At 48.5% G+C, this 219,447-nt stretch overlaps 2 protein-coding genes across 2 annotated transcripts; one reads left to right on the top strand and one right to left on the bottom strand.

The window, feature by feature from the left end:
• Positions 1 to 32,133: 32,133 nt before the first annotated feature.
• On the top strand, positions 32,134 to 168,580 carry LOC147108275 (tight junction protein ZO-3-like). The gene is made up of 21 exons (XM_086004834.1): positions 32,134 to 32,285; positions 108,819 to 108,875; positions 110,262 to 110,386; positions 113,056 to 113,158; positions 115,220 to 115,712; positions 117,566 to 117,669; positions 126,590 to 126,752; positions 127,687 to 127,786; positions 133,206 to 133,273; positions 138,063 to 138,135; positions 139,511 to 139,667; positions 146,145 to 146,253; positions 148,572 to 148,791; positions 150,059 to 150,252; positions 153,436 to 153,531; positions 155,254 to 155,333; positions 156,174 to 156,384; positions 159,552 to 159,652; positions 161,441 to 161,704; positions 163,398 to 163,438; positions 165,503 to 168,580. Exons 2-21 carry the CDS (start codon positions 108,828 to 108,830, stop codon positions 165,600 to 165,602), a joined length of 2,850 nt encoding a protein of 949 aa, XP_085860960.1. The 5' UTR covers positions 32,134 to 32,285; positions 108,819 to 108,827; the 3' UTR covers positions 165,603 to 168,580.
• A 2,101-nt stretch (positions 168,581 to 170,681) lies between these two features.
• On the bottom strand, positions 170,682 to 208,422 carry LOC147108274 (amyloid-beta A4 precursor protein-binding family A member 1-like). The gene is made up of 10 exons (XM_086004835.1): positions 206,653 to 208,422; positions 204,636 to 204,672; positions 203,563 to 203,708; positions 202,898 to 202,984; positions 201,623 to 201,799; positions 201,008 to 201,184; positions 191,669 to 191,881; positions 182,398 to 182,517; positions 175,651 to 175,791; positions 170,682 to 173,574 (listed from the first exon to the last, which is right to left on the bottom strand). Exons 1-10 carry the CDS (start codon positions 207,901 to 207,903, stop codon positions 173,503 to 173,505), a joined length of 2,421 nt encoding a protein of 806 aa, XP_085860961.1. The 5' UTR covers positions 207,904 to 208,422; the 3' UTR covers positions 170,682 to 173,502.
• Between the last annotated feature and the right edge of the window lie 11,025 nt (positions 208,423 to 219,447).

The following is a 219,447-nucleotide window of genomic DNA, read 5'->3' as shown; positions in this document are numbered from 1 at the left end:
GGGATGTCATGTAATTAATTCTCCAGGAATAAATCCAACCAGAGTTGTCAACTCGACCATATTCCCAGGTGACATCTGATGCCCTTCGGTTAACATTGATCGAAAAAGTCATACCCTGACCCATGTGAAGTTACTTGGAAACTATTAACCTGCTACTTTCTGCCAGCCTCTTCTGGATGTGTTGGCTCACGCTGGGGTACCATTCCACACAGAGGAGCTACCACATTTAAGGAGTTGGGGGAGGCAATACCAAGGCAACAACAAGATTGGAGAGGGGACATAACCCATGTCAAACAAAAGGGGACAATGCAACTTGCATTTACATAGTGCCTTTAACACTGACCAAAGTGTTTTACAGAGGAGAAAGGAATGGACGCCAAGCCTTAGTGGGACAGTTGGGAGAGTGTGGTGTATGTACTTTGCAGAAGGAACTATATTCTGCAGCCCCTGTATACTGCAGTACCAGTAGTGACCACCCCTGTATATAAGCCTGTGTAGTAACATTTGCATAGTAGTTCCAGGTTGTCTCCATTCAGTAAAGACCTGTTATAACCAACTCCTGCAGTCCGTGTCTCAATTATACACGGACATAATACTGGCGACGAGCAGATACGAACTTACCTACAGTCTGCACCACCTCATGGGGATCCATCCCTGAAGCGAAGTTATCAGAGGTCGAGGCCAGAAGGAAGAAAGAAACAGAAGAAACAGGCATCGACCGTGGGCATCTGCCTCTGAGTCAGCGGAGTTGAAGATTTGCAGGAGAGGCTGTCGAGAGCGGGGCTTGGTTATCCTGTCGTTGGTGCTTCAGCTAATCGGGCTGGTGGCAGGTAGTACACTGATCCTTCCTGGGCTGCGGCGGTCTAGAGCTCGAGCGGGTGGCTTTGCAACGGGGCCGAGCAGCGTTGTCGGGAAGAGGAGAGAGAGAGAGGGTGGACACACAGGGCGCGGCCGGTGCTACGAAGCCGGGCAGCGTACAGACCCGAGAAGAGGGAGGCAAGTGTCAGGCAGGGTTGTTCCGACGACGGGGAAATAATAAAAATTAAACGCGTAGAAAGCCGCGAGGAGCTGCAGTTTGCCACGGGAACCACGGAGAGCGGCGTTAGCAGCAGCGCGGGGGGAAGTGCGCGAAGACCATAGGGCGTCGCATTCAAGGCATAAAACGCCAGCAACAGCACTAGCAACAGCGGAGAAGACAGAAAGCGCGGGAGGCGCCATCTTAATCCAGCGGGGAAGAAGGCAAAGCACGGGAGGTGCCATTTTGTTAAATCGGGGAAGAAGGCAAAGCGCGGAAGGCGCCATCTTAGATTTCCAAGATGCCGAAGACTGGCTATATCACTGCCTTCGATAATGCAATAGAACACTGGACCACGTATGTGGAAAGGGTCGAGGTATATTGCGAGGCAAACGAAGTAGCCGATGAGAAAAAGGCATCGGTACTGCTAAACTTAATGGGCGCAAGAATGTACAGCCTATTGCGGGACCTGATTACTCCAGCCAAACCGAAGGCGAAGAGTTTTAACGAAATTGTTGCTATCCTACAGGAACACCTAAATCCTACACCGCTGCTGATAGCAGAAAGATTTAAATTCCACAGGAGAAATCAGCATAAAGATGAGAGCAATGCTGATTACCTTACGGAACTACGCAAGCTATCAAAGCACTGCCAGTTCGGAGCAGGACTGGCAGATACCTTACGGGACAAATTTGTCTGTGGACTCCTGAGTGAAGGAACCCAGAAGAGGTTACTCTCAGAGAAAGAGCTGACGCTAGATAAGGCTTTCAGCGTGGCAGTATCGTACGAAGCAGCAGCAAGAGGAGCTGCGGAAATACAGCAAAAGCCACAGGAATACGGCACCCACGAAATGACACGGGGATTTGCAAAATGTTATCGCTGCGGCAGAACAACCCATGACCAGAAGGACTGCTGGTCCAAGGACAAAATATGCAGGCAATGCGGAAAGATGGGACACATTGCACGAGTTTGCAGGTCTGGGAAGAAGACCAACGACAACAAAAAGGCTACTAAGGAACCGTACAGGAAAGTACAAAAGATGACGGACAGTAGTTCCGAAGACCAGATGAGCGATAGTGAATCCGGGAACAAGAGACTAAGCTGTCTCAAACTTCACAACGTAATCGCAAAAGAGGATCACCGAACCATTTGGGTCACCCTCACGATAGCAGGATTCCAAGTCAAAATGGAATTGGATACAGGATCAGCTCTAACTGTCATGAATCGACGAGACTACGAGCGGCTATTCTCACACATACCCTTGAAAGAGACATCCATTGTCTTGAAGACGTATACGATGCAAAAAGTATACCCCAGAGGAAAAATAAGGGTGCCTGTCGAATACAACGGCAAGGAAATACAGAAATTGTATCTGTACATACTGCAAGATGGTGGACCACCGTTATTGGGACGTGAATGGATCAGAAAGATAAGTTTAGATTGGCACTCCATTCAGGCACTGACTGTGGCTGGTAAAAAGGATGAGGACGTCACTCCTGGACGATTGTCAACAATCTTAGCTAACGTCAAAGAGGTATTTCAACAAGAACTGGGAACTCTTAAAGGCGTAACTGCCTCGATAAAAATAGAAGAGAATGCAATTCCCAAGTTTTTCAAAGCAAGACTGGTACCATATGCAATTCGCCCAGCCATCGAGGCAGAGCTGGAGAATCTGGAGAATGCAGGCGTGTTATCTAAGGTAGGCTGGAGCGAGTGGGCGACACCCATTGTTCCTGTCATGAAGAAAACGTTAAACAATAAGTCTGAGGAGCCAAGGAAGGTTCGCATCTGTGGGGACTTTAAGGTGACAGTGAACCCAGTCCTTCACACAGTACAATATCCTCTTCCAAGGATAGAAGATATCTTCGCCTCACTATCTGGAGGGAAGCGTTTTACAAAAATTGACCTAGCACAAGCATATTTGCAGATGGAGGTTGAAGAATCCTCTAGGAAGTATCTCACGATAAACACTCACAAAGGTCTTTACCAGTATAATCGACTGGTATTCGGAGTAGCATCAGCTCCGGCGATATGGCAAAGAGCGATGGAACAAGTCCTGCAAGGGATTCCGGGGACTCAGTGTTACTTGGACGACATCCTAGTGACAGGTGAAGATGACAGTGAACACCTTGCCAACCTAGAGCAGGTGTTCACTAGACTACGTGAACATGGGCTACGGGCCAATCGCCCCAAGTGCGAGTTTTTTAAGAAACAGATATCGTATTGTGGCCACGTGATTGATGAAGAGGGGTTACATAAGTCCCCTGACAAAATTGAAGCGGTAGTTAAGGCTCCAGCGCCTGAAAATGTGTCGCAACTGAGGTCATTCCTCGGATTGGTGAATTACTACCATAAGTTTTTGCCGAATTTGTCCACAATTCTGCATCCACTGAACACCCTACTACGAACGGGAGTAGCATGGAAATGGAGCGATGAATGTAAGCGGGCCTTTCAGAAGAGTAAGGACCTAATCACTTCAAGAGAAGTATTGGCTCACTACAACCCATCACTACCGATAAGACTGGCGTGTGATGCGTCTCCCTACGGCATTGGGGCGGTACTGTCACATAAATTCCTTGATGGTTCAGAGAGGCCGATAGCTTTTGCGTCATGCTCGTTAACTTCAGCCGAGCGTAACTACGCCCAGATTGACAGAGAGGCCCTCAGCTTGGTGTGGGGGGTGAAGAAGTTCAATCACTACCTGCACGGTCAGAAATTTACTCTACTTACTGATCATCAACCTCTTGTCTCCATTTTCAACCCTCAGAAGGGCGTACCAATAATGACAGCACAACGGCTACAGAGGTGGTCTCTTTTCCTAGGGGCACACCAATATGACATCGAGTACAAAGGAACTAAACAGCATGGGAATGCTGATGGATTGTCGCGCCTACTGTTGCCGACGGTGGAAGAAGAACTTGCAGTGGATCCAGTGGAGATATTCCACTCGACCATAGTCGAATGTCTCCCTGTGCCGAATGCAAACATAGAAAAGGAAACACGAAATGACCCGACACTCTCCTGGGTCTATGATTTAACGGTGAAGGGATGGCCAGCACATGGCGAACCACTGCTGCCAGCATTCTCGCCGAGAAGAGAACAGCTGTCAGTGTGCAGAGGAACCTTGATGTGTGGATCCAGAGTAGTAATTCCACCCAAATTGAAGGATAGAGTGCTCAATGAGCTTCATGAGGGTCATCTGGGAGGGGTAAAAATGAAGAACTTAGCCAGAGCGTTTGTGTGGTGGCCGGGAATCGATAGAGAAATCGAAGAGATGACCAAGAGCTGTACAGGATGCCAGAAGGTCCAAAACGCCCCACCACAAGCCCCTCTACATCCATGGGAGTGGCCCTCATCTTCATGGCAAAGGGTGCACATTGATTTTGCTGGTCCATTTATGGACTCAATGTTTTTAATTGCGGTGGATGCACATTCAAAGTGGCCAGAGGTAATAAAAATGTCCTCAACCACCACAGAAAAAACTATCACAGTCTTACGAACCATATTCGCCAGGAATGGGCTGCCTGAACAGATTTGCTCCGACAATGGACCACAGTTTGTGTTTGAAGAGTTCCGGAGGTTCTTAAAGAACAATGGTGTTAAGCATTACACATCCGCCCCATATCATCCAGCCACTAATGGATTGGCCGAGAGGTTCGTTCAAACATTCAAGAAGGCTATCAAGGCAATGTGTAATGAAGATATACCCCTACAACACAAGGTGGATAACTTCTTGTTTGCCTACCGGAATGCGACACATGCGGTTACCAACCAAACTCCAGCCATGATGTTCTTCAATCGAAGACTACGATGCCGCTTGGATTTGGTTAAGCCAAACATCAGAAGAGATGTGGAGAACAGGCAGTTTCAGAATATGAATGAAAGGCCGACCAGGAGTTTTAAGATAGGTCAACTAGTTTTGGCCCGGGACTACCGCACAGAGAAATGGCAGCCAGGAACGATCTGTACACGGCAAGGACCTCTAATGTATACCGTGGACGTTGGAGAGAGCATTGTAAGATGCCATACTGACCAGATTCTAGAGTCACTGGGAAACATCAACTCCACACCACGATCTGATACACCTGGCGATGAAACCGAAGTACCAATTGCATCTACCTCAGAATCGGTGATATTGGAAGCAGACGAACCAAACAACGACATTGATCCCGACTCAACTTTGCCAGAAGAACCTGATACCCCAAAGAGGCGTTATCCAGACAGAATCAGGAAGCCCCCTCAAAGACTGAACTTATAATTGCTTAACTTCAACTAATGTATCTAGCAACTGTAATTGTAAATATGTTATTTCATTGTTAATCGAATGTTATGTACTGTTTAGCTAAAAGGGGAGGAATTGTAGTGTATGTACTTTGCAGAAGGAACTATATTCTGCAGCCCCTGTATACTGCAGTACCAGTAGTGACCACCCCTGTATATAAGCCTGTGTAGTAACATTTGCATAGTAGTTCCAGGTTGTCTCTATTCAGTAAAGACCTGTTATAACCAACTCCTGCAGTCCGTGTCTCAAGTATACACGGACATAATAGAGAGGTGACTGAAAGCTTGGTCAAAGAAATAATTTTGAAGGTTGGAAGAGCAGTAGATCACTACAGGAGTCAGAGGACGTTTTAGAGAATGGAGCCAAGGTGGTTGTAGGCGCTGCCACTAAAGGTTTAGCAAAGGGAGAGGGAATCCACAGATGGTCAGAGTCAGATGGCTGAGAGACAAGGGAGGGGAGCAGGTTGCAGAGGTAGGATGGGGCAATTGAAACTTCAGTAGTGAGGATATTAAAGGTTGCTTGTTCAACCTGCCTGCACCAATTAAACTCAAACTCATGTCAAATCTTTTTTTCCCCAATTTTCTTTACATGTCTTTGCTCCCCTCTTCTGAAAGCAATTGACTTCTTACTTGGGTGTGGTTCCATGGGAACCTTCCAGTGCCTTACCCAAGTGGCCATTATTCACGTGTAGGCCTTACCAGTGGACGTGGTCAGCTATTCAATCATATGTGTATCACAGCTGAGCCCAGTCGTGCCATTGCCTGATTCTGACTGAGTTACAGACCCAACAGCATCAGTCACCCTCTGCAGCCTTACCCAACTGACGATTATGTGAGTCTCGATGGTGCATCACAGCAGGTTGTTTTACCGCAGAGGACATCACAGTCAATCTCAATCCTGTCCTTAATAAAAGTCCATTTTCCAGCAGGTGTCACTGAACTGAGATCAGGAGTGGATATCCTGGCTGCTTCTTCCCCTCTTTAACTCCAGTCAATTGTAGCAGCCCAATGCTGTCTCGGCTGAGATCAGCTGAACAAACTGTGCCGTTTGGGCAGCGTTCCTTTAGTTCTTTAACTCACAAACAGATTTTCAAACACCTTCCCAGAATTTCTTTAAAGAAAACCTCCCTAGTATGTTATACTTTCTGGGAATCCTGTCAGTTCCAGAGTTAATAATAAGGTTGCAGACTTGTGAGTGCACATAGTAATTATCAGTGCTTTAATAACAGTGTGAAGTCACCCCATACACCATGTAGCTCGTCTAGTTGAGAAGATGGGGGCCCATTGTTCGGCTGTTAAACCAGATTCTTTTGTAACAACTGATTGCACGCATTGGGATCAATTCTGTAATATTTTGTTGTGTTGTTGAATATTTGCTTCCATAATAAAAGCAAAAAAAAACATGCAAATGCTGGAAATCTGAAACAAAAACTGAAAATTCTACACTGCAGGTCATTCAGCATCTGTGCAGAGAACAGACAGGTTAACATTCTGAACTGGGTCTGAACCTGTTCTGAAGAGGGGTCCAACCTAAAAAATTAACCTGTTCTCTGCACAGGTGCTGACTGACCTGCAGTGTGCTTCTGGCATTTTCAGTTGTTGTTTCTTTTGACTTCCTTCTTTGATGTTCCAGTTTTCCCCTTCCTCTCCAGAAGGCATTGACTTTTCATTGGGTTACAGATTCTACAAGCACCAGCCAACCTCTGGTGCTTAAAATTAGACAGTGAGTTTCAGCAGGTTATCTGACTCTTGGTATTCCCTGCTCCTGATTACTATCCAGTGGTCCTTGCTGGAAAGTTCATGTTTTGAACTTTGATGCAGTCAATGGTCAAATAGCCTGAGAACAGACACTGTCTAGGCTTACACACAAAGAATGGTCACTTGGGCAAGATACCAGATGGTGGTCAGCAGATGAGGAATCCATATCCAAAACTCTGCTGCCTGTATACTAACTCCCTCCAATCCCATTTACCCATCACCTCTGTGACCTACATCGGCTCCCCGTCCAGCAACACCTCAAATTTAAAATTCTCAACCTTGTATTCAAATCCCACCATGGCCTTGCCACTTCCTATCTCTGTAAACTCCTCCAGCCTTAGAACCCTCCTAGAACTCTGCATTCCTCCAATTCTGACCTCTTGTGCATCCCCACTTTCCTACGCCCCACCATTGGTGGCCGTGCCGTCAGCCGTCTAGGCCCTAAACTCTGGCATTCCCTCCCTAAATCTTGCCATCTCTCTAACTCTCTCTCCTTTAAGATGGTCCTTAAAACCTACCTCTTTGACCAAACTTTTGGTCACCTTTCCAGAAGTAGCGGTAGGGATTGTGGATGCATTGGTGGTAATTTTCCAAAACTCCCTGGATTCAGGAAAGGTCCCAGCAGATTGGAAAACTGCTAATGTAACGCCCTTATTTAAAAAAGGAGGCAGACAAAAGGCTGGAAACTATAGACCAGTTAGCCTAACATCTGTGGTTGGTAAAATGTTGGAGTCCATTATTAAGGAAGCAGTAACAGGACATTTGGATAAGCATAATTTAATCGGACAGAGTCAGCATGGTTTTACGAAGGGGAAGTCATGTTTGACAAATTTGCTCGAATTCTTTGAGGACGTAACAAACAGGGTGGATAAAGGGGAACCAGTGGATGTGGTGTATTTGGACTTCCAAAAGGCATTTGACAAGGTGCCACACAAAAGATTACTGCACAAGATAAAAAATCACGGGATTGGGGGCAATATACTGGCATGGGTGGAAGATTGGCTATCTAACAGAAAACAGAGAGTTGGGATAAATGGTTCATTCTCGGGTTGGCAATCAGTAACTAGTGGTGTTCCGCAGGGGTCAGTGCTGGGACCCCAACTTTTTACAATCTATATTAACGATTTGGAGGAAGGGACCGAGTGCAACATATCCAAGTTTGCCGACGATACAAAGATGGGAGGGAAAGCAGTGAGTGAGGAGGACATAAAAAACCTGCAAAAGGACATAGACAGGCTAAGTGAGTGGGCAAAAATTTGGCAGATGGAATATAATATTGGAAAGTGTGAGGTTATGCACTTTGGCAGAAAAAAATCAAAGAGCAAGTTATTATCTAAATGGAGAGAAACTGCAAAGTGCTACAGTACAAAGGGATCTGGGGGTCCTGGTGCATGAAACACAGAAGGTTAGTATGCAGGTACAGCAGGTGATCAGGAAGGCCAATGGAATCTTGGCTTTTATTGCAAAGGGGATGGAGTATAAAAGCAGGGAAGTCTTGCTGCAGTTATACAGGGTACTGGTGAGGCCGCACCTGGAATACTGCATACAGTTTTGGTTTCCATATTTAAGAAAAGATATACTTGCTCTCGAGGCAGTTCAGAGAAGGTTCACTCGGTTGATTCCGGAGATGAGGGGGTTGACTTATGAGGAAAGGTTGCGTAGGTTGGGCCTCTACTCATTGGAATTCAGAAGAATGAGAGGCGATCTTATAGAAACATATAAGATTGTGAGGGGGCTTGATCGGGTGGATGCGGTGAGGATGTTTCCACTGATGGGTGAGACTAGAACTAGGGGGCATAATCTTAGAATAAGGGGCTGCCCTTTCAAAACTGAGATGAGGAGAAACTTCTTCACTCAGAGGGTGGTTAATCTATGGAATTTGCTACCTCAGAGTGCTGTGGAAGCTGCGACATTAAATAAATTTAAAACGGAGATAGACAGTTTCCTAGCTGATAAGGGAATTAGGGGTTACGGGGAGAGGGCAGGGAAGTGGACGTGAGTCTAAGTTCGGATCAGCCATGATCCTATTGAATGGCGGAGCAGGCCCGAGGGGCCGTATGGCCTCCTCCTGCTCCTACTTCTTATGTTCTTATGTTCTTTCCCAATTGCAGCGGTTCAAGAAGGCGGCTCACCACCACCTTCTCAAGGGCAAGTAGGGATGGGCAATAAATGCTGGCCTTGCTTGCGATGCCCACAACCCATGAACAAATAAAAAAAAATCTCCTTGTGTGGCTCGGTATCAAATTTTGTCGAATAACGCTCCTGTGAAGCGCCTAGGGACAATTTACTACATTAAAGGTGCTATATAAATGCAAGTTGTTGTTGTGGTAAGGATCAACACCTTCAGAAGAGGAGGTGAGAAAATTAGAGAGTGGAAACAAAACAAAAGTGAATGAAATTACAATTTATGTCAGATGCCTGGTTTATGAACAGACAATCAAATAATAGTGCACACAAAGAATGCCTGGAGATAACCAGTATGCACAACAGAAATTGGCTATAAACATTGTAGAAATAAACTTTGTCACACAAGTGTACACTAAGATCTGAGCAGATTAATTTTGATCAACATTTTTAAACTAGAATTCACCCGTTACCACAAATGTGATGTTGTGATCTTGCTGCTATCTGAAGCGTCAACAACAACTTGCATTTATATAGCACCTCTAATGTGGGAAAACATCCCAAGATGCTTCAGATTTGGATTCCACATATCTTTCCTTCCTGTCCTGAAGGCACTGAGTTAATGCCCCTCTTGTTAACAGTTCACCAACTGGTTGCTTGGAGTATTGATTAGGCCGAGGATTATTACCAGAAGAACAAAGGAGGACATTAGAAGAATTTTTTGCACAGAGGGTTATTAGATCATGGAATGCTTGACCACAAGTAGCTATTGAGGCAGAGACTGTAACATTATTGAAAAAGGAATTGGATAAATATTTCCAAAGGAAGAATGCAAAAGGATAGAGGGAACCATGTGGGAAATAGGACTAGAGTGGAAAGCTCCAGTTGAAAAGTTAGAACCAGCACAAGCATGGTGGACTGAATGGCAGACTTCCGTATTGCAATCTCTATGATTCAATTCCACAGGCAATGACCACCTTCTGATACTTCATCCAAGTGGCCATTCTTTACATGGCAGTATCATCAAGCCTTATAACCATGGGAAGAATCACAGAGGAGCCTGATGCTGTCCTCACTCACATTCACTAGTGCACTTTCCAGCAGGAATCATTGGATAATGATCAGAATAAGGAAACCTGGCTGAGCTTTTGCCCTCAGGATGCCGAGACCAGTTATAGCCCCCGCGCCACGGCACTTGCCTGTGATCAGTGGCGGAGGCTTTCCTTTCAAATGTGCAGTACTGAAATTTGATTGTTTGATAGCTCTCTCATCTGCCAAACCTTGAAGCTGCTTTCTGTGAAAGGTTTAATTTAAATGCATGGAGGTTGAAATAAAGATACTAATTAAACCACATGATTGAAATGGTTCCAAGAGCTGTTCAGTGCACATGGTTTGGAGAATGAATGTCGCATTATGTGTTGTTTATAAATGGAAACAGTAATAAGCAGCAGATTGTGATCCCAGCAGGAATGCTAACCTGCCGCATTGAATATCCTTTGTTATTAAGCAGTTTCATATTTTTGAACAGTCTCTCTGTCGCACCCCATGTACTGTCTATTTAGTTGTATTTCAGAATGTTTAAGCTTAGAATCCTGGAGTTCTCTCTGTCTCTTTGAATCTCTCTATCCTCTCTCTCATTCTTTGTCTTGTATACCTCTCAATGTCACTTTTTAATGCCACTATTTCTCTTCTTCGTTCTTTCCTGAAGGTGTTGACACCTTATTGGGGTATGGTTCGACAGACACTAAGCTCCCTCTGATATCAAACTCAAATTCATTTGTGGTCCTTCACACTGAGTGCTGGCAGGTTAGTCAGGCAGGGCATCGCAGCCAAACCCGATTCTGTCCTCAACCAATATCCATACATGCATTTTCCATTGGGGTCATTGGATAGTGATTAGGAGCAGAAACCCTGACCAATTTCCCACTCCCTAGCTCAGAAAAGGCTGAGACCAATTGTAACACCACTTACTGCCATCCCAGCTGATGTCAGCCAACTTCGTACCAAGTCCCGTTCACCCATCACCCCTGTGCTCGCTGACCTACATTGGCTCCTGGTCTGGCAACGCCTCGATTTAAAAATTCTCATTCTTGTTTTCAAATCCCTCCCTATCTCTGCAACCTCCTCCAGCCCTACAACCCCTGAGAGCTCTGTGTTCCTCCAATTCTGGCCTCTTGTGCATACCCAATTTTAATTGCTCCAACATTGGTGGCCGTGTCTTCAGCTGCCTAGGCCCTAAACTTTGGAATTCCCTCCTTTAATCTCTCCACCTCTCTACCACTCTCTCCTCCTTTAAAACGCTCCTTAAAACCTACCTCTTTCCTGCCCTAATATCTCCTTATGTGGCTCAGTATCAAAGTTTGTCCTGTGAAGCGGCTTGGGACGTTTAATTATGTTAAAGGCATTATATAAATGCACGTTGTTGTTAACACAGATCAAATCTGGGTCTTTCTGGGTCTGTGTGGCTCAGTATCACGCTGGATAAAATTCCTGAGCCATCAATGATCTAAAAAGAATCACTGGGTAAGAGGAACAGGAGGCATCTCCCCAAATGTTTTTTGAATGAGTTCCACACCCATCTTCTCCACACACTCTAAGTCCTGAAATTGTTTTGATACAGTACATGGTTGCACCTCTGATCAGAAGGGGCCATCAATGTCAGCTCTTTTGACTGTGTGCTGTATATCACTATTGTTGAGGAAGGCTAGCAGTGTTGGTAATGGATGACCCACTATTCATTTCTCATACATCGCATGCTGCATTTACCATACAGCAAAATTACACATCCCAAAGCCTATCCTGCTCTAGCTCCTGATCCTTGTCACTCTGGTCTTTTCCGACCTTCACTGACTCCCCATTCTCCAGCTCATTGAATTCAAAATCCTTATTTACAAATCACTCCCCAATTTTTCCCCATCCTACCTCTTCAGCCTGATGTGCCAGCCCACACCCTCTGCTCTTTGAACTTCGGCCTCCTATGCATTCCCCCCACTCATGTTCCATGTTCGGTGCCTTAAGTAATCTCAACCCTACATGCAACCCTCTCCTAAAATCCTATATTTGGTGAGTTTGAGAGGATGGGATGCTCAAACAAGGAGCCAGGACCTTGGTGCACCCTATCCCCTCTTTATTTTACACAGTGTTATCACTCCTGTTGACTGCAGACCATCGATGTTCCACACTTTTACGTTAAAATCAAGTCCTAAAGGCAGCTAACGAGAGCCATGGAAGAGTGGGGTCTCTGTTGCCACTGGGACAATGAATCGGGTAGTTTATACTTGCCGCCAATCCTGGCAAAACTGTACACTCGCCTAATATAAAAAGGCCAATAAATAAGGTAGATTCCGCAGCACCAGGAGCCTAGGGTATTTCCACAGCACCTCTCACTAGAGCAGATCTGTAATAAAATTTTGAAGGGCGTTGATAAAGTAAACAAGGAGAAATTGTTTCCACTGGAGGGTGGGTTGGTTAACCAGAGGACATAGATTTAAGATAGTTGGCAAAAGAACCAGAGAGCAGATGAGGAGAATTTTTTTAAGCAGCGAGTTGTTACGATCTGGAATGCACTGTCTGAAAGCTGATTCAATAATAACTTTCAAAAGGGAAATAGATCTATACTTGAAAAGGAAAAAAAATTGCAGAGCTATGGGGAAAGAGCAGGGGAATGGGACTAATTGGATAGCTCTTTCAAAGAGCCGACACAGACACGATGGGTTGAATGGCCTCCTTCTGTGCTGTGTGATTCTGTAATCAATATGAGATACTTACCACAGTGTATCGAAGGCCTATTATTTTACCCATAAACATGCTATGGGTGTTAGACACAAACAGCACTCAGCTTCTGTCCTGACAATGATGGCAATTTGCCTCAGTTCTGCAGCCTGCAGAGCACAAGTATATTGAGTATATGAGTATACAGAATCTAGCAAAGAAAGATAGCATCACACTGCTTGTGGTGAAAGGTAATGAATCATAGAATTACATAGAATATACAGCATAGAAACAGGTCAAAATTGATTGGTTAGCACAAATCAAATCTATCATTCCAAATATTTCTGATTTATTTTAGCGAGTCAAATAAAAATGACCCGATGGCTTGGCGAGTGAATGCTCCACCTGGAGTGATATAGAGCCATACAGACCAGCAGGTGCTAAGTTCAATTGGGCTTGACTGCAATGCTCTCTGCAATTGAATGTGCTGCTAACGTTCATTGTCCAGACTCACACATGAAAAGTGATCTTTTGGGTGAGGTACCAGAGGGCATTCATGGAACCCGTATTCCAGCAATGAGTCAGGAAAGGATGAGAGAAAATGAAAAAAATATTTTTCGTGTAAGAACAAAAGAACATAAGAAATAGGAGCAGGAGTAGGCCATACGGCCCCTCGGGCCTGCTCCGCCATTCAATAGGATCATGGCTGATCCGAATCTAGACTCACGTCCACTTCCCTGCCCTCTCCCCGTAACCCCTAATTCCCTTATCAGCTAGGAAACTGTCTATCTCCATTTTAAAGGTATTTAATGTTGCAGCTTCCACAGCTCTCTGGGGTAGCAAATTCCATAGATTCACCACCCTCTGAGTGAAGAAGTTTCTCCTCATCTCAGTTTTGAAAGGGCAGCCCCTTATTCTAAGATTATGCCCCCTAGTTCTAGTCTCACCCATCAGTGGAAACATCCTCACCGCATCCACCCGATCAAGCCCCCTCACAATCTTATATGTTTCGATAAGATCGCCTCTCATTCTTCTGAACTCCAATGAGTAGAGGCCCAACCTATTCAACCTTTCCTCATACGTCAACCCCCTCATCTCTGGAATCAACCGAGTGAACCTTCTCTGAACCGCCTCAAGAGCAAGTATATCTTTTCTTAAATATGGAAACCAAAACTGCACGCAGTATTCCAGGTGTGGCCTCACCAATGCCCTGTATAACTGCAGCAAGACTTCCCTGTTTTTATACTCCATCCCCCTTGCAATAAAAGCCTGTTGTGTATGTACCTTTAAGAGAATAACTGGTCTCAGACTGCAGTACCGGCAGTGACCACCCCTGTATAAAAGGCGCTAGTGAGCCTCGGTTGTTTCAGTTTCACTATTGACTTCCATCAGTAAAGACTTATTTTGTTCCACTCCTGCTGTCCGTGTCTCAATTATTCACGGACGTAATACTGGCGACGAGCAGATACGAACCTACCTACAGTCTGCACCACCTCCTGGGATCCATTCCTACAGCGAAGTGAGCAGAGGTCGAGGCCAAAAAGAAAAGAAAGTAAGAAGCAGTAGAAACGGGCATCGACCGTGGGCATCCGCCCTGTGTTGCGGAGTTGAAGATTGCTGGAGAAGCTGTCGGAAGCGGGCCTGGTTCCTGTCGACGGTACTTCAGCTAATCGGGCTGGTGGCAGGTAGCGCACTGATCCTTCCTGGGCTGCGGCGGTCGCGAGCTCGAGCGGGTGGTTTGCAACGGGGCCGAGCAGCATTGTCGGGAAGAAGAGAGAGGGTGGAGCACACAGGGCACGGCCGGTGCTACGAAGCCGGGCTGTGTATAGACCCGCGAAGAGGGAGGCAAGAGTCCCACAGGGTTGTTCCACGACGGGAAAATAATAAAAAATATATATATATTAAACGCGCAAGAAACCACGGAAAGCAGCGCTAACAACAGCGGGGAAGAAGGCAAAGCGCGGGAGGCGCCATCTTAATCAGCGGGGAAGAAGGCAAAGCGTGGGAGGCGCCATTTTGTTAAATCGGGGAAGAAGGCAAAGCGCGGGAGGCGCCATTTTAGATTTGCAAGATGCCGAAGACTGGCTGTATCACTGCTTTTGATAATACAATAGAGGACTGGACCACGTATGTGGAAAGAGTCGAGGTATATTTCGAGGCAAATGAAATAGCGGAGGAGAAAAAGGCATCGATATTGCTAAACTTAATGGGCACTAGAACGTACGGCCTATTGCGGGACCTGATTACTCCAGCCAAACCGAAGGCGAAGAGTTTTAACTAAATTGTTGCTGTCCTACAAGAACACCTAAACCCTGCACCGCTGTTGATAGCAGAAAGATTTAAATTCCACAGGAGAACTCAGCATAAAGATGAGAGCAATGCTGAGTACCTTACGGAACTACGCAAGCTATCAAAGCACTGCCAGTTCGGAGCAGGACTGGCAGATACCCTACGGGACAAATTTGTCTCTGGACTCCTGAGTGAAGGAACAAAGAAGAAGTTACTCTCAGAGAAAGAGCTGACGCTAGATAAGGCTTTCAGCGTGGCAGTATTGTATGAAGCAGCAGCCAGGGGAGCTGCAGAAATTCAACAAAAACCACAGGAATATGGCACCCACGAAATGACACGGGGATTTGCAAAATGTTATCGCTGCGGCAGAACTAACCATGACCAGAAAGACTGCTGGTCCAAAGACAAAATATGCAGGCAATGCGGGAAGATGGGACACATTGCACGAGTTTGCAGGTCTGGGAAGAAGACCAGCAACAACAAAAAGGCTACTAAGGAACCGTACAAGAAAGTACAAAAGATGACGGACAGTAGTTCCGAAGACCAGATGAGCGATAGTGAATCCGGGAACAGGAGACTAAGCTGTCTCAAACTTCACAATGTAATCGCAAAAGAGGATCACCGAACCATTTGGGTCACCCTCACGATAGCAGGGTCCCAAGTTAAAATGGAATTGGATACAGGATCAGCGCTAACCGTCATGAATCGACGAGACTATGAGCGGCTATTTTCACACATACCCTTGAGAGAGACATCCATCGTCTTGACGACATATACGGGGCAAAAAGTATACCCCAGAGGAAAAATAAGGGTGCCTGTCGAATACAACGGCAAGAAAATACGGAAATTGTATCTCTACATACTGCCAAATGGTGGACCACCATTATTGGGACGGGAATGGATCAGGAAGATAAACTTAGATTGGCACTCCATTCATGCAATGACGGTGGACGGTAAAAAAGATGAAGACGTCACTCCTGGACGATTGTCAACAATCTTAGCTAACGCCAAAGAGGTATTTCAACAAGAACTGGGCACGCTTAAAGGTGTAACCGCCTCGATAAAAATAGAAGAGAATGCAGTTCCCAAGTTTTTCAAAGCAAGACCGGTACCATATGCAATTCGCCCAGCCGTCGAGGCAGAGCTGGAGAAGGCAGGCGTGTTGTCTAAGGTCGACTGGAGCGAGTGGGCGACACCCATCGTTCCTGTCATGAAGAAAACGTTAAGCAATAAGTCCGGGGAGCCAAGGAAGATTCGCATCTGTGGGGATTTCAAGGTGACGGCGAACCCAGTCCTTCACACAGTACAATATCCTCTTCCAAGGATAGAAGACATCTTCGCCTCACTGTCTGGAGGGAAGCGTTTTACAAAAATTGACCTAGCACAAGCATATTTGCAGATGGAGGTTGAAGAGTCCTCTAGGAAGTATCTCACGATAAACACTCACAAAGGTCTTTACCAGTATCATCGATTGGTATTCGGAGTAGCATCGGCTCCGGCGATATGGCAAAGAGCGATGGAACAAGTCCTGCAAGGGATTCCGGGGACTCAGTGTTACTTGGACGACATCCTTGTGACAGGTGAAGATGACAGTGAACACCTTAACAACCTAGAACAGGTGCTTACTACACTACGGGAACATGGGCTGCGAGCCAACCGCCCCAAGTGCGAATTTTTTAAGAAACAGATATCGTATTGTGGCCACGTGATTGATGAAGAGGGGTTACATAAGTCCCCTGACAAAATTGAAGCGGTTGTTAAGGCCCCAGCGCCTGAAAATGTGTCGCAACTGAGGTGATTCCTCGGATTGGTGAATTACTATCATAAGTTTTTGCCGAATTTGTCGACAATTCTGCAGCCACTGAACGCCCTGCTACGAACGGGGGTAGCATGGAAATGGAGCGATGATTGTAAGCGTGCCTTTCAGAAGAGTAAGGGCTTAATCACTTCAAGGGAAGTATTGGCTCATTACAACCCAGCACTGCCGATCAGACTGGCGTGTGATGCGTCTCCCTACGGCATTGGGGCGGTACTGTCACATAAATTCCTTGATGGTTTAGAGAGGCCGATAGCTTTTGCGTCACGCTCGTTAACTTCTGCTGAGCGTAACTACGCCCAGATTGACAGAGAGGCCCTCAGCCTAGTGTGGGGGGTGAAGAAGTTCAATCACTACCTGCACGGTCAAAAATTTACTCTACTAACCGACCATCAACCTCTTGTCTCCATTTTCAACCCTCAGAAGGGCGTACCGATAATGACAGCACAACGGCTGCAGAGATGGTCCCTTTTCCTAGGGGCACACCAATATGACATCGAGTACAAAGGAACTAAACAGCATGGAAATGCTGATGGATTGTCACGCCTACCGTTGCCGACGGTGGAAGAAGAAGACCTTGCAGTGGATCCAATGGAGTTATTCCACTCGACCATAGTCGAATGTCTCCCTGTGACGAATGCAAACATAGAAAAGGAAACACGGAATGACCCGACACTATCACGGGTCTATGATTTAATGGTGAAGGGATGGCCAGCACATGGCGAACCACTGCTGCCAGCATTCTCGCCGAGAAGAGAACAGCTGTCAGTGTGCAGAGGAACCTTGATGTGTGGATCCAGAGTAGTAATTCCACCTAAGTTGACGGATAGAGTGCTCAATGAGCTTCATGAGGGTCATCTGGGTGGGGTAAAAATGAAGAACTTAGCCAGAGCGTTTGTGTGGTGGCCGGGAATCGGTAGAGAAATCGAAGAGATGACCAAGAGCTGTGCAGGATGCCAGAAGGTCCAAAACGCCCCACCACAAGCTCCTCTGCATCCATGGGAGTGGCCCTCATCTCCACGGCAAAGGGTACACATTGATTTTGCTGGTCCCTTCATGGACTCGATGTTTTTAATTGCGGTGGATGCACATTCAAAGTGGCCAGAGGTAATAAAAATGTCCTCAACTACCACGGAAAAAACTATCACAGTTTTACGAACCATATTCGCCAGGAATGGGCTGCCTGAACAGATTTGCTCTGACAATGGACCACAGTTTGTGTCTGAAGAGTTCCGGAGGTTCTTAAAGAACAATGGTGTTAAGCATTACACATCTGCCCCATATCATCCAGCCACTAATGGATTGGCCGAGAGGTTTGTCCAAACATTCAAGAAGGCTATCAAGGCAATGTGTAATGAAGATATACCCCTACAACACAAGGTGGACAACTTCTTGTTTGCCTACCGGAATGCGACACATGCGGTTACCAACCAAACTCCAGCCATGATGTTCTTCAATCGAAGACTACGATGCCGCTTGGATTTGGTTAAGCCAAACGTCCGAAGAGATGTGGAGAACAGGCAGTTTCAGAATATGCATGAAAGGCCGACCAGGAGTTTTAAGATAGGTCAACCAGTTTTGGCCCGGGACTACCGCACTGAGAAATGGCAGCCAGGAACGATTTGTACACGACAAGGACCTCTCATGTATACCGTGAACGTTGGGGAGAGCATTGTAAGACGCCATACTGACCAGATTCTAGAGTCACTGGAAAACGTCAACTCCACACCACGATCTGATACACCTGGTAATGAAATCGACGTTCCAATTGCAGCTACCGCAGAACCGGTAATATTGGAAGCAGATGAACCAAACAACGACATTGATCCCGACTCAACATTGCCAGAAGAACCTGATACCCCAAAGAGGCGTTATCCAGACAGAATCAGGAAGCCTCCTCAAAGACTGAACTTATAATTGCTTAAACTTAACCAATGTATCTAGCAACCGTAATTGTGATTGTAATTAGTTATCATTTAGTTGTTAAATGAATGTTATGTACTGTTTATCTAAAAGGGGAGGAATTGTTGTGTATGTACCTTTAAGAGAATAACTGGTCTCAGACTGCAGTACCGGCAGTGACCACCCCTGTATAAAAGGCGCTAGTGAGCCTCGGTTGTTTCAGTTTCACTATTGACTTCCATCAGTAAAGACTTATTTTGTTCCACTCCTGCTGTCCGTTTCTCAATTATTCACGGACGTAATAAAGCCAAGATTCCATTGGCCTTCCTGATCACCTGCTGCACCTGCATACTAACTTTTTGTGTTTCATGTACCAGGACCCCAAGATCCCTTTGTACTGTAGCACTTTGCAGTTTCTCTCCATTTAGATAATAACTTGCTCTTTGATTTTTTCTGCCAAAGTGCATAACCTCACACTTTCCAACATTATATTGCATCTGCCAAATCTCTGCCCACTCACTTAGCCTGTCTATGTCCTTTTGCAGGTTTTTTATGTCCTCCTCACTCACTGCTTTCCCTCCCATCTTTGTATCATCAGCAAACTTGGATATGTTGCACTCGGTCCCTTCCTCCAAATCGTTAATATAGATTGTAAAGAGTTGGGGTCCCAGCACTGATCCCTGTGGGACACCACTAGTTACTGATTGCCAGCCCGAGAACGAACCATTTATCCCAACTCTTTGTTTTCTGTTAGATAGCCAATCTTCCACCCATGCCAGTATATTACCCCCAATCCCGTGATTTTTTATCTTGATCAGTAATCTTTTGTGTGGAACCTTGTCAAATGCCTTTTGGAAGTCCAAATACACTACATCCACTGGATCCCCTTTATCCACCCTGTATGTTACATCCTCAAAGAATTCGAGCAAATTTGTCAAACATGACTTCCCCTTTGTAAAACCATGCTGACCCTGTCCTATTAAATTATGTTTATCCAAATGCTCTGATACTGTTTCCTTAATAATGGACTCCAACATTTTGCCAACCACAGATGTTAGGCTAACTGGTCTATAGTTTCCAGCTTTTTGTCTACTTCCCTTCTTAAATAAGGGTGTTACATTAGCAGTTTTCCAATTTGCCAGGACCTTTCCTGAGATTTAGAGGCTGAATTTTCTTTTGGAGTCCCATCATATCTCGGGAAGGAGACTGGCGGGATCTGTGGAACACAGCAGAGACCCAGTTGTGCCAAGGCGTTTCCAACTTGCCTTGAAGGGGCAGGATCCCCCTGTGCCTTACAAAGAAAACGTCGTCAAGGGAGGCAAAACCAGGGACAGGGCCACCCTACCCCAGAACTTCCCACTAGACTGACTCCTTCAGGGCCCAGCGTATCTATGGAGGCCAGTAGGCCTTGTGAGTTGCACGTACCATCCTGCAGATGGGTGAAAGTGAGCCCACCAGTGAGGTCCAGGTCAAGGGAATGATCTGGACCCCCAAAGAAAGGAGAATTTTATTTTTAAGGTTTTGTTGATTGGCTCGCTTACCTAGGAGTTAAGAAGGACATGGGTTGGGGGAGGGGGTGCTGGGCAATTACCGCACCTCCCTCCCAACCCCCGACTTCAATGGTAGATGATTGCCAGAGTTTCTGGCCACTTGGAGCACAAGGCAACGGAGAGGCAACCATATTAGTACTTCGACCCACCTTCCCCAAATTAGGTGCCCTCTTGTTGACCCTGCAGTCTCCAGTAAGGTCAGTATTGTAGGGCACCAGCGGGCATGATCCTGGTGGGATTGTGTACAAGGAATTTCAGGGCCTGCATCCTCTGGCCTCACCACTGGAGTAATAACTGCAACAAGCCCATAGAGGGAGCCATGCTGGCAGCTGTAGCATAGCAACAAGGAATGACCTGTTATTTAAATCTGCTTAGCAGCCTGCTGTCCTCCTGTAGCTTTCACTCTGAGGCTGCAGCGACCCTTCTCAATACAATTTAGAACAAAAAGGATTTGGAATCTTTAAATAAACTGTGAATGAAAACAAATCTGTAGACCGCATTAATTACTGCTTGGTAACATTTTGCTCTGGAAATCATCAACATTATGGATTGTAAGATTTGCAAAAAGCCCGTGAAATTAATTCTACAAAGTAGCAACTATTGTCTATTATTTTTCATTTTTTGAATTTATTTCATATTCTGTTCTTGTTTTCTCCCCTGTTCATCTGAAGATGCCGACTCTCACTGGGCCGCAGGCTCCACGGGCATCAGTCGCCTTGGTACTTCATCCAAGTGGCCATTCTCCATGTGTGAGTCTGGACAGTGAGAGTCAGCAGGATATTCAACTGTGGGAAAGCATGGCGGCCAAGTCCGATCCAAATCTTCATTTCACATCTACACACGTGCACTTTCCAGCAGGGGTCACTGGATAGTGATCAGGAGCAGGAGCCCTGGCCAATTTTCACCCTCTCTGACCTGGGACACTGAAGGTAAATGCCGTGCTCTTGCATCTGTCTGTGCAGATCAGCTGCCTAAACACAGACCAGGGATGAAAGATGGCGGCCTCCTAGTCTGTGTGGCTCAGTGCCACACTGGGCATTCAACGATTGAGCCCAGACTGCAGCATTCGCCGCTCCCATTCAAAGACATCTGCCAGCACATGCAGTGGCTGCAGATTCACTTCAAGCAGTCAGAAGGGAGCTGCATGAGTGTCTGAGCACAGCAAACATTTCTACAGTGGGTGGGTTATCAGGGGTCATCACCCAGTCACCATGGTCTCCTGGAACTTGCTTCATCGCCTTTGGCCATCAGAGAGAAATTTCACAGAATTTTTCCTAAATTAGTGTAAGGCTTATTCTGATCAAAGGTCATCGATCTGAAATGTTAATTCTGTTTCTCTCGCCACAGATGCTGCCTGAGCTGCTGAGTGTTTCCAGCATTTTCTGTTTTCATTTCAGATTTCCTGCATCCACAGTATTTTGCTTTTTTAAAGCTTATCCTATTTTTTGCCTCTCCTAGGAGATTACGTGGTGGCAGTGTTGGGGGCGAGGGGCGGCGAGAAATGGTGTAAAGAAGTCACAATACGCCAGGATGGGATGGGCTTGATGGACCAATTGGTCTTTACCTGTCTTTCTTTTTCATATGTTCTTAACAGAACCAGTCATTTCTCAGTAGCAGTTTCTGTGCAAGGTCTTCTGGGCTGTCGCTATGTGCTTCTACTACATCAACAGCTACAGCAACACCAACAACAACCGCATCTTTAACATAGTGAGTATCCCAAGGTGCTTAACAGAGGCGAAACAGCTATCGAGCAGTAGCGGGAGAGTTAAGGGAAGTGATCAAAAGTGAGATCAAACAGAGAGATTTGGGGGAGGGTTTTGAAGGTGAGAAGAGAAGTAGAAAGATAGAAGGATCTAGGAAGGGAGTAGGGTCGAGGCTGAAGTCTTTACCACCATTGGTGGAGAGATGGAAATGTGGGGTGCGGGGGGAGGTGGTGAGAGTTGCACAGGGGACCAGAGTAAAAAGGGTAGAGGGCACAGGCTGGGGCGTGGGGCTGGGTTGCTGGTGAAAGTAGGGTGAGTTGAGGCCATGGAGGTAGGGTGAGGCAAGGTTCTGGAAATACAGTGGGGTGAGGCCATGGTGGTAGGGTGGGTCAAGGTTGTTGATGTAGGGTGGGGCGAGGTTGTGCAGGTAAGGTGGGGTGAGGCCATGGAGGTAGGGTGGGTCAAGGTTGTTGATGTAGGGTGAGGCGAGGTTGTGCAGGTAAGGTGGGGTGAGGCCATGGAGGTAAGGTGGGGTGAGGCCATGGAGGTAGGGTGGGGTGAGGCCATGGAGGTAAGGTGAGGCGAGGTTGTGCAGGTAAGGTGGGGTGAGGCCATGGAGGTAAGGTGGGGTGAGGTCATGGAGGTAAGGTGGGGTGAGGCCATGGAGGTAGGGTGGGTCAAGGTTGTTGATGTAGGGTGGGGCGAGGTTGTGCAGGTAAGGTGGGGTGAGGCCATGGAGGTAAGGTGGGGTGAGGCCATGGAGGTAAGGTGGGTCAAGGTTGTTGATGTAGGGTGGGGCGAGGTTGTGCAGGTAAGGTGGGGTGAGGCCATGGAGGTAGGGTGGGGTGAGGCCATGGAGGTAAGGTGGGGTGAGGCCATGGAGGTAAGGTGGGGTGAGGCCATGGAGGTAAGGTGGGGTGAGGCCATGGAGGTAAGGTGGGGTGAGGCCATGGAGGTAAGGTGGAGTGAGGCCATGGAGGTAAGGTGGGGTCAGGCCATGGAGGTAGGGTGGGTCAAGGTTGTTGATGTAGGGTGGGGCGAGGTTGTGCAGGTACGGTGGGGTGAGGCCATGGAGGTAAGGTGGGGTGAGGCCATGGAGGTAAGGTGGGGTGAGGCCATGGAGGTAGGGTGGGGTGAGGCCATGGAGGTAAGGTGGGGTGAGGCCATGGAGGTAGGGTGGGGTGAGGCCATGGAGGTAAGGTGGGGTGAGGCCATGGAGGTAGGGTGGGGTGAGGCCATGGAGGTAGGGTGGGGTGAGGCCATGGAGGTAGGGTGGGGTGAGGCCATGGAGGTAAGGCGGGGTGAGGCCATGGAGGTAAGGTGGGGTGAGGCCCTGGAGGTAGGGTGGGGTGAGGCCATGGAGGTAAGGTGGGGTGAGGCCATGGAGGTGGGGTGGGGTGAGGCCATGGAGGTAGGGTGGGGTGAGGCCATGGAGGTAGGGTGGGGTGAGGCCATGGAGGTAAGGTGGGGTGAGGCCATGGAGGTAGGGTGGGGTGAGGCCATGGAGGTAAGGTGGGGTGAGGCCATGGAGGTAAGGTGGGGTGAGGCCATGGAGGTAAGGTGGGGTGAGGCCATGGAGGTAGGGTGGGGTGAGGCCATGGAGGTAGGGTGGGGTGAGGCCATGGAGGTAAGGTGGGGTGAGGCCATGGAGGTAGGGTGGGGTGAGGCCATGGAGGTAAGGTGGGGTGAGGCCATGGAGGTAGGGTGGGGTGAGGCCATGGAGGTAGGGTGGGTCAAGGCCGTGGAGGTAAGGTGGGGTGAGGCCATGGAGGTAAGGTGGGGTGAGGCCATGGAGGTAGGGTGAGGTGAGGCCATGGAGGTAGGGTGGGGTGAGGCCATGGAGGTAGGGTGGGGTGAGGCCATGGAGGTAGGGTGGGGTGAGGCCATGGAGGTAGGGTGGGGTGAGGCCATGGAGGTAGGGTGGGGTGAGGCCATGGAGGTAAGGTGGGGTGAGGCCATGGAGGTAAGGTGGGGTGAGGCCATGGAGGTAAGGTGGGGTGAGGCCATGGAGGTGGGGTGGGGTGAGGCCATGGAGGTAGGGTGGGGTGAGGCCATGGAGGTAAGGTGGGGTGAGGCCATGGAGGTAAGGTGGGGTGAGGCCATGGAGGTAAGGTGGGGTGAGGCCATGGAGGTAAGGTGGGGTGAGGCCATGGAGGTAAGGTGGGGTGAGGCCATGGAGGTGGGGTGGGGTGAGGCCATGGAGGTAGGGTGGGGTGAGGCCATGGAGGTAAGGTGGGGTGAGGCCATGGAGGTAAGGTGGGGTGAGGCCATGGAGGTAAGGTGGGGTGAGGCCATGGAGGTAAGGTGGGGTGAGGCCATGGAGGTAGGGTGGGGTGAGGCCGTGGAGGTGGGGTGGGGTGAGGCCATGGAGGTAAGGTGGGGTGAGGCCATGGAGGTAAGGTGGGGTGAGGCCATGGAGGTAAGGTGGGGTGAGGCCATGGAGGTAGGGTGGGGTGAGGCCATGGAGGTAGGGTGGGGTGAGGCCATGGAGGTAAGGTGGGGTGAGGCCATGGAGGTGGGGTGGGGTGAGGCCATGGAGGTAGGGTGGGGTGAGGCCATGGAGGTAAGGTGGGGTGAGGCCATGGAGGTAAGGTGGGGTGAGGCCATGGAGGTAGGGTGGGGTGAGGCCATGGAGGTGGGGTGGGGTGAGGCCATGGAGGTAAGGTGGGGTGAGGCCATGGAGGTAAGGTGGGGTGAGGCCATGGAGGTAAGGTGGGGTGAGGCCATGGAAGTAGGGTGGGGTGAGGCCATGGAGGTTGGGTGGGGTGAGGCCATGGAGGTGGGGTGGGGTGAGGCCATGGAGGTAAGGTGGGGTGAGGCCATGGAGGTAAGGTGGGGTGAGGCCATGGAGGTAGGGTGGGGTGAGGCCATGGAGGTAAGGTGGGGTGAGGCCATGGAGGTAGGGTGGGGTGAGGCCATGGAGGTAAGGTGGGGTGAGGCCATGGAGGTAAGGTGGGGTGAGGCCATGGAGGTAGGGTGGGGTGAGGCCATGGAGGTAAGGTGGGGTGAGGCTGTGGAGGTAGGGTGGGGTGAGGCCATGGAGGTAAGGTGGGGTGAGGCCATGGAGGTAAGGTGGGGTGAGGCCATGGAGGTAGGGTGGGGTGAGGCCATGGAGGTAAGGTGGGGTGAGGCCATGGAGGTAGGGTGGGGTGAGGCCATGGAGGTAGGGTGGGGTGAGGCCGTGGAGGTAGGGTGGGGTGAGGCCGTGGAGGTAAGGTGGGGTGAGGCCATGGAGGTAGGGTGGGGTGAGGCCGTGGAGGTAAGGTGGGGTGAGGCCGTGGAGGTAGGGTGGGGTGAGGCCGTGGAGGTAAGGTGCGATGAGCTTATGCAGGGATTTATGAATGAAGAAGAGGATTTTGAATTGAATATGTTGTGAGGTGGAGAGCCAGTGAAAGTTGGCAAGTGCTGGGCAATAGGTGAGTGGGATTTACCCTGGGATAGGATATGGGCAGGGCAGATTTGGACTATGTGAGTTTATGGTAGGTGGAGCTCGGGAGGTCACCAAGAAGGGCATTGTAGACGTGCCGTCTGGAGGTAACGAAAGCGTAGATAAGGGTTTCATCGTCAGTGGGGTGAGGCAAGGCAGGGTGGAATGTGTTACAGAGGTGGTAATAAGGGGTCTTGTGATGGATTGGATGTGGGGTTTGATGTGCAATGGTCAAACAGAGCACTGTGGTGGCACACATTGATATGCCTATCAATTAGTCCAATAAAAGGCGACGAGTTAAGAACGTAACTGAAGGTTTTTATTGGCTAAATAACAGAGCCCACCCTCGTGGGTGATCCGATCCAACAGGGAGGAATACTAGCCAGTCAGCTACCTTTATACCTGGGCAGGTAATGGGCGGAGGGGGGTGAGGGTGCGAGGTCTCGTAAGGAGACAGTGTCCTCCCGTCCGTCTGGGTAAGCCACATAGGCGTACTGGGGGTTGGCGTGCAGGAGGTTCACCTTCTCGACCAGGGGGTCCGTTTTATGGGCCCTCACGTGCTTTCGCAGCAAGACGGGTCCCGGAGAGGTCAGCCAGGTTGGTAGGGTGGTTCCCGTAGTCGACTTCCTGGGGAAGACAAACATTCGGGCATGGGGGGTGGTGTTAATGGCAGTGCAAAGTAGTGACCGGATGGAGTGCAGCGCAATCGGGAGGACCTCTTGCCAGCGGGAGGTTGGGAGGCCCTTAGACTTTAAGGCTAAGAGGGTGGCCTTCCATACCGTCGCGTTCTCTCTTTCCACCTGGCCGTTCCCTCGGGGGTTGTAGCTGGTGGTCCTGCTTGCTGCAATACCCCTCTCCAATAGGAACTGACGGAGTTCCTCGCTCATGAAGGAGGCGCCCCGGTCACTATGTATATAGTTCGGGAACCCGAACAAGGCGAAGAGTTTGTTCAGGCATTTAATGACCGTGTTACTGGTCATGTCTGGGCAGGGGAAGGCAAAGGGGAAACGGGAGTACTCATCAACGATGTTGAGGAAGTACACATTACGGTCGGATGACGGTAGGGGCCCCTTGAAGTCGATGCTCAGACGCTCGAAGGGGCGGGTGGCCTTGATCAGGCTTGCTCTGTCCGGCTTATAGAAGTGCGGTTTGCACTCAGCACAGATCTGGCAGTTCCTGGTCATGGTCCTGACCTCCTCGATGGAGTATGGCAGGTTGCGGGCCTTAATGAAATGGTAGAGTCTGGTGACTCCGGGGTGGCAGAGGTCATTGTGGAGGGTCTGAAGTCTATCACTTTGCGCGCTGGCGCATGTAATGCGTGAAAGAGCATCAGGGGGGTCGTTCAGTTTACCGGGCCGGTACAAGATCTCATAATCATAGGTGGAAAGCTCGATTCTCCACCTCAAGATTTTGTCGTTCTTGATCTTGCCCCTCAGCTTGTTATTAAACATGAAGGCAACCGAGCGTTGGTCGGTGAGGAGGGTAAATCGTTTGCCTGCCAAGTAGTGCCTCCAGCGCCGTACTGCCTCCACAATTGCCTGGGCTTCCTTCTCGACCGACGAGTGTCGGGTCTCGGGGCCCTGTAGGGTCCTTGAGAAGAAGGCTACCGGCCTACCCTCCTGGTTAAGGGTAGCGGCTAGGGCGAAGTCGGATGCATCGCTCTCCACTTGGAAGGGGATTGACTCATCCACTGCGTGCATTGTGGCCTTGGCTATGTCTCCCTTAATGAGGGAGAAGGCCGCGCACGCCTCTTCCGTGAGGGGGAAGGATGTGGTTTTCAGGAGGGGTCTGGCTTTGTCCGCATAATTGGGTACCCATTGGGCATAGTAGGCGAAAAGCCCCAGGGTTCTCCTAAGTGCTTTTGGACAGTGGGGGAGGGGTAGCTCCATGAGGGGGCGCATTCTTTCGGGGTCGGGGCCGATGACTCCGTTCTCTACTACACAGCCAAGGATGGCAAGGCGCGCTGTGTTAAACACGCATTTCTCCTTATTGTAGGTGAGGTTCAGCCGTTGGGCCGTACGGAGGAATTTCTCCAGATTCACGTCATGGTCCTGCCGGTTGCGGCCGCAGATGGTGACGTTATCGAGATAGGGGAAAGTGGCCTGTAGTCCGTTCTGGTCAACCATCCGGTCCATCTCCCGTTGGAAAACCGAGACCCCGTTGGTGACACCAAAGGGGACCCTAAGGAATTGGTAGAGGCGGCCATTCGCCTCGAAGGCGGTGTACTGGCTGTCCTCCGGGCTGATGGGGAGTTGGTGGTAGGCCGACTTGAGGTCGATGGTCGAGAATACGCGGTATTGTGCAATCTCATTGACCATGTCCGATATGCGGGGGAGGGGGTATGCGTCCAGCTGGGTGTATCTGTTTATGGTCTGGCTGTAGTCGATAACCAGGCGATTTTTGTCGCCGGTCTTGACTACCACCACCTGGGCACGCCAGGGGCTGCTGCTCCCCTCAATAATGCCCTCTTTCAGGAGTCGCTGCACCTCAGAGCTAATGAAGGCTCTGTCCCCAGCGCTGTACCGCCTGCTCTTAGTAGCGACAGGTTTGCAGTCGGGGGTGAGGTTAGCGAACAGGGAAGGTGGCGGTACCTTGAGGGTGGATAGGCTGCAGGTGTTACGCGGTGGGCGGTTTAACTTTCGCTGGTTGTCGACTGTGAGTGGGGGGAGGGGTCCACCGTATGCTAGGGTTACACTTTGGAGGTGGGATTGGAAGTCCAGCCCTAGTATGACGGCAGCGCACAGCTGGGGGAGTACGAGGAGTTTAAAATTTTTATACTCTGTCCCTTTAACCGACAATGTCACGACACAGTAGCCGCTGATGTCTGTGGCGTGCGACCTCGATGCCATCGAGATGCGGCTGCGCGTTGGCAGGACGGGGAGGGAGTAGTGGCTCACCGTGTCTGGGTGGATGAAGCTCTCCGTGCTTCCGCTGTCGAACAGGCAGGTCGTGGCCGTTGACTTTGATGTCCATCATTGAGCTGGCCAGGTGGTGCGGGCGGGCTTGATCCAGGGTCACGGAAGCTAGGGTGTAGATGAGCGCGTCGTTGTCATGACAAGATGGCGGCGAAGATGGCGGCCCCCGTAGTTCACATGAGGCTCTGTTTAAATCGTTTGCCCCGCACAAAGATGGCCACCCCTGCTGTTCCCATGAGGCTCTGCAGGCTTCGGCTGCCCCGCACAAAGATGGCCGCCCCTGGTTTTCCCATGAGGCTCTGCAGGCTTCGGCTGCCCCGCACAAAGATGGCCGCCCCTGGTTTTCCCATGAGGCTCTGCAGGCTTCGGCTGCCCCGCACAAAGATGGCCGCCCCCAGGGTTCGCATGAGGCACTGCTGGCTTCTGAGGATTTGCTTCTGCAGGCCTTGGAGAAGTGGCCTTTCTTGAGGCAGGTTTTGCAGGTCGAGTTTTTGGCTGGGCAGCGCGACCTCGGATGCTTCTCCTGGCCGCAAAAGAAGCAGCCAGCGGCCCGATCGGGGTTGCCTGATGTCGGGGCCGGTACCGGGGCTAGCGGGCCCGGTCGGATCCGTGATGCAGACGCTGAGGTAGGTCCCGGGGGCAGCGCTGTGAAGGGTGGTGGGGTGGGGGTCGGGCCCGAGTCCCAGGGTCGCGAATAGTACCTGGCAAACGCTTCCTGGTCTTGCTGGGTGGCCTCTAGGGTGAGGGCGAGGGCTTCGGCCTTGTCCAGGTCTATGTCCTTAGCTTCAAGCAGTCTTTGCCGTGTGTAGTCGGAACGTAGGCCTCTCACCAAGGCGTCGCGGACATTGTCTTCCATGTTCGCAGTAGCCGTCACCGCTTTAAAGTCACAGTTCCTGCCGAGTTGTCTCAGCGCTCGTGAAAATTCAGCTATCGATTCTCCTGGCTGTTGCTGGCGAGATCTTAAGAGATGCCTAGTGTACATGTAGTTTACCGGGCTCCGGTACTGCTGTTTCAGTAGGTTGATGGCGTCGTCGTACGTAGTCATGTCCTGGATGAGTGTATATACTCTCGGGCTCGCTTGGGCTTTCAGGACTCTTAGTTTGGATCTCTGAGGGACGACGGCTTCCTCCAGGTACGATTCGAAGCAGTCCAGCCAGTGTTTGAAGTCGTTGGCTGAGTTTGGTGCCTGTGGGTTTAGATCCAGGTATGGTGGTTTCAAGGCTTGCAGCCAAGCCGGCTGGTGTGGCCCGTTGTCTGGAGGCTGCTGTTGCTGTGCTGCTGGGTGAGCTCCTTGCTGTTGCTGTTCATTATCAGACATCTTTAAAATTTAGCCAATAAAATTGATATGCCTATCAATTAGTCCAATAAAAGGCGACGAGTTAAGAACGTAACTGAAGGTTTTTATTGGCTAAATAACAGAGCCCACCCTCGTGGGTGATCCGATCCAACAGGGAGGAATACTAGCCAGTCAGCTACCTTTATACCTGGGCAGGTAATGGGCGGAGTCGGAGGTGGTCAGCCCAGGTATAACAGTGCGACAAGAGGCGACCTCGTGTAGTGATGTGACAGTGAGAACAGTGAGAACAATATACAGTGATAACTATAACAGTGGTTTACCACACACATCGGGATGAGATTCGGGGTGGGGGGTGGAGTCATGGGTAAAGGTACAGAGTTGGCAGGAGCCAAATGGAATAGGGCCTCTGGTCATATCAGTATTGAATACATTGTAGAAGAGCAGTGTGGAGTGATTTGTACGTTAACTGTAGATTTATTAGAGTTTGGATAACCTGTTCTGGCTAATTTAATCTAAATTCTACGCCTCTGCTATTACACTGCTTGCTTGCAGTTTCTTGTGATCCCACAAGGAAGATCAAGGTAAACAACAACAATAACTTGAATTTATATAGCGCCTTTAACATAGTAAGACGTCCCAAGGCACTTCACAGGAGTGTTATCAAACAGAATTTGACACTGAGCCAAGTAAGGAGATATTAGGACAGATGGTGAAAGAGGTAGGTTCTAAGGAGTGTCTCAAAGCAGGAGAGAGAGGTAGAGAGGTGGAGAGATTTAGGGAGGGAACTCAAGAGCTTAGGGCCTTGGCAGCTGAAGGCACGGCCGCCAATGGTGGAGCGATTCAAATCGGGGATGCTCAAGAGGCCAGAATTGGAGGTTACAAAGGTAGGGAGGGGTGAGGCAATGGAGGGATTTGAAAACAAGGATGAGAATTTTAAAATTGAAGCATTGCTTAACCGGGAGCCAATGTAGGTCAGCGAGCACAGGGGTGATGGATGAACGGGACTTGGTGTGAGTTAGGAGACGGGCAGCCAAGTTTTGGATGACCTCAAGTTCATGGAGGGTGGAATGTGGGAGGCCAGCCAAGAGTGCGTTGGAATAGCCAAGTCTAGAGGTAATAAAAGGCATCGATGAGGGTTTCAGCAGCAGATGAGCTGAGGCGGGTTGGAGTCGGGCGATGTTACAGAGGTGGAAATAGACGGATATGTGGTCCGAAGCTCATCTCGGGGTCAAATATGACACCGGGGTTGCGAACAGTCTGGTTCAGCCATTCAGACATTTGCCAGAAAGAGGGATGGAGTCGGTGACTAGGGAACAGAGTTTGTGGCAGGGATCGAAGGCAATGGCTTCGGTCTTCCCAATAATTAGCCGGAGGAAATTTCTGCTCATCCAGTACTGGATGTCAGACAAGCAGTCTGACAATTTAGAGACAAGTTCAAACTGTGACTGGCACAGACCATCAGCTGCTGCAACCAAACACACTGCACCAATCTAAGTTTTTTATGGGGGTGAAGGATTTTCCAAAGTGCAATCGTTGACTACAGCTTTCATATCATATTTTTGTATTTGACTCCCCCCCCCCCCCCTCCTATAAAAGATCTCAATGGACTCACAGTTCTGCTGCGAAAATGTCACCAATTATCTCTGCTCCTCTCCTGAAAGTGCTGACTCATTATAGAGTAGGCTCCCACCAGCCCTCCTGTACCTCTCTCAAGTGATCATTCTTCATGTGTGAGGCTGGTCACCAGAATATTCAACCATGGATGACATCGCAGCCAAACCCAAACCTGTCACCTGACACACATGTTTTGCAGAAGGGATCACTAGTGATCAGGATTAGGAACTCTGGCTGATTTCTTTCCTCCATAGCCCAGGGGTACTGAGGATGATTGTACTGCCTTATACTCAAAGCCGAAAGGAGGTCAGCTAACTTAGGCCAGACCAGGGATCAAATCTTCAACCTTCTGGCCTATATACCCCAGTGCCACACATTTACCAACTGAGCCACCGGGGGAGTTCAGCAATTAAAGTGGTGTGAATGCCTTTTGTAATGCAACCAATAAGGATGCACTGGGTTGTCTCAGTGACCTCAACCAAAAATCAAATAAATATGTCCCGTTTTCAAAGGGGCACAACTAATAACAGACCTTAAGCACAAGAAGTAAGGAAACTTAGCAAACTAAATAGCAATGCTATTCTGGACATCCACCAAATACTCCAGAGGATGGGGAGAAGGCCTGGACTCCAGGTTATGTTCTTGCCTACAGCACACAAAGAGTTAAGCTCTTTGTAAACTTGACACCTACTGTAGGGTAATGAGGAGAGAGTTATCCGCCTACTCCTTCACCTAAGAGCGGGCGAGCGGGTTCTCTCTTTCAGTTCCCTTTAGTGGATTGATGTGTGCTACAAAACTAAGAATGAAGAAAATGTTTTAACTGCGGTGAGGATTTGGACAGCAAACTGCAGGATTTCTATACTTTGTACGGGCCTTCTTCTTGGTAAGTAAAACTATTACCTTTCAGAGGAAGCAGCACCTGAGCAACAATGAGAAAAACATTTCAAAACTATTGCGGCAACTTTGGTTGAAGTTTGTTGATGACCATATTTTACTAAGTTTTAAACTGGGCAACACCTGACAAATTTTACGCTGATCCTATTTTACCGCAGCCTTGTGGTTATGCTTTGTTATCCATTAGTATTCAACAGTGAAAAACTCATTGTAATCAGTATGAAAAGTTAAAGAACATTTTGGAACAAACTAGTGATCACTGTTTAATGAAAGATTATTGATTTAAAAAAGAAGAGATTTTGAGATGGGTTTCAGATTTCAGCTCTAGTGGCTTTTACCTATTGTTTGAAATATCTTGCACCATGTGTTTAATATAAACCCCTAGCATCATTTCATTTAGGCAGTTTAATGTGAAAGCAATTAGCTTATGGTAAAGTACTCCATGTCCAATTTCAGAGCAGACAGCCTAGTTTTTGGTCGAATAGACTGTCGCTGAGTAGAGTCTGAATAGAGCATTTTGAGCTGTATAATAATGGGTTGAAATACTGGAGGTTACAGGTCTGTCACTGGTGGCAGCAGTTTGAGGAGATTAATTAAGAGTGTACACGAGCAGTGTATCACACAGTATACTGGGTTAAGTGCGCATTTCTTAATAGTGGATTGGGAGCCACACATTGAACAAGCCCAGTGACAATGCCTCATGTCATGTCTGATATGTCTCTTATGCACTGGACAGTGGATGGTTCTGATGAAAAAGAAAGAAAGACTTGCATTTATATAGCGCCTTTCACGACCACCGGACGTCTCAAAGCGCTTTACAACCAATGAAGTACTTGTGAAATGGAGTCACTGTTGTAATGTGGGAAGACAAAAGCTTGCATTCAAAATGAACTGGGTCTTATTCTTAGTTCATGACTTTATAGGGAAGAATGTAACACCCTGTTCACAGTGTTTGTATGAAACCGGGTCTTCAAAACGCATACCCCATTTCACACAAACAGCAACTCCCCCATTCGGTTTCTCTCTCCCCAGCTCCTGAAGATGCCAGGCTACAGTCCATCCCACATTATAACAGTGACTCCACTTCAAAAGTACTTCATTGACTGTAAAGCACTTTGGGACGTCCAGTGGTTGTGAAAGGTGCTATATAAATGCAAGTCTTTCTTTCTTTTTATCCTCCAGTGCCTCACCCTTTCTTGCTGAGCCTGGCCAGTGACTGTCAGCAGGTTATTCAGCTATGTGTGGGGGGAGGGGGTGGGGCATGGGACCTCGCCCAACGTGTGCTTACACAAACTTTGCAGCAGGAATCGCTGGATTGTTAGTGAATTCCCCCTTCCCCCAGTGCCTAAGGACACTGAGCCTATCTGGCTCTCCAGGCACTATCCTGGCCAAAATAACAACAGAAAATGCTGGAAAAACTCAGCAGGTCAGGCAACATCCGTGGAGAGAAATTTGAGTTGACGTTTCGGGTCGAACCCTTCTTCAAAACTGGAAAGAAAAGAAAATAGATCGAAGGCAGGGCTGCGATCGGACAAAAGAATTAAAAGAAACAAAAGAAGTAAAAGAGACAATAAAAGGTATTCGAAGCTAGACGAGATGGTAATAGGCTGAGATTAGGTGTGAAGTGTACTGGCAGGGCAAGAGATAGCTGCCAGGGGGGAGAGAGAAACAAAAGGAAAGGGGAGGGGGGGGGAAAGGAGTGGAAAAATTACAAGAAAAAATGTAATAGGGGCCGAGGTTATGATCTGAAATTGTTGAACTCGATATTGAGTCCAGAAGGCTGCAGAGTGCCTAATCGGAAGATGAGGTGCTGTTCCTCAAGTTTACGTCGAGTTTCCGTGGAACAATACAAGAGGCCAAGGACAGTGAGGTCCGAGTGGGAATGGAGCATTGAATTAAAATGACAGGCGACCGGAAGCTCGGGGTCACCCTTACGGACTGAACGGAGGTGTTCCGCAAAGCGGTCACCCAATCTGCGTTTGGTCTCCCCAATGTAGAGGAGACCGCATCGTGAGCAGCGAATACAGTATACTAGATTGCGAGAAGTACAAGTAAATCGCTGTTTCACCTGGAAGGGGTGTTTGGGGCCCTGGACAGTGGGAAGGGGGGAGGTATAGGGGCAGGTGTTACATCTCCTCCGCTTGCACGGGAAGGTGCCAGGCGAAGGGGAAGGGCTGTTAGGGGTGATAGAGGAGTGGACTAGGGTGTCTCGGAGGGAGCAGTCCCTACGGAATGCTGAAAGGGGAGGGGAGGGGAAGATATGTTTGGTGGTGGGATCACTTTGGAGGTAGCGGAAATGCCGGAGGATGATCCGTTGAATGTGGAGGCTGGTGGGGTGAAAGGTGAGGACAAGGGGAACCCTATCGTGGTTCCGGGAGGGAGGGGCAGGGGTGAGGGCAGAAGTGCGGGAGATGGAACTGACATGGTCGAGGGCAGTGTCAACCAGCACAGCATCTAACTCAGCACAGTACCAGGGATTGAACCAGGGATCTTAATTCTGTATGGCTTAGTTGTTCACTGGATAAATTCAGTGAGCCATCAGGGATCTGTCAAACATTCAACTGTTGGTATTGCAGTGGTATCATCAAAGATCAAGTGATGCTAAAATAATTGATTAAACTTTTCAATTATTGGAGTTTAATCAAGAATTACGATTAATTATCTTAATTAAGAGAAGGACGAGCAGGGATAGTAGAATGCCATTTGTAACATTGATAAGAGCCGTTTCGGTTCTGTGGCAGGGGCAGAAACCCGATTGGAGGGATTCAAACATGGATTTCCGGAAAAAGTGGGCATGGATTTGGGAGGCGACAGCACGTTCAAGGACTTTGGAGAGGAAAGGGAGGTTGGAGATGGGGCGGAAGTTTGCAAGGACGGAGGGGTCAAGGGTTTTTTTTGAGGAGAGGGATGATGATGGCTGATTTGAGGGAGAGGGGGACAGTATCTGAGGAGAGAGAACCGTTAACAATATCAGCTAACATGGGGACCAGGAAGGGAAGTTGGGTGGTCAGTACTTTAGTGGGAATAGAGTCGAAGAGCAGGAGGTGGGTCTCATGGACAAGATGAGCTCAGAAAGGGCATGAGGGGAGATAGGAGAGAAACTAGAGAAAGATGCGAGTTCAGGGCTAAGGAAGAGGGGAACCTTAGAGGAAGTTTGACCCGGTGGGCTAGGGGAAGGGAGGGAAGCGGCAGAGGCAGCTGAACGGATGGTCTCAGTCTTAGTAACAAAGAAGTCCATGAGCTCCTCGCTCTTGTTGTTGGAGGTGAGAGTGGAGGAAACAGGAGAGAGGGGTTTAAGACGAAGGTCTGCAGTAGAGAAAAGAAGCCGGGGGTTATTTTTGCATTCCAGGATGATCCTGGAATAGTGAGCAGTTTTGGCAGACGAGAGCAGGATTCGATGGTGCTTTATGTGGTCCAGCAGGATCTGGCGGTGAATGGCTAAACCAGTTGTCCATCGTATACCTTCAAGTCTACGGACGAGTGAACGTTCATCTGACAGTAATTTCTGGACTATGAAATTGTAACAGACTCATGGTGGTAGCAAAACGAGCAACTAATAGCTAATGGCATAAGAGTCATTCTCTTGAATTACCAACCATTTAGTTATGCTGCTGTTCCTGCTGAACAAGTCTGACTGCCCAAAGGTTTCTGCTTGGCTACCCTGCCTAGAAACTTAGTTTCACAGCACTTTTTAAAGAGGATTAGCATTATTCAGATAACTTACTGGTTTAAATTCAGGCATTAAATGGAATGCTACTAGTTAATGGGTATTGTTTCACTAATTAGATTTGTAAATGTAGGAAGCTACTTAATTTTAGACTTAATGTATTTATGTTTTAAAAGTTTGGGAAAGGGCAGGGTGACACAAGAAAGAAAGACTTGCATTTCTATAGCGCCTTTCACAAACACCGGACGTCTCAAAGTGCTTTACAGCCAAAGAAGTACTTTTGGCGTGTAGTCACACTTGTAATGTGTGAAACGCGGCAGCCAATTTGCGCACAGCAAGGTCCCACAAACAGCAATGTGATAATGACCAGATAATCTGTTTTTGTCATGTTGGTTGATGGATAAATATTGGCCAGGACACTGGGGAGAACTCCCCTGCTCTTCTTCGAAATAGTGCCGTGGGATCTTTTACGTCCACCTGCTAGAGCAGACGGGGCCTCGGTTTAGCGTCTCATCCAAAAGACGGCACCTCCAACAGTGCAGCACCCCCTCAGCACTGCACTGGAGCGACAGCCTGGATTTCTGTGCTCAAGTTCCTGGAGTGGGACTTGAACCCACAACCTCCGGCCTCAAAGGTGAGTGTGCTACCAACTGAGCCACAGCTGACACAAGGCATACCGCAGCATCTTAGAAACTGTTTAAAGGTTTTGTAGAACTTTATTATGACTCATTTGGTCTTCCTGGTTCCCCTGATGACTCAGTGGATAAATCGCACTGCCTGGTGTGGGACTCAGTCACATCGAAAGAAACTTGCATTTAGTGCCTTTCACGAGCTCAGTACATCCTAAAGTGCTTTACAGCCAGTTACGTGCTTTTTGAAGTGTTGTCACTGTGGTACTGTAGGAAGCATGGCAGATAGTTTGTGTTCAGCAAGGTCCCAGAAACAGCAATGACATAATGACCTATTTTTTAGTAATGTTGGTTGTGGGATAAACATTGGCCAGGACACTGGGGAGAACTCCCCTGCTCTTCTTCGAAATAGTGCCATGAGAGGGTAGACGGGACCTCGGCTTAAAGTCTCATCTGAAAGGTGGTACCTCGGCCAGTGCAGCACTCCCACAGTACTGCACTGAAGTGCCAACCTGGATTATGTGCAGAAGTCTCTTGGAGTGTGACTTGAACCAACAACTTTCTGACTCAGAGACGAGAGTGTTATCACTGAGCCACGGTTAACACCTTACATAGACCAAGAAGGTCCCAGGTTTATCCCTGGTACATGTTGATTTTAATGATTCAACTATGGGGGCCATTGCAGTTGAGCCAGATCCTACATGCACTGAAAAGCCACACACATGCTCTTTCTGGCAGGGATCATTGGATAGCGATCAGGAGTGAAAGCACTGGCTGATTTTCTCATCCCTAACCCAGGTGCATTGAGAGGAAAAGCAGCACCCCAACTACAGTCTCAGCACTAACACAATGCATTACAGCACTAACAAATTTATACAGTATTACGATACTATAAGAACATAAGAAATAGGAGCATATAGGCCATTTGGCTCCTCGAGCCTGCTCCGCCATTTAATGAGATCATGGTTGATCTGATCGTGGGCTCAGCTCTATTTCCCTGCCCGCTCCCCATAACCCATCACTCCCTCATTGTTCAAAAATCTGTCTATCTCCACCTTAAATATATTCAATGACCCAGCCTTCACAGCTTTCTGGGGCAAAGAATTCCACAGATTTACGACCCTCTGAGAGAAGAAATTCCTCTTCATCTCAGTTTTAAATGGGCGACCCCTTATTCTGGAACTATGTCCCCTAGTTCTAGATTCCCCCATGAGGGGAAACATCTTCTCTGCATCTACCCTGTCAAGCCCCCTCAGTATCTTATATGTTTCAGTAAGATCACCTCTCATTCTTCTAAACTCCAATGAGTATAGGCCTAACCTGCTCAACCTTTCTTCATAAGTCAACTCCTTCATCTCAGGAATCAACCTCGTGAACCTTCTCTGAAATGCCTCCAAAGCAAGTATATCCCTCCTTAAATAAGGAGACCAAAACTGTATGCAGTTGTAGCAGGATTTCCCTACTTTTATACTTCAACCCCCTTGCAATAAAGGCCAACATTCCATTTGCCTTCCTGATTACTTGCTGTACTGCATGCTAATTTTTGAGTTTCATGCATATACTTCGTCTGCCAAATGTTTGCCCACTCACTTAGCCTGTCTATATCCCTTTGCAGATTCTTTGTGTCCTCTTCACAACTTGCTTTCCCACCTATCTCTGTATCATCAGCAAATTTGGCTACATTACACTCGATCCCTTCATCCAAGTCATTAACATAGATTGTAAATAGTTGAGGCCCCAGCACCGATCCCTGTGGCACCCCACTAGTTACCGTTTGCCAACTGGAAAATGACCCATTTATTCCAACTCTCTGTTTTCTGTTAGCCAATCCTCTATCCATGCCAATATATTACCCCCAACCCCGTGAGCTCTTATCTTGTGCAGTAACCTTTTATGTGGCACCTTATCAAATGCCTTCTGGAAATCTAAATACACAACATCTACTGGTTCCCCTTTATCCACCCTGCTCGTTACATCCTCAAATTTGTCAAACATGATTTCCCTTTCATAAAACCATGCTGACTCTGCTTGACTGTACTGTATTATGATTTTCTAAATGTTCTGCTACTGCTTCCTTAATAACAGACTCCAGCATTTTCCCAATGACAGATGTTAGGCTAACTGGTCGATAGTTGCCTGCTTTCTGTCTCCCTCCCTTCTTGAATAGGGGTGTTACATTTGCGGTTTTCTAATCCGCTGGGACCTCTCCAGAATCCAGGGAATTTTGGTATATTGCAACCAATGCATCCACTTCTTTTAAGACCCTAGGATGCAGGTCATCAGGTCCAGGGGACTTGTCCACCTTTAGTCCCATTATTTTACCAAGTACTTTTTCTTTAGTGATAGTGATTCTTTTAAGTTCCCCCCTCCCTATAGCATACTAGCACACTGACATAGTGGCCTGTATTTTCTGATGCCTACGGGTGTGTACAAGGTGCGAAGCACATGCACTGAAAACCGGTATTTCCGATCTGTCAAGAATCCTCTTGACAGATCAGACGCCTGCCCTGGAGAAGGGCCTCTGCAGGGTGGGGGGATAATTCCGCTTTCTGCAGAGCCTTCGCCTGCTGAAAACCCTTAAAAATCTTACGCCTGGTAAAAACAGGCGTAAGGCCTGCTTTTACCAGCATAAGGGGGAAAAGTTCAGTTGTTTGCGCCTCCCGTTAGCGCCTTAAGAGGGCGCTAATGAGGCGCGGCGATGTTTGCGCCGCTTGCGAAATTAACTAGACATTTTGCGACGGCGCTAAACACTGCCGCCATGATCTCCTGCGCCGGCAGATCATGACGTTAGTCGAGTGCGCAACGCCCCGGTAGCGCCCCGGACCGGATATTGAGTGGCGCCCCCTGCCTTACCGCCTGCCGCTAGCAACGACAGGTTGAGGGGAGCATTTTGTAGTCAGAAAGGGACTGGGGTGGCGCTACTTAAAGGCGACCGCTTCCTGCCTTTTTTTGTTGGTGACATTTTTGCACCACGCATTCTGAGAGAGAGAGAGAGAGACTCCTGGAGAGATTCAACGCTGTGTGAAGGAGTTTTGTGTACTGAGCAGCACTTTGCAGGTTCATTTTGATTTGCCCTTCCTTGCTTCACCAGCGCTCTGAGGTAGCGCCTCGCTCCTCGGCCTTTGCGCCTTAAGACAGGTGTGAAGCGCCTGATTTAGCGCTCCAATCACCTCCAGGGACGATAAAAGCCAAGTTTGCTGTCGGAGGCGAGAATTAGTGCCAGGCGCTAAACTTTGCGCACGGCCGATAATGGCGCCCCAAATGGGGCGATAATGAATTTTTCCCCCTTAGTTTAAAAACGTTAAAAAAAAAATTTTTTCGCTCATTTATAATTTAAAAATACTTTCAGAAAAGGTAAGTTTATTTTTAGCCCCATAAAAAACTTTAATTTTGTTCTAAAAATTTTGATTTTGTTTAAAATATTTAATTTAATGTAATTTTAACTCATTTAAAAAAAATGTATTTAATGTTTTGATGTGTTTTTGGGGTGATCTCCATTAATACTTTTGATAGGTCTGTCTGTCAAAAGTATAAAGGGGGATTCCCTTCTCCTATTGGCTCGCCTGGCCCACGTGGTCCATGGGACGCTTGCGAACCGCATGCGCCCCTGGGATACATGGGTCCTGCGTATTGTGACTGTGAAGAGGCCCAGCATTGGAAGTGTCCAGACCTTGGAAGCCCTCAGGTAAGAGCATAGATTTTTTTCTGATAGGAGGCATCCACACGCAGGAAGCCTCCTATCGGAAATTACGGGCCAGTGTGTTACAGCAAAAATACACGAAGAGAGTATTACAACACTAACACAGTATATTGCAGCACTAAGGCATTAATTCTGTTCATTTCATTGTGCAGTACACACGTCTGCTGCATATATGACAAATAAAAATTGAATTGAATTGAATTGTTCTGATAGTAACGCGTCACAAGGAGCACGTGGTGTCCGCCGGTACGCTTGAGGCCTTCTGCGACTGGTGGGCACTGCAGGGATTTGAGTGTCTGGGCGACACAACAACAACTTGCATTTATATATTACCTTTAACGTAGTAAAACGTCCCCACGTGATTCACAGGAGTGTCATCAAACAAAATTTGACACCGAGCCACATAAGGAGGTATTAGGACAGGCGACCAAAAGCTTGGTCAAAGAGGTCGTTTTTAAGGAGCGTCTTAAAGGAGGAGCGAGTGATAGAGAGGTGGAGAGGTGTATTTTGGGAATCGCAGAGTTTAGGGCAAAGGCAGCTGAAAGCACGGACGCCAACGGTGGAGCAATTAAATTCGGGGATCTGCAAGAGGCCAAAATTGGAGGAGCACAACTATCTCGGAAGGTTGTAGGACTGGAGGAGGTTACAGAGATAGGGAGAGGCGAGGCCATGGAGGGATTTGAAAACAAGGATGAGAATTTTTTTAATTGAGGCGTTGCCAGACCTGGAGCCAATGTAGGTCAGCGAGCACAGGGGTGATGGGTGAACAGGACTTGGTGCGAGTTAGGACACGGGCAGCAGAGTTTTGGATGAGCTCAAGTTTACGGAGGGTGGAAGATGGGAGGCCGGCCAGGAGTGCGTTTGAATAGTCACGTCGAGAGGTAACAAAGGCATGGATAACACGGGTAATAATATTACTATTTAATTTTATTGTGTCTCCTTTTTTTTTATGATTTAGTTTTCTATTAGTTGTGCTGCTTTAAAAGGGGGCATTACTTTTACATAGCAACATAGAAACATAGAAGATAGGAGCAGGAGTAGGCCATTCGGCCCTTCGAGCCTGCTCCGCCATTCAATGAGATCATGGCTGATCATCCAAATTCAGTAACCTGTTCCTGCCTTCTCCCCATATCCCTTGATCCCTTTAGCCTTAAGAAATATATCCAACTCTTTTTTGAATATATTTAATGAACTGGCCTCCACCGCCCTCTGTGGCAGAGAATTCCACAGGTTCACCACTCTCTGGGTGAAGAAATTCCTCCTCATTTCAGTCCTAAATGGCTTACCCCTTATCCTTAGACTATGACCCCTGGTTCTGGACTCCCCGGCCATCATAAACATCCTTCCTGCATCTAGTTTGTCCAGGCCTGACAGAATTTTATAAGTTTCGATGAGATCCCCTCTCAATCTTCCAAACTCCAGTGAGTATAAGCCCAATCGACACAATCTCTCCTCATACGTCATTCCTGCCATCCCAGGTATCAGCCTGGTGAATCTTCGCTGCACTCCTTCCATGGCAAGAACGTCCTTCCTCAGGTAAGGCGACCAAAACTGCACACAATACTCAAGGTGCGGTCTCACCAAGGCCCTGTACAACTGTAGCAAGACATCCTTGTTCCTGTACTCGAACCCTCTTGCTACGAAGGCCAACATACCATTTGCCTTCTTAACCGCCTGCTGCACCTGCATGCTTACCTTCAGCGACTGGTGCACAAGAACACCCAGGTCTCTTTGCACTTCCCCTTCTCCCAATCTATTGCCATTCAAATAATAATCTGCCTTCCTGTTTTTGCCACCAAAGTTGATAACCTCACATTTATCCACATTATAGTGCATTTGCCATGTTTCTGCCCAATCACCCAATCTGTCCAAATCGTACTGGAGTTTCACGACATCCTCCTCACAGCTTACCCTCCCACCCAGCTTTGTGTCGTCTGCAAATTTGGAGATATTACATCCAATTCCCTCGTCCAGATCATTAATATATATTGTGAACAGCTGGGGTCCTAGGACCGATCCTTGCGATACCCCACTAGTCACTGCCTGCCACTCGGAAAACGACCCGTTTATTCCAACTCTTTGCTTTCTGTCCGCCAACCAGTTCTCTATCCAAGTCAATACCTTGCCCCCAATCCCATGTGCCTTAATTTTGCACGCTAATCTCTTATGTGGGACCTTATCGAAAGCCTTCTGAAAGTCCAAATACACCACATCCACTGGTTCTCCCTTATCTATTTTACCAGTTACATCCTCAGAAAATTCCAGTAGATTAGTCAAGCATGATTTACCTTTTGTAAATCCATGTTGACTTTGTCCGATCCTGTCACTGCTTACCAAGTGCTCTGCTATTACATCTTTTATAATAGATTCTAGCATTTTCCCCACTACCGATGTCAGGCTTACCGGCCTATAATTCCCCGCTTTTTCTCGACCACCTTTTTTGAATAGTGGGGTAACATTAGCTACCCTCCAATCCATGGGTACTGTTCCAGAGTCTATCGAGTTCTGGAAGATGACCAGCAATGCATCTACTATTTCTAGGGCCACTTCCTTAAGTACCCTGGGATGTAGATTATCGGGCCCTGGGGATTTATCGGCCTTTAGTCCCATCAATTTTCCTAACACCATTTCCCTACAAATACTGATTTCTTTCAGTTCCACCCTTTCATCAGGCCCTATGTTCCCCGGCATCTCTGGGAGGTTATTTGTGTCCTCCTTTGTGAAGACAGAACCAAAGTATGAATTTAGTTGGTCTGCCATTTCTTTGTTTCCCATTATAAATTCCCCTGATTCTGACTGTAAGGGACCTACGCTTGACTTCACCAATCTTTTTCTCTTCACATATCTATAAAAGCTTTTACAGTCAGTTTTTATGTTCCGTGCTAGCTTACTCTCATACTCTATTTTCCCTTTCTTAATTAATCCCTTTGTCCTCCTTTGTTGAATCCTAAACTGCTCCCAATCCTCAGGATTATTGCTTTTTCTGGCCAATTTATATGTCATCTCCTTGGATTTTATGCTATCCCTAATTTCCCTTGTTAGCCACGGTTGAGTCACCTTTTTTGTTTTATTTTTATGCCAAACTGGGATGAACAAATTCTGTAGCTCATCCATTCGGTCTTTGAATGTTTGCCATTGCCTATCCACCGTCAACCCTTTGAGTGCCATTCCCCAATCAATCCTACCCAACTCGCTCCTCAGACCATCGTAATTTTCTTTATTTAAATTGAGGACCCTAGTCTCTGAGTCAACTGCTTCATTCTCCATCTTAATGAAGAATTCGATCATATTATGATCGCTCAGACCCAAGGGGCCTCGTACACAAGATTGCTAATTAATTCTTTGTCGTTACATAATACCCAGTCTAAGATGGCCTGATCTCTGGTTGGTTCCTCGACATATTGGTCCAGGAAACCATCCCGTAAACACTCCAGGAATTCCTCCTCCACAGTATTGTTGCTAATTTGGTTGGCCCAATCTATATGTGGATTAAAGTCACCCATGATGACTGCTGTGCCCTTATTGCACGCTTCTTTAATTTCCCTTTTAATGCCATCCCCAACCTCCGCCTTACTGTTGGGAGGTCTATATACCACTCCCACTAATGTTTTTTTCCCCTTAGTATTTCTCAATTCTACCCATACAGATTCCACATCATCAGAGCTAATATCCTTCATTACAATTGTATTAATCCCTTCTTTAACCAGTAATGCTACCCCACCTCCCTTTCCTTTTTGCCTATCTTTCCTGAATATCGAATACCCCTGGATGTTGAGTTCCCAGTCTTGGCCATCCTTGAGCCACGTTTCCGTAATCCCAACCAAATCATATTCGTTTACCTCTATTTGCGCAGCCAATTCGTCCACCTTATTACAAATGCTCCTCGCATTAAGACACAAAGCCTTCAGGCTTGTTTTTTTAACGCTCTTAGACCTATTAGAATTATTATTTACTGTGGCCACGTTTGATTTAAACCGTTGATTTCTCTGACTGCCACTTTTGTTTTTCTCCTTCCTATCTTTTGCTTTTATCCCTGTTTCCCTTTCCTCTGTCTCCCTGCTCAGGTTCCCAACCCCCTGCCATTTTAGTTTAAACCCCCCCGAACAGTGCTAGCAAACCTCCCCGCAAGGATATTTGTCCCACTCTGGTTCAGGTGCAACCCGTCCGACTTGTACAAGTCCCACCTTCCCCAGAAGCAGGCCCAGTGATCCAGGAAACTAAAGCCCTCCCTCCTGCACCAACTCTTTAGCCACGCATTCATCTGCTCTATCCTCCTATTCCTATACTCACTAGCACGTGGCACCGGGAGTAATCCAGAGATTACAACCTTTGAGGTCCTGCTCTTTAATCTGCTACCTAGCTCCCTAAATTCTTGCTGCAGGACCTCATCCCTCTTCCTACCCATGTCATTGGTCCCAATGTGAACCACGACCTCTGACTGTTCACCCTCCCCCTTCAGAATGCCCTGCAGCCGTTCAGTGACATCCTTGACCCTGGCACCAGGGAGGCAACAAACCATCCTGGAGTCACGTCTACAGCCACAGAAACGCCTATCTGTTCCCCTTACGATAGAATCCCCTACCACTATCACTCTCCCACTCTTTTTCCTCCCTTCCTGAGCAGCAGAAGCACCCCTGGTGACGGGAAGTTGGCTGCTGCTGCTTTCCTCTGGTAAGTCATCCCCCTCAACAGTATCCATATCGGTATACCTGTTTGAGAGGGGGATGGCCACTACCTGCCTGCCTCTACTGCTCTGCCTGATGGTCACCCATTTCCCTTCTGCCTGTGCAACCCTTACCTGCGGTGTGACCAACTCACTAAACGTGTTATCCACAACCCTCTCAGCATCGTGAATGCTCCAAAGCCCATCCATCCGCAGCTCCAGCGCCGCAATGCGGTCTGCTAGTAGCCGCAGCTGGATGCATTTCTGGCACACGTGGTCACCAGGGACACCGGCAGTGTCCCTGAATTCCCACGTAGAGCAAGAGGAGCATAACACGGGGCTGGGCTCTCCTGGCATGACTTACCCCTTTAATTAATTTAAATTAATTCACTATCACCAATTAAAGATAAACTCTAAGGCGCTTGTATGGTTTACCAACAGTCCCTGCTACACCAGAAAAGACCTTAGCAACTATAAACTACAGAGTTAAAGTTTAAAAAAGAGAAATACTCACCAACCAATCACTTACCTGCTCCCTGGTGACGTCACACCCTGATTACTTTTTACCTCTCTCCCCGCTGCTGAGTTAGTAAGCCTCGCCTCGCTCCTCCTTTTATACTGCCGCCTCGGTGCTCTCCTGGTCCGATCTGGTAACCCAGTGTCCCCTTATCACTGTATTTTTAAAAAGGCATATCAGCATTGGCAGGGCTCCGTTTGTCATCCCTTCACTTAGGGAGTGACCTGAGGGAGGGAAATAAAGGAACTAATTAAGTTGAAAACCCTGACTTGAATGTCGTGGTTTAATAATGCAGCCTCACTGTCAACAGTTTCAGTAATCAGACAGTGAGAATCAGCCTCAACTATGATGCTCCACTTGGTCAAATAGCCTGTTGCCACTCACTGTATAGGATCTCACATGAAAAATATCCTCATCTACAAATTTCTCCACAACCTCACCCGGCCCTAACTGCAACCTCCTCCAGCCTAATATCTGCCTCTGTGCCTTTCAGTACTCTGCCTCTTGGCTTCTGTGCACCACCCTCTCTTCACCCCAGCATTGGTGACAGAGACTTCAGCTGCCTAGGCCTTACCCACTAGAACCCCATCCCTAAACCCCTCCACTTCACTACTTCTCCCTCTGTCTTTAAAAACCTCCTTAAAAACTCAGCTTCTCGACCAAGCTCTTTATCTAATCTCCTAACTCTCCCACGATGGTTGGTGCCTATTCAGCTTTATCCATCTGTAGAATGCCTTGGGGCATTTTCCTGTGTTAAAGGTTGTAATATATGTGGGTAGAACAAATGAAGGACAGAGACAGGATGAGTTGCTCGTCCATGTGCTTGCTTTACTAGGCCAGAGCAAACTGAGCATGCTCATACCAAACCATGTGCTAAACCATGTGACAAACCATGTGATAATACATTACACTGCTTTCCCCTTTTTTAAAAAAGTATGTATTCCGCTCTCAAATACAACAAAACTATGGTCCCACCTTTCCCAGCATTACATGCAGCACATAACAAAAGCTCCTGGCATTTTTTCTTTTAAAGGAACTACAAATCCAGTTTAATAACCTTCCCGATCTCCTTACAGAAGGTTTTGGTGTTGAACCAGTTTTCAGGCTGTTTTGTTTCAGTTCCGAACTCAAAGATGATCCCATTTCTATCTCAGACTTGTTTGAACCTGGTACTTCAGTTACTGAAGTCTGAACTGAGTCAAACTCATGTATGTGTTCACAATTAAGTGGTTCACAATCATGTCTTGGTTCATCTCTAGCAGAGATTATTTGATCTACAGGAACACTTCGAATGTTGTCACCAATTTCAACCAATATCTCTTTGTTCCACCAACCTCTACTATGGTTCCTACATCCCACTTGTGTGAACTCGACTTGCCAGGGGGACTGAGAACATAAACACACTTGTTTTGTTTGAAACTGCGTTCTTTCTGATTGCTGTAATAATAACGTTTCTGACTCAACTGTTTCTGTTCAACTCTTGAGGCCAAATTCGGTTGAACAAGACTCAATCGTGTTCTCAATCTCCTCTTCATCAAGAGTTCTGCTGGGGTATGTCCAGTTGTAGTGTGCGGAATAGTTCTGTACTTCAGCAAGAAATTTGCCAAACATTGCTTCATGCTGAGTCCCGAACAACCCTGCAACACTTGCTTTTTGAGAGCTTCTTTCACTATTCTGACTGACCTTTCGGCTGTTCCATTTGAAGCTGGATGATATGGTGGAACGAGAGTATGTTTGATACCGTTCCATTTCATGAATTCTTGAAATAGAGCAGAACAGAACTGAGGGCCATTGTCAGATACAAACTCTTCTGGTAAGCCATGGCATGCGAAGATAGACCTCAACTCATCTATGGTACGTTCAGTTGTAGTATTTGAACCCATGGCCCCGATTTTCGGGCAGCTGTCGGGCGGCTTTTCATGCGGCCGTGGTCTGAAAATCGCAGAAAAGGCGGGTCGGGATCCCCCCCCGCCTGATTCCCCGCCCCGTCCGACTTTCGGACTGCCGTTTTCACGCGCCCCACTTCAGTCCCGCCCGCCGCTGGCGGGAATGGTCGTCGGAGCACTAACAAGCAATTATCTGCTTGTTGAAGTGGATTTTCCCGCGCCGTTGCGAGTTTGGGGCTTTCCCCACCTGAAACCCGCCTGCAGAGAACCCCGCCGATGAGAGCTGGCGTGAAAACAGCTGGCTTGCTTGCTTGCAGCAGCAGGTCGCTGAGGGCTGAAGATATTTAAAGAGGCAGCATTTGCAGGCTGCAGGACCTTGTTGATCAAGGCTTGGGGGAACTTTTTGAAGCCTTAGGAGCAGCTGCAGAAAGTTGGAGCCTCACACACTTCTTCAGTGTGAGCTCCTGGGAAGCCCCTCTCACCACCCTAACTCAGGACCTCCTCAGCCGAGGCATCTGCTAGAAGCATGGGAGACCTTTGGCACCTTCCCTTCCTGGCATTAGAGGATCTCCAACAGCAGAGGTGGCAGCAGCAGAACCAGGAACAGCAGGATGATTACCAGGAGCACCAGGCTGCTGCTCACTCACCTGAAGCTGCACAGACCAGAAGGGGCCAGCGCTTGGAAGTGGCTTGAGAGCACCTTGCTGTGCTTTAGGGGGCCATGGGGACCTGTTTCTGCACTGGCAGTCCTACTCAGAAGGACTTCCATGAAGATCTGGTTTCTCTGTTCAACAGATGGCCAACGCTCCTCAAGAGATGTCATTCTCTTATGAGCACTCACCATGTTTTCCGTATGCTGGCGAGTTATCTCCTCCATGGAGGTTGCCAACCTTTCCATGGTGCTGCGTTCCTGCGCCAATGACTCCACAAAGGCTCTGCTCATGGTCGCTATGGACTCCTCCATTCGCTCCACACTCGCAGCGACCCTGGAGACAAAACCTGCCAGAGACTCCTGCGTCTGTGCATGGAGATCCATCACCTCTTCTCTTGCGGATGGACCCAGAGGCAGAGGGTCGAGGTGCAGCGCAGCTGAGCTGAGCTGGCAGAGCCCTGCGCCCTCCGACGAGGACTCTCCACTGCTGTCCCTGTCTCCAGAATCTGCTGAGGCTCACTTGTGAGCTGTGAAACACCAGGTGACAACACTACTCTATGTCCCAAAGGTCCCCCCGAGGTGTGAGTGTCTGCGCTGGTGCTGTGCCCTCAGAGGTTGGAGCTTCCTCTGAGGAGTCTGGCTGCACAGCCTCTTCCTCCTCCACAGTGAGGACAGGGGCTCTGGATGGTACTGTGGGGGAGTAAAGGAAGGAGATAGAGATGTAATGCCAAGGTTCTTCTGGTGACTCCCAGCGAGATGGCATCTGCTGACACCTGCATCCATGCAGCCTTGGTCTCAGTGAGAGGCCTCTTCCTGCCTGACCTAGGGAAGAGGACCTCCCTGTGGGCCCTAACCCCATCCAATAATGCCTGCAGTGAAGCTTCGTCGAATTTGAAGGCAGCTCGGGGTCTGGCACTGGCTACACCTGCTGCAGGCTCCTCTGCCATCCTGTATGGTTCATTTGGAAGCCTTCAGAGGATGCAGTGCTTGCTATGGACCTTGAAAGCACCACGAATGATGACATCATACTGTGGGGATTTCTGACTCGATTTAGACAATTAGCAAGGCTTCCCACATGCTGGGAATTAATTGGCCAATTGAGGAAAATTGCGTGGGGCTGGCTGACACTTTTTTACGTGTGTCAGAAACCCCACATTCGGGGAAATCCGACCATTTCCCACACAAGCCGAAAATTGGGCCCCCATGTGTTTCACTTCAATCCATTTTGAGTGACTATCTACAAGTACCAGGAAATAATAATTTGCTTTCTCACAGAAGTCTACATGTACTCTCTGAAAAGGTCTTCTTGGCCATGACAAGGGTTGAAGTGGAATTTTGGGTGGTTTGTTTCTGCAATTTTGGCAAATGTTGCATTTGCTGACAAGTGATTCAAGATCACTGTCCAATCCAGGTCAATAAAGAAAGCTTCTTGCAATTGATTTCATACTGACGATCCCTGGATGTCCAGTATGAAGTTCGGCCAGAATTCTATCTCTCAAGGAAGTGGGTACCATCACTCTGTTCCCCACTTGATGCAAGCTTGCTCCCAAGACAATTCAGTTGGTTATGGAATGGTTTCAGTTCTGTGTCCATATTCTGATCAGTCCATCCATTCGAGGTGTTTTCATACACTCTTTTCAGTACTGAGTCCTTTTGAGTCTCATTTGCAATCTCAGTTGCATTCGCAAGAAAGTCTTTGTCAACTGCACCTAGCGTGAAAATAGTACCTTCAGCCCCAACACGAGTCCTCATGTGGCAACTTGGACAAGGCATCTGCGATTGCGTTTTGCTTTGAAGTGCGATATTCAATCGTATAGTTATATTGTGACAATAACACTGGCCAACGACGCTTTCTTGATGTGGCCATTGCAGGGATGGCAGGTTTGGGCCCCAATATTGCTAGGAGCGGTTTGTGATCGGTTATCAGGGTAAACTTTCTGCCTATCAGGAACTTCGAATTTCTTGATTCCAAACACTATGGCGTGTGCTTCCTTTTCAATTTGTGCGTAGTTTCTTTCGCTCTTTGTGCGGGTTCATGATGCAAACGTGATTGGTTTCTCTTGGCCATCATCCATTACATGGCCTATGACAGCTCCCACACCGTAGCTGGAAGCATCACATGCTAACTTAAGCTCACGCTTTGTGTCGTATTGCACAAGTAGAGCATCGCTAGAGAGACTTCTCTTACAAGTGTCGTAAACTTCCTGTTGCACTTTCATCCACTTCCACTGGACATCCTTCTTGAGGAGCTCGTGCAATGGAGCTAACATGGTCGCTAACTCAGGTAAGAAACGTGTTTAGTCCTGGACCATTCCAAGGAAAGATCTTAACTCAGACACGTTCTGTGGCTTTGGAGGCATTGATGACAGCATCAACCTTTTCCTTCACTGGTTACAAGCCATTTGCATCAACCTTCAGACCAAGGTGCACAAAAATACATTTGCTCCTTTTCAATTTGACATTGTGGGCCTTCAACCTTCAAAGCACTATATCTAACACTTCTACATTTTCTTCCTCGCTGCTTATTGCGATCAGTACATCGTCTTGATTGCATAAGCAATTTGTAACTCCTTGCAAAATCTTATCCATCATAGCCTAGATGATTTTGGGGGAGGACTTTACACTATACAGCAGCTTGGTGTATGAGTACAGTCCCTTGTGTGTTGATAGTGAGATACTGTTGACTCTCTTTGTCAACATTCAGCTGAGTGTAAGCATGCGACAGGTCAAGCTTGGAGAAAACCTTTGACCCAGAGAGTGCTGCACACAAAACTTGCTACATAGGTAACGGGTACTGCTCATCATCAACTGCTTGGTTGATAGTAACTTTGTAGTCACCACACAAGCTTACAGTTTGGTCTGCTTTGGGCATTACCACAATTAGGGTAGCCCATTCACTTTTGTCAGTTTTTACTAGCACTCCGTTCTCTCTGAGCTTCGCTAGCTCTTCCTCCACCTGACTTTTCAACACATAGGGGACCGGCCTTGCCTTACAATAAACAGGCTTTGCATTAGCCTTGATGCGGTTATGCGCGTCATACCCAGTGAAGCCCTTATAACTGTCTGTGAACATGCTTTCACACTTGTTCAGCATTGTGTCGAGTCGCTTCTTTGAAGCATCTATACTGAAGACGTTTTTCCAGTGTAGTTTTAACTTTTTCATCCAGTCTTTGCCCATCAACTTTCAGACCTGTTGAGGGTTGGCCTGTTGTTGTAGCTCGCTACAATAATAGGCAGCTTTACTGACTGGCCATTAGAACATAAGAACATAAGAAATAGGAGCAGGAGTAGGCCAATCGGCCCCTCGAGCCTGCTCTGCCATTCAATAAGATCATGGCTGATCTGATCCTAACCGCCAATCCACTATCACAGAACCATCTCCTGAATCTAACAGAATTAGACACACGAAATAGGAGCAGGACCAGGCTACACGGCCCCTGGGCCCGCTCCGCTACCCACAGGGCCATGACCGATCCGAACCTAGACTCATGTCCAAATTCCTGCCCGCTCCCCGTAACCCTTAATTCCCTTTACTTCTAGGAAACTGTCTATTTCTGTTTTAAATTTATGCAATGATGTAGCTTCTACAGCTTTTTGGGGCAGCATATTCCATGGACCTACCACCCTCTGAGTGAAGTAGTTCCTCCTCATCTCAGTTTTGAAAGAGCAGCCCCTTATTCTAAGACTATGCCCCCTAGTTCTAGTTTCACCCATCATCGGGAACATCTTCCCTGCATCCACCCGATCCAACCCCTTCACAATCTTATATGTTTCAATAAGATCGCCTCTCATTCTTCTGAACTCCAATGAGTAGAGTCCCAATCTACTCAACCTCTCCTCATATGTCCATCCCCTCATCCCCGGGATTAACCGAGTGAACCTTCTTTGTACTGACTCGAGAGCAAGTATGTCCTTTCTCAAGTATGGACACCAAAACTGTACACAGTATTCCAGGTGCGGTCTCACCAATGCCTTGTACAACTGAAGCAATACCTCCCTATTTTTATATTCTATCCCCCTAGCAATGAAAGCCAACATTCCATTGGCCTTCTTAATCACTTGCTGCACCTGCATACTAACCTTTTGAGTTTGCTGAACTGTACATTCCATTTGTCCACATGCCTCTAGAAATTCTCCGGTGTAGGTTTTTAACTCTACAGTACTCTTTGTAAGTGGTCTTTGATTAAACTTACTCTCATATGTGTCCTTACTCATGATAGAACAGTCCGCTGCTGTGTTAATACACATATCAATATATTGCTTGTTGATCAAAAGTTTTGTACGGAAGTCTTTCTCATGACTGCTAGTGTTGCCGCTAGTGGAATAGATACTGTAGATGCCTAGTTCTTCAGCTTCAGGTGTGTTCACTTTGCATTGCCACTAGAATGGTTCTTACTTCCTGCTTTCGATCTAGCTCTGCAAGCTGTTGAAATATGACCTTGCTTCTGGCAGTGAAAACACTTCGCATTTCTGTATTGGCCGGACTGTGGTAATTTTCATTGCGGCGATAACAATTCTCTGAACTGCTCTCACCGACATACTTTTGACTCGGTCTCACAGCTTTAGGTTTGGCGGTGGCTTTGTGACTGTAAACCTCAGCTGCACTAGTCACTTGAGTTGGACAGAGCTCCCTAGCCTTCTTAGACATCGGTAGTGGGGAAAATGCTAGAGTCCATTATAAAAGATGTAATAGCAGAGCACTTGGAAAACAGTGACAGGATTGGACAAAGTCAACATGGATTTACAAAAGGTAAATCGTGCTTGACTAATCTACTGGAATTTTTTGAGGATGTAACTGGTAAAATAGATAAGGGCGAACCAGTGGATGTGGTGGATTTGGACTTTCAGAAGGCTTTCGATAAGGTCCTACATAAGAGATTAGCGTGTAAAGTTAAGGCACATGGGATTGGGGGCAAGGTATTGACTTTGATAGAGAACTGGTTGGCAGACAGAAAGCAAAGAGTTGGAATAAACGGTTTGATGCACTATCAATTGCTACAAAAGACTGGAGATTGAGAAAGTAATAAACAGGCTTTTATTACCAAAGAACAGAGCATGCCTCTTGTGGTTGCCTGGTATCCAAAAGGGCCGGAGGCTTCTGAGCAGCGACCTTTATACCCAGCCATGAGGGTGGAGCCAGGGGCGGAGTCAGCTGAGGCATGCACAGACAAGTACAACAATATGCAAGAGTGAACAACAGTACTAACAGTGAACAACAGTACTAACAACAGTGGTGAACAACAATACTAACAACAGTGGTTTACCACATTCACCCCTTGTTTAGAATTAAGTCCGGCAGGGTGAAGTGCACTAAAAATTCGTGTACTGAAGTCTATCAGGAGGCCTTGTAAGCCGTCCTGAGCGTCGCAGCAGCGGCGGTGATGGTGCAGCATCCAACGGTGAACCCGGTGTCTCGTTCAGAGGAGGTGTAGCAGGTGGCGGACCCTGGGGCTGCTGCATGCCGTCTACAGGGGTCAGAGCATGGGTAATGGGAGGTAGCGATGGTGGTCTCTCAGAGGCACCCGAAGGTGCGAGGTCTCGTGCGGGGACTGTGTCCTGGGGGTAGGCAGGAGTAGCGGTGGGTGGCGAAGAGGGTGTTTCAGGAGCACCTGCAGGTGCGAGATCTCGAATGGAGACTGTGTCCTCCCGCCCGTCCGGGTACACCACGTAAGCATACTGCGGGTTGGCGTGGAGGAGGCTCACCCTCTCGACCAGGGGGTCTGCCTTATGGGTCCTCACGTGCTTCCGCAGTAGGACGGGACCTGGAGAAGTCAGCCATGTTGGTAGCGAAATCCCCGACGTGGACTTCCTGGGGAAGGAGAACATTCTCTCGTGAGGAGTGGCATTGGTGGGTGTACAGAGCAGCGACCGAATGGAATGGAGCGCCGCAGGGAGGACCTCCTGCCAGCGGGAGGTCGGAAGGCCCTTAGATTTTAAGTTTAAAAGGACTGCCTTCCAGACTGTCGCATTCTCCCTTTCCACCTGGCCGTTACCCCGGGGGTTGTAGCTGGTGGTCCTGCTTGTAGCAATGCCTCTCGCGAGCAGGTACTGCCGAAGTTCGTCGCTCATAAAAGATGAGCCCCTGTCGCTATGGATATAGCTAGGGAAACCGAACAAGGCGAAGAGGTCATTCAGACATTTAATGACCGTGGTACTGGTCATGTCCGAGCAAGGGATGGCAAACGGGAAACGGGAGTACTCATCAATTATATTGAGGAAGTACACATTGCGGTCAGAGGAGGGGAGGGGCCCTTTAAAATCGATGCTCAGCCGCTCGAAGGGGCGCGTGGCTTTGATCAGGCTCGCTCTGTCTGGCCTATAAAAATGCGGCTTGCACTCAGCACAGATCTGGCAGTTCCTGGTCATGGTCCTGACCTCCTCGATGGAGTAGGGCAGGTTACGGGATTTGATAAAATGGAAGAACCTGGTGACCCCCGGGTGGCAGAGGTCATTGTGGAGGGTCTGTAGTCTATCAACCTGCGCGTTGGCGCACGTACCACGTGATAGGGCATCTGGGGGCTCATTGAGTTTCCCGGGCCGGTACAAGATATCGTAATTGTAGGTGGAGAGTTTGATTCTCCACCTTAAGATCTTGTCATTCTTGATTTTGCCCCGCTGCTTATTATGAAACATAAAAGCCACTGAACGCTGGTCAGTGAGCAGGGTAAATCGTTTTCCGGCCAGGTAATGCCGCCAATGTCGCACGGCTTCCACAATGGCCTGGGCCTCCTTTTCGACAGAGGAGTGTCGAATCTCGGGGCCCTGGAGGGTCCTTGAGAAAAAGGCCACGGGTCTCCCCGCCTGGTTAAGGGTTGCAGCTAGGGCAAAGTCGGATGCGTCGCTCTCCACTTGAAAAGGGAGGGACTCATCCACAGCGTGCATTGTGGCCTTCGCAATGTCTCCTTTTATGAGAGTGAAGGCTGCACAGGCCTCTGCTGTCAGGGGGAAGGAGGCGGACTTGATGAGGGGTCGGGCTTTATCCGCATAGTTGGGCACCCACTGAGCATAGTAAGAGAAAAACCCCAGGCATCTCTTCAGTGCTTTCTGGCAGTGGGGGAGGGGGAGCTCCATAAGGGGGCGCATTCTATCGGGGTCTGGGCCGATGACTCCGTTCTCCACTACGCAGCCAAGAATAGCGAGGCGCGTAGTACGAAACATACATTTGTCTTTGTTGTATGTGAGATTCAGCCGCTGGGCCGTCCGGAGGAATTTCTCTAGATTAACGTCGTGGTCCTGCTGGTCGTGGCCGCAGATGGTGACGTTGTCTAGATATGGGAAAGTGGCCTGGAGCGCGTTCTGGTCAACCATCCGGTCCATCTCCCGTTGGAAGACAGAAACTCCGTTGGTGACGCCAAAGGGAACTCTGAGAAAGTGATAGAGCCGACCGTCAGCTTCAAAAGCTGTGTACTGGCGGTCCTCAGCCCTGATGGGGAGCTGGTGGTATGCCGACTTCAGATCAATCGTCGAGAACACCCGGTATTGTGCTATCTGATTGACCATGTCAGATATGCGGGGGAGTGGATATGTATCCAGCTGGGTGTAGCGGTTGATCGTCTGGCTGTAGTCAATAACTAGGCGCTGTTTGCCGCCAGCCTTCACCACCACCACTTGTGCTCGCCATGGGCTATTGCTGCTCTCGATAATCCCTTCCTTCAGGAGTCTCGCTACCTCGGATTTAATGAAACCCCTATCCCCGGCACTGTAACGCCTACTTTTGGTAGCGATGGGCTTACAGTCGCGGGTGAGGTTAGCGAACAAGGAGGGGGGGGAGACTTTAAGGGTGGAGAGGCTGCAAATGGCGCGTGGCGGGCGATTTAAAAACTGCTGGCTGCAGACTGTGAGAGGGGGGAGGGGTCCACCATACGCTAAAGTGACACTCTTAAGGTGGCACTGAAAATCCAACCCCAGTAGGACGGCAGCGCAGAGATGGGGCAGGACCAGAAGTTTAAAATTTTTGTATTCAGTACCCTGCACTGAAAGAGTCGCCATACAGTAGCCACCGACGTCCGCTGACTGGGCTTTGGAAGCCATAGAGATGCGATGACGCGTCGGCAGGACCGGGAGAGAGTAACTGCGCACCGTGTCGGGGTGTATAAAACTCTCCGTGCTCCCGCTGTCAAAAAGGCAGGTAGTGGCGCGGCCGTTTACCGTAATGTCCATCATGGACCTGGACAGTTGATGTGGGAGAGATTGATCCAGCGTCACGGAAGCCAGCGTATGTTCAAGCGTGTCGATGCGGTCGTCCGATGAGGCGGTGGTGGAGTCCGGGTCCCCCGTAACCGAAGTCGGAGGCGTCCAAGATGGCGGACAAAATGGCGGCGCCCACGGTCCCGATCCCCACACGGCTGGGGGAGCCCAAGATGGCAGACAAGATGGCTGCGCCCACGGTTCGCACGCAGCGCTGCTGGCGTTAGCGGTCTTCCCTTTGCAGGCGCTAACGTAGTGACCTTTCTTCCCGCAGCCGGAGCAGGTAGCATTCTTCGCGGGGCAGCGTGCTCTAGGGTGTTTAGCTTGGCCACAAAAATAGCATTTTTGTGCCTTGGACATCGCTGCAGCAGTCGGAGGTGGCGGTCCCATGGCCCAAGATTGCGGCGTCCACGGCGCGGGGCGATGAGGGGAGAAAGCGTCCATATTTCTGTGGGCCGCGTCGAGCGAGAGCGCGAGGGACACTGCCTTTGTCAGGTCTATTTCACCCTTCTCCAGCAGCCTCTGCCGGGAGTAGTCGGACCTTAGACCCGCAACGAAAGCGTCTCGTATCAGTCCCTCCACATGTGCCGCGGCCGATACTTCCTTGCAGTCGCAGCCACGTCCGAGTACCCGCAGTGCCCGTAGGAAGGCTTCCACCGATTCCCCGGGCTGCTGTCTGCGAGATCTTAAAAGGTGCCTGGCATAGACCGTGTTAACCGGGCGTGCATACTGCCCTTTCAGTAGGTCGATAGCCGCCGCGTAGGTCGTCGCATCTTGGATTAAAGTATAGACTTGGTGGCTCACCTTCGAGGCCAGGATTTTCAGTTTATTTTCATCAAGAGTCACGGTCGAGGCTTCCAGATACGCCTCAAAGCAACGCAGCCATTGTGCGAATTTAGTCGACGAACCCGCTTCTTGGGGGTCTAGGTCCAGGCATGTTGGTCTGAGGGCTCGCAGCAGCGCCTGCTGCTCAGCGTTTTGCGCCATCGGTTGATCAGCATCCGCAGCCAACATTTAACTTTGGTAATAAAATTGATGCACTATCAATTGCTACAAAAGACTGGAGATTGAGAAAGTAATAAACAGGCTTTTATTACCAAAGAACAGAGCATGCCTCTTGTGGTTGCCTGGTATCCAAAAGGGCCGGAGGCTTCTGAGCAGCGACCTTTATACCCAGCCATGAGGGTGGAGCCAGGGGCGGAGTCAGCTGAGGCATGCACAGACAAGTACAACAATATGCAAGAGTGAACAACAGTACTAACAGTGAACAACAGTACTAACAACAGTGGTGAACAACAATACTAACAACAGTGGTTTACCACACGGTTCTTTTTCCGAGTGGCAGGCAGTGACTAGTGGGGTACTGCAGAGATCGGTCCTTGGACCCCAGCTATTCACAATATATATTAATGATCTAGACAAGGGAACTAGATGTAATATCTCCAAGTTTGCAGACGACACAAAGCTGGGTGGGCATGTGTGCTGTGAGGAGGATGCCGAGAAACTCCAGGATGATTTGGACAGGTTGGGTGATTGGGCAGAAGCATGGCAGATGCAATATAACGTGGATAAATGTGAGGTTATCCACTTTGGTGGCAAAAACAGGAAGGCAGATTATTATCTGAATGGCAATAGATTGGGAGAAGGGGAAGTACAACGAGACCTGGGTGTCCTTGTGCACCAGTTGCTGAAGGTAAGCATGCAGGTGCAGCAGGCGGTTAAGAAGGCAAATGGTATGTTGGCCTTTGTAGCGAGAGGGTTTGAATACAGGAACAAGGATGTCTTGCTGCAATTGTACAGGGCCTTGGTGAGACCACATCTTCAGTATTGTGTGCAGTTTTGGTCACCTTATCTGAGGAAGGCTGATACCTGGGATGGCAGGAATGATGTATGAGGAGAGATTGAGTCGATTGGGCTTATACTCGCTGGAGTTTAGAAGAATGAGAAGGGATCTCATTGAAACTTATAAAATTCTGACAGGACTGGACAGACTAGACGCAGGAAGGATGTTCCCGATGGTCGGGGAGTCCAGAACCAGGGGTCACAGTCTAATGATAAGGGGTAAGCCATTTAGGACAGAAATGAGGAGGAATTTCTTCACCCAGAGAGTGGTGAACCTGTGGAATTCTCTACCACAGAAGGCAGTCGAGGCCAATTCATTAAATATATTCAAGAAGGAGTTGGATATATTTCTTAAGGCTAAAGGGCTCAAGGGGTATGGGGAGAAAGCAGGGACAGGGTACTGAATTTGGATGATCAGCCATGATCGCATTGAATGGCGGAGCAGGCTCGAGGGGCCGAATGGCCTACTCCTGCTCCTATCTTCTATGTTTCTATGACACCATCTCCATAGATAGGGCAATTTTTCATGCTATGTAAAACGTTAGGTTTGGAGTGCTCAGTAACTTGGACTGTGTGCGCTCATCCACCAGTCCACACACAAACTTCTCTCACAACGCACGATCCAAAAATGTGCCGAAGTTACAATGCAAAGACAGGTTCTTAAGAGCTACAATGTACTCACTGATGGTTTCACTTTGTTTTTGGTTTCTGGTACTAAACTTATAGCTCTCTGCTATTTCTAACGGCTTTGGATCGAAATGGTCCTCGAGTTTCTCGACAATGCCTTCAAACGACGCATCCTTTGTTTTCCCTGGCATGAGTAGATTTGTCAACGTTCCATAGACATTTGGTCCGATCTCCGTTAGAAAAATTGCTTTATTTCGTTCACGAATTACTTTATTTTGAGCTTGAACATTCTCATCTGCACCTTCGGTCTCAATAATGTTATTGGCCCTAAAAAACATCTCCATCCGCTCAGTATAAGAACTGGGTCATACATGCCGAGGCTTCCGATGAATCCCGTAGGCGTGGCCATGATTGTCCCGATCCCATCAAACAGTGACTCTGCATGCTACCTGTGTACCTGTGAGAATCACCGTCACTGTTGCTGTGTATACATACACGCGAAGGCGAAGCACAGATGATTCTGCATCAGCATTAACGGTAAAATATTGCAAAAAATCAGTTTAGGTGTCAAAAATTCACCTTAAACTTGTCCACTCGAAGGTTGAACACTGTGTCCTTCCATTATCCCTAAAAATGCCTTTGGGATCCCATCCTCGTTGCCAAAATGTAATATATGTGGGCAGAACAAATGAAGGACAGAGACAGGATGAGTTGCTAATCCATGTGCTTGCTTTACTGGGCCAGAGAGAACTGAGCATGCTCATACCAAACATGTGATAAACCATGTGACAAACCATGTGATAATACATTACAAAGGTGATGTATACATACAAGTTCCTGTTAAGCGGCCACTGGAGGTACTGGAATTGGACTCCAGCAAGAATCAGCATAATCGACGAGGGGGCAAGTGAGAAGGAAACAGAAAAACCCTGCTAATTATGAAGATTGAGCAGAAGCACACAAAGGAGCTGAGTCGGTGGGGGTAATTTTAACTTGCACCAAGCTCCATTCACCCATCACCCCTGTGCTCGCTGACCTACTTTGGCTCCCGGTTAAGCAACGGCTCCATTTTAAAATTCTCATCCTTGTTTTCAAATCCCTCCATGGCCCTGCCCTTCCTATCTCTGTAACCGCCTCCAACCCTACAACCCACCGAGATATCTGTGCTCCTCCAATTCTGGCCTTTTGAGCATCCCGATTTCAATCGCTCCACCATTGGTGGCTGTGCCTTCAGCTGCCTAGGCCCTAAGCTCTTGAAATCCCTTCTTAAACCTTTCCGCCTCGCTATCTCTCTTTCCTCCTTTAAGACGCTCCTTAAAACCTACCTCTTTGACCAAGCTTTTGGTCACCTGTCCTAATATCTCCTTATGTGGCTCGGTGTCAAATTTTGTTTGATAACGCTCCAGTGGAGCACCTTGGGATGTTTTATTTACGTTAAAGGCGCTATATAAATATATAAGTTGTTGTTGTTTAGATGGCAGTGTAAAACATGCGATATTGGCTCAGCCATTTGTTAAACACCTCTCCTGATTTTCATTTCTAGCGACTTCAATGGAAACAAAAATTAGGAGAGCTGTTTAACGAGTGGCTGAGACGATATTGCACGTCTTGCACTATAGTCCAAAGCCCAAATTCCCCAACATCAGAACAGGCACAGTCAGTAACCTGGAGCCCTTCAGCAATCAGCTCATTTTGACTGAGTATTTTTCTATCCGTTCCAGGGATGTGGGCGTCGCTGGCAAGGCCAGCATTTCTTGCCCATCCCTAACTGCCCTTGAGAAGGTGGTGGTGAGCTGCCTTCTTGAACCGCTGCAGTCCGTGTGGTGAAGGTACTCCCACAGCGCTGTTAGGGAGGGAGTTCCAAGACTTTGACCCAGCGATGATGAAGGAATGGCAAAATATTTCCAAGGCAGAATGGTGTATGACTTGGAGGGGGACATAAAGGTGATGGTTTTCCCATGCACCTGCTGCCCTTGTCCTTCTAGGTGGTAGAGGTCTGAGTACCAATTCAGATCAATGGGAGGCTCCATACTGCAGGTGATTCTTTGCATTTACACTTTCAATGCACCTGTTTTTGTCCCACTGGTTTTTCCCACACCCGACCTTAGGGAATCCGGGAAGTTTACTTTGGGGTCGTTGCCAGGTTACACGGCAGGAGCTGGTGGCACTGGAACAGATCTCAGAGCTTAGCTTCACGTTTAAATGATGGCAAAGATGAAACAGAATGATGATGAGGCGAGGAGCAGAAACGTACCATTGTGGTTAGCCTGATGGGGAGGAAAAGAAACTGCGGTTGATTTGTTTACAGATGGTATTTAAATGGTTTGCTAGTCAGTGTAAAATTTCACTTTTCATTCACGTTCTCAAATATACTCGCAACTGGCTCCTCCACCTACTCTGACAGATGGGCGACACCCACTTTCTATTTATCATTTTACTGCTCCCCCTCCCGCCGACATTTCTGCTTGTGGTCATCAATCACCCAATCAACTGGTAATTCTTCATGGGCACTGCAGAGGTACACATGGGAGGGAGGGGAGGGGAACAGGTATCACATCCTCACCCGACATCTACACGCCCACTGCAGGCCGTCACTGGATAAAGATCAAGAGCGGCTGCCCTGGTGGATTTATCCTCTCCCTAGCCCAGAGGCACTGACAGTAAATTGTAACAGCCCTGCTGTCACTCCAGCTCAGGCTGGGGATTGAACCTGAGGCCTTGAGTGCCTCTGAGCTAACGGTCAGTCTGGTTTCAACAATGATCATGCTCAGGGCAGGCAGGTTTCTCAGTCCAGCCATCTGTGGCCCTTCTCAGCGAGATGAGTAATTAAATGTCAATGAAGGGACATTTTGTGCTGTGGGTCCCTATCCACTGGGAACTGGGTCGAGACTGGACAAATTCATTTCACAAAGGACCCTTACAGCCAGCAGGCACAGCAGTACTTTCATCTCATCAGTCTGGGCTGGATATGAACCCAGGTCCTCGAGCTGAAAGGTGTCTAACTCACTGCACCATTTAGTCTACCTAAGTTTTAGTAAATCTTCCTCAACAGCAAAGAAAAGAAAATCAGAACTCAAATCATGATACCACCCCCTGCCCTGCTCCTATCCCACTCCTGCCCTGCTCTGATCCCGCTCCTGCCCTGCTCCGATCCCGCTCCTGCCCGGCTCCTATCCCGCTCCTGCCCTGCTCCGATCCCGCTCCTGCCCGGCTCCTATCCCGCTCCTGCCCTGCTCCTATCCCACTCCTGCCCTGCTCTGATCCCGCTCCTGCCCTGCTCCGATCCCGCTCCTGCCCGGCTCCTATCCCGCTCCTGCCCTGCTCCGATCCCGCTCCTGCCCGGCTCCTATCCCGCTCCTGCCCTGCTCCTATCCCACTCCTGCCCTGCTCTGATCCCGCTCCTGCCCTGCTCTGATCCCGCTCCTGCCCTGCTCCTATCCCACTCCTGCCCTGCTCTGATCCCGCTCCTGCCCTGCTCCGATCCCGCTCCTGCCCTGCTCCGATCCCGCTCCTGCCCAGCTCTGATCCCAGTCCTGCCCTGCTCTGATCCCGCTCCTGCCCTGCTCTGATCCCGCTCCTGCCCTGCTCCTATCCCACTCCTGCCCAGCTCTGATCCCGCTCCTGCCCTGCTCCGATCCCGCTCCTGCCCGGCTCTGATCCCGCTCCTGCCCTGCTCCGATCCCGCTCCTGCCCAGCTCCTATCCTGCTCCTGCCCTGCTCCGATCCCGCTCCTATCCTGCTCCTGCTCTGCTCCTATCCGCTCCTATCCCGCTCCTATCCTGCTCCTGCTCTGCTCCTATCCGCTCCTATCCCGCTCCTGCCCTGCTGCGATCCCACTCCTGCCCCATTCAGCGTCGCCCATGCCTCATTCCTATCTCACCCCTGTTCCATTCATATTCCACTCCTTGCCTGGCTCCTTTCTCACCCCTGGCCCATTCCATATCTGACCCTCCACCAAACTCCTATCCCACTATCCGATTGCTATCCAGTCACCTGCCTTCCTCCTCTCCCACCAACTAAGCTCCTATCCCATCCTCTACCTAACCTTACCCACCTCTTAGCCAACAGCACCAAGACAGACTAACTGGCCATTTATCTCATTGCTTATTGTGGGATCTTGCTGTGCACAATTTAGCTGCCACATTTACCCACATTACAACAGTCACGATACTTCAAAAGCAATTATCTGACAGTTACACACTTTGGGATGTCCCGAAGATTATTACAGTTCTACATAAATGCAAATTCTTTCTCTTTTCTTTTTTAAAGAATTGCATGTACAAAACTGTTTATCAGAAGCCCGATTTACCAAGATGCTCCGTAATATGAACACCTTACAATGTGCCTCCGAGCGATATGCCATGTTGCTTCAGTGGCTCAGGAGTTCGCAAAGTGAGCAGCTGAGCCAAAAATACCAGAAGGTCCTCCGTTCAATCCAGGTGTGTGGCAAGTTAGCCAATCACAGCTGGAGGGCTGTAATTGGCCTCAGTGCCCATGGGAAAATCAGCTCGCATTCTCCCTCCTGATCAGCCATCAGCAGGGGCAGAATCAGGCTCAGCTGTGATGCCTCCCATGGTCAGATAGTCTGCCAAAGCTCACACATGAAGAATGGTCCACAGGGGTGAGATGCTGGTGAGCAGGCACCCGTGGACCCAGATCCCACCAAGAGCCAGCACCTTCAGGGGAGAGGGAACAAAACGGAACGCTGCTCTTACTGGGCTGCAGGCAGCAGCTTGGTGAACCAACTCAGGTGATGATTTTTTTGCCACACCACAAGTAGCAGCAATGTAAAAGGCTGCTGCTGACTGCCATTTTCTGCATTGGTAAGGGGGTTGACCATTAAGTAACTCATCCTTTCCCCTCCCCCATACAGGCAACAACAACAACAACTTGTATTTATATAGCGCCTTTAGCGTAGTAAAACGTCCCAAGGCACTTCACAGGAGCGTTATCAAACAAAATTTGACACTGAATTTGACACATAAGGAGATATTGGGGCAGATGGTGAAAGAGGTAGGTTCTAAGGAGTGTCTTAAAGGAGGAAAGAGAGGTAGAGAGGCGGAGAGGTTTATGGAGGGAATTCTGGAGTTTAGGGCCTTGGCAGCTGAAGGCACGGCCACCAATGGTGGAGCGATTAAAATCGGGGATGCTCAAGAGGGTTTATCTCGGAGGGTTGTTGAAGGTTACAGAGATAGGGAGGGGCGAGGCCATGGAGGGATTAGAAAACAAGGAGGTGTTGCTTAACCGGGAGCCGATGTAGGTCAGCGAGCACAGGGGTGATGGGCGAACGGGACTTGGCATTACTGGGTTGCACGGGTCCCCCCGCCCCCCACCCCAAGCCATCAGGGAAGGGGCACAGCCAGAAATGAAATTTCACAACTCAACGTTGAAATGACTGCACGCATACACATGCGATACACAATTATTTACCTGTTGTCCTTTATGTTATGGCGCTGTCCTAGATTTTAAACAGGTAAATTCCACAACACCAAGAGATGAGGCCAATAGAAGCACTTTAGTAACTTTAGTCTGTGTGCGCAGAGAATGGTATCTCTATATCAGCCTTGGTATGCAAGGGGCACCTCCCTCAAACCGATCAGTTAATGTTTGATGGCCTTTATTAGTTAGCCTGGAGCGAGAAGGAAAGCTTTCCAGATCTTCGGTTCACTGATGCTATTGTGTTTATGCATCCATGTCCGTAATTTAGGAATGTTGAATAAATTTAGGGCCTTGCTGCAGAATGTAGACTCGGCCTCAAGTTTCAAAAGCCATTCCAATAGCTGTGTTTACCTGAGGTAGTGCTGTTGCTGTGTCGTCACTGGGCGGGGGCAGAGGTAGGCTGCGGCCTCTCAGCTCAGCAGGTTTCACTACTTTGTGGTTAAAGGTGCAGGTATAAAATACCAGAGTGGAATTTGCTGCATGCTCTTTGCAGAAAGACTGGGAACTATTGTGTACACCTCGCGCACAATCTCTCCGCCCTCTTTGAACTCAGGAGTCACAAAGGTGAAGAGTTACAAAGAATACCAGGAAACATAATCGGAAGGACTGAGAGAATCGGGAAGTATGAGAAGATAGGTACAAAATGGCTGTCAGATTTCAGGATCAGGCAAGTATAACTGTGAATCTGTTGAACCTGTTAACCGTAGCATTGCAGTAACTAGAGGCTTGCAACCAGAATGTTAACTCATTGTGACCCTGGTACAAAAAGCACCTCTGACCAGTGACTGTTTGTGTTAGAGTGACTGTACAAGAAATAAAACAAATCTCACAGAGCATAGAAAGCTACTGTTAGTAAAAATAAAAAGGATGATTCTTCTGATCTTTTTGGATAGGGAGAAAGCGTGGGGAGAGTTTCACGGCACCACCAAAGCGCTCAGACACACGAGTGTCAGTTTGGCTCAGTGTTTGTAAACTTGCCTCTCAGAGATAAAACTGTGGGTTCAAGCCACACTCCAGGACTTGAGCCTAAAATCTAGGCTGACACCTGAGTGAGTGCTGCAATGTTGGAGGTGCCATCTTTCAGATGAGAAGTTAAACCATGGCTCTATCAACCATGGCCGTGTCCTGGCCAATATTTATGTCTCAACCAACATAACAAAAACAGATTATCTGGTCATTATCACATTGCTGTTTGTGGGAGTTTGCTGTGCGCAAATTGGCTGCCACGTTTCCCACATTACAACAGTGACTCCACTTCAAAAGTACTTCATTGGCTGTAAAGCGCTTTGAGACATCCGGTGGTCGTAAAAGGCGCTATAGAAATGCAAGTCTTTTTTTTTATCTGCCTGCTCAGGGTAATATAAATGATTGCATGGTATTATTATTACTGTCTCAAGCTGAACCAGACTGTTCACAACCTCGGTGTCCTATTTGACCCTGATCTGAGCTTCCGACCCCATAGCCTCTTCATCACCAAGACCGCCTAGTTCCACCTGCGTGCCCATCTCTGCCCCTTCCTCAGCCCGTCTTCTACTGAAACCCTCACCCATGCTTTTGTTCCCTCCAGACTCGACTATTCCAACGCTCTCCTGGCCAGCCTCCCTCTTTCACCCTCCATAAACCTGAACTCAGCCAAAACTCTGCTGCCTGTGTCCTAACTCGCACCAAGTCCCGTTCACCCATCACCCCTGTGCTCACTGACCTAAATTGGCTCCCGGTCCACCAAGACCTCAAATTTAAAATTCTCATCCTTGTGTTCAAATCCCTCCCTATCTCTGTAACCTCCTCCAGCCCTATAACCCTTTGAGAACGCTACGTTCCTCCAATTCTGGCCTCTTGTGCATACCCGATTTCCTTCGCCCCGCGTGCCTTCACCTGTCTAGGCCCTAAACGTTGGCATTCCCTCCCTTAATCTCACCGCCTCTCCACCTCTCTCTCCTCCTTTACGACGCTGCTTAAAACCCACCTCTTTGACCAAGCTTCTGGTCATCTGCCTAATGTCTCCTTCTGTAGCTCGGTTTCAATTTTTGTCTGATTACACTCCTGTCAAGTGCCTTGGGATGTTTTACTATGTCAAAGGCACTATACAAATGCAAGTTGTTGTTGTTATTATTCGAAGAAGAGCAGGGAGTTCTTCTGGTGTCTTGGTCAACATTCATCCCTCGACCATACCAGCATGAACAGATTAACTGGTCATTCATTTACTTACAGTTTGTGGGATCTTGCTGTTTGCAAATTGTCTGCCATCTTTGCTTACATAGCAACAGTGGCTACAATAATCCGTTACAAAAGCAAGTGTTTGGGGGGAGCCGGTTTGGGAGTGAACGGGAGCGAGCGCTGTGGCGCCAGGGCGAGAGGGGGAGGTGCGTGCGGACTGAAGCTGTTGCGCTCCCGGGGAAGGGAGTGAGGGACGGAATGAAGGTAGCGGCGTCCAGAGAGCAGGAAGAGATACATCTTAACATAATCTATGTATGCATTTCTGCAGATAGGCCGCATTTTAATTTAATTTAATTCTAGCCCATGCATTTCTTAAAAAGCTGCATTCAATATAACTTTAGTATATGCATCTCTGCAAAAAGCTGCAATTTAATATAATTTTAATATAATGTAAAGGGGGGAGGGGAGCCGAGAAGGTGGGGGTGTGAGGGAGCGCGGACCCGAGGGAGGGAGGGAGGGGGTTAGTGGGAGTATGTGTGTGTGTGTGTGCTAAGCCCATGCAGCAGAACCTGGTCTCCAATTGTCCTGGGTTTCCTTGCCATTGGACCAGGACCTCGCCCAGTCAAGTTCATGTGGTAGCTGGTGTGCAACAGCCACCCCGCGTTAAAATAATTCATGCACAGGCATCTTCCACCCCTTTAAAATTAAGTTTGGGACCTGGAACGTCAGGACCCTCATGGATAACCCCAACAGACCTGAACGTCGCAACCGCTATCATAGCCCGGGAACTCAGACGCTTTGACATCGACATCGCTGCCCAGAGCAAGACACGGTCGGCAGGAGAAGGCCAGCTCAAGGAACAAGGTGGCGGATACACCTTCTTCTGGGAAGGCAAACCAGAAGAGGAACGGTGTCTCCATGGGGTTAAAAATGAGCTAGTTTGGCATCTTAGAGATTCCCCTTGTGGGATAAACGAACGCCTCATGACCCTTCGGCTCACTTTAACCCGGAATCAGTACGCGACGGATGTCAGTATGTACGCCACAACCCTGGAAGCTACGGACAAGGCCAAAGAGGAATTCTACTGCAGCCTTGAACAATCTCTGTCCCGAGGTCCAACGGGTGACAAGCTGATTCTCCTTGGCGATTTTAAGGCCAGAGTTGGATAGGATACAAACCTCTGGAGAGGTGTGATTGGCAGGGAAGGAGTAGGGAAAACCAACTCCAACGGAATCCTTCTCCTGACGAAATGCTTAGAACATGGTCTTGTCATAACCAACACCTTGTTTCATCAGAGAGATAAGTACAAGGCATGGCAACACCCTCGCTCCAGGCATTGGCATCTGTTGGACTACGTCATTGTCCGAGCGAGGGACCACAAGGACGTCCGCATCACCCGCGCCATGACAGGAGCTGACCACTGCTGGACTGAGCACCGCCTAATCCGTTCCGTTATCTCCATAAACCTAGCCTCAAAATGGCGGAAACAGAAACGATGCCACAGAAAAAATCAACGCTGAAGGACTCAAAGACCCTGCAAAGAAAGCCCTATTCAGTCAATGCCTCACAGCTAACCTGACGACTCCCAATGAACTGGAGCCGCAGAGTATCCATAGTGCCTGATCTATCGTTAAGTCCACCATAATTAGCACCTGCGAAGAGACTCTTGGTTACTCTACCAGAAAACATGGTTTGATGAGAATGACCAGGAGATCCAGGAACTAATAAACTGTAAACATAAGGGCCTAGAAATTGGGTTGTGGGTTCGCCAGGGCTGTAGCGGCAGAAATTTTGCACCAGCGTTAATGCGGCAGCGCCCGACGAAAATTCGGTTGCGCCGGGCCCAGACGGCGGCGGGCGCTAAAGGAGGGTTTTAGCGCCTCAAAACGGGCGTTCAATTGGGTTTTCCGGCGCTAATCCCCCGCTGCGGCACCCGATGCGGTGCGGCAGGCTGGGGAACTGCAGGCCTCCTCCTTCTGTTAAGGAGGAGCTGCCTGCAGCCGACAACTGACCGGCGGATTCCCCCGACATCTGAGCCCGGCACCTCGGGGAAGTGCCGGGCTCGCAGCACACACACATCAGGGCCGCGGGGGGGGTGATGCAGGAGTCCGGGAAGGGAGGTGCGGGCAGGCGGCTGCCGGGAACGTGGCCGGCCGCCGCTCCACCTTTATGCGCCGGCGCAAAGGCGTGTAAGAACCCTTTCCACAATCGTTGGTTGCGCCTGCCACGGGCGAGGCGGGCGCAACTGAATTTGGGCTTGGGGCCGGGTTACCACGGCAACCGGGATGCTGCGCACACCGATGACGTCATCGGTGCCGGCGCAGCGCTACCGGCTAACGCTGATGGTAAGGCCCAAGTCAATTTCAGAAACGGCTATAATTCCAGCGCAATGCCCTCCAGCGCCGCTAATTGGGCGCTAACCCCACTCAATTTCTAGGCCAAGGTGTTCTTGAATTGGAAACATCATCACAACGCGAAGGAAAGAGATTTACAGACAACTGAAGGCCGAGGTCCAACAAAAAAATTGGTGACCTAAAGAACAGATGGTGGGTGGAAAGAGCACAGGAGATCCAGCAACTAGCCGACAACCATGACGTGCGTGGATTCTTTAGCGCAGTCAAGATCATCTATGGCCCAAGCACCCAAGGATCTATCCCGCTGAGAGCTAAGAATGGTGAGGTACTCGTCAAGGACAGAGAGGCAGTCAGTGCCCGCTGGAAGGAGCACTTCGAAGATCTCCTCAACCAAGACTCCGTCTTCGACGTGAGTGTCCTTGACTCTATCCCACAGCATGCTATCAGCCACTATCTCAGCACAATCCCAGCTGAAAAGGCCATCTGACAGTTGAAAAAAACAAGGCTTCTGGAGTAGATGAAATCCCCGCCGAAGTACTAAAGCATGGTGGAGATGTACTCTTGCCGCGTATCCATGACCTTATCTCCCTTATTTGGAAGGAGGAGAGCATGCCAGGGGATCTCAGAGATGCCATAATCATGATCATCTTCAAGAAAGGTGACAAGTCCGATTGCGGTAATTACAGAGGAGTCTCCCTGTTGTCTGCTGCAGGGAAAGTCATAGCAAGAATCCTCCTCAATCGTCTCCTCCCAGTGGATGAAGAGCTCCTCCCAGAGTCACAATGCGGATTCCACCCACTAAGAGGCACAATGGACATGATTTTCACTGTGCAACAAATCCAAGAAAAATGTATAGAGCAGCATCAACCTCTGTACATGGCCTTTTTTACCTCACAGAGGCCTTTGACTCTATCAACCGAGATGGATTATGGAGTGTCCTTCTCAAATTTGGCTGTCCTCAAAAATTCGTTACCATCCTCCGTCTGCTCCACGATGACATGCAAGCCGTGATCCTTACTAACGGATCCATCACAGACCCAATACAAATGAAGACTGGGATCAAGCAAGGCTGTGTCATTGCACCAACACTCTTCTCAATATTTCTCACTGCAATACTTTATCTCACCTCTAACAAGTTTCCCGCCGGAGTGGAGCTAATCTATAGGACGAACGGGAAATTGTTCAATCTCCGTCGCCTTCAGTACAGAACCACGCTTGTTTTTGTGCACACTCGGAGGCTGAACTCCATACCATCGTTGACTCCTTCACTGAAGTGTACGAGAGACTGGGCCTTACATTGTCCGAAAGACAAAGGTTCTTTATCAACCTGCCCCCGCCACACAACACTGCCCCCCCGACTATCAAAATCCATGACGAGACCTTGGACAGTGTGGACCACTTTCCATACCTTAGGAGCCTTCTGTCAGTGAGGGCGGACATCAATGACGAAATCCAACACTGCCTTCAGTGTGCCAGTGCAGCCTTCGGCCGCCTGAGGAAAAGAGTGTTTGAAAACCAAGACCTCAAACCCGGCACCAAGCTCATGGTCTACAGAGCAGCAGTGATACCCGCCTTCCTGTATGCTTCAGAGACATGGACAACGTACAGTAGGCACCTCAAAGCACTGGAGAAGTATCATCAACACTGCCTCCGCAAAACCCTGTAAATCCATTGGCAGGATAGGCGTACCAATGTCAGTGTTCTCTCTCAGGCCAACCTCCCCAGCATTGAGGCATTGATCACACTCAATCAGCTCTGATGGATGGGCCACATTGTCTGCATGCCTGATTCAAAACTCCCGAAACAAGCACTTTGCTCCGAGCTCTGTCACAGCAAGCAATTTTAGGAGGGCAGAGAAAACGCTTCAAGGACGTCCTCAAAGCCTCCTTGAAAAAATGTAACATTCTCATCGACTCTTAGGAATCTCTGGCCCAAGACCGCTCAAATTGGAGGAGAAGCATTCGAGAAGGCGCTGAACACTTTGGCCTAGAAATTCAGTTGCGTTCGCCAGCCGTTAGCGCCATAAGAGGAGTAGATTTCGAGCGCTAGGCACTTAGCGCCCGGGCGCAGACCGATCTGCGCCTACGCCCAACTTCAGTTGACATTTAGCGCCAGCGCAAAGTGTTTGCGCGCGCTCAGCTGCGCGCGCAGCTTATGACGTCATTTCGTCGTGCAACGCCGTTTGTGCGCCCCAAAGCGGAACTTCAGTGGCGCCCGCCCAATGTGGGCGTGGCGCTGTTAAGAACTGTGAAGTGGAACGCAGCAGAGGCCCTGCGGGCCTCGGGGAGCGCTAATTAAAGGGCACTTAGACTGAACTATAAAGGCCAGCCATTTTGCTGCAATGACTTTAGTGCTACGGATTTCTGGACAGAGACCAAGGAAGAGACCTTACTGATTTGGGCCAACATAGGAGAGGTATTTTTGGCTTCTGGCCAGAGCTTGGAAATTTGACTCATTGTGATTTCACTGTTTGCAAGTATATTATGGGGGCTGCATGGGGTTCCAACCCTCAGTTCCAGCATTATGTGCGAAGGGCTCGCAGACGCTGTGTGAGAGGGGCAGCCATGCCTAGACGCAGAGGGGCCATCAGGCGTCGGCAACGTAGGCCTTACCCACTCAGGGAATACCGCCAGCAGGTGTCCTATCTCACCATGACTGCCACGCATTGTGTTAAGAGGCTGCGCTTCAGAAGGGAGGTGGTTGCAGAGATCTGCCAGCTGCTTCACAGAGATCTGCGTCCACAGCTGATGTGCAGGACGTCTCTGTCGGTGGAAGTGAAGGTCACGGTGGCTCTGAACTTTTATGCAAGCGGCTCCTTCCAAGCCGCTGCTGGGGACATAGCGAACATCTCCCAGTTCGCCGTGCATCGCTGCATCCGGCAGGTCACTGATGCCCTTTTCGCAAGGAGACACCAATTCATCTCCTTCCCCATGACCCTAGAGAGGCAGGAGCAGCGTGCAGTCGGATTTGCGAGGATCGCCGACTTCCCCATGGTGCAGGGCGCCATTGACTGCACGCATGTGGCTATGCGGGCACCTATCGACAATGCCGAGGATTACCGCAACCGGAAGGGCTACCATTCCCTCAATGTACAGCTGGTGTGTGACCACAGGCAGCGCATCCTAGCTGTCAGTGCCCGCTTTCCAGGCAGCAGCCATGATGCATTTATCCTGCGCCAGACTACTGTGGCTGACATGTTCCAGGCACAGCCTCCCCCAAGAGGATGGCTTATCGGGGACAAAGGCTATCCTTTGTGTACATGGCTCATGACCCCGCTCCGCGCGCCCAGGACCCCTGCTGAGGAGGCATACAACGAAAGCCATCAAGCCACAAGGAACATCATAGAGCAAACGATTGGCGTCCTCAAGCAACGGTTCCGCTGCCTGGATCGTTCCGGCGGATCTCTACAGTATTCGCCGGATAGAGTCTCCCAGTTCGTCGTCGTTTGCTGCATGCTGCACAACCTGGCTATCCGCAGGACTCAGGCACTGCCACCTCATGTTGGACCACCACCTCAGGAGGACGAGCAGGAGGACCATGAGGAGGAGGAGGAGGAGGAGGAGGAGTACCAGCCCAGGAGGGAGCCACAAGGTCCAAGGGCCGTCCGTCGGCGGCTTATTGAACGACACTTCTAGGCTCCCTGTCAGGGAATGGCTTGTGGCAATGAAGGCACATGAATGCAGCCGCTCCGCAAGCCCTCAGCCGGTTAACGCAACAACCACTTGAAGCATCACACATGGACAAGCTGAATAAAGAAAAAGCTTTATTGAACAAACTCAGGGCCCTTCCCACATGAAACCCAAAAACAGACAACACCCCCAAAAAACAGTCAAAAACATATCTCACTCCCACAACCTGGGGAGGAATAACAAAACTTGTCCATCCAAAAGGCCTTCATCCTCGGCCTTACCAAGACAAACCCCCCCATACAGAACACAAACACCCCCATATAAAAAAACCTTTGCCTTCATCTTCGGCCTTACCAAAATAAACCCCCCCCATACAGAACACAAACACCCCCATATAAAAAAACATTTGGCAACACACTCTACTTTGTGTGCCGAGAGGGCGAGTCCTTGTCCAGGCTTTTCCGGCCCCTGGCCGACCTGTTGCTCCGCCTCAACCTGGGCCCTGTGGGTGTTGCAAGGCTGGGGGAAGGCTCCTGAGGGGCACAATGCGTGACGGCAGATGCCCTTGGGGGTCGGCCTAGACGAGCTCCGGCCCTGGAGGGGCCGGCTGCTGACTGCTGCAGCTGTGGCTGGGCAGCATCAGTCTCTCCAGCAGCTCGTCGCAGCTTTGCTGGGGGAGTGGCAGTGGCGGCTGCAGCAATGGGGGCAAGCTGGCTGATGCCAGGCGCTCGCTGGTCGCCAGAGACACTGGCAGTCGGCCGGGCTGGCACTGCAGCAAGCGCAGCAATCTGGTGAAGCCCAGACTGCTGTGCTGCAGCAGCGCGGCGGGTGCCCTGGCGATGCGTGCGTGACACAGCGAGTGTGGCAGCGGTGAGTGCCCGTACTGCCCTGGTCTGTGCCCGCATCAGACCAGTCAGTGACTGCACGGCACCACTCGTCAACTCTCCACTCGCTGCCTGTGCTGCCCTGAATTCGGACCGACTCGCGTCCTGTGATGCCCTGAATTCTGCCCGACTCGCGTCCTGTGATGCCCCGAATTGTTCGAGACCCCTGGCCTGTGCTGCCGCGAGTTGGTCGAAACCCCTGGCCTGTGAGGCCCCGAAATCGGCCACACTATGAGCCAGGGACTCAATGGCCTCAGGCAACCGTGCCACAACCCCCATGAACTCGGTGTGGCGACGATCCGAGTCCGCAGACATTTGATCAAGGAGGCGCACCTCCTGGGCGAGGACCGTCTCCGGACTGGAGGCCGGACTCTCCCTCTGGGGAGAAGGCCGCCGAGCTAGCCGACCCTTCCCGCGTGGCTGGACGCCACTGGGCCCAGCAACTGCACTCCCCTGCAACACTTCCCCCCTCTGGGGAGAAGGCTGCTGAGCTGTCCGACCCTTCCCGCGTGGCCGGACGCCACTGGGCACAGGAGCTACACCCCCCTGCAACACTTCCCCCCTCTGGGGAGAAGGCAGCCGTGCTGCCCGACCCTTCCCGCGTGGCTGGACACCACTGGGCACAGGAGCTACACCCCCCTGCAACACTTCCCCCTGGCTCTCCTCCATTGCCATCCCCTGGCGCGGATGAGGGCTCCCCCGATGTGCCGCCTTCCTCTTGCTCCTCATCGTCCTCCTCTTCCGAGGGACTGACACTCGCAGCTTCAGGGACCTCCTCCTCACCAGCTGAAAGCAGGAAGGCACAAGAGTAGCTTTAGAGTGAGGACAGGGCGTCAGCGAGGGAGGCATGAGTGGTGGCATTATGCGCATTGGTCGGACAGTGGCAAAGGATGTAGATCTGAAGCGCAAGGGGAACGAGAGAGGTCCAAACGGTCATGTCCTTACCATTGGGGCCCAGCACAGGGTCGGCATCTCCAATTGCAACGGGGCCAATCACCCGGGCACCCATGAGTCGACCCACGCGCTCCTCCAGGTCACTGAGCTCCTGGAACTGGGCACGGCCTCCCCCGGTGACAGTCCGGCTCTTCAGATTCTCGGCCAGCTTGGCCTGCAAGAGAAAGGACGGCTTCTAAGTACAGTGTGGTGCCCTGTTGTTGTGTGCACTGCCTCCCATGGTGGAATAGCTTGGCCAGTGTGGTGCCCTGTTGTTGTGTGCACTGCCTCCCATGGTAGAATAGCTTGGCCAGTGTGGTGCCCTGTTGTTGTGTGCAGCCTCCCATGGTCGAATAGCTTGGCCAATGTGGTGCCCTGTTGTTGTGTGCACTGCCTCCCATGGTCGAATAGCTTGACCAGTGTGGTGCCCTGTTGTTGTGTGCACTGCCTCCCATGGTCGAATAGCTTGGCCAGTGTGGTGCCCTGTTGTTGTGTGCACTGCCTCCCATGGTCGAATAGCTTGGCCAGTGTGTAAAGTGCAGAAAGTGCTATTGATGTTCATGCCAGTGCCATAGCTGCTGGAGGAGGGCTGGCCATTAGGCCTTTGAGGTCCCTTTGCCCATAATGTGAGGTGCACATGCAAGGATGAGGAGGACACTGGAAAGGGTACTCACCCTGACCAACCGAGTGAGGTCGTTAAACTTTTTCCGGCATTGGTCACCAGTCCTGGGGACATCGCTGTTGGCTGTGACCCTCTGGCCGATTTCCCTCCAGGCTCTCCTGTACAGCCTCTTGGGAGCCTTCTTGCCACTGTCCGGGAACAAGATATCTCTTCTCCTCTCCAAAGCCCTAACCAGCACCTTTAAATCATGGGCAGAGAAGCGCTGCGCTCGCTCACGGGCCCTCTGCATCCTTGCTGGCGCTATTTCTCTCCAGCAGCAGTGTTTAGGCCTAGCTGGAGGGCTGCAGTATCCAGGGCGTGGCAGCAGACCAAGTCGACCCTTCCCCCTTTAAGAGCTGGCCGGCGCCAGGGTGTCTGCAGTCAATCAAAACATGACCGCACCTGCGCTGCGCCCGGCCTCGGCGGTATCAGTCTGCACCGCCGGCTTAGCGCCTAAAGATAGGGGTGCAACGCCAGTTTTAGCACTCGAGCAAACTCCTTGGCCAAAGCTACTGAATATCGGCGAAGTGCCCTCCACTTTCCGGCGGGCGCAAACTTTAGCGCCCGCCCGACTTTACCGCCCCAAAAGTGGCTATACTGAATTTCTAGGCCTTTGAGTTTCTTTGTCGGGAGCACACAGAGGCCAAGTACAAACAGCGGAAGGAGCGTATGACAAACCAAGCACTCCACCCACTCGTCCCTTCAACCACTACCTGCCCCACCTGTGGCAGAGTCTGTATATCCTGCATAGGACTCATTAGTCACCTTAGAATCCACAATATTGGAGTGGAAACAAGTCATCCTCGACTCCGGGGGACTGCCTAAGAAGAAGACTAAAGCAAAAAACTGTGGATGCTGGAAATCTGAAATAAAAGCAGAAAATGTTGGAAATACTCAGCAGGTCAGGCAGCATCTGTGGAGGGAGAAACGGAGTTAATGTTTCAGGTCAATGACCTTTCATCAGAACTGGAAAAAGATAGAGATATAAGAGGTATTAAGCAAGTACAGAAGCAGGGGAAAGGGCGAGCGGGGAAAAGAACAAACAGGAAGGTCTGTGATAGGGTGAAAGGCAGGAGAGATTAAATGTCAAAAGGGATAATGGTGCAAGGCAAAAGGAGATGGTAATAGGACAAGTAAAGAAACAAAAGATGGGTCTAGAGGAGATGTAAATGGGAATAGCAGAATCATTAACAACAGCTGCTGTCCGAAATAATGGGAGCGGTGGTTATGATCTGAAGTTGTTGACCTGAATGTTGAACTGAAGGCTGGAAAGTGCCTAATTGAAAGATGAGGTGCTGTTCCTCGAGCTTCCGTTGAGCTTCAGTAGAACAGTGTAGGAGGCTGAGGACAGAGAGGTCAGAGTGGGAGTTGGAGAGAGAATTACAATGAGAGGCAACCAGAACCTCAGGTTCACGCTTGCGGACTGAACGGAGGTGTGCCGCAAAGCAGAGGGGAGTAAAGGTGGAAATTGCGGAGGCACTGGCCATAATCTTCCAATTCTCCTTGGATACGGGGCTGGTGCCAGAGGACTGGAGAATTGCAAATGTTACACCTTTGTTCAATAAAGGGTGTAAGGATAAACCCAGCAACTACAGGCCAGTCATTTTAACCTCAGTAGTAGGGAAGCTTTTAGAAACGATAATCAGGGACCAAATTAACAGTCACTTGGACAAGTGTGGATTAATTAAGGAAAGCCAGCACGGATTTGTTAAAGGCATATCGTATTTAACTAACGTGATTGAGTTTTTTGATGAAGTAACAGAGAGGGTTGATGAGGGCAATGCGGTTGATGTGGTGTACATGGACTTCCAGAAGGCATTTGATAAAGTGCCACATAATAGGCTTGCCAGCAAAGTTGAAGCCCATGGAATAAAGGGGACAGTGGCAGCATGGATACGAAATTGGCTAAGTGACGGGAAACAGAGAGTAGTGGTGAACGGTTGTTTTTCGGACTGGAGGAAGGTATACAGTGGTGTTCCCCGGGGGTCAGTACTAGGACCACAGTTTTTCTTGATATATATTAATGACTTAAACTTGGGTGTACAGGGCACAATTTCAAAATTTGCAGATGACACAAAACTTGCAATTATGGTGAACAGTGAGGAGGATAGTGATAGACTTCAAGAGGACATAGACAGGCTGGTGGAATGGGCGGATACATGGCAGATGAAATTTAACGCAGAAAAGTGCAAAGTGATACATTTTGGTAGAAAGAACGAGGAGAAGCAATATAAACTAAAGGGTGCAATGCTAAAGGGGGTGCATGAACCGAGAGACCTGGGGGTATGTGTGCACAATTCGTTGAAGGTGGCAGGGCTGGTTGAGAAAATGGTTAAAAAATCATACCGGCTCCTGGGCTTTATAAATAGAGGCAGAGAGTACAAAAGAAAGAAAGTTATGATGAACCTTTATAAAACACTGGTTCGGCCTCAACTGGAGTATTGTGTCCAATTCAGTTTAGGAAGGATGTGAAGGCATAAGATAGGGTGCAGAAAAGATTTACAAGAATGGTTCCAGGGATGAGGGACTTCAGTTATGTGGATAGACTGGAGAAGCTGGGGTTGTTCTCCTTAGAGCAAAGAAGGTTGAGAGGAGATTTGATAGAGGTGTTCAAAATCATGAGGGGTTTAGACAGAGTAGATAGAGAGAAACTGTTCCCATTGGCGGAAAGGTTGAGAACCAGAGGACACAGATTTAAGGTGATTGGCAGAAGAACCAAAGGTGACACGAGGAAAAACTTTTTTACACAGCGAGTGGTTATGATCTGGAATGCACTGCCTGAAAGGCTGGTGGAGGCAGATTCAATCGTGGCTTTCAAAAGGGAATTGGATAAGTACCTGAAGGAAAAAAAATTGTAGGGCTACGGGGAAAGGGTGGGGGAGTGGGACTAGCTGAGTTGCTCTTGCAGAGAGTCAGCATGGGATCGATGGGCTGAATGGCCTCCTTCTATGCTGTAATCATTCTATGATTCTATGATTCTATCTGCGTTTGGTCTCTCCAGTGTAGAGGAGACCGCATCATGAGCAGCGAATACAGTATACTAAATTGAAAGAAGTACAAGTAAATCGCTGTTTCACCTGGAAGGAATGTTTGGGACCCTAGACGGTGGGAAGGGAGGAGGTAAAAGGGTAGGTCTTGTACCTCCTGCGCTTGCACGGGAAGGTGCCGTGGGAAGGGGAGGGGGTGTTGAGGGTGATTGAAAAGTGAACCAGGGAGTCACGGAGGGAACGGTCCCTTCAGAATGCTGAAAGGGATGGGATGGAGAAGATGTGTTTGGTGGTGGCATCACGTTGGAGGTGGCGGAAAAGATGGAGGGTGATCTGTTGACTGTGGAGGCTGGTGGGGTGGAAGGTGAGGAAAAGGGGACCCTATCGTGGTTCTGGGAGGGAGGGGAAGGGGTGAGAGCGGAAGTGCGGGAAATAATCCACTTAGGGACACTCTGAGAATGTGATAAGGTGCGACGTAAATCAGGATCATTAAAATTGTTTTTTATTTCTGATTTAAAATCTTGTTTTTTTAATGATATAATATGTTCCAATTTTAGTATCAAATAATGAGAGATATTTGGGTGGATGGAGAGACTGGACCCCACAAAACTTGGATAAATTGGGAGAAAATCAGTATTTTTTTTTTAGAACATCATTAAAACTAAAGTCAAGGAATTAAAAAAGACATTGTAGGAACGTGGGTTCCTAACTAAAAGACTGAGTTCTACTCAGGCGATCAAACAAAACAATCTTTAATGAAACAAACAGGTTTTAACAAGAAACTGCAGGATAACATCGAATGCAGGTCTGCTCTCTTCGGAGGCTCCACGAGGACTGCTCCGGTGGTCCCGTTACTGTTTTCCCGCCAGTGGGGAATCACGTGATGAACGGCGTGACGTCATCACGTTTTAGCCGCGCTGTTAAAGTAACCACGCTCTGTACAGTTAAACAGCATAAATAAAGATACAGACTCAGGCTGTAGCTAACATGTTGTTAAAGGAATTATATACAAACGATCTGAGTCCTTTGGTGGCTCTGCCACATGCGCCCCCCCAGAATTGTCTTTATCAGCAAAAGTGAGGCGTCAAGGAGGCCTGACAAGTCTGTCCAAGCGACTTCGGTAACCCTGGGGAGGAAGCTGATGGACGGTGGTCGAGCTGGCGGGCGGCTGTGGTTGAGCTGGCGCGGCGAGTGTGGTCGAGCTGGCGGGCGGCTGTGGTTGATCTGGCACGGCGGCTGCGGGCGGTCGGCCACCTTTCAGCGGTTGAGCGATGACAACTGGGCGGTCCAGGTCCAAGTGAGCCGGCTTCAACCGGTCCACCGAAATGTGATCCGGCTTTCCTCCGATGTCGACCGAAAAGGATTTGTCTCCCAATTCGATGACACGGAAAGGACCAGTGTAAGGGGGCTTGAGCGGATCCCGGTGAGCGTCGTGGCGGATAAATACGTATTCGGCGTTCTTCAGCTCAGCCGGCACGTGGCAGCTCTGTAGGCCGTGATTTGATGTAGGCACCGGAGCGAAGCATCTGGCCGCTTCCTGGTGGCTGACGAGTTGCTGGGAGGCGGACCATGGCTCTGTGGGAGAAGGGAGGAAATCCCCTGGTACTCGGAGCGGCTGGCCATAAACGAGTTCCGCCGAGGACGATTGCAGGTCCTCTTTGGGCGCCGTACGAAGACCCAAAAGGACCCATGGGAGTCTGTCCACCCATCCCGCATCTTGAAGACTGGCCCGTAGGGCGGCTTTAAGCGACCTGTGGAATCGCTCGCACAGGCCGTTCGCCTGTGGATGATAGGCGGTGGTGCGATGAAGTTTGGTGCCGAGCCCCTGAGCTACAGCGTTCCAGAGCTCCGAGGAAAATTGTGGCCCACGATTGGAAGAGATGTCCACCGGTACCCCGAAACGAGCAACCCAACAGGAGATGAAAGCTCTAGCGACGTCTGCCGAAGTGGCGGAAACCAAAGGAATTGCCTCTGGCCACCTAGTGGTGCGGTCCACCATGGTGAGGAGATGCGTATAACCAGGGGAAGGCGGAAGTGGCCCCACAAGGTCCACATGCACGTGGTCGAAATGACGCTCCGGAACAGCGAACGTAGCCACTGGAGCTTTAACATGACGCTGGACCTTGGCCTTCTGGCAGACCACGCAGGTGTTGGCCCAGTCACGGACATCCAGGTGCATACCGTTCCAGACGAATTTCGCCGACATTAGCCATTGTGAAGCCTTCATACCAGGGTGCGACAACCCGTGTATGGTGTCAAACACTTTCCAGCGCCATGCGACTGGCACGATAGGTCGGGGAACGCCCATGGAGACGTCGCAAAGGAGCGTGGTGCCTGCGGCCTGGAAACTGACGTCGGCCGCTTGGAAACTAGAGGGGACGGTTCTGTATGATTGGACCTCTGGGTCCGAGGCCTGATCCGCAGCCATGAGGGCATAGTCAATCCCAAGGTGAACCGCATGGACCGTCGCGCGGGAGAGGCAATCCGCCACCAGGTTATCTTTACCAGACACATGTTGAATGTCCGTGGTAAATTCAGAAATAAACATCAGGTGACGTTGTTGACGAGCTGACTACGGTTCGGCGGTCTTGGCCATGGCGAACGTTAGAGGCTTGTGGTCGACAAAAGCCGTGAAGGGACGTCCTTCTAATAAGAACCGGAAATGGCGGATGGCTAGAAAAAGGGCCAGCAACTCCCGATCGAAAGTGCTGTATTTTCTTTCATTTCTCCGTAGTTGACGGCTGAAAAACGCCAGCGGTTGCCACGTGCCGTTCACCCACTGCTCCTGCACTGCGCCGATGGCGTAGTCTGACGCGTCGGTGGTAAGGGCGATGGTGGCACCTGGAAGCGGGTGCGCCAGCATGGTTGCATTGGCCAAGGCGCTCTTGGTGTTGACGAACGCCTGGTCCATCTCGGTCGTCCAGCTGATTGGATCCTTACTGGACTTGCCCCTGAGGACCTCGTACAAAGGCTGCATAAGCAGAGCCGCCTTAGGGATGAATCGGTGATAGAAATTGACCATCCCGAGGAACTCTTGCAGAGCCTTGATGGTTGGTGGGCGCGGGAAAGAGGTAACAGCCTCCACTTTCGTCAGTAAGGGGATGGCGCCGTCTGAGGTGATGCGGTGTCCCAAGAAATCGATCCGCTGCAGGCCGAACTGGCACTTGGCCGGGTTGACGATCAAACCGTGCTGACTGAGGCGTGTAAAGAGGGTACGCAAATGGCAGAAGTGCTCTTCCTTGCTAGCGCTGGCGATGAGAATGTCGTCGAGGTAGACGAAGATGAAGTTTAGGTCTCGGAGCACGGAGTCCATCAAGCGCTAGAAAGCCTGTGCCGCGTTCTTCAAGCCAAACGGCAACCGCAGGAACTCAAAAAGGCTGAAAGGGGTGATGACTGCGGTTTTCGGGACGTCTTGCGGGTGCACGGGAACCTGGTGATACCCCCGGACGAGGTCGACTTTTGAAAAGATGGAATTTCCCGCCAAATGGGCCGAGAAATCCTGAATATGCGGGATCGGGTACCGATCAGGAGTAGTGGCGTCGTTCAGGCGTTGGTAGTTGCCGCATGGCCGCCAGCCGCCGCCCAGTTTCGGAACAATGTGGAGAGGCGAAGACCAGGGACTATTCAACCGGCGAATAATCCCCAGCCGCTCCATCGTGTCGAACTCCGCTTTAGCAGCCGCGAGCTTGCCGGGTTCAAGCCTTCTAGCCTGTGCATAAACCAGGGAGCCAGTAGTGGTGATATGATGTTCAACACCATGCTTCGCGGCCGAGGAGGAGAAAGTGGGCCTGGTCAGCTCCGGGAACTCTCCGAGGAGCCGAGTGAAGTCATCCGGAGATGGGAACGCGCAGGCGATAGAGCGCGACACGGCGGTACCGTGGTGGCACAGAATCAAGTGGAAGGTGGCGGCGTTGATCAACCGGCGGTGCCGGACATCGACGAGGAGGCCGTTGGCACACAGAAAATCCGCCCCTAGGATGGCCTGCGAGACTCTGGCTGTGACGAATTCCCAATGGAAGTGCTGACCGCCGAAACACACTTGGACCCGCCGCTTTCCGAAAGTTCGAATGGCTGCGCCATTAGCCGCCACGAGGGAAAGGCCGTGGGCCCCAGCTTGAATATCGAGATTCGACGCAGGTAGGATGCTACACTGCGCCCCGGTGTCGCAAAGGAAACGTCGACCCGATAGGGAGTCGGTGATGAAAAGAAGTTTACCCGAAGATCCGATGGCCATCGCAGCCGCGGAGCGCCCGTTAGACCCAGTCCTCCTTCGCCAGGAACGCTGCAGAAGTGTTGTTTTTTTTTGGGTGAAAAGCTGCAGGGAGAGCGGCAGCGTCGTGCTTTCGCGACAAAACGGGCGTGATAGGAGCACCAGCCCGCTGCAAGAGGAGCTGGAGCCACGTCTGTGGGGGATGGGCGTCTCGTGGCAGCGCAGCACTGCTGGGTTACTGTGAAAATCTTATCTGCTTTGGCAGCAAGCTCTGCGCAGCCTGTGACCTCGGACCTGGTTAGGGCAGCCTGCACCTGCTCCGGCAGTTGGCAGAGGAATAGCTCCCGGAAGAGGAAGCATTCCGGTTCGGCACCTAAGAGCGTGAGCATTTGGCTCATGAGCTCGGACGGTTTGGAGTCCCCGAGGCCGGGCATAGCGAGAAGCCGGCGAGCGCGTTCTGACTTCGAGAGCCCGAAGACTTGTAGCAACCGCGCCTTTAACGTATCATACTTGCGGTCAGTAGGTGGACTACCGAGTAGGCTGACGATCCGCGAGGCAGTGGCGCTATCGAGGGCGGAGACCACATAGTAATAACGGGTCTGATCCGCGACGATGTTCCTGATGGCAAACTGGGCTTCAGCCTGGATGAACCACGCGGCTGGTTGTTGCTCCCAGAACTGTGGCAGTTTCAGAGTCACGGCGTTTGTTTCCATGCTGAAGATCTTCCGCGAAAACCGTTCGCGAAAGTCGGGGTCACCAATGTAGGAACGTGGGTTCCTAACTAAAAGACTGAGTTCTACTCAGGTGATCAAACAAAACGAACTTTAATGAAACAAACAGGTTTTAACAAGAAACTGCAGGATAACATCGAATGTAGGTCTGCTCTCTTCGGAGGCTCCACGAGGACTGCTGCGGCAGTCCCGTGGCTGACGTCATGACGTCATCCCGTTTTCCCGCCAGTGGGGGATCACGTGATGAATGGCGTGACGTCATCACGTTTTAGCCACGCTGTTAAAGTAACCACGCTCTGTACAGTTAAACAGCATAAATAAAGATACAGACTCAGGCTGTAGCTAACATGTTGTTAAAGGAATTATATACAAACGATCTGAGTCCTTTGGTGGCTCCGCCACAACATTGATTTATTAATGACACTCTGGAATAATTATACGAGGTACAGTTAAACTGGAAACATCTCAGAGGTGAAGGGACAGCGTTAGCCCATAAATCGTCCTGAGCATATTATAAAATCTTTAAGTGGCGGTGGCTGCCTTTGCACTGACCTGACTTGGGGTCAACTGTCAGAGGTTGCTGGGGTCAAAGTATTGCTATGTTCAGGCAGGCCTGGAGATTGTCATTCATATAAATGATGATGGGAGAGGCTAGAAGGTATATACAAAACTTTTCTGTGAGGAACTGTTTGAGTCGTCTGTGTGCAGTAAAACAGTAAGTAGCAAATCCTCTATTTCTTTGCTTGCTGAGAGGAGCAAAGAGATTTGGATGTCCATGTATGTAAATCACTAAAAGCTAATGCACAGGTGTAAAAAGTAATCAAAAAAGCTAATGGACTGTTGGCCTTTATCTCAAGGGTTTTTAAAAATTCATTCATGGGATGTGGGCATTTATTGCCCATTCCTAATTGCCCTTGAGAAGGTGGTGGTGAGCTGCCTTCTTGAATCGTTGCATTTCGTTGCTGCCACAGTGCTGTTAGCGAGGGAGTTCCGGGATTTTCACCCAGTGACTATGAAGGAATGGCGATATATTTCTATGTCAGGATGGTGTGTGACTTGGAGGGGAACTTGGAGGTGGTAGTGTTCCCATGCGCCTGCTGCCCTTGTCCTTCTAGGTGGCAGAGGTTGCGGGTTTGGGATGTGCTGTCGAAGAAGCCTTGGCGAGTTGCTACAGTGCATCTTGTAGATGGTACACACTGCTGCCATGGTACACCGGTGGTGGAGGGAGTGAATGTTTAAGGTGGTGGTTGGGTTGCCAGTCAAGCGGGCTGCTTTGCCCTGGATGGTGTCAAGTGCTTGAGTGTTGTTGAAGCTGCACTCATCCAGGCAAGTGGAGAATATTCCATCACACTCCTTACTTGTGCCTTGTAGATGGTGGAAAGGCTTTGGGGAGTCAGGAGGTGAGACACTTGCCGCAGATTACCCAGCCTCTGACCTGCTCTTGTAGCCACAGTATATATGTGGCTGGCCTAGTTGAGTTTCTGGTCAATGGTGACCCCAGGATGTTGATGGTGGGGGATTCGACGATGGTAATGCCTTTACAAAAGTGAGGAAGTGACGCATCAGTTGTATAGAGCCTTGGTCAGACCCCATCTAGAGTACTGTGGGGCACCGTGCCTCAGGAAAGCTATATTGGCCTTGGTGGGAGTACAGCGCAGATTCACCAGAATGACATCAGGGTTAAATTATGAGGACAGGTTGCATAAACCTGGTTTGTATTCTCTTGAGTTTAGAAGGTTGAGGGGTGATCAAGGTGTTTAAAATGATAGGGTTTCAATAGGGTAGATACAGTGAAACTATTTCCTCTATTGGGGGAATCCAGAACAAGGGGGCATGATCTTAAAGTTAGAGCTAGACCATTTAGGAGTGGAATCAGGAAGCACTTTTTCACACAAAGATTAGTGAAAACTGGAACTCTCCCCCAAAAGGCTGTCGATGCTGGATCAATTAAAATTTTCAAGACTGAGCGCGATAGATTTTTGCTTGGTATGGGCATCAACCTATATGGAGTTGAGGTACAGATCAGCCAAGATCTAATTGAATGGTGGTATAGGCTCGAGAGGCTGAATGGCCTACTCCTGTTCCTATGATAACCAGGTCCAAGATGTGCACGCATGGCATTTGTGATGTCATCACCTGCAAGTGTGCTATATGTGGTGTGCACGCTGTGTCTGAGGCATGGCACTCAATTCACAATATATTTTAACGACTGCCATACAGTGTGCCTCAGGACCTAGTTTTCAGCATAAAGAACAGGGAGAATTCGGGTGTTTTAAAAATGGTCGGCAGCGAACCGATCAACCAGCTCGAGACCATCTGTGAATTTACGGTGAGAATCAGTAAAAGCTGACTTGAATGATCCTGATATATAAAGGCAAGTTTCGAGCTCTGTCCAGGCGGCCTGCAGACTACCTGTTGGGTGAGGATTGGATCAGACTCGGCTGTACTGCTTGCTGGCACTTGGGCCGATTTCCACCCCAGGGTGTGTCATACGGTGTGCTTTATACACACACTTGTTTAGGCCTCGGCTGAACATGGTGGTTTTCTGGGATCCGCTCATTTGCATTTGTTGGGACAAGCACTGGGCAAAATGTCCGCCTCAGAATCAGAGCTCACTTCAAATCAGGATTGGGAAGTTGTGTGAGCTGCTGAAAGGCCTGTAGCAGTGCACATTCCAAGCAAAGTTGTGGCCTGCTGCCTTCTGTCAGAAACCAGCAGCGAAGTGGCCTCCACCCCCTCGGTGCAGCGGTGCCCCACCAAAGAATTTTTAAAAAGACCACACCTGAGCTCAGAGGCAGTTGGTGGCTGCCCCAGTTTAAAGCAAACATTGATTTGGACTTGGTTGTCTCCGTCCCGCCGATTAGCTGAAACCAGAAAACCGCTGGGTTCCACAGATGACAAGTCTTGGCCACTTTAATAATCGCACCACATGACTTACGCTGGGGCAGAAATCAGTCTAAGTGTCACCAGGCCACTTGGCTGTAGGAGGGTAGGTGTGTGGTTTTGGTACTGGACTGGCAACCCAGAGTTCATGAGTTCTAAATCCCACCCTGGCAAATTGTGATACCGAATTCAATAAATCTCTTAAATTATGGGCTTGCAAAAACAGTCATCAAGACTCCCAGATGGTTGCAAAAGCCCCGCTTAACTCCAGTCCCACAATATGTGGTTGATTGTGATACCCTCTGAAATGGCCTAGCAAGCCCCTCAGTTGTAAACAATTGGTCCAAAACAGGATATAAGAGTAATATCAGACAAAACTATTGGCAACAACCTAAGCATTAGAATATAAAAAATCTAAGGCAATCCCAGCCCACTCGACCCTGCAAAATCCTTTTCACTATCATCAGGGGACTGGTGTCCAAGTTGGGAGAGCTGTCACACAGACTAGTCAAGCAGCAGCCTAACATAGTCGTATTAAAAAGTTATATCTGGGAATACTCACTACTTGCCTGGATGGGTGCCGCAGCAACAACGCTCAAGAAGCTTGACACCAGCTCAGAGCTTGATCAGTACCCCTGCCACTAGACTCAATAGCTGCGTCTCTACCACCGGTGCACTATGGCTGCAGTATGTACTATCTAAGGAGGCACTGCAGCAACTCAGCGAGCTTATTTCAACAGCACTTCCCAGCCCCATGACCTCTACCACTGAGAAGGACAAGAGCAGCAATGTTATGGGAACACCCTCACCTCCAAGTTCCCCTTCAAGTCACACACCACTTTCTAAGGGCAACCAGGAAGGGCAATAAATGTAGCTTTACCAGCATTGGCCACATCCTGAGAACAAATGAAGCAACAGCCCCTGAAACCCTGAAATCTCTGCCACTGGATTTGCACAGGTGGCCTTCAGGCCTGGTGGATGCCCAGTAGAATTCCTGCAAAATGCCACAGGAAGTGTTATGACATCATGTCCTTCTCATATGCCTGCATTTAAATGCCCCGGCCTGTTTCTCCCACCCCCACCTGGTAGGCCCCAGGAAATGGGTATCAAGCACAAATGGTCCAGACATACAGTGGTCCAGGGTGTCAAACACCGAATGGTGCAGTGGGTCAGATATTTGGCGATGCAATAGGTTAGATATTGACTGGTTGATGCAGTGGGTGAGACACTGGCCTTTTACTTATGGATTCGTATCAGCCCAGACTGGTGGGATGAAAGTATCTCTAGGTTTCAGGTGATTTGGGGGAATCTCAATCCAGTCACTGGTGAGAATTGACCCAGAGCAGAAAATGGCCGTCAGTTCGGCAGTTTTATAGGATGGAAAGTGGGAAAAATGGCAACTTGTCACACTGGTGCAGTAAGGGCCTTCGGCTGAGATTGGGGCTAGGGCCCACTGTAGGAGCAGTGCAGAAAGAGCTTTACTCTGCATCTAACCCACGCTGTACCTGACCTGGCGTATTTGATGGGAAACTGGGTACCTGATTTGGGGCATTCCATTCCCCAGCATTGACTGACCTCAACTTGATGATCACAAAAAAAGGTCTAAATTTTAAAGTTCTAGTGTATTTACTGTTCTTCCCCATACAAAAAAAAATCACAAATAAAAGATATGAACGGATGAAAAATGTTATCCAATTCAGTACGAAGGAACAGTGTAATATGTAACAGCAATGAGATGCTAAAAGGTCAGTGGCATTTAAAATGATAAACACAATCAAGATAATTAACAAAATTTACAAGTACTCTCTTCATCCATGGCAACGGAACCGAACACACAATGTACAACGCCATCTGTGTGGAGTGACTGTGCAGTGTCATGTGCTTAATAACTGCACTTACATAAAGTGCGCAGACCAGCTGCACTGCCTGACACTTGAACAGCCTCCTATTTGTACTCTGTTATCACTAGCACATCACCCCCACTTGAAGCCATTCCATTTTTAACTCTTCCTCACCCAGGCACTCAAAGGGTCATCGGTGATTATAACCGATGGGCCAGAGCCCAATGCCCGTCTGATACTACCATGAATATCTTCTGCCTTAATCTCATTGGTACTGCCAATGAAATCTATTCCATTGTGACACCCAGGCTTGGGATCTCCAAAGCTCAAATTCAACCAAAACTCCACCACCTGTATCCCATCTCAAACTCAGCCTCACTCACCTGTTACCCCTGACCCAATTAACCTCCACTGGTTCTCGTCCCTCCAGCAAGTGTCAGCTATGGCTCAGTTGGTAGCGCCCTCACTTCTGGGTCAGAAGGTTGTGGGTTCAAGTCCCACTCCAGAGACTTGAGCACAAAAATCTAGGCTGACACTCCAGTGCAGTACTGAGGGAGTGCTGCACTGTTGGAGGTGCTGTCTCTCAGATGAGATGTTAAACCGAGGCCCCGTCTGTTCTCTCAGGTGCACGTAAAAGATCCCATGGCACTATTTCGAAGAAGAGCAGGGGAGTTATCCCCGGTGACCTGACCAATATTTATCCCTCAAACAACATAACGAAAACAGATTATCTGGTCATTATCACATTGCTGTTTGTGGGAGCTTGCTGTGTGCAAATTGGCTGCCGCATTTCCTACATTACAACAGTGACTGCACTTCAAAAAAGTACTTCATTCGCTGTAAAGCGCTTTGGGGCATCTGGTGGTCGTGAAAGGTGCTGTATAAATGCAAGTCTTTCTTTTCTTTAACATATCAACTTCAGAATCTTTGTATATCTACAAATTCCTCCATGGTCTCACCCCACCCTACCTCCAGCAGCCCCATGCCCCTGATCAACACTCCACGCTACCGATCCTGGCTGACTGTGCACTTCCTCCTCCTGCTCCATTTTTGCTACATTGAAGCTTTTTGCACAAATGCAAGTTGTTGTAAATATTTACAATCAGGGCCTTTGTCTGAAAAATCATCCTTCAAGGCCAGATCTAAGAGGCTGTTTTTTAAAAAGTTCTTCCTACATCGGAAGTGTAGGAGTCAGGAGGAAGAGAAACAAAAGTAATTTCAAATACGTTTAATTTTGTTTGTCGACAATTTTCTCCCTCAAACAACATCATCAAAAGGTCATTCATCTTATTGCTCTTTGTGGGACCTTGCTACGTGCAAATCAATTTCTGTGTTTGCTTATACAACAGTGAATGCTCTTCAAAAGTAATTAATTAGCCTATTTCCACCTCCGTAACAGCGCCCGTCTCCGCCCTTGCCTCAGCTCATCCGCTGCTGAAACCCTCATCCATGCCTTTGTTACCGCTAGACTTGACTATTCCAACGCACTTCTGGCTGGCCTCCCACATTCTACCCTACATAAACTTGAGGTCATCCAAAACTCGGCTGCCCATGTCCTAACTCGCACCAAGTCCCGTTTGCCCATCATCCCTGTGCTCGCTAACCTACTTTGGGCTCAGTCTTTGGTGGCCGTGCCTTCTGTTGCCTAAGCCCTAAGCTCTGGAATTCCCTGCCTAAACCTCTCTGCCTCTCTACCTCTCTTTCCTTCTTTAAGACGCTCCTTAAAACCTACCGCTTTGACCAAGCTTCCTGCCCTAATTTATCCTTATGTGGCTCGGTGCAAATTTTTTTGTCTTAAAATACTCCCGTGCAATGCCTTAGGACATTTTACTATGTTAAAGGTGCTATATAAATACAAGTTGTTGTTGTTGTTTAATTGGTTGTGAAACACGCTGAGATGCCCTGTGATTTATGATAAGGCGCTATATAAATCTATATTTTTTCTCTCTTTCCCCCATCTCTCTTGAAGGTGCCAGTTCCACAGGTTCCAGCAGCCCTCCCATACTTGTCAAAAAGACCATTCTTTGTGTGTGAGTCTCGACAGTGAATTTCTACACCCCAGTTGCTAGTCCAGCTGAGATCTATAACTCAGCACAGACCGGGGATCAGCCCCAGCACCATTCTGACCTGTGTGACACAACGACTAACTGATTAAACTCATGGAGCCACCAAGGGAGCTCATATATATGTCTTGTGATTCCAGCCTCATCTTGCACTCTTATTGTTGCCATTAGTTCATTTAATTTTTTCATTGTATCATAGAATCTTACAGCACAGAATGAGGCCATTTGGCCCATCGTGCCTGTGCCAGCTCTTTGAAAGAGCTCTCCAATTAGTTCCACTGCTCTTTCGCCATTGCCATGAAAATTCTTCCTTTTCAAGTATATGTCCAATTTTCTTTTGAAATTTACTGTTGAATGTACTTCCACCACCCTTTCAAGCAGTGCATTCGGTGTTTCTGTGCCTTTGATGAGGTTGCTGCTGCCATTTATTACTGTTACACATTAGTGTTTGTTTGTGTTGGATTGTGTGAGCTGAAAACATGAAGAAAACCAGGGAGACTGGTGTCTCCATCGACCTGCCCGAGTCTAAGGGTTAAATGCAGCCATTCGGGGGAATTATTTCTTTTTTGTTCAAGCTGCACAGACCTCAGAGACTGTCAATTATTCAATTCCTACAAAAGCCTTAAGTAAAGCTGTAAGTCAGTTCAGTTCTTTGGGCTGAGTGTCTTAATTGATAGATATGGATTTAGGCCCAGGGCCTACAAGTACAGGACCCCACAGAGGGTGAAAACGGCAGGGGAGATTACGAGGTAAATCAATTGGAAAATCACAGCCAAAAATAGAAAATACTGGAAGTGCACATGAGGTCAGTCGGCACCTGTATAGAGAAAAGACAGATTAACGTTTTGGGCCGACCCCTTTCTTTATAACAGGAAAACAAATACCAAGCAAATATATTAATAGAATCAGGAAAGGGGAGGAGAGATACTCCCAAGCACAGAGAGGAAATTAATCAGTTGAATAACCTATAACCTACTTAAATGTGGCAGTGAGCTTGGGTTTTAAAAGCCTCTAGATTGTAGAACCAAGGGAAGACAGGGGGAGGTGAGTAGTTCCAGATTTCAGGTCCATGCACTGCCACATGAACAACCTCGACCTCTCTCTTCAGCAGCACCGACGCATTCTATTTCAACAAAAAACTTTTTTTCTTCCTTTCTGATGTCAAGGATCGCAAGCTTCATCAACTCGTGGACACCAACGCCCCCCCAGAACCTTCTTCCCCGTTACTTTCCTCTGATCCCATCCCTTCTTCCAATCTCACCCCCCGCCGTGTTTTCACTATTCCCTCTGACCTTCCCCTCTCTGACCCCGAACGATCAGTCCTCAGCAAAGGCCTGAGCTTCATCCCCTTACGCTCCCATCTGAATGAATTTCGAGCTCGGCACAATGCTGAGCTCTTCTTCCGTCGCCTTCGTCTCCGTGCCCACTTCTCTGGCCAGGAGTCTTCCTCCCGCATGGCTGATCCTTCCTCCCACTTCCTAAATTCTCATTCTACTTGGACCCCTCCCTCTGGCCTCTTACCCTCTCTAGATCTTTTCATTGCTAACTGCCGACGTGACATCGGCCATCTCCATTTCTCTGCTCCACTCTCATACTCCAACCTACCTCCCTCTGAACTTGCAGCACTCCGTTCTCTCCGATCCAACCCTAACATTATCATTAAACCTGCTGATAAGGGTGGTGCTGTTGTTGTTTGGCGAACCGACCTTTACCGTGCGGAAGCTGAACGCCAACTCTCCAACTCCTCCTCCTACCTCCACCTGCACCATGACCCCACTAGCAAACATCAAGCCATTGTTTTCAAGTGTGTCACTGACCTCATCTCCTCTGGAGATCTTCTCTCCATGGCCGCCAACCTCATAGTCCCCCAACCCCGCCCAGCCCGCTTCTACCTCCTTCCCAAGATCCACAAACAGGACTGCCCTGGTAGACCCATCGTTTCAGCCTGCTCTTGCCCCATGGAACTTATCTCTTCCTATCTCAACTCTATTTTTTCTCCCCTTGTCCAGTCTCTTCCCACCTACATTCGCGACTCTTCCGATGCCCTCCGTCACTTTAACAGTTTCCAGTTTCCTGGCCCCAACCGTCTCCTTTTCACTATGGACGTCCAATCTCTCTACACCTCCATCCCCCACCAGGACAGCCTTCGGGTGCTCCGTTTCTTCCTTGAACAGAGGCCCAACCAGTCCCCATCCACCACCACCCTCCTCCGCCTGGCTGAACTTGTTCTCACATTGAACAACTTCTCCTTTGACTCCACTCACTTCCTCCAAATTAAAGGTGTTGCTATGGGAACCCGCATGGACCCTAGCTATGCCTGCCTGTTCATGGGATATGTGGAACATTCTTTGTTCCAGTCCTACTCAGGTCCCCTCCCTCACCTCTTTTTCCGGTACATCGATGACTGTTTTGGTGCCATTTCCTGCTCTCGCCCTGAACTAGATAGGTTCATTCACTTTACTTCCAATTTCCACCCTTCCCTCACCTTCACATGGTCCATCTCCGACTCCTCCCTTCCCTTCCTTGACTTCTCCGTCTCCATTTCTGGCGATCGGCTTTCAACAAACATCCACTACAAGCCCACCGACTCCCACAGCTACCTGGACTACACTTCCTCCCACCCCGCTTCCTGTAAGGACTCTATTCCATTCTCCCAGTTTCTCCGTCTCCGCCGCGTCTGTTCTGACGATGCCATCTTACATACTAGTGCTTCCGACTTGTCTTCCTTTTTCCTCAACCGAGGATTCCCCTCTACTGTGGTTGACACGGCCCTTGACCATGTCCGTTCTATTTCCCGCACTTCTGCTCTCACCCCTTCCCCTCCCTCCCAGAACCACGATAGGGTTCCCCTTGTCCTCACCTTTCACCTCACCAGCCTCCACATTCAACGGATCATCCTCCGCCATTTCCGCCACCTCCAACGTGATCCCACCACCAAACACATCTTCCCCTCACCTCCCCTTTCAGCATTCCGAAGGGACCGCTCCCTCCGCGACACCCTGGTCCACTCCTCAATCACCCCCAACAGCCCTTCTCCTTCACCTGGCACCTTCCCGTGCAAGCGCAGGAGATGCAACACATGCCCTTTTACCTCCTCCCTTCCCACTGTCCAGGGCCCCAAACACCCCTTCCAGGTGAAACAGCGATTTACTTGTACTTCTTGCAATTTAATATACTGTATTCGCTGCTCACGATGCGGTCTCCTCTACATTGGGGAGACCAAACGCAGATTGGGCGACCGCTTTGCTGAACACCTCCGTTCAGTCCGTAAGGGTGACCCTGAGCTTCCGGTCGCCTGTCACTTTAATTCTCCACTTCATTCCCACTCTGATCTCTCTGTCCTCGGCCTATTACATTGTTCCAATGAAGCTCAATGTAAGCTCGAGGAACAGCACCTCATCTTTCGATTGGGCACTTTGCAGTCTGTCAGACTCAACATTGAGTTCAACAATTTCAGATAATTATCCCTGCCCCCATTTTTCATGCAGTATGATTTTTGCCATTCCCATTTGCAACATTTTATCTTTCCTGCCTCTTACAAAAGTACAGGGTGTTCTTTCAATTCCTTCCTCCCCTCCTAACCCTCCCCGCCACTGCACCCCCCCCCCCCCCCGTCTCTCTGCACCTGCTTAATATCTATTACATCTCCAGCTTTTTCCAGTTCTGATGAAGGGTCCCAGACCTGAAACATTAACTCTGTTTCTCTCTCCACGGATGCTGCCTGGCCTGCTGAGTGTTTCCAGCATTTTCTGTTGTTATTTCAGAAGATGATTCTTGATTTGAGCACAGTGAAGAGAGTGCAGAAAGGGTATGTGGACCTTAGGAGGAACAAGAGAGGAAAGTTCAGAGGAACACTGACCATAGTAGCATTGATAAAATGAAGAGAGAGACAAGAAAGATTGTGACAGAAAGAGACAAAGACTAAAAGTGAGAGAGATCATCTATCAGACCACAAGCTTTTGATAATCTATAAAATTATTTAAAATTCTTAAGGGGCTTGATAGGGTGGATGCTGGGAGGATGTTTCCCCTGATTGGGGAGTCGAGAACCAGGGTCACAGGCTCAGAATAAGGGGTCAGCCATTTAAGACTGAGATGAGGAGAAATTTCTTCACTCAAAGGGTTGTGAATGTTTGGAATTCTCTACCCCAGAGAGCTGTGGATGCTCAGTCGTTGAGTATATTAAAGACAGAGATCGATAGATTTGTGGGAATCAAGGAATATGGGGATAGTGCGGGAAGGTGTTGAGGTAGAAGATCAGCCATGATCTTATTGAATGGTGGAGAAGGCTCGAAGGGCCAAATGGCCTATTCCTGCTCCTATTTCTTATGTTCTTATAAAGATTTAGAACTGCCTTGCATATGGTAATACAGGAGACTTTGGTTTACCTGGAGGTTGTATGTCCGGAAACCTCGATCTACCGGCAGAAATCAGGAGCCGTTCTGTTAGGTTGTTTTTCTTCTCGTGGCTTTTTTTTTCCAACAGTCAGGCTTTGGAAAGTCTCTCTGAAGCTGTTGCTAAGCTACAGAGACGCTTCCAAGGTACGGGCCGACTGTTTGAAGCTGTTGCTAAGCAACAGTGTTTGTTGTCAGATACGGAGAAATCTCCGTATGCTTCAACATTAACTTTGTATGTCCGGCAGTTTTGATAGATCGGCAACAGCTCGGTCCCATCGGTGCCGGATATAACAAAGTTTCCTGTAATGGAGAGTTTGAGTTGGAGTTCAGTTCAGCTGTCATTCTCTACCTAACTCCAGCCACCCCCAGGCTAGTACAGAACACTGCTTTGAAAGAACCAATGATTAAAGCCTGTTGCCTAATTTTAGCATGCTGCTAGTACAGATACTTCAGCAGTAGCTCGGCCACTGCCTTTCACTCGGGACAGCTAGCCTCCCACTTGGCATGCAGCTTCCGTCACTGTACTGAAGAATCATGGCCGAAACACCAATTTTCTCTTCTCAGTTCTGTCTGTTCCTCTCCTGATGGCACTAACTTTTTCTGGGGTATGGTCCCATGGGTGCCAGCTGTTCTCTAATGAAAGGGGCCTTCATGTGGGAACCTAGACAGTGACTCTTCAACTGTGGAAGGCATCAAAGCCAAGCCCAATTCTGTATCACCTGACATGTACACACATGAACAGCAGAGATCACTGTTAGTGATCAGAAGTACGAACCACAAAATCACAGGATAATTATGGAAGAGGAAGGCCATTCGGCCCATCTTTGTCCATCCATCCAGAGAGATCCTAGCGTTCCCACGTCCATTGTAACATCAAGTTGTTTCTTAAATGATTTCAAGATTTTTGCTTCCACTATATCTGAAAGTTTATTCCACATATTGACCACTCTTTGTGTGAAGCATTTTCAATCCTAAAATTACCTTTTAGTAGTTTGAACTTGTGTCAACACCAACAGCTTGCATTTATATAACACCTTTTACGTAGTAAAGCATCCCAAGGCGCTTCACAGGAGCGTTATCAAATAAAATTTGACACTGAGTCACAAAAAGATTTATTAGGACAGGTGACCAAAAGCTTGGTCAAAGAGATAGGTTTTAAGAAGCGTCTTAAAGGAGGAGAGAGAGAAGTAGAGAGGTGGAGAGGCTTACGGAGGGAATTTCAAAGCTTAGGGTCCAGACAGCTGAAGGCACGGCCACCAATGGTGGAGCGAAGAAAATCGGGGATGTGCAAGAGGCCAGAATTGGAGAAAAGCAGAGATCTCGGGCGGGAGGCTGTAGAAGGTTACAGAGATAGGGAGGCGCGAGACCATGGAGGGATTTGAAAAGAAGGATGAGAATTTTAAAATCGAGGTGTTGCCGGAGCGAGAGCCAATGTAGGTCAGCGAGCACGGTGCGATAGGTGAACAGGACTTGATGCGGTTTGGGATGTGTGCAGCAGAGTTTGGGATGAGTTCATGGAAGATGGGAGGCCAGCCAGGAATTCTCAGGAGGTAACAAAGGCATGGATGAGGGTTACTTGTTCTACATCTGCAGTTTAATTTAAAATAATATTCTAATTTAACTTTTTCTACACCCTGCACAAACTTATATTCCTCTATAAGACCACCTCTTAGATGCCTCATTTCGAGGTTAAAAAGTTCAAGTTTGTTCAGGCCCTGACACTGGGGATCAGCGTGGTAGTTCTCTGCGCTGCCTCTAGTGCTTGAATGTCTCTCTTATTTCTTGTCGACCAGAACTGGACACAGTATTCAAGATGCCGTCTGAACAGAGCACAAACAGTTTGATTATTACCTCCTCTGACTACATTCTACTGTTTTGACTGTGTAGTTCACCATCCTATTGGCTTTGCTGATTGCTGCTCCTTCTAGTTTGGTAGCAGCTGCAAACTTGACCACTTTGCATTGAGTTTATGAACCCATGTCATTTATGCAAATTAGAAACAGTAGTGGTCCCAGCATTGCCTTGAGGCACTCACTCTTCCCACTCTGCCATAACTCATCTAATGAGTACTTGTTTCCTAACTTTCAGCCAGTTTCTTATCCATTCCCAGGCTTTACCCTGAATCCCTACAGCTTTGAGTTTAATGAATAGCCTTTCGTGTGGGAACTTTATCAAAATCCTTGTGGAGTTTTGGATTTTGCCATGTCACAGTGCTTACAACAGTCAACTTGGGTTGTGACTTCCTCAAAGAAGTCGAGGAGGTTCTTCAAGCAGGACCTCCTCTTTCTGAATACATACTGACTGCTGTTAACCAGGTTATTGTTGTACAGATATTCCTCAAATTTACTCCTGATAATTGATTCCATTGTTTTACGCAAAAGGAAGTAAGACGAATAGGTCTGTCGTTTCCTTTGTCTTGTTTTGTCACACTTTTGAACATGGGCAACACATTAGCCTGTTTCCAATCTACTCGCACCTCCCCAGTGTTCATTGACTCCCTCATAATGATTGTCAATACCTCACAAATCTCCTCCCTAGTCTTTCTCAGCACTCTGAGATAAATACCTTCTATCTCTGGGGATGTATGTGTTTTGAGCCCTTTTAACCCGCCTAGAACTTGCATCTCATTTATAATTATTCCTCCCCCACCGTACACCAGGGCACTGAGCCCAATTGTTGCAGCCCAACTGCTGCCCCATCTGAGATCAGCTAACCCACCACAGAACAAGGATTGAACCTGGGGCCACTCTGCATGGGTCAGTACCACACGTGGCAGCATATTTCACACCTGGGCCATCGAAGTGAACTCTAAATGGAGGTCTAGATATCTGAACTTCCACTTCTTTTGGTGTAAGAACACCGGTTAGCGATAGCTGCACCATCCTTGCAGCACATGGCCAAACAAAACTGATTTGGTTATCTCTAATTATAATCTCGACAACCACAAGTAATCATCCAGAAATTCTCATTATATTTTGTTATTGCTGCTGTGTTATACTAAAAGTCTCACCTAGGGCAAAATTCTGTTTTCCAGATTGTTGAGCAATTGTGTGCTGCAGAATAGCTTTCCAGCTTCAAGGAAAATGTTATCTGGACATTTTTATATTGGCTACTGCCCCAGGCGTAGAAATCACACAGCCATCGCAACACCAAAGATAAACCTGCCATATTTATTTAACTCTGGTGGCACACGTTGGGAGTACTTTTTTTTAAAATTCAGTCACGGGATGAGGACGTCGCTGGCAAGGCCAGCATTTATTGCCCATCCCTAATTGCCCTCGCCACCTTGAATACAACTGAGTGGCTTGCTGGGCCATTTCAGAGGGCAGTTAAAAGTCAACCACATTGTGGTTCTGGAGTCACATATAGGCCAGACCGGGTAAGGACAGCAGACTTCCTTCCCTACTGGCACAGGATAAATGGAAGATGTGGCCCTGTGTGGACAGGAGAGGAAAGATTCCAACAGGGATTACCAGACAGTGATCAGGAGCAGGAACCCTGGATGATTTGTCCTTTCCTCACCCAGGACATTGTGGTTAATTGAAGCATCTGAACTGCTCCCCAACTGAGATCAAGTAACTCAACACAGACCTCTGGCCTTCTGATCTGTATGGCTCGTACTACACCGGGTGGCTCATTGAGCCGCTGAGCCACTGAGGGAGCAGATTAGAAGAAAATGCTTTCACATCCTTGGGACATCCCAAAACAATGCGTAGTCGACGAATTACCTTTGAAGTGCAGTCACTGTTCTGTAGGCAAACCCAGCTGCCAATTTGCGCACAGCAAGATGCCACAAGCAGCAGTGAGATAAATGCCCACTTAATCTGTTCTGGTGGTGCTGGTTGAGGGACAAATGTTGGCCAGGAGTCCAGGAGAACTCACTTCTCATCTTCGAATAGTGCCATGGGATCTTTCACATCCACAGGTTTAATGTCTTATCTGAAAGATTGCACCTCTGACAAGGCAGGACTCCCTCAGTACTGATCTGAAATGTCAGCGTGGATTATGTGCTCAAGGTCTTGAGTGTGTCTTGAACCCACGACCTTCTGATTTAGAGGGAGGAGTGCTACCAACTGAGCCAAGCTGATACTTGAACAAATTAGTAGGTTTCAAGTGAGGCTGGAAATTTCCCCCTCTCTTTCACTCCCCCACCCACCCCCCAACCAATTTGGTAGGTAGTTGATGTTTGTTGTGCCCGTGCTGAGGAACTGATTTTAGAGTCACTTGGGCAATGTTGGATTTTGAAACGTACTGAAGCTGAGTGGGTTAACTAAAGACATTGCTACAGTACAGCAAGTTATAGCTTCAACCTTGCTAGAACAATGGGTCTGACATTCCTGGAATGCACTGGGTTCAGGTTGAATAATGTTGATCGGAGGATAAGATTGCTCTCCTGGAGTTTGCTGTTGCATTAACTTTGAGGTCAGATGAGAATATCTTTCTACATCTCTGTCTGCATGAGGGTATTAGGAAGAATTAAATACTTTGTTGATGTAGCATCATATCATATTTCATTGCAAACTGATTCACTTTAGCAAATTACTTTTTGTGACTGTAGCAGATGCCACAAACAATTAAATGAATTACCAGTTAATTTGTGTTTGGTAGAGGAATGTTGTCCAGAACATGGGGAAATTGCCTGCTCTTCTTTGAGTTGTGCCAGGGATATTTAACATCCAGCAGAACAGGCCTCAATTGAACCTCCTTCAGCACTACACAGAATCACAGAAACCCCACAGTGCAGATAGAGGCCATTTCGGCCCATCGAGCCTGCACCGACACATATCCCACCCGATCCCCGTAACCCCTACACCAACACATATCCCACCCTATCCCTGTAACCCCATGTATTTAATCCCCCTAACACTAAGGGTCAATTTATCATAGCCGATCAACCTAACCCGCACATCTTTGGACTGTGGGAGGAAACCGGAGCACCCGGAGAAAACCCACGCAAACACGGGGAGAATGTGCAAACTCCACACAGACAGTCGCCCAAGGCCGGATTTGAACCCGGGTCTCTGGCGCTGTGAGGCAACAGTGCTAACCACTATGCCACCGTGCTGCCTGGATTATATGCTCAAGGCTGGGAGTGGAATTTGAACCCACAACCTTTTTGATTCTGAGGTGCTACCAAAGAAAGTTATATAGAAAATGTTCAACCAATAACTGTGTAATGAAGGCTTTGTGTTGTAATAAGATATTCCAGCCGCTGTGATTCAGTTGGTAAATTTGCTGTCAATGTCAAACTGAGCAACACAGGTGAGAAAGACCAAGTTCCATCCTCTAACCGCCCTGCTGGTTTGCTCAGCTGGGATGGTAATTGAGGCATCTCAGGATCAAGGGAAGGAAGTCAGCAAAGACGCCCACTCCTGATCAAACCTACTGATTCCTGCTGGAAAGTGCATTTGTGTGGATGTCAGGTGAGTCACAGCTATGATGGCCTTCAAGGTGGAAGAGCCTGCCAACACCCAATGTATACTCTCAAAAATTAAAAATGGGCAATTGAGCGACATAAAGGAGGGCACCTGAAACCCATAGTACCACACCCTAGAAAAAGTCAGCACCCAAGGAAAGGAATCAGTGCCCAGGAAACTGTACCCTAGCAAGACTCAGTGCCAAGGGAACTCTACCCCAGCAAGAGTCAGGGCCCAGAGAACAGTACCCCAGCAAGAGTCAGGACCCAGGGAACTGTACCCCAGCAAGACTCAGGGCCCAGGGAACGGTACCCCTGCAAGAGTCAGGGCCCAGGGAACTCTACCCCAGCAAGAGTCAGGGCCCAGAGAACAGTACCCCAGCAAGAGTCAGGACCCAGGGAACTGTACCCCAGCAAGACTCAGGGCCCAGGGAACGGTACCCCTGCAAGAGTCAGGGCCCAGGGAACTGTACCCCAGCAAGAGTCAGGGCCCAGAGAACTGTACTCCAGCAAGAGTCAGCGCCCAGGGAACTGTACCCCAGCAAGACTCAGTGCCCAGGGAACTGTACCCCAGCAAGAGTCAGAGACCAGGGAACTGTACCCCAGCAAGAGTCAGCAACCAGGGACATGTATACAGCAAGAGTCATTGTCTGGGGAAGTGTGTCCGAGGAAGAGTCAATGTCTGAGGAAGTGTATCCGAGGAAGAGTCAATGTCTGGGGAAGTGTGTCCGAGGAAGAGTCAATGTCTCGGGAAGTGTGTCCGAGGAAGAGTCAATGTCTGGGGAAGTGTGTCCGAGAAAGAGTCAATGTCTGGGGAAGTGTGTCCGAGGAAGAGTCAATGTCTGGGGAAGTGTGTCCGAGGAACAGTCAATGTCTGAGGAAGTGTGTCTGAGGAAGAGTCAATGTCTGGGGAAGTGTATCCGAGGAAGAGTCAATGTCTGGGGAAGTGTGTCCGAGGAACAGTCAATGTCTGGGGAAGTGTGTCCGAGGAAGAGTCAATGTCTGAGGAAGTGTGTCCGAGGAAGTTCCAATGTCTGGGGAAGTGTGTCCGAGCAAGAGTCAATGTCTGGGGAAGTGTGTCCGAGGAAGAGTCAATGTCTGGGGAAGTGTGTCCGAGGAAGTTCCAATGTCTGGGGAAGTGTGTCCAAGGAAGAGTCAATGTCTGGGGAAGTGTGTCCGAGGAAGAGTCAATGTCTGGGGAAGTGTGTCCGAGGAAGAGTCAATGTCTGGGGAAGTGTATCCGAGGAAGATTCAATGTCGGGGGAAGTGTGTCCGAGGAAGAGTCAATGCCTGGGGAAGTGTGTCCGAGGAAGAGTCAATGTCTGGGGAAGTGTGTCCGAGGAAGAGTCAATGTCTGGGGAAGTGTGTCTGAGGAACAGTCAATGTCTGAGGAAGTGTATCCGAGGAAGAGTCAATGTCTGGGGAAGTGTGTCCGAGGAAGAGTCAATGTCTGGGGAAGTGTGTCCGAGAAAGAGTCAATGTCTGAGGAAGTGTATCCGAGGAAGAGTCAATGTCTGGGGAAGTGTATCCGAGGAACAGTCAATGTCTGGGGAAGTGTGTCCGAGAAAGAGTCAATGTCTGGGGAAGTGTATCCGAGGAACAGTCAATGTCTGGGGAAGTGTGTCCGAGGAAGAGTCAATGTCTGGGGAAGTGTGTCCGAGGAAGAGTCAATGTCTGGGGAAGTGTATCTGAGGAACAGTCAATGTCTGGGGAAGTGTGTCCGAGGAAGAGTCAATGTCTGGGGAAGTGTGTCCGAGGAAGAGTCAATGTCTGGGGAAGTGTATCCGAGGAACAGTCAATGTCTGGGGAAGTGTGTCCGAGGAAGTTCCAATGTCTGGGGAAGTGTGTCCAAGAAAGAGTCAATGTCTGCGGAAGTGTGTCCGAGGAAGAGTCAATGTCTGGGGAAGTGTGTCCGAGGAAGAGTCAATGCCTGGGGAAGTGTGTCCGAGGAAGAGTCAATGTCTGAGGAAGTGTGTCCGAGGAAGAGTCAATGTCTGGGGAAGTGTGTCCGAGAAAGAGTCAATGTCTGGGGAAGTGTATCCGAGGAACAGTCAATGTCTGGGGAAGTGTGTCCGAGAAAGAGTCAATGTCTGGGGAAGTGTGTCCGAGGAAGAGTCAATGTCTGGGGAAGTGTGTCCGAGGAAGAGTCAATGTCTGGGGAAGTGTGTCCGAGGAAGAGTCAATGTCTGAGGAAGTGTGTCCGAGGAAGAGTCAATGTCTGGGGAAGTGTGTCCGAGGAAGAGTCAATGTCTGGGGAAGTGTGTCCGAGGAAGAGTCAATGTCTGGGGAAGTGTGTCCGAGGAACAGTCAATGTCTGGGGAAGTGTGTCCGAGGAAGAGTCAATGTCTGAGGAAGTGTGTCCGAGGAAGTTCCAATGTCTGGGGAAGTGTGTCCGAGGAAGAGTCAATGTCTGGGGAAGTGTGTCCGAGGAAGAGTCAATGTCTGGGGAAGTGTGTCCGAGGAAGTTCCAATGTCTGGGGAAGTGTGTCCGAGGAAGAGTCAATGTCTGGGGAAGTGTGTCCGAGGAAGAGTCAATGTCTGGGGAAGTGTGTCCGAGGAAGAGTCAATGTCTGGGGAAGTGTATCCGAGGAAGAGTCAATGTCGGGGGAAGTGTGTCCGAGGAAGAGTCAATGTCTGGGGAAGTGTGTCCGAGGAAGAGTCAATGTCTGGGGAAGTGTGTCCGAGGAAGAGTCAATGTCTGGGGAAGTGTGTCTGAGGAACAGTCAATGTCTGAGGAAGTGTATCCGAGGAAGAGTCAATGTCTGGGGAAGTGTGTCCGAGGAAGAGTCAATGTCTGGGGAAGTGTGTCCGAGAAAGAGTCAATGTCTGAGGAAGTGTATCCGAGGAAGAGTCAATGTCTGGGGAAGTGTATCCGAGGAACAGTCAATGTCTGGGGAAGTGTGTCCGAGGAAGAGTCAATGTCTGAGGAAGTGTATCCGAGGAAGAGTCAATGTCTGGGGAAGTGTATCCGAGGAAGAGTCAATGTCTGGGGAAGTGTGTCCGAGAAAGAGTCAATGTCTGGGGAAGTGTGTCCGAGGAAGAGTCAATGTCTTGGGAAGTGTGTCCGAGAAAGAGTCAATGTCTGGGGAAGTGTGTCCGAGGAAGTTCCAATGTCTGGGGAAGTGTGTCCGAGAAAGAGTCAATGTCTGGGGAAGTGTGTCCGAGGAAGAGTCAATGTCTGGGGAAGTGTGTCCGAGGAAGAGTCAATGTCTGGGGAAGTGTGTCCGAGGAAGAGTCAATGTCTGAGGAAGTGTGTCCGAGGAAGAGTCAATGTCTGGGGAAGTGTGTCCGAGAAAGAGTCAATGTCTGGGGAAGTGTATCCGAGGAACAGTCAATGTCTGGGGAAGTGTGTCCGAGAAAGGGTCAATGTCTGGGGAAGTGTGTCCGAGGAAGAGTCAATGTCTGGGGAAGTGTGTCCGAGAAAGAGTCAATGTCTGGGGAAGTGTGTCCGAGGAAGAGTCAATGTCTGAGGAAGTGTGTCCGAGGAAGAGTCAATGTCTGGGGAAGTGTGTCCGAGGAAGAGTCAATGTCTGGGGAAGTGTGTCCGAGGAAGAGTCAATGTCTGGGGAAGCGTGTCCGAGGAACAGTCAATGTCTGGGGAAGTGTGTCCGAGGAAGAGTCAATGTCTGAGGAAGTGTGTCCGAGGAAGATCCAATGTCTGGGGAAGTGTGTCCGAGGAAGAGTCAATGTCTGGGGTAGTGTGTCCGAGGAAGAGTCAATGTCTGGGGAAGTGTGTCCGAGGAAGTTCCAATGTCTGGGGAAGTGTGTCCGAGGAAGAGTCAATGTCTGGGGAAGTGTATCCGAGGAAGAGTCAATGTCGGGGGAAGTGTGTCCGAGGAAGAGTCAATGTCTGGGGAAGTGTGTCCGAGGAAGAGTCAATGTCTGGGGAAGTGTGTCCGAGGAAGAGTCAATGTCTGGGGAAGTGTGTCTGAGGAACAGTCAATGTCTGAGGAAGTGCATCCGAGGAAGAGTCAATGTCTGGGGAAGTGTGTCCGAGGAAGAGTCAATGTCTGGGGAAGTGTGTCCGAGAAAGAGTCAATGTCTGAGGAAGTGTATCCGAGGAAGAGTCAATGTCTGGGGAAGTGTATCCGAGGAACAGTCAATGTCTGGGGAAGTGTGTCCGAGAAAGAGTCAATGTCTGGGGAAGTGTATCCGAGGAACAGTCAATGTCTGGGGAAGTGTGTCCGAGGAAGAGTCAATGTCTGGGGAAGTGTGTCCGAGGAAGAGTCAATGTCTGGGGAAGTGTATCCGAGGAACAGTCAATGTCTGGGGAAGTGTGTCCGAGAAAGAGTCAATGTCTGGGGAAGTGTATCCGAGGAACAGTCAATGTCTGGGGAAGTGTGTCCGAGGAAGAGTCAATGTCTGGGGAAGTGTGTCCGAGGAAGAGTCAATGTCTGGGGAAGTGTATCCGAGGAAGAGTCAATGTCTGGGGAAGTGTATCCGAGGAACAGTCAATGTCTGGGGAAGTGTGTCCGAGAAAGAGTCAATGTCTGGGGAAGTGTATCCGAGGAACAGTCAATGTCTGGGGAAGTGTGTCCAAGGAAGAGTCAATGTCTGGGGAAGTGTGTCCGAGGAAGAGTCAATGTCTGAGGAAGTGTATCCGAGGAAGAGTCAATGTCTGGGGAAGTGTATCCGAGGAAGAGTCAATGTCTGGGGAAGTGTGTCCGAGAAAGAGTCAATGTCTGGGGAAGTGTGTCCGAGGAAGAGTCAATGTCTGGGGAAGTGTGTCCGAGAAAGAGTCAATGTCTGGGGAAGTGTGTCCGAGGAAGAGTCAATGTCTGGGGAAGTGTGTCCGAGGAAGAGTCAATGTCTGGGGAAGTGTGTCCGAGGAAGAGTCAATGTCTGAGGAAGTGTGTCCGAGGAAGAGTCAATGTCTGGCGAAGTGTGTCCGATAAAGAGTCAATGTCTGGGGAAGTGTATCCGAGGAACAGTCAATGTCTGGGGAAGTGTGTCCGAGAAAGAGTCAATGTCTGGGGAAGTGTGTCCGAGGAAGAGTCAATGTCTGGGGAAGTGTGTCCGAGGAAGAGTCAATGTCTGGGGAAGTGTGTCCGAGGAAGAGTCAATGTCTGAGGAAGTGTGTCCGAGGAAGAGTCAATGTCTGGGGAAGTGTGTCCGAGGAAGAGTCAATGTCTGAGGAAGTGTGTCCGAGGAAGAGTCAATGTCTGGGGAAGTGTGTCCGAGGAAGAGTCAATGTCTGGGGAAGTGTGTCCGAGGAAGAGTCAATGTCTGGGAAAGTGTGTCCGAGGAAGAGTCAATGTCTGGGGAAGAGTGTCCGAGGAAGAGTCAATGTCTGAGGAAGTGTGTCTGAGGAAGAGTCAATGTCTGGGGAAGTGTGTCCGAGGAAGAGTCAATGTCTGGGGAAGTGTGTCCGAGGAAGAGTCAATGTCTGGGGAAGTGTGTCCGAGGAAGAGTCAATGTCTGGGGAAGTGTGTCCGAGGAAGAGTCAATGTCTGGGGAAGTGTGTCCGAGGAAGAGTCAATGTCTGAGGAAGTGTGTCCGAGGAAGAGTCAATGTCTGGGGAAGTGTGTCCGAGGAAGAGTCAATGTCTGGGGAAGTGTGTCCGAGGAAGAGTCAATGTGTGGGGAAGTGTGTCCGAGGAAGAGTCAATGTCTGGGGAAGTGTGTCCGAGGAAGAGTCAATGTCTGAGGAAGTGTGTCTGAGGAACAGTCAATGTCTGAGGAAGTGTATCCGAGGAAGAGTCAATGTCTGGGGAAGTGTGTCCGAGGAAGAGTCAATGTCTGGGGAAGTGTGTCCGAGAAAGAGTCAATGTCTGAGGAAGTGTATCCGAGGAAGAGTCAATGTCTGGGGAAGTGTATCCGAGGAACAGTCAATGTCTGGGGAAGTGTGTCCGAGGAAGAGTCAATGTCTGAGGAAGTGTATCCGAGGAAGAGTCAATGTCTGGGGAAGTGTATCCGAGGAAGAGTCAATGTCTGGGGAAGTGTGTCCGAGAAAGAGTCAATGTCTGGGGAAGTGTGTCCGAGGAAGAGTCAATGTCTTGGGAAGTGTGTCCGAGAAAGAGTCAATGTCTGGGGAAGTGTGTCCGAGGAAGTTCCAATGTCTGGGGAAGTGTGTCCGAGAAAGAGTCAATGTCTGGGGAAGTGTGTCCGAGGAAGAGTCAATGTCTGGGGAAGTGTGTCCGAGGAAGAGTCAATGTCTGGGGAAGTGTGTCCGAGGAAGAGTCAATGTCTGAGGAAGTGTGTCCGAGGAAGAGTCAATGTCTGGGGAAGTGTGTCCGAGAAAGAGTCAATGTCTGGGGAAGTGTATCCGAGGAACAGTCAATGTCTGGGGAAGTGTGTCCGAGAAAGGGTCAATGTCTGGGGAAGTGTGTCCGAGGAAGAGTCAATGTCTGGGGAAGTGTGTCCGAGGAAGAGTCAATGTCTGGGGAAGTGTGTCCGAGGAAGAGTCAATGTCTGAGGAAGTGTGTCCGAGGAAGAGTCAATGTCTGGGGAAGTGTGTCCGAGGAAGAGTCAATGTCTGGGGAAGTGTGTCCGAGGAAGAGTCAATGTCTGGGGAAGTGTGTCCGAGGAACAGTCAATGTCTGGGGAAGTGTGTCCGAGGAAGAGTCAATGTCTGAGGAAGTGTGTCCGAGGAAGTTCCAATGTCTGGGGAAGTGTGTCCGAGGAAGAGTCAATGTCTGGGGAAGTGTGTCCGAGGAAGAGTCAATGTCTGGGGAAGTGTGTCCGAGGAAGTTCCAATGTCTGGGGAAGTGTGTCCGAGGAAGAGTCAATGTCTGGGGAAGTGTATCCGAGGAAGAGTCAATGTCGGGGGAAGTGTGTCCGAGGAAGAGTCAATGTCTGGGGAAGTGTGTCCGAGGAAGAGTCAATGTCTGGGGAAGTGTGTCTGAGGAACAGTCAATGTCTGAGGAAGTGCATCCGAGGAAGAGTCAATGTCTGGGGAAGTGTGTCCGAGGAAGAGTCAATGTCTGGGGAAGTGTGTCCGAGAAAGAGTCAATGTCTGAGGAAGTGTATCCGAGGAAGAGTCAATGTCTGGGGAAGTGTATCCGAGGAACAGTCAATGTCTGGGGAAGTGTGTCCGAGAAAGAGTCAATGTCTGGGGAAGTGTATCCGAGGAACAGTCAATGTCTGGGGAAGTGTGTCCGAGGAAGAGTCAATGTCTGGGGAAGTGTGTCCGAGGAAGAGTCAATGTCTGGGGAAGTGTATCCGAGGAACAGTCAATGTCTGGGGAAGTGTGTCCGAGAAAGAGTCAATGTCTGGGGAAGTGTATCCGAGGAACAGTCAATGTCTGGGGAAGTGTGTCCGAGGAAGAGTCAATGTCTGGGGAAGTGTGTCCGAGGAAGAGTCAATGTCTGGGGAAGTGTATCCGAGGAAGAGTCAATGTCTGGGGAAGTGTATCCGAGGAACAGTCAATGTCTGGGGAAGTGTGTCCGAGAAAGAGTCAATGTCTGGGGAAGTGTATCCGAGGAACAGTCAATGTCTGGGGAAGTGTGTCCAAGGAAGAGTCAATGTCTGGGGAAGTGTGTCCGAGGAAGAATCAATGTCTGAGGAAGTGTATCCGAGGAAGAGTCAATGTCTGGGGAAGTGTATCCGAGGAAGAGTCAATGTCTGGGGAAGTGTGTCCGAGAAAGAGTCAATGTCTGGGGAAGTGTGTCCGAGGAAGAGTCAATGTCTGGGGAAGTGTGTCCGAGAAAGAGTCAATGTCTGGGGAAGTGTGTCCGAGGAAGAGTCAATGTCTGGGGAAGTGTGTCCGAGGAAGAGTCAATGTCTGGGGAAGTGTGTCCGAGGAAGAGTCAATGTCTGAGGAAGTGTGTCCGAGGAAGAGTCAATGTCTGGCGAAGTGTGTCCGATAAAGAGTCAATGTCTGGGGAAGTGTATCCGAGGAACAGTCAATGTCTGGGGAAGTGTGTCCGAGAAAGAGTCAATGTCTGGGGAAGTGTGTCCGAGGAAGAGTCAATGTCTGGGGAAGTGTGTCCGAGGAAGAGTCAATGTCTGGGGAAGTGTGTCCGAGGAAGAGTCAATGTCTGAGGAAGTGTGTCCGAGGAAGAGTCAATGTCTGGGGAAGTGTGTCCGAGGAAGAGTCAATGTCTGAGGAAGTGTGTCCGAGGAAGAGTCAATGTCTGGGGAAGTGTGTCCGAGGAAGAGTCAATGTCTGGGGAAGTGTGTCCGAGGAAGAGTCAATGTCTGGGAAAGTGTGTCCGAGGAAGAGTCAATGTCTGGGGAAGAGTGTCCGAGGAAGAGTCAATGTCTGAGGAAGTGTGTCTGAGGAAGAGTCAATGTCTGGGGAAGTGTGTCCGAGGAAGAGTCAATGTCTGGGGAAGTGTGTCCGAGGAAGAGTCAATGTCTGGGGAAGTGTGTCCGAGGAAGAGTCAATGTCTGGGGAAGTGTGTCCGAGGAAAAGTCAATGTCTGGGGAAGTGTGTCCGAGGAAGAGTCAATGTCTGAGGAAGTGTGTCCGAGGAAGAGTCAATGTCTGGGGAAGTGTGTCCGAGGAAGAGTCAATGTCTGGGGAAGTGTGTCCGAGGAAGAGTCAATGTGTGGGGAAGTGTGTCCGAGGAAGAGTCAATGTCTGGGGAAGTGTGTCCGAGGAAGAGTCAATGTCTGAGGAAGTGTGTCTGAGGAAGAGTCAATGCCTGGGGAAGTGTGTCTGAGGAAGAGTCAATGTCTGGGGAAGTGTGTCCGAGGAAGAGTCAATGTCTGGGGAAGTGTGTCCGAGAAACAGTCAATGTCTGAGGAAGTGTATCCGAGGAAGAGTCAATGTCTGGGGAAGTGTATCCGAGGAACAGTCAATGTCTGAGGAAGTGTATCCGAGGAACAGACAATGTCTGGGGAAGTGTGTCCGAGGAAGAGTCAATGTCTGAGGAAGTGTATCCGAGGAAGAGTCAATGTCTGGGGAAGTGTGTCTGAGGAAGAGTCAATGTCTGGGGAAGTGTGTCCGAGGAAGAGTCAATGTCTGGGGAAGTGTGTCCGAGGAAGAGTCAATGTCTGAGGAAGTGTGTCCGAGGAAGAGTCAATGTCTGGGGAAGTGTGTCCGAGGAAGAGTCAATGTCTGGGGAAGTGTGTCCGAGGAAGAGTCAATGTCTGGGGAAGTGTGTCCGAGGAAGAGTCAATGTCTGGGGAAGTGTGTCCGAGGAAGAGTCAATGTCTGAGGAAGTGTATCCGAGGAAGAGTCAATGGCTGGGGAAGTGTGTCCGAGGAAGAGTCAATGTCTGGGGAAGTGTGTCCGAGGAAGAGTTAATGTCTGGGGAAGTGTATCCGAGGAAGAGTCAATGTCTGGGGAAGTGTGTCCGAGGAAGAGTCAATGTCTGGGGAAGTGTATCCGAGGAAGAGTCAATGTCTGGGGAAGTGTGTCCGAGGAAGAGTCACTGTCTGGGGAAGTGTGTCCGAGGAAGAGTCAATGTCTGGGGAAGTGTGTCCGAGAAAGAGTCAATGTCTGGGGAAGTGTGTCCGAGGAACAGTCAATGTCTGAGGAAGTGTGTCCGAGGAAGAGTCAATGTCTGGGGAAGTGTGTCCGAGGATGAGATATCGTCCTCAATGGAGAGGTCGGAGAAAGAGCAGTAAAAAGTTCTCTTCTTTGCAACTTTAATTTAATAATAATCTGTATTTTCTTCACAGCTCACAGAGATGGAGGAAACTCTGATATGGGAGCAGCACACAGTTGCGATACAGCGGGTAAATCCACATTCTTCAGTCTTTGTCAATTTTTCACCTGGTTTCTCTTAGAATCTAAGAAGCTGGAATCATTCAGCCCACCAATCCTACTCGTCCTGCAGACCACTTACAATCTACCTATCATGAACTCCACCTCACCTCCTTAATGTCCCTCCACAGTCCCTGTACGCTCTACCTATCGTGGACCCTACCCAACTCATTTAATTTCCTACGGGAATATTCTGTATCAATACTCCCTGCTCCCCAGTGGGAGGGGGCAGCGAAGGATCAATCCATCTCTCTATTGATTTGATTATTGTTACAGCTGGTGTGTTCGGAACAAAAACATCCCTCTTAAAAAGGGAAAGGATGCAGCGGTAGTAAACAAGGGTGTCTTAAGCCACATTTACACTGGTTGTTGTTTTAATTCAAAATCCAGAAGACTGTGAGCTTATTTCCCAGCGTTTTCACTGCTAAACCCGGCTCCCTTATCCCGGGAATAGATTCCTAAACCACAAAGAACTGAATCTGCCGCCAGGATAAGGGAGCCAGATTTAGCAGTAGCGCGATCAAAATAGCAATGCAGTGCTTAGTGACCCCCTCCCACCAGTGAGGACCTTGGAATGGGCGACCCAGGCATCCACTGAAAACAGGCGGGAGCCTCATTAGCCCATGCAAATTGGGGCCCTGTGATGTCAATAGGGTCACAATGTCATTTTGAAGTACTAATGGGCAGAACGTATGCCGCGCACACTCTGCCCATCACTCCTCGCCGTTGGGCGCTCTAACCAGCGGTCTTAAAGGGGCCGCCAAAGGTCACTCAAATAAAGGGTTAAAAAAAAGGTTTGTAAATGATTTTTTTACCAAACCGGGTATAAGAGATTTGTAAATTATTTCTGTAGGACCAGGAGCAGCATTAATGCTTCATCTGGTCCCACAAACCCACCCACCCCGATGCCCAACCCGCTGCAGCTCTCCTCTAGGGTCATTCCCTCCTCCCCCGCCACCCTTACCTGTACTCGCTGGACTCCACGGTGGAGCCACCGGATTTCTCAGCCCCTCTGATCAGCAAGCTGCTCAATAGGCCTGGGCAGCTCGCTGACAGAATGCTAGTGGATCACTTCCATCAGGCAGGAGGAACCCCATTTCCATTGGCTCAGTGTAAAATGGGCTGCCACCCGTTCTGTGCTACCGCTCAAGTCGAATTCCCCCCTCCCCACCCCCGTTATGTTAAATGTAGAACAATTAAATGCAGGCTAAAACTCCCTCTACTCTGCCCCAACAATGTGCCTCCGCCCCAACTTCAGAAAAGCCCTTCCTACTTTGCCAATTTGGCATTCATTTCAATTCCCACACCAACTATCTTGCTGTCTGTAGTAATTCTTATTGTTCTGTGTTTTGCTGCAGGATTCAAAAATAGGATTTGGCATCGCAATATCCGGAGGGACAGACAAACCCAGCAGCAGCACCGGAGAAACCGCCATTCTGGTTTCGGATGTCGTTCGGTCTGGACCAGCTGAAGGGAAGATCCTGTGAGTAAAAAGATCCCTCAGTCAGGGTGATTATATATCCATAAATTAAAGAGGCAGAGATGTTAGGGATAGTTCTCGATATGTGTTGTACCTGTATATTGTTAATTGAGCACTAGAGGGCCACCTAATGGGAGTAAGTATATTGCAGCAATTACACTTACAATTATAGTGTTGGTTATATCTAAATAGAATGTTCCAGAGAGTCTGAAATAAAATCAGGCATGATATTGTCACACCAACTTGAGTGTTTATTCAGACATAACAGTTTTTTTTATTCGTTCCTGGGATGTGGGCGTCGCTGACAAGGCCAGCATTTATTGCCCATCCCTAATTGCCCTTGAGAAGGTGGTGGTGAGCCACCTTCTTGAATTACTGCAGTCCATGAGGTGAAGGTACTCCCACAGTGCTGTTAGGGAGAGAGTTCCGGGATTTTGACCCAGCGACGATGAAGGATCGGCGATATACTTCCAAGTCAGGATGGTGTGTGACTTAAGGGGAACTTGCGGGTGAAGGTATTCCCATGCAGCTGCTGCCCTTGTCCTTCTAGGTGGTAGAGGTCATGGGTTTGGGAGGTGCTGCCGAAGAAGCCTTGGCGAGTTGCTGTGGTGCATCTTGTAGATGGTACACAATGCAGCCACGGGTGTGCGCCGGTGCTGAGGGAGTGAATGTTTAAGGGTGTGGTCTCTTCCAGTTGAAACGACTAGTGTCTTAATTCTGGAGTAAAGTAGTGCAAAGAATGTCTCATTATAGCTCATCAGTAAATCATCACATTGTACTCCTGGTCATCACAACCATTCATTTCCTTGTGGTTCATCAGGGCTACACCTGCATATTAAACAATTAGCAGGTTCCAAGTGCAGCTTAGAATATACAGACATCCTAACTACAGAACTTCACAACAGTGGCTGGAGGAACAGAGACAGAAAGAGAAGGAGGAGATGTGACTGGAATGATGCAGGCTTCTTCTCAGGGAAGATTAATGATTATGAGAATAACTAGCCCTTTGGCAAAAAAGTCCTAGAAAGGTCCTTTTGTCCCTTCTTTTGTTGACTCTCCTCATCCTGTAACCATCTTGGCCCAAGAGGGCAGCCAGGCAATCGACTCCCAATCCCCTGCATTCCGTTGCTGAGTGGCCAGTGCCTGAGAATGATTGTCCCTCCATTTAGCTGAGATAGGGGACTCAAATTCCAGAGAACCATGAGAACGACCCCTAGCCATACTCCCAGGCTCTAAAGTACTGTGCTGTCAATATCCAGCCACCTTTAATTCATTGCATTTAACGTGAGATCAACGCAGAGTGCAAAGTATCCCTCTCACACCCCTGCACAGTCAATTAGAACTTAAGAAGTTTCTTGATAATTTTTGTGCTAATTGAGGTGACAGGTGTCAGTGGTGGAGAATCAAACTACTTTTCCTACCCAGCTTCTCCTACACTCCCTGTTCAAACATTACCCGGTCAGATACAGCACAGGTTAGACGCAGAGTAAAGCTCCTTTTACAATGCTCCATTCAGTGCTCCCAAGTCAGGTATAGCATGGATTAGATGCAAAATAAAGCTTCCTCTATACTGTCCCATCAAGCACTCCCAGGTCAGGTACAGCATAGTTTAGATGCAAAGTAAAATACCCTCTATACTGTCCAATCAAGCACTCCCAGGTCAGGTTAGATACAGAGTAAAGCTCCCTCTACACTGTCCTAACAACAATACAACCCTAACTCCAAAAGAATGCCCCCTACTATGCCAGTATGACATTTTTCCACCACACACCATGTGAGGGGGCCTGATTCAACATCCACGCACGAGCACTTTCCAGCAGGGGTGACAGGCTAGTAATCAGAAGCAGGAAACCTGACTGAGACCTTCCTCGCTCATTCAGAGGCCAGTAACAGCGCTCTCCCATTGCCACCCCAGCTAAGATCAGCTAACTCAGCACAGAACACAAACCAAACCCGAGACAGTCGGAACAGGACAGTGTGTTTACCTACTAAGGTTTCATGGGGGGAGGAGGAGGTGAACTAACCCACTCTAACAAAAAACTTCAAACTCAAAACCATGTGCAGAAAAAAGTTGAATAACTTCAATGGTTCAGTGACTTTATCCAATAATGAACAGGCACACCTAAGATTCAAGTTTCTGTCAGTCTGATCTTAGCTGGGCAGCAGTTGTAGGGCAGTATTTACCTCAGCACTGTTACCTTCAGGAGAGGGAAAATCACGCTGGGTTCCTGCTCACAAGTGTGTCTGTGTGTATAGAGGGTGGGGGTAAAATTGGACAGTTCGGGGACACAAAGCAGGCAGTGCCCATCGGTCGCCTGTTACACGCTCCGCCCAATATTCAGTTCCGCTCACTTCAATAGAACTGAATATCGGGCGGGTTGTATAAATGCGATTCCACCTGTTTTGCGTCCCCGCCATGTCCAATTTCTACCCCACCGAGTTAGGACAGGATTGGGCTTTGCTGTAATGCCGTCTAGGGTGGAATACCCTGGCAACACTCACTCTCTGGACTCCCCCATCAACCAGCTCGAGTACCCCATCCAGAGTCAGTGCCGTCAGGAGAGGAGAGGAAAAATTTGGTGGGAGAAAATGACACAAAGCTTATCTCATGATAGGGAATGTTGTATTGTTGAAATGGTCCCACTTTAATTTGAATGGTTCTTCCTTTTCAGGATAAAGGACAGGATTGTTATGGTGAATGGCGTCTCCATGGAAAATGTGCCCTCCTCATTTGCCATCCAGTGTCTAAAGAGTTCTGGAAAATCTGCTAATATAGTGAGTGTCAAAGGGCTCTGTGCAAACCTGAGGCAAAGACTCCTTTTACTCTGAAATATCTACTGTATCAGTTTGCTTTGGGTTACAATAGTATTGAACTATCAACCCAGAGGTCATGAGTTCAAATCCCACCATGGTAAATTGTGAAATTGAATTAAATAAATCTGGTCATCTTTGGACCAGTAGCAAAAAAAACACCAAGCAAGCTGCCGGACTGTCGGACAAACCCAATCGGTTTAGTAAGTTCCTTCACGGACCGGCCTGCCACTCCCACACTACATGGTTGGCTCTTAATATCCTCGGAGCAACCTGACATGGGTAATAAAACTGGCTTGTCAGTTTTGGCCACATCGTAAGAACAAATTTTTAAAAAGGTTCAATAGAAGAGAAAGAATGAACTTGCATGTATAAAACACCTTTCACAACCTCACATGTCCCAAACCCCTTCATAGACAATTAAATACTTTTGAAGTGTAGCCACTGTTGTAATGTAGGGAAATGCGGCAGCCAATTTGCACACAGCAAGATCGCACAAACAGCAATGAGATAGATGACCAATTAAACTGTTTTCGTGATGTTGATTGAGGGATAAATGTTTGCCAGGATGCCAAAACTCCCCAGCTCTTCTTTGAATAGTGCCGTGGGATCTTTGACGTCCACCTGAGAGGGACTCAGTTTAACGTCTCATCCAAAAGATGGCACCTCTGGCAATGCAGCACTCCCTCAGTACTGCAGTGAAGTGTCAGCTGAGATTTTGTGGTCAAGTCTGGAGTGAGGCTTGAACCCATGAGGTGATAGTGAGCCAAGGCTGACACATAAATAGCACTGTTTTTATAAGTATTATTAGAATAATGCAAGGGTTGTGCATCTCATACACTTGGTCGGACTGTTCCTGGTTAGGGAGGTGAAAATCAGTCAGAATTCCTTCTCCTGATCACTATCCAGTCCCACTTTCTGGAAAGTGTGTGTGGATATGGGCTCAGTTGTGAGATGTGCCACGGTCAGTCAGCCTACCAACACTCAAGCCTAGATTTTCTGATCAGCTTTACTTTAATTCTGGCGATAACCTATTTAATTTAAACAGTTTAAAATAACAGTGATCGGAAACGGCTTCACTGTTTACATCCCACATGATGGACGGCCAGTGGGGGATGGCTGGTGCCCGTGAACCCAGACCCTAGCACAAGGCAGAGTCATGAGGAGAGGAGAGGAGAAAAATAACAAGAGGAATACAACACAAAGTACAGAAAAGGGACAGGGCGCTGTTAGCTCTTGCCAGGTGTCCCCTAAATCTTTTAACTTTTGTCCAATAAAAAGGAAATCCAGACTTTTTTAAGTGACTCACTAATGGAATGTGAAGTCAAATTTTTTAAAAGGAAAAGTGAGATACTACATTATAAACCTCCTGTTGTTTCTTTTGTAAACTTGCTGCCAGATGTATAGTGTCAACAAAAATCTGCTTTGGGTCGCTTTCCCCTGACATTTTAACCAAATGTGGGAGCTTTCCTTTTCTTAGGCTCGACTTAAGTAACAGACGAACTTCAGTATTTTATAGAAACAGGAAAAGCCTATTGGGCTTGACAGAGCCAACTCTCTTCAGAGATCAGCCTCACCGACTGCCCTTCTCACCATTCAATAATTCCATTCCTCCCTCGGAGTGCGGATACCCCACTGGGAATGTGGGTCGGAGGTGGGGCTGCAACGTTGTAGCACCGATTCTCCAGCCCACAATTCCTATGAGCCCTGATCCCCACTGGGAATACGGGATTGTGGGATTTAGCCTCCCATCTCTCTCTAGAAACACATTTAATCATCTCTTGATCCTAGTTATACTGTTCGCTTCAATGACCTTCCCTGGCAACTTATTCTACAATTCTATAATGCTTTGGGTGAAAAGTTTTTGGCCAACCTCCATTCTGACTCCTAACTTCCTCATTTTTATCCAGCAAGATTTGCTTGTTGTGTTGTTTTGGATATTACCAGTTTCGATGTGCAGGTGCTTGTTTGAACTGGATGCTGGGTGATCTCATGCTAACTAATGGTTATGCCCTTTCTTTTAAGACAGTGAAGAGGTCTCGTATAATACAGCTTCCTGTGACTAACACAGCACCACCAACAGGCTCCTTCTATTCCAACCGTTCAAATCGATCAGACTATGCGCACGATGATGCCTCTGATGAGGATGAGGACTACGATCCAGCTGGCAGGAGACTACGAAGGATTCAGAACCAGAATCTGTACCATGATGACGACCATCACAGTAGTGACTATGACCGGGACTCTGGCAGAAACCACAGCTACGATCGAAGTCCCAGCCCCTCAAGGAGCTACGATCGAAGTCCCAGCCCCTCAAGGAGCTACGATCGAAGTCCCAGCCCTTCCAGGGGCTACAACCACCAACACAACAACCAAGACTCCAATGATAGGGAGTACAGACAAGTACACAGCCCAATTGGGAGTCACCGTGATGAGTTTGAGCACCCCTACAGCCACCGTGACCCTGCCATAAAGAAACCTATAAAGAGTTTCCTTATTAAAAATAATACTAATGAAGGTGAGAGAGATTTCTGTCAATGGAAAACCAGAGTCCAAAGTGGGGAAGCATTTCTAGTGCTGCTCACGCTGAATCATCTTCAGGGTAAACATGTTTGGAAAAGTTATGACCTTTGGATGTGACTGTGGGGGATGGTGTAGGTACTCAGTCAGTACCTAGCTCAGGCAAGGTGCCGCTGACCTCACCATCTCCACAGCAAAAGCCGAGTGAATGCCAACTAGCTCCATGGCCTTTTCCTCGAAAGGGATGAGGGGTTCAAAGCTGGGAATGCCACCTCTGGTGGATTGCCTTTGTGGGCATTATGCACCAATTTGTCCTGCAAAATACAGTGTAAATGAGGGTAAGACAAACAGCTGAGGACTGTATGCCAAGTGGCATGGGAGAGCTGAATTAAGATCTGTGGGGGTATTAGGCTATTAAATGGAGGAAGGGGTTTTCAGGTTGTACAAGCAAGTAATTGGCGTCAGGAGAGCTGCGCAGCCATAGTGCATGATACCAAGTTAGAGCTGTCCTTAACCAGGCGCAACTGTGAAGGGTTACTGTGCAAGTGTTGCTTTACAACCACAATAACTTGCATTTATATAGCGCCTTTAATGCAGTAAAACGACCCAAGGATCAAACAAAATTTGACATCAAATTTAAGACGATGAAGAGTGTGTTAGTGCTCAGGGTGAACAACCAAGCAATGGAAAGAATGCCCAGTGTGTTACCTTGCCTGCCCTGGTGAGGTCATTGAGGTTTTTGCGGGACTGGTCTCCAGTTCTGGTGCGAAGGAATTGGCACTCAGGGCAGTGTCACCTCACTCTAGGCAGCACAAGTTACATTCCTGGCAGGCTTGATAGCGCCCACACCAGGGAGTCTGTCCCTCCTGCCTTCAAACTTCCTGAGGAGGGCTTGGAGGTCTGCTTCTGTAAAGTTCTGTGTTTGTCTCCAGGATGGAGCTCTACCCTTCTGGGTACAGATGGTGCTTGTGTGGTCATTCCTCGGTAAAAGTACAATGAAAATATTGATATGACATGCAGTGAAGGTACTTGAGAGTAAAGTGAGTGAGCCAAGTGCTGTTCCTCTTTTACCTGGTTGTCCTCCAGTCTACAGGCTGAACTGTCTTTTTAAAGGCTGCACAAGAGTTTCCAGGTAGGTCACATCCATTTTAGATGGGCTTTACACCAGTGACTGCATCAATGAGAATGCAAATGAACAGACCCAGGAAATCCACGTGTAATTGCCTTTTCAGATTTTTTCTTAAAGGTGCAATAGCGGTGTAACTCACTTTGAGGAAATTCTAGGCCATTATTTTTTGGATCAACACACACTGTGTAATATGTAATAGCCTATTAGTCACTTTAGTGTTGTTCCTTCTTAAAGTGATCTGGGCTGCTTCCTTGGGTCACTGCCTTCACTGAGTTCACTCTTTTTTCTTCTCTCCATCCTTCTTTCCCTTTCCCACTTTTCTTACTGTCCCTTTTCCCTCCATTTCTCTCTCTTTCCCGTCTCTCTCCATTTTCCTCTATGAGGTGTAATGTGGGCATGGTGTCGAATGTATACTTGTGTCAATTGTGTGCCTGTAAGGTTTTAATATTGCAGGATGCGTACTGCAGCTAACTTATCCGAGTGGGCCTTACTCAGCGAGGTGCAGAGTGCAATCACACATTTATGTTGCTGGACTATCGTTTTGCTTTTAATGAACTTCTCTCTAAAAGAATAAATTGGGCTGCATGTGTCCTGTTTTAAATCAGAATACGAGAGCAGGGAGATGGGGTTGAAGTCTTGTTAATGCTCGTGGGTTATCCGCATTTCTGAACCGTTCGACAGTTGACTTCCTAACTACCGCTGTGCATTATTTTATTCCACAGAATACGGCCTGAGGTTGGGGAGTCAAATTTTCATTAAACAAATGTCATCGAATGGCCTTGCCTCAAAGGAAGGCGTCTTACAGGAGGGAGACATCATACTGAAGGTAAAATATCCATTTTCAAGGGTCATACAGCTATTAATTAATGAAGATAATAGATTGTATTTGCAGATCTCCAGGAGGAGTCCCAGCCCATCAAAGAAGTGATTCTGCGAGGCCACATTATCAGTGGGAAGCAGCGCTCGCAAAGAGCATGGATCTGAGAATCACAGGGAGAATGGGTCACGGATAGAACCACAACATTGCAGCATTAATTGCCTGACCTGTGCTCCCTGCAAGCACTGTTCCCCACAGGCATTGTGTGGGATCAATCCTCTAGAGCCATTGTCCGATGGCTTCAACTCCCCATTTAGCTCAAGATCACCGTGGATTGCCCCTGAATGAATTACCTACTACAACTATTGCAGGGGCAGGGGTTGCTAAAGGATAGTGGATGAAAAGAGAAACAACATAAATATCAGTTTGTTCAACCCCTTATATCTCAGTCCAGTCATTGCCCAGTGCCTTCAACCCATTAATTGGTTTTCCAAATTACAGAACCTATACTTGACTGCGGCGAGCTGGGGTCGTGTAATCCACTTTTCGTGTTAGCCACCCGATTCTAAATCGATGTGGGAGAATGATGCGATTTTAACTTAAGTGGGCAATTGAGTTCCAGCGTGTGGGAACCCATTGCCCAATTAGTTTTTTCAGTCTGAAATTTGCCTCCGATGACGTCATCATTGCTGCTGCATTTAAGGTCTGCAAGAAGCCTTGCTTCTTCTGCAGACTGCCAACCATTTGGCCTTTCATGTTAGAGGGACCTGGAGACAGAATGACCAGCGAGAGACCTAGGTCTGCTCCCAGGTTTGATGACGTTGCCCTGCAAGCTTTAGTGGAGGGAGCAAGAGCCAATAAAGAGGTGCTCTTCCCTTCTTCAGGGAGGAAGAAGCCTCCCCAGCAGACCAAGGCTGTGTGGATCCGGGTGGCCCAGGAGGTCAACTCTTTGTCGATAACCCGCAGAACCTGGCTTCAGTGCAGGAAGAGGTTTCATGACCTTCTGCGCACTGGAAAAGTGAGTATGACTTTCCCATCACCCTCAATCTGATCCCCATTGCCTCTCCTCACCAGCACTCAGCTTTAACAATCTCTTCCTCCACATCCCATTTGACACTGACATTCATGCACCTTTACCCATTCCCTCTCTCTCTATGGTCACATTCACCTAACTATTCGACTATGCAGCCCTCACACTCCCTATCACTGATGCTATGAAAACAACTTACAACACACAGGGAGGGCCCTTGGTCTTGCCACCTCACTCCATCTTTGTCTCCTTCTAAGCATCTATGCTATGGATTCTCTACACTCACTCCTTCATTCTCACTCAAACGCCACTTGTCTCACTCATTCCAGGAAAAGAGAGCTCACAATAAGAGGGAAAGAGCGAGGACAGGAGGAGGGCCACCCTCAGTAGCCCACTCTCACCTTCATTAGTATTATTTTTAATAAGGAAACTCTTTATGGGTTTCTTTATGGCAGGGTCATGGTGGCTGTAGGGGTGCTCAAACTCATCACGGTGACTCCCAATTGGGCTGTGTTCTTGTCTGTACTCCCTATCATTGGAGTCTTGATTGTTGTGTTGGTGGTTGTAGCCCCTGGAAGGGCTGGGACTTCGATCGTAGCTCCTTGAGGGGCTGAGACTTCGATTGTAGCTCCTTGAGGGGCTGGGACTTCGATCGTAGCTCCTTGAGGGGCTCGGACTTCGATCGTAACTCCTTGAGGGGCTGGGACTTCGATCGTAGCTGTGGTTTCTGCCAGAGTCCTGGTCATAGTCACTACTGTGATGGTAGTCATCATGGTACAGATTCTGGGAGGATGCGGTCCTGGAGATCGTGGGAGTGGAGGACGATGCGCAAGTGGGGGACGGACAGACGGGTGCATCACAGCAAGCTGGTGACAGAATAGTTTTCCATCTCTCTCACTGACATTGCATGAGTCGCTGATAATGATTCTGAAGCTCTAACAGATGGACTTATGATCATCTGCAATATGCAATGTGCATATAACCTTGGCATCACATCTCTGACTTTCCTTTACTCCCCCACAGGACCATCACAAGCACCCGTCCCCACTAGCCAGGAGGAACAGCCTGAGCATCCAGACTCCTCAGAGGAAGCTGTAACCTCTGAGGGCGCAGTGTCAGCAGAATTCAGCGCACCCAGCACCAGCGCAGACACTCACACCTTGGTGGGACCTTCGCGAGATAGAGTAGTGTTGTCACCAGGAACAGATGCAGGAGTCTCTGGCAGGTTTTGTTTCCAGGGTCGCTGCAAGTGTGGAGCGAATGGAGGAGTCCATTGCGAACATGAGCAGAGCCTTTGTGGAGTCATTGGCGCATGAACGCATCACCATGGAAAGGATGGCAACCTCCATGGAGGTGATAAGTCGCCAGAGTGCAGAAAACATGGTGAGTGTTCTGAATAGAAAGACATCTCTGGAGGAGCGATGGTCATCTATTGAACAGAGAAACCAGACCTTCATGGAAGTCCTTCTGAGTAGGACTGCCAGTGCAGATACAGGTCCCCATGGCCCCCCTGATATGCAGCAAGGTGCTCTCAAGCCACTTGCAAGCGCTGAGGGGGACCTGACCCATGAGAGGGAAGTTGGTGGCAGACATCAAGGAAGTGGGGGCTCCTCTCCAAGCGCTCACACTTCCATGCCACTGCAGAGCCCTCGGTAAGAGCCCCACCAGAGTCCACACCCAACTGAGATTGGCGTCTCAACCCCTGCACAGCCGCAGGAGCAGCAGACTGTTGGCGAGCCCTCACAGGTTCGCAACCCCAGAGGACGCCCGCCAAAGGTGTCGAGACAGGAGCAGCAAGAAAGTGAGCAAGGGGCCTCCACATCTGCTGAAGCCACAGGGGAAGCACCAAGTAGGAGCACGTGTAAGAGAAAGATACAGCACAAATAGTCACAAGGGTAGTCACTTGGGTGAAATTTGATGTTTAATGTTAAAAAGCCATCAGATGGTTACTGTAAATAAAAAATCTGATGGCTACTGCTGCAGTTGTGGTGTGTGTCATTTCGCTAATGGGACTTCCACATTGAGGGCTTAGGATTACTTGGTATATGCCTCAGTTGAGGAAGCGCTCAGTGAAGGTGGCGAGAGGGGTTTCCCGGGAGGTCACACTGGAGATGGGTGTCAGGCTCCAAACTTCCACAGCTGTGGTTATGCCTTCTAAAAGTTTCCCCAGACCTGAGACAACAAAGTCCTGCCACCTGCAAATGATGGCTGATCAAATATCCTATTTAATGGTGGAGCTGCAGCTAATACTCAGCAATCCAATTGTGCTCCCATCAGGTTTCACCGTCGTGTTTCAGAGCAGGCGTGCTTCACGTCAGAAAAGGGTTAAAATCACCAAGGTCTTTCAAAATGGGATAATAGAGGCAATTTAATACTTGTTAAGGGCCTCAAGGGCCTAGGGCCTATCCCACCTCTTGGAGGCGGGATGGAGACGGGAGCAGTAAACACGATTTCTTGAAAATTGCTTGGAGGCGGGATGGAGGCGGGGTTGGGCCCGCCTGCCACTTTTTGCTATTTTAACACCCCACACGCCTCCATTCCCGCCTCCACGGCTCTGTGAAATTCGAGCCCATTAACTTCATCTCCCCTGATCTTGCTAGGACACTAACAAATACAGGGTGGGCAAAGGGCTCAAATACCAGGAATGCAAAATGAGGAAGTAAAGAGTAAGAAGGGAAGTCAGGGAAATATTTTAGGAATTAATTAGCAGGGAAAGACATTGAAGCGGCAAGTATAAATGGGATCAAGAGGAAATTAGATGCTGCTCTGGAGAGAGAAGGGATTAAGGAATATGTGAGACAGTCAGTAGCTGGAGTTGAGATCAATCTAAATAGGGACAGCCTTGTTGGACCTAATGGCCTATTTTAAGGGGGAGAAATTCGGTTGCTTAGCGCCTCCGGGGAACGATAACGGTGCGCTAACGACGTACTGCCCGGCCGCTGCGATGTTTCCACCACCCGTGAAATTCACCTGGTGGTTTGCAGCAGCAGTAACCGCTAGCGCCACGATCTCCTGTGCCCGGAGATCATGATGTCATCCAGCTGCGCAGCGTCCTGGTAGCGCCCCGGACCCGAACTTCGGTTTCGCCTACTGCAGCATCGCCGGGCGAAAACACCGGCAGCTGCAGGAGGCGTTCATCGGGAGGCCGGATGCTTTGGGGGCGATACTTAAAGGCGAGGTGGCCGAGGTAAGTAAAAAAAATTCTGAAAGCTCTTTAACTTTTTTTTTTCCTTTGTCTTCACCAGCGCTCGATCAGCTCGGCACTCTGCTGCAGTGTATCGGGCTGATTGGGCCGGATTGCGACTGCCGTCGGGGACCAGGTAAGTTTTCCTCTTGCAGAGCCTGCAGCGATGGACCTTCCCTTTAAGGGAGGGATGGAGCCTGATGTGCCATCAATAACTCAAAGACAAGGAGTTTAAAGGATTCAACTGAAGGCTTTTAATCACTAAGAACATTGCAGGTCTTTCCACATCGGGTTCATCTGATAGAATGACTCATACAGCTCTTGAGACCTTTATATGACAAAAGACAGGGGCGTAGCCAATACACACAATAGGAAAAAGGGGGCGGTACACACAACACAAAGCAGGTAAAACACAGGGGCTGATGAAGGCAAATATTTCATCACATTCACCCCTTCTACAGATTTAGTCTGTCCGGGGGTGTGATAGTCCTTCCTGAACGTCGCAACAGTACCTCGGGTTCCGACCGGGAGTCCATGGTGCCCTCCTGGGCATACCCATGTGTTGGGGGTGTTGCAGGTACTTCTGCGGGTGGTGAGCCTGGGGATGGTGGAGGTTCTTCTGGGGGTGGTGGTGATGGGTCGTCATCGCTTCCTGCCGAGGCGAGGTCCTTTATGGACACGGTGTCCTCACGCCCGTCGGCGTGCTTGACGTACGCGTACTGTGGGTTTGCGTGGAGTAGGTGTACTGCCTCCACGAGGGGATCCGTTTTGTGGCCCCTCACATGCTTCCGTAATAGGACTGTCCCTGGGGTGGAGAGCCACGAGGGTAGGGACACTCCTGAGGTTGATTTGCGGGGAAAAACAAACATCTTCTCGTGAGGAGTGGCGTTAGTAGCAGTACACAGTAGCGACCTTATCGAGTGGAGTACGTCTGGGAGGACCTCTTGCCAGCGGGGGGTGGGGAGGCCTTTAGACCTTAGTGCTAAGGTGACCGCCTTCCACACTGTCGCGTTCTCCCTCTCCACTTGCCCATTACCCCGGGGGTTATAACTAGTGGTCCGACTCGTGGCTATCCCCTTCGACAGCAGGTATTGGCGCAGTTCGTCGCTCATGAACGACGCCCCCCCCCTGTCAGTGTGGATGTAGTTAGGCATGCCGAATGTGCAAAACAGGTTGCTGAGGCACTTGATGACCGTGGCACTGGTCATGTCTGGGCAGGGGTAGGCGAATGGGAAGCGGGAGTACTCATCCACAATGTTGAGAAAGTACACATTGCGGTCGGTGGAGGGGAGTGGTCCCTTGAAATCTAAGCTCAGGCGCTCGAATGGCCGTGTAGCTTTGATCAGGTGGGCTCGGTCGGGCCTGTAAAAACGGGGCTTGCATTCCGCACAGGTGCGGCAGTCCCTGGTCATAGACCGGACCTCCTCGATGGAATAGGGCAGGTTACGGGATTTTATAAAGTGAAATAGCCGGGTGACCCCTGGGTGGCAGAGGCCATTGTGGAGGCCCTGTAGCCTGTCCCCCTGGATGCTGGCACACATCCCTCGTGATAGGGCGTCGGGGGATTCGTTGAGGGCCCCTGGCCTATATATTATGTCGTACTCAAACGTGGAGAGTTCGATCCGCCACCTGAGAATTTTGTCGTTCTTGATCTTCCCCCTCTGTTTGTTGTTAAACATGAAGGCTACCGACCGCTGGTCGGTAAGCAGGGTGAAGCGTTTGCCGGCTAGGTAGAGCCTCCAGTGCCGCACTGCCTCCACTATGGCCTGGGCCTCCTTCTCTACCAAGGAGTGCCTGATCTCGGGCCCTTGGAGGGTTCTTGAGAAAAAGGCTACGGGCCGCCCATCCTGGTTGAGGGTGGCTGCTAAAGCGAAGTCGGACGCATCGCTTTCGACCTGGAAAGGGATGTTTTCGTCCACTGCCTGCAGCGCGGCCTTCTCAATGTCGTGTTTAATGCTGTTGAAGGCGGCGTGGGCCTCGGCCATGAGCGGGAAGGACGTTGATTTCAGGAGGGGACGGGCCTTGTTGGAATAATTGGGGACCCATTGGGCGTAATAGGAGAAGAACCCCAGGCACCTTTTCAGGGCCTTGGGAGTGTTTGGTAGGGGTAGCTCCCGTAGGGGGCGCAATCGGTCGGGGTCCGGACCGATTTCCCCGTTTTCCACCACGCAGCCCAGGATACAGAGGCGCGTGGTGCTAAAGACACACTTATCCTCGTTGTAGGTGAGATTGAGTCTGAGGGCGGTTTTCAGAAATCTCGCGAGGTTCGAGTCGTGGTCTTGCTGGTCGTGGCCGCAGATGGTGACGTTGTCTAGGTATGGGTAGGTGGCTGTTAACTGGTTCTCATCGACCATGTGGTCCATCTCCCGCTGGAAGACCGAGACCCCATTCGTTACCCCAAAGGGGACTCTGAGGAAGTGGTAGAGGCGTCCGTTTGCCTCGAAGGCGGTGTATGGACAGTCCTCCGGCCTAATGGGGAGCTGGTGGTATGCCGATTTTAGGTCGATGGTGGAAAACACCCGGTATTGCGCAATTTGGTTAACCATATCCGCTATGCGGGGCAGAGGGTAGGCGTCTAGCTGGGTGTATAGATTAACCGTCTGGCTATAATCTATCACCATCCGCTTCTTTTCGCTACCCTTAACTACTACTACCTGGGCGCGCCACGGGCTGGTACTGCATTCGATGATACCCTCCCGCTTGAGTCTTTCTACTTCCGACGCAATGAACCGCCTATCCTCCCAGCTGTACCGCCTACTCTTGGTCACTATGGGTCGACAGTTGGGTGCGAGGTTGGCGAACAGAGAGGGTGGCTTGACCTTCAGGGTAGCCAGACCGCACACTGTGAGGGGCGGCTGGGACCCACCGTAGGTAAGCGTGATACTTTGGTGGTGGCACTGGAAGTCCAGACCCAAGATCACGCTCACACAGAGATCTGGCATTATCAATAGTTTAAAATCTCTGTAATCAGTGCCTTTTACCGACAACATAACCGCGCAGAAACCTGTAATTTTTGAGGTATGAGTCTTATCAGCCATGGCGATTTTGCCCTGTGTGGGGACTATCGTTAGTGAAAGTCGTTTTACCAGGCTAGGATGAATAAAGCTTTCGGTGCTCCCACAGTCAATCAAGCATTTAACCTTGTTCCCGTTTACCTCTATGTCCATCATCGATTTAGACAACGGATGCGGCCTGGATTGATCCACTGTGATCGAGGCCACCAGTGGGTCTTGGAGGTCCGTGTAGTTGGGGCAAGATGGTGGACTCCATGAGGGTGGACAAGATGGCGCCCAAGATGGCCGCCCCCACGGCGCGCACGCGGCGGTGGTGGAGTTGGAGGCGGGGTTCCCTCTGCAGACTTTGCTGAAATGTCCTTTCTTCCCGCATTTAAAACAGGTGGTGCCCTTCGCTGGGCACAGATGCCTGGAGTGTTTGTCCTGGCCGCAGAAGTAGCATTTCGGGCCCCGATGCATCGCGGCAGTAGTGGGGCTCCTGGGTGGGGGCTGGAGCTCCGATGGTGCTGGGCTGGCCTGAGACCTGGGAGGTGAAGATGGCTTCCAAGATTGCGGCCCCCACGGCGCGCACGAGGCGGAGTGGGCCGCGTGGCCTGAGGAACAGGATTCAGAGTTCCTCTGGGCCATATCCAGCGATCGCTCTATGCCCATAGCCTGTTTTAAGTCCAGTCCCTCCTTTTCAAACAGTTTCTGCCGAATGTAATTTGAACTGAGGCCCGCAATAAAGGAGTCTCGGATCAGCTCCTCCGTGTACACGATGGCAGACACGGCTTTACAGTTACAGTCTCTGCCCAGTACTTTTAGGCTTAGCATGAAGTCCTCTAGTGACTCACCATGCCGCTGCATGCGGGTAGTCAGAAGATGCCTGGCGTACACCTCGTTTATTGGCCGCACGTAGTGGGCCTTCAGAATGGTGCAGGCATCCCCGTAGCTGGTGGCATCTTGGATGAGAGGGGAGACCCGATGGCTCACCCAGTTTCACGTCTCCGGTGGCGGTTGCGGCTGCTATGGCGGTGGATGAGTTTGCGATGAAAAATTCTAAGCATTGGAACCAGGGTCCGAACTGTGTGGCTGCGTCTGAGGCATGGGGGTCCAGATCCAAGCGCTCTGGTTTCAGGAGTCGATCCATCTTGGTGTTTTAGTGATTAAAATTGATGTGCCATCAATAACTCAAAGACAAGGAGTTTAAAGGATTCAACTGAAGGCTTTTAATCACTAAGAACATTGCAGGTCTTTCCACATCGGGTTCGTCTGATAGAATGACTCATACAGCTCTTGAGACCTTTATATGGCAAAAGACAGGGGCGTAGCCAACACACACAATAGGAAAAAGGGGGCGGTACACACAATACAAAGCAGGTAAAACACAGGGGCTGATGAAGGCATATATTTCATCACAGAGCCTTCCAACGTGGCAGTGCTGCACGGCCCATTGTGCACACCTACCGCCCCGCCTGCTGCCTGTTGTGCTCCAGGAAGGAAGTGGAGTGTTTGATTAAGCGCCCCACTTCCTGGAGTGCTAAAACACAATTTTTTAAAAGCTGGGAATCATTAGTGCCTGGCGCTAAGTTTCCCAGCTTTCAAAAGTTACCGCCCCCAAACGGGGTGATACTGAATTTCTCCCCCTAAGTATCTTCATGTTCTTAATGAACGAGTTTTGGAGAAGGTGACAGTGATAAACCATTTTCTCTGTTTGTCTAGATTAATGGTATAGTGACTGAGAATATATCGCTGGAAGATACAAGGACACTAATTGAGAAGTCGGAGGGGGAGCTGAAGTTGGTGGTTCTTCGGGATAATGAACAGTTTCTGATCAATGTCCCAGAGATGGTGGACAGTGAGGAAAACAACTCTGGCCTGGAGGGTAAGTGACTAAACCACAAACACATTACTGTTGTACCATGTTCTCATTTTAATCCTTAAACTGCCAGCAGGCCCAGAGAAAATCCTGTTTCCATTGTTTTTTAGTTTTTATTTCACACACTGTGGCACTGAAATACACACTAATATTACAGTAATAAATCTACTCTAACATATAGCTAAGATAAATAGCAGGTGGTAGAATTTCCACGGGGTTTCCCCCAATCACCTGCTGTAACTTTGGCAGAAGATCGGCGCTAACCGCTGAAAAACAATGACTGTTTGTTCCATTTCTCCAGGATTTCTGCTGATCTTCCACCAAAGTTCTAAGTTTTTACATTCTGTTCACTCTGTCCTCCATTTTCCTCATTGTCTCTTATTTTCACTTTTCCTCTATCGATTAGGTCCTACTACAAACTATACTAATGCCTAGAAATGACACTGCCGATATTAGCATGCAGATGGTTAATGTGTTTGTCGGATATTCCTGCCCCATTTAAAATAAATGGACTGACAAATATCGAGTGGAGGAATGACCGATAAACATTTGTTAACATCACAGACAGTAATTTCCAGTGTGATATCTTTTTCATGAGGTGTCACCTTCTGCCAGGTACAAACTGGACAAGGGCAGAATTAAACGTTGGGGGGGACGGTGGGATCAAGGTTTGAGTTCTGCTATTTGTTTGGTTGTGGTTAACTCCTCCACAAGACAGAGCAGTTAGAAGGAAAACTATAAAAACAGGCTTTTGAGGTCCAATTTTCCTTTCTAAAATTTCTAGAGAGTCCAGTTAAAAACCACATTGCCTGCCTCATATCCCGTCGGGTGGTGAATCTTGTCAAAGCGGACAGAAATGAGGCTCGTTCCCAAAAGAGATGGAAAATAAAGCTCTTCAAATTGTTTCAAACTGTTCTGATTATCTGTATTTTCTGTGCAGATTTTTCAGATATGGAGCCCGAACGTTCAGATTCACCCAGCGAGAATCGGTCAAAACGCATTGCGGCGGATCCTACCAACACAACGAAGAGCAACGGAAGGTAGAGGCCACTTTACACGGTAGAGCAATGGATGAGGAGGCCACTGTACCAAGCAGTGGCCATTTCTAGTTATATTCCTTTCCAATACTGAGACCATGGCTGCTACATCTTATCACTGAGAAACCAAGGTGTAAGGGCCAAGGGTCACTTGGCATTGGGTGCCAGAGCCTGTTGGCGAACATTTCTCCAGTCTGTAAGGGTAAATAGAACCAGCTATTGAAATCCAGACTGGTTGATAGACAACAACAACAGAGCCAGTGAAAAGTAACATAGAAACCCTTAACGGAACCTCTACCTAGTTTGTTTGCTCTTATACCTAAGGCATGAACCCATTTAAAATGAATGAACTCCTCCATTAAATAGCAAACAAAGGGAATTGTACATGAACATGGTCAGCATTCCAATGTTAATTTTCACACATTGTGATGTGCGTCCTGTGTAGAATTGGTGTCTGTGGTGTATGTGCCTTTAAGAGCCCCCTGTGTACTGTAATGCCGGTAATGGCCACTCGGGCTATATAAACCTGTATAGTGTCTTGTATCTGTTAGTTCACCTCCAGACTTTGTTCAGTAAACACCTGTGAAACCAACTCCTGCATTCCGTGTCTCCATTAACACACGGATACAACAGTGGCGACGAGTTGGAAACGGACTTACCTGCAATTCGGCAGCACCTCAAGCAGGTCGATTCCTCAGACAAAAGTCGAAGAAAAACAAGAAAGAAAAAAAAAAAACTGTGCTTTCACCAGCTAGCCGAGCTGGTGGCAGGTACTGCAATAATCCTTCCTGGGCGGCGGGCTGGGGCTCCATCGGCTGGCTCTGCAGCGGGGCCGAGCAGCGAAGGCGGAGGCAAACAGAGACAGAGGGTGGAGCACTCGGGAGACGGCCGGCGCTGCAAAACAGGTCGGCGTTCGGACCAAGCAGAGGGAGGGAAAAGTCCCAGAGAGTCCGGCGGGAACGAGTCTCCACCTATTAAAAATACCTATGTAAATAAAAACCGCGGAGAACAGCGTTGTCAGCAGCGGCAGCGGCGGGAAAGCGCGGGAGGCGCCATTTCTTTTCTGCGGGGAAGAAAGGAAAGCGCGGGTGGCGCCATTTTATTTTCAGGATGCCTAAGACTGGCAATATTACTGTTTTCGATAGCGATATAGAGGATTGGACCACATATGTGGAAAGAGTGGAGGTATATTGCACAGCAAATGAAATAGAGGATGATAAAAAGGACATACGGGCTGTTACGAAACTTAATCACTCCAGCCAAACCGAAGGACAAGAATTTTAAGGAGATTGTTGATACCCTACAGGAGCACTTAAACCCAACACTGCTGCTGATAGCAGAACGATTCAAATTCTTCAGGAGGAATCAGCACAAGAATGAAAGTAACGCTGATTACCTCACCGAATTAAGGAAGCTGTCAAAGCACTGCCAATTCGGGGCAGGACTGGCAGATTCTCTTCGAGACAAATTCGTCTGCGGTCTCCTAAGTGAAGGAACACAGAAAAGACTACTTTCTGAGAAAGATTTGACACTGGACAAGGCTTTCAGTGTGGCTGTATCATACGAAGCAGCCACAAGAGGAGCTGCAGAGATACAGCAAAAGCCACAGGACTTCGGCACCCATGAAATGACACAGGGTTTCGAGATGTTATCGCTGCGGCAGATCCACCCATGACCAGAGGGAATGCTGGTTCAAGGACAAAGCATGCAGGCAATGCGGAAAGATTGGACACATTGCACGTGTATGCCGATCTGGAAACAAAAAATCCACGGACAGGAAAAAAATCAATAAGGAAAAGTACAGAAAGGTACAAATGATGACGGACAGTAGCTCCGAAGACCAGAAGAGCGATAGCGACTCCGGAAACAAGAGACTAAGCTGTCTCAAATTACATCATATAATTGCCAAAGAAGATTACCAGACCATTTGGGTTACCCTCACGATAGCGGGGTCCCCAGTTAAAATGGAGCTAGATACAGGATCAGCTCTGACCGTCATAAGTCGACAGGATTACGAGCGGCTATTTCCGCATATACCTTTGAAAGACACATCCATTATCTTGAAAACATATACGGGGCAGAAAGTATACCCCAAAGGGAAAATAAGGGTGCCTGTTGTATACAACGGCAAGGAAATACAGAAGTTGTATTTATACGTCTGCAAGATGGTGGTCCACCGCTGTTGGGACGTGAATGGATCAGGAAGATACGTTTAGACTGGCACTCCATTCAGGCACTGACGGTGACCAGTAAGAAAAAAAATGATGATGTCATACCTGAACGATTAAAAGGCATCTTGGCCAACGCCAAGGAAGTGTTTCAACAGGAACTAGGAACCTTGAAAGGCATCACCGCCTCAATAAAAGTGGAAGATGCGGCAATTCCCAAGTTTTTTAAGGCAAGGCCGATGCCATACGCAATTCGTCCAGCAGTCGAGGCAGAGCTGGAGAGTTTGGAAAAGGCAGGCGTATTATCCAAGATAGATTGGAGCGAGTGGGCAACACCCATCGTCCCGGTCATGAAGAAAACGTTGAATAATGATAAATCTGAAGAACAGAGAAAAATTCGCATCTGTGGTGACTTCAAGGTGACTGTAAACCCGGTCCTTCACACGGTACAGTATCCTCTTCCGAGGATAGAAGATATTTTCGCCTCACTATCCGGAGGGAAACGTTTCACCAAAATTGACTTGGCACAGGCATATCTACAGATGAAGGTTGAAGAGGCCTCTAAAAAGTATCTCACGATAAATACACACAAAGGCCTGTACCAGTACAATCGACTGGTTTTTGGAGTATCATCAGCTCCAGCTATCTGGCAAAGAGCTATGGAGCAAGTCCTCCAAGGGATTCCGGGGACCCAATGCTACCTAGACGACATCCTTGTAACAGGAGAAAACGACAACGAGCACCTTGCCAATTTGGAGCAGGTGCTCACTAGGCTGAGAGAACGGGGCCTACGAGCAAATCGCCCCATGTGCGAATTTTTCCAGAAGCAAATATCATATTGTGGCCACATAATTAACGAGGAAGGGTTGCATAAGTCACCTGAAAAAATTGAAGCGGTCATAAAAGCCCCAGCACCTGAAAATGTCTCACAATTAAGGTCGTTCCTGGGATTGAAAATTACTATCATAAATTTTTACCGAACTTGTCAACTCTTCTGCACCCTCTTAACGAACTGCTACAAACGGGAGTAATTTGGAAATGGAGCGAAGACTGTAAACGTGCCTTCCATAAATGCAAAGGCTTGATCACGTCCAAGGAAGTTTTGGCTCATTACAACCCATCACTGCCAATCAGACTGGCGTGCGATGCATCCCCTTACGGCGTAGGAGCGGTATTATCGCACAGATTCCCTGATGGCTCGGAGCGGCCGATAGCTTTTGCGTCACGCTCATTGAACTCAGCTGAGCGTAACTATGCCCAGATCGACAGGGAAGCACTCAGCCTGGTATGGGGAGCGAAGAAATTCAACCATTACCTACACGGACAAAAATTTACCTTGTTGACTGACCATCAACCCCTCATCTCCATATTCAACCCTAAAAAGGGTGTTCCCATTATGACAGCGCAAAGGCTACAGAGGTGGTCCCTTTTCCTAGGGGCACACCAATATGACATAGAATACAAAGGATCAAAACAGCATGGGAATGCTGACAGTTTATCGCGCCTACTGTTGCCAACGGTAGAAGAGGCACCTACAGTGGACCCAGTGGAAATGTTCCACTCAACCATAGTGGAATGTCTACCAGTAACAAATTCTGCCATTGAAAAGGAAACGAGAAATGACCCGACTCTCTCACGAGTCTACGATTTAACGGTGAAGGGATGGCCAGCACATGGCGAACCACTGTTGCCAGCATTCTCGCAAAGAAGAGAACAGCTGTCAGTGTGCTGAGGAACCTTGATGTGTGGATCCAGAGTGGTGATTCCACCCAAACTCCAGGATAAAGTGCTAAAGGAGCTTCACGAGGGGCATCTGGGTGGAGTGAAAATGAAGAACCTAGCCAGAGCGTTTGTGTGGTGGCCAGGTATCGATGGAGACATCGAAGAAATGACCAAGAGCTGCCTAGGATGCCAGAAGGTCCAAAACGCCCCACCACAAGCCCCTCTACATCCATGGGAGTGGCCCTCATCTCCATGGCAAAGGGTACACGTCGACTTTGCTGGTCCATTTATGGACTCAATGTTCTTAATCGCGGTTGATGCACACTCCAAGTGGCCAGAGGTAATAAAGATGTCCTCCACCACCACGGAAAAAACCATCACAGTATTAAGGACCATATTTGCCAGGAATGGGCTGCCTGAACAGATCTGTTCTGATAATGGACCGCAATTTGTGTCCGAAGAATTGAGGAAGTTCTTAAAAAGCAATGGGGTTAAGCACTACACGTCCGCCCCATACCATCCCGCCACCAATGGATTAGCTGAAAGGTTTGTCCAGACCTTCAAGAAGGCCATAAAGGCCATGGGTAATGAAGACATAAATCTACAGCATAAGGTAGATAACTTCTTGTTTGCATACAGGAATGCAACACATGTGGTTACAAACCAAACTCCCGCCATGATGTTCTTCAATAGAAGCCTAAGATGCCGGCTGGATTTGATCAAGCCAAACATCAGAAGGGACGTGGAGAACCGGCAATTTCAAGGCATGAATGAAAGGCCAACTAGAACCTTCCAGATAGGTCAACAAGTTTTGGCCCGGGACTACCGTACCGAGAAATGGCAGCCTGGAACTATTTGCACACGACTAGGACCGCTGATGTATACCGTGGACATTGGAGAAAGCATAATAAGGCGCCACGCTGACCAGATCATAGAGTCATCCGAAAAGGGACAACCTACACCACAACTCTGTACACCTAATGATGAAGCAGAGATACCCATAGTATCTACCTCCGATCCGGTGATACTGGAACCAGATGAACCCGACACTGGCATTCAAGCCGAATCGACCTTGCCAAAAGAACGTACTACACCACCAAAAACTACTACACCACCGAGGCGTTATCCGGACCGAGTCAGGAAGCCTCCAGAGAGACTGACTTATAATTGATTAACTGCAGCAAATGTGTAGATTATTGTTCTTGTAACATGTTAATTAATGATTACTTAAAATGTTATGTACTGGTTGTCTAAAAGGGGAGGAATTGTGGTGTATGTGCCTTTAAGAGCCCCCTGTGTACTGTAATGCCGGTAATGGCCACTCGGGCTATATAAGCCTGTATAGTGTCTTGTATCTGTTAGTTCACCTCCAGACTTTGTTCAGTAAACACCTGTGAAACCAACTCCTGCATTCCGTGTCTCCATTAACACACGGATACAACAGTGTCAAACCAATCCTTCTGTTTTGCTTATGTTCAGGGCTGGATTGCTGCTGACCAGAGATGACCCATGTTTCTCACTCTTTTTTTCAGCTTAAACCGAAACAAAAAGCCGGTGCCAGAGATGGAGGTCAGACCTGCAGCCTCCAAATCCCCTTATGGTGAGTACCAATGTTGCTGGTGTGCGAGTTCTAAGGTTAGAGCCCAGCTTAGCTATTTTGGTATAACAACAGAAAATGCTGGAAAAACTCAGCAGGCCAGGCAACATCCGTGGAGAGAAATTAGAGTCGACGTTTCGGGTCTAACCCTTTTCCAGCATCTGCAGTATTTTGCTATCGTATTAGCTATTTTGGTGTTCACTGATTGATCCCAACAATCATACTTCACAGCAGTGAATGGATTTGGTTTAGCATAGGGCAAGTTGTTGTTTGTGAATGGGCTTTAATACATCATTTATCTGACAGCTCTGTCGCTGATGGAAGCCCTGACCTGGGTCCAGTGCTGTAAGTAAATTAGATGGTGCTGCTGGGGTCCAAGACTGACCTGAAGAGATAGTTTCTGTAACTGTCTCCGGAGCCAGCAACAGAAACATCGGCTCCGACGGAGCCTGCCACTACTTATTTCCACCATGTCTAGTTGTTGAGAGGTCAAGACCAAGGGGCCACATATAGAGGATTAAATGCAAGAGATTTAAAACAGAGGGCAGAAGAAACCCCTTCACACAGAGAGATGTGAGGATGTAGAATTCATTTCCAGGGTTAGTGGTTAAGGCAGAAACTGTGTCAACATTCAAGATTAGATTGGATAGGTGGATGAAGAGAAAAGGGGTTGAAGGGATATGGGAACATGGCGTGTAAATGTGATTCGAACTATCTGTTTGTGTGGAGGGTAAAAGCCGACATGGACTGGTTGGACCGAATGGCCTGTGTCTGTGTTGTAACTTCTATGTCTGTGTATCGCTGCCAGAAGTGAGGAATCTTAACCCACAATGCAAAGGGGGCCAATGCCTCAGCTCCAGCGGCCACATGTGCCACAGAATCCTTCTCCTTTGAACATGTATAAAGGCAACATTCATTTCATTCCAACTTTTCCTCCTCAACTGAAGGCATTGCCTCTTTGCTGAGTTACAAGCTTCCACAGCTGTCCTCTGTTGCCTCAGCTAGGTGACCATTCTTCAGCTAGTGTTGCCAAGCTATTTGAACCCTGGAGGTGGGGCAACAAAGCTGAACCCAGTCTAGTCTCCACAGACTTCCACGTACACACACTTCCCAGCAGGAGTAGCTGGATAGTGATCAGTACGGTGAGGAGCTGGATAGTGATCAGTATGGTGAGGAGCTGGATAGTGATCAGTACGGTGAGGAGCTGGATAGTGATCAGTACGGTGAGGAGCTGGATAGTGATCATTACGGTGAGGAGCTGGATAGTGATCAGTACGGTGAGGAGCTGGATAGTGATCAGTACGGTGAGGAGCTGGATAGTGATCAGTACGGTGAGGAGCTGGATAGTGATCAGTGCGGTGAGGAGCTGGATAGTGATCAGTACGGTGAGGAGCTGGATAGTGATCAGTGCGGTGAGGAGCTGGATAGTGATCAGTACAGTGAGGGGCTGGATAGTGATCAGTACGGTGAGGAGCTGGATAGTGATCAGTACGGTGAGGAGCTGGATAGTAATCAGTATGGTGAGGAGCTGGGTTGTACGGTGCAGTGAGGAGCTGGGTTGTACGGTGCAGTGAGGAGCTGGGTTGTACGGTGCAGTGAGGAGCTGGGTTGTACGGTGTAGTGAGGAGCTGGGTTGTACGGTGTAGTGAGGAGCTGGGTTGTACAGTGTAGTGAGGAGCTGGGTTGTACGGTGTGAGGAGCTGGGTTGTACGGTGTGAGGAGCTGGGTTGTACGGTGTAGTGAGGAGCTGGGTTGTACAGTGCAGTGAGGAGCTGGGTTGTACGGTGTAGTGAGGAGCTGGGTTGTACGGTGCAGTGAGGGGCTGGGTTGTACGGTGTAGTGAGGAGCTGGGTTGTACGGTGCAGTGAGGAGCTGGGTTGTACGGTGCAGTGAGGAGCTGGGTTGTACGATGTAGTGAGGAGCTGGGTTGTACGGTGTAGTGAGGAGCTGGGTTGTACGGTGCAGTGAGGGGCTGGGTTGTACGGTGTAGTGAGGAGCTGGGTTGTACGGTGCAGTGAGGGGCTGGGTTGTATGGTGTAGTGAGGAGCTGGGTTGTACGGTGCAGTGAGGAGCTGGGTTGTACGGTGTAGTGAGGGGCTGGGTTGTACGGTGCAGTGAGGAGCTGGGTTGTACGGTGTGAGGAGCTGGGTTGTACGGTGTAGTGAGGAGCTGGGTTGTACGGTGTAGTGAGGAGCTGGGTTGTACGGTGTAGTGAGGAGCTGGGTTGTACGGTGCAGTGAGGAGCTGGGTTGTATGGTGTGAGGAGCTGGGTTGTACGGTGTAGTGAGGAGCTGGGTTGTACAGTGCAGTGAGGAGCTGGGTTGTACGGTGCAGTGAGGAGCTGGGTTGTACGGTGTGAGGAGCTGGGTTGTACGGTGTAGTGAGGAGCTGGGTTGTACGGTGTAGTGAGGAGCTGGGTTGTACGGTGTAGTGAGGAGCTGGGTTGTACGGTGCAGTGAGGAGCTGGGTTGTACGGTGTGAGGAGCTGGGTTGTACGGTGTAGTGAGGAGCTGGGTTGTACGGTGCAGTGAAGAGCTGGGTTGTACGGTGCAGTGAGGAGCTGGGTTGTACGGTGTGAGGAGCTGGGTTGTACGGTGCAGTGAGGAGCTGGGTTGTACGGTGTAGTGAGGAGCTGGGTTGTACGGTGTAGTGAGGAGCTGGGTTGTACGGTGCAGTGAGGAGCTGGGTTGTACAGTGTGAGGAGCTGGGTTGTACGGTGCAGTGAGGAGCTGGGTTGTACGGTGTAGTGAGGAGCTGGGTTGTACGGTGCAGTGAGGAGCTGGGTTGTACGGTGTAGTGAGGAGCTGGGTTGTACGGTGCAGTGAGGAGCTGGGTTGTACGGTGCAGTGAGGAGCTGGGTTGTACGGTGTAGTGAGGAGCTGGGTTGTACGGTGTGAGGAGCTGGGTTGTACGGTGTAGTGAGGAGCTGGGTTGTACGGTGTAGTGAGGACCTGGGTTGTACAGTGCAGTGAGGAGCTGGGTTGTACGGTGCAGTGAGGAGCTGGGTTGTACGGTGTAGTGAGGAGCTGGGTTGTACGGTGCAGTGAGGAGCTGGGTTGTACGGTGCAGTGAGGGGCTGGGTTGTACGGTGCAGTGAGGAGCTGGGTTGTACGGTGCAGTGAGGAGCTGGGTTGTACGGTGCAGTGAGGGGCTGGGTTGTACGGTGTAGTGAGGAGCTGGGTTGTACGGTGTAGTGAGGGGCTGGGTTGTACGGTGCAGTGAGGAGCTGGGTTGTACGGTGTAGTGAGGAGCTGGGTTGTACGGTGTAGTGAGGAGCTGGGTTGTACGGTGTAGTGAGGAGCTGGGTTGTACGGTGCAGTGAGGAGCTGGGTTGTACGGTGTGAGGAGCTGGGTTGTACGGTGTAGTGAGGGGCTGGGTTGTACGGTGCAGTGAGGGGCTGGGTTGTACGGTGTGAGGAGCTGGGTTGTACGGTGTAGTGAGGGGCTGGGTTGTACGGTGCAGTGAGGAGCTGGGTTGTAAGGTGCAGTGAGGAGCTGGGTTGTACGGTGTGAGGAGCTGGGTTGTACGGTGTAGTGAGGAGCTGGGTTGTACGGTGTAGTGAGGAGCTGGGTTGTACGGTGCAGTGAGGAGCTGGGTTGTACGGAGCAGTGAGGAGCTGGGTTGTACGGTGCAGTGAGGAGCTGGGTTGTACAGTGCAGTGAGGAGCTGGGTTGTACGGTGTAGTGAGGAGCTGGGTTGTACGGTATAGTGAGGAGCTGGGTTGTACGGTGCAGTGAGGAGCTGGGTTGTACGGTGTAGTGAGGAGCTGGGTTGTACGGTGTAGTGAGGAGCTGGGTTGTACGGTGTAGTGAGGAGCTGGGTTGTACGGAGCAGTGAGGAGCTAGGTTGTACGGTGCAGTGAGGAGCTGGGTTGTACGGTGCAGTGAGGAGCTGGGTTGTACGGTGCAGTGAGGAGCTGGGTTGTACTGTGTAGTGAGGAGCTGGGTTGTACGGTATAGTGAGGAGCTGGGTTGTACGGTGCAGTGAGGAGCTGAGTTGTACGGTGTAGTGAGGAGCTGGGTTGTACGGTGTGAGGAGCTGGGTTGTACGGTGTAGTGAGGAGCTGGGTTGTACGGTAGAGTGAGGAGCTGGGTTGTACGGTGTAGTGAGGAGCTGGGTTGTACGGTGCAGTGAGGAGCTGGGTTGTACGGTGCAGTGAGGAGCTGGGTTGTACGGTGCAGTGAGGGGCTGGGTTGTACGGTGCAGTGAGGAGCTGGGTTGTACGGTGCAGTGAGGAGCTGGGTTGTACGGTGCAGTGAGGAGCTGGGTTGTACGGTGTGAGGAGCTGGGTTGTACGGTGTGAGGAGCTGGGTTGTACGGTGTGAGGAGCTGGGTTGTACGGTGTAGTGAGGCGCTGGGTTGTACGGTGCAGTGAGGAGCTGGGTTGTACGGTGTAGTGAGGAGCTGGGTTGTACGGTGTGAGGAGCTGGGTTGTACGGTGTAGTGAGGCGCTGGGTTATACGGTGCAGTGAGGAGCTGGGTTGTACGGTGTAGTGAGGAGCTGGGTTGTACGGTATAGTGAGGAGCTGGGTTGTACGGTGTAGTGAGGAGCTGGGTTGTACGGTGCAGTGAGGGGCTGGGTTGTACGGTGTAGTGAGGAGCTGGGTTGTACGGTGCAGTGAGGGGCTGGGTTGTACGGTGCAGTGAGGAGCTGGGTTGTACGGTGCAGTGAGGGGCTGGGTTGTACGGTGCAGTGAGGAGCTGGGTTGTACGGTGCAGCGACTTTCTTTTGTTGACTCCCAAATGGCTGCTTATCAACATAACTCTTTGATTTCACTTTTCCAAACACAGTTATTGAGGAGCCAACATATGCTGCCCCTATAAAGACTTTAAATACAAGGCCACAGGATGAATATAATGTTGGGTAAGTACCAGCAAACAATGAGACCGATTGAACAGGGGGTCGGTAATCTGTGCACTATTGTACAATGATGCAAACTTGATTGACCAATACAGCCCAGGCAATTGCACTTTTGGCAAGAACAATGGAGCTTGATTCATTCAACTGCTATTTCCTGCCCTCCTCTCCTTAAGGTGCTGACTGATGCTTGGGGTACCGTTCCATGGGCTTCAGGTACCCTGCTGCACTAGGCCATGAAGAAAGGCCACTTGCACAGGTACCAGAGGATGGCCAGAGCCCACGGACCTGCCAGCACTTCCAGGAGAGGGGAGAAAAAAATATGATTTTCCGTAAATTCAGGAACAAACCTGTTGATCACAGCTGTTAATGTAATGATAGGAATTAAATAAACTGAGGTCTCCTCCGGGCCAGAAGACTCATCAAACTGTCCTGTACAGTAAGATCACACTTTGTGTGATTTAGGCTTTTGCCTTCAGTTCTGTATATCTCAGTTTCTCATTTTATATGTCTGATCCAATTGCAGTTTCTGTTTGTCCCATTATATCTTGCACAAGTCGATGTAATCATCAACAACAGCACAACTGGCATTTATTTAGGCAGCAATTGAAAAATGTAGCACACTTCAGAACCAGCCCTGAGAATTTCTTGGCTCCCTCTGTACCCTCTGGGCTACGTCTAGCAACAAGGGTGACCAGGAGGGAGTAATAAAGCTGGGATTTACTCTGAAATTTATTAACCAGAAGGGAAAACCTCAGGAGCATCTTTCAAATCCCGAGCTTAAGTTAAATCCTTTAAAAAAAATTATAACAGTAAGTAGAAATCAAGGTAGCCATTTGGCCCATCCACAGAAACCTACAGTCATCCCATTATAGCACCCTCAATGCCTCCTGAACTTTCATTTAGCTCCTGAAAACCAGAACAATGACAACGCAGACTGCAGGACTTTCCCTCTAATGGATCTCTATCATTGACCTTCAATCAAACATTCATCGTGCCTAGTTGTTGACTCTTTCCCCCCTGGTCAGCCATTGTTCTTTGTTGCGCAGCACTTTTCCGAATTATGTCAGCACCTCCAGCAGCCACAATGCACCTTCCCTTTAAGAGGTGCTGGCTAGCTTTAAGCAGTGCAGGCTAGCTTCAAGTAGTGTTAGCAAGTAACAATATTGGGCCCCCTGCTGATGTGTGCAGCCAATGAACAGCACGGTCAGTGCTGGCTGCACGCAGCAATCATTATAATGAGCAGACAGCATGAAGTTGGTGGGCTGCCTGCATTACATTGAACGGGGTAATCGCACATCGCGATCCCCGCGCCCCTATTCAGGGGCTATCCAATTTAGCCCCCAATATGTGCTCGCTAACTGGATATTTCAATATTTAGCTACAGTCCAGACATGAAAGTGGTGAGGTTTGTCAAGGATGCCAGTGTTGGGCTGCAGCTGGCTGGAGGCAATGATGTCGGAATATTTGTATCTCGAGTTCTAGAAGACAGTCCTGCAGCCAAACAGGGAATCCAGAAAGGAGACCAGATTCTGAAGGTAACAGAATGCTCACTTCTAAATTGTTGTTATCAACATCCCAAAGCTTCAAAATGTTATTTTCTTGTCATTATTTCTATGTGATTTTTTTGGGGGGTGAATTTTCTGCTCATCAAGGTGAAGAATTTATCTGGGCAAAAGTCTGAAGCATCCGCATTCAACAAACCATAGATCAACCCCCGGCCTCCAACCCCACAATACATAGTCACTGAAATTGGTACATCCAAAGGTGTCCAGGCAAAGACGCTGCCAACTGTATAAACAGGGGGCATAGACTCAGGATGATCACTAGAAGATAAAGGGGGAAGTTAGAAGATAATTTTTCCACACAGAGGGTTATTAGAATGTGGAATAATTTACCACAAATGCCTACTGTGGAAGAGACTAAAGCATCATTTAAAAGGGAATGGGATAAATATTTGAAAAGGAAGAATATAAACGGATACAAGAAAATTATGGGGGAATGGGATTAGCCTGGATTTTGTTAATTGGTTAGAATGTGGAATCCTCCACCAATTGCTGTTGAAGCAGGAAACATAGATTCTTTTTGTAATGTATGTACCTTTAAGGGAGAGAACTACTTTTTACAGCTCCTGTATACTGTAGTACCAGCAGTGACCACATCTGTATAGAAACCCTGAGTAGGGATCTGTACAATTAGTTCTAGAGTAACCCTCATACAGTAAACACCTGTTGTACCGTTTCTCCTGCAGTCTGTGTCTTATTATACACAGACACAACATTGGCGACGAGCAGATTCAAACCTACCTGCAACTCTGCATCACCTCCCAGGGATTCGCTCCTGGAGAACAGTGGAAGGAGGTCGAGTCCAGAAGCATGGACGTCGACCACGGGCAACCGCCCAGTCATCCAGCGGAGATTTGAGCATCGCAGGGGAGGCTGTCGAGAGCCAGGCTTGGCTTTCCAGTCACGGTGGTCCAGCGAAACGGGCTGGCAACAGGTACTGCGCAGACGCTTCCCAGACAGCGGCGGCTAGAGCCGACCGAGCGGCACAGAAAAAGGCCGAGCAGCATCAACGGGGGAGAGAGAGAGGGCAGAGCGCACAGGGCGCAGCCGGTGTTCAGGATCGAGCGGCGTCAACAGGGAGAGAGACAAGAGAGAGCAGAGCGCAGCCGGTGTTCAAGGGCCGAGCAGCGTCAACGGGGGAGAGAGATGAGAGAGAGCAGAGCGCAGCCGGTGTTCAAGGGCCGAGCAGCGTCAACGGGGGAGAGAGGCACGCAGGAAAACGTGAGGCGCTGCCATTGCCACAAGGACCGCAGAGAGCGGCATTGGCAGCAGCGCAGGAGCAGCGCACGAAACCCACAGGGCGTCGCCATTTGCCACGAGGACCGCCGAGAGCGGTGTTGGCAGCAGCACGGGAGACGCCATTTTAAGCCGCAGCGGGGAAGAAAGGAAAGCGCGGGAGACGCCATTTTAAGCCGCAGTGGGGAAGAAAGGAAAGCACGGGAGACGCCATTTTAAGCCAGTCTAACCACACCCAAAAATGCCGAAGAGTGGCAGTATCACAGCGTTCAACAATGAAGTCGAAGATTGGACGACATATGTCGAACGCATAGAAGTATACTGCAAGGCGAATGAAGTGCCAGATGACAAGAACGCGCTGGTATTGTTGAATTCAATGGGTGCCAAAACGTATGGCTTACTACGAAACCTAGTAACCCCAGAGAAGCCAGCAGAAAAGGATTTTGAAAACATAGTGTCAATCCTACAGGACCACTTAAACCCCACACCGCTGCTGATAGCAGAAAGATTTAAGTTTCACAAAAGGAACCAGCATAAAGATGAAAGTAATGCTGAGTATTTAACGGAACTGCGCAAGCTATCGAAACACTGCCAGTTTGGAACAGGACTAGCAGATACTTTAAGGGACAAGTTTGTGTGTGGGCTTCAAAGTGAAGGAACCCAGAAACGGCTTCTATCAGAAAAGGATCTTACGCTGGACAAGGTTTTCAACATTGCAGTATCACATGAAGCAGCAGCACGGGGCGCTGCAGAGATACAACAGAGACCGCAAGAATATGGCACAAATGAAATGTCATACGGAACAGTGAAGTGCTATCGCTGCGGCAGAACAACACACGACCATAATGATTGCTGGTTCAAGGACAAAGTGTGCAGACAGTGTGGAAAAGTAGGACACATAGCAAGAGTCTGCAGGTCGGGAAAGAAAACCAGCAGCAAGAAATCTCCACAGGAGAAGTACAAGAAGGTACATAAGGTGATGGAGAGTAGTTCAGACGAACAGAAGAGTGATACAGACTCCGGAAGCAAGGAGCTGGGTTGTCTGAAACTACATAATGTGATCAAAACGGAGGATCACCAAACTATCTGGGTCACGCTCAAGATAGTAGGAGTCCAAGTGAAAATGGAATTGGACACAGGATCAGCCCTAACAGTCATAAACCGAAGGGACTACAAGCGGCTATTCTCACATATACCCTTGAGAGATACAAAGATTGTCTTGAAGACGTACACGGGGCAAAAAGTCTACCCCAAAGGAAAAATAAGGGTGAACGTTATATATAACGGCAAGGAAACACCAAAAATTGACCTATATATATTGCCAGATGGAGGACCACCACTACTAGGATGTGAATGGATCCAGAAGATACAGCTAGATTGGCATTCCATACAAGCACTGACTGTAGATGCCAAAAAGGATGACGACGTCACACCTGGACGACTGTCAAAAATGCTAACTGACGCACAAGAAGTGTTCCAGCAGGGACTCGGAACACTAAAAGGCATAACAGCGACGATCAAAATAGAGGAAAATGCAAGCCCAAAGTTTTTTAAGGCCAGACCGGTACCTTATGCGATCCGCCCAGCCGTCGAAGCAGAGCTGGAAGGTTTGGAACGTTCAGGAGTACTGTCCAAAGTGGACTGGAGCGAGTGGGCTACACCCATCGTTCCTGTAATGAAGAGGTCGTTGAGTAATACGCCTGGGGAACCAAAGAAGGTTCGCATCTGTGGGGACTTTAAGGTGACAGTGAACCCAGTCCTTCACACTGTACAATATCCGCTTCTGCGGATTGAAGATATTTTCGCCTCGCTATCTGGAGGGAAACGCTTCACTAAGATTGATCTGGCCCAGGCGTACCTGCAAATGGAGGTAGAAGAAGCCTCGAAACAGTACCTCATGATCAACACTCATAAAGGTCTCTACCAATACAACCGGCTGGTGTTCGGGGTAGCATCAGCTCTGGCTATTTGGCAAAGGGCAATGGAACAAGTCCTGCAAGGGATTCCAGGGACCCAGTGTTATTTGGACGACATCCTGTTCACGGGCGAAAATGACAGTGATCACCTCGCCAACCTGGAGCAGGTGCTCACTAGATTGAAGGAATATGGGCTCCGAGCTAATCGCCACAAATGCGAGTTTTTCCAGAAGCAGATCTCGTATTGTGGCCACGTTATTGATAAAGAGGGGTTACATAAGTCCCCTGAAAAGATTGAGGCAGTAGTCAAGGCTCCAGCACCGGAAAATGTGTCACAACTGAGGTTGTTCCTCGGGCTGGTGAACTACTACCATAAGTTCTTGCCGAATTTGTCTACAATACTACACCCACTGAACACCCTACTGCAAACGGGGGTACCATGGAAGTGGAGTGACGAATGTAAACGAGCTTTCCAGAAGAGCAAAGCATTGGTCACATCAAAAGAGGTGTTGGCTCATTTCAACCCAGCACTACCAATTCGGTTGGCGTGTGATGCATCACCCTATGGCATTGGAGCGGTGCTGTCGCACAAATTCCCGGACGGCTCGGAGAGGCCAGTAGCCTTTGCGTCTCGGTCACTAACCTCAGCCGAGCGTAACTACGCCCAGATTGACAGTGAGACCCTCAGCCTAGTGTGGGGAGTGAAAAAGTTCAATCACTATCTGCACGGGCAAAAGTTCACCTTGCTGACTGACCACCAACCACTTGTCTCCATCTTTAATCCAAAGAAGGGCGTTCCGGTGATTGAGCAACGGCTACAAAGATGGTCCCTTTTTCTAGGGGCGCACCAATATGAAATCGAGTATAAGGGCACGAAACAGCATGGAAACGCTGATGGGCTATCACGCCTGCCACTGCCTACTGCGGAGGAAGCACCAGCAGTGGATCCTGTCGAAATATTTCATTCGACTATAATTGAATGCTTGCCAGTAACTAACGCTGGTATAGAGAAGGAGACCCGAAATGACCCGACATTGTCTCGGGTATATGATTTGACGGTGAAGGGATGCCCAGCACATGGCGACTCACTGTTGCCAGCATTCTCATCCAGAAGAGAACAGCTGTCAGTATGCCAGGGGACCTTGATATGTGGATCCCGAGTGGTAATTCCACCCAAGTTAAGGGAGAGAGTGCTCAATGAGCTTCACGAAGGTCATCTGGGAGGGGTGAAAATGAAAAGCCTTGCTAAGGCTTATGTGTGGTGGCCAGGGATCGATCAGCAAATCGAGGACCTGACAAAGAGCTGCTCAGGATGCCAGAAGGTCCAAAATGCACCACCACATGCCCCTCTACACCCATGGGAGTGGCCCTCATCTCCATGGCAACAGGTGCATATTGATTTTGCTGGTCCATTCATGGACTCAATGTTTTTAATAGCCGTGGATGCGCACTCGAAATGGCCTGAGGTGATCAAAATGTCCTCCACCACCACGGAGAAAACTATTGCAGTCCTACGGACCATTTTTGCCAGGAACGGCTTGCCAGAGCAGATTTGCTCTGATAACGGACCACAGTTTGTGTCCGAAGAGTTTCGAAGATTTATGAAAAGGAATGGGGTAAGGCATTACACATCTGCCCCGTATCATCCAGCCACAAATGGATTGGCTGAGAGGTTCGTACAAACCTTTAAAAAAGCAGTAAAGGCCATGTGCGATGACGACATTCCACTGCAGCATAAGGTGGACAATTTCCTGTTAGCCTACAGAAATGCGACACATGCAGTCACCAACCAGGCCCCGGCCATGATGTTCTTTAACCGAAGGTGGAGATCTCGTCTGGATTTGCTCAGAGCAAATGTACGAAGAGATGTTGAGAGTAAGCAATTCCAGCACATCAATGAGAAGCCGACAAGGAGCTTCAATGTAGGGCAACCAGTCTTGGCCCGCGACTACCGAACAGAGAAATGGCAACCAGGAACGATATGCACACGGCAGGGGCCACTAATGTACACAGTGGATGTTGGGGAGAACATTGTGAGACGCCATGCTGACCAGATCCTAGAGTCACAGGAACGAGTCAACCCCATGTCTCGGCCATACGTACCTGGTGAGGAACCCGACGTACAGGTCGCATCTACCTCAGAAACAATAGCATTGGAAGCTGATGAATCAACTGACGACAGGGTGCTAGAATCGCCTCCGCAGCAAGAACGAGGCACTCGGAAAAGGCGTTATCCAGAAAGAATCAGGAAGCCTTCCCAACGACTGAATTTATAAATAGATTATTTTCAGCTAATGTTGCATGTTAAAAGTGTTAATTGTAATTAGTTTGATATTTAATTGTTAAATGAGTGTTATGGTACAGTTAATCTAAAAGGGGAGGAATTGTAATGTATGTACCTTTAAGGGAGAGAACTACTTTTTACAGCTCCTGTATACTGTAAGTACCGGCAGTGACCACACCTGTATATAAACCCTGAGTAGTGATCTGTACAGTTAGTTCTAGAGTAACCCTCATTCAGTAAACACCTGTTGTACCGTTTCTCCTGCAGTCTGTGTCTTATTATACACAGACACAACACTTTTCAAAAGGGAATTAGCTAGGAAAAGAGGAATATTAAAGGATATGATGAGGGAGTAGGTGAGTGGGATTAAACTCGGTTGCTCAGTTAATGGGCCTATTTTTGTGCTGAAACATTCTATTATTCTGCACCAGTGCTAGAGAGCCAGGCTTCTGACTAAGATGGATGCAATGAAGATGACCTTTGATGTGATGAAACACATGCCCAAACCTAGAGAGGCAGATGCTCATGAGTATACTCCCCTGAGACCCTGCACTTAATAGAGGCTGTTTCTACGACTTGGCTTGTGATTGTACAGAGATAGTAACAAACTGACAGTGTGTCAAATTAAATCAAAGGTCAACAACACTTCCCATGGCTCAATAGATAACCGTACTCCCTGGTACTTATCCATACAGACTAGGAAGGTCTGGTCTTTGATGAGTTGGCTGAGTTCGGCAATGGAGGTGCTACACTGGCCTCATTACCCTTGGAATGATGCCACCCCTAATCACTATCCAGCAATTCCTGTTGGAAGTGCATGAATAGATGTTGGGTGAGGACAGGGTTGAGTTTGGCTGTGATCCCATCTGCAGTCCAATACCCTGTGAAGAATCACCGACGAGGCTCACACAAAAATAAAGGTCCCTTGGACGCTTTGCTCTACGGTGGCAGAACAAAATTGAAGACTTGAGTTTTCACTGTAAAGCTCAGCTATTCATTTTTTTACCTGAATAGGTGAATAATGTCAACTTCCAAAATCTCACTCGCGAAGAGGCAGTGCTGCTCATGTTGGATATACCAAAAGGACAGCAAGTGGAGATTAGAGCTCAGAGGAAGGAGGACAGTGAGTATAACCTGCGATGTAAATCCCTACCTTTTGTATATATATTTCATGTTTTTCGACAAATAATTCTCCCATCCTCTCCTGAAGGCTGACTCGTGCTGGGGTATGACTCCAAATTCCCAGAGTCCCTCACCAAAGCGGCCACTTGTCATGTGTGAGCTCAGACCGTAAGTTTCAGTTGACCATTTAACCATTGAGGACATAACAGCAGAGCCTGATCCTGTCCTCACTCAGTGTCCATACACACATGAGTCAGTGGATAATGATCAGGAACAGGAACTCAGACTGATTTTCCCCTCCTTATCCCAAGGTCACTGTTGCTTCAGCTGAGATCAAGTAATGTGTTGGTACGGGATCTATAATACACCTTTCACAGACTCAATTCCATGGCTTTTTATGGTCAGCTAACACATGTGGAAACCTATCACCATGTTTAAGAGTCTTAAAACCAAACTACTAAGAAATCTACACCTGCAGAATTATGTGTGTGCTCGACACAGAGTGCATGCTTTCTCCATAGGGATGCACCCAACCTACCAGTCCAAAGAACTTAAGGTGTCAGTTTGTATGGGCCCCAAGTGTGTGTAAAGGTACCCTGGAGTTTAACCAGCTAAATCTACGCAACTTGTGCCCAGTTTGGGCATTGGCTGGTAGGACTATCTGGAGCTGGGTGGGAAGAATCCCAGATCCCAGTGACAGGCCTACCCCTCTACGTTCTATTAGTGAGCCAGGCAGGTTGGTCAATCATCAACAGTACCCTGTGGACCTGCCTGGATTACCAAGTCTGCCACAGAGGGTAGATTTGGTTCCAAACTTGCATCACCAGATGTGTCATTTTTGAGGCACTTTGATCCCAAAGAGACCTTACCTAATTCCCCTCGTCCCCAGGAAGATAGTCACAAGCTGGCCTTTACTTCAAAGAAAAGGATAGCAGGTGGGTACTAAAAGTAAAACTAAAAACACTGGAAATACACAACAGGTTGACCAGTGTCGGAAAGAGAAAAACGGTTTGGCATTTTGGGTGCGCCCCTTCACCAGAAGTGTCTTGCTCTTTCTCTTTTAACATAAGAACCTAAGAAATAGGAGCAGGAGTCGGCCATTCGGCCCTTCGAGCCTGCTCCGCCATTCAATGAGATCATGGCTGATCTTCTGCCTCAACTCCGTTCACGGGCCCTATCGCCATATCCCTTGATGCCCTTACTAGTCAGAAATCTATCGACTTCTGTTTTGAATATACCCAATGACTGAGCCGCCACAGCCCTCTGGGGTAGAGAATTCCAAAGATTCACCACCCTCTGTGTGAAGAAATTTCTTCTCATCTCAGTCCTGAATGGCCTACCCTTTATCCTGAGGCTGTGGCCCTTGGTTCTAGACTCCCCAGCCAAGGGAAACATTCTCCCAGCATCCACTCTATCAAGCCCTATAATAATGTTGTATGCTTCAATGAGCTCCCCTCTCATTCTTCTGAATTCAAGAGAATGCAGGCCTAGTTTACTCAATCTCTTCTCATACGACAGTCCCGCCATCCCAAGAATCAGTCTCGTGAACCTTCGTTGCACTCCCTCTATGGCAAGTATATCCTTCCTTAGGTAAGGAGACCAAAATTGTACACAGTACTCCAGGTGTGGTCTCACCAAGGCCCTATATAATTGCAGTAAGACTTCTTTACTCCTGTACTCAAATCCTCTTGTAATGAAGGCCAGCATACTATTTGCCTTCCTAATGGCTTGCTGCACCTGCACATTCACTTTCAGTGACTCATGTTTTACACTAGCTGATCGTCATGGCATTGCTCACAGATTGGAGCACAGTTGTGATGTTTAGCTGCTACGGTGGAGCTGTGTTTCATTTGGCCTGTCCCTTCAACGCCACTGTTCAGATCTGCCCTATGGGTAAATGGTCGAAATGGCACAGCCTAAGCTCATGTAGAGCCGATCACTGAGGGAAGTTCCTGTTAGTTGGCATCTACAGTAAATCCCCAGAATGTGGTCTTGGGAGAAGCCGTGTGTTCAAGGTCAAAAAACAGCAGTATTGATTGGCTTTCTCTTTTTTTTAATGCTTTTGACACTTTGAATTGTGACATCTGAAGTGTGATAGATAGGCATTAGACTCCCAGCTTTTATATTTCAGAATACGTATAACAGATTTCCAGAATTCGCATTTCTTCTTTTAATGTCTGTATTATGTTATTTTTAAACTAAAAGAATGTTAATTATTGGAAACTAGAATTCTGAATCTTGTTTTCTTGCCCAGTTTCATTTCCTAGTTGACTACACTATTTATAAACACAAACTAACACAAAGGTCCCTTTCTTTCAGTTTATAAAAAGATGATCAACTCAAATGTTGGGGACTCTTTCTATGTGCGAACACACTTTGACCATGAGGTAGAAGGGACGCAGGAACTAAGCTTCAGGAGAGGAGAGGTTTTCCGAGTCGTCGACACCATGTACAAAGGGAAGCTGGGAGCGTGGTACGCTGTGCGAATCGGCCAAGACTTCAAGGAGCAGGACAAAGGCACCATCCCCAGCAAGAACAGGTCTGCAGCCTGACTGGGACTCTGTAAAGAACGCAGGCTAAAGGATGTGTAGTCAGTGTGGTTTCATTTCAATCTGGCTCAGTAATGTCAAATCATTCCTTTACCGAAATGATAGATTTATTTTATCAGATGCACCAAATTTAATAAATCTTGCTCCCCTACACTCTTCAAGGCGCTGACTCCTTGATTCCAATGGCTGCATCCTAACCACTGCCTTGGCTGCAGTCAGCGAACTCAGAATAAGCCTGGAATCGAACCAGGGAGCCTTCTACTCTATATGGTGCAGCTACTTACTGGGTGAATGTTAAAATTCCCCTCTCCCACCTTAATTTTCTTCTATAATCTCTGCAGTGGCAGAGAACCATAAGTACAGGCCACCACCTGGTACTTTCTTTAGGTGGCCATTTGGCATGTATGAGCCAAGAGAGTGAGAGCATCACAGATGAGCTTGATCCTATCCCCACCTGATGCCAAAATATGGGCACATAAGTCTGGGTCACTGGATCGTGATCAGGTGTAGGAACCCTGGCCAATTCCCCTGTACACCGCCCACCTTTTCTAGCCCAAGGTCACTGATGTTAATTGTGTCTGTACGGTTATCCTGCCTGAGGTCAGCTAACTCAGCACAAACCGGGGATCCAGCCTGTGATCTTCATGGCTTAGATACTCACTGGCTTAACCAACTGAGCGGGGGAGAGCTGTAATTTTGGACATTAAAGGCAAGTTGGGTGACATTAAACTGAGTTTAAAATTTAGTAGAATTTCCGACCTTATAAAGGAGTTACTTTTTATTCATTTTCCTGAGAAAGGGGTGGTGGACCTTCTTATTAAAATAGTGGTTTGATATAACTGAGTGGTTTGCTCAGCCACTTCTGAGGTTAGTTATGAGTCAACCAGATTAATGTGGGACTGGAGTCACACATGAGCCAGGCCAGGTAAGGCCAGCAGGTTTTCTTCCCTAAAGTGCATTAGTGAACCAGTTGGGTTTTTATTGAATTCTGACAACATGGTCACTTCTACTGACTGCAGATTTTTAAAAACAGAGTTCAAATTCTCAAATTGCTATGGTGGGAATGGAATTTACATTCTTTGTATTATTAGTCCAGGCCCCTGGATTACTACTCCAATAGCATAACCACTCCAGTACTGTACCTTTGTGCAATGGAGTTGGGGACAGTAATGTGGGCTGTGGCGCTTTTACTTGCAGGAAGGCTAACTGTGGTACAACAATCTAACACCACATCTTGTGCTGTTCGTTTCCTTATAGAGCTGAACAGATTGCCAAAGTTGAAATCACTCAGAAAGTCGCATCCAGTTCATCGGCCGGAGCACGGGCGGAGTTCTGGAAAATGCGCGGCCTGAGAGGTGCCAAGAAAAACATACGGAAGAGCAGAAATGACCTTTCAGCTTTGACTATTCAGGGCAAATTTCCCCCTTATGAAAGGGTCATTTTGAGAGAAGGTACAATATAGAGGATGTAGTAGGAACAAGATTTAATGCTGTTTACATGATTCGACATTTATCAAGAGTGTGTGTGTGATTGAGAGAGATACACACACAGATATAGGGAGAGCAAAAAAGAGAAATTAAAACAAGAGCAGGAGAGAAGAACAGGGAAAGGGAAAGCAAATAGACAGGGAGGGAGAATAAGACTGGAAGAGACAGAGCAAGAGAGACGCACAGAAAGATAGAGCAAAAAGAAAGGGAGATAGGGAGATCTGAAATGTATATACTATACAATTTTGGGGGGGAGAAGGGAGTTGGAAATATAGTAGAACCAACATACACAAATCTTTGAAGGTGGCAGGACAAGTTGATTGTTTAAAAAGCATACAGGATCCTTGGCTTTATAAATAGAGGCATAGACTACAAAAGCAAGCAAGTTATGCTAAACTTTTATAAATCCATGGTTAAGCCTCAGCTGGGGTATTGTGTCCAATTCTAGGCACAACACTTTAGGAAAGATGTTGAGGCCTTGGAGAGGGTACAGAGGAGATATACTACAATGATATGGGGAACTTCAATTATGTGGGGACTAGGGAAGCTGGGATTGTTCTCATTAGAGCAGAGAAGGTTAAGGGAGATTTAATAGAGATGTTCAAAATCATTAAGTCTTTTGATAGAGTAAATAATGAGAAATTGTTTCCATTAGCAGAAGGGTCGGTAACCAGAGGACACAGATTTAACATAATTGGCAAAAGAACCAGAGGGGAGATGAGGAGCATGTTTTTTTATGCAGCGAGTTGTTATGATCTGGAATGCACTGCCTGAAAGGCCGGTGGAAGCAGATTCAGTAGTAACTTTCAAAATGGAATTGAATCGATACTTGAAAAAGAAAAAATCTGTAGGACTCCGGGGAAAGAGCAGGTGAATGGGACTAATTGGATCGCTTTCAAAGAGCCGGCACAGGCACGATGGGCCAAATGGCCTCCTTCTCTGCTGTATGATTCTATGAACGCAATATAAAATCAGACCCCTGACAGTCTCAGATCAATAAGGTCAGATCCCTGACAATATCAAATCCCTGACAGTATCAGATCTCTAACAGTCTTAGATGCCCAATAGATCAGATCCCTCACAGTCTCAGATCCCAGACAGTCTCAGATCCCTCGCAGTCTCAGATCCCTCGCAGTCTCAGATCCCTCGCAGTCTCAGATCCCTCGCAGTCTCAGATCCCTGACAATCACAGATTCCTGACAATCACAGATCCCTGACAATCACAGATCCCTCAGAGTCTCAGATCCCTGACAATCACAGATCCCTCTCAGTCTCAGATCCCTCTCAGTCTCAGATCCCTCTCAGTCTCAGATCCCTCTCAGTCTCAGATCCCTCTCAGTTTCAGATCCCTCACAATCACAGATCCCTCACAGTCTCAGATCCCTCACAGTCTCAGATCTCTCACAGTCTCAGATCCCTCAGTCTCAGATCCCTCACAATCACAGATCCCTCACAATCACAGATCCCTTACAATCATAGATCCCTCACAGTTTCAGATCCCTCACAGTCTCAGATCCCTCACAGTCTCAGATCCCTCACAGTCTCAGATCCCTCAGTCTCAGATCCCTCACAATCACAGATCCCTCAGTCTCAGATCCCTCACAGTCTCAGATCCCTCAGTCTCAGATCCCTCAGTCTCAGATCCCTCACAATCACAGATCCCTCACAATCACAGATCCCTCACAGTCTCAGATCCCTCACAGTCTCAGATCCCTCACAGTCTCAGATCTCTCACAGTCTCAGATCTCTTACAGTCTCAGATCCCTCACAGTCTCAGATCCCTCAGTCTCAGATCCCTCACAATCACAGATCCCTCATAGTCTCAGATCCCTCACAGTCTCAGATCTCTCACAGTCTCAGATCCCTCAGTCTCAGATCCCTCACAATCACAGATCCCTCACAATCACAGATCCCTCACAATCACAGATCCCTCACAGTCTCATATCCCTCAGAGTCTCAGATCCCTCAGAGTCTCAGATCCCGGACAGGTTTAACCCTCACCGCCCATTCTGCTGCCATGTGTGTAGTTTTGTGCAGCTCTCAACCTACAGTTTTTTGACAGGATGGAATTCGGGTTGGTGCTTGGGGTGGAAGTATAGGAGCTGAAAGTGCCGGTGTGGGACTCACACCTGGCTGTTGTTTTTCTCAACTGCATTTGCTGATTCAGCCATCAGGGAAGGTGTTGAGTTTTTCTTCAAGATAGACTTACATTAATCCAGCACTTTATCAGCCTTGGCTCAGTGGTAATACTTTCACCTCTCAGTCAGCAGGTTGTGGGTTCAAACCCCATTCCAGAGACTTGAACTCATAATCTTGGCTGACACTCCAGTGCAGTGCTGAGGGAGTGCTGCACTGCCGGAGGTGCCGTCTTTGGGATGAGACGTTTAACAGGCCCATTTGCTCTCAGGTGGATGCAAAAGATCCTCTGGCAAGGGAGTTCTCCAGGTGTCCTGGCCAACATTTATCCATCAACCAACATCACTAAAACAGATTATCAGATCATTTATCTAATTGCTCTTTGTGGGACCTTGCTGTGCACAAATTGGCTGCCGCCTTTCCCTGCAGTACAGCAGTGACTACATTTCAATCAAAAGTACTTAATTGGTTGTGAAGCGCTTTGAGATGTCCTGAAGTTGTGTAAAGCTCTATATAAAGTGCAAGTACTTTCATTCTTATCACATCTCTCAGAAATGTCCCATGGCACTTCAGATAGAATGAAGTGCAGTCACTGGTGTTATGTAGGCAAACAGCACCGCCATTTTGTACAAACAACGACGTGATGAATGACTAATTAATCTGTTTTTGGTGGTGTTGGATGAGGATAGAATGTTGACCAGGACTAGGAGAACCCTCTGCTCTTCTTTGAATAGCACCATGGGATCTTAAACATCCACCTGAGCCACTGCAACAGGCAGATCGGGCCTCAGTTTGACGTTTCATCTAAAGGACAGGGAATTCAATGTTAACAAGGCCCCCTTTGCCTCAGTCTTGGGGGAGGCAAAACTGCCTGAGGTGAACTCCCACTTCTAAATGGATATTATATCCACTAAATAAAATATGAATTTGTTTTTTTCCTGAAGTCCAGAAATTGTAGTATTTATTCATCTATATTTATTTTGCATTCATTATTTAATTTCTTTATTGCAGCTAGTTATAAAAGGCCTGTTGTGATTCTTGGACCAATTTCAGATATTGCTACTCAGAGACTGGCCAGCGACCTGCCTGACCAGTTCGAGCTTGCCCGTGAGTATTCATCTCGCTGTGATTTCAGTTACCTATCCTGGAAATAGAGGTGCTTTTGGTCAGTGATGGATTGGTTGTTTTTATGTCATGAGCTCAGTTCAACAGATGCATTCTTGCCTTTCATCATTTCAAAACATATGAAATGAGAACCAAGGGTTGGCTGTTTGGAAAGAAAACTGAGATCACGGTTGCAACCAAAAGGCATTCCCTACCCAAGAGAGAACAACTTCCACTGGTAGCCCTCTCTCTCTCAATTCATATAAACATAGAAAATGACGGGTAGAAAAAGATCAGCTGGTTCATTAACCCTGCCCCACATTCCTGATGCCCGGAGCATAATGACTAGATGCATCCTATCACCCGGCAACCATGTAATCTCCTGGGAGAGGAAATAAAACAGGGAAAAAATACTCCAGGGCCAAAATGGGAAAAAATCTGGGAAATTCCTCTCCGACTCCCTTAGGCGATCAAAATCAATCCAGGACACCACATTGGCCATGCTTATGGTCACTGGTAAATTGTGTATCTTTTAGAAGATGTGATCTCTGCTACAATACAACCCAGCTCTCTGAAGGCGCGTGGAGAGTCAGCACACACCGCACAGGCCGGCAGCTTATTCCAAAGGTCCCCTGCTCTCTGGGAAAAGAAGAACTGCCCAACATCTAGCCTATTCTTACTCTTGCATAGTTTAAATGCATGACCTCTGGTCCTCCCCAATCTGTCAAACCGAAATAATCCATCAGTGGGTACACAATCCAGCCCTTACATTATTTTATATACTTCTATCAGGTCACCTCAGGTCTACACTGCTCTTTAAGCCTATCTGAATAACTTAGGATTTTTAAGATGGGAATCATTCTTGTGGCTCTCCTCTGAACCTTTTCCAAGGCCACTATATCACCCACCATGTGAGGGAACCAAAACTGGACGCAGTGCTCTAGATGCAGTCTAACTAACGATCTGCACAAGGACAGAATGGTATCCTTTGCCTTATATTGGTTCTGTTAATACAACCTAATACCCTGTTTGCATTGGCTATGGCTTCTCTGCATTGGTCATAAACCTTGAGTGATCTGTGCACAATAACACCTAGATCCTTTTCTCTATTGACCAGTTTCAGTATTGTTCCCTGTAAATGGTAAGTATATTCTGTGTTTGTCCTGCCTACATACATCACATTGCATTTGTGTAGATTAAATGCCATTTGCCATTGTTTGGCCCATTCCCCCAGCGCATCGAAATCTTTTTGCAGAAGATTGTACTCCCCTACAGTCTTAACACTCGCACATATTCCTCAGTGTGAATATCCACAATTTGTGTATGGAGCATGTGCTCTAGTTTGCAAAAACAAGCCTCTTTCCACAGGGGACTCTAATGTAGTTTGAGTTTAGTACCATGCCATAGTTTAATGTACTGATTACTCCAATCCACATACAAATGTACCCCATAAATAGCCACTAAATAAGAAAGAAAAATCTTGCATTTATATAAAGCCTCACCACATTCTTAGGATGTCCCAAAGCATTTCACATCCAATGAATTACATTTTAAATGTAGCCAGTGTTGTTATGTAGGCAAATGTGGCACACAACAAGATCCCACAAACAGCATTTGAGATAAATGGCCAAGTTATCCATTGGAATTCATTGTGGCACCTCGGTTGTATTATAATCACCATGGATGTACTGAGCTCTCACTAATCCTACAACGTGTCCATTCTAGAAACAATACAGAGGGATTCGGGAGAAGAGGGATCGTCGGCTATCATCAAACTTGAAACTGTGCGGCTTATCTCTCAAAAGGTGAGGCGAAGTCTGCTGATTGGGTAACAATTAATTAGCATTTGTGCATATTTCTTAACAAGCAACCCATCAATAGCTCAGTGGGTAAATGGACGGCCTGAGCAATATAGACCAGAAAAGGCCCAGGTTTGATTTCTGGCCTGAGCCAGTTGATCCTCATCTGGGCAGCAGTTGGGGTATTACAATTGGCCTCAATGCCCCAGGGTTAGAAAGGGAGAAAGATCAGCCACAGCAACCAATCCTGCATGCACAAATGCGGACATCAATGAGCATAGATAGAGAGAAAATATTTCCTCTTGTGGGGGGAGTCCAGAACAAAGGGCCATAACCTTAAAATTATAGCTAGGCCTTTCAGGGGTGATGTCAGGAAGCACTTCTTCACACAAAGGGTAGTGGAAATCTGGAACTCACTCCCTTAAAAAGCTGTTGAGGCTGGGTCAATTGAAAATGTCAAAACTGAGATTGATAGATTTTTCTTAGACAAGGGTATTAAAGGTTACAGAACCAAGGTGGTTTGATGGAGTTAAGATACAGATCAGCCATGATCTAACTGAATGGCAGAACAGGCTTGAGGGGTTGCAGTGTTGGCTGTGATACTCCCCTTTGGTTCAGTAGCTTTCTTGTGCTCACTATTTATGCTCACACTTAAAGAAGCCATTTTGGTAAGGTACTGGAGGGTAACCAATGCACGTGGACACGCACCCTAGCAAGAGTCAGCGCCTTTAGGGGAGGGGAGGCGCTGGAAAATAATGATGATTTAAAGAGGCCAATCCAGCAAAGTGCTGGAGTTTTCTGTTAAATGACACAAGGTGAGAAATGTAATTTTAATTCAATTTACAGAACAAACATGGACTACTTGATATCACACCTCCAGCCATAGAGCGGTTAAATTACGTCAAGTGGTACCCGATTGTGGTGTTTTTCAATCCAGAGAACAAACAGGAAGTGAAAGCCATGCGGCAGCACCTCTACCCTCAGTCAAGGAAAAGCTCCAAGAGTCTCTACAACCAGGCTGTAAAGCTGAGGAAGTACTGGTCTCACCTCTTCACAGGTAAACGCTTCAGCTTCCAGTACATGAGATACTTCAGTGCAATCATTCTTCAACTGCGTCCTGGCATTGATTGATTTATGATTACATGTTGTTGCCTCAGCTCTTAAATTCCTGAAATGTTTTCAATAAAAATAGCTCAAACCTATTGGACACCTCAAAAGTTAACTAGTTGGCTACATTTGATCTGTGGCCTAATTTCCGTGTTGCATGTAATGTGATGACTGAACTTACCCACTCTGTGGTTAATGGGAATGCCATCTTGAGAATTGATTTATCCCCACATTAATATTAGGACACTACAGTCAAATTACCTGTCATCACCTACAGTCTACAATAATTAAACTTAAGTTAAAGGGGAAGCTAGATAAGTACATGAGGGAGAAAGGAATCGAAGGATATGCTGATAGGGTGAGATGAAGTAGGATGGGAGGAGGCTCGTGTGGAGCATAAACACCGGCACAGACCAGTTGGGCCGAAAGTGCTGTTTCTATGCTGTACATTCAATGTAATTCTATGTGATTTAGACACTTAGGTAATGTACCAGAGGTTTGCCAAAGGCTCTGTGGAACTGAAATCAGCATGAGCATCTTCAGGAGAGGAAGGGAGGAAAACATCTTCTATCTGGGAATGGGGGGGGGGGGGACATTTAGTTGAATTCAGTACCCCACCCCCATTGTTTGTATGTATATGGCCCTGGCTCCTGTTCAGCTGATTTCATCTATTTTATAGAGCTACGTTTCTAGGTCTGCAGCCCCCTCCAATCAGGAGCCGTGGAGGCCCCAGAGACAATGTTAGTGGGATCCGCTGTGAGGAACATCTACATAAACTGGGGCTCTTCAGCCTCACAGACAGGTCTCACAGAGGACATTATAGAAGTGTAAAAAGTTACTTAACTGGATAGAGAAAGTAAACCCAGAACAGTTCTTTCAGATATGCCAGGCCAGCAGGACATGAGGGCACAGGTTCAGGGCTGTGGGGAGCAAGTTTTGAACAGATGTCAGGAAGTGTTTCTTTACATAGAGGGTGATCAACAACTGGAACGGGTTGGCAGGACGGGTGTTGAGGTCAGGACACTGCACTCCTTTAAGAAACAGTTGGATATTGTAATGGAGCTTGGTTTTCTGAAAGGATGGGATCAAACGGGATGAAGGGCCTTCTTCATCTTGTGATCTTGCACATGGTCCCAGTAACAACAGCTTGTATTTATATAGCGCCTTTAACGTAGTAAAACAACCCAAGGCGCTTCGCAAGAGCATTATAAGACAAAAAAATTGACACCGAGCCACATAAGGAGAAATTAGGGCAGGTGACCAAAAGCTTGGTCAAAGAGGTAGGTTTCAAGGAGCGTCTTAAACGAGGAAAGAGGGGTAGGGAGGTGGAGAGGTTTAGGCAGGGAATTCCAGAGCTTAGGGCCTAGGCAACAGAAGGCACGGCCACCAGCGGTTCAGTGATTATAATCAGGGCTGCTCAAGAGGGCAGAATTAGAGGAGCGCAGATATCTCGGGGGGGTGGGGGGTGGGGGGAGGGGTTGTGGGCTGAAGGAGATTACAGAGGTAGGGAGGGGCGAGGCCATGGAGGGATTTGAAAACAAGGATGAGAATTTTGAAATCGAGGCGTTGCTTAACCGGGAGCCAATGTAGGTCAGCGAGCACAGGGGTGATGGGTGAACGGGACTTGGTGCGAGTTAGGACACGGGCAGCCGAGTTTTGGATCAGCTCAAGTTTATGTAGGGTAGAATGTGGGAGGCCGGCCAGGAGTGCGTTGGAATAGTCAAGTCTAGAGGTAACAAAGGCATGGATGAAGGTTTCAGCAGCGGATGAGCTGAGGCAGGGGCAGAGACGGGCGATGTTACGGAGGTGGAAATAGGCGGTCTTAGTTATGCTGCGGATATGTAGTCAGAAGCTCATTTCAGGGTCAAATACGACACCAAGGTTGCGAACAGTGTGATTCAGCCTCAGACAGGTGCTAGGGAGAGGGATGGAGTCAATGGCTAGGGAACAGAGTTTGTTGCGGGGACCGAAAACAATGGCTTCGGTCTTCCCAATATTTAATTGGAGAAAATTTCTGCTCATCCAGAACTGGATGTCGGACAAGCAGCCTGACAATTTAGAGACCGTGGAGGGGTCGAGAGAAGTGCTAGTGAGGTAGGGTGTCATCAGTGTACATATGGAAACTGCCAGCTGGTCCTCAAATACATGAGGGCCTGACTGAATAGTAGCAATGAGACGAGTATGTCCAGTGACCAGCTTCCAATCTGTTAAACACTCTCCACAGGGGCACTGCGCTAAAATGCCACTGATAAAGACTGGATATACAAGTACTGTCTTCCATTCTACCTACAATCACTAGGCATCAACTAATCACTACTTCTTGATTTTTCAGCCTTGGTGATGTCCTATACTTTGGGCGTCAGGGTTTCTCAATAAAAACATAAGGGATCATTTTGCGAAGCTCTGTTGACAGCCTCGCTAGCAGTGAGTGTGGGTGAGAGTCTAGGCTGCAGTGCTACAGCCATAGCCCATGCCCATGGTCACCACTCTGCACTATAGCAGTGAGTGTGGGTGAGAGTCTAGGCTGCAGTGCTACAGCCATAACCCATGCCCATGGTCACCACTCTGCACTATAGCAGTGAGTGTGGGTGAGAGTCTAGGCTGCAGTGCTACAGCCATAACCCTGGCCCATGGTCACCACTCTGCACTATAGCAGTGAGTGTGGGTGAGAGTCTAGGCTGCAGTGCTACAGCCATAACCCTGGCCCATGGTCACCACTCTGCACTATAGCAGTGAGTGTGGGTGAGAGTCTAGGCTGCAGTGCTACAGCCATAACCCTGGCCCATGGTCACCACTCTGCACTATAGCAGTGAGTGTGAGTGAGAGTCTAGGCTGCAGTGCTACAGCCATAACCCTGGCCCATGGTCACCACTCTGCACTACCAATGGAGCCTCGCAGAGTGGCCTCTATGGTGCCATTCAACATTTATGCATATTCCCAGTTTGTTCCTGTTCTGGTTCAGATATGAGCCCAAATAGAACTTTTGTCTGTTCTAAATAGATTTTTGAATAAATACATTCTTTAATTTTATGGATTTTATTCAAAATAGGACTTTTGTCTGTTCTGAATAGATTTTTGAATAAATACATTCTTTAATTTTATGGATTTTATTCACAGGTACAATAAATCTGAATTCTGGTTCGAGCACGTGGTATGAAGCCCTGAAAGCAACAATCAAGGAGCAGCAGACTCAGCCTGTGTGGTTTCCTGAAGAAAAGGTACGTTTTTTTTTTCTTTGAAACTTGTAGTGATTTTACTCCATGTAACAAAGTCCAAATGCCATCGGTATCAATATATTCCGACTCTTGTGGAGAGTGTAGTTTAAGATGGTTTATCTTAAGCTTCCTCAATGAGTCAGTTAGTAAGTAGACCACCTGAAGTTGTACTAAGCCAAAACACCAGGAAGGTACCAGGTTCTGAACGGAGTTATCTGATCTCAGCCAGGGCAGCAAGTGCGATTCTGCAATCGGCATCAGTAATCATGGGTCGGAGAAGAGAAAGCCAGTAACATTTCCTACTCCTGATCACTAGAAAGTGTGTGGATGTGGACATCAAGTGAGGGCAGTTCAGGATCTGCAGTGGTGCCACCCATGAAGAATAGCCTGCCAGCACTCCTTTGTGTAAGCTTGACTCAGTTGGGAGCACTCTTGCCTATGGCGCTGTTCAAAGAAAGACAGGGAGACCTCCTGGTGTCCAGGCCAAGATTCCTCCCTCGGGCAACATCACCAACATTGCAGTCTCTTATGGGGAATCTTTTTCAAAAGATTTTGTAGAAAATCTCTCAAAGAAACTATGTTGCATCAATCTTAGCCTATTTCATTTTGTAACACAATGGCTCCCATGCTGCTGGGCCTCAGAATGGCAGGGGAAGAGCAGCAGGAATAATGGAGATGTGAGGATGAAAAAATATTCTATAGAATTTTGCTTGATTACCGTTGGAATCTATGAGTAGAGTCTGTGATAGGGTAAATTGTACATGGACTGTAGAAGGAGATTAAATGGGTGGGGTAGAGTGTGACAGGGTAAATTGTACATGGGACTGTAGAAGGAGATTAAATGGGTGGGGTAGAGTCTGTGATAGGGTAAATTGTACATGGACTGTAGAAGGAGATTAAATGGGTGGGGTAGAGTGTGATAGGGTAAATTGTACATGGACTGTAGAAGGAGATTAAATGGGTGGTGTAGAGTCTGTGATAGGGTAAATTGTACATGGACTGTAGAAGGAGATTAAATGGGTGGGGTAGAGTCTGTGATAGGGTAAATTGTACATGGACTGTAGAAGGAGATTAAATGGGTGGTGTAGAGTCTGTGATAGGGTAAATTGTACATGGACTGTAGAAGGAGATTAAATGGGTGGTGTAGAGTCTGTGATAGGGTAAATTGTACATGGACTGTAGAAGGAGATTAAATGGGTGGTGTAGAGTCCACGATAGGGTAAATTGTACATGGACTGTAGAAGGAGATTAAATGGGTGGGATAGAGTCTGTGATAGGGTAAATTGTACATGGACTGTAGAAGGAGATTAAATGGGTGGGATAGAGTCTGTGATAGGGTAAATTGTACATGGACTGTAGAAGGAGATTAAATGGGTGGTGTAGAGTCCACGATAGGGTAAATTGTACATGGACTGTAGAAGGAGATTAAATGGGTGGGGTAGAGTCTGTGATAGGGTAAATTGTACATAGACTGTAGAAGGAGATTAAATGGGTGGGGTAGAGTCTGTGATAGGGTAAATTGTACATGGACTGTAGAAGGAGATTAAATGGGTGGGGTAGAGTATGTGATAGGGTAAATTGTACATGGACTGTAGCATGAAATTAAATGGGTGGGTTGGAGTCTATGACAGGGTAGATTGTACATGGACTGTAGCAGGAAATTAAATGGGTGGGTTGGAGTCTATGACAGGGTAGATTGTACATGAACTATAGAAGGAGATTAAATGGGTGGGGTAGGAGTAAGATGAATGGGCCAAATGGCCTTTTCTTATTCTGTGCTTTATGTTTCAGACTGAAGAAGCAGGAACTGAAGACCTAGAGCTGCTGAACCGATCGACCAGCATGAGCATGGATTACCTGAGCTGTGATGAGAGCAGGGCAAACAGTGATTATGAGGACACAGATGGAGAAGGTGGGGCTTACACAGATAATGAACCAGATGACAGGCTAGATGGGCCTGCAATCACTAGATCCTCTGAACCAATCAGGACTGAAGCATCCCAAATCTCCTCGGCAGCAGTCCATGCTGCACCAATGGTCTACTCACAAGTACAGGTATGTGAAGCGATGGATGTTTAAAGTTTAACCAACGAAAAGGAAATGGAATCTTGGGTCAAATGGAACCCCCCTATAAGATCCCAGAGGGACCCTGGTTCCAATGACTCCAGGTTGACCCGTATTGGGGACAGTGATTTAATAATCAGCATAAACAAGACTTAATACATTACAGTATTCGAGCAGCAGCTTACAGTGTATAATTGAGACTTATATTACCCCTTATACTCTGGGTAGAAGCCGCTACCATGAGTAAGCTGCACCCTGTGTCTCTCGTCTCTCTTTGTCTCCCAGGTGTCTCCTTGATTCTTCCTGAAGTCTTCTACTCTTTCCGAAATCTTCTACTCCTGAAAACTTCTACAATTTGTGGCTGTTAAGGCCCCCTTCTTATACCCTTACTCTCATTCAAAATCTATGGAGTCCTCTTGAACCAATCACTGGCTTACACCCAAAATCCAATCATAAAGATGCCACGTCTGCAACATCCTGGCTTACACAGCTTCTAGTTTTATGACAGTCTTGCATCTTCTGTTTTTGACCATCAAGACTCATATCTGGAGTATTTATGGCAATACAAAAGGAACATGTCTTCATCGTGTCCATGCTGTTCGCTATGAGAGGCCTATGTTTTTAAATCACTGCAGATATCATAACATTCCAACACAGTGGCAGCTAGGCCTAGCCTTGGTTCCCAGGCTAGCTGACTCTATTCGACCATGGCAGCCTTCTTTCTTACCCCAGGCTGTCTTGTTACAGCTTACTCACAGACTCTTAATTACAAGCAAAAGGGTTACAGGTCGTATGTAATTCAGGTTATCATTACATACAATTGATGATTACAGTGTTTTATGTTTAATTTTTACACTTGATTATAAATCCATTACTGATGATTAGAAGATATTAATGATAAGGTATTAAAACAAGTATTCTAAAAACCAATGAATCCATGATAATCTTACACCCCGCAAAATCTGGAAGCTTTCTGGTGCCAAAGAGAGCATTTAAAGAAAAGGCCCTTTTACTAGATGAGTTAGCTATGTACTCCATGCCAACCTTTTTATTATTTGTTCTTGACCATCCCTAGGTGCTCTGAGAAGGTGGTGGGGCCGCTTCAGGGACCTTAACAGAAGAATAGTTGGAATCACGTAGTTGCTCAAGGTGGTCATTTTCTGGTTTTGAGAAGTCAAATATGAAAAGCTTCAACTTAATTTCCTGACCAACAAACTGGGAAATATTAGCACAGGGATCAAAACAACAGCCCTCCCTGGATCTATTAATTTAAGTCTGTACAGTCTCCATCTAGTCCCAGTGAAAACAACAACGGTGGCACCAGGGATACTGCCACACTGTCAGAGTAGCACTAGCACTAAAAATCAGACCTGTGCAGCAAGGGGATTGGAACCTATAGTTGAGTCCAGTAGTAGGTGCAACATTTGGGTAATGCACAGCTCTGCATTCCACCAGCCAACGTTCTTGGCCAATGACTAGTGTGGTCCTGAAGTTATCTTTTAAAGAGGTAATAACAAATGGAAGGCTCTAACTAGGAGCCAGTTTTAACAATTAATGCAGGGATTTGGCACAGGTACTTCACTCCCCTATACCTCAAGCTACAGAGGGACTAAATGTAAACCTATCTTATGTTGCTGTATTTGGTGCAATTGCTTCACTTCAGTTTGTTTGTTTGTTCCAACAGGTCCAGCCTCAGGGTCAGCACAAGGATCCTCGTTACACAAGGTGAGTGTTTACAGGGCCCCTCTCCCAAGCCACTTCATTACAGGAACACTGTGCACACAGATTCCAACAGACTGCATGGTTCTGCTCCATGAAACCAAAACCCTCTGTTAAGCCAGCGTGAAATCACAACGCTCACCAGATTTCTCTATAAGGGAAACGGGTGACATTCAAATGATAACAAAAAAGGGAGGAATATTTGGTTTTTTCTGTAACTGACAGCTAAAGAAATCCTGGGAATGCACAACTTTGAAACATATGATTTACTGTTCATCACTAGTGCTCATTCTGATATTTCTGCGATTTGTTAGTGGGCTGTTCATTTTGGAGAAGCACTGCTCCATCTTAGCAGTTAAACATTACAATTGGGCTCCGGACCCCAGACTACCCATGAGCAAAGCCACTGAAGATTTCCTAATCCCACAAATTAAAAACAGGGCATCTAATGAAGTTGACCATAAGCACATACAGACAAGCCCTTTATTCTGTATTCCTCCACCCCAACAACCTGATTGTTATCCATTGGTCACAGTTAAAATGTTCTGTGTATAAGTCCTGACACTCCCAAGTGCACACATGAAGAATGAGCAAGGAGCTGGAGGGTGAGCCCCCCTGACCCCCACCGCTGGTTATTGCCTTTAACAAGAAGGAACGTGGATTCAGTTATGAGGGGAGGGGGCTGGCAGAACTATACCATACAGTGACTGAAGGTATCAGATTGGGTCAGCTAGAAGCACCTTTGCCTCTGAATTAGAAGATTGTGAGTTCAAAATCCACTCCATGGTTTCAGCACATAATCTAGGCTAACAACAGTGCAATACTGAGCGAGTACTGTATTGTCAGAGGTGCCGTCTCCTTCAGGTGAGACATTAAAATGAGCTCCTGCATGTAGATGTTAAAGATTCCATGGCACTATTTGAAAAGGGGGTTCTTCCTCAACTAACCACCAAAAAATTCCTCAAACAATGTAGCTACTGTTATGAATTCAGTTCTGCCGTAGATACCTTCTTGGGTTCAGTGGCATCAGCCAATCCGTTAAGGAGTCTGAGTGTCTTCCTTTAATGGGAGTTGACTCACACTGCCTTATACCTACTTGCATGATAGCATAACCTGGGATGTAGTGATAGGATCCCCTTGTGATCTAGACCAGATATCCATGTCTTTAACACATGGATTTCTCCAATCTCTCTGAAAGCAGACTGAGCTAACACTAGATGAGGTGAAGCTTGATTCGAATTGTAAGCTGCTTTATTGCACAGTAAGATGAAACATACAGAGCAGCAGGTACGATCAGGGTTGTTTAGTTCAATTGGTGCAATTTATGGTCGCACATAATAATACAAAATAAAGAACAGGCAACACTCTACCTGGGTCGTCTTACTTAATTCACACCGAATAATCTCTCTGCACCTGTCCTACAGCCCAGGCCAGGACCACTCTTCCTGCTGTACCCTGTCTTTCGCAGCTTTCTTCTGCCTGCCGGTACATCATCCTGTTCCTAAAAGGTCCGACTGCCTCCCTTGATATCTGTGTTCTGTTCTTAAAAGCCTCTTACTCTGTATCAGAGAGCATGTCCTCCTCACACATCAACAGAGGTTCCCAACACAAAGAGGTGTGTTTCTGAATACCCAGACAAACTAATAAATGGCTTCATGTTTAGTCTCTGGGAGCAGCAGCTTCCACTTAGCATATTAACCACCTTTTATCTCGGTGCTTATTTTTTTTTTAACTTGTGAGAATGTACATTGCGTTTAAAAACCCAGCATGAAAAGTAATTTGTTTTCCAACTCCTTCCTGTGGAAAACTGGTCAAAAACTCTGGAAATGTGACGGTTAGCAAAGAGACCGATTAACTAACTGGTCATTCATCTAATTTTTATTTGTTGGACCCTGCTGTGCGCAAACTGGCTGCAGTGTGTTTGCTGACGTAACAGTCACCGCATTTCAAAATAATTCACTGGATGTGAAATGTTTGGGAGTATCCCGAGATCTGATAATATGGTATATGAATGCAGGTTATTTATTTAGATAAGTGAAGAACATACCTCTTTATTGATCCCTTTTAAAGGCCAAATGAACGGGACCACATTGCAATCAAGTATGGCCGAGAACCAGCGTACAGTTCGGATGAAGATGATGATTGGAATGGACCAGCCACTGAACTGTAAGCGAAGCCCCATCAAACAATCACTCCTGCAATGGAACAGCATTTAAACAAACAAAGGACAGTTTAGCCGCTCTCAAACAGTAATCAAATTTGTTTTTAACTCCTTCAGAAATGATTTTTTTTTAATAAATGCAAACACATTATTACACCTTGATTGTAAACTTTTCTCACTTCTCTGTAATTAAGTGAAGTGATAGGGGCTTTGGCATTAAGCCTCTGTGCGATAGCTCACCTCCCCATGGGTTAATGTATCACTCAGTATGGTACATGCCTGGAAGGTTCCACATTCAATCCCTGGTCTGTGTGGAGTTAACTGACCATTGGGGTGGTTTTAGGGCTATAATTGGCTTCATGGTTCGGGAGGAGTAATCGGCCAGGGTTCCTGTTCTGATAGTCAGCAGCTCCTGCTGGAGAGTGCCTCTATGTGTGATTGTCACTTGCCCTCACAGACCAGGAGTTGAAGCTGGGACTCGCTGATCCTTGCTGCGTTTATTAATAGAGCCATCTTCACACTCCCTTTCATATATATTTTTATTAAAAACAAATGAACTCGAGAATTGCAAGTACTGCTGCCCAGGTTTTTCTTTCAGAGGGTTTGTGATTGTTTTTTCACGAAGTAGGACCTTTCTGATGGATAAACGGACTTGTTTCCGTGAAACAGTCGGAGTAATAGATTGAGCTGTTGGCCAGATGTTACCTGATGTTAAGGACTTTTTTTTAGGAATGGAATTTTTCAAAAGCTTCCCATTATACCAATCATTGTGACTATCCTATCTGCCCAATTGGTGGCAATGAGCCCTAGATGTTGCCAGGTTAAATCCTGGTGCAACAGTTAGAACGCTCCAATTGGTTCTCAGTGTGTCTATGCTGGGCAGGCTCTCGCTATCCAGTAACCTCTGCTGGAAAGGGCATGTCGGGTGACTGCAGTGAATGGGTTCAGCAGTGATACTCTCGCAGTCAAACAGCCTGTTGACATTCACATGCTTGACTTACACACAAGAGTCAGTGCCCAGGGAACTGTACTCCAGCAAGTCAGTGCATTTAGAAGAAAGCTGGAGAGAGGAAAAAATCATGAATTCTACGGCGCAGTGTATTTAATCCAGTAAAGTGAGGTAGGTAAGCACAAATGAGGCCAATGTCTTACTTCATCTTACTGCTTCCAAATTTAGCACACCTTTTTTGTCCAAATTAACCAAAGACAGTCCAATTTGATCTGAAATTTGATGCTATTACATTCCAAGCTCTAACAAGGAGCCATCAGGTATGCTGAGGCTCTGTGGGCCTGAGCCAGTGAGCTCGGTCCACACTTAGCTGGACAGTTACAGACAATGTCAATTACACAGCAACCTTTTTTTCTGGGAGCATGGTACAGGAGGGTGAAAGTTCAATGGCATTAGCTGCCTGTCATATCCTGATGGCTTTCTCCCTGCTCTTTGCTGATGGTAAGCAGTACTAATATTAATTGTGTTGAGTTAGCTCATTTAGTCACAGGAGAAGTAGGGGTATTACAAGTGTCATTAGCATCCCTGCGTTGGGGATGGGAGAACAGCCAGCATGGGTTCTTGCTCCTCATCATTATCCAGGAACCTCTGATGTAAAATAAATACTTCTGGTTGACCAGTCCACTTGTGCTATCTAGGCTCACACCTGAAGACAGTGCACATGGAACTGACCACCAGCAGGAATAAGTACATTCAGGTGAGGGGGGAGAATTGGAGGAAAACAGTGTGAGGTATGCCAACTTAATTGAGCATCCAAACCATAAACATTCCAAACACCCACTATGTGGGTAACTAGTCTCAGCATCTCTGCTCTGAGTGGTATTTCTATTGAGCAGTTTGTGTTGAATTACATTAGCTGGAGTTATTTTGCACATATTTCGTTGCATTTTGAGAACAAAAATGGACAAATAATCTTAAAATGTACAGAAATTCTCGTAGTTCTACTGATATATAGTCTGCTTATGTGAAATAAGCTTGGCCTGTCTCACTTCCTGGTGGGCATAGGCCCACAGCATTAAACTACCATTCTCACTCGAGAGGCCATAGGACAGCTGGTGTGGGAAATGCTGGAACGCGTATGTATGTGTGAATGTCACTTTCCTTCTCTGTCTATTTTACAGACCAGGAATTGAAGCTGGGACTCTCTGATCTTTCCTGCGTTTATCATTAGAGCCATCTTCACAATCCCTTTCATATATATTTTTACTGCCCAGGTTTTTCTTTCAGAGGGTTTGTGATTGTTTTTTTCACCAAGTAGTGAACTTTCTGCTGGATAAACGGACTTGTTACTGCGAAATGGTTGGTGTAATAGACTGAATCATTTGCCAGATGCAGGTACCTACCCAGTGCTAAGGATTTTTTTTAGGAATGGGTTTAAAAAAAATTATATTAATAATTGTGACTACGCCACCTGCCCAATTGGTGGCAATGAACCCTGGAAAGTTCCCAGGATCGATCTGGGTGCACCAGTTGGGACACCACAATTGGTCCTCAGTGTCTCTGAGGTGGTAAGGAGCACATTCCTGAGGTTAGGGCAGAGGTATATTGTAGGGGCAGTGTAAAGGGAGCTTTACTCTGCTTTTCAGCTGAACCAGGAGAACTTGATACTCACGTTTGGTATCTGATATGGGAGCGTGTTCCATTGGATAGCACCTCGAGCACAAAATTCACAAAAACAGCATGTTAAAATTATGTATATCATCTGCCCAGCAGGGTAAGGATTAACCTTTTGTCTCAGCAATATCTTATATGCAGTAAATGGAGGGTGGGGAAGAGTGGAACTCCAATTGCAGCTTTGATTACTCTAAACTGGCCTGGAGGGGAATGGTGTTGGATCACAGGCACATCCTGCCAGTATTTGTAGCCTTGTAATAACAGGAGCTTGTCTTGACTACTTATGCTAAGCAACTGTTTTTTGTAAGATTACCGATATATATATATATATATATTTCAATAAAATATGTATGTTTTTACTATATGTCGACTCCTTCCTTACTGGTATTTACCATTTCTGTATAACCTTCACATAGCAGTTTTCATAGATTCTCCAGTCTAATTTTTTCTGGGTTCAGCATCAGGTCAAGACACATTGGTCACAGGCTGTTCCACTGCCGTAGGACTTGGGCAAACAACCATTTGTCTCAATTTTTCCCCTCCTCTCCTTAAATTGCTGACTCTTAATGGGATACGGTTGCACTGGCTCACCCAAGCAGATGTTCATTGTGTAACACCGTTACCTGATTAAAAAGCTGTTTGTAATTTATGCCCAAAGTGCCTCATCATAATGGATCCTTTGACCTGGAGGCCTGAATGCTAATGATCAACTAGTTAATGCAGTTGAAATTATTTGGGTTCAAATGTAACTTTTATGCACCAATATTCCCTCTTTCTAGGACAATGTGAGCTGCCTAGACCCTAAGCTCTGGAATTCCCTCCCTAAACCTCTCAACTGTTTTGTCCTCCTTTAAGATGCTCCTTAAAACCTGCCACCTATCCTAATATCTCCTTATGCGGCTCAGTTTCAAAGTTTGCTTGATAACACTCCTGTGAAGTGCCTTGGGATATTTTACTGCGTTGCAGGCGCTATATAAATGCAAGTTATTATTCAACTGCAGAGGGCATCACCGCCATGTCCTTTCCCATCCTTTCATACCATCTATGTGTATTCACTTTCCAGCAGGGGGGTCAGAGGATAGTGACCAGGAGCAGGAACCCTGGTTGATTTTCCCTCCCAAATTACAGGTACTTTCAAGCACTCTTAACTGCTGCCGCTTAAGATCCATTAACTCCGGAGAGACCTGGGACACCAGCTAGTGCCTTCACCTACTGGGCCATCAGGGGAGCTCTTTCTTTCACTCTATATTCAATGTGAGATTTGAAGGCCACAAGCTCATCTGCTGCTGTTGGGTTCAACTCCACTAATAAACAACTGCTTTGTCCCAAACTAACTGAAGTGAGAACTACTTCACCCACCTACAAATCTGTCAGCCACCAACTTCTAATACTAACCCTGCTGAAGTCTGCACCTTCAAGGGCCTATTACTTTAGGGATTGATGGTGGGAGGAGGAAGCAGCATTTTGGGTCTTAACAGTTAGCAGTTCTCATTTGAAGTTGTGGCTGGTGCGGAGATGCCAATTCGGCTAAAAAAAAAAACCTGTCCAACACGGCAACTGCCCAGCAGGCTACCAACCAATAAAGCCATCAGAAATGGTTTAATAATAAATGGGGAGGGAGGATTTGATACCAAAAAAGTCCCACCAAACAATAAGTTTCCCTTCAGAAGGAGCTGCATCAGAATTCATATACTTGGCATGCTTTTTCCAATGTACTTGCCAATTTCACTCGATCTCTCCCTGGACTAATTCTGATGTTGCAGTTCAGTCACTTGGTATAATGAGGTTTGAACAGCAAAACACAACATTCCCTTAAGTTAAAGGACTCAAGTGTGCAACTTCTATTATTCAGTTCACTTTCCAAATCTATACCATAGTGTCTTGTATGTAACATCCAGATTAGACAACTCTCCCTCTTGATTTTCAATGATGAACTGATCCAAGTTCTTGTTCCCCAACAACCCAATTTCACATGGAGTCGATATTCAGTGTGCACACCATTAATTGTAGCACTGTTCCCAATCGCAACATGCATCATTGACACTTTCTGACCCAGTCCCTACACACATACATCAACCTATGCATTCCATTAACAGGAAGGCAAAGGTTCATTCCGGCACTTTCTGCTAAAACTAGAACGACGTGTTCAGACACAGCAGGCCCAGCTTCAAGGTGGAGAAGGATTAGCTTAGGACAGATGCCAGAAAGTAATTTGAACGCAGAAGGTGGAGTAGGCTAGTGGGAAGTGTGGTTGAGGCCAGGACATGGGCCTTGTTTAGGGAACAGCTAATGCTGTAGTTTGGAATGCAGTAGGGCTGGTATTCTGGAAGGATGGGGTCACATGACTGAAGGCTCGTTTTCAGATGAAGCTCGTGATTTTATAAAGTGTTTGCTAGAATTCAGCTACACAGAAAACATAATATGGAAACCTGTGTCATCCCACATTTTACTAAGAAAATGATGCATTTATGCCACAACTTTATTTATTGCAATGAAATGTGTAAATAAGCACCACACGAAGGAAGCACTGTATTATAAAATTACTCAAAGTCAGTGCACAGCAGCAGGTTCTCTCATTTTCATTCAAAACACTTGAATATCACATATCAATAGCACTTTCCTTTGGAAGAATTCAGAGCAGACCCATGCAGAAAATGCAGCTTACACTTTTATGGTTAAACACTACATGGATCAAACACTGATACTAGCAGTTTGCTATCCACGCCGGTCATTAACTTCCGATGTAATTAATATAAGCACAATGATATAGCTCTAGAGAATAGTTCCAGATGTACTGAGAGTTGCAGAACTTCCTTGGCTTCAATTCCCTCTGTCCTTGCCTGAAGACACTGACTCTTGCTGGAGTACAGTTCCACAGGGCCGAGAACCTCGCACAGCGAGTGCCTCAACAGGCAAGATCTTTAACCCACGGCCCACACACATGCATTTTCCAGCAGGAGTCATTTGATAGTGATCAGGTGCAGGAGCCCTGGGCTGATTATTCCCCTCTCCCTAGGCCAGGGGCACTGATGGCAATTCTAGCATTTCCCCCCACCCAACCTGTCTCAGCTAATTCAGCAGAGAAATGGCAGAACCTGGGACCTTCTGGTCTGTATGGATCAGTAACACATCAGATGGTGCACTTACCAGCTGAGCCACTGGGGTAGCCTTTTTCTCAATAGTTAACAGTAAGTCCTGGTGAATATGTGAAACACTGTACAAACATTGCTGTATGCATTTGTCAAGTCAGAGTTAATAGTCACTAATAAGCACCCTAAGCATGCTAAGTACTACGGCTAGCTTAATGGTGCTTTTCAAGGCACCAAAAAGGTAAATATTTGTAAGTGAGGTATCCTCAGAATCTTTTCAATGCACTTAATTCCCCCACACCATCGACTCCCAAACACTACTTTCTATCCCTCTTCTACTAAAAGAAGCAAGTCACTCAAGGGTTAACTTTCACAGGCATTAGTCACCCTCCAGGACTTCGTCCAAGTGGTCATTCTTCATGTGTGCGCCTAGACAGTAAATGCCGGCAGTCTATTCTACTGTGGAGAGCATCACAGCCATGCCCAACACTGCTCCCACCTGATGTCCACACACTTTCCAACAGGAGGCATTGGATAGGGACTAGAATTGTGTTTTATAAAGTTTGGAACATTCAGCAAGAATTTTTGAAAAATTGAGACACAAATTCCTCCTGAGAGTTAGATAAAGCTTTGTTGTTTTAAAATTCCCTGTAAACTCTAGGGTGTACGTGAACAAAAATAGAGCTCTCCTGCATGTATAAATCTAAACTGTGTGTATATATATATATATGGACAATATACATATTACATCATTCATTGTTATTCAGGCTCCAGTACTTTATATTGGTGAGGTGTGATCCCATGGGTGCTGACCCTTTTTGGGGTGCAGTTTCAGGGGTCGTCACCCTGCTGGGGGGCAGTTTCAGGGGTCGTCACCCTGCTGGGGGGCAGTTTCAGGGGTCTTGACCCTGCTGGGGGGCAGTTTCAGGGGTCTTGACCCTGCTGGGGGGCAGTTTCAGGGGTCTTGACCCTGCTGGGGGGCAGTTTCAGGGGTCGTCACCCTGCTGGGGGGCAGTTTCAGGGGTCGTCACCCTGCTGGGGGGCAGTTTCAGGGGTCGTCACCCTGCTGGGGGGCAGTTTCAGGGGTCGTCACCCTGCTGGGGGGCAGTTTCAGGGGTCTTGACCCTGCTGGGGGGCAGTTTCACGGCTCTTGATCCTGGCTGGGATGTACTTTCAGGGGTCTTAACCCTGCTGGGATGCAGTTCCAAGAGTGCCAGCAGCCCTTCAGCACCTGATCAAAGTGGACATTTGTGTGAGACTAGATGATAAGGGTCAGCAGGATATTCTACTGAGCCCAATCTTGTCTCACCCACTGTCTACACGTGCACTTTCCAGCAAGAATCCCTGGATAGTCAGCAGAAGCAGGAAACCCAGACTGATTTTTCGTCTCCTTATTCAGGAGGTACTAGGGCCAATTTTAGCACCCGTAATCTTGTCCTGAATTTTTAAAGAAAGGTCTGAACAGGAAGTTGCAAACTGCATTTTGTATAGTCCAGAGCAAAACTGGAGAATGTCAACTGAATCTGAAGTCCTTATCCCAGGAAGCCACGTAGTTGGAAAGGCACCAATCACAAACAATACTGACCAGCTTCCAGAACATGGGACAGGGCCACACCTTCGTGGTCTCTGGGATTGTACACATACATATCCCGAGTGCGTTAAAAAAAAAACTCAATGTAGCACACTGATCTGCTTAATACAAGACCTCCTTTCTCTTTGCTTTTTTTTTTTTAAGTCACTTGGTTAAAATATTTGTCAAGCTCATGCCCTTATCATTGATAAAATAAATCCACGTGGGATTCTACTTAAATAAAACAGTGGAGCTGCTTGCAGATGCCATGTGGTAACTAGTTTGTGCTGGTGATATGGCAAAGCCTCATGTGATTCTTTTCCGTGAAACACAGTGTCGCCCTACATCTCAGTGGCAGTCTCTGATACGTAGCACGCAGACCTTACTGCCCTAGAGGTTGACCTATTTCTCCCTCTCCCACACTGGCCTGTTGTGCTGCTGCAGCTCTTAGCCCCTAGATGGCAGCCAATTTAGTGCAGAGTAAAATGGCTGTGCTAAGTCATCGCTTGAACGTGCTGATTAAGAATGGTGTTGTAATACTATCAGGGCACAGCAAACCAGGCAGTGTTAATGTGGAATCTATACACCCCCTAATGTTTGAGCTGGCTAATGGTGATGATCCTTTCTTTATATGTATATTGGTTGCTCCTGTCCTGTTAGCAGTCTGTATGTTGCAGCTGGCATCGTCTTTATGTGTATCTAGAAAAGAAAAACAGTTACCATGGCATAAATACTCCATAGCGGTTCCAAATCTCTTGCCTTCATGCAAACACAAGTCACTGCCTCAGGCAGTATTGAGCGACAGGGCAGAAGGCCCAGATTCGATCACGTCTGCACTGTGAGCCAGGGCCGCAATTGGGGGTGTACAATTGGCCTCAGTGCCCTTGCTTAGGGATTAGGGTGGGGTGGGTGGAAGAGAAACAGACTCAGCCAGGGTTTGTGCTGCTGATCGCCATCAGTGACCCCTGCTGGAAAATGCAAATGCAGCAACATCTATCTATTAGATATGGACTGGACTGTGATGCCTCTCTGAAGTTGAATAGTTCACCAACACTCACCATCCAGGCTCATTAATGAAGAATTCCACTTGGAGCAAGAAACCAGAATGCAGTTGGTGCTTTTGGGAAGGGAGGGGTTGGGAAAAGAATTAATTGTCCAAAAGTGCCCTCACATGAGTTTGACTTTGGGAGCATATTTTGAAAGGAAGACTAAAACTGAATAAAAATACGGTACGTGTTAAATTGCAGAATATAAAGTACATGGAAACCTGATTGTAACAATTAGTGCAGTGCAACTATCCATCATATGGGGAGCCCTCTGGTGAATATTGGAAATTGGTGGATAATTGAGAGTTCTAAAACAGTGGTTTTAGACAGTTGGTGCAGCAATTCCCTTGGCACAGGAATGATACAAATAATATGCTTTCAAGCTTATTATTTATTTCTCTCATCCTGTCCCAGCTATTCCGCCTAAGAAGCAGTAATAAGTCGATTGTGTCTTATCTATCATTTTATTAGGCTCTTTGGCTGCCTGCCACTCCTGAAGTTGCTGATTCTTTCTAGGGCATAGTTCCACAGGCTCCAGCTGCTCCATGGTACTTTGCCCAAGTGGCAGGTTATTTAACTGTGGAAGGGGAAATCACGGCCAAAATCAACTCTGTCCTTACACAATGTCCATACAGGTGCAGGTTGCAGCAGGTCCACTGGATAGTGACCATGAGTCATAGAATCATAGAGTCATAACCGCACAGAAGGAGGCCATTCGGCCCATCGAGTCCGTGCCGGCTCTCTGTAGAGCAATTTAGTCAGTCCCATTCCCCCACTCTATCCCTGTAGCCCTGCAAGTTTATTTCCCTCAAGTGCCTATCCAGTCTCCCCTTGAAAATATTGAGTGTCTCCGCTTCCACCACTTCCGTCGGCAGCGAATTCCAGGTCATCACCACTCGCTGTGTAAAAAAGTTTTTCCTTCACCTCCCCCCGTATCTCTTTCCCAAAACCTTAAATCTGTGTCCCCCAGTCCTTGTACCATCAACTAGTGGGAACAGCCTTTTCCCGTCTAGCCTATCCAAACCCATCATAATCTTGTACACCTCTATCAAATCACCCCTCAACCTCCTTTGCTCTAATGAAAACAAATCCAGCTTCTCCAACCTGTCCTTGTAGCTAAGATCCCCCATCCCCAGAACCATGCTGGTAAATCTCCTCTGCACCCTCTCAAGTGCCTTTACATCCTTCCTAAAGTGTGGTGACCAGAACTGGACGCAATACTCCAGTTGTGGCCTAACCAGCGCTTTATAAAGGTTCAGCATAACTTCTTTACTTTTGTACTCAATACCTCTATTTAAGAAGCCCAAGATCCCATATGCTTTGCTAACCACTCTCTCAATATGTCCCGCCACCTTCAGGGACCTATGCACATTAACGCCCAGATCCCGCTGTCCCTGCACACTCTTTAAAACTGTGCCATTACGTGTATATTGCCTCTCCCTGTTCCTTCTGCCAAAATGCATCACCTCACACTTCATGAGCAGGAGGCCTGACTGATATTTTGACCCTCCCCTAGCCCAGAGGCGTTAAGAACAGCTGCAGCAAACCTCATGCTGACCCAGTTGGGATCAGTAGGGACTGGAGATGGAACCTAGTCTGTATGCCTCAGTATCACACTGGGCTGTGCATGCAGTCACCCGGCCAGCCATCGGTGAGCTGGGCACTTCATTTAGCAGAGATTATACAGCTTTTTAAAAAAAATAACCTGCTCTGTATTTTTCCCACTTACCTCACCAGTGGCGTTCGACAGTCTTTGCACAATCTTTTCATGCGGCGTTGCAACAACACTTTGTCCATTTATTTCAATGATGCGGTGTCCTACTCGGATTCCTCCTCGTTCTGCAATTCCACCTCTCATGAGGCTGTAGATCTGAGTCGAGAAGTCAAGAGAATATTTGGCTACATTAACTGGTTAGCTCTGCAGGATGTTGAACTGTTGCTGATTTTGCATCGAGGCCAATCCTAATGCCTCTAAAATAAAAACTATTTTACACACCTATTCTGCTCACCTTGTAGCCCCTTCCCCAGGTTACCTCCCTTCCCATTTTTAAAGTCCTTTGTGAGTTTCTTTTCACCTGGCTACTCTTTTCTATGCCTTATTTCGCAAAAATAAATTTAAAAACCTTTTGGTAATCTTTCTTCTTCCTCTGGGCCACCTTTGAAAGAGGGAATCAAGTTTTCAAAAAGATGTTTTGATTGGCCAATCAAAAGCCACAAGAGTCATGGTCACATAGTCAATCTCTGCTCCTTCTTAAGCATCACAACAGGAAATGTGCTCACTCATCAGCAGCCAGAATGGAGAAGGCATACCAGGCTGAGTAAACTTGCTCACTGTACACAAAGGGTTAATCGAAGGCAAAACCTAGTGTCATGTAATTTACAAAAATATCACTCAACAGTTGGCAGAAATTTTGAATAAAAAAGTGCCTATTCTATAAAACAAGTCACTCGGGAGTAAGTTTAAGACTGAACTGATCTACAGGCTCAGATGATGTCAGCGCTGACCTCAATCTCTGGATTAGGTTACAGCCCTGTAACTCACTCCCAGCAATCATCTGATGTCTAAAGCGGCAGTATCCAATGACAAGGATACACAATGCTTGCTCCAACGGTCTTAAATTAATTGAGTTTGGACAGTGTCAATCGAGCTCCTAGTGGGCATGGACTAACCGCATAAAACCGCCCCTAATTCAACACCCATTAGTAATCTGAGAGAGGTCATAAAATAGCTGATGTCAGAAATGGAAAAAATAAAGGGCAGAGCAGAGGGAGCCCTACTCTGCATCGAACCTGTGCTGTACCTGAGCTCAAGGTGCTGCTGACCCCGAAATGGGAAAGTGCTCCACTTCCATCATACACTGTGAAGAGTAAGGGATAGAAAAAAGTAAAAGTACTCTTTTCTAGAGTGTTGCAAAGTCAGAGGTGCTGTACTTCAGACGAAACATTGAACCGCGGCTCTTTCAGCCTGTTCAGGCAGATGTTAAATACCCCATGACAGTAGGTGAAGAGCACTCTCCTGTCTTGGCCAACATTCTATCCTCAACCAACACTACCAAAAACAGATTAACTGGATCATGGTTGTTAATGATTACTGTATACAAAATGACAACACAATAGTCACTGCTCCTGCAAAGTAGCTCATTGTACGTGTAGTACTTGTTTGGAAGGAAACAGCTCGAGATAGGAAAAGTTAACACTGCCTGAACACATGCAGAGATTTTTTTTTAATTTTTTAAAAAAGGAATCTCCTCGGATTCACATAGGGACAAGTACATGCCATAACTAGGACCTACCCAACAAAGTTTCCTATTTAAAAGAAAGGCCTTGCATTTGACCACATCCCAAAGTGCTTTATAGCCAATGAAGTACTTTTTTTGAAGTGTAGTCACTGTTGTAATGTAGGAAACACAGCAGCTAATTTACACACAGCAAGGCCCCACAAACAGCAATGAGATAATGACCAGATAATCTGTTTTAGTGATGTTGGTTTAACTAAACACTCTACAGGGTTATCAAGCTTCTGGGTTAACTAATAATCACAGATATCTTAACTTATCAATGCAGCAGACAAAAAGGATAATGTCACTTAATTTCCTCTGGGAATTCAGATGAATTCTAATTTACACATCATGTGGATGAAGTAGATTTGATCTGCAAATTGAAGATCGATCTTAACCCTTTCTGTACCACAGACAAATGATCCCATGTAAATACGATGAAGTTGCCAGCGCCAATGACAACTGGTTCTGTTGGGTGCCACTTTTCACCAACAACAGAATCCAGCAGGCAAAAAAAAAAATATTAAACTGTTGAGATACCGCGGCAAACGTGGGAGTCAAGAGCAGAGTTGATGGAACACAACTGCTTTAATTTACATCATGGCAAAACAAGTGCTTAAAAAGCCCGCGCAACCACTTAAATACTCCCCGGACAGGAAGTGCTCCCGGCAGCCTGTCCCTGCGGGAAACAAGTTGCCGGAGGAAAGGGCCCACGGCTGGGGGCGGCTGCTGCCGGCAGTGCGCCTGCGTAAACTGTCCGTGCCGCCGTGAGCGGATTATGTCCAATGGTGGCGTGTCGCCACAGAGCTCCCCCCAGAATCCGCTTAGGAGGAGTGGACGAGTCGTGACAGTGGTCTAATGGTTCTGCCGGAGCGGCTCTGAGTGGCCGCCGGTCTAGTTGGTAGGGCCGGGCGATTCGCCACCGGCTGTGCTAGCTTGCTGGTGGGACGGCCTCTAGTTGGAGGTCGGGCCACGGGGACCTGTTCCCCTGGTTCTGTGTGTGCTGGTTTGAGTCGGTCGATGGAGACCGTTTCGACCCTGTCGCCGAGTCGCAGCTTGAAGACCTTGTCCCCAGTTTGTAGTACCTCGTACGGTCCATCGTACAGGGGTCCGCGGTGTGCGTCGTGTCGCACGAAAACGAAGCGTGCCTGCTGTAAGTTTGGCGGAACGTGAGGTGCGAGTTCGCCGTGTCGGTTGACCGGAAGTGGGGCGAACTGTTGAGCGGAAGAGAAAGAGTTGAGCCGCTGCTGTTCGGCCTGGTACGCGCAGCGGTTGTCCGTAGACTAACTCCGCTGCTGAGGACTGGAGGTCTTCCTTGACCGCGGTGCGTAGGCCTAGTAGCACCTACGGTAGGCGGTCAGTCCAGGTACTGTCCTGCAGGCTGGCGCGGAGTGAGGCCTTGAGTGACCTATGGAAGCGTTCACACAGCCCGTTGGCCTGCGGGTGGTACGCCGTGGTTCGATGGAGCGTCACCCCGAGGTTGCGTGCTGTGGCCGTCCAGAGTTCGGAGGTGAACTGGGCGCCTCTGTCGGAGGTTATATCGGCCGGTACGCCGAACCTCGCGACCCAGGTGTTAACGAACGCCCTGGCAATGTCGGCTGTGGTGGTGGAGGTCAACGGCACTGCCTCAGGCCAGCGTGTGTAGCGGTCGACCATCGTGAGAAGATAAGTTTGGCCTTGCGATGGCGGCAGAGGACCGACGATGTCGACGTGTACGTGGTCGAAGCGGCGGCTGGGTACCTCGAAGTCTCCCAGGGGTGCTTTTGTGTGCAGCTGCACCTTAGCCCGTTGGCAGGCGAGGCAGGAGTTGGCCCAAGTCCGAACATCTTTGCTGAGGCCGCGCCAGACGAAGCGCTGGGAGAGGAGTTTAACAGATGCGCGGGAACCCGGATGGGAGAGCCTGTGGAGCGCGTCGAAGATGCGGCGGCGCCAGGTTGCAGGGACGACCGGCCTGGGTTGGCTGAGTGAGACGTCGCAAGTGACTGCCGTGGCTTCGGGCCCGTGCGCGACCTTGGCTAGGCGTAGCCCTGGCAGGCTGGTAGCCGCCGAGAGGAGGTCTGGGTCCGTGAGCTGGGCCGCTGCTAGTTGCGCGTAGTCGACCGCTAGGTGATTCGCGCAGATGGCGGGACGGGAAAGGCAGTCGGCGACAACGTTGTCTCTACCAGAGACATGCTGGATGTCCGTGGTAAACTCGGACACGGCCGCGAGCTGGCGTTGCTGTCTAGCAGACCAAGGGTCGGTGTTCTTGGCCATCGCGTATGTGAGCGGCTTGTGGTCCACGTACGCGGTAAAGGAGCGGCCCTCCAGGAGGAACCTGAAATGGCGGACCGACAGGTGGAGCGCAAGGAGCTCGCGGTCGAAAGTAGAGTATTTGACCTCCGGGGGGCGCAGTTGGCGGCTGTGGAAGGCAAGTGGCTGCCACGCGCCATTGACCCACTGCTCGAACACGGCTCCGACCGCATGGTTGGAGGCGTCGGTGGTGAGCGCGACCCGGGCATCGGCCCTCGGGTGCGCGAGCCGGGTGGCGTCGGCGAGCGCATTTTTGGTGGCGTCGAAGGCGGCTGACGTGTCAGCGGTCCAGACTACGGCCATCTTGCCGGATTTACCTCGAAGGGAATCGTATAGGGGCTTCATGAGGGCTGCAGCTCTGGGGATGAACCTGTTGTAAAAGTTCACCATCCCGAGGAACTCCTGGAGGCCCTTGATGGTTTTAGGGCGGGGGAATTGCTGGACAGCCTGCGCCTTGTTGGGCAGGGGGACGGCCCCAGCAGGGGTGATGTGGTGGCCGAGAAAATCGATCTCGGCTAGGCCGAATTGGCACTTCGCTGGGCTGAGGATAAGCCCATGTTGGGCTAGGCGCCTGAACAAGATGCGAAGGTGTTCGAGGTGTTCCTGTTTGGAGGAGCTGGCCACAAGAATGTCGTCTAGATAGACGAATAAAAAGTTCAGGTCCCGGAGGACTGAGTCCATAAGGCGCTGGAAAGCCTGGGCTGCATTCTTGAGGCCAAAGGGCATCCTCAGGAACTCGAACATGCCGAATGGGGTGATGACAGCCGTTTTGGGGATGTCCGCGGGGTGTACGGGGACTTGGTGGTAACCGCGCACCAGGTCGACCTTGGAGAAGACGGTTCGTCCGGCCAGTCGGGCCGAGAAGTCCTGGATGTGCGGCACCGGGTATCGGTCGGGGGTGGTGGCGTCGTTGAGGCGGCGGTAGTCCCCGCAGGGGCGCCAGCCTCCACCGGGCTTGGGGGCGATGTGGAGGGGCGAGGCCCAAGGGCTGCTGGAGCGGCGGATGATGCCGAGTTGCTCCATGGTGGTGAACTCAGCCCGCGCGATTTCCAGCTTGGCCGGGTCGAGTCTGTGGGCGTGGGCAGAGACCGGGGGGCCGGTGATGGGGATATAGTGCTCCACACCGTGTTTGGCCGAAAAAGTTGGGTTAGTGAGGGCGGGAAACTCGGCTAGTAGTGCCGAGTAGTCGTCCGTGGCTCTGGCGAGGCAGTAGGTCGTCAGGCCGGCCGAACGAGCCGGGGTGACTGTGCCAGGGATGGGGGCCATAGTGTTGATGTCGACGAGGCGGTGCCTTGGAATGTCGACAAGGAGGCCGTGGGCGCGTAGGAAGTCGGCGCCGATGAATGGGCAGAGGACCTTGGCTGTGAGGAACTCCCAGCGGTAGCGGCGGCCTGCGAGGTCGAGCGTGACCATGCGGGTGCCGTATGTGCAGATGTCAGAGCCATTGGCTGCAGCCAGCGTGACACCCCGTGCTCCGCGCTGGATTTCGAGGGTGGAGGCAGGGGTGATGCTGCGCTGGGCTCCTGTGTCGCACAGGAATCGGCGGTTGGTGCTGTTGTCGGTGACGTACAATAGGGGCCCCTTTTGCCCCGCGGCCATCGTGGGGGCTGGTGCGGGGGAGGGTTTGAAAGTGCACGGTGGCGTGCAATGTTGGGCCCTAGTGCCAAAACGGGTGTGGTAGTAGCAGTGACCCGGAGTGGAAGGGCGGTCGGGCCTAGTGAGCCGGGGGGACCGTGTGGTCGTTGCCGTGAGGTTGGGCACGACGTCACGGGCGGTCTGCGCGGAGAGCAGCCGGTCGGCCTTTTCGGCTATCTCGTTCAGGTCCATGGAGCCAGACTCCACAATGAGCGGGCGGATGCTGGCGGGGAGCTGCCGAATGAAAAGCGTACGAAAGAGGGCGCCGGGTTTTTTATCGTCCGAGAGGGACAGCATGTGGGAAAGCAGGTCTGATGGTGAAGCGTCACCAAGGCCTGGGAGGTCGAGGAGTTGGCAATTGCGCTGGTAGGAGGACGCCTGAAATTTTTTAAGGAGCGCGGCCTTCAGATGTTCGTACTTGCCTTCCTCTGGTGGATCCTGCAGCGCTGCCCAAACCTTAGGGACTGTGACGCAGGTGAGAGAGGCAACGAGGTAGTCGTACTTCGTGGCGTCGACTGTAATGCTTCTCAACCGGAATCTGGACTCGGCTTGAACGAACCAGGCCTCGGCCAGGTTCTCCCAAAAGTCCGGTAGTTTAACCGTGACTGCGTTTGTATCCGCCATGCTAGCTTAGGACTCGTCCTGAGCGTCGGGGTCATCAGTGTTGAGATACCGCGGCAAACGTGGGAGTCAAGACCAGAGTTGATGGAACACAACTGCTTTAATTTACATCATGGCAAAACAAGTGCTTAAAAAGCCCGCGCAACCACTTAAATACTCCCCAGACAGGAAGTGCTCCCGGCAGCCTGTCCCTGCGGGAAACAAGTTGCCGGAGGAAAGGGCCCACGGCTGAGGGCGGCTGCTGCCGGCAGTGCGCCTGCGTAAACTGTCCGTGCCGCCGTGAGCGGATTATGTCCAATGGTGGCGTGTCGCCACAAAACTTTAAAAAGGATTAGAACAGAGTTTATTAATTAACATTTAGCTGTTAAAATGATAAAAAATAGAAGTGAGAATGGGAATGGGAAAAACAGGGTAAGAAGAAGTGTTTAAAAGCTTAGTTTAAATTATTTTCATAGTATGGAGTTAAACTCACAATAATACGGTGATTCTTGACATGGGGAGATTGCTGTAATATTAGTGCTTGTTTCACTGTGAACTGAAAACTTTTTTCTACAAAATGGCAGGCCCTGGGAGACTAGAAGTTCCCTCGAGGTTAAGAGTTAAAATCTACTTCAAGTAACATGTTTAACAACCGTATACAATATTTTACTTACAACGCCATCCTGGACACTAAATCCGAGCTGGTGCTTCAGGTCTGGTCGTTTGATAATCGCTGTGGTGACTGGAGGGCAGCGCACAATGTTGAGCTTCACTTCAGACTGGTATTTCAAGTCCTTTAAAACCAATACATTAAATGTCAGAAAGAAAGATTTCCTGTAAAAAAAATTTCCAATTGGTAGCAAGGCCACTCCAAAAACCATGTAAAGGACGCTCAGCAGTGCTAACAATTCCTTATCTTAGTAGGAGTCACACTGAATAATCAGCGAGGATAAACACAGATCAAGGCTCCCACAACTCAACTGAATAACCTTGCACCCTACAGTAGCTACTGACCCATTTGCTCAGTAACTTAGTGGCCCAGAAATTTGGGTCCCAACGCGCGAGTACAGACGGAGTACTCACGCGTGGACCCGATGGAAGTGCCGGTTTCTTGCATGCACGGGAAACCGGCATTTCCGATCCTCTGAACCAAGGGGTTCAGAGGTTGAACGCGTGCGCGCAGGAGTCTGCGCGTGCGCGTTGAACTTCCTTTTTTTTTAATAACAGGTTTGCCCGTGCGTGAAGGCCTCTACTTTTTGCACATCTAAAAACCAGGCGTAAGGACTTCATTTTAAAAGGTAAGTGGTCAATTAATTAAAATTAGAACATTTTTTCCACAGGTTTATTATTTTTAAATACTTTACAGTAAGGTAAGTGTATTTTTAGCCCCAATTTTTTATAAAATTATTTTTTTCAAAAATTTAAATTATTGTTTAAAATAGTTATTTAATGTTATTTATAGTTGATTTAAATAGTGTGATTTTTTTTCAAATTTATTTTAAGGTTAAGTACTGTTTTGGGCGCCCGGAGTTTTCATGAGTTTGACAGTTCTTTCTGTCAAACTCACGAATGGACTTTTCCCTCCTCCGATTGGTTGCCTAGTGCTCACGTGATCCCAGCCGACGCATCGCACTAAGTACGCCGCTGGATCACGCAAGCACAGCGCGCCGGGAGCTGGACCAGGCCACAGACAGGAAATCCACGCAGGCCCAGGCCTCAACTGCCGGCGTGCTAGGTAAGTGTAGGTCGGGGGCTTGCACCCGCGGGAAGCCCCCGACCCGAATTTCTGGGCCATTCATTTATTTATTTCATTTCATAGAATGAAGAACTGAAAGAAATTAGTATTAGTAAAAAAAAAATAGTACTGGAAAAATTAATGGGACTGAAAGCTGTTAACTCTCCTGGACCTGATGGCCTACATCTTAGGGTTTTAAAAGAGGATAAGCCCATGTTGGGCTAGGCACCCGAACAAGATGGAATTTTGTTAACCTGACATCAGAAGTTGGGTAAATGCTAGAATCTATTACAGGAAACTTTGTGATATCCGGAGGCTAAATGTCCGGCAAGCTCGAGCCACCGGCAAAAATCAGGAGCCGTTTTTTTTCTTTTCGTTGCTTTTTTTTTCCCCCCCCAGTCAGGCACTGCAAGGTCTGTAGCTATAGCAACAGCTTCAGCTAGAGATGCTTGCAGCTGCAGCCTTAGAAGCTGTTGCTAAGCAACAGTGTTTGTTGTCAGATGAAAACCTCCGTATGCTTCAACATTAGAGCTGGAGTGTCCGGCAGTTTTGAGAGAACGGCAACAGCTCGGTCCCGTCGGTGCCGGATAGCACAAAGTTTCTTGTAATGTTGAAGCATACGGAGGTTTTCATCTCCGTATCTGACAACAAACACTGTTGCTTAGCAACAGCTTCTAAAGAGTCGGCTGCAGCTGCAAGCGTCTCTAGCTGAAGCTGTTGCTATAGCTACAGACCTTGCAGTGCCTGACTGGGAAAAAAAAAGAACGAGAACTAAAAAAACTTATAGAAAACGGCTCCTGATTTTTGCCGTTAGATCGAGTATTCCGGACATACAACCTCCGGATAAACCAAAGTTTCCTGTATTAAGGTCGTGGTAACAGGGCACTTAGAAAATAATAATAGGACTGGGCAGAGTCAACACGGATTTATGAAAGGGAAATCATGTTGACAAATCTGTTCGAGTTTTTTTGAGGTTGTAACTAGCAGAATAGATAAGGGGGAACCAGTGGATGTGGTGTATTTGGATTTTCAGAAGGCATTCAATAAGGTGCCACATAAAAGGTTATTAAACAAAATTAGGGCTCATAGGATTGGGGGCAATATACTAGCAAGGACTGAGGATTGGTTAATGGACAGAAAACAGAGAATAGGAATAAATGGGTAATTTTTGGGTTGGCAGGCTGTAACTAGTAGGGTACCGCAAGGATCAGTGCTTGGGCCTCAGCTATCTATCTCACAATCTATATCATAATCTATATCAATGATTTGGATGAGGTGACTAAATGTAATATATGCATGTTTGCTGATGATACAAAGCTGGGTGGGAATGTAAGTTGTGAGGAGGATGCAAAGATGCTTCAAGGATGCATAGACAGGCTAAGTGAGTGGGCAAGAACATGGCAAATGGAATAGAATGTGGAGAAATGTGAAGTCATCCACTTTGGTAGGAAAAATTGAAAAGCAGAGTATTTTTTAAATGGCAAGAGATTGTACACGAATCACTGAAAGTTAACATGCAGGTACAGCAAGTTATTGGGAAAGCATATGGTATGCTTTATTACAAGAGGATTTGAGTATAAGAGTAAAGACGTCTTACTGCAATTATATAGGGCCCTGGTGAGACCACACCTAGAGTATTGTGTACAGTTTTGGTATCCTTACCTAAGGAAGGATATACTTGCAATAGAGGGAGTGCAACGAAGGTTCACCAGACTGATTCCTGGGATGGGGGATTGTCCTAGGAGGAGAGATTGAGTAGACTAGGCCAATATTCTCTGGAGTCATTGAAACATACAATATTCTTACAGGGCTTGACAGGGTAGATGCAGGGAGGATGTTTCCCCTGGCTGGGGAGTCTAGAACCAGGGAGCAGTCTCAGAATAAGGGGTTGGCCATTTAGGACTGAGATGGGGAGACATTTCTTCACTCAGAGGGTGGTAAATCTTTGGAATTCTCTACCCCAGAGGGCTGTGGAGGCTCAGTCGTTGAGTATATTCAAGACAGAGATCAATAGATTTTTGGATATTAACGGAATCAAGGGATATGGGGATTGTGCAGGAAAGTAGAGTTGAGGTAGAAGATCGGCCATGATCTTATTGAATAGTGGAGCAGGCTCGAGGGGCCGAATGGCCTACTCCTGCTCCTATTTCTTATGTTGTTGTTTGACTCACTGGAGGTGCAATTTCCTGGTTGCAGCAGCCATTCTTCATATGCAAGTCTAGATAGAAACTATATGACAGAAATTTTTTTTTTTTTTTTTTTTTATAAACTGTTGGCGGCGTTACAGCCAAACTATTTATCTGACCTCCAGACACACACACTTAGCAGATGCAGTATTGGGTAGTGATCAAAAATCTCTGGCTGATTTTTCTCTCCCTAACTCAGGGGTGCAAAGGACAACTGTAGCACCCCAACTGCTCCCCCGGCTGAAATTATCTAATCAAATCTAGGACTTGTTGATCTGTGTGGCTCAACATCACACTCCTTCGAACTGGGCCTTCCAGATAGCTGTATAGTAATCTGTAAAGTGGAACAGCTGAACATACCACTCAAATAGCTCGGCGATGCCATAAGCAAGCATCCAAAGTACCAAAGCTTTACTGCACTACAGATCAGATGGACTGATAAAAAACCGATCCTTGGACCCTTCCTCTCCTACATGCTGCTGCTCCTTGGTGACATCATCCGAAGACATGGAGTCAGCTTCCACATGTACACTTACGACACCCAGTTTTACCTCTCCACCACCTCTCTCAACCCATCCACTGCCTCAGTGCTGTCAGCCTACTTGTCCAACATTCAGTCATGGATGAGCTGGAATTTCCTCCAATTAAACACGGAGAAGAACAAAGTGTGGTAAACCACTGTTTGTATTCCACTGTGTACATGCCTGTACATGTCTCGGCTGACTCCTCCCACGAGTCCAGGTATAAAGGTGACTGCTCCACAGTCCCTCTGTATTCTGGACCGGTTGACCACTCGAGGCACACCTTCATTCTCTTGTTAATAAAAGCCTGTTAGTTACTCGCTTAATCTCAGTCTTTTGAGTTATTGATAGCGCATCAATTTTATTAACAAGATTTTTATAATGGAGAAGATCCTCACACCAGCATGCCTAGACTTAGACCATCGGGAGTCGGATGCATCCACCAAGTTAACTCACTGGCTGAGGTGCTTTGAAAAATTCCTGATCGCCTCCGCTGCAACGGTCAAATGGGACGAGGACAAACTGGATGTCCTGACCTCCAAAGTGAACCACCGAGTGTACTCGGTCATCCAGGACGCGACCTCGTACGCGGATGCTATCACGCTCAAGGACCAGTACATGCGCCCAGTGAACGAAGTGTACGCCAGGCACCTTCTGGGGAGTCGTAAACAACAACCTGGGGAATCGACCGAGGAATACCTTCAGGCACTGTCTGTGCTTGGCCGGGCCTGTGGTTGTAAGGATGTAAAGGCCGCCGTGTACACAGAGGAACTTATCCGGGACGCTTTTGTAGCGGGCCACAGGTCCAATTACACCCGACAGCGATTGTTGGAGCAGAGTGACCTCGACCTCAACAAGGCCTCTGAACTCGCACTATCATTGGACGCAGCCTACCGGGGCATGGATGCCTACTCCTCTGCACCGTGGACGCCGCGGGGAACGACAGCCTGGGACACGGTAGGACCGTCTCATAGCGCCGTGCCACCCCAGCCACATCCCAGCAACGGCCCAACTACCGCAGCAGTGTCCCAAGGCCAGAAATGCTACTTTTGTGGCCAGGCCAAACACCCCAGAGCGCGCTGCCCGGCGAAAAATGCGATCTGCTCGGGCTGCGGGAAGAAGGGACACTACGCCAGCGTCTGCAGGGCCAAAGCCACCCCGAACCCCAGCAGCGCCGCGTGTGGGCCGTCATCTTGGGCCTCCCCAGCCATGTGCGAACCACCGGAACAGCAGCCATTCTGGACGCCTCCAGCCACATGGGGATCATGGACGCCGCCATCTTGGACGACAGCCGGGACGCAGCAGGCCCCCAACACCGCCTCATCTGATACCCGCAGCGACACACCGGCCCCTACGCTGGCCTCCGTTACGCTGGACCAAGCGAGACCGCACCAGCTGGCCCGGTCCACAATGGACATTAAGGTAAATGGTCACGAAACAATCTGCCTCTTTGACTCTGGGAGCACGGAGAGCTTCATCCACCCCGACACGGTGCGGCGTTGCTCTCTCCCAGTCCTGCCTGCGCACCAGCGGATTTCTATGGCCTCCGAGTCCCAGTCGGTGGACATTGGCGGCTACTGCGTGGTGACACTCGTAGTAGACGGGACTGTGTACGATAATTTTAAACTTCTGGTCCTGCCCCACCTCTGCGCTGCCGTTCTACTGGGGTTAGATTTTCAGTGCCACCTTAACAGTGTTACGATGGCGTACGGTGGACCCCTCCCCCCACTCACAGTCCGCAGCCAGCAGCTCCCAAATTGCCCGCCGCGCACCAGGTGCAACCTCTCCACACTCAGAGTCACCCCCCCACCACTGTTTGCTAACCTCACCCCCGACTGTAAGCCCATCGCCACAAAGAGCAGGCGATACAGTGCCGGGGACAGGGTCTTCATTAAAACCGAAGTGGAGCGGCTCCTGAAGGAAGGGATTATTGAGGGCAGCACCAGCCCCTGGCGAGCCCAGGTTGTGGTCGTTAAGACCGGCGAGAAGCAGCACCTGGTCATCGACTACAGCCAGACAATAAATCGCTACACCCTGCTGGGCGCTTACCCACTCCCCCGCATAGCTGATATGGTCAACCAGATCGCGCAGTACCGCGTCTTCTCGACCATTGACCTGAAATCAGCGTACCACCAGCTCCCTATCCGCCCTGAGGACCGCCAGTATACTGCCTTTGAGGCAAACGGCCGCCTCTATCACTTCCTTAGGGTTCCCTTTGGCGTCACCAACGGGGTCTCCGTCTTCCAAAGGGAGATGGACCGGATGGTCGATCAAAATGCGTTGCAGGCCACTTTCCCATATCTGGACAATGTGACCATCTGCGGCCATGACTTGCAGGACCATGATGCAAACCTCGAAAAATTCCTCTGCACCGCCAAACTCCTCAACCTGACGTATAACATGGAGAAGTGCATATTCCGCACAACCCGCCTCGCCATCCTTGGCTGTGTTGTGGAACACGGAGTCATCGGTCCCGACCCCGACCGGATGCGTCCCCTTATGGAACTCCCACTGCCCCACTGCCTCAAGGCCCTGAAGAGGTGCCTAGGGTTTTTCTCTTATTACGCCCAGTGGGTCCCCTACTATGCGGACAAGGCCCGTCCGCTGATCAAGTCCACCTCTTTTCCCGTGACAGCAGAGGCCCGCTTAGCCTTCCACCGTATCAAGGAAGACATTGCCAAAGCCACCATGCACGCAGTGGACGAATCCATCCCCTTCCAGGTGCAAAGCGACGCGTCCGACTTTGCCCTGGCCGCTACCCTCAATCAGGCGGGGAGACCCGTGGCCTTCTTTTCACGAACCCTCCAGGGCCCGGAGACCAGACACTCCGCTGTTGAGAAGGAGGCCCAGGCTATTGTGGAGGCTGTGCGTCATTGGAGGCACTACCTGGCCGGAAAACGATTTACCCTGCTCACTGACCAGCGTTCAGTTGCTTTTATGTTTAACAACAAGCAGAGGGGCAAAATCAAAAACGACAAGATCTTGAGGTGGAGAATCGAACTTTCCACCTACAATTACGAGATCTTGTACCGGCCCGGGAAGCTCAATGAACCCCCGGATGCTCTATCGCGTGGCACCTGCGCCAGCACGCAGATCGATAGACTGCGGGCCCTCCACAATGACCTCTGCCACCCGGGGGTCACCAGGTTCTTCCACTTCATCAAGGCCCGCAACCTGCCTTACTCCATTGAGGAGGTCAGGGCCATGACCAGGAACTGCCAAGTCTGCGCTGAGTGCAAACCGCACTTTTATAGACCAGACAGGGCTCACCTGATAAAAACCACTCGCCCCTTCGAGCGCCTGAGCGTTGATTTTAAAGAGCCTCTCCCCTCCTCCGACCGCAATGTGTACTTCCTCAACATTATTGATGAGTACTCCCGTTTCCCGTTCGCCATCCCCTGCCCGGACATGACCAGTGCCACGGTCATTAAATGTCTGAACGACCTCTTCACCCGGTTCGGTTTCCCCAGCTATATCCATAGCGACCGGGGCTCATCGTTTATGAGCGACGAACTCCGTCAGTACCTGCTCGCTAGGGGTATTGCCACAAGCAGGACCACCAGTTACAACCCCCGGGGGAACGGACAGGTGGAAAGAGAGAATGCGACAGTTTGGAAGGCCGCCCTGCTAGCCTTAAAGTCTAGGGGCCTTCCGACCTCCCGCTGGCAGGATGTGCTCCCCGAAGCGCTCCACTCTATTCGGTCACTGCTCTGCACTGCCACTAACGCCACCCCTCATGAGAAAATGTTTGTCTTCCCAAGGAAGTCCACATCGGGGACATCGCTACCGCCATGGCTGACGTCCCCAGGGCCGGTCCTACTGAGAAGACACGTGAGGACCCATAAAACAGACCCCCTGGTCGAGAGGGTCGACCTCCTCCATGCCAACCCCCAGTATGCTTACATTGCGTACCCGGACGGGCGGGAGGACACAGTCTCCATACGAGACCTCGCACCCTCGGGGGCCGCAGTAACCCACTACCCACTACCCACTACCACCGCCCCCCCCACGATCCGATATCCAGCCCCAGCAGACGGCAGGCCTGGGCCCCAGCAGACGGCAGGCCTGGGCCCCAGCAGACGGCAGGCCTGGGCCCCGCGACCCGCTCGACACCTACGAGGACTACACACCAGTGCCCCAGCCTACGCGGGACTCGACGCCGGAAGCTTCACTACCCCTGCCGTCGCCACGTCGATCACAGCGGCAGACAAGACCTCCGGAGAGACTCCAATACACGAACTTTTAATACACTTCACCCCGCCAGACTCAATTTTAAACAAGGGGTGAATGTGGTAAACCACTGTTTGTATTCCACTGTGTACATGCCTGTACATCTCTCGGCTGACTCCTCCCACGAGTCCAGGTATAAAGGTGACTGCTCCACAGTCCCTCTGTATTCTGGACCGGTCGACCACTCGAGGCACACCTTCATTCTCTTGTTAATAAAAGCCTGTTAGTTACTCGCTTAATCTCAGTCTTTTGAGTTATTGATAGCGCATCACAAAGCCATTGTCTTTGGCCCCTGCAATAAACTCTGTTCCCTTGCCATTGATTCCATCCCTGTCCCTCGTTACAGGTTAAACTACACCCTCTGTAGCCTTGGCAACCGATTCGACTCCCAGCATATAAATGCATGTTGTTGTTGGCGTAAATATTCTGATTGGCTCAACTTCACTTGTAGTAATGGCTTCCACATTCTAATGGCCCTTTGTGTGTAAATGCGTCCTAGCTATATTTATACCAAACAATTTCACTTGCAAAATAAGGACTAAGCAAACCACGCCGATATTTTGGTAAGTGAACAATTTGAAATGCTGCCTCACAGTTGCACAGATCCACTTAAATCTGACACTCAATACCAGTCTTTCAAGCTTTTCCTTCACGCAAAAACAGATCTGGAATCTTCAATAAAGCAACTGTTGAAAATTTGATGCTTTCTCCCCAAATTATTTTTTTTGTCTGTCCAATTCTATCTCCTCTCCTCCTTAGGGCATTGATTTTTGCTAGAGTACAATCCCAGAGTGCCAGATGCACTCCCAGTACCTCACACAATTGGCCATTCTTCATCTGCGAGCCGAGACAATGCAATGGGATTTGGTTATTCAAACACAGAGGGCATCAAATGAGCCCCATACCTTACATCCACACATCGGCACTTCCTAGCATGGGTCACTAGATCCAGATCAAGAGCGGGATCCTTGGCTCACTGCCCATCCCTAGCTCAAGGGTGCCAGGATCAATTGTAGTACCCTTACAGTCACCCTAACTTCGATTAAACCCAAGACATTCCTGGTCTGTGTGGCTCAGTATCACACCCAGCAGGAAATCCACCAACTGACGCATCTGGCAAAGTTGCATTCTTATAACCAGTGCACTTCTAAGTTATATCTGAGGGACCAGCTTTAATTGTTAACAAAGACCGTCGCTGCCCTTGAAACTGTACCTAAAGGAGAAGAAATTTGGAGCACTGCTCAAAAACTGCAGAGCAGCAGGAATTCAGTACCTTGATAATGCCCTGGCAGGTAGCGAGCGGCAGTCCAACTAAACTCGTGCCATTCACAGAAATGATCTGGTCGCCGATGTTCAACTCTCCTGACCGTTCTGTGGGCCCGCCGTGCATGAGGTTGGCTATCACCACTGTGGGAAGGATCGAGCCCCAGCCCGACTCCACTATCACAAGGCCAAGGATCTCTCCCTTTGTTTTTTCAATGCGGACCTGTGTAGACAACAGAACTGCATCAGTCACTCATGCTCAAGGTGAAAATATTGGAAATTCTTTAAGTAAAAGTAGCATCACAGATTCTAATACAGTAACTGGCAGGACTTCTCAATAAAATTGATTTTACAAACTAAGTCACAGAATTAGGCAAAAAAACAAAGAATGGGGTCACAATTTTCCACCATATTTGTAGCCCCATCTCCGCTACAGTGCTTGCTGATTGCTCGACCCTGTGCCAGGAATGCAACTTCACAAAAGTAGCACCATTAATGTGCAAACGCCACTTGCTTACTGTTCTGCTGAACTTTAGGTTAGTAGAGATAGCAGCCCAATACAAACCCACTACGATTCCCTTCCGTTTTATTTGGCCTTTTATAGTAACATCTATATCTCCCAAATTGAAGTACAGTACAGTTATTTCTCTTCCTTGCTCGCTCTTTTGCTCTCTCATTCTTCACTACTTTTGCAAATCTATCAGGGCACATTGTAACAAATGAAATGCATTGCTTAAAACTAAGCTTCAACAGTGACACCAACTTAAAAGGTAGTAAACATAGAAACATAGAAGATAGGAGCAGGAGTAGGTCTTTCGGCCCCTCGAGCCTGCTCCGCCATTCAATGCGATCATGGCTGATCATCCAATTTCAGTACCCGGTCCCTGCTTTCTCCCCATACCCCTTGATCCCTTTAGCCTTAAGAAATATATCCAACTCCTTCTTGAATATATTTAATGAATTGGCCTCTACTGCCTTCTGTGGTAGAGAATTCCACAGGTTCACCACTCTCTGGGTGAAGAAATTCCTCCTCATTTCTGTCCTAAATGGCCTACCCCTTATCCTTAGACTGTGACCCCTGGTTCTGGACTCCCGACCATCGGGAACATCCTTCCTGCATCTAGTCTGTCTAGTCCTGTCAGAATGTTATAAGTTTCAATAAGATCCCCTCTCATTCTTCTAAACTCCAGCGAGTACAAGCCCAATCGCTCCTCATACGTCATTCTTGCCATCCCAGGTATCAGCCTGGTAAATCTTCGCTGAACTCCTTCCATGGCAAGAACATCCTTCCTCAGATAAGGCGACCAAAACTGCACACAATACTCAAGATGTGGTCTCACCAAGGCCCTGTACAACTGCAGCAAGACATCCTTGTTCCTGTACTCAAACCCTCTCGCTACGAAGGCCAACATACCATTTGCCTTCTTAACCGCCTGCTGCACCTGCATGCTTACCTTCAGCGACTGGTGCACAAGGACACCCAAGTCTCGTTGCACTTCCCCTTCTCCCAATCTATTGCCATTCAGATAATAATCTGCCTTCCTGTTTTTGCCACCAAAGTGGATAACCTCACATTTATCCACATTATATTGCATCTGCCATGCTTTTGCCCAATCACCCAACCTATCCAAATCATCCTGGAGTTTCTTGGCATCCTCCTCACAGCACACACGCCCCACCCAGCTTTGTGTCGTCTGCAAATTTGAAGATATTACATCTAGTTCCCTTGTCTAGTTCATTAATATATATTGTGAATAGCTGGGGTCCAAGGACCGATCCCTGCGGTACCCCACTAGTCACTGCCTGCCACTCGGAAAAAGACCCGTTTATTCCAACTCTTTGCTTTCTGTCTGCCAACCAGTTCTCTATCCAAGTGTGGTAAACCACTGTTTGTATTCCTGTTTGTCCTGTTTGTATTCCACTGTGTACATGCCTGGACATGCCTCGGCTGACTCCTCCCACAGGTCCTAGTATAAAGGTGACTGCTCCCCAGCCCTTAGTATCATGGACCGGTCGACCACGCGAGGCAGACCTCCATTCTGTTGTTAATAAAAGCCTTTAGTTACTCTTCTAACTCTCAGTCTTTTATGAGTAATTGATAGCGCATCAATTTTATTAACAACATTTTTATAATGGAGAAGATCCTCACACCAGCATGCCTGGACTTAGATCATCGGGAGGCGGACTCATCCACCAAGTTTACTCACTGGCTTAAGTGTTTCGAAAAATTCCTGACCGCCTCCGAAGCAATCAAATCGGACGAGGACAAACTGGGTGTCCTGACCTCCAAAGTGAACCACCGAGTGTACTCGGTCATCCAAGACGCGACCTCGTACGCGGACGCTATCAAGCTCAAGGACCAGTACACGCGCCCAGTGAACGAAGTGTACGCCAGGCACCTCCTGGGGAGTCGTAAACAACAACCTGGGGAATCGACCGTGGAATACCTTCAGGCACTGTCTGTGCTTGGCCGGGCCTGTGGTTGTAAGGATGTAAAGGCCGCCGTGTACACAGAGGAACTTATCCGGGACGCTTTTGTAGCGGGCCACAGATCCAATTACACCCGACAGCGACTGTTGGAGCAGAGTAACCTCGACCTCAACAAGGCCTCTGAACTCGCACTATCGTTGGATGCAGCCTACCAGGGCATGGATGCCTACTCTTCTGCACCGTGGACGCCGCGGGGAATGACAGCCTGGGACACGGTAGGACCGCCTCATAGCGCCGTACCACCCCAGCCACACCCCAACAACGGCCCAACTACCGCAGCAGTGTCCCAAGGCCAGACAGCAGTGCCCCAAGGCCAGAAATGCTACTTCTGTGGCCAGGCAAAACACCCCAGAGCGCGCTGCCCGGCGAAAAACGCGATCTGCTCGGGCTGCGGGGAGAAGGGACACTACGCTAGCGTCTGCAGGGCCAAAGCCACCCCGAACCCCAGCAGCGCCGCGTGTGGGCCATGCGGGCCGCCATCTTGGACCTCCCCGGCCATGTGCGAATCACCGGTACAGCAGCCATTTTGGACGCCTCCAGCCACATGGGGATCATGGACGCCGCCATCTTGGACGACAGCCGGGACGCAGCAGGCCCCCGACACCGCCTCATCTGATACCCGCAGCGACACACCGACCCCTACGCTGGCATCCGTTACACTGGACCAAGCGAGACCGCACCAACTGGCCAGTTCCACAATGGACATTAAGGTAAATGGTCACGATACAATCTGCCTTTTTGACTCTGGGAGCACGGAGAGCTTCATCCACCCCGACACGGTGCGGCGTTGCTCTCTCCCAGTCCTGCCTGCGCAACAGCGGATTTCTATGGCCTCCGAGTCCCAGTCGGCGGACATCGGCGGCTACTGCGTGGTGACACTCGTAGTAGACGGGACCGTGTACGATCATTTTAAACTTCTGGTCCTGCCTGACCTCTGCGCTGCCGTCCTGCTGGGGTTAGATTTTCAGTGCCACCTTAAAAAGTGTTACGATGGCGTACGGTGGACCCCTACCCCCACTCACAGTCCGCAGCCAGCAGCTTCCAAACTGCCCGCCGCGCACCAGGTGCAACCTCTCCACACTCAGAGTCACCCCCCCCCCAACTGTTTGCTAACCTCACCCCCGACTGTAAGCCCATCGCCACAAAGAGCAGGCGATACAGTGCCGGGGACAGGGTTTTCATTAAAACCGAAGTGGAGCGGCTCCTGAAAGAAGGGATTATTGAGGGCAGCACCAGCCCCTGGCGAGCCCAGGTTGTGGTCGTTAAGACCGGCGAGAAGCAGCGCCTGGTCATCGACTACAGCCAGACAATAAATCGCTACACCCTGCTGGACGCCTACCCACTCCCCCGTATAGCTGATATGGTCAACCAGATCGCGCAGTACCGCGTCTTCTCGACCATTGACCTGAAATCAGCGTACCACCAGCTCCCCATCCGCCCTGAGGACCGCCAGTACACTGCCTTTGAGGCAAACGGCCGCCTCTATCACTTCCTTAGGGTTCCCTTTGGCGTCACCAACGGGGTCTCCGTCTTCCAAAGGGAGATGGACCGGATGGTAGATCAAAATGCGTTGCAGGCCACTTTCCCATATCTGGACAATGTGACCATCTGCGGCCGTGACTTGCAGGACCATGACGCAAACCTCGAAAAATTCCTCCGCACCGCCCAACTCCTAAACCTGACATATAACAAGGAGAAGTGCATATTCCGCACAAACCGCCTCGCCATCCTTGGCTGTGTTGTGGAACACGGAGTCATCGGCCCCGACCCCGACCGGATGCATCCCCTTATGGAACTTCCACTGCCCCACTGCCTCAAGGCCCTGAAGAGGTGCCTAGGGTTTTTCTCCTATTACGCCCAGTGGGTCCCCTACTATGCGGACAAGGCCCGTCCGCTGATCAAGTCCACCTCTTTTCCCTTGACGGCAGAGGCCCGCTTAGCCTTCCACCGTATCAAGGAGGACATTGCCAAAGCCACCATGCACGCAGTGGACGAATCCATCCCCTTCCAGGTGGAAAGCGACGCGTCTGACTTTGCCCTGGCCGCTACCCTCAATCAGGCGGGGAGACCCGTGGCCTTCTTTTCACGAACCCTCCAAGGCCCGGAGGCCAGACACTCCGCTGTTGAGAAGGAGGCCCAGGCGATTGTGGAGGCTGTGCGTCATTGGAGGCACTACCTGGCCGGAAAACGATTTACCCTGCTCACTGACCAGCGTTCAGTTGCTTTTATGTTTAACAACAAGCAGAGGGGCAAAATCAAAAATGACAAGATCTTGAGGTGGAGAATCGAACTTTCCACCTACAACTACGAGATCTTGTACCGGCCCGGGAAGCTAAATGAACCCCCGGATGCGCTATCGCGTGGCACCTGCGCCAGCGCGCAGATCGATAGACTGCGGGCCCTCCACAATGACCTCTGCCACCCGGGGGTCACCAGGTTCTTCCACTTCATCAAGGCCCGCAACCTGCCTTACTCTATTGAGGAGGTCAGGACCATGACCAGGAACTGCCAAGTCTGCGCTGAGTGCAAACCGCACTTTTATAGACCAGACAGGGCCCACCTGATAAAAGCCACTCGCCCCTTCGAGCGCCTGAGCGTCGATTTTAAAGGGCCTCTCCCCTCCTCCGACCGCAATGTGTACTTCCTCAATATTATTGATGAGTACTCCCGTTTGCCGTTCGCCTTCCCCTGCCCGGACATGACCAGTGCCACGGTCATTAAATGTCTGAACGACCTCTTCACCCTGTTCGGCTTCCCCAGCTATATCCATAGCGACCGGGGCTCATCGTTTATGAGCGACGAACTCCGTCAGTACCTGCTAACTAGGGGTATTGCCACAAGCAGGACCACCAGTTACAACCCCCGGGGGAACGGACAGGTGGAAAGAGAAAATGCGACAGTTTGGAAGGCCGTCCTGCTAGCCTTAAAGTCTAGGGGCCTTCCAACCTCCCGCTGGCAGGATGTGCTCCCCGATGCGCTCCACTCTATTCGGTCACTGCTCTGCACTGCCACTAACGCCACCCCTCATGAGAAAATGTTTGTCTTCCCAAGGAAGTCCACATCGGGGACATCGCTACCGCCATGGCTGACGTCCCCAGGGCCGGTCCTACTGAGAAGACACGTGAGGACCCATAAAACGGACCCCCTGGTCGAGAGGGTCGACCTCCTCCACGCCAACCCCCAGTATGCTTACATCGCATACCCGGACGGGCGGGAGGACACAGTCTCCATAAGAGACCTTGCACCCTCGGGGGCCGCAGTAACCCACTACCCACTACCACCCCCCCCCACGATCCGATATCCAGCCCCAGCAGACGGCAGGCCTGGGCCCCGCGACCCGCTCGACATCTACGAGGACGACACGCCTGTGCCACAGCCTACGCTGGACTCGACGCCGGAAACTTCACTACCCCTGCCGTCGCCACGCAGATCACAGCGGCAGACAAGACCTCCGGAGAGACTCCAATACACTAACTTTTAATACACTTCACCCCGCCGGACTCAATTTTAAACAAGGGGTGAATGTGGTAAACCACTGTTTGTATTCCTGTTTGTCCTGTTTGTATTCCACTGTGTACATGCCTGGACATGCCTCGGCTGACTCCTCCCACAGGTCCTAGTATAAAGGTGACTGCTCCCCAGCCCTTAGTATCATGGACCGGTCGACCACGCGAGGCAGACCTCCATTCTGTTGTTAATAAAAGCCTTTAGTTACTCTTCTAACTCTCAGTCTTTTATGAGTAATTGATAGCGCATCACCAAGTCAATACCTTGCCCCCAATCCCACGTGCCTTAACTTTACACGCTAGTCTCTTATGCGGGACCTTATCAAAAGCCTTCTGAAAGTCCAAATACACCACATCCACTGGTTCGCCCTTATCTATTTTACCAGTTACATCCTCAAAAAATTGCAGATTAGTCAAGCACGATTTACCTTTTGTAAATCAATGTTGACTTTGTCCGATCCTGTCACTGTTTTCCAAGTGCTCTGCTATTACAGGAAACTTTGTGATATCCAGCACCGACGGGACCGAGCTGTTGCCGTCCCATCAAAACTGCCGGACAAACCAGCGCTAATGTTAAAACATACGGAGCTTTTGAGCTCCGTATCTAGCAACAAACCCTGTTGCTTAGCAACAGCTTCTAAACAGTCGGCCGTAGCTTGCAAGCGTCTCTGTAGCTAAGCAACAGCTTTAGCTAAACCTTGCAGAGCCTGACTGGTGAAAAAAAAGCAACGAAAAGAAAAAAAACTTACTGAACCGACTCCTGAATTTTGCCGGTGGATCGAGCATTCCGGACAGTTAACCTCCGGATAAACCAAAGTTTCCTGCACATCTTTTATAATGGACTCTAGCATTTCCCCCACTACCGATGTCCCCGTTTTCTCTCCACCACCTTTTTTGAATAGTGGGGTAACATTAGCTACCCTCCAATCCATGAGTACTGTTCCAGATTCCATCGAATGTTGGAAGATGATCAGCAATGCATCTACTATTTCTCAGGCCACTTCCTTAAGTACCCTAGGATGTAGATTATCAGGCCCTGGGGATTTATCAGCCTTCAATCCCATCAATTTCCCTAAGACCATTTCCCTACAAATACTGATTTCTTTCAGTTCCTCCCTTTCATCAGACCCTATGTTCCCCGACATCTCTGGGAGGTTATTTGTGTCCTCCTTTGTGAAGACAGAACCAAAATATGTATTTAATTGGTCTGCCATTTCTTTGCTCCCCATTATAAATTCCTCTGATTCTGACTGCAAGGGACCTACGCTTAACTTCACCAATCTTTTTCTCTTCATATATCTATAAAAGCTTTTACAGTCAGTTTTTATGTTCCCTGCAAGCTTACTCTCATATTCAATGTTCCCCTTCTTAATTAATCCCTTTGTCCTCCTTTGTTGAATCCTAAACTGCTCCCAATCCTCAGGTTTACTGCTTTTTCTGGCCAATTTATATGTCCTCTCCTTGGATCTTATGCTATCCCTAATTTCCCTTGTTAGCCACGGTTGAGTCACCTTTTTTGTTTTATTTTTATGCCAAACTGGGATGAACAAATTCTGTAGTTCATCCATGTGGTCTTTGAATGTTTGCCATTGCCTATCCACTGTCAACCCTTTGAGTGACATTCCCCAATCAATCCTACCCAACTCGCGCCTCAGACCATCGTAGTTTCCTTTATTTAAATTCAGGACCCTAGTCTCTGAGTCAACTACTTCATTCTCCATCTTAATGAAGAATTCTATCATATTATGATCGCTCCGACCCAAGGGGCCTCATACAACAAGATTGCTAATTAATCCTTTCTCGTTACATAATACCCAGTCTAAGATGGCCTGATCTCTGGTTGGTTCCTCGACATATTGGTCCAGGAAACCATCCCGTAAACACTCCAGGAATTCCTCCTCCACAGTATTGTTACTAATTTGGTTAGCCCAATCTATATGTAGATTAAAGTCACCCACGATGACTGCTGTGCCCTTATTGCACGCTTCTCTAATTTCCCTTTTAATGCCATTCCCAACCTCCGCATTACTGTTTGGAGGTCTATATACCACTCCCACTAACGTTTTCTGCCCCATGGCATTTCTCAGTTCTACCCATACAGATTCCACATCATCAGAGCTAATATCCTTCCTTACAATTGTGTTAATCCCTTCTTTAACCAGCAATGCTACCCCACCTCCCTTTCCTTTTTGCCTATCTTTCCTGAATATTGAATACCCCTGGATGTTGAGTTCCCAGCCTTGGCCACCCTGGAGCCATGTTTCCGTAATCCCAATCAAATCATATTTGTTTGCCTCTATTTGCGCACCTAATTCATCCACCTTATTACGAATGCTCCTCGCATTAAGACACAAGGCCTTCAGGCTTGTTTTTTTAACGCTCTTAGACCTATTAGAATTATTATTTACTGTGGCCATGTTTGATTTAAACCATTGATTTCTCTGACTGCCACTTTTGTTTTTCTCCTTCCTATCTTTTGCTTTTATCCTTGTTTCCCTTTCCTCTGTCCCCCTGCTCAGGTCCCCAACCCCCTGCCATTTTAGTTTAAACCCTCCCCCAGAGCACTAGCAAACACTCCCCCAGGACATCGGTCCCGGCCCTGCCCAGGGGCAAACTGTCCAGTTTGAACTGGTCCCTCCTCCCCCAGGACCGTTTCCAATGTCCCAGGAATTTGAATCCCTCCCCCTCGCACCATTCCTCTTAAAAGAAAATGCTGAGAATTAACGTAGGATATTTCACAGCTCCCTGGACAGCCCAGTTGGTTACTGACACTGCCCATCCTGAGCCAGAGACTAAATGGTCTTAGGATGGATTCCTAGTTCATGCTTCGATAGCGGATTTCAGTAGTAGGGCCACTATAACTGGCCTAAGCATCCCAGAACTATAGATTGGGCAGGTTGAATGGTGTTGGCAAGGGAAGGAAATCAGCCTGAGTTTTTATTCCTGATCACTATCCAATGACTCTTGCTAGTAAGTGCATGCAAGAAAAGGATCAGTCTTGGCTGCGATATCCCACTGTCCAACAGACTGCAGGCTCACACATGATGAACGACCACTTTGGCAAGGTGGTGGAGGTTTGCCTGCGCGTGGACCCATAAACCATCATGAGTCAGTGCCTTCAGGAGAGATGGGGGAAAAAAATGGCAAACAAAAATCTCGTAACACTGGCGATGAAAGATGACTCCCAAGAAATGCCTAGTATTAGTAGATCTTCCTGCTGCCGCCACCCGTCCCCCCCCCCCCCCAGCTACTTTTGCAAATCCAAGGTTACCCTCCCCCAGACATTTCCAACAGCCCCTTAACCTTCAAACAAGTACAACTGTGTGACTACTCATTTCACAGAAGCTGCTCACCTCTTTGGAGTTCTCCGATTTGGAAAAGTGTACAAGATCCCCGTTGTAAAACTCGGTGTCGAGTAAATCATTGTATTCTGTCGGACTCAGATCCGCAGGATTGATGCCATTGGCGTTCAGAAACTGCTGGTATGCCACGGTGAAAGCTTGGCCTATGGCTTGCGCGATAAGTGATGCCTGCAAGCAAAGCCAGGAAATGAAGCATTGGTTTAAGAACGACACATTGGGGTGTTCCATTAAAACTGTAAAGAACATACAGACGAATCACACAATGGGATTTGTACAACTGCATACACCAGCACCATGGATTCCTTGCACACATGCACCCACACACGCACAGGTTCTTTTCAGGGCACTTTACAGCAGTGGATTTATCAGACTGTGTGTGGGGAACCCTCTCCAAATACCAACATACTCCTGGGGATACCCTTCAAATACTGATCTCAAAGAAGAAACAGGTAACCAAAAGAAAACAGTGCTATTATTGCAGAAAACATTAATTAGTATAGAGCAACAAATACAGAAATCTTATGATCTCAGACAATGAACTCCCCTACAGTCCAGGGACCAATGTTTGAAAACCTATGCTATAATGGAATGATACAAGGTACTCACGTCTTCTGACTCAAATACATGGCATATCATCTTGTACTCTCGTTTTCCAGCAGAGGAGGCCCCGGTCTCCTGGTCTGGAGATTTACGTGGTAGTCGTCGCCGAGCCATGAAAACTATTGTAGTTCCAATATCTGCAATGTACGAAATGGTCTGTAGAGGGTGATCCATCAGGGCTTCCTACAGTAACAGGGATTCGATTTGTGATAAACCAAAGACACATTCCTGCAATCAGTTGCTAAATATGCCAAATGTTTTCCAGTTAAATGTATCGCTGTTCAGCCTGGCCACTCGGATTTCAATAAGTCTAACAACAGGCATTTGAAATCTTCATACTCTATCCACATGAACTGTTAAAACACCCTGTAAAATAATTATAGACTGCCGTTCCAAACTTGGGTGGTGTCTGGAGAAATGTTTTGGAGCTGTGTAGCACTCGGTGCCAGCTGTGGCTCATTAGTAGCACTCTCGCCTCGGAGTCAGATGGTTGTGGGTTCAATCCCACTTCAGAGACTTGAGCACGTAATCTAGGCTTACACTTCAGTGCAGTACTGAGGGAATGCTACACAACTGGAGGTGCTGTCTTTCGGAGGAGACGTTAAACTGAAGCCCCATCTGCCCTCTCAGGGGGACGTAAAAGATCCCATGGTACTATTTAGAAGAGCAGGGCAGTTTATTGCGGTGCCCTGGCCAATACTTATGACTCAACTAAAACAGATTATCTGGTCATTATCTCAGTGCAGTTTGTGGGACCTTACTGTGTACTAACTGGCTGCCACATTTCCTACATTACAAGAGACTACACTTGGGACGTCCTGAAAGGAGCTGTATAAATGCAAGTTCTTTCTTTACTGGTGGTTGCAGGTCTCTCACTGGTGCAGATGGTAGTAGGAGCAATTAGAGGTGATGAATTAAGTGTACTGCACAACATTAAAATGTATTAAATTAAGTGGGATTGTTTCTATAGTGTCTTGGTACCAAACACTGAATAAACCCAGTGACAGTGTAGTCATAGAATCATAGTCATAACTGCACAAAAGGAGACCATTCAGCCCATCGAGTCCATGCCGGCTCTCTGTAGAGCAATCCAGTCAGTCCCATTCCCCCGCTCTATCCCTGTAGCCCTACAAGTTCATTTCCCTCAAGTGCCTATCCAGTCTCCCCTTGAAAACATCGAGTGTCTCCACTTCCACCGGCAGTGAATTCCAGGTCATCACCACTCGCTGCGTAAAAAAGTTTTTCCTCACATCCCCCCTGTATCTCTGATTCTTCCGTTACCTGTGTTTGTGCATTCAGTACTTTAATTCGCTGTGTTGATATGAACAAATCCACTGCAGTCATTGGTTGTGACTCTCCTTCTGGTGCCTAATAAACGAAACACAAACTAGTTACTTCACCTGTATTCCCTTTACTCCCTCCTGCAAATTTCTCTGCTCTTCTGAAGAAGCTTGCTCCTTGCTGGAGTCTGAAAGTAGCAGGAGCCCTTCAGTACCTCATCCAAGCAGTCATGCTTCAAGCGTGAAACCAGACAGTGAATTTCAGCAGTCTTTTAAACTGTGAGGGAGATCACAAGCAAACCCACCTGGACTCACCTGACGCTTGCACAGGGGATTTTCCCAGCAGCAGTCAGTCGACAGCAGTAAAAAGCTGGCAACCTGAAGGTTTTTTTTTTAAATCTTCCCTCTCTCGCGAGTTCAATTGTAGCATCACATCAGAGATAAGCCAATATCACAGGGCAGGTTTCAAACCATGAGACCCTCCTGATCTGTCTGACACAGTATCACACTGAAGGCCATCGATAACACCCGAGTGTAGGGGCAGCTGAATGCTGCTATAACTATATTTGGAGTGACCGGTTTGTTTATCAAAGTGCAAACTGCTAGAATTTGAAAATATGTTCATCAAAAGAATCATGTGTTAATGTTAATACTTTTCACAAGCACCTTTATCCTCCCCACTGCTTCCTGTGCTTGTGACATTCGGACGTTGGTTGATGGATTTTTGTCAGAGAACAGCTGGGTTGATCCAAGGTAACTTGCTGCAAATAGGATTCCATCGAGGAGATCCTCGGACTCGCAGGGTCCCGGCACTTCATGGGGAGAAAGAAACGACAAGAGCGCTGTTACTGAATGCGGTGCTTCAATCCATTCCTTATCCCACCCCCTGCCCTCCTGAAGGCACTGAGTATGGATTCCATGGGTGCTGGCTATCCTCCAGTACCCGCCTGTGTGAGCATTTTTCATGTGTGAACCCAGTGAATGTCACCAGGCTTTCTGACCCTAGGGCCCATTACAGCAGAGTCCGAAATGGTCTTCAACTGAAATCCGCACACACATACTTTCCAGCAGGAATCAATGGATAATGATTAGGAGCAGGAAGCCTGGCTTCCCACCACCCCCCCCCCCCCCGTCTCTCTAACCCAGGGGATGCTAAGGCAAATTGTAGCAGCCCCACCATTGCCCAATGGAAATCAACTATTTTAGCAATGACCAAGGACTTGATATCTTGTGGTCTGTATGGCCCTGCGTCACATCAGGCAGTGCATACAGAATACTATAAGTAGAGCAAACCGAGGATTGAACTTGCTGCTTAGTTGGATGCATAATGCATGGTTGGGTCCACTTATGTCACAACGTTAGCACCGGATGGGATGTTAAACCGAGGCCCCGTCTGCCCCCTCAGGTGGACATAAAAGATCCCATACTACTATTCGAAGAGGAGCAGGGGAGTTCTCCTCGGTGTTGTGGCCAATATTTATCCCTCAACCAACCATCACTAAAACAGATTATCTGGTCATTATCACATTGCTGTGCGCAAATTGGCTGCTGCGTTTCCCACATTACAATAGTGACTACACTTCAAAAAAAAAGTACATCATTGGCTGTAGAGCGCTTTGGGAGGTGCTGAGGTTGTGCAAGGTACTATACAAATGCAAGTCTTTCTTTTTCTTGTCAATACTCTGACTCGCTGTACAGTAATTATAGGCATGAAGATCATCCAAGTGGAGCCAGCTTACCTTCCTTAAATGCAGGAAAGGAAAATTTCTTCTTTGCCTGAAATAAAAAATGAAGACTTTTAATGCCAAAGGAAATTTAAATTCATTTGTCCAATTGCTTGAGGTGGTTTTATCAAAAAATTAGTATGGTATTTTATTCTTATTTGAATACATTGATAAAAAGATCCAACTCTCTCCGATGACTCAGTGGTAAATAAATTGCCCCGTGTGTTACTGAGCCACACTGGAGGCTCTTTCCAAGCAGAATCAGCTGATGAGAGTCAGGGCACCAAATGGGCTGCACAAATTGTGCCCCTGAGCTTAGAGTCACTGCTTCATTCCCCCCCCCCTCCCCCCAACCACTTTCTGCTTGAATGCAGAAGCCCCCAGCCTCACTCCACAACCTCCCGTAACAACTTAGCAAATATGAACTCACATTGAAAGAAATTAAAAGCAAGAACCAGCATCAATCTACATCTGTAGTATAGTCTGCAAGATGCGCCACTAATCCTCTAAATTCCTACATATAGTTTGACCTTCAGTACTGCATGGAGTAGTTGAGGCAAATAACATAGATGCATGTAAGGGGAAGCTAGATAAGTACATGAGGGAATGAGGAATAGAATGATATGGTGATGGGGTGAGATGAAGTAAGGTGGGAGGAGTCTTGTGTGGAGCGTAAACACTGGCACAGACCTGTTGGGTCGAATGGCTATGCTACAAATACTATGCATGTATGCAATTCAAACTGCACAAGTTGGTGATCTGACTGTTTGTACAATTTTCTGCAACACATCTACAAAAGGTCATCAGGTGTAAAAGTAGTCCTAAATATTACAGATGGATGTGTTATTAGTACAGAAATGCAAACTCACACCTTTATATATCTCTTCACGAAAAAGAAGTGTAGGGTGGGTCTCTTGCTTGCTTTCTGACAGATTATTGCTGGACCAGATGTGAAAATGGCTCTGATGCAGCCAGCAGGGTAAAGCAGAAATAATTTAATACAGGAATATTTTGATAGCTCTGCAATACTGTGGATTCTTGGGGTACTGGTTTGTTTTATTCCCCACTTGCTAGTTGCTTCTACTGGTAGATTTTTCAATAATAGGACTCATCAAACTAGCCAGTAACTCTGCTGGGAGCGGGTGGGAAGGTTGCAAGTACGGCTCAATCGGCCCATGTTATAGAGTACACAGGACTCACCAGAGGCAGCACCACAGGAAATCAAAGAGTTATTATATAAAGTCATTAGGATTAAATTACACCCCACTAGAATATCACAGAAACCCCACAGTGCAGATAGAGGCCATTTCGGCCCATCGAGCCTGCACAGACACATATCCCACCCGAACCCCGTAACCCCTACATCAACACATATCCCACCCTATCCCCGTAACCCCACGTATTTAATCCCCCTAACACTAAGGGTCAATTTATCATAGTCAATCAACCTCACCCGCACATCTTTGGACTGTGGGAGGAAACCGGAGCACCCGGAGGAAACCCATGCAAACACGGGGAGAATGCGCAAACTCCACACAGACAGTCACCCGAGGCCGGATTCGAACCCGGGTCTCTGGCGCTGTGAGGCAACAGTGCTAACCACTATGCCACCAATAAATATTAGGTATTTCCAGAGACAAAGGGCTGCTGCCCACAAAGGTAAATGGTTGCCCCTGGTGTCACTTGCTGTCAGGGCCATAATTTAATTTGGGTCACCAGCAGTCTGTAGCAGAGGTATCAGTACTGGACCATTGGACAGTAACGTCGCCTCTACATTGTCCTAATGACACTTCTCAACTCCAATCACAAAAAAAGCACCACCAGTGCCAAATCCATTTCCCACACCACACATTGAGCATCAAGAGTGAACCTGCCTATTTAATACCAGATTATGGTGACATGAACCTACACCTGTTGGCACCTTGAACTGAAACTGTCCCAATTTAGTTCACTTCAGACTCAGTCAGAGAAGACTCGTATTTCATTAGATTAGAGGTAATTAGGCAGTATTCTAACCAGTTTCCTTTCTTACCTCTCTATCATGTTCATAGACACTGTCTTCTATATGGCAAGCGCCTTGACTCATTGGATCAGTGTGCTCAACACCATCATCAGGCAGAAAGGATCTGCTAATATATTCAACCTCTTCTTTTAACTCTTTAACAGCTAAAGACAAGGCCTCTCCCTCTTTCTTCCAATCCTTCTTCAGCACCATTTGCCCAAATAATGGCCTGCCAACTAGAGAGGAATTTGCATAGTCGTCAATTGCTCCATCGTTGCCTGCACAGAAATCAGGAGTTTGCTGGTCCTGGAGCATACCCTCAATGATCTCTTCAGATTGGCCAAACTCATTTCCTGATGAAGCTTTTGGCCAAATGCAAGTTTCGTGCGAGGTTTTATGTTTTCTATCTGGTGTGTGATTGAATGCAGCAGTAACCTGATCATTATACGCCACATGGCCATTAACACCAGATCCAGATACGGAGCCTGGACAGCTTACTTGGATCAGTTCACTGCCATGTTGAATCAGATCTTCCATTTCATTTCCACTCAAACTTCCAGGTCTCTCATTAGACAACATTAAAGGTTCGTGACTCAACGCAGTTAGAACATCCCGATGGTTAACTATACCAAACAGTTGTCTGTCATTATCTACAGACAATGAATCAGTCCCTCCATCTGTTGTGAATTTGCGACCACTTTCTAAACTGTAACCATCAGACGTTGACTGGGAAGCCAGCTTTGCTTTACTCTCCAAAGTCACCGTACCCTGTTCATAGAGACGTAACTGAGCCAAAAGCAATTTAATCTGGCAGTGATCATCGTCCTCATTATCTGGAAGTTTTGAAGTCTCCTCTGTGCTGTCAGTTCCTGAACTGAAGTCTATCACACCATCATCAATCAAATTGTTTTCAGAATTGGCATTTAGGTCTGACGGATACAAGTGCACAACACCAACAGAAACACTGCCTTCTTCAGTCATTGTGTTTTCTGGTTCCACACTGTCTGCACCGTTGTCTTCCCCATTAACATCCTCGCTCACCACAAGCACACAGTCTTCATCAGCATAAAAGTCTTCTCCCAAATCCTCCCCAGTGGCATCCCTGCTGCCATGAAAGTTTTCCTGAGAATCATCGTTATTAACCTGAGTCAAAACAGTTTCCACATTTACTTCATCCTCATTTTCCAGTTCTTGTTCATCCATCCCAACTCCATTTAGACACTGGCTTGAAGAGACAGGGGGACCACGGTCAGCCTCAGTGAGACCTTCCTGCTTGCTCATATTAATCTCCCATTACCACTATTTTGCAGAAAATGAAATATTAAAGACTAAGCACAGGTATTTTAAAGACGAGGTGGGTGGTATGTGGAAGCTAATGAAAATGCAGAGGGTCAAACTTACAAGGAAATCACTCACACTGCTCTGAGGTGTGGAGCCCCCTAGTATAGTGAACCCCCACACCCGCCTACAGTGACCTGGGATACAAAGACCTGGCCTATAGTGAACCCGCCTACTGGGGGCGAATTATTTCGCCGCCGGGGAAGAAGGGGTGCCTCAGGCTGGGCGACTCGAGCTCTCGGATCCGGATCCCATTCCCGGGTCGCTGTTACTCGAAAGTTCGAGGCCTGCAGTTCGGCTCTGAAGAAATTCCCAGCTCTGCATCAAGTTCCCTCAGGCTCAGGCTGACGCTCTGCGCTCGTTCCGTCAGACTGCTGGCGAGAAGCCTCGAAAACTAGGCCCGGCTCCAGCCCAGACTCGACGCCTCCGGTCCCGGCTAACGTCCTCACGCACGGCCGACGTCAACTCCATCCTTTGCGTGATCACGTTCGCCTCTCGCACTTGGCCGCCGCAGCATCGCAGTCACGTGGTCTCTTTTCTTCTCATTCATAAATGTGTCTCTTGACCACCCCCCCTCCCGAGTATTTAGTTTGCAAAATCTCACCTTTCTGAATGCATCTGAGAAATAAACGCTGCTCCACATTTTAGAAATTAAAATAAAACGGAATGCTGGAGACCTGACACACAAATGGAAAGCTCAGGAGTTGGAGGACAGCAGGGGAGGATGTGGTTGCCAACTCTCCAGGCTTGGCCTGGGGTCTCCAGGCATTTAGGGTTAATCTTCGGGACAGTGCTGCAAGCATAAAGGGAGATAGACCATTGGGGCAATTTAAAAAATTGTTTGAAAACTTTCATTTATCAGTTATAAAAATATTGGAGATTGGGGGAAAATGGTTGCTGTATTGTGATCAGTCAGGAATCATTGAATCAGGTAATGAAGAGCCTGTCTGCTTTCCAAATGGCCTGGGAGGGCGATGCGCCACGAGAATGGGCCTGTTGGGCGGCCAGCGGCGGGTGTGAGAAGGGTGGAAGCAGGAGGTCATGTGGTGAAAGCTCCTGGAAAACGCAGAGTAGGCGACCCCAGAGGGAAGCAGGTCCCCCTCTTACCCCAGTGTTTGGCCCCATGCCATCAACATTCGAAAAGAGGGCCGACAGTTCGACATTTGGGTAAACACCCTTCCTGAGAACTGGCGATTAGAGAGCCATCGAACGGTCTCCGGCTGAAGCAGTAAACCTGCCTTTGTTCTTTCCAAATACTGACAGACCTGTTATGTATTTCCAGCATATTTCAGCTCTATTCCTTAAATGGGTTTATAATTCACCTTTTTATTGAAAATTGCACCTCACTCTTTTTCTTGCTAACCATCGAATCTGGCACGGTCCTTTTTTTAAACCAAATTTTTAAAAAGTGCTGTGTATACAATCTCTTGTCAACCTCCAGTGCTAAAATAAAACCACCATGAAATGAGCGCAGAATGAATTCTGACTTTGACCTGCGAATTAACAATATTGTCAATGGGCCAATGTTAAACAGCTCAGATACAAGCAGAAAGTGCTGGAAATACTCAGCATAGGTCAGGCAGTGTCTGTGGAGAGAGAAACAGAGTAAACGTTTCAGGTCGGTGACCTTTCAATGCAATATTTTATGGACTAAGCCCCTCAGGTTGTGGTTTGTTGTGTATTTTGCTCGGCATGGGTGACGTGGTATAGAGAGTTTTACAGCACAGAAAGAGGCCCTTCGGCCCATCGTGTCCGCGCCGCCCATCCATCCCTGTCCAGTCTAATCCCATTTTCCAGCATTTGGTCCATAGCCTTGTATGCAATGGCATTTCAAGTGCTCATCCAAATGCTTCTTGAATGTTGTGAGGGTTCCTGCCTCTACCACCCTTTCAGGCATTGAGTTCCACATTCCAACCACCCTCTGGGTGAAAAAGTTCCTCCTCAAATCCCCTCTAAATCTCCTGCCCCTTACCCTGAATCTATGCCCCCTTGTTATTGACCCCCCTACTAAGGGGAAAAGTTCGTCTTTATCTACCCTATCTATGCCCCTCATCATTTTGTACACCTCAATCAGGTCCCCCCTCAGCCTTCTTTGCTCCAAGGAAAACAACCCCAGCCTGTCCAGCCTCTCTTCATAGCTGAGGCGCTCCATCCCAGGTAACATCCTGGTGAATCTTCTCTGCACCCTCTCCAAAGCAATCACATCCTTCCTATAGTGAGGCGACCAGAACTGCACACAGTGCTCCAGCTGTGGCCTCACCAGCGTTTTGTACAGCTCCATCATAACCTCCCTGCTCTTATATTCCATGCCTCGGCTAATGAAGGCAAGTATCCCATATGCCTTTTTAACCACCTTATCTACCTGTTCCGCTGCCTTCAGGGATCTATGTACATGTACACCAAGGTCCCTCTGACCCTCTGTACTTCCTAGGGTCCTACCACTCATTGTGTATTCCCTTACCTTATTTGTCCGTCCAAAATGCATCACCTCGCACTTTTCAGGGTTAAATTCCATTTGCCACTTTTCCGCCCATCTGACCAACCCGTTTATATCATCCTGTAGCCTGAGGCTTTCCTCCTCGCAATTTACCACCCCACCAATTTTCGTGTCATCTGCGAACTTACTGATCATACCTTTTACATTCTCATCCAAGTCATTTATGTAGATCACAAACAACAAGGGACCCAGCACCGATCCCTGAGGTACCCCACTGGACACAGGCTTCCAGTCACAAAAGCAACCTTCGACCATCACCCTCTGCCTCCTGCCGCTCAGCCAGTTTAGGATCCAACGCGCCAAGGCACCCTGGATCCCATGGGCTCTTACCTTCTTGACCAGTCTCCTATGCGGGACTTTGTCAAAAGCTTTACTGAAGTCCATGTAAACCACATCCACAGCATTTCCCTCATCCACCCCCCTAGTCACCCCTTCGAAAAATTCAATCAGATTTGTCAGACATGATTTACCCTTGACAAAGCTATGCTGACTATCCCCGATTAATCCTTGCCTCTCCAAGTGGAGACTAATTTTGTCCCTCAGAATTTTTTCCAATAATTTCCCTACCACAGATGTTAGGCTCACTGGCCTGTAATTCCCTGGTTTATCCCTGCTACCCTTCTTGAATAATGGTACTACGTTAGCTGTTCTCCAGTCCTCTGGTACATCCCCTGTGGCCAGAGAGGTTCTGAAAATTTGTGTCAGAGCCCCTGCAATCTCCTCCTTTGCCTCCCACAGCAGCCTGGGATACATCTCATCCGGGCCTGGGGATTTATCCACTTTTTGGCCTGCTAAAACCGCTAGCACCTCCTCCCTCTCGATGCTATGTTCAAGTATGTCACAGTCCCCTCGCCCGATTTCTATGTCTGCATCGTCTTTCTCCATAGTGAACACAGATGCAAAAAAATCATTTAAAACCCCGCCTACATCATCTGGCTCTACACACAGATTGCCACTTTGGTCCCTAATGGGCCCTACCCTTTCCCTGGTTATCCTCTTGCCCTTAATATACTTATAAAACATCTTAGGATTTTCCTTTATTTTGCTCGCCAGTGTTATTTCATGGCCCCTCCTCATTTCTTTTTTAAGTATGCCCCTGCACTTTTTATACTCCTCTAGGGCTTCTTCCGTCTTTAGTCTTTTGTAACTGCCAAAAGCCCCCCTTTTATTTCTAATGCATTTTTGTATATCCCTTGTCATCCAAGGTTCCCTTTGCTTGTTGGTCCCACCCTTGACCTTTACAGGAACATGTTGGCGTTGTACTCTCTCTATTTCCCTTCTGAAAGTCTCCCACTGTTTTGATGTGGATTTTCCTATAAGTAGCTGCTCCCAGTCCACTTTGGCCAGATCCTGCCTTATCATATTAAAATCGGCCCTCCCCCAATTTAGAACCCTTATTTCCGGGCCGTCTTTGTCTTTTTCCATGACCACCTTAAATCTCACCGAATTATGGTCACTGTCGCCAAAATGCTCTCCTACTGACACTTCCACCACTTGCCCGGCTACATTCCCCAGAATTAGGTCCAGTACCACCCCCTCTCTTGTAGGACTTTCTACATGTTGGCTCAAAAAGCTCTCCTGGATGCACTTTAAGAATTCTGCACCCTCTAAGCCTTTCACACTCTGACTATCCCAATTTATATTGGGGAAGTTGAAATCCCCCACTATTATTACCCTATTATTTTCGCACTTTTCTGAGATTTGCCTACATATCTGTTCCTCTATCTTCCCCTGACTGTTTGGGGGCCTATAGTACACTCCCAGCAAAGTGCTTGCCCCCTTTTTGTTTTTAAGTTCTACCCATATGGCCTCATTAGAGGAACCCGCTAATATATCATCCCTCCTTACAGCAGTAATTGACTCCTTAATTAATATTGCAACACCCCCTCCCCTTTTACACCCCCCTCTGTCTCGCCTGAAGATTCTATACCCCGGAATATTGAGCTGACAGTCCTGACCCTCCCTCAACCATGTCTCCGTGATAGCAACAATATCGTACTCCCATGTGTTCAACAACAACTTCAGTTCATCCACCTTATTTGCAAGACTCCTTGCATTAAAATAAATGCCTTCCAGCCCTGCCATATTCTCTTTTGCCTTCACATATTTGCTCTGCCTTCCCAGCTGACTTGTTTTTCCCTCTGTATTTGGCTGTAAATCACCCCCTACTATAGCTCCACTCTGTACCCCATCCCCCTGCCAAGTTAGTTTAAACCCCCCCCCCCCCCCCCCAAGCAGTGCTAGCAAACCTCCCCGCAAGGATATTGGTTCCCCTCTGGTTCAGGTGTAAACCGTCCGACTTGTACAAGTCCCACCTTTCCCAGAAGCAGACCCAGTGATCCAGGAAACTAAAGCCCTCCCCCCTGCACCATCCCTTTAGCCACGCATTCATCTGTTCTATCTTCCTATTCCTATACTCACTAGCACGTGGCACCGGGAGTAATCCAGAGATTACAACCCTTGAGGTCCTGCTCTTTAATCCTTCACCTAGCTCCCTAAATTCTTGCTGCAGGACCTCATCCCTCTTTTTACCTATGTCGTTGGTACCAATGTGGACCACGACCACTGGCTGTTCACCCTCCCCCATAAGAGGGTTTGACCGTTGGTAATTCCAACCGTTTCCTCTCCACCATAATAATCTTGTGTCTCTTTCCATTTTATTGATGCAACCATGGTGATTGCTCCGTTTCTTGTTCCTCTTAAGCTCCAAACACATCGTCCTATAAGCACTTCCTGCATCCCCAGGCCTTGGGTCACATCCCCTAATTCATCTCCTATCTCCTCTGTGAAACAATTTGTCATGTTTTCTATGTTAAAAGTGCTACACAAATGTAACCAGCTGTTGTTATTGTTCCGCTCTACTGCAGTCCACTGCTCTACCAGCAGGGTTATTGGAGGCAGGTGACCAGGACAGCGGCACGGTGGAGCTCCTCAGTCTCCCCTTGCTCCGACAACCTACGGCCTTTTAATACCTCAGTTTAGTGTCACCAAAAGCGCTTTCATACAATGTGAATACCACGCAAGCGGTGACAGGTCCTGACGCATGTTTTTTACCAGATACAGCCGGCCTGAACAAATCTGTCAGGTTCTGCTTTCGTGCTGCAGCATGACCCGTGCGTTGAGAAGCCAAGGTGTTAACACGGTTCTCACAGTGTACAAGCTGTTTAATCCAGACTCTCCTATTCATCTCCTCTTCGTTCCTCCTCGTTTTAACCTTGCACACACACTCACACGCACACAAATACACACTGCACTCTCTCTCACACACCACACAAATACACCATACACACCGCACTCTCTCACACACACAGACACTCACACACACACACCACACAAATACACCATACACACCGCACTCTCTCACACACACAGACACTCACACTCACACACCACACAAATACACCATACACACTGCACTCTCTCTCACACACACAGACACTCACACACACACACCACACAAATACACCATACACACTGCACTCTCTCTCACACACGGACACTCACACTCACACACCACACAAATACACCATACACACTGCACTCTCTCACACAGACACTCACACACCACACAAATACACCATACACACACACAAACACACACTCACACAAATACACCATACACACCGCACTCTCTCACACACACTCACACACACACACCACACAAATACACCATACACACACCACACAAATACACCATACACACACTCACAAACACACTCACACACACCGCACACACTCACACACACACAAACACACACTCACACAAATACACCATACACACCGCACTCTCTCTCACACACTGCACTCTCTCTCTCACACACACCACACAAATACACCATACACACACACACTCAGAGCCTGAGGCCTGCAGCAATTTGTCAACACCCCAGTACCATTTACATCTGTAGAAAACCACTCATTCTAATCCTAACAATAACGCCACCAGCTGCTTCCCTCTTTGTGTTTTGCACAGGACAGTAAAAAATTGATGCTTCAAACCTCCCTTGGGGCTCTTTGCCAATGAATGTATGTTTACCTCGTGTGAGGTATGTCTATCATTGATGCTGAGAATGGGCACATTATTGATCAACTTGCATGAAACTTGGTGAAATCATTTCCCCGCCGATAACCGAGAGGGTGAATGCACGGCCCACTGTCTTACTGCGTCATACACACCAGGTCTGATCTCAGCTGGATGGCGATGGAGACTACAATTGCCATGGTTACTGTGGCTGATCACCATACAGTAACCCCCTGGAAAGTGCCTGATTGTGGGCATTAGGTGAGGATAGGGTGGGCTCGGTTTTGATGCCGGCATGCAAATAAAACGATTACTTGGGTGAGGCACCAAATGAGAGACAGCACCTGGGAGGGCCTGGAGCAGTCCGTGTTCCATGTTTATATTGAGTGCGAGAGGTTCCAGCCCCTCTTCCACTATTTGAAGGGGCTGCTCCTCGATTTTTAGCTGCACTTCAGTTCCGCGCTCCTGATCTTTGGTCACCTGGTGCGGAGGAGAGTGGGCAGATCGGAGGACCTCCTCAAGGGACTGCTCCTGGGCATGGCCAAAGTGGCCATCAACTGATCCAGGCAGCCGGCGGCCGAGGAGGTCGTTCGGCCCGACTGCAGCCTCTCTTCCACAGCCACGTTAGCGCCCGGATGGCCCTGGAGATGGAATACGCGGTGTCTGCCGGCACACTGGAGGCCTTCCGCGACTGGTGGGCACCACAGCGACTGGAGTGCATCATCACCCCTGGGTATAGCATTTTAATTTAATTTGTTAAGGTTCTTTTAAACTTTTTTGTTAAGTTACAGTTTTTATTGGTTGTGCCCCTTTAAAAAGGGGGCACATGCTTGACTTTTAATAGGCAATTGCCTGTAACAAGAGTCAGCACCTGGGAGGAGGGGAGACAGCACAACCACCAGAGGGCGACAGAACTCTACTATTGATACTGATTTCCAACGTCACAATGTATAGTCACTTTTTCATATGTGAGATAAGAACTTGCATTTATATATTGCCTTTCGCATTCTCGGGACATCACAGTGCTTCACAGCCAATTAATTACTGTTTAAGTGCAGTCACTGTAGTTATGTAGTCAATTGCGGTGCCAAGTTGCACACAGCAAGGTCCCACAACAGCAATGAGCTGAATAACCAAGTCATCTGTTTTGTTGGTGTTACAGGATAAATATTGCCCAAAAAAACAGGAACTACTCCCTGCCCTTTTACAAGTGCAATGGGGTCTCTTACATCCATCTGAACAGGCAGGCGGTGGAGTCATTTTAAGCTAACCCGCTCACGCTCGGTGGGTAGCTGACGGGAACGGGTGGAATGCAGCTTTTACCTCTCGCCCGCTTTAACTTTCCATAAAATTTAATGGAGATTAAAGTCGGGTGGGGTGTAAATCCAGCGTTCGACCCAATGGCTTTAGTTTCTCACTGGCTGGGTTAGGTTAAAATTACCCCCCGGGGTCTCAGTTTAATGCCTCATCCAAAAGATGGCATCTCTGGCAATGCAGCATTCCCTCAATACTGCAGTGAAGTATCAGTCGCAAGTCCTGGAGTTTGTCTTGAACCCACAACCTTCTGAATCAGAGGGGAGAGTGCTACCACCTGGTACAAACCTGTTGCTGCAAGCTCGAAACAAAATGACAGCGCTGGGCAATTAAACACAAGGTCTACAGCAGCTGACTAATGACTTCAGTTCCCACTGGTAATTCTGACTTGCCCTCTCTTGCAGCTTACTATTTGTGTGTTTCCTCCACAGAGACCAGGGCCTTGAGATCTGGGCCGTACAACCGCTTGATTCTTGTGTGCAACATTCCCAGAGCTGTGGCCCCCACGGTCCTGAGTGACACGCGCTGAAGGGGGCAGGTGCTGATTGCTCCTCAGTGAGATGTCACTGTGAATGGAGATACTTTCATATCACGTCCCCAATCCAATGACTCGTGATTTTTAGCAACTCAGCTGGGTTTGTGAAAACTTGCATTTCTATTGCGCCTTTCACAACCTCAGGCCGTCCCAAAGGGCTTTACAGCCAATTATGTACTTTTGAAGTGTGGTCACATTTGGGAAACGCAGCAGCCAATCTGCGCACAGCAAGCTCCCACAAACAGCAATGAAATAATTGAGTAGATAATCTGTTTTTAGGTGTTGATTGAGGGGTAAATGTTGGCAGGACAACTCCCCTGCTCTTTTTTGAATAGTGCCATTGGATCCACCTGAGAGCAGGCGGGCCCCAGTTTAACATCTCATCCAAAAAACGGCATCTCCGACAATGCAGCTCTTCTTCAGCACTGCACTGCAGTGTCAGTACTAGATTATGGGCTCAAGTCCTGGAGCTGGACTTGAACCCAGGTCTTTCTGACTTAGCCGAGAGTGCTATCAGTGAGCCAATGCTGACACATTGGATTAACAAAGCAAATCATCCATTCATCTCATAAATGTAAATTGCGTTCTCTGATTCTCCCCCTCCACCCAACATTCTCCACTCCTGACTCTCACTGTTCCCAAGGCACTGACTCTCACTGGGGTACAGTTCCACAGGTGCTCCCTCTCATTGACTGGGCCATGTGGGCACTCCGCTCCCTCTAGTATCTCACCGAACGAGTCTTTCATCCCATGTGTGCTGACAGCATATTTGACCATTGGCTGGGGGTTACCACAGCTGAGCCCAGTTCTCCCTTGACACCTGACAGGGTCACCGGATCATGGTCAGGAACTTGGCTGATTTCCCCTTCTCCCAACCCAAGGGGATTGGGGTCATTTGTAGAGCCCAAACCTCCACCCCGGCTGAAATCAGCTAACTGCACAAACCAGGGCTGGGACCTGGGACCTGGGACCATGCTGGTCTGTATGGCTCAGTGCCACACTTGACGGGACATTCACCCACTGATTCTTACAGGGCTTGACAGGGTAGTTGCAGGGAGGATGTTCCCTCTGGCTGGGGAGTCTGGAACCAGGGATCACAGTCTCAGAATAAGGGGTCGGCCATTTAGGACTGAGATGAGGAGAAATTTCTTCACTCAGAGGGAGGTGAATCTTTGGAATTCTCTACCCCAGAGGCTGTGGAGGCTCAGTCATTGATTATATTCAAGACAGAGATCGATAGATTTTTGAATATTAAGGGAATCAATGGATATGGGGATAGTGCAGGAAAGTGGAGATGAGGTAGAAGATCAGCCATGATTTTATTAAATGGTGGAGCAGGCTCAAGGGGCCGAATGGCCGACTCCTGCTCCTACTTCTTATGTTCGTATGAGCCCTGGGGCTCAGCACAATCTTTTTTAATGTTTTAAAGTTCGGATCAAGGACACAATTTGCGACACAAAGCCCAAAACTAGTGAAGGCAGATTTTTGCAAATCTGGCAGCGAGGGTTTAATGACATCGAGCCGAGCCAGCGAACACAGAGGCCAGCCCAGCACTTCAAGACTAAACCTCTTCTCATTTATTGTTCTGTAGTCATTTCCCCTAAAGACTTAGAAAGGAAGTGAATTTTTACTGATTCTACAAAGGATATAGCTTCGATATCCGAGATGTATAATTTATATTCGATTACGATGCATGAATTAGGAATGAAGTGAATGGAGTATTAATAAGTAACCAACGCCACCGAGGCCTGCAGCAGCCCGAGAGCCTTCCAGCAGCATTATTGTATTATTGAGAAGCTGAGTCAAAGGCCTGGGGCCCGGGAGCAGCACAACCCCAAGGTTGAAAAGAGTAGGGGGGAGAATCCAGTAGTGATTAGGAGACGCCAAGCTTGGGTTCTTTAGGAGCAAGAGATGACTGAGGCAATCTAGAGCTCACTGAGACTATCAACGTAAACCTTGTGGCCGTCTACCAGCCGCATTCTTAGAGGTGCCCTGGAACCTCCATTGAACGCAGTGGTGGAACGGGCAGATAACCGGGACTCCTAGATTTCACACTCTCACACTTGGCACACCAATAACCTCAGCACAGGAGTGAGGGGAACCCAGCGCACATTGCAAAACAATAGATTGCGATGTTTCAAAATCTCATGCAAGGCTTTGTCCCACAAAAATTCTGGCGGATAACTGGAGTGCGGATATTGGTGGTCCCAATGTTTGGACCATGGGCAGTGAAGATGGAATGAGGCCACTCAACATTGTCCCCTGGAATATTTTTTACATATATATAAACTCAGAAAATCTGTAAAAGCCCTTTCGCACTTCATCTAGGCTGACACTGCTTCTTCTCAATCCCGATCCTGTTCCCAATCCTGTTCCCAATCCCACACCTGTTCCCAGTCCCCTATTTGTTCCCAGGGAGGGGAGCACAGTGACTCTCTCCCGGTCATTGTTGGGACATGCCTGCCCTGTACTCTCTATTCTCTCTGCCAGCTCTGCTGAGATAGAGGGCACATTGAGTCGGGAATCGCAAGTGCGATCCTGCAGTTTGCCACCCTGAACTTCAACTCATTGGAGCCCCTATCAGGACCTCATTGTGCACTGACTGGGACAGGCCGCATCCTGAGCTGCCCCAGTTATCCAGACACTCAGCGACCTGCACTGACCCCCCAGCCGTCACATAACACTGCGGGAAAGACCAGTCTGGCATTTATCACAAATGAGTCATAACTTCCTTTAAGGTCAAAAGTCTTAACGGTTACTGGGAAAAATCCCGAAGTGACTGGCTGCTCGATCCAGCAACTCACAGGGTGAAGAACTGTGCTGTTGATCTCTGAGCCTTCCCATTACCCATTCTACTCTGCTACACACAGTGCCTGTGTTAGCTGATGAAGCCAAGTAGAGATCAAGCAAGGCTGCAAAGGAGGATATTTCAAATAAAGTTGTATTTGGAGAATAAAATTATTGTCACAAAGTTATGAGAATGGTGCTTCCAGCCACTCAGAGTGATAGCTAACCCGCTCAATCAGAGTGACAGCTACGGCCAGTGTTTAAGGTTCAGTATCAGGTAACTTAAAATGTGTTGGTATCTGAACTGTATCTCATTTTGTTTAGATTTTCTTC

This window comes from Somniosus microcephalus, chromosome 13 (genome assembly GCF_052327205.1).
Source record: "Somniosus microcephalus isolate GS21.2 chromosome 13, FLI_Smic_1.0, whole genome shotgun sequence".
Classification (NCBI taxonomy): domain Eukaryota; kingdom Metazoa; phylum Chordata; class Chondrichthyes; order Squaliformes; family Somniosidae; genus Somniosus; species Somniosus microcephalus.
This window is presented reverse-complemented; position numbering and strand designations above follow the sequence as displayed.

What these genes read in the sequence shown, in the direction of transcription:
- LOC147108275 (XM_086004834.1), top strand. Translation starts at nt 108,828, where the DNA reads ATGGAGGAAACTCTGATATGGGAGCAGCACACAGTTGCGATACAGCGG. An exon ending in AAACAACTCTGGCCTGGAGG is followed by an intron (nt 126,753 to 127,686) that starts GTAAGTGACTAA and finishes TTTTCTGTGCAG; the next exon opens with ATTTTTCAGATATGGAGCCC. An exon ending in TGCGGCTTATCTCTCAAAAG is followed by an intron (nt 155,334 to 156,173) that starts GTGAGGCGAAGT and finishes TTCAATTTACAG; the next exon opens with AACAAACATGGACTACTTGA.
- LOC147108274 (XM_086004835.1), bottom strand. Translation starts at nt 207,903, where the DNA reads ATGAGCAAGCAGGAAGGTCTCACTGAGGCTGACCGTGGTCCCCCTGTC. An exon ending in ATGTATTTGAGTCAGAAGAC is followed by an intron (nt 201,185 to 201,622) that starts GTGAGTACCTTG and finishes CTTTGCTTGCAG; the next exon opens with GCATCACTTATCGCGCAAGC. An exon ending in TTAGTGTCCAGGATGGCGTT is followed by an intron (nt 175,792 to 182,397) that starts GTAAGTAAAATA and finishes TTCTCGACTCAG; the next exon opens with ATCTACAGCCTCATGAGAGG.